The 288,358-nt window shown below is 38.6% G+C and overlaps 2 protein-coding genes across 2 annotated transcripts; both read right to left on the minus strand.

Moving 5' to 3' along the window:
* Positions 1-19,854: 19,854 nt before the first annotated feature.
* Positions 19,855-223,316, minus strand: ZDHHC15 (zinc finger DHHC-type palmitoyltransferase 15). The gene is made up of 12 exons (XM_041742288.1): positions 222,961-223,316; positions 182,677-182,703; positions 139,716-139,810; positions 114,348-114,468; positions 111,261-111,330; positions 102,318-102,350; positions 101,469-101,589; positions 97,216-97,348; positions 95,258-95,384; positions 93,754-93,857; positions 38,883-38,957; positions 19,855-25,213 (listed from the first exon to the last, which is right to left on the minus strand). The coding sequence occupies exons 1-11, from the start codon at positions 223,094-223,096 to the stop codon at positions 38,911-38,913; spliced, it is 1,014 nt and encodes a 337-aa protein (XP_041598222.1). The 5' UTR covers positions 223,097-223,316; the 3' UTR covers positions 19,855-25,213; positions 38,883-38,910.
* A 44,172-nt stretch (positions 223,317-267,488) lies between these two features.
* Positions 267,489-269,792, minus strand: MAGEE2 (MAGE family member E2). The gene has a single exon (XM_041741411.1). The coding sequence runs from the start codon at positions 269,587-269,589 to the stop codon at positions 268,018-268,020; it is 1,572 nt and encodes a 523-aa protein (XP_041597345.1). The 5' UTR covers positions 269,590-269,792; the 3' UTR covers positions 267,489-268,017.
* Between the last annotated feature and the right edge of the window lie 18,566 nt (positions 269,793-288,358).

The raw sequence follows: 288,358 nt of genomic DNA on the forward strand, positions 1-288,358 counted from the left end.
TAAAGCCATTATTTTAGCTCCTCATTTCTATCAGTTTTTTTGGTGGAGTCTTCTGGGTTGTCTATGTAGATTTCTATATTCTATATAGAATATCACCTCATCTAATAAATAATGAGATTTACTTCTTTATTGTCAATTTCCTCTTTAATTCATTTCATTGTCTGATTGCTGTGGCTAGGACTTTCTGTACTATGGTAAATAACACTGGTGAGAGTGGGCATCCCTGTTTTGTTCCTGACCATAGAGGAAAAAACTCAGTTTTTCCCCATTAACTATGATGTTAGCTGTCGGTTTTAAATTGATGGCCTTCACTATATTCAGGTATGTTCCCTCTGAACCTACTTTGATTAGGGTTTTTATAATGAATGGGTGTTGTACTTTGTCAAATGCATTTTATACATCTATTCAAATGATTATATGTTTCTTAGCCTTTCTATTATTAATGTGATCTCACATAGATTGATTTGTGAATACTGTACCACCCTTGCAACCTGGAATAAATCCCACTTGGTCATAGTGAATGATTCTTTTAATGTATTGTTGGATTCAGTTTGCTAGTATTTTATTGAGAAATTTTGCATGCATGTTCATCAAGGATATTGGCCTGTAGTTCTCTTTCTTACCTGAGTCTTTATCTGGTTTTGTTATCAGACTAATGTTGGCCTTGTAGAATGAATTTGGAAGTCACTCTTCTTTTCTATGTTTTGAAATAGTTTAAGATGAATAGATATTAACTCTTCTTTAAATGTTATTAAAGGGGTTCAGGGCAAGATGGTGGAAGAGTAGGGACCCCAAGTCACCTGTCCCACCAACTTACCTAGATAGTTTTCAAATCATCCTGAAAACCTACGAATTTGGCTGAGATTTAAAGAGAGATCAGCTAGAATTCTACAGCAAGAAGAGTTCGCAAGTTTGCGCTTCTATCAAGATAAGAAGATGGAAAAACTAAAGAAATAAAAAAACATACAAGGGAGAGGGGACCCCTGAGGAGCCAGGCTAAGGCCAGGCAGTGAGTGCCCCAGGACAGGAAAGCCCAGTCCTGGAAAAGCAGAAACTTTCCCAATCGTCCAGGATGGAAAGGTGCCCGCAGGGAACTCGGGCAGGATCCCAGGAGGGGCAGGGATGCCCTCAAGCTCCCAGGGGCACTAACAGAGGAACTGCACGCCAGGGGAGAATGCGCCACTCACTGCAGGCCAAGCTCCCTATAGGGCTGGAACGTGCCCAGCACTGCCCGGGAGCAGCTCAAGCAGTGGCTCAGGTGGCGGCTCCACATGGAAGGGGCTGCCCAGCCCAAGGAGCCGATTCCAGCAGTGAAGTCCCCGGAGCCAAGGGCTCTGGGGGAAACAAACCAACATCCTGCGCTCCCCCCAAGACAGGCAGAGACCGGGAGGACACAGGAAAGCAAGGACGCTCCTGATGCCAGGTGGCCCTAAACTGTGAAGATCAGCGCGCCCCACCCATGGAGCATCCAGGCCCCTGCAGACTGGGAGCTGTGGTAGTTCCTGTGGGACCTGACTCCAGAGCTGGAGAGCTGGCCGCCACCATTGTTATTGTTCCTCCTGGTGCCACCTTGTACCTGGGACTGAGCAGGGGCCTCACAGGATAAACAGCTCCCACTGAGCTGTGCACCTGGCTGGGGGCTAGGCAGCTCCCCCAGGTGAACACACCTGAGAATCAGAACAGGAGCCCCCCCGACCAGAAGACCACCTGGAAGGACGGGGAACAGCAAGTTATTGACCAAGCAGCAATGAAAGTTCCAGGGGAAGTCGAGGGACTTACAGTATATATAATCAGAGGATACTCCCCCTTGTTTTTTGTTTTGTGTTTCTCCCCCCCCCCTTTTTTTCCTCTCTCTTTTTCTTTTTTTCCAGTACAACTTGTTTCTGGCCACTCTGCACTGAACAAAATGACTAGAAGGAAAAACTCACCACAAAAGAAAGAATCAGAAACAGTCCTCTCTCTCACAGAGTTACAAAATATGGATTAAAATTCAATGTCAAAAAGCCAAGTCAGAAGCACAATTATAAAGCTACTGGTAGCTCTGGGAAAAAGCATACAGGATTCAAGAGACTTCATGACTTCATGACTTCAGAATTTACAAATAATCAGGCAGAAATAAAAAATCAATCAAATGAGATGCAATCCAAACTGGAGGTCCTAACGATGAGGGTTAATGCGGTAGAACGAGTGAGTGACATAGAAGACAAGTTGAAGGCAATGAAAGAAGCTGAAGAAAAAACAGAAAAACAATTAAAAGATCATGAGGGTAGGTAAAGGGAAATAAATGACAGCCTCAAAAGGAAAAATCTACTTTTAATTGGGGTTCCCGAGGGCACTGAAAGGGACAGAGGTCCAGATTATGGATTTGAAAAAATCATAGCTGAGAACTTCCCTAACTTGGGAAGGGAAACAGGCATTCAGATCCAGGAGATAGAGAGATCCCACCACCTAAAATCAATAAAAACCGCTCAACACCCCTCGAAATTTAATAGTGAAACTTGCAAATTACAAAGATAAAGAGAAGATCCTTAAAGCAGCAAGAGACAAGAAATCTCTAACTTATATGGGAGAACTATTAGATTAACAGCAGACCTCTCTACAGAGACCTGGCAGGCCAGAAAGTGCTGGCAGGATATATTCAGGGTCCTAAATGAGAAGAACACGAAGCCAAGAATACTTTATCCAGCAAGGCTCTCATTCAGAATAGAAGGAGAGATAAAGAGCTTCCAAGATAGGCAGAAAGTGAAAGAATATGTGACCACCAAACCAGCTCTGGAAGAAATATTAAGGAGGGCTCTGTAAAAGAAAGAGGAAGTCCAAGGAAACAATCCACAAAAACAGGGCTTGAATAGGTATCATGATGACATTAAATTCATATCTTTCAATAATAACTCTAAATGTTAATGGGCTTAATGACCCCATCAAAGGGCAGGGATTCAGACAGGATAAAAAAGCAAGACCCATCGATTTGCTGTCTACAAGAGACTCATTTTAGACATAAGGACACCTCCAGCCTACAAACGGAGTGGAGAACCATTTACCATTCAAATGGTCCTCAAAGAAAGCAGGGGTAGCCATCCATATATCAAATAAATTAAAGTTTTTCCCAAAGACCGTAGTAAGAGATGAAGAGGGAAACTATATCATACTTAAAGGATCTATGGAACATGAGGACCTAACAATCATCAATATTTATGCCCCGAATGTGAGAGCTGCCAAGTATATTAATCAATTAATAACCAAAGTTAAGACATACTTAGATAATAATACACTTATACTTGGTGACTTGAACACAATGCTTCCTACAATTGACAGATATTCTAAGCACAACATCTCCAAAGAAACAAGAGCTTTAAATGTTACACTGGAACAGATGGATAACACAGATATTTACAGAACTTTACATCCAAACGCAACTGAATACACACTCTTCTCAAGTGCACATGGAACTTTCTCCACAGTAGACCACACACTGGGTCACAAATCAGGTCTTAACGGAAACCAAAAGATTGGGATCATACCCTGCATATTTTCAGACCATACTGCTTTGAACCTTGAACTCAATCACAAGAAGAAATTTGAAAGAAACTCAAACACGTGGTGGTTAAAGACCATCCTGCTAAAAGATAAAAGGGTCAACCATGAAATTAGAGAAGAATTAAAAAGATTAATGGAAACTAATGAGAATGAAGATACAACCATTCAAAATCTTTGGGATACAGGAAAAGCAGTCCTGAGGGGGAAATACATCGCAATACAAGCATCCATCCAAAAACTGGAAAGACATTTAGGGAATATAAATAATAGTGAAAGGCAATAGAGGGGAAGGGAGAAGAAATGGGTAGGAAATATCAGAAAGGGAGACAGAACATGGAAGACTCCTAAGTCTTGGAAATGAACTAGAGGTGGTGGAAGGAGAGGACGGCGGGGGGGTGGGGTGACTGGGTGGTGAGCCCTGAGGGAGGGAACTTGACAGGATGAGCACTGGGTGTTATTCTGTATGTTGGCAAATTGAACAGCAATAAAAAAATAAATTTATTATTTAAAAAAACTGGAAAGAACTCAAATACAAAAGCTGACCTTGCACCTAAAGGAGCTGGAGAAAAAACAGCAAATAGATCCTGCACCCAGCAGAAGAAGAGAATTAATAAAGATTCGCTCAGAACTCAATGAAATAGAGACCAGAAGAACTGTGGAACACATCAACAAAACCAGGAGTTGGTTCTTTGAAAGAATTAAGAAGATAGATAAACCATTAGCCAGCCTTAATAAAAGAAGAGAGAAAAGACTCAAATTAATAAAATCATAAATGGGAAGAAGAGATCACCACCAATACGAAGGAAATACAAACAATTTAAAAACATATAATGAGTAGCTATACGCCAATAAATTAGGCAATCTAGAAGAAATGGATTCATTTCTGAAAAAACACAAACTACCAAAACTGGAACAGGAAGAAATAGAAAGCCTGAACAAGCCAATAACCAGGGAGGAAATTGAAGCAGTCATCAAAAACCTCCCAAGACACAAAAGTCCAGGGCCAGATGGCTTCCCAGGGGAATTCTTTCAAAGGTTTAAAGAAGAAACAATAGCTATTCTACTAAAGCTGTTTGGAAAGATAGAAAGAGATGGAGTACTTCCAAATTCGTTCTATGATGCCAACATCAGCTTAATTCCAAAACCAGACAAAGACCCCACCAAAAAGGAGAATTATAGACCAATATCCCTGATGAACACGGATGCAAAAATTCTCAACAAGATACTAGCCAATAGGATCCAACAACACATTAAGAAAATTATTCACTATGACCAAGTAGGATTTATCCCTGGGACACAAGCCTGGTTCAACACTCGTAAAACAATCAATGTGATTGATCTTATCAGCAGGACAAAAAACAAACCATATGATCCTCTCAACAGATGCAGAGAAAGTATTTGACAAAATACAGCATTGATTCCTGATAAAAACTCTTGAAAGTGTAGAAATAGAGGGAACATTTCTCAGCATCTTAAAAGCCATCTACCAAAAGCCCACAGCAAATATCATTCTCAATGGGGAAACACTGGGAGCCTTTCCCCTAAGATCAGGAACATGACAGGGATGTCCACTTTTACCACTGCTATTCAACATAGTACTATAAGTCCTAGCCTCAGCAAAGAGGCAACAAAAAGAAATAAGGGGCATTCAAATTGGCAAAGAAGTAGTCAAACTCTCCTGCTCACAGATGACATGATACTGTACATAGAAAACCCAAAAGATTCCACCCCAAGATTGCTAGATCTCACACAGCAATTCGGCAGTGTGGCAGGATACAAAATCAATGCCCAGAAGTCAGTGGCATTTCTCTACACTAACAATGAGACTGAAGAAAGAGAAATTAAGGAGTCAATCCCATTGACAATTGCACCCAAAGCTTAAGATACCTAGGAATTAACATAACCAAAGAGGTAAAGAATCTATACCCTAAGAAGTACAGAACACTTCTGAAAGCAATTGAAGAAGATACAAAGAGATGGAAAAATATTCCATGCTCATGGATTGGCAGAATTAATATTGTGAAAATGTCAGTGTTATCCCGGACAGTTTACATATTTACTGCAATCCCTGTCGAAATACCATGGACTTTCTTCAGAGAGTTGTACAAATCATCTTAAGATTTGTGTGGAATCAGAAAAGACCCCGAATAGCCAGGGGAACTTTAAAAAAGAAAACCACAGCTGGGGGCATCCCAATGCCAGATTTCAGGTTGTACTACAAAGCTGTGGTCATCAAGACAGTGTGGTACTGGCGCAAAAACAGACACATAGATCAATGGAACAGAATAGAGAATCCAGTATTGGACTCTCAACTTTATGGTCAACTAATATTCGACAAAGCAGGAAAGACTATCCACCGGAAAAAGGACAGGCTCTTCAATTAATGTTGCTGGGAAAATTGGACATCCACATGCAGCAGAATGAAACTAGACCATTCTCTTACACCATACACAGAGATCAACTCAAAATGGATGAAAGATCTAGATGTGAGACAAGATTCCATCAAAATCCTAGAGGAGAACACAGGGAACACACTGTTTGAACTTGGCCACAGCAACTTCTTGCACGATACATCTATGAAAGTGAGGGAAACAAAAGCAAAAAATGAATTATTGGGACTTCATCAAGATAAGAAACTTCTGTACAGAAAAAGAAACAGTCCACAAAACTAAAAGCAACCTACAGAATGGGAGAAGATATTTGCAAATGACATATCAGATAAAGGGCTAGTATCCAAGATGTATAACCAACTTATTAAACTCAACAACAAAGAAGCAAACAATCCAATCATGAAATGGCAAAAGATATGAACAGAAATTTCACAGAGGAAGACATACACGTGGTCAACAAGCACATGAGAAAATGCTCCGCATCACTTGCTATCAGGGAAATACAAATCAAAACCACAATGAGATACCACCTCACACCAGTGAGAATGGGGAAAATTAACAAGGCAGGAAACCACAAATGTTGGAGTGGATGTGGCAAAAGGGGAGCCCTCTTGCACTGTTGGTGGGAAGGTGAACTGGTGCAGCCACTCTGGAAAACTGTGTGGAGGTTCCTCAAAGAGTTAAAAATAGATCAGCCCTATGACCCAGCAATTGCACTGTTGGGGATTTACCCCAAAGATACAGATGCAGTGAAACGCCGGGACACCTGCACCCGAAGGTTTATAGCAGCAATGTCCACAATAGCCAACCTGTGGAAGGAGCTTCGGTGTTCATCGAAAGATGAATGGATAAAGAAGATGTGGTTTATGTATACAATGGAATATTACTGAGCCATTAGAAAGGACAAATACCCACCATTTTCTTCGTCATGGATGGACTTGGAGAATATTATGCTAAGTGAAATAAGTCAATCGGAAATGGACAAACATTGTATGGTCCTTTTCATTTGGGGACCATATAAAAATTTGTGAAAGGGAATAAAGGGAAAGGAGAGAAAATGAATGAAAATATCAGTGAGGGTAACAAAAAGACAGGTAACTCTGTGAAATGAACATGAATAGTGGAAGGGGCAGTGGGCGGAAGGGTTGGGGTAACTGGGTGATAGTCACTGAGGGGGGCACTTGGCAGTATGAGCATTGGGTGTTATGCTATATGTTGGCAAATTTAACTCCAATAAAAAAATAAATGTAATTAAAGTGTAATTCCCCTGGGAAGCCATCTGGCCTCAGACTTTTGTGTGTGGGGAGACTTTTGATTATTGATTCAGTTTCTTTGCTGGTTATTGTTGTTTTCATTTTCGTTCTTACTGTATCAGTTTTGGTAGTTTATATGTTTTCTAGGAATTATCTATTCTTCCAAGTTATCAAATCTGTTGGCATATTGTTTTTCATAATATTCTCTTATTGTTTTTATTTCTGTGGAGTTGGTTGTTATCTGTCCTCTCTCATTTGTAATTTTCTTTTTTGGGATCCTTTCTCTTTTGGATAAGTCTGACTAGAGGTTTATTAGTAATTTTTTGTAGTACCCACCTCCTGGTTCCATTGATCTGTTGTGTTGTTTTTTTCAGTGTCTATACCAATTATTTCTGCATTGATCCTTATCATTTCCCTTGTTCTGCTGGCTTCAGGCATTTTTATTGTTCTTTTTGTAGATTCTTTATGTGTAATATACATCCTTCTTGGGACTGCTTTTGTTGCATTCTGACGGTTTTGGACCATTGTGTTTTCATTTTCAAATATTTGAATTTTTTTTTGTTTTTCCTTGATTTCCATATTGACCCATTTATTGTTTAGTACCATGTTGTTTAGCCTCCATGTATTTGTGAACTTTGCAAATATTTTCTTGTGGTTGACTTCAAGTGTCATAGCATTGTGGGCATAAAAGATATAGGATATAATCTCAATCTTTTTGTACTTGTTGAGGCCTGATTGTGACCTAGTATGCAATCTATTCTGGAGGATGTCTTATGTGCATTTGAAAAGAATGTGTATCCTGCTGTTTTGGGATGGAATGTTCTGAATATGTCTAATAAGTCTATATGGTCCAGTGTGTCATTCAAAGCCATTGTTTCTTTGTTGATTTTATGTATAGGAGATTTGCCCATTGATGAAAGTTGGTATTAAAGTTTCCTACTATTAATTTATTATCCATTATTTCCTTTGTGTTTGTTACAAAATGTTTTACATATATGGGTGCTCCCCTTTTGGATGCTTAAATATTTACATTTTTAACATCTTTTTTGATAGATCCATTTATTATGATATCATGACCTTCTTCATTTTTTGTTACAGTCTGTTGTTTTGTTTTGTTTTTTGTTTGGTTTTGATTTTAATGTATTTAGATTAAATTTTTTAACATATAGTGTGTTATTAGCTTCAGGGGTAGAATTTAGTGATTCATCAGTTGCATGTAATACCCAGTACTCATGACATCAAGTGACTCCTTAATGCTTATCATGCAATTACTACACCCCTCATCACCTCCCCTCCAGCAACCTTCAGTTTATTTCCCATATATCAGATTTATGATTTGCCTCACTCTCTGTTTCTATTTCATGTTTCCCTCCTTTCTCTACATTCACCTGTTTCATTTCCTCAACTCCACAAATGAGTGAAATCATATGGTATTTGTCTTTCTATAACTGACTTATTTTGCTTAACATAATACTTTTTAGTTCCATTCATGTTGTTGCAAATGGCAAGATTTCATTTTTATTATTATTTGTTATTGGAGTTCAATTTGCCAGCAATAGCATATCACCCAGTGCTCATCCCAACAAGTGCCCTCCAAGTGCCCATCACCCAGTCATCCCGACCCCCTACCCACCTTCCTTTCAACCACCCCTTGTTCGTTTCCCAGAGTTAGGTGTCTCTCATGTTCTGTCTCCCTTTCTGGTATTTCCCACTCTCATGTTCTGTCTCCCTTTCTGATATTTCCCACTCTCATATTCTGTCTCCCTTTCTGACATTTCCCACTCATTTTTCTCCTTTCCCCTTTATTCATTTCCCTATTTTTTATATTCCTTGAATGAATGAGACCATATAATGTTTGTCCTTCTCCGATTGACTTATTTCACTCAGCATAATATCCTCCAGTTCCATCCACGTCGAAGCAAATAGTGGATATTTGTCATTTCTAGTGGCTGAGTAATATTCCATTGTATACATAGACCACATCTTCTTTATCCATTCATCTTTCGATGGACACCAAGGCTCCTTCCACAGCTTGGCTATTGTGGACATTGCTGCTATAAACATCGGGGTGCAAGTGTCCTGGCATTTCACTGCATCTGTATCTTTGGGGTGAATCCCCAGCAGTGGAATTGCTGGGTTGTAGGGCAGATCTATTTTTAACTCTTAGAGGAACTTCTACACAGTTTTCCAGAGTGGCTGCACCAGTTCACATTCCTACCAACAGTGCAAGAGTTTTCCCCTTTCTCCATATGACCCTGATATCAAAACTAGACAAAGGCAACTAAATAAAAAAGACTACAGACTAGTATCTCTGATAAACACAGATACAAAAAAATCCTTAACAAAATATCAAATTGCATTCAATGATATATTAAAGGATCAGTCACCAAAATCAAGTGGTATTAATTCCAGAGATGCAAGGATGGTTCAATATTTGCAAATCAATATGATACACCACATCAGTAAAATGGATAAAATCATATGATCATCCCAATTGATGGCCCCAAAGCATCTGACAAATTCAACATTTGTTCACAATAAAAAGTCTCAACAAAGTGGATTTAGAGGATGCCTCAACACAATAAAAGCCACATATGAAAAACCCACAGCTAACATAATAATGAAAAACTGAGATTTTTCTCTAAAATTAAGAAAACAAGGATGTCCACTCTAGTCACTTTTATTCAATATAGTCTTAGCCATAGCAATCAGAGGAGAAAAAGAAATAAGTATCCATACTGGTAAGGATGAATTTAAGTTGTAACAATTTGCAGATGACCTGATACGAAACATGGAAAACCGTAAATACTCCATCAGAAAACCGTTAGATGTAATAAATGAATTCAGTAAAACTGCAGGATACAATATCAATACTGAGAAGTCAGTAGTATTTCTATGCATTAATTATAAAGTAGCAAAAAAATTAAGAAAACAATTTCATTTACAATTGCACCCAAAATAATAAAATATCTAGGAATAAACTTAACTAACGAGGTGAATGACCTGTACTCCGAAACCTATAAAACATGGTTAAAAACATGAGGATGTCACAAATGGAAGGATATTGCATGCTCAAGTATTGGGAGAACAAATATTGTTAAAACTTACATATTACCCAGAGAAATCTATAGATTCAGTGCAATCCTTATCAAAATAACAAAAGCATTTTTCACAGAACTAGAATAAATAATCCCAAAAATTTATATCGAACCACAATAGACGCTGGATAGTCAAAGCAATCTTGGGGAAAAAAGAACAAAGTTGTAGTTATCATAATTCCAGATTTTAAGATATATTATAAAACTGTAGTAATCAAAACAATATGGCTCTGGCACAAAAATAGGCACATAGATCAGCAGAATTGCACAGAATCAGAAATAAACCCATGAGTATATGGTCAATTAATCTATGACAAAGGAGGCAAAACTATACAATGGGGGAAAACAGTCTTCAATAAATGGTGTTGGAAAACTGGAAAACTATATGCAAAATAATGAAACTGGACTAATATCTAACAGTACACACAGAAATAAAATCAATTTGGATTAAAGACCTCAGTGTGAGACCTGATACCATAAAACTCCTAGAAGAGAACACAGGCAGTAATTTCTCTGATCTTGGCTGTAGCATCATTTTTCTAGACATTTCTCCTAAAGACAAGGGATATAATCTTTTTTTTATTTAATTTTATTTATTTATGATAGACACACAGTGAGAGAGAGAGAGAGGCAGAGACATAGGCAGAGGGAGAAGCAGGCTCCATGCACCGGGAGCCTGACGTGGGATTCGATCCCAAGTCTCCAGGATCGAGCCCTGGGCCAAAGGCAGGTGCCAAACCGCTGCGCCACCCAGGGATCCCAAGACAAGGGATATAAAAGCAAAACTAAACTTTTGGAGGTACATCAAAATAAAAAGCTTTTGCAGAGTGAAGGAAACCGTCAACAAAGTACAAAGCCAACTTAATGAATGGGAGATGATATTTGTAAATCCCCATGCACCTGATAAGGGTGGGTTATGTTCAGCATATATATAGAATGTATACAACTCAACACACATATAAACAAACAATCCAATTGAAAAATGGGCTGAGGACTTGAACAGACATTCTTCCAAAACAGACATACAGACGGCCAAAAGACAGAGGAAAATATGCTCAACATTACTAATCATCAGGGAAATTCAAATCAAAACCACAATGAAATATCACCTCACACCTGTAAAAATGGCTAAAAAACACAAGTACTGAGTGTTGGCGAGGATATGGAGGAAAAGAAACCCTCATGCTATTGGTCCAAAATGTAAATTGCTACAGCCACTGTTGAAAATAGTATGGAAGTTCCTCAAAAAACTAAAAATAGAAATACTATGTTGATCTGATAATTTCACAAATTGGTTTTAACCCAAAGAAGATTAAATCACTAATTTGGAAATATATATGCATCCTTGTTTATTGTAGGAGCATTTACAATAACCAGGACATGAAAGCAACTTAAATACCCATCAAAAGATTAATGGATATAGAAGGAAAAGATATATGTTATGGAATATAACTTAGCCATAAAAGGATAAGATTTTGCCAACTGTGACAACAGGGATGGACCTAGAACTTATTATGCTAAATGAAATAACTCAGACTGAGAAAGACAAATACCATATGATTTCATTCATGTGTGGAACCTAAAAAACAAATGAGAAACAAAAAGCAGAATCAGACCTATAAATATAGAGGACAAACTGATGGTTGCCAGAGAGAAGCAGGATGCGGGTATACAAAATTGATGAAGGGGAAAGGGAAATACAAGCTACTAGTCATGGAATGAATAAGGCATGGGCGTAAAATGCACAGCATAGAAAATGTAGCCAATGATATTGTAATAGTTTTGTACAGTAACAGTCAGTAGCTACACTTATGGTGAGCATAGCCTAACATATGGAGAAGTTGAATCACTATGTTGAATGCCTAAAATCAATGTAACATTACATGTCAACTATACTCAAAATTAATAAAAAAAAAACAGATGCAATCCCATGGCTGTAAGACTTATCATGAAGTAGTTTTAAAAGCTAGACTAGGTATAATAGAAGGACTTCATAAACACTTCATGCAGTGTTTTTATTTTTCAGCTAGGATTGTTATGGTCCACATTCTTTGAAAAGAGTCATATGAGGGCAAAATTGTTTCTGATGACTTTGGCTATTAGTGTACAAAACTGTCAAGTGAATAAAAAGTAGAAGACTTAAAAAAAGTAGACTTGATGAATTCATGACAAAGGAATATATTTTAAAAATAATGTTTAGAAATAGATGTTCTACGTGGTTCTATTAAGATATTCAGACAGAAGCAGTGATACAAATGCAAATCTGAAGTTGTCTCTGGATCAGTCAGCTAATAGGATAGATATAGAAGAGGTAAATTGGGGATCCCTGGGTGGCGCAGTGGTTTGGCGCTTGCCTTTGGCCCAGGGTGTGATCCTGGAGACCCGGGATCGAATCCCACATCAGGCTCCCGGTGCATGGAGCCTGCTTCTCCCTCTGCCTATGTCTCTGCCTCTCTCTCTCTCTCTCTGTGACTATCATAAATAAATAAAAAATTAAAAAAAAATTTTTTTAAAAAAAGAAGAGGTAAATTGTTTTTACCCTCAACTAAATTACAATTTTAATAAACTGAAAATATGTAGGTAGAAAATAGAAGGCTTCAGAGTTTACAAGCAGTAGATAATCAAGTGGAAAGGGGTTAAATATGGATGTTTCCTATCTCATCTTCACTTATTTCTCCTAGCATTCCTCCTTGATTTTTTACATCTCACCAAACCCTCAATATTCAGTGTCCAGTAGTTTCGTCACACACAGACACATGTAATTCAGAAACAAGATTTGCATTTCTGTTGCATCCCTCTTCTGAACCACATGACTCTAATAAGTACTTTCTAATTGTCCAGGGTAATTTACATTATACTGTGACAGTGGATTGGTAAGATAATGACGACTTTTGACTAACTGGTAACCTAACCTACATTCTTTAATGTTCCAAAGGCAAAAATTTTGCTTCCCCTGTACAGTGAATTGCATTTTATTTTTATTGAAATTCTTCTATGCCACGGCCAGATTCATTGTAGAATTTGCCAACACTGTCAGGATCTGGGTTTGATACTATCCTCATTTGCAAAATTGATTTGAATACTTCAGTTAAGGTTAGAGGAAAATTTCTTTACAAATCATAAACATATTCAAATACTTTTTAAAAATTTGCTTAAATTGTGCCTTTTACTATCATAAATTCTCCACCCCACAAAGCTGCCAAACATTGGAACATTGAACTACTGTGTGAGAATGAATATTTTTAATATTCAAAGTGAAGTTGATTATTTTTTTCCATATATTTTTTATTGAAGTTCGATTTGCCAACATACAACATACAATATAACACCCAGGGCTTATAACACCTGTCAGGTGCCCCCCTCAGTGCTCATCACCTACTCACCCCATTCCCCTGCCCGCCTCCCCTTCCACTACACCTTGTTCATTTTTCAGAGTTAGGAGTCTCTCATGTTTTGTCACACGATTTTTTTAAAATTTCTTTTTATTGGAGTTCAATTTGCAAGCATATAGCATAACACCCAGTGCTCATCCCATCAAATGCCCCCTCAATGCCTGTCACACAGTCACCCCCACCCCCGGCCCCCTCCCTTCACCCACCCCTTGTTTAATTCCCAGAGTTAGAAGTCTCTCATGTTCTGTCACCCTCTCTGATATTTCCCACTCATTTTCTCTCCTTTCCCCTTTAATCCCTTTCACTATTTTTTATATCCCCCAAATGAAGGAGACCATATAATGTTTGTCCTCTGATTGACGTATTGCACTCAGCATAATACCCTCCAGGTCCATCCACGTCAAAGCAAATGGTGGGTATTGGTCATTTCTAATGGCTGAGTAATATTCCATTGTATACATAGACCACAGCTTCTTTATACATTCATCCTTCAATGGACACCGAGGCCCCTTCCACAGTTTGGCTACTGTGGACATTGCTGCTATAAACATAGGGGTGCAGGTGTCCTGGCGTTTCACTGCATCGGCATCTTTGGGGTAAATCCCCAGCAGTGCAATTGCTGGGTCATAGGGCAGATCTATTTTCACTCTTTGAGGAAACTCCACACAGTTTTCCAGAGTGGCTGCACCAGTTCACATTCCCACCAACAGTGCAAGAGGGTTCGCCTTTCTCCACATCCTCTCCAACATTTGTTGTTTCATGTCTTGAAGATTAAATCTTCACCATTCTCACTGGTGTGAGGTGGTATCTCATTGTGGTTTTGATTTGTATTTCCCTGATGGCAAGTGATGCAGAGCATATTCTCATGTGCGTGTTGGCCATGTCTATGTCTTCCTCTGTGAGATTTCTCTTCATGTCTTTTGCCCATTTCATGATTGGATTGTTTGTTTCTTTGGTGTTGAGTTTAATAAGTTCTTTATACATCTTGGATACTAGCCCTTTATCTGATATGTCATTTGCAAATATCTTCTCCCATTCTGTAGGTTGTCTTTGAGTTTTGTTGACTGTTTCTTTTGCTGTGCAGAAGCCTCATATCTAGATGAAGTCCCAATAATTCATTTTTGCTTTTGTTTCTCTTGCTTTCATGGATGTATCTTGCAAGAAGTTGCTGTAGCCAAGTTCAAAAAGGGTGTTGCCTGTGTTCTCCTCTAGGATTTTGATGGAATCTTGTCTCACATCTAGATCTTTCATCCATTTTGAGTTGATCTTTGTGTATGGTGAAAGAGAGTGGTCTAGTTTCATTCTTCTGCATGTGGATGTCCAATTTTCCCAGCACCATTTATTGAAGAGACTATCTTTCTTCCAATGGATAGTCTTTCCTCCTTTATCAAATATTAGTTGACCATAAAGTTCAGGGTCCACTTCTGGCTTCTCTATTCTGTTCCATTGATCTATGTGTCTGTTTTTGTGCCAGTACCACACTGCCTTGATGACCACAGCTTTGTAGTACAACCTGAAATCTGGCATTGTGATGCCCCCAGCTATGGTTTTCTTTTTTAAAATTCCCCTGGCTATTCGGGGTCTTTTCTGATTCCACACAAATCTTAAAATAATTTGTTCTAACTCTCTGAAGAAAGTCCATGGTATTTTGATAGGGATTGCATTAAACGTGTAAATTGCCCTGGGTAACATTGACATTTTTACAATATTAATTCTGCCAATCCATGAGCATGGAATATTTTTCCATCTCTTTGTGTCTTCCTCAATTTCATTCAGAAGTGTTCTATAGTTCCTAGGGTATAGATCCTTTACCTCTTTGGTTAGGTTAATTCCTAGGTATCTTATACTTTTGGGTGCAATTGTCAATGGGATTGACTCCTTAATTTCTCTTTCTTCAGTCTCATTGTTAGTGTATAGAAATGCCATTGATTTCTGGGCATTGATTTTGTATCCTGCCACGCTGCCAAATTGCTGTAGGAGTCCTTGCAATCTTGGGGTGGAGTCTTTTGGGTTTTTACGTGCAGTATCATGTCATCCGCGAAGAGGGAAAGTTTGACTTCTTCTTTGCCAATTCGAATGCCTTTTATTACTTTTTGTTGTCTGATTGCTGAGGATAGGACTTCTAGTACTATGATGAATAGCAGTGGTAAGAGTGTACATCCCTGTCATGTTCCTTATCTTAGGGGAAAGGCTCCCAGTGTTTCCCCATTGAGAATGATATTTGCTGTGGGCTTTTCATAGATGGCTCTTAAGATGCTGAAGAATGTTCCCTCTATCCCTACACTCTGAAGAGTTTTGATCAGGAATGGATACTGTATTTTGTCAAATGCTTTGTCTGCATCTATTGAGAGGATCATATGGTTCTTGTGTTGTCTCTTGTTGATATGAGCAATCACATTGCTTTATGAGTGTTGAACCAGCCTTGCATCCCAGGGTTAATCCCTCTTGGTCATAGTGAATAATCTTCTTAATGTATTTTTGGATCCTATTGGCTAGGATTGTTGAGAATGTTTGCATCTGAGTTCATCAGGGATATTGGTCTATAATTCTTTTGGTGGGGCATCTGGTTTTGGAATTAAGGTGATACTGGCCTCATAGAATGAGTTTGGAAGTATTCCAACTCTTTCTATCTTTCCAAACAGCTTTAGTAGAATAGGTATGGTTTCTTCTTTAAATGTTTGGTAGAATTACCCAGGGAAGCCATCTGGTCCTGGACTTTGGTGTCTTGGGAGGTTTTTGATGACTGCTTCAATTTCCACCCTGGTTATTTGCCTGTTCAGGTTTTCTATTACTTCCTGTTCCAGTTTTAGTAGTTTGTGGCTTTCCAGAAATGCATCCATTTCTTCTAGATTGCCTAATTAATTGGCGTATTGCTGCTCATTATATGTTTTTAAAATCTTTTTTATTTCTTTGGTGTTGGTAGTGATCTCTTCTTTCTCATTCATGATTTTATTATTTTGAGTCTTTTCTCTCTTCTTTTTAATAAGGCTGGCTAATGGTTTATCTATCTTATTTATTCTTTCAAAGAACCAACTCCTGGTTTTTTTGATCTGTTCCACAGTTCTTCTGGTCTCAATTTCGTAGAGTTCTGCTTGAATCTTTATTAACTCTCTTCTTCTGGGTGTAGGATCTATTTGCTGTTTTTTCTCTAGGTCCTTTAGGTGCAAGGTTAACTTTTGTATTTGAGTTCTTTCCTGTTTTTGGATGGATGCTTGTATTGCGATGTATTTCCCCTCAGGACTGCTTTTGCTGCATCCCAAAGATCTTGAATGGTTGTATCTTCATTCTCATTAGTTTCCATGAATTTTTAAAAATTATTATCTATTTTCCTGGTTGACCCTTTCATCTTTTAGCAGGATGGTCCTTAACCTCCACGTGTTTGAAATCTTTCCAAACTTTTTTTTTGTGTCTTATTTCTAATTTGAAAGCATTATGGTCTGAAAATACACAGGGAATGATCCCAATCTTTCAGTATCAGTTAAGACCTGATTTGTGACCCAGTGTGTGGTCTATTCTGGAGAAAGTTCCATGTGCACTTGATAGGAATGTATATTCAGTTTTGTTTGGATGTAAAGTTCTGTGTATATCTCTGAAATCCATCTGGTCCACTGTATCATTTAAAGCTCTTGTTTCTTTGGAGATGTTGTGCTTAGAGAACCTATAAATTGTAGAAAGCGCTACATTGAAGTCACCAAGTATAAGTGTATTATTATCTAAGTATGTCTTAATTTGGTTATTATTTGATTCATATACTTGGCAGCTCCCACATTCAAGGCATATATATTGATCATTGTTAAGTCCTCATGTTCCATAGATCCTTTAAGTATGATATAGTTTCCCTCTTCATCTCTCACTACAGTCTTCGGGATACACTTTAGTTTATCTGATATAAGGATGGCTACCCCTGCTTCCTTTTGAGGACCATTTGAATGGTACATGGTTCTACTACCTTTTATTTTCAGGCTGTAGGTGTCCTTCTGTCTAAAATTAGTCTCTTGTAGACAGCAGATAGATGGGACTTGCTTTTTTATCCAGTCGGAAACCCTGCACCTCTTGATGGGGTCATTAAGCCCGTTCACGTTCAGAGTTACTATTGAAAGATATGAGTTTAGTGTCATCATGATACCTATTCAGTCCCTGTTTTTGTGTTTTGTTTCCTTGGACTTCCCATTTCTTTTACAGAGTCCCCCTTAATATTTCTTGGAGAGCCCATTTGGTGGTCACATATTCTTTCAGTTTCTGCCTATCTTGGAAGCTCTTTATCTCTCCTTCTATTCTGAATGAGAGCCTTGCTGTATACAGTATTCTTGGCTGAAGGTTATTCTCATTTAGTACCCTGAATATATCCTGCCAGCCCTTTCTGGCCTGCCAGTTCTCTGTGGAGAGGTTTGCTGTTTTCCTAATGCTTCCCCCCATAAAAGTTAGAGATTTCTTGTCTCTTGCTGCTTTAAGGATCTTCTCTTTATCTTTGGAATTTGCAAGTTTCAGTATTAAATGTCGAGGTGTTGAGTGGTTTTTATTGATTTTAGGGGGTGGGATCTCTCTATCTCCTGGTTCTGAATGCTTGTTTCCCTTCCCAAGTTAGGGAAGTTCTCAGCTATGTTTTGTTCAAATACATATTCTGGCCCTCTGTCCTTTCGGCGCCCTCGGGAACCCCAATTACATGTAGATTTTTCCTTTTGAGGCTGTCATTTATTTCCCTCAACCTATTCTCATGATCTTTTAATTGTTTTTCTCTTTTTTCCTCAGTTTCCCTCCTGGCCATCAACTTGTCTTCTACGTCACTTGTTCTACCTCATTAAACCTAGTCATTAGGACCTCCAGTTTGGATTGCATCTCATTTAATTGATTTTTACTTTCTGCCTGATTAGATCTAAATTCTGCAGCCATGAAGTCTCTTGAATCCTTTGTGCTTTTTTCTAGAGCCACCAGTAACTTTATAATAGTGCTTCTGAATTGGCTTGCTGACCTTGAGTTGTAATCCAAATTTTGTAACTGTGGGAGAGAGGACTGTTTCTGATTCTTTCTTTTGTGGTGAGTTTTTTCCTTCTAGTCATTTTGTTCAGTGCAGAGTGGCCAAAAAAAGTTGTACTGGAAAAATCAGAAAAAGAGAGAGAAAAGAAAGAAGAATAAAAAGGGTGGGGGGGAACAAACAGAAAACAAAAAACAAGGGGGAGTATCCTCTGATTCTATATACTGTAAATCCCTCGACTTGCAGCACTTTGTCAAGAACTTGCTTTCCCCTGTCGTCCTAGCTGGTCTTCTGGGGGAGGGGCCCGGTGTGCTGTTTCTCAGGTGTGTGCCCGTGGGGGAGCTGCCCAGCCCACTGCTAGTTGCAGGGCTCAGTGGGAGCTGTTTATTCTGTGACTCCCCTGCTCAGTCCCAGGTACTAGGTGATACCAGGAGGAACAACAGTGACGGCGGACAGCTGTCCAGCTCTAGAGTCAGCTTCTGCAGTAACTACCGCATCTCTCAGTCCACACAGGGCCTGAATGCTCCAGGGGTAGGGGGTGCTTATCTGCACAGCTTGGGCCGCCTGGGGGCAGGAGTGTCCTTGCTGTCCTGGGCCCTCTGGGTCTCTGCCTGTCCCAGGGGGAGTGTCGATCTTGGGCTGTGTCCCCTAGGGCCGTGCGCTCTGGGGCCTATGCCACTGGAGTGATGCTCCCAGTGCCGCACAGCCTTATCTGCTCGGAAGCACCCCTGGAGCCCTGCCAGAGCTGCTCCCAGGGCCTCACCTGGTGCGCTCTCCCCCGGGGTGAAGTTCCTCTGTTAGTGCCCCTGGGAGCCTGAGGGCATTCCTGCCCCTCCTGGGATCCTGCTGGAATTCCCTGGGAACGCCTTTCTGCCTGGGAAGATTGGTAAAGCTCCTGCTTCTCCTGGTCGGGGCTTTCCTGTCCTGGGGGCACTGGCCAAGGGGCCTTAGCTGGGCTCCTTGTGGGGCCCCTCCCCCTTGGATGCTTTTTTATTTCTGTATTATTTTTCCCCCATCTTCCTACCTTGATAGAAGCGCTAACTCTTCTTACTGTAGCATTCCAGCTGTTCTGTCTTTAAATCTCAGACCAAATTCGTAGGTTTTCAGGATGATTTGAATGTTATCTAGGTAAGTTGGTGGGGAGAGGTGACTTGGGGACCCTACTCTTCTGCCATCTTGCCCTGCCCTCCCACCCTCTCTATTTTTTAACGTTCCTGCATAGTGAGAAAATTTGAAAAGTTTGTTTATAACATTAAAATGCTTGTTATTATGTTTACACATTCCTGTATAATTCATTATTGTAGATCTTTATATCAATAAAATTTCCTTTTGGTCATCTCTGCCTTTAATTTTCTTAGTAACCTCTTCAAATAAGATTCTTGTATAAGTCTCTTCCTTTATGCCTTTTTTAAAATCTAGAAATAAATTATTTGTCTTTTGTTTATAGTTTTTGAATTTTTTTCACTCTAATGCAAATTCAAGCTGTTCGTAGCTGATGCTTTAGAATAAATGAAATGGGATTTTCAGTTGAGATGTTTCAGGTCTTTACCTAAGCTAAGTAAGTACTATTTTATAATTATATTGATAACTTATTTTATAATTTATTTGGAATAAAATACTTTTTTTTCTGGTTTTGTGTTAGGTCTGACCTCTATGGGCTGGGCTTCTCCCACATAATTCATGTTCTACACTATTATTTCATTGAGGTCAGCAATGACTGTTTCAAACTTCAACTTTCAATGCTTTGCATTCTTAATGACATGCCTTCCTTTTGGCTTATTGGGAGGCTTTTCTTTATTCTGTCTAAAAAGGTCTTTTTGTGCAGATGGTGCATCTATTGAGGGAAACATCACTTGGAACTAATGAGGGTCTCTTCAAATATTTCTCTGAGGGTAATGTATAATTTAGAAGCAAGTGCACCATTGTGTTCTTTTCTCAGGATGATTGTATTCTTTTTATCAGGTGACATGCCTCTGGAGATAATAAACTTAGTGTTCAGTGTAAGAAAAAATAAACCAGAGTTCATGCCACCCTTAGTCACATACGATAAGCTCTTTCTTTTTCTTTTTACTTACCGCATCAACAGAGGGAAAGGCAAAAGACACAAGGCTGAGCAGAGACCAAACATGATCATGTGCCATTAGACTAGTCAGCTTTCTATCTAGAAGCCATTACTGCTAACTTCCCAACTCATATCCATGTAGGAATATAAGAAAGACTGAGCACAGGGAAGGGGTCTGTTCAGTAGGTATGTTACATAAGAGTCTACATATTTATACTGTATGTATGTTACAGAAAAGTCCCAGTCACCCTGGCAGTGAATAAACTGTACTGTAACCCTGTGAAATCAAGTGTATGGAAACTTACATCAAAATGGTCTGAAATTTTAAGCTTTGCCAACATCGTTTAACAAAACTATAATATACAAAAGAAACAGTTTTATGCATATAGTTTTAATAAAGGACATAGTAAGATAAAGCTTGTTAGTATTTGTGGGTGTTTCTGTAAAGACACAGGATTTTAAGAATACCATATACAATAATTTTGAGTAGATTGGTGGAAAAAAAGATTTATAGCAAATTGACAAGTTCAGCTCACCTGCTGAAGGCCACAGTGCCTTTCTTTTTCTGGCTCTCCAATACATTTCATATATTATCAAGGCTAAGTACCAGCTTTCCTCCTGTGTTTGCTGATTTAACCAGCAGGGTGACAGCAATTATTCCTTGAATGCATCTTACCATATTGCTTTTTTTTTCTTTCCATGCCATTCCCTAGTAAAATTGTTTCCTAGTATATTTCATTCATTGTCCATTTTAACTCATTCTGCTGATGGCCACATACCAGCCTACTACAAAGAACAAATTTAGTAGTTTTAAACACTGTGCAGGACACAACCCTAGCCCTTCTGGGGAAACAAACAGCTGTTGGTTGCATGCTATTAGGAGCCACCTATTCATTATTATATTACATTGCATTCAAAAGACTACAACTTAATATGGTACATTATAGCTAAAGTTAAAGAAATGCAGATGTACCATACCCCATTTTCTACTGATTAGATGGAAATCATAAATTTTATAAGAACATAGGTCTTGTGAAAGGGTTTAACAATCTTTTTTGCACCAAATGAGTGCCATAGCTACTCTGGGATTAGAGGTTTTAGAATGAATAAATGGAGTGTTCTTCACTTGCAATGAGTGTTGGACTTTTTTCTAAAAGGAGAGTACAAAAAAATCACTATTTAAAGTATTTGCTCCTGATGACTAAGCAGCCTGCTTTGGGGGCAGTGTGTAGTGTACATATGTGTAGGCACACATGTATGTAGATATATATGTGTGATGAGGGGTAAAAGGGATAGGCTTTGCATAACTGTTAAATTTCTATGAATTTCGGCCATGTTAAATTTCAGGTGAATGTCACAATAATGTACATTCAGTATTCTTAAAACACACCTGCTTGGGATTGTGCTTAATCTCCACTAACCTCAATGACTACACTTTGTGCAATTTGGCATAAATATGGGGAAGCACATTCTTTTCCCTGGCAAAGACAGCCTGAGATTGGGCTCTATGAGTACCAGAGGAGATACTGGCACTGGCTGATGTCATGTAGTGTGAAATATATGTGTTACATGGGACCAGTGTGGGAAAGAGACACATATTACATTTATATCACATAGAAAATAACAGTTGTTTAATTGCATACTTTTAGATTTTGGATGAAGTGGAGCTTTTCTGAAATGTGATCCTGCCCAAATTGTTCTCAATGTTCTAAGCTGTTCCCTGATAATTCCAGTACTGGGAAGCCAAGTCAGTCTAACAGTGCACTGGAAATGATAAGTGAGGTGTATTCTGGACAGCTATGTGCTTTTGAAGGCTACTTCATTTTTTTTTGCTCTTAATTTTTTCCAGATGTGCCATGGGGAAAATTATTTCTATGCAAGGACATTGTTGTAATGAATTGAGGAACTTAAGTAATATAAACTCAGAAATAACAGGTCAGCAATGAGAATATGAAAGAAAGAATGGAGCACACTGGTTTGCCTAGAAACACTGTTATGGTTCAAGTTTTCATTCCAGTCCTTCAATGAAAGACTTTTAAAAGCACTAGAGAGTTACATAGCACCTTTCAGTTGTAGGATCCCAACAATAAGTGTCTACGCTTTGCAAATGGGGAATATGGGTACCAAAAATTGGAGGATGAGATCCCACATTGGTAATTTGATAGGGCCTCAAGGAAAACAGGCAATAGAGCCAGATCAGGATACACTAATTATTAAATGACACTGTCAAACAATAGTCAATCAATTGGGGGTGTGTGTCTATGTACAGTAGTTAATACTGAATGATCTATGGATAGGGGTATTATCAGAATTTATAAATTAGCAGAATAAAGGTGCTGAGATAGGAATAGGGTTTATTTCTTCAAGCCCCCACTTAAAACTCATTTATTTGGCCCTTTGAAGATGGTGTTAAGTCTGTAAGACATTAAACAATCAGCTTTGCATTATAGCTCTCCTGAGCTTTACCCTTTCAGTGCTTCCCTGTAGTTTCTTGACACTGTCTCTAATGACGTGATTTATATCATTGCTCAATGCTGATACGCTCTTTGCATTCAAGGTAGTTATTGATTCCTTCCTGACTTTGAATCATAGTTAGAAACTACTATTGGCAGAAAATGATAGATGGGAAAGGAAAAGATTTCTCTGAGGCCCACTGGCTGCAGAGTTAAGTAATGGCCATATCTTTGGAGAAAGGTGCATTACTATATGAGTAAAAGGCAAGGTTTGTCCATTTTAAGACCATGTGAATAGCTAAATTAGCTTTCAAGAAAAACCTAAACAAGAGAGTGTTTTGGAGACAGAGAGAGGAAGAGGGAAAATCTTCCCACCTGAACAGACACTATTTCACTTGTGAAACTTATTGTGTATAGTCTTCTAGGTTGCTTCTTAGCATCTGAGTTTGAGAAACAGTCCCTGGCCCTAATAGATTTTGTCATGTCTAGTATTCTCTCAAATGAAACACCGACACAATCCATTTAATTTATGCTAAAAGTCTTACCCGGCCCCAAATCACCTAGGAGATACAAATGGACAGTTTTTTTTATTTCTTTAAGTAGCTGAATTTTTCACTTTCTCAGCTCTACTGAAGCCTGAATACCAAATAGTTTGTGGTAGGTAAATTTTCTTTTACTCAAAAAGGTTTTAGTGGGGGATTACTTAGTAAACCTAATATCCTTCTAGAGCTCAACTCCTTAATATCTGTAAGATGCCTCTAACTCTCACTAATCTCTGTAAGAGTTGGGACTTCTACTGCTGGCAGCTGGGCACTAGAACACTGACTGAGAAATGAAAAACATCAATGCTCTTAGGTATTGTTATTATAAAGATTCAGCATTAGTGTTCATACTCATTAATTCAGGCACTAGGACTAAAAGAAAGGCTGATTATAAATAAATGCAGAAATGAATGTAAACTACCTTAATGGCTAAACTACCACTGAATCTAGAAAAAAAGAAAAAGAAAGTATTGGCATATTACTATTAGGTTATCATTATCTGTACATTAACCCCCTGTTGTGAAACCACAGATCTTGAGTGCTAATCATTAGGCTAATTTCAACTTTGAAACTTTACCCTATGAACAGTATTGTAATTAAACTTGAAAACTACCCTTAAGCCCCTTAACAAAATCTATGGTGCATGACTTCGGAGTATAGTTTTTTTTTTATCATAAGAACAATTCATATAGACAAAAATAAATCTAGGTAGCAGAGAAAATAATAAAAGTAACTGGAGAATTTTACTATAGCCTACATTAAAAGTCTTTAAAACACCACCTTACGTTTAATAAAGTGGAAATATGATCTGATCTTCTCAGTTAGTTGTGGTGTTTTCAGGAACATCATACATTTATGACAAAGAATAGGCTTTGCATTGTTGTTCAATTCCCAATTTGAGGACATTGATTATGGTATGTTGATTCTGCCTTTTGAATTTTAGATATCTGATATAGGGATGGTATTCACAGCCCAGCAAATATATATATTGCTCTTTAGGGAAGACAGTAGGATTGAATAAAAACCTTGTTTTTTTTTAACCTTGATTTTCACAACACCACTGCAGAATTTTGTGTAAATATGCTGCACATATGCATGCTTATAAATGCACAGGCACACAAGTAGCAAACACAGTCTTCTTCCCCTCAATACCACAAGATCTTATAAATATAATTAATAGTCTTTCCAGGGGAGTTAGAGACTCCATGGAAGTCTTTTTGAATTCCTCTTTACCTGAGAAGAGGAATAAAAAGAGCCTCTGGAAAGGTATATATGTTACATTTAGGTTTTTACAGATTGGAGAGGTAAAATGAAGAAAGAGAGGAAGACTGGTTTGAATTAATTGCTACTAGATTGATGACTTCAGTTAGTAAACAAATAACTTGTAAAGTCCTGAAACATCTATCTGCGCAGCAAGTTTGTTGGAAGCTTTCAATCCACCATGGTGACTTATTTTGAAGATTAAAATGGTTCCCAACATTGAACTCTGTAAGCCTCATGGGAGATGGAAGGCCCTGGGAATGGAAAAAAAGAAATTCACAGGTGAGCTGAACAACTGTAAATATCCACGACATTTGACATCCATTGACAATAATATGCAACCATTAAAATTATATTTATGAATAGTATGAGTCAGCACTGGAAAATGCTAAGTGAAAAGAGTAGGATAAAAAATTATACATACACTGTTATTATTTTTAACCCAGAAATTGTATCTGAAACAAAAAACACGGAATATACTAAATTGTTCGAAGTGGTGGGTTCATGGGTAATTTATTTTTATCTTCTTTACATTCTACTTATGCTTTCCATATTTTCTCAAGTAAATAAATAATCATTTGATAGCACAAAATAGTTATTTTTGAAATTCACACGAAAATAACATGAGCTTTGAAAGTGGGCAATTCTGAATTTGAATTCTAGCTTTGCTATACTTGTTTATCTCTGTGACTCTGGACAAATAACATCAATGGATCTTAGTTTCTTCATCTGTAACATAAGCACAATAAAATCTACCTGAAACAACATCTGCCATATAGTAGGCACTGAAGTAGCTATTATTAATATAAACTTTCTGGAAAACAATTCAGCCATATATTTTAAGAGTCTTTAAGTTCATACCAGTAATTTTGCTTCTAGGATTCTATCCTAAAAATGATTATAAATGAGAAAACAGATTAATATTCAATGATATTATTGATAGCCTTATTCATAATAGTGAAAAATTGGATAAAATCTTAAGGTTGGAAAGTTAAAAAATTGATTAAATAAACAACAGTACCTTGATATAATGTGAAATTACTATCAGTGTTAATGAGAAATGCAGAATTCAAAACAATGCAATATGAGCTCAATGATTAAAAATATATTCATAGAAAATATTGGAATATTCATAGAAAAGATTTAACATCAGTTATCTTTAGGTGGTGGAATAGGTGATTTTAATTTTCTTCATAGTTTTTTCTTTTTGTTATGCTTGATATACCTTTAAAATTAAGTCTCATGTGTTTATTATAAAAGCAATTCATATTCATCACAGAATAACTGAAAAATATAGAAAGGAATAAAGAAAAATAATGACATATAACCTCATAGACTGTTTTTCATTCTCTCTCCTCATCATTCATTCAACAAATATTTATTGCATACTTAAAACATGCCAGGCACTGTTTAGGGACTGGCACTAAAATGTGAACAAGACATAGTCCCTGCTCTCAGGAAGCTTACAATCTAGTGAGGGAGGCAGAGAAGTAAATAATTATAACACAGAATAAAAGTGTTCTCATAATGTTATTATGGTAGCATCCAAAAGGGACATAGACCTCAACTATGTAGGTCAGCCAGTGATGTACCTGAGTAAATGATATGGAAGCTGGAAACTGGAAAATAAATATTATATAGCTAGATGAAGGAGACTGGTATGGAGGAGGTAGAACAGTGCTGAGAAAGCATGCCAATCATGGAAAACAGCAGGGTTTATGTTTGAGGGACTGAAAGCAGTAGAGTGTGGCTCAAGCATAGGGTGTGGAAATAAAACTAGTGGAGAGGAAGCTTCAAAGTTCAGAATTCTGGGAGATGAACCTGGAGAGATGAGCAGGAGCCAGATCATGAAAGGACTTGTAAACCATGTTAATGTGTTCAGACTATGCTGAGGCCAATGAAAGTCATTACACAGATTTGAGTTTTTTAACATCATTCTAGTTGCAATATGGTGAATGAATTGGATGAGGGGCAAGATTGAGGCAGGGAAGCCAGCTAAGAGGCTACTGCAGCAATAGAGGGGACACATGATCTGGGGTCATGGTAATTAGTATAGAGAAAAGTGCACAGCTTCCAGAGATATTTAGGAAACACAGTCAACACACCTTGGTGATTAACTGGATGTGGGTGGGAGATGAAGGAGTGGGAACAAAACAGGAAAAAGGTTTTGGATGAGTGAAGTTGAAAGGCATTTGGTTATTCAGGTCTAGAGTTCAGGAAAGAGTCCTGGGTTGGAGAAACATATTCAGTAGTTGTTAGTGTGTGTGTGTGTGTGTGTGTGTGTGTGTGTGTGTGTGCACAGTGTGTATATATAGCATATATATTATATACATTAATTATATATTACATACATATACACACACTCTTTAGCCAAGGAATGGATAGATTTCCTAAGGACTAAGTAGATTAATGTGATGATCAGGAAAAATACTTGGTAAAGTTTGGGAAGATATTATTTTAAGGAGGAGATCTCTGATGGTGGGGGGGGGAGGGAAAGAAATTGTAGAAAGTTTCAGAGAAACATGACAGAACTTAAAATTTTTGCTTTGTTGTTTAATTTTTAAATTTAAATAAAGTAAAATTAACTTTTGTTTGGTATTATGAGGTTTTAGACATGCGTAGAATCTCATAACCACCATCTCAGCACACAGCTGTTATTTTCATATACGATTCTTTTTATTTTAAAGATTTTATTTATTTTTTCATGAGAGAAGCACACACACAGACACACACACACACACACACAGAGAGAGAGAGAGAGAGAGAGAATGAGAGAGAGAGAGGCAGAGACACAGGCAGAGGGAGAACCAGGCTCCACATAGGAAGCCTGATGTGGAACTCAATCTCGGGACTCTAGAATCACGTCCTGAGCCAAAGGCACACGCTCAACCGCTGAGCCACCCAGGCATCCCTCATATACAAATTTTGTATAAACATACAGGTTTTTATTCTAGGGAAAATATACAAGAGTGGAATTACTGGGTCATATGGTTTAACTTTACAAGAAACTTTTTTTTTTTTTCTTTTTTTTTCCCCTCCAACACCCGCCCTCCTCCCCTTCCACCACCCCTAGTTCGTTTCCCCGAGTTAGGAGTCTTTATGTTCTGTCTCCCTTCCTGATATTTCCCAACATTTCTTTTCCCCTCCTTTATATTCCCTTTCACTATTATTCATATTCCCCAAATGAATGAGAACATACACTGTTTGTCCTTCTCCGATTGACTTATTTCACTCAGCATAATACCCTCCAGTTCCATCCACGTTGAAGCAAATGGTGGGTATTTGTCGTTTCTAATTGCTGAGTAATATTCCATTGTATACATAAACCACATCTTCTTTATCCATTCATCTTTCGATGGACACCGAGGCTCCTTCCACAGTTTGGCTATTGTGGCCATTGCTGATAGAAACATCGGGGTGCAGGTGTCCCGACGTTTCATTGCATCTGAATCTTTGGGGTAAATCCCCAACAGTGCAATTGCTGGGTCGTAGGGCAGGTCTATTTTTAACTCTTTGAGGAACCTCCACACAGTTTTCCAGAGTGGCTGCACCAGTTCACATTCCCACCAACAGTGTAAGAGGGTTCCCTTTTCTCCACATCCTCTCCAACATTTGTTGTTTCCTGCCTTGTTAATTTTCCCCATTCTCACTGGTGTGAGGTGGTATCTCATTGTGGTTTTGATTTGTATTTCCCTGATGGCAAGTGATGCAGAGCATTTTCTCATGTGCATGTTGGCCATGTCCATGTCTTCCTCTGTGAGATTTCTCTTCATGTCTTTTGCCCATTTCATGATTGGATTGTTTGTTTCTTTGGTGTTGAGTTTAATAAGTTCTTTATAGATTTTGGAAACTAGCCCTTTATCTGATATGTCATTTGCAAATATCTTCTCCCATTCTGTAGGTTGTCTTTTAGTTTTGTTGACTGTATCCTTTGCTGTGCAAAAGCTTCTTATCTTGATGAAGTCCCAATAGTTCATTTTTGCTTTTGTTTCTTTTGCCTTCGTGGATGTATCTTGCAAGAAGTTACTGTGGCCAAGTTCAAAAAGGTTGTTGCCTGTGTTCTCCTCTAGGATTTTGATGGAATCTTGTCTCACATTTAGATCTCTCATCCATTTTGAGTTTATCTTTGTGTATGGTGAAAGAGAGTGGTCCAGTTTCATTCTTCTGCATGTGGATGTCCAATTTTCCCAGCCCCATTTATTGAAGAGACTGTCTTTCTTCCAATGGATAGTCTTTCCTCCTTTATCGAATATTAGATGGCCGTACATTTCAGGGTCCACTTCTGGGTTCTCTATTCTGTTCCATTGATCTATGTGTCTGTTTTTGTGCCAGTACCACACTGTCTTGATGACCACAGCTTTGTAATACAACCTGAAATCTGGCATTGTGATGCCCCCAGCTAAGGTTTTCTTTTTTAAAATTCCCCTGGCTATTCGGGGTCTTTTCTGATTCCACACAAATCTTAAAATAATTTGTTCTAACTCTCTGAAGAAAGTCCATGGTATTTTGATAGGGATTGCATTAAACGTATAAATTGCCCTAGGTAACATTGACATTTTTACAATATTAATTCTGCCAATCCATGAGCATGGAATATTTTTCCATCTCTTTGTGTCTTCCTCAATTTCTTTCAGAAGTGTTCTATAGTTTTTAGGGTATAGATCTTTTACCTCTTTGGTTAGGTTTATTCCTAGGTATCTTATGCTTTTGGGTGCAATTGTAAATGGGATTGACTCCTTAATTTCTCTTTCTTCAGTCTCATTGTTAGTGTATAGAAATGCCATTGATTTCTGGGCATTGATTTTGTATCCTGCCACGCTACCAAATTGCTGTATGAGTTCTAGCAATCTGGGGGTGGAGGCTTTTGGGTTTTCTATGTAGAGTATCATGTCATCGGCGAAGAGGGAGAGTTTGACTTCTTCTTTGCCAATTTGAATGCCTTTAATGTCTTTTTGTTGTCTGATTGCTGAGGCGAGGACTTCCAGAACTATGTTGAACAGCAGTGGTGAGAGTGGACATCCCTGTCTTGTTCCTGATCTTAGGGGAAAGGCTCCCAGTGCTTCCCCATTGAGAATGATATTTGCTGTAGGCTTTTCGTAGATGGCTTTTAAGATGTCGAGGAAAGTTCCCTCTATCCCAACACTCTGAAGGGTTTTGATCAGGAATGGATGCTGTATTTTGTCAAATGCTTTCTCTGCATCTAATGAGAGTATCATATGGTTCTTGGTTTTTCTCTTGCTGATATGATGAATCACATTGATGGTTTTACGAGTGTTGAACCAGCCTTGTGTCCCAGGGATAAATCCTACTTGGTCATGGTGAATAATTTTCTTAATGTGTTGTTGGATCCTATTGGCTAGTATCTTGTTGAGAATTTTTGCATCCATGTTCATCAGGGATATTGGTCTGTAATTCTCCTTTTTGGTGGGGTCTTTGTCTGGTTTCGGAATTAAGGTGATGCTGGCCTCATAGAACGAATTTGGAAGTACTCCATCTCTTTCTATCTTTCCAAACAGCTTTAGTAGAATAGGTATGATTTCTTCTTTAAACGTTTGATAGAATTCCCCTGGGAAGCCATCTGGCCCTGGACTCTTGTGTCTTGGGAGGTTTTTGATGACTGCTTCAATTTCCTCCCTGGTTATTGGCCTGTTCAGGTTTTCTATTTCTTCCTGCTCCAGTTTTGGTAGTTTGTGGCTTTCCAGGAATGCGTCCATTTCTTCTAGATTTCCTAATTTATTGGCATACAGCTGTTCATAATATGTTTTTAAAATCGTTTGTATTTCCTTGGTGTTGGTAGTGATGTCCCCTTTCTCATTCATGATTTTATTAATTTGAGTCTTCTCTCTCTTCTTTTTAATAAGGTTGGCTAATGGTTTATCTATCTTATTAATTCTTTCAAAGAACCAACTCCTGGTTCTGTTGATCTGTTCCACAGTTCTTTTGGTCTCGATATCATTGAGTTCTGCTCGAATTTTAATTAACTCTCTTCTTCTGCTGGGGGTGGGGTCTATTTGTTGCTTTTTCTCTAGTTCCTTTATGTGTAAGGTGAGCTTTTGAATTTGAGATCTTTCCAGTTTTTGAATGTATGCTTGTATTGCGATGTATTTCCCCCACAGGACTGCTTTTGCTGCATCCCAAAGATTTTGAACGGTTGTATCTTCATTTTCATTAGTTTCCATGAATCTTTTTAATTCTTCCTTAATTTCCTGGTTGACCTTTTCATCTTTTAGCAGGATGGTCCTTAACCTCCACGTGTTTGTGGTCTTTCCATATTTCTTGTTGTGATTAAGTTCTAATTTCAAGGCATTATGGTCTGAGAATATACAGGGGACTATCCCGATCTTTTGGTATCGGTTCAGACCCGATTTGTGACCCAGTATGTGGTCTATTCTGGAGAAAGTTCCATGTGCACTTGAGAAGAATGTGTATTCAGTTGAGTTTGGATGTAAAGTTCTGTAGATATCTGTGAAATCCATCTGGTCCAGTGTATCATTTAAAGCTCTCGTTTCTTTGGAGATATTGTGCTTAGAAGACCTATCCAGGGTAGAAAGAGCTAGATTGAAGTCACCAAGTATAAGTGTATTATTATCAAGGTATTTCTTGAGTTTGGTTATTAATTGGTTTAAATATTTGGCAGCTCCCACATTCGGGGCATATATATTGAGGATTGTTAAGTCCTCTTGTTGGATAGATCCTTTGAGTATGAGATAGTGTCCCTCTTCATCTCTCACTATAGTCTTCGGGGTAAATTTTAATTTATCTGATATAAGGATGGCAACCCCTGCTTTCTTTTGAGGACCATTTGAATGGTAAATGGTTCTCCAACCTTTTATTTTCAGGTTGTAGGTGTCCTTCTGTCTAAAATGAGTCTCTTGTACACAGCAAATAGATGGGTCCTGCTTTTTTATCCAGTCTGAAACCCTGCGCCTTTTGATGGGGTCATTAAGCCCGTTCACATTCAGAGTTACTATTGATAGATATGAGTTTAGTGTCATCATATCTATTCAGTCCTTGTTTTTGTGGATTGTTCCACTGAACTTCTTCTTAAAGGGGAATTTTAAGAGTCCCCCTTAAAATTTCTTGCAGAGCTGGTTTGGAGGTTACATATTCTTTCAGTTCCTGCCTGTCTTGGAAGCTCTTTATCTCTCCTTCCATTTTGAATGAAAGCCTTGCGGGGTAAAGTATTCTTGGTTGCATGTTCTTTTCATTTAGGACCCTGAATATATCCTGCCAGCCCTTTCTGGCCTGCCAGGTCTCTGTGGAGAGGTCTGCTGTTACCCTAATATTCCTCCCCATAAAAGTCAGGGACTTTTTTTCTCTTGCTGCTTTAAGGATCTTCTCCTTATCTTTGGAATTTGTAAGCTTCACTATTAAATGTCGAGGTGTTGAACGGTTTTTGTTGATTTTAGGGGGGGATCTCTCTATTTCCTGGATCTGAATGCCTGTTTCCCTTCCCAGATTCGGAAAGTTTTCAGCTAGGATTTGTTCAAATACATATTCTGGCCCTCTGTCCCTTTCCGCGCCCTCGGGAACCCCAATTAAACGTAGGTTTTTCTTCCTCAGGCTATCATTTATTTCCCTTAATCTATCCTCATGGTCTTTTAATTGCCTGTCTCTTTTTTCCTCAGTTTCCCTCTTTGCCATCAACTTGTCTTCTATGTCACTCACTCGTTCTTCCACCTCGTCAAGCCTCGTCGTTAGGACTTCTAGCTTGGATTGCATCTCATTTAATTGATTTTTAATTTCTGCCTGATTAGATCTAAATTCTGCAGTCATGAAGTCTCTTGAGTCCTTTATGGTTTTTTCTAGAGCCACCAGTAGCTGTAAAATAGTGCTTCTGAATTGGCTTTCTGACATTGAATTGTAATCCATATTTTGTAACTCTGTGGGAGAGTGGGCTGTTTCTGATTCTTTTTTTTGAGGGGTTTTCCTTCTAGTCATTTTGCTCAGTGCAGAGTGGCCAAAAACAAGTTGTATTGAGAAAAGGAGAAAAAGAGAGAGAAGGAAAGAAAAGAGAAAAAGAAAAAAGAGAAAGAAGAAAAAAATAGGGGAAAAAGAGAAGAAAAAGAAAGAAAAAGAAAGGAGAAAAAAGAAAAAAGGGGGGGTGGGGGAAGCAATCAGAAATCAAGAAGAAAGAGAGAAAAAAAAGCACAAAAAAAAAAAGAAACAAAAAAACAAAAAAACAAAAAACAAAAAAAACCACGGGGGAGTATCTTCCGATTCTGTGTAGTTTAAGTCCCTTGACTTCCCTTGGAACTGGTCCGTCTCGCTGGTCTTCTGGGGGAGGGGCCTGCTGTGCTGATTCTCAGGTGTTGGCACTTGGGGGAGCTGCTCTGCCCCTGCCTGGTGCAGGGCTCGGTGGGGGTTGTTCACCCCGTGAGGCCCCGGAGGAAGCCACAGTGGCGGGGGCAGCTCTGGGACCCTGGATCCAGCCCCCGCAGTAGCTCCGGGGCTCTCCTTCTGCAGGGCCTGGGGGCTCCGGCGCGGGGCCGCTGATCTGCTCAGTTCCAGGCAGGAGCGTCCTCGCTGTCCTGGGCCCTCCCGGCCTCTGCCTGTCCCGGGGGAGGCCGGATCCTGGGCTGTGTCCCGGCGCCCTGTGCTCCGGGGCCTGCGCTGTTGGATTCGCGCTCCCTGCGGTGCAGCCCCCTCCGCGGAGCCGCCGCCCGAGCCCCTCCGAGCTGTTCCCGGAGCCGCGCAGCCCCCTCCGCGCGGAGCTTCTTCCTCTGCACGAGCCGCCGCCGCTGAGCTGTTCCCGGAGCCGCGCAGCCCCCTCCGCGGAGCCGCCGCCCGAGCCCCTCCGAGCTGTTCCCGGAGCCGCGCCGCCCCCTCCGCGTGGAGCTTCTTCCTCCGTCCGAGCCGCCGCCGCTGAGCTGTTCCCGTAGCCCCGCAGCCCCGCAGCCCCACAGCCCCCTCCGTGGAGCCGCCGCCCGAGCCCCTCCGAGCTGCTCCGGGCCCCGCCGAGCGCTGCAGCCCTTAGGGAGCTCGGCGCATCTCCCGGGGCGCAGTTCCTCTGTTACTGTCCCAGGGAGCCCGAGGGCGTCCCCGCCTTTCTGGGGATCCTGCTCCAATTCCCGGGGAGCCCCTTTCCGCGGGGAAGGTTGGTGCAGCTCCTGCTCCTCCGGGACGGGGCTCTCCTGTCCTGGGGACACTCGCCCCGGCCTCAGCCCAGCTCCTCGCGGGGCCTACAAGAAACTTTTAAACAAACTATCAAATTGTTTTCCAGAGTACCTGTGCTATTGTGCATTCCCACCAAAAATGTAGGAGAATTCAAATTACTCTGTCAACACTTGGAATTATCACTATCTTTTTAAAATTTATCCATTTCAGTATGAGTGTAAAGGATTCTCCTTGAAGTTTTAATTTGCATTTTCCTAATGGCTAGTGATGTTGAGCATTTTTTCTTGTGCTTTTTTTCCACTTTTTTGGGGAAAGTGTCCATTCAAACCTTTTGCCCATTTTTTATCATGGTGTTTGTTTTCTTATTTTTCAGCTTTTAGAACACCTGCATATTCTGAATACAAGTCCTTTATCAGATACGTGTTTTGCAAATATTTCCTCTCAGTCAGTGGCTCATCTTTTTATTTTCTTAACAGTGTTCTTTTGAGAAAACATTTTAAATTTTGTTCAAGTCTAATTTGTAAATTTTTCCTTTTATGTATTTTACTTTTGATGTCATATCTAAGAACTTTGCCTAAGTCAAAGTGACATAGGTTTTCTCCTACATTTTAAGAGTTTTATAGTCTTGAATTTTACATTTACATATATGATCCATTTTGAATTTTTTATGTTGTGAAGTGTACATGTTGCAGTGATATCTAGTTGTTCTAGCACCATTTGTTGAAGAGATTGTAATTTTTACCAGTGAATTACCATTATATTTTTGTGTAAAAACCCATAGATCATCTTTATGTGGGTCTATTTTTAAAAAATTTTTATTTATTTATGATAGTCACACACACAGAGAGAGAGAGAGAGGCAGAGACAAAGGCAGAGGGAGAAGCAGGCTCCATGCTCCGGGAGCCCGACGTGGGATTCGATCTCGGGTCTCCAGGATCGTGCCCTGGGCCAAAGGCAGGCGCTAAACTGTTGCGCCACCCAGGGATCCCTATGTGGGTCTATTTTTGTATTTGATTTTTTTCTGTTCCATTGGGTCTTTTTGCTGCTACCACATTGTATTGACTATTGTGTAATTATAGTATGTCTTAATATTGGACAGATACTGTCTTCTGACTTTGATTTTCTTTTTCAGAATTTTTCTGGCTATTGTAGTTGCCTCATTTTTCCATATAAATTTTAGAATCAGCTTGTCTATATCTACAAAAATCTTGCTACAACTTTTTAAAAGATTTTATTTATTTACTTGAGAGAGAGTAAGAGTGAGAGAGCAAGAGCAAGAGAGCACAGAGGGAGAGGGAGAAGCACACTCCCCACTGCGCAGAGAGCCCAGAAGCCTGAGATCATACCTTAGCTGAAGGCAGCCGCTTAACTGACTAAACCACCGAGGTGCCCCAAGCCTGCTACAGTTTTAATTGGGATTGCATTCAACCTGTATACCAATTTGGGGAGCATTGAAATCTTAACAATATTGAGTCTTCTGACTCATGAACGTAGTACATCTCTTCATTTATTTAGGACTTCTTTGATCTTTTTCATCAGTGTTTTGCAGATTTCAGCATACAGACCTTATATATAGTTTGTTAGATTTATATCTAGCTATTTATTTTTGGAATTATTGTTTTGGCAAATATTGTAGGTGGTACTGTTTCTTTTTATTTTGGTTTCCCAACTGCATTGCAAATGTATAGAAACACAATAGATGCTTGTGTGTTTATCTTGTGTATTGTAAACTAGCTAAACTCACTTATTAGTTCAAAGAGTTTTTGTAAATTCTTTGAATTATCTATGTAGACAATCATGTCATCTGCAAATCAAGATAGTTCTATTTTTTTCCAGAATGCCTTTATATTTTTTCTAGCACTATTGCATGTGTTAGGATTTCATTATGATATGTGATAGGAGTGATATGAGAAGTTGTGGTTAATAGAAAAATTACTGGTAAGAAGGTAAGTAATGGCGATTTTTCAAGCCAATTTAGGCTGAAGATAACAAATGTGTAATCTCAATTGTGTTATTTGTAATAAGTTGCAATCAGTATTTGTAATCTGTTGTGTTATTTTTGTAGTAGTTCTCAGCAGCCTTGGTATAGGAATGGAGAAGGCAAATGGATTGAATCTGGAATTTTTTTCTGGCTGAGGCAATGGAGTTAGGGAGATAAAAATATTGGCAAGAAATGCCATTTGCAACAACATGGATAGACCTAGAAAGTATGATGCTAAGTGAAATAAGTCAGTCAGAGAAAGACCAATATCATATGATTTCACTCATTTTTGGACATTTAGAAACAAAACAAATGAACAAAGAAAACAAACAAACAAACCCTGGACTCTTAAATACAGAGAACAAACAAGAGGTTGCCTGAGGGAAGGTTGTGAGGGAGGGGTGAAATACATAAAGGGAAACAAGAGCACAACTTACCTTGATCAGCATTGAGTAATGTATTCAATTGAACCACATTGTACATCCGAAACTAATTAACACTACTTTATTATGCTTCAAAAAATATATTGGCAAGAGAGAAACTGAAGGCTCTCTCCAGTCAAAGCTGGGAGTAACCATGTAAAAATTTAATTTTCACTTATATTTTTGTTACATTTTCTTTCAGTGTTTTTCTACATAGCTATATTTTAATACTTAACAGTTTTAAATTAAAATTTAAAATGTAATTTTAGAATCCTTTCAAGGTTTATCCATATCTTAACATATATTCTTTTGGTTGCCAAATAGTATTCACTTGTATGGATATTCCACATTTATTTATTTATTTATTTATCAGCAGATAGACATTAGAGTTGTTTCCACATTTTGGCCATTATGAATAATGCTGTTGTAAACATTTATGCACAAGTTTTTGTGTGGACATATATTTTCATTTCTCTTCATTATATACAAGGACTAGAATTTCTGGGTCATGTGGTATTTCTATGTTTAACATTTTGAAAGACTGTCAAACTGTTTTCCAAAGTGATTGAATCATTTAACACTCTAATCAGCAATGTGTGAGGTTTCTGATTTTTCCACATCATTGTCAACACTTGTTATTTTCTGTCTTTTGGATCCTAGTGGATATTAAGTGGTATTTTGTGGTTTTGATTTATATTCTTCCAATAGCTAATAATGTTAAGCATCTTTTCATGTGCTTGTTGACCATATACCCATGGAGAAATATCTAGTCAGATACTTTGTTGTTTTTTTAAATTGGATTTTCTTTTTATTATAGAATTGTAAAAGTTCTTTATATATCCTGCACACAAGTTTCTTATCAGATATTTGATTTGCAAATATTTTCTCATCAAATGCCACATATATAATTCCATGGGATCATGAATTATGTGGAATGTCCAGAATAGGCAAATCTCTACAGACAGAAAGGTAGATTAGTGGTTACCAAGAAGTGGGATGGAAGAATTGAAAGTGACTGCTAAAGAGTATGGTATTTCTAAATATTCCAAATTAATTGTGGTGATCGTTGTGTAGCTTTGTGAATATCTTAAAAATCACTGAATTGTACATTTTAAGTGGTCAAGTTATATGGTATTGTGAATTATATCACAATATAAGCTGATGCAAATATACCTTTAAAATTACACTGCATTAATATGGCTTTTTAACATAACTCTATTAATTGTTCTTCAAAATACTTTTATTGGTGTAATATATTTCATCATAATAATGAAGGAATTTATTTCACCATTCCTCTATTGTTAGATATTTAGCTTTGTTGCTACTTTTCTGGTGTTATGATAAGTTGATAATAAATAGTTGTGCAGGGACGCCTGGGTGGCTCAGCGGTTGAGTGTCTGCCATCGGCTTGCGGCTTGATCCCAAGGTCCTGGGATTGAGTCCTGCATCAGGCTCCCTGTGAGGAGCCTGATTCCCCCTCTGCCTATGTCTCTGCCTCTCTCTGTGTGTTTCTCATGAATAAATAAATAAAATCTTTAAAAAATAATAAAATAAAAAACCAGTTGTGCAGATCTCTGATTATTTCATTAAAGTACATCCCTAAAATTTGGTTATCAGAAAAAATTATATGAACATTTTATGGGTTTTTATATGTTACTAAATTTCATAAAAACGATGAATGAATTTAAATTTATAACAGCACCTGTTTCAATACATCCTTACCAATACTAAGTACTATAATTTATAAAAATTGGCTATTATGGTAAACAAAAAGTGATATTTTGGGTTATTTTAATTTGCATTTCTTTGTAGTGAATTTGAATAATTTTCATGTTTATTCTTCATTTTAAATTTTTTTGTTGATTGTTTGCATTGTTTACTCATTTTCTAATGGTTGTATTTTTTTTCCTTTCTGATTGGCAATATCTTTGTAAATTAAGGGTGTTAAATTTTGAGTGTTACATATTTTGCAAATGTTTCTAGTCTTTTCATATTGAAGGAAATATTTATAATTAGTGCTTTTTATATAAAAATTAGGGCAATAATGTCTTATTTACCTACAAACATTTTAAGCAAATTTAAAAATATGTCAGCAATTGTTAATTTCAAATTGTAAATAAATGGTCATTTAATTTAAACAATTTTGGGGAGATGGAGCATTATGCACATGAATTCTATGGAGTGTTATGGACATGAATTCTATATAAGGTCTACAGAAATGGAAACACATTATAAGGGCTATTAGTCAAGTTGTATAAATTATATATAGAACTTCTACTTATGTGAATAATATGAGGGTGAAAAATTTAATATCTTACTCACCAGAGCAAGAACTTAATTCTTTTCTAGTCTGCCCCTTAGCAGTCCAGGCAACAATCTATATGCCTCCCTCAGAATACTGACCTGAGAGATGCAGGAAATGTGTAAACTACTATGTTTCTGTTTCCATGGTGAGAGATGATGAAGCTTCTGGATAATCTGAAAGGTTGAAAAGTGAAGGTGATCAAATGACCCTTTTTATTTTATGGGCAGGTATTATTTCACTGGTATATTTCATTTTTTTTCAATCCCTGGAGACAGTAGATATCTGCAGATCTCTAAAGACTGGTGTGCTATCCCAAAGCATTTGTAACCAGTTGAGATTTTCATATTCCAAAAGTAGTCAGGTTGATGTACTGTAAAAGAAGATTATTTTATTTATAAGCATTATCTGATCTATAATAATGGCAGGTATTAGACAGCTGATAACAACTCAACATCATCTGGCTTTAATGGGATGCTTTGGGTCTTGCTACTCAAAAAATTATCCTATTTCATGTTTTTCTACTGGACATATTGAAATAGCTATTAAAGTACTTTTGCTGTTGCTGTGTTTCTAAAAAGGACTAAGGCATCCAGAAAGCAAGAGGCTTTAGAATTAACAAAGAACATCATTTATGGTACACATGTTTTTGTTTCTAATATGAGCATTTTGGAGTAAAGTACTTTTGAATCAGCTTGCTTAATGTACTGATAATCACTTTCTTTATACTCCTTGCATAATATTATACTTAGCAGTTTGAGATTTAAAAAAACAAGCTGACGGGGAAAGAAAAGTGGTGGTGGAATAGGGAGACTCTGGGCATGTCTTGTTCCATGAACACAATGAGATAACCATCAAATCATTCTAAATACCCCAGAAGTAGAACTGAAGACTGACAGAACAAACTCCACAAATAAAGGAAGAGAAGAGGTCACATCAAAAAAGGTAGGAAGTGGGGAGACATGGCTTGTGGGAGAAATGGATTACAGGTGCTGCAGAGGGGAGGGAGCCATGTTTGTAGAGAGAAGCATGCTTGCGCACACGTGCATGCACACGCAGGAGAGAGAGACACACACAGGGGAATGCACAAGAATGCTTCCCCAAAGCCATTGGCTTGGAAAAGGGGAGGAGCTGAATTTCATGAATTCTTGCAAAAAGCAGAGCTTAAAGCCTGGAGTTTTATTTATTTATTTTTAAATTTTTAAAATAAATTTATTTTTTATTGGTGTTCAATTTACCAACATACAGAATAACACCCAGTGCTCATCCCATCAACTGCCCCCCTCAGTGCCCATCACCCATTCACCCCCACCCCCCGCCCTCCTCCCCTTCCACCACCCCTAGTTTGTTTCCCAGAGTTAGGAGTCTTTATGTTCTGTCTCCCTTTCTGATATTTCCCACACATTTATTCTCCCTTCCCTTAAGTTTTAAAGGTCAGTAAACTTGACTGGGACAGAGCCTGGAGGGCACTTTGCTGCTCCTGGACAGAAGACAGGTTGGGAAAACAATGATCTGAAGAAAACCCAGAGCACATGGGGGGAGATTATTAGCTCTTCTCAGAGCATATCTCTGAGAGGCAGCATTCACAGAGATGCCTCTCCAGGAAAAAAGGAGTTGGCCTGCATCATTTCCCTCCCCCACCCATCAGCATAAATACAGAGTCACCTGTTGGAAACACAGCAGTGCCTACCCTGGCTGTCTAACTTGCTTATATGAAGCTCCACACCCCTGCACACTGGTAGGACTGCCCTTTTCAGTCACACTTGCCTCAGTCCCAGTGTGGTGAGCCCCTCCCCCAGAAGACCGGCACAAACCCCTGACCAGACCATGTTTCCCAACCAGAGAGTTCTGCAGGGCTTCAGTTGTGGTAAAGGTGGTGTCAGATCTCATTCCACAAGAAGACCAGAGCACACCTAGTTCAAACTCTCATCATTCAGGACAGGAACCAAACACTAAGGAGAGACTGCAGACAACTGGCCTGAAGGATAGAGAAGCCTAAACACAACAGCAGAGTACACAAAGCACACATCAGAGATACTCCCTGAAGGGCTAATCCCTGGGCACTACATAACCCCTTTGTCATAAAGCCATTACATTCAAGTGGCATAGGAGACATAACTGGCTTTTCTAACACAGAGATGAAGGCAGAGACTTAGACAAAACATGAAGACAGAGGAATTTATCCTAAATGAAAAACAAGATAAGGCCATGGCCAGAGATGTAAACAAAACAGATGTAAGTAACATGACTGATAGAAAATTTGAAGCAACAATCAGAATAATTACTAGGCTTGAGAAAAGAATGGAAGACATCAAGGAATCCCTTACCACAGAGATAAAAGAATTAAAAAAAATCAGCAATGAAGAATGCAATAAATAAGATTGGAAACAGGCTTAAGGCAATGAATAGCAGGCTGCAAGAAGCAGAGGAATGGATCAGTGACCTAGAAGACAAAAGAATGGAAAGTAACGAAGGTGAACAAAAGAGAGAAAGAAGAATTAAGAACACAAAAATAGACTTAGGGAACCCAGTACTTCATCAAACATAATAATATTCATATTGTTGGAGTCCCAGAAGAAAAGAGAGAAAAGGGGCAGAAAATTTATTTGAAGAAAGAATAGCTGAAAGTATTTCTAACCTGGGGAAGGAAACATATCCAGATTCAGGAAGCACAGAGGATTCCCATCAAAATCAACAAAAGCAGATAAACACCTAGACATTTCATAATTAAATTTGCAAAATATAGTGATAAGGAAGAAAATCTTAAAAGCATCAAGACAAAAGAAGTCCTTAATTTACAAGGGAAAAACCATAAGGCTAGTTGGGGATGTCTCAACAGAAACTAGGCAAGTGACAGAAAGTGGCATGTTATATTAAAAGTGCTGAACGGGAGAAACTGGCAGCCAAGAATACTCTATCCAGGAAGGCTATCATTCAGAATAGAAGGAGAGATAGTTTCCCAGACAAACACTAAAGGAGTTCATGACCATAAAACAAGTCCTGAAAGAAATATTAAGAAGGACTCTGAGTGGAAAGGAAAAAAACAAAAGTAAAAAGACAAGAAAGGAGGGGTGCCTGGGTGGCACAGTCAGTTGAGCATCTGACTCTTGGTTTTGGCTCAGGTTGTGATCTCAGGATTGTGAGATGGAGCCCTGTGTCAGGCTCCAAGCACAGAGTAGAGTCTGCTTAAGATTCTTCCTGTGTCTCTCCCTTCTGCACTCTCTCTAAAATCAATTAATCAATCAATCAATCTTAAAAAAAGACAAAGATCAGAGAAAATCTCTAGACACAATGAAAAAAACAAGTAACAAACTAGTACTAAATACATATCTATCAATAATTAATCTGAATGTAAATGCACTTAACACTCTAATCAAAATACATAGGATGTCAGATGGATAAAAAACAAGACTCATCTACATGCTGGCTATAAGAGACTCACTTTAGACCTAAAGACACCTGCAGATTGAAAGTGAGGAGATGGAGAAAAATTTACATCACAAATGGATGTCAAAAGAAAGCTGGAGAGAAATACTTTTTTAAAGGATTTATTTATTTATTTATTTGAGAGAGAGAGAGAGAGAGAGAGAGCGCAAGTGGGAGGGGAAAAAGGAAAGAATCTCAAGTAGACTCCCTCCCCATTGAGTATGGAGCCTTACGTGGAGTTTGATCTTATGACCCTGAGATTATGACCCCAGCTGAAATCAAGAGTCAGATGCTTGACCAACTGAGCCACCCAGATGCCCCAAGAGAAGTACTTATATCAGACCAACTAGACTTTATTTTTTTAAAGATTGATTTGTTTATTTTAGAGAGAGCATGGGCAGGGTGGGAGAGGCAGAGGAAGAAGGAGAGAATACCAAGCAGACTCTCCACTGAACCAGGAGCCTGGTGCAGGACTAGATCCTAGGACTCTGAAATGATGAGCTGAGCTGAAGTCACGAGTCAGATGCTTAACTGACTGAGCCATCTAGCACCACCAGACAAACTACACTTTAAAACAAAGCCTATAACAAAAGATGAAGAAGGGCCTATATAATCATAAAGGGGACAATCCAACAAGAAGATCCAAAAATTCTAAGTATTTATGCACCCAATATGGCAACACCCAAATTTGTAAAACAGTCAATAACAAACATAAAGGAACTAATAGATACAAATACAATATTAGGAGACTTTAACACCCCACTTACATCAGTGGACAGATTATCTATACAGGAAAATAAACCAGGAAACAATGGCTTTGAATGACACACCGGATCAGATGGACTTAACAGATATATTCAGAACATTCTATCCTAAAACAGTGGCATACACATTTTTTTCAAGTGCACATGGGACATTCTCCAGAATAGATAACATACTAGGTCACAAATCAGGCCTCAAAAAAATACAGAGAGACTGAAATCATACCATGCAACCTTACTGATCACAATGCTATGAAATTAGAAATCAGCCACAAGAAAAAGTTTGGAAAAATACATGCAAAGTTAAACAACATGCTACTCAACAATGAATGGGTCAACTAGGAAATTAAAGAGGAAATTAGAAAATACACGGAAACAAATGACAATGAAAACACGATGGTCCAAAACCTTTGGGAAGCAGGAAAAGCAAATGCAAGAGGGACATATATACCAATAAAGGCCTTATTCAAGAAGCAAGAAAAGTCTCAACAACCTAATCTTACACCTAAAGGAGCTAGGAAAAGAACAAATGAAGCCTAAAGCTAGCAGAAGGAAGGAAATAATAAAGATTAGAGCACAAATAAATGATATAGAAACCAAGAAAATAATAGAACAGATCAATGAAACCAGGGGGTATTTCTTTGAAAACATTAATAAAATTGTCAACCTCCTAGCCAGGCTTACCGAAATGAAAAAGAAAGGACCCAAATAAATACAAGCACAGATGAGAGGATAAAAAACAATCAACATGACAAAAATCCAAACAATTATATGAGAATATTATAAAAAATTATTCCAACAAACTGGGTAATGTGGAAGAAATAGATAAATTCCTAGAAACTTATACACTACTGAAACTGAAACAGGAAGAAATAGAAGACTTGAATATACCAATAACAAGCAGAGAAATCAAACTGAATCAGTAATAAAAAAATCTCCCAACAAATTCAAGGACCAGATGGTTTCACAGGTGAATACTATCGAACATTTAAAGAATAATTGATACTTATTCTTCTCAACCTGTTAAAAAATAGAAAAGGAAGAAAATCTTCCAAATTCATTCTATGAGACCAGCATTACCCTGATACCAAAACCAGAGGGAGACACCATTGAAAAAGAGAATCAGGGGCCAATATCCCTGATGAACAAGAAGGTTAAAATTGTCAATAAAACACTAGCAAAGCAAACCCAACAATACTTCAAAAAAACCCAAATAATTCACAATGATCAGTTTGGATTCACTTCTGGGTTGCAAGGATGGTTCAATATTTGCAAACAAATCAATGTGATACACCACAATAAATGAAAGGATAAGAATCATATGATCTTTTGAATAAATGCATAAAACGCATATGACAAAGTTCCACATCCACTCATGGTAAAAAGCCTCAACAAAGTAGGTGTAGAGGGAACATACCTCAACATAATAAAGGCCATAGATGAAAAACCCACAGCTGACATCATATTCAATGGAGAATTACTGAGAGTTTTACTTCTATGGAAGGGAACAAGACAGAGATGTCCACACTCACCACTATAATTTAACATAGTGCTGGAAATCTTAGCCACTGCAATCAGACAACAAAAAGAATTAAAAGGTATCCAAATCAGCAAGGAATAAGTAAAATGTTCAGTATTTACAGATGACATAATACTTTGAATAGAAAACCTGAAAGACTACCAAAAAATTGCTAGAACTGGTACACAAATCTAGTAAAGTCACAGGATACAAAATCAACATATAGAAATATATTGCTTTTCCACACATCAATAATGAAGTAGCAGAAAGAGAAATCAAGGAATCAATCCCATTTACAATTGTATCAAAACCCATAACATACCTAGGAGTAAACCTAACCAAAGAGGTGAAAGACCTGCATTCTGAAAACTAGAAAATACTGATTAAAGAAATTGAAGATGACACAAAGAAATAGACATTCCATGCTCATGGATATTGGAAGAACAAATATTGTTAAAATGTCTATACTACCCAAAGCAATCTATGAGTTTAATGCAATTCCTACCAAAATACCATCAGCATTTTTCACAGAGCTAGAACAAACTATCCTAATATTTGTATGGAATCACAAAAGACCCTGAATAGACAAAGAAATCTAAAAAGAAAAGTAAAGCTGGAGGCATCACAATTCTGGACTTCAGGTTATATTACAAAGCTGTAATAATCCAAACAGTATGGTATTGGCACAAACACATAGACGAATGGATGAATGGAACAGAATATAAAACCCAGAAATGAACCCATAACTATGAGGTCAATTTATCTTTGACAAAGCAAGAAAGAATATCCAATGGAAAAAAGACAGTGTCTTCAACAAATGATGTTGGGAAAACTAGACAGCAACATACAAAATAATAAAATTGGACCACTTTTTTATACCAAAGGCGAAAATAAATTCAAAGTAGATTAAAGAACTAAACCCTGAGACCTGAAACTTTAAAAATCCTAGAAGAGAATAGCAAATTCTTTCTGGATATGTCTCCTGAGGCAAGGGAAAGAAAAGCAAAAACAATAACAACAACGACAACAACAAACTATAGGGACTTCATCAAAATAAGCTTTTGCACAATGAAGGCAACAGTCAACAAAACTAAAAGGCAATCTATGGAATAGGAGAAGATATATGCAAAATGACATATCTTATAAAGGATTAATATCCAAAATATACAAATAACTTATAAAATACAACACCCAAAAAACAAAGAATCCAGTTAAAAATGGGAAGAAGGCATGAGTAGATATTTTTCCAAAGAAGATGCCCAGATGGCCAATAGACACATGAAAAATGGTCAATATCACTGATCATCAGGGAAATGCAAATCAAAACTGCAAAAAGATATCACCTCACATCTGTCAGAATGGCTAAAATCAACCACACAAGAAACAGCCAGTGTTGGTGGAGATGTGGTGGCGGAGAAAGGGGAACCGTCTTGCACTATTGGTGGGAATGCAAACTGCTGCAAGCTGCTCTGGAAAACAGTATTCAGGTTCCTCAAAAAGTTAAAAAATAGAAATAACCTACAATATAGCAATTGCAATCTTAGGTATTCACCCAAAGAATACAAAAATAGGAATTCAAAGGGATACATACATCCTGATGTTAATAGCAGCATTATCTACAATAGCTAAATTATGGAAATAGCCCATGTGTTCATCAATAGATGACTGGAGAAAGAAGATGTGGTGTGTGTGTGTGTGTGTGTGTGTGTGTGTATACAATGGAATGTTAGTCATAAAAAATAATGAAATCTTGCCATTTGCAAAGACATGGATGGGGCTAGAGAGTATTATAGTAAGCAAAATAAGTTTGTCAGAGAAAGGGAAATATCATATGATTTCACTCATGTGGAATTTAAGAAATAAAACAAATGAGCAAAGGGGAAAAAAAGAGACAGAAAGAGGCAAACCATGAAAACAGGTGCTTAAGTATAGAGAAGAAACTTATCTTACCAAAATGCAGGTGGATGGGAGAATGGATTACATAGGTGATGAGGATTAAGGTGTGCACTTGTTATGAGCACAGGGTGATATATAGAATTGTTGAATCGGGGGGGAGGGGCAAGATGGCGGGGGGGGAGGGGCAAGATGGCGGAGGAGTAGGGTCTCCAAGTCACCTGTCCTCAACAAATTACCTAGAAAACCATCCAATCATCCTGAAAATCTACGAATTCGGCCTGAGATTTAAAGAGAGACCAGCTGGAACGCTACAGAGAGAAGAGTTCGCGCTTCTATCAAGGTAGGAAGAGGGAAAAAGAAATAAAGAAACAAAAGGCCTCTAAGGGGGAGGGGCCCCGAGGAGCCCGGCTGAGGCGGGGGCGAGTGTCCCCAGGACAGGAGAGCCCCGTCCCGGAGGAGCAGGAGCTGCACCAACCTTCCCCGCGGAAAGGCCTCCGAGGAATTGGAGCAGGATCCCCAGAAAGGCGGGGATGCCCTCGGGCTCCCGGGGACAGTAACAGAGGAACTGCGCCCCGGGAAGATGCGCCGAGCTCCCTAAGGGCTGCAGCGCTCGGCGGGACACGGAGCAGCTCGGAGGGGCTCGGGCGGAGGCTCCGCGGAGGGGGCTGCGGGGCTCCGGGAACAGCTCGGCGACGGCGGCTCGGGCGGAGGAAGAAGCTCCGCGGAGGGGGCGGCGCGGCTCCGGGAACAGCTCAGAGGGGCTCGGGCGGCGGCTCCGGGGAAGGGGCTGCGGGGCGGGAGCGCGAATCCAACAGCGCAGGCCCCAGAGCACAGGGCGCCGGGACACAGCCCAGGATCCGGCCTCCCACAAGGACAGGCAGAGGCCGGGAGGGCCCAGGACAGCAAGGACGCTCCTGCCTGGAACTGAGCAGATCAGCGGCCCCGCCCGGGAGCGCCCAGGCCCTGCAGACGGAGAGCCCCAGAGCTACTGCGGGGGCTGACTCCAGGGTCCCAGAGCTGCCCCCGCCACTGTGGCTTCCTCCCGGGGCCTCACGGGGTGAACAACCCCCACTGAGCCCTGCACCAGGCAGGGGCAGAGCAGCTCCCCCAAGTGCTAACACCTGAAAATCAGCACAACAGAGCCTTCCCCAGAAGACCAGCTAGACGGACCAGTTCCAGGGGAAGTCAACGGACTTAAAGAATACAGAATCAGAGGATACTACCCCGTGTTTTTTTTTTTGTTTTGTTTTTTTGGTTTTTTGTTTTATTTTTTTGTTTTTGTTTTGTTTTGTGCTTTCTTTTCTTTCTTTCTTCTTGATTTCTGATTGCTTCCCCCACCCCACCCCACCTTTTTTTTCTCCTTTCTTTCTTTTTCTTTCTTTTTCTTCTCTTTTTCCCCCTTTTTTTCTTCTTTCTCTTTTTTCTTTCTCTCTTTTCTTTCCTTCTCTCTCTTTTTCTCCTGTTCCCAATACAACTGGTTTTTGGCCACTCTACACTGAGTAAAATGACTAGAAGGAAAACCTCACCTCAAAAAAAAAGAATCAGAAACAGCCCTCTCTCCCACAGAGTTACAAAATCTGGATTACAATTCAATGTCAGAAAGCCAATTCAGAAGCACTATTTTACAGCTACTGGTGGCTCTAGAAAAAACCATAAAGGACTCAAGAGACTTCATGACTGCAGAATTTAGATCCAATCAGGCAGAAATTAAAAATCAATTAAATGAGATGCAATCCAAGCTAGAAGTCCTAACGACGAGGGTTAACGAGGTGGAAGAACGAGTGAGTGACACAGAAGACAAGTTGATGGCAAAGAGGGAAACTGAGGAAAAAAGAGACAAGCAATTAAAAGATCATGAGGATAGATTAAGGGAAATAAATGACAGCCTGAGGAAGAAAAACCTACGTTTAATTGGGGTTCCAGAGGGCGCGGAAAGGGACAGAGGGCCAGAATATGTATTTGAACAAATCCTAGCTGAAAACTTTCCTAATCTGGGAAGGGAAACAGGCATTCAGATCCAGGAAATAGAGAGATCCCCCCCTAAAATCAACAAAAACCGTTCAACACCTCGACATTTAATAGTGAAGCTTGCAAATTCCAAAGATAAGGAGAAAATCCTTAAAGCAGCAAGAGAAAAAAAGTCCCTGACTTTTATGGGGAGGAATATTAGGGTAACAGCAGAGCTCTCCACAGAGACCTGGCAGGCCAGAAAGGGCTGGCAGGATATATTCAGGGTCCTAAATGAAAAGAACATGCAACCAAGAATACTTTATCCAGCAAGGCTTTCATTCAAAATGGAAGGAGAGATAAAGAGCTTCCAAGACAGGCAGGAACTGAAAGAATATGTAACCTCCAAACCAGCTCTGCAAGAAATTTTAAGGGGGACTCTTAAAATTCCCCTTTAAGAAGAAGTTCAGTGGAACAATCCACAAAAACAAGGACTGAATAGATATGATGACACTAAACTCATATCTATCAATAGTAACTCTGAACGTGAACGGGCTTAATGACCCCATCAAAAGGCGCAGGGTTTCAGACTGGATAAAAAAGCAGGACCCATCTATTTGCTGTCTACAAGAGACTCATTTTAGACAGAAGGACACCTACAACCTGAAAATAAAAGGTTGGAGAACCATTTACCATTCAAATGGTCCTCAAAAGAAAGCAGGGGTAGCCATCCTCATATCAGATAAATTAAAATTTACCCCGAAGACTATAGTGAGAGATAAAGAAGGACACTATCTCATGCTCAAAGGATCTATCCAACAAGAGGACCTAACAATCCTCAATATATATGCCCCGAATGCGGGAGCTGCCAAATATTTAAACCAATTAATAACCAAACTGAAGAAATACTTTGATAATAATACACTTATACTTGGTAACTTCAATCTAGCCCTCTCTATACTAGATAGGTCTTCTAAGCACAACATATCCAAAGAAACAAGAGCTTTAAATGATACACTGGACCAGATGGATTTCACAGATATCTACAGAACTTTACATCCAAACTCAACTGAATACACATTCTTCTCAAGTGCACATGGAACTTTCTCCAGAATAGACCACATACTGGGTCACAAATCGGGTCTGAACCGATACCAAAAGATCGGGATAGTCCCCTGTATATTCTCAGACCATAATGCCTTGAAATTAGAACTTAATCACAACAAGAAGTTTGGAAGGACCACAAACACGTGGACGTTAAGGACCATCCTGCTAAAAGATGAAAAGGTCAACCAGGAAATTAAGGAAGAATTAAAAAGATTCATGGAAACTAATGAGAATGAAGATACAACCGTTCAGAATCTTTGGGATGCGGCAAAAGCAGTCCTGTGGGGGAAATACATCGCAATACAAGCATCCATTCAAAAACTGGAAAGATGTCAAATTCAAAAGCTCACCTTACACATAAAGGAACTAGAGAAAAAGCAACAAATAGACCCCACCCGCAGCAGAAGAAGACAGTTAATTTAAATTTGAGCAGAACTCAATGATATCGAGACCAAAAGAACTGTGGAACAGATCAACAGAACCAGGAGTTGGTTCTTTGAAAGAATTAATAAGATAGATAAACCATTAGCCAACCTTATTAAAAAGAAGAGAGAGAAGTCTCAAATTAATAAAATCATGAATGAGAAAGGAGAGATCACTACCAACACCAAGGAAATACAAACGATTTTAAAAACATATTATGAGTCTCTCTTTAAGAAGGGAGACAGAACATAAAGACTCCTAACTCGGGGAAACGAACTAGGGGTGGTGGAAGGGGGGGGGGGGGGGTGTTGGAGGGGAATGGGTGACGGGCACTGAGGTGGACACTTGACGGGATGAGCACTGGGTGTTTTTCTGTATGTTGGTAAATTAAACACCAATAAAAGTTAATTAAAAAAAAATAAAATATTAAAAAAAAAAAAAAAAAAAAAAAAAAACATATTATGAACAGCTGTACGCCAATAAATTAGGAAATCTAGAAGAAATGGACGCATTCCTGGAAAGCCACAAACTACCAAAACTGGAGCAGGAAGAAACAGAAAACCTGAACAGGCCAATAACCAGGGAGGAAATTGAAGCAGTCATCAAAAACCTCCCGAGACACAAGAGTCCAGGGCCAGATGGCTTCCCAGGGGAATTCTATCAAACGTTTAAAGAAGAAATCATACCTATTCTACTAAAGCTGTTTGGAAAGATAGAAGGAGATGGAGTACTTCCAAAGTCGTTCTATGAGGCCAGCATCACCTTAATTCCGAAACCAGACATAGACCCCACCAAAAAGGAGAATTACAGACCAATATCCCTGATGAACATGGATGCAAAAATTCTCAACAAGATACTTGCCAATAGGATCCAACAACACATTAAGAAAATTATTCACCATGACCAAGTAGGATTTATCCCCGGGTCACAAGGCTGGTTCAACACTCGGAAAACAATCAATGTGATTCATCATATCAGCAAGAGAAAAACCAAGAACCATATGATACTCTCATTAGATGCAGAGAAAGCATTTGACAAAATACAGCATCCATTCCTGATCAAAACCCTTCAGAGTGTTGGGATAGAGGGAACTTTCCTCGACATCTTAAAAGCCATCTACGAAAAGCCCACAGCAAATATCATTCTCAATGGGGAAGCACTGGGAGCCTTTCCCCTAAGATCAGGAACAAGACAGGGATGTCCACTCTCACCACTGCTGTTCAACATAGTTCTGGAAGTCCTCGCCTTAGCAATCAGACAACAAAAAGACATTAAAGGCATTCAAATTGGCAAAGAAGAAGTCAAACTCTCCCTCTTCGCTGATGACATGATACTCTACATAGAAAACCCAAAAGCCTCCACCCCAAGATTACTAGAACTCATACAGCAATTTGGTAGCGTGGCAGGATACAAAATCAATGCCCAGAAATCAATGGCATTTCTGTACACTAACAATGAGACTGAAGAAAGAGAAATGAAGGAGTCAATCCCATTTACAATTGCACCCAAAAGCATAAGATACCTAGGAATAAACCTAACCAAAGAGGTAAAAGATCTATACCCTAAAAACTATAGAACACTTCTGAAAGAAATTGAGGAAGACACAAAGAGATGGAAATATATTCCATGCTCATGTATTGACAGAATTAATATTGTAAAAATGTCAATGTTACCCAGGGAAATTTACATGTTTAATGCAATCCCTATCAAAATACCATGGACTTTCTTCAGAGAGTTAGAACAAATTATTTTAAGATTTGTGTGGAATCAGAAAAGACCCCGAATAGCCAGGGGAATTTTAAAAAAGAAAACCATAGCTGGGGGCATCACAATGCCAGATTTCAGGTTGTACTACAAAGCTGTGGTCATCAAGACAGTGTGGAACTGGCACAAAAACAGACACATCGATCAATGGAACAGAATAGAGAACCCAGAAGTGGACCCTGAAATGTATGGTCATCTAATATTCGATAAAGGAGGAAAGACTATCCATTGGAAGAAAGACAGTCTCTTCAATAAATGGTGCTGGGAAAACTGGACATCCAGATGCAGAAGAATGAAACTGGACCACTCTCTTTCACCATACACAAAGATAAACTCAAAATGGATGAGAGATCTAAATGTGAGACAAGAGTCCATCAAAATCATAGAATAGAACACAGGCAACACCCTCTTTGAACTCGGCCACAGTAACTTCTTGCAAGATACATCCACAAAGGCAAAAGAAACAAAAGCAAAAATGAACTATTGGGACTTCATCAAGATAAGAAGCTTTTGCACAGCAAAGGATACAGTCAACAAAACTAAAAGACAACCTACAGAATGGGAGAAGATATTTGCAAATGACGTATCAGATAAAGGGCTAGTTTCCAAAATCTATAAAGAACTTTTTAAACTCAACAGCAAAGAAACAAACAATCCAATCATGAAATGGGCAAAAGACATGAAGAGAAATCTCACAGAGGAAGACATGGACATGGCCAACATGCACATGAGAAAATGCTCTGCATCACTTGCCATCAGGGAAATACAAATCAAAACCACAATGAGATACCACCTCACACCAGTGAGAATGGGGAACATTAACAAGGCAGGAAACAACAAATGTTGGAGAGGATGCGGAGAAAAGGGAACCCTCTTACACTGTTGGTGCTAATGTGAACTGGTGCAGTCACTCTGGAAAACTGTGTGGAGGTTCCTCAAAGAGTTAAAAATAGACCTGCCCTACGACCCAGCAATTGCACTGTTGGGGATTTACCCCAAAGACTCAGATGCAATGAAACGTCGGGACACCTGCACCCCGATGTTTCTATCAGCAATGACCAGAATAACCAAACTGTGGAAGGAACCTCGGTGTCCATCGAAAGATGAATGGATAAAGAAGATGTGGTTTATGTATACAATGGAATATTACTCAGCAATTAGAAACGACAAATACCCACCATTTGCTTCAACGTGGATGGAACTGGACGGTATTATGCTGAGTGAAATAAGTCAATCGGAGAAGGACAAACAGTTTATGTTCTCATTCATTTGGGGAATATGAATAATAGTGGAAGGGAATATAAAGGAAGGGAAAAGAAATGTTGGGAAATATCAGGAAGGGAGACAGAACATAAAGACTCCTAACTCGGGGAAACGAACTAGGGGTGTTGGAAGGGGAGGAGGGCGGGTGTTGGAGGGGAATGGGTGACGGGCACTGAGGTGGACACTTGACGGGATGAGCACTGGGTGTTTTTCTGTATGTTGGTAAATTGAACACCAATAAAAATTAATTAAAAAAAAAGAATTGTTGAATCACTATATTGTACACCTGAAATTAATATTATACTGTATGTTCACTAACTGAAATTTAATTAAAGACTTAGAATGAATGAATGAATGAATGAATAAAAAGGTAGCAGTGATTGTCCCTAATAGTTTTTGGTTAGTACATTCTCCTTTATGAAATCAATGTGCCATTCAGAGTACTTCCATAACTGTTCCATGGTGGGCACAACATTCTGTCTTATCTGGAATCCCAGGTTTAAGGTGTTCTTTCCCTTAGGTCTGAACAGAAAGCAACTGTATTGATCCAGCTCTTCAGTGAAGGATATATAGAAAATAACTCATGTTTGTCAAACATCTTGAAGAGAAAAATAGGCAGTAAATGCTTAAGCATACATCTCATTCTCACCTATAGATTTCTACCAAAAAGGTGATTGATAAAGTGTGAAAGGCAATTCTGGAAGTGCAATGGGCTATCTGCCTTTCTGCTCCTTGCTGATGGTTGGTATTTCAGAATTTGGTAGGTATGATTTGACAATACACTTTTTCAGAAATTGACTTAGTATTCTGCTAAATGGGTTTCGTTAGCTTTTTACCACTGCAATGCACACTCTTATTTGGCACAGAATGCGTCCTCCCAGCCATTAATTGATCAGGCTTGCAGACATTGAAGCCTGAGCTGAAAAACTGGATTATCAACTTCATGGTATCACTCCTGGCATTGATCGAGCTAAGGCAGCAAAGGTAGAGTCATCATGTGGTGAGGACTAAATTGAAAAAAAAAGCAGATACTTCAAAAAGTCATGCTATGCGTAATAGAAGACAAATGAAGAATTTGGGAAGTCAATTTGACTTCTACTATCTCTACCTATACTGCTTTCCCCACTCCTACCTGCTCTTGATGCCTGTGTTGTAGTGATTTCATCATTTATTCAATATACTTCTACTTAAACCAAGAATGATGTAATTTTAGTATTAGTGTATTCTCAGTATTCATTCTCTTTCTGTATCATTCTAGATCTCCTCCTTTACTTTTAAAATTCTATATTCCTGGATACCATGGGAAATGACCATAACAGTATGTGTATACTTCTTTCTAGTCGTTGGTTTTCAGAGATGGGGAAGTGTAGGGAAATGGACACAGTGTGGAATCTGGAAGAACCTAGTGAGTTGAAACTGCTTCATGGCCTTATATAAGTCACCTTATCTCTTCAGCCTCACCTTTTTCATCTGTAAAACAGGGAAATACTCTCTCATCTACAGTATTTTTATGATGCTCTCACCCAAATTATGAGTATCCTCTAAGGCTCTGTCATTTACACTCTATATTTCTCTTTTTCCATTCATTTCCTTATCCTTATACATGCATCTCATATTGCTTAGGTGATTCCAAATTTCACATTTATCTCCTTTTGCTAGCTTTATTTTCTCCCTTGATGATCTACATTTCTCATAGGTTTAACTGCCATCTCTATATGAATGAATCCCAGATCTCTCTAGCCAATGGGACTATTTCCAGTTAATTAAAATGTATCCTGACTGATTCTTCTTCATTTCTAATGTTACCACCAGTCATGAAGCCATTGTGACATATGCCCAACTATCTATTGCTCTTTCTGGTTTTTGTATCTCCAAATTTCAATCCATCCTGCATACTAGTAACTAAGTTATCTTTATAAAATTTATGTTTCTTTATATCAATATTACTCAAGACCAAAGTTAATAGCGATTTCTTTTTGTATCAAGTCTAAAAAGCCCTCTACCATCTGTTCATATCTTACATCTCTAAGATTACTTCCCACAACCCACAATGCCAACCTTTAAAGGAATGGATGGTTTCCTCAGTGAACTTGCCACATTCATGTCATACTTCTTACCTGCAATGTTGTTTCCTTATTTCTAGCATCTATCCAGATGTTACCATCCAAATAACATATAGTTTAAGTACTGTCTCTTCCTCATAAGTTTCACTACTATAGCCCTTTATTAATATGATCAGTGTTTAAGCATCACACATGCTTACCATGTGTGCCACAAAGTACTTAGCATGGGTCTAAGCCTACATTAGTTATGTAATTGCTATCATCACTTTTATGGCAATGTGCACATTAAGGCTTGTGTTAGACTTGTGTGCTTTTCCTATCCTTCCTTACAATTGCAAATTACTTGGGGGCAGAGGTCACCTATCATTTATCTTCGTATCCTTCCACAGTACCTTGTCTGAGGTGTACCTTCAGGAAATGTTTTCTGAATTAAACTGATTGATTGGAGACCTTCAGTATTTCAGGGAAATGTACCAATTCAGAACTGAGTGTTGGACACTTCAAGTAAATTGGTAAAATGAACATTCATGATATTATTACATGAGTTAAGTTTTTCAGAAGCTGTAGGTATGGTCACTTCCTTCTTACCTAGAAACTAGGGAAGAAGTCACTTGGAAAATGCCTAGTTACCTAAAGGGTAGTCCCTCCATACCTTAGTGTATTATGTTTGATACTTTCAGGGATGAGACCTAGAATTTCTACTCTCAAGTAAAGTTAAATGATGAATGTGAGAATAGTTTGTTTATAGCCCAGTGGTCAAAATGCTAGGTGGATGTGATAAGAGGTAACAACTGGGTGTACTTAGGAGAATATTTGATTAAAGATATTTTATTCCACAGTAAGGGAGGCATATTTATAATGTGAATTTACAGTGGCTGCTCAAGTATAATATTTCTTCAAAAAAGAAAAAGAGCCATTTTGTGAAATATATCTAGTTGTGGTTATTCAGTGTGACTTCTAATTCCTCAGTATCAGATGGGATCACAGGACATCACACCTTAGAGCTGAGGATAGCTTAGAGATCATGCAATTGAAACTGAGGTCCAGAGAAGAGAAGGGACTTTCTAAAACTCATTCATTAAACCTAGTGGCAAAGCTGGGAAATGATTCCCATGCCAGGGCTTTATCCATGTTTTTTCATCATTCTATTTCTGATGAAAAAGGCATAGGAACTGAGATAATTTTTAAAATGGACCTTAAAAAGGTCTATAAACTTATAAGTAAATAGCAAAGAAGAGACAGTGATGAAGGGTTTGGACTTTGGAGCCAGATTGTCACTTATTAGCTATGTGACTTTGGGCTTCTCTACATTTGAGTTTCCTCATTTGTAAAATGGGGTTATTTAATATTTACAATTCATAAAATGTTTATGACTCTGAAATGTGACAATGTCTATAAATTACTTTGCATAAAATAGCCATTCAACAAATGTTAGTTGTACCCTTAGAATCAAGCAGTTATCTACATGCAACCTTAGTTTGCTAGGGCTTCAGAGAATAATGAAATAAAGGTGACAATGTTTCTCGAATCAAGGAATTCCCATCCAGTCCCTTACCATCCAAATTCTTTGTTGGAACCAGGCTACTATCTTCATCACTTAGCTTGGGGTCTCATGCATTACTTGTGATTTATGTGTACCTTCTACCTCTTCCTTCCTTGCCACCAATCTAAGTTCTATCTAATCTTTTCTGACTAGTCCAGCTCATAGGAATCACTCCTCTTTGAATATATATATATATATATATATATATATATATATATATATATATATACTTCTACTCATTTGGTCAATATTATATCCTGTATTGTGTTTTGTTAAGCAAATTTTCATGTATGTGTCTTATCTCCTCAAATAAATTTAACAAATGTTAGTTTCTCCCTCTCCCCTGTCCTTTACCTAAATATCCTTGGTCAATCAACCAGACATTCTCCCCCAAAATGGAACTAATGCCTGTAAACATTCTGAATAATGGAAAATAGCCTTTAGGAAAAGAGCCACTCAATTAATCATCCCAAATGTGTATTCATAAGTATAATTCATTGGAAGATCATTGGTAACATGTTAGTATAGGCCTATGTATCTTGAATTCCTATATAGAAAGCTGGTAAAGAATTGACTTGGATTATGGATACTTCCATAGTTGGCCCTACCTATTGTTACTCTGCATGGGAATAAATAAGGACAATTTAGTACCCCGAAGGAATATATTCTGTGAGGTAGAAAACATGAATTTAACTTAGGGCCTTGCCTAAGTACTATGGTAGTATCTTCAAGTTCTTCATGGATGATCACGGAAGTCTGCTTAGGCTCAAAGAACTATGTGATAGGGTAATTTTTTTCTTTAAGCAAGATTCAATGGCTGTCTCTGACTGGTAGGTGATTGCACAGAATATCATCCATAGATGTTTCTAAGCAATATAGTTCTTGATATGAAAGGTCCCTTGTCTCAGAATCAGAGCTCTTATATACAGGATGTACATGAAGAGTTTGAGTTCTGATAAAGAGAAGGGCTCTTACCAATTCTCTCAGAAGGTCCAGAAATTAGAGCAATCTCTGAAATAGAATGGAAGTGTGCTTTGATAGGAGTATCACTTCATCATCTTCCTAAAACAGTATTTTCCTCACATGCACAAAAACCTGCACAAAAACCATCAGTAGTTCCCCATCACCCATATAATAAAGTTCTTAGTCTTATATCAAAGGTCCCAACCAATCTGACACCAATTTACTTGCTAACTTAATCTCATAATCATCTTCTATATGCAACACTATTTTGCAAAGTTTGCAGAAAATACTGAAATCAAGGTGACTAGGTCTCTGACTTCAAGGAATTCTCATCCACTCCCCCACCATTCAAACTCTTAGCTGGAAGTAGGCTACTTTCTTCAAGTCCCCCTCACTTAGCTTGGGGTTCTATGCATAGCCTGTGGCTTTCCTAGTATCGTCCGTATTTTTATTCTTTGCCACTAATTCAAATCCTATCTAATCTCAAGACCAAAATTCTACTTGTTCTGTAAAGCATTTCCTGACTGGCCACAGAACTCATTCTCTCCTTTGAATTCCTATAGCATAAACTTCATGGTTCTAATTATTTGGTCAATAACATATATTGTACTTGGTTAGGCAACTTTTCATATATGTGTGTCTTATTTCCCCCAAATAAATACAAAACCCTTGAGTGCACAGACAATAATGCATAGTGTCTCTTATGATTCTAACGTCATAACCTTAGCACGTTCTCAACAAATACTAGCTTATTTATTCTGTTATTCTTCCTAATGGATTATTTATTATGGCAGCAGGGACTACAAGACTGAAAATAAATCAGAAGCCTCTTCTGCCTTGAAAAGTCACTAATTGTTTCAAACACAAAAGTTTTATCCAAACAAAATAGTAGGAAATTGCCCTATATAAAACACATAAAGGGGAAAGGAGAAAAAATAAGTGGGAAATGTCAGAAAGGGAGACAGAACATGAAAGACTCTAACTCTGGGAAATGAACTAAGGGTGGTAGAAGGGGAGGTGGGTAGGGGGTGGGGGTGACTGGGTGATGGGCACTGAGGTGGGCACTTGACGGGATGAGCACTGGGTGTTATTCTGTATGTTGACAATTGAACACCAATAAAAAATAAATTTATTTAAAAAAAACCTCAGGAACACACAGCAAAAAAAATAAAATAAAATAAAATAAAATAACATAAAATAAAGCACATAATATACTACAGTCTAATTCAATGTTTTTCTGGATAAGTGTCCAGCATTTGATAAGACTAATTTTTCTGAGCCCTGGTTATCATGAACACTAGAAGACTGAATTAGCAAGTTAAAGCAAATATTTGTTTTTGTATTAAGGAGATTTTTTTCTTGACAAAAAAAATCCCTTCTGGGACATACTATATTAAAATTATTAAAATAGGGATTTGGGTGGAAGATGGCAGGGGAGTAGGTGGACGCTACGCTTGTATCATCCCTCAAAGATAGGTAGATAATACATATCAGATAAAGGGCTAGTTTCCAAGATCTATAAAGAACTTATTAAACTCAACACCAAAGAAACAAACAATCCAATCATGAAATGGGCAAAAGACATGAAGAGAAATCTCACAGAGGAAGACATAGACATGGCCAATATGCACATGAGAAAATGCTCTGCATCACTTGCCATCAGGGAAATACAAATCAAAACCACAATGAGTCAAACCTCACACCAGTGAGAATGGGGAAAATTAACAAGGCAGGAAACAACAAATGTTGGAGAGGATGGGGAGTAAAGGGAACCCTCTTACACTGTTGGTGGGAATGTGAACTGGTGCAGCCACTCTGGAAAACTGTGTGGAGGTTCCTCAAAGAGTTAAAAATAGACTGCCCTACGACCCAGCAATTGCACTGTTGGGGATTTACCCCAAAGATACAGATGCAATGAAATGCCAGGACACCTGCACCCCGATGTTTATAGCAGCAATGGCCACAATAGCCAAACTGTGGAAGGAGCCTCAGTGTCCATCGAAAGATGAATGGATAAAGAAGATGTGGTTTATGTATACAATGGAATATTACTCAGCCATTAGAAATGACAAATACCCACCATTTGCTTCAACGTGGATGGAACTGGAGGGTATTATGCTGAGTGAAGTAAGTCAATCAGAGAAGGACAAAGATTGTATGTTCTCATTCATTTGGGGAATATAAATAATAGTGAAAGGGAATATAAGGGAAGGTAGAAGAAATGTGTGGGAAATATCAGAAAGGGAGACAGAACATAAAGACTCCTAACTCTGGGAAACGAACTAGGGGTGGTGGAAGGGGAGGAGGGCGGGGGGGTGGGGGTGAATGGGTGATGGGCACTGGGGGGGGCACTTGATTGGATGAGCACTGGGTGTTATTCTGTATGTTGGTAAATTGAACACCAATAAAAAATAAATTTATTTAAAAAAGGGTAGATAATAATCAATATTTCTAAATACCACAGAAACCACCCTAAAGACTGACAGAACAAAGTCCACAGCTAAAGGTAGAGAAGAAGCCATAGTGAAGAAGGGAGGAATTGTGGAGACATGGTTTAGGGGAGAAATGGATCTTGAGTGCTACAGAGGGGAGGGATCTGTGGTTGTAGAGAAGGATGAGAGAGAGTAAAACACACAGGGGAACACACAAAGAGAACATTTCCCCAAAGCTATTGGCTGATAAAATGAGTGGCTGATTTTCATGAGTTCTTGCAACTAGTGGGGCTTAAAGCCTAGAGTTTTAAAGGGCAGAGGGTTTAGATGGGATAGCACCCAGAGAGCACTGCATTGCTCCTGGAGAGAAGGCGGCAAAAAACCCAAGGGGCAGACAGCATGGATATAGTGATCTGAAAAACACCTGGGACACACAACGGGGAGAATATTCACTGTTCTCAGAGTGCTTCCCTAACAGGCCATATTCACAAGGATGTCTCTCCAGGGACAAGGTTGCTACTTGGCCCCATTTCCCTCCCTTGCCTCACAGCATAAACACAGAACCACTTGCAGGAAGCAGTGTGCAGCAGTGATACTGGTTCCCTACCTTGCTTATACCAAGTCCCACACCCCTACACTCTGGTGAGATTGCCCTTCTCAGTCAAGCTTGCTTCAGTCTCAGTGGAGTGGGCCCCTCCTCCAGAAGACCTGCAGAAACCCCTGTACAAACCATGTCTCCCAACAGAGAGTTCTGCAGGGCTTCAGTTCTAGACGAAGCAGTATTAGGTCTCATTCTCTACATAAGCAGACCAGAGTTCACCTTCTTAAAACTCACTACATTCTGGTCAAGGACCAAACACTGCACACCATAGGGAAGGACAGTCTCTGTAGACGACTAACTTGAAGGATAGAGCAGCTAAAACATAATAGCAGAGCACATGCAGCACACACCAGAGATGCTCCTTGAAGTACCAGGCCCTGGACACTATATGGTGTCTTCTTCATAAAGCCATTACTTTTAGGAGCAGGAGACACAATTGTCTTTTCTAACATACAGACAAAGGCAGAGACAGACAAAATGCCAAGACAGAGGAATTCTTCCCAAATGAAAGAACAAGATAAGGCCATGGACAGAGATGGGCATGCTAGGTGGAGAATTTAAAGCAATGATCACAAGGATACTTACCAGTCTTGAGAAAAGAATGGAAGACATCAGGGAGACCCTTGCCACAGAGATAAAAGAGTTAAAAAAGAATCAATCAGAAATGGAGAATGCAATAAATAAGATTGGAAATAGCTTGATGAAATGAACATCAGGTTGCAAGAAACATAGGAATGAATTAGTGATATAGAAAAAAACAATGGAAAATTAAGGTGAACAAAAGAGAGAAAGAAGACTTATGCAACATGAGAATAGGCTTAGGGAACTCAGTGACTCCATCAAACATAACATTCATATTACAGGAGTCTCAGAAGAAGAGAAACAAAGTGGGGCAGAAAATTTATTTGAGAAAATAATAGCTGAAAACTTCCCTAATCTGGGGAAGGAAAGAGACATCCAGATCCAGGAGGAACAGAAAGCTCCCATTAAAATCAAAAGAGAAGGCCAACGCCAAGACATTTCATAATTAAAATTACAAAATATAGTGATAAAGAAAAACATCTTAAAAGAAGCAAGTTAAAAGAAATCCTTAACTTATAAGGGAAGACCCATAAAGCTAGCTGGAGATTTCTCAACAGTTACTTAGAAAGCCAGAAGGGAGTATGGCATGATATATTCAACATGCTGAATGGGACAAATCTGTAGCCAAGAATATTCTATCCAGCAAGGCTATCATTTAGAATTGAAGGAAAGGTAAAGAATGTCCCAGATAAAGAAAAACTAAAGGAGTTCATGACTACTAAACGAGCCTTGCAAGAAATATTAAAGAGGTCTCTTTGAGTGGAAAGGAAGACAAAAAGTGACAAAGACAAGAGAGGATCAAAGAAAATCTCCAGAAACAATGACAAAACAAGCAATAAAATGGCACTAAATGCATATATATCAGTACTTACTTTGAATGTAAATGGACTAAATGCTCCAGTAAAGGAAAAGACCTATCAATATGCTGCCTATAAAAGACTCATTTTAGACCTAAAGACACTTGTGGATAGAAAGTGAGGGCATGGAAAAACATTTATCACAGAAATAGATTTCAAAAGAAAGCTGGAGTAGCAATATTTATATCAGACAAACTAGATTTTTAAAAAAATTCTTATATAAATTCAATTTAATTAACATAGTGTATTATTAGTTTCAGAAGTAGAATTTAGTGATTAGATTAGTTGTATATAACACCCAGTGTTCATTCCATCTAGTGCCCTCTTTAATGACCATCACCGAGTTTTCCCATCCCCCAACACACCTCCCCTCCAGCAACCTTCGGTTTGTTTCTTATAGTTAAGAGTCTTTTATGGTTTGTCTTCTTCTCTGATTTAGTCTTATTTTATTTTTCCTTACCTTCTCCTATGTTCATCTGTTTTGTTTCTTAATTCACACATATGAGTGAAATCATGATATTTGCCTTTCTTTCTCTGACTGACTTATTTTGCTTAGCAAGGACAAACTAGATTTTATTTATTTATTTATTTATTTATTTATTTATTTATTTATTTATGATAGTCACACACACACACAGAGAGAGAGAGAGAGAGAGAGGCAGAGATATAGGCAGAGGGAGAAGCAGGCTCCATGCACCGGGAGCCCGATGTAGGATTCGATCCCGGGTCTCCAGGATCTCGCCCTGGGCCAAAGGCAGGCGCTGAACTGCTGCACCACCCAGGGATCCCAACAAACTAGATTTTAAAACAAATACTGTAACAAGAAATGAAGAGGGCACTATATTATAATTAAGGGGAAGATCCAACAAGAAGATCTAAAAATTATAAATACTTATGCACCCAACTGTATAAAACAGTTAATAAAAATATAAAGGAACTAATGGATAATATGTTAATAGTAGGGTACTTAAACACCCCACTTACATCAATGGACAGATGGTCTATACAGAAAATAAACAAGGAATTGGCTTTGAATGACACACTGGACCAGGTGGACTTAACAGATATATTCAGAACATTCCATTCTAAAGCAGCTGCATACACATTCTTTTCAAGTACACATGGAACAGTCTCCATAATAGATTACATATTAGGTAACAAAATAGGTCTCAACAAATACAAAAAGATTTAAGTCAGACCATACAGCTTTACTGAGCACAACACAATGAAAGTAGAGGTCAACCACAAAAAAAGATCTGGAAAGTACATGGAGGTTAAATAACATGTTAGTAAACAAAGAATGGGTTAACCAGGAAATCAAAGAAGAAATAAAAAAAATAGGTGTAAACAAATGAAAATGAAAACAAGACATTCCAAAACCTTTGGGATGCAACAAAAGTGTTTCTAAAAGGGAAGTATATAGCAATACAAGCCTATGTAGAGAAGCAAGAAAAATCTCAAATCAACAACCTAAACTTATAACTAAAGAAACTAGAAAAAGAACAACAAATAAAAAAGCCAACAGAAGGAAGGGAATAATAAAGATTAGAGCAGAAATAAATAATATAGAAACTAAAAAGCAATAGAACAGATCAATGAAACCAGGAACTGGTTGTTTGAAAAAAATAATAAAACTGATATACCTCTCACCAGACTTATCAAAAAGAAAAGCATTTCTAAGAGGGAAGCTTTTGCAATACAGGCTTACATCAAGAAACAATAAAAATCTCAAAAAAATCTAACTTTACACCTAAAGAAACTAGAAAAAGAACGAATGAAGCCTTAAGTTAGTAGAAGGAAGGAAGTAACCAAGATCAAAGCACAAACAGACAAAAAAGCTAAACAAAATACCAACGAATCTAGGAGGTGCTTCTTTGAAAAGATAAGCAAACATGACAAATTTTTAGCTAGATTCTCTAAGAAAAAAAAGAGAGGGCTCAAGTAAATAAAAGCAGAAATAAAAGAGGAAAAATTACAACTGATACCATAAGATGTAGAATGAGTCATAAGAAACTAGTATGAACAACTGTACACAAATTGAACAAGAGGAAATCGATAAATTTCTTACAACCACTCTTCTAAAAGTAAATCACGAAGAAATAGAAAATCTGAATAGAACAATTACTAGGAAGTCAATTGAATAAGTAATCAAAAACCTTCCAGCAAACAACTGTCCAGGACCAGACAGTTTCACTGGTGAGTTCTATGAAATGCTCAAAGAAGATGTAATACCTATCCTCAAACTTCAAAAAGTAGAAGAGGAGGGAATGCTTCTAAATTCACTCAAACCTCAAAAAGTAGAAGAGGAGGGAATGCTTCTAAATTCACTTTACAAGACCAGGATTACCCTGATATCAAAACCAGATAAGAACACAACAATAATATATAATTGTGGGCTAATATCCTTAATAAACATAGTTGCAAAAATCCTCAAGAAAATATTAACAAACCGAATTCAACAATACATTAAAAAGATCATACAGCATAAATAAGGGGGATTTATTTCAGGGATGTAAGGATTTTTTTTTTTCATACGGATGTTTCAACATTCACAAATCAATCAACATGATATACCACATTATCAAAATGAAAGATGAAAATCCTATGATCATCTCAGTAGATGCAGAAAAGCATGTGACAATATTCAACATACATTTATAACAACTCTTAACTAAGCGGGTATGGAGGGAAAATACCCCACCACAATAAAAGCCATATATTAAAAACCCACAGCTATATCATGCTTAATGGTGAAAAACTGATAGCTTTTACTCTAAGATTAGGAACAAAGGCTTTATTTATTTATCACCACTTTTATTAAATATGGGATTGGAAATCCTTAAGGCAAGAAAAAAAAGGCATCCAAATTGGAAAGGAAGATGTACCAAGGTCTTTATTTCAGATGACATGAAATCATATGTAGAAAAGTCTAAGGTCTTCACCAAAGACTGTTAGAACTAATAAATTCAGTAAATTTGTAAGATACAAAATCAATATACAGAAATGTGTATATATCTATATAATAATAAAATATCAGAAAGAGAAACAAAGAAAATATTCCCATTTATAATTACATCATAAAGAATAAAATACCTAGAAATAAATTTAACGAAAGGGACAAAACACGTGTACACTAAAAACTATAAGACACTGATGAAATAAATTGAAGACACACAAAAAATGGAAAGATACTCCATGCTCATGGATTGTAAACATCAATATTGTTAAAATGTCCATATTACCCAAAGCAATATATAGATTCAATGCAATCCCTATCAAAATTCCAAGTGCGTTTTTCAAAGAAATAGAAAAATAATTTTAAATTCTTTTTTTAAAATTTTTATTTATTTATGATAGTCACAGAGAGAGAGAGAGAGGAAGAGACACAGGCAGAAGGAGAAGCAGGCTCCGTGCACTGGGAGCCCGATGTGGGACTCGATCCCGGGTCTCCAGGATCGCGCCCTGGGCCAAAGGCAGGCGCCAAACTGCTGCGCCACCCAGGGATCCCTAGAAAAATAATTTTAAAATTTTCATGAAATTACAAAAGATCCCGAATAACAAGGTAATCGTGAGAAAGAACAAAGGTGGAGGTATCATGCTCCCTGGTTATTTTGGTTTTGTTTTTATTGAAGTTCAATTTGCTCCCTGGTTAAAAACTATACCACAAAGCTACCGTAAGCAAAGCATTCTGGTATTCGCATAAAAACACACACACAGGGCAGCCCGGGTGGCTCAGCGGTTTAGTGCTGCCTTGAGCCCAGGGCATGATCCTGGGGACCCAAGATAGGGTCCCATGTCAGGCTCCCTGCATGAAGCCTGCTTCTCCCTCTGCCTGTGTCTCTGCCTCTCTCTCTCTCTCTCTCATAAATAAATAAATAATTAAATAAATTCTTTTTAAAAATACACACAGATCAATGGAAGAAAATTGAGAGCCCAGACCTACACACATATAGGCAATTAATATATGACAAAGGAGATAAGTATGCACAATGGAGAGAGAAGAGTCTCCTCAATAAGTGGTGCTGGGAAAACCACACAGGCACATGCAAAGAAATGAAATTAGACCACTACCTTACACCATACACAAAAAACAACACAAAATAGATTTAAGACTTGAACATAAGACCTGAAAACTTTAAATTTGTAGAAAAAAACATAGGTAGTAAGGTCTTTGACATCAGTGTCATTGATGTGTTTGTATATTGATGCCAAATGCAAGGGAAACAAAAAGCAAAATAATCAAATGGGACTACATCAAACTAAAAGGTTCTGCACAGCTAAAGAATCATCATCAAAACAAAAAGGCAACCAACTGAGTGGGAAAAGATATTTGCAAGTCATATATCCAATTAGGGGTACATAAAGAACTCAACAATAAAAAAAACCGATAAAAAATGGAGAGAGGACCTGAATAGACATTTTTCCAAAGAAGACGTACAGGTGGCTAACAGGAGCATGGAAAGATATTCAACATCACAATCATCAGGGAAATATAAATCAAAACTACACTGACATATCTCCCTTACACTAGTTAGAATGACTAAAATCAAAATGACAATAAATAACAAGTATTGGTGTGGATGTGGATAATAAGGAACCCGCACGCACCATTGGTGGGAATGTAAATTGGGTTAGCCACTGTGGAAAACAGTATGGAGTTTCCTCAAAAAATTAAAAGTAGAACTACCATATGATCCAATAATTAGAACTACTGGGTATTGACCCCCCCTCAAATGAAAATACTAATTCAAAAAGATATATGAACTTCTATGTTTATTGTAACATTCTTTACAATAGTCAAGATATGGAAGCAACCTAAATATACAAAGTGGAATATTACACAGCCACAAAAGGATGAGAGTGTATCATTTGAAAAAACACGGGGGGGACCTAGAGGGTATTATGCTAAGTGAGATAAGTCAGACTGAGAAAGACAAATACCATATGATTCTATTCGTAAGTGGGATCTGTAAAAAAAGGGATAAACAAACAAAGTAGAATCCAACTCTAAATACAAAGAAGAACTGATGATTGCCAGAAGGGAAGGAAGTGAGGGGATGGGCAAAATGGGTGAAAGGGAGAGAGAGATAAAAGCTCCAAGTTATGGAATGAATAAGTCATGGGAATAAAATGTGCAGCATAAAGAATACAGTAATTATATTGTAATAGTGATGTAACAGGATAAATGATAGCTATACTTGTGATGAAACAGTATAAAATATAAACTTAAAAATCACTAAGTTGTACATATGAAACTAATGTAACTTTGTGTGTCAATTAAGTAAAAAAAAGAAAAAGAAGTACACTATATAATGATAAAAGGATCAATCCAACAAGAGATATAATAATTATATTTATAGACCCAACTAGAAGTACTGCATAAAGAAAATATTAATAGACATAAGGTAGAAATTGACAGTAATACAATAAATGTAGGGGACTCTAGCTCCCCACTTACATGACTGGATAGATCATCCAGACAAAAAATCAACAAGGAAATAGTAGCTTTGAATGACACATTAGACCAAATGGACCTAACTGATATATACAGAGCACTCCATCTAAAAACAGCAGAATACACATTCTTCTAAAGTACACATGAAACATTCTCCAAGGTAGATTGCTTGTTAGGCCACAAAACATTCCTCAATATATTTAAGAAGCTTGAAATCATGTAAATCATCTTTTTCAAACAAAACAATGAAACTAGAAATCAATTACAAGAAAAAACTAGAACGAACAAAACCACATGGGGGCTAAGAAACATGTTACTACATAACCAATGAATCAACAACAACCACAAAAATAAAGAATACATGGAGACAAATGAAAATGAAAATGCAATAGTTCAAAATCCTTGGGACACTAAGCAGTTCTTTGAGGGAAGATTATAGCAATACATCTCTACCTCAAAAAAAAAAAAAGTAAGAAAAAGAAAAAAAAGAAAAGAAAAATAAAGACTTCAAATAAACAACCTAATTATATAGCTAAAGGTATCAGAAAAAAAGAACAGAGACTATAAAACAATAGAAAAGATCAATGAAATCAAGAACTAGTTCTTGATAGATAAATAAAATTGATAAACCCTTAGCCAGAACCATTAAGAAAAAAGGAGGACTCAAATAAATAAAATCTGAAATGAAGAAGGAGAGATAACAACCAACACCACAGAAATATAAACAAACAATTATATGAGAATATTATGAAAAATTATATGCCAACAAATTGGACAACTAGAAGAAATTAGATAAATTACTGGCAACATACAATCCTCTAAAACTGAATAAGAAATAGAAAATCTGAAAAGACCAATTACTAGTAATGAAATTGAATCAGTAGTCAAAAAATTTCCAGTAAATGAAAGTCTAGGACTGGATGGCTTCACAGGTGAATTCCACCAAACATTTAAGGAAGAGTTAATACCTCTTCTCAAACTATTCCAAAAAAATGGAAAAGGAAGGAAAGCTTCCATATATATATTCTATGAGGCCAATGTAACCCTGATACCAAAACTGAAGACACTATGAGAGAGAGAGAGAGAGAGAGAGAGAGAGAGAGAGAGAGAGAGAGAGAATAGGAAGAAAACTACATACCAATATTTCTGATGAACACTGATGCAAAATCTTCACAAAATATTAGCAAACTGAATTCATCAATACTTTAAAGGATCATTCACTATGATCAAGTGGGATTCATTACAGGGGTGCAAGGGTGGTTTGATATTTGCAAATCAATTAATGTGATATATCACATTAGCAAGAGTAAGATTAAAAAGTATATGATCATCTCAATAGAGAGAAAGAAAAGACAACATACTTTCATGATTAAAATCTCTCAACACAGTGAGTTCAGAGGAAACATACCTCAACATATGGGTGACATATGAGAAACCCACAACTAACATCATACTCAATGGTGAAAGACTAAAAATGTTTCCTCTAAGATCAGGAACAAGACAAAGATATCCAATCTTAACCACTTATAATCAATATAGTATGGGGAGCCCTAGCTGAAACAATCAGACAAAAAATTGAATAAAAGGCATCCAAATTGGTAAGGGAGAAGTTAAATGGTCACTATTTACAGTTGACATGATACTTCATACAGAAATCCTTAAAGATTCCACCAAAAAATTAGAACTGATAAATGAATTCAGTAAGGTCACAGGATACAAAATTAACAAACAGACATCTGTTGCATTTCTATACACTAATAACAAAGTAGCAGAAAGAGAAATTAAGAAAACAATCCCATTTAAAATTGCATCAAAAAGAATACAATGGATAGGAATGAATTTAACCAAGAAAGTTGGTTGTATACCTGAAAACTCTAAGACATCAGTGAAAGAAAATGAAGATAACATAAGCAAATGGAAATATATACAATGCTTATGGATTGGAGGGATTAACATTGTTAAAATGTCCATACTATTCAAAGCAATCTATAGATTCAATGCAGTGCCTATCAACATGTATAGAACTAGAACTAGAAGAAATAATCCGAAAATTTGTATGGAGCTTAAAAGGACCCTGAATGGCAAAAATAATCTAGAGACAGAACAAAGCTTGTGGTATTACCACCTCAGATTTCAAGATATACTACAAAGTTGTAATAAAACAGTATGGTACTGGATAAAAACAGACACAGATGAGTTGAATGGGATAGAGACCCCAGAAATAAGTCCACACACATATGATCGATTAATCTATGACAAAGGAGGCAAGAATATGCAATGGGGAAAAGACTATCTTTTCAACTAATGGTGTTGTGCAAACTAGACAATTATATGCAAAAGAATGAAACTGGACCACTTTCTTACACGATACACAAAAGTAAACTCAAAATGGATTAAAATCCGAACTGTGTGAATGCAATACAAAAATCCTAAAAGAAAATGTAGGGGGAGGGGCAAGATGGCGGAGGAGTAGGGTCTCCAGGTCACCTGTCCTCAGCAAATTACCTAGAAAACCATCCAATCATCCTGAAAACCTACGAATTCGGCCTGAGATTTAAAGAGAGACCAGCTGGAACGCTACAGTGAGAAGAGTTCGCGCTTCTATCAAGGTAGGAAGACGGGGAAAAAGAAATAAAGACACAAAAGGCCTCCAAGGGGGAGGGGCCCCGCGAGGAGCCGGGCTGAGGCCGGGGCGAGTGTCCCCAGGACAGGAGAGCCCCGTCCCGGAGGAGCAGGAGCTGCACCAACCTTCCCCGCGGAAAGGGGCTCCCCGGGAACTGGAGCAGGATCCCCAGAAAGGCGGGGATGCCCTCGGGCTCCCTGGGACAGTAACAGAGGAACTGCGCCCCGGAGAGTGCGCCGAGCTCCCTAAGGGCTGCAGCGCTCGGCGGGACCCGGAGCAGCTCGGAGGGGCTCGGGCGGCGGCTCCGCGGAGGGGGCTGCGGGGCTCCGGGAACAGCTCAGCGGCGGCGGCTCGGGCGGAGGAAGAAGCTCCGCGCGGAGGGGGCTGCGCGGCTCCGGGAACAGCTCGGAGGGGCTCGGGCGGCGGCTCCGCGGAGGGGGCTGCGCGGCTCCGGGAACAGCTCAGCGGCGGCGGCTCGCGCAGAGGAAGAAGCTCCGCGCGGAGGGGGCTGCGCGGCTCCGGGAACAGCTCGGAGAGGCTCGGGCGGCGGCTCCGCGGAGGGGGCTGCACCGCCGGGAGCGCGAATCCAACAGCGCAGGCCCCGGAGCACAGGGCGCCGGGACACAGCCCAGGATCCGGCCTCCCCCGGGACAGGCAGAGGCCGGGAGGGCCCAGGACAGCAAGGACGCTCCTGCCTGGAACTGAGCAGATCAGCGGCCCCGCCCCGGAGCCCCCAGGCCCTGCAGAAGGAGAGCCCCGGAGCTACTGCGGGGGCTGGATCCAGGGTCCCAGAGCTGCCCCCGCCACTGTGGCTTCCTCCCGGGGCCTCACGGGGTCAACAACCCCCACCGAGCCCTGCACCAGGCAGGGGCAGAGCAGCTCCCCCAAGTGCCAACACCTGAGAATCAGCACAGCAGGCCCCTCCCCCAGAAGACCAGCGAGACGGACCAGTTCCAAGGGAAGTCAAGGGACTTAAACTACACAGAATCGGAAGATACTCCCCCGTGGTTTTTTTTGTTTTTTGTTTTTTTGTTTTTGTTTTTGTTTTTTTTTTGTTTGTTTTTGTTTTGTTTTGTTTTGTTTTGTGCTTTTTTTTTCTCTCTTTCTTCTTGATTTCTGATTGCTTCCCCCACCCCCCCTTTTTTCTTTTTTCTCCTTTCTTTCTTTTTCTTTCTTTTTCTTCTCTTTTTCCCCTATTTTTTTCTTCTTTCTCTTTTTTCTTTTTCTCTTTTCTTTCCTTCTCTCTCTTTTTCTCCTTTTCCCAATACAACTTGTTTTTGGCCACTCTGCACTGAGCAAAATGACTAGAAGGAAAACCCCTCAAAAAAAAGAATCAGAAACAGCCCACTCTCCCACAGAGTTACAAAATATGGATTACAATTCAATGTCAGAAAGCCAATTCAGAAGCACTATTTTACAGCTACTGGTGGCTCTAGAAAAAACCATAAAGGACTCAAGAGACTTCATGACTGCAGAATTTAGATCTAATCAGGCAGAAATTAAAAATCAATTAAATGAGATGCAATCCAAGCTAGAAGTCCTAACGACTAGGCTTGACGAGGTGGAAGAACGAGTGAGTGACATAGAAGACAAGTTGATGGCAAAGAGGGAAACTGAGGAAAAAAGAGACAGGCAATTAAAAGACCATGAGGATAGATTAAGGGAAATAAATGATAGCCTGAGGAAGAAAAACCTACGTTTAATTGGGGTTCCCGAGGGCGCGGAAAGGGACAGAGGGCCAGAATATGTATTTGAACAAATCCTAGCTGAAAACTTTCCGAATCTGGGAAGGGAAACAGGCATTCAGATCCAGGAAATAGAGAGATCCCCCCCTAAAATCAACAAAAACCGTTCAACACCTCGACATTTAATAGTGAAGCTTGCAAATTCCAAAGATAAGGAGAAGATCCTTAAAGCAGCAAGAGAAAAAAAGTCCCTGACTTTTATGGGGAGGAATATTAGGGTAACAGCAGACCTCTCCACAGAGACCTGGCAGGCCAGAAAGGGCTGGCAGGATATATTCAGGGTCCTAAATGAAAAGAACATGCAACCAAGAATACTTTACCCCGCAAGGCTTTCATTCAAAATGGAAGGAGAGATAAAGAGCTTCCAAGACAGGCAGGAACTGAAAGAATATGTAACCTCCAAACCAGCTCTGCAAGAAATTTTAAGGGGGACTCTTAAAATTCCCCTTTAAGAAGAAGTTCAGTGGAACAATTCACAAAAACAAGGACTGAATAGATATGATGACACTAAACTCATATCTATCAATAGTAACTCTGAATGTGAACGGGCTTAATGACCCCATCAAAAGGCGCAGGGTTTCAGACTGGATAAAAAAGCAGGACCCATCTATTTGCTGTCTACAAGAGACTCATTTTAGACAGAAGGACACCTACAACCTGAAAATAAAAGGTTGGAGAACCATTTACCATTCAAATGGTCCTCAAAAGAAAGCAGGGGTTGCCATCCTTATATCAGATAAATTAAAATTTACCCCGAAGACTATAGTGAGAGATGAAGAGGGACACTATCTCATACTCAAAGGATCTATCCAACAAGAGGACTTAACACTCCTCAATATATATGCCCCGAATGTGGGAGCTGCCAAATATTTAAACCAATTAATAACCAAACTCAAGAAATACCTTGATAATAATACACTTATACTTGGTGACTTCAATCTAGCTCTTTCTACCCTGGATAGGTCTTCTAAGCACAATATCTCCAAAGAAACGAGAGCTTTAAATGATACACTGGACCAGATGGATTTCACAGATATCTACAGAACTTTACATCCAAACTCAACTGAATACACATTCTTCTCAAGTGCACATGGAACTTTCTCCAGAATAGACCACATACTGGGTCACAAATCGGGTCTGAACCGATACCAAAAGATCGGGATAGTCCCCTGTATATTCTCAGACCATAATGCCTTGAAATTAGAACTTAATCACAACAAGAAATATGGAAGGACCACAAACACGTGGAGGTTAAGGACCATCCTGCTAAAAGATGAAAAGGTCAACCAGGAAATTAAGGAAGAATTAAAAAGATTCATGGAAACTAATGAAAATGAAGATACAACCGTTCAAAATCTTTGGGATGCAGCAAAAGCAGTCCTGAGGGGGAAATACATCGCAATACAAGCATACATTCAAAAACTGGAAAGATCTCAAATTCAAAAGCTCACCTTACACATAAAGGAACTAGAGAAAAAGCAACAAATAGACCCCACCCCCAGCAGAAGAAGAGAGTTAATTAAAATTCGAGCAGAACTCAATGATATCGAGACCAAAAGAACTGTGGAACAGATCAACAGAACCAGGAGTTGGTTCTTTGAAAGAATTAATAAGATAGATAAACCATTAGCCAACCTTATTAAAAAGAAGAGAGAGAAGACTCAAATTAATAAAATCATGAATGAGAAAGGGGACATCACTACCAACACCAAGGAAATACAAACGATTTTAAAAACATATTATGAACAGCTGTATGCCAATAAATTAGGAAATCTAGAAGAAATGGACGCATTCCTGGAAAGCCACAAACTACCAAAACTGGAGCAGGAAGAAATAGAAAACCTGAACAGGCCAATAACCAGGGAGGAAATTGAAGCAGTCATCAAAAACCTCCCAAGACACAAGAGTCCAGGGCCAGATGGCTTCCCAGGGGAATTCTATCAAACGTTTAAAGAAGAAATCATACCTATTCTACTAAAGCTGTTTGGAAAGATAGAAAGAGATGGAGTACTTCCAAATTCGTTCTATGAGGCCAGCATCACCTTAATTCCGAAACCAGACAAAGACCCCACCAAAAAGGAGAATTACAGACCAATATCCCTGATGAACATGGATGCAAAAATTCTCAACAAGATACTAGCCAATAGGATCCAACAACACATTAAGAAAATTATTCACCATGACCAAGTAGGATTTATCCCTGGGACACAAGGCTGGTTCAACACTCGTAAAACCATCAATGTGATTCATCATATCAGCAAGAGAAAAACCAAGAACCATATGATCCTCTCATTAGATGCAGAGAAAGCATTTGACAAAATACAGCATCCATTCCTGATCAAAACCCTTCAGAGTGTTGGGATAGAGGGAACTTTCCTCGACATCTTAAAAGCCATCTACGAAAAGCCCACAGCAAATATCATTCTCAATGGGGAAGCACTGGGAGCCTTTCCCCTAAGATCAGGAACAAGACAGGGATGTCCACTCTCACCACTGCTGTTCAACATAGTTCTGGAAGTCCTCGCCTCAGCAATCAGACAACAAAAAGACATTAAAGGCATTCAAATTGGCAAAGAAGAAGTCAAACTCTCCCTCTTCGCCGATGACATGATACTCTACATAGAAAACCCAAAAACCTCCACCCCCAGATTGCTAGAACTCATACAGCAATTTGGTAGCGTGGCAGGATACAAAATCAATGCCCAGAAATCAATGGCATTTCTATACACTAACAATGAGACTGAAGAAAGAGAAATTAAGGAGTCAATCCCATTTACAATTGCACCCAAAAGCATAAGATACCTAGGAATAAACCTAACCAAAGAGGTAAAAGATCTATACCCTAAAAACTATAGAACACTTCTGAAAGAAATTGAGGAAGACACAAAGAGATGGAAAAATATTCCATGCTCATGGATTGGCAGAATTAATATTGTAAAAATGTCAATGTTACCCAGGGCAATTTATACGTTTAATGCAATCCCTATCAAAATACCATGGACTTTCTTCAGAGAGTTAGAACAAATTATTTTAAGATTTGTGTGGAATCAGAAAAGACCCCGAATAGCCAGGGGAATTTTAAAAAAGAAAACCTTAGCTGGGGGCATCACAATGCCAGATTTCAGGTTGTATTACAAAGCTGTGGTCATCAAGACAGTGTGGTACTGGCACAAAAACAGACACATAGATCAATGGAACAGAATAGAGAACCCAGAAGTGGACCCTGAAGTGTACGGCCATCTAATATTCGATAAAGGAGGAAAGACTATCCATTGGAAGAAAGACAGTCTCTTCAATAAATGGTGCTGGGAAAATTGGACATCCACATGCAGAAGAATGAAACTGGACCACTCTCTTTCACCATACACAAAGATAAACTCAAAATGGATGAGAGATCTAAATGTGAGACAAGATTCCATCAAAATCCTAGAGGAGAACACAGGCAACACCCTTTTTGAACTTGGCCACAGTAACTTCTTGCAAGATACATCCACGAAGGCAAAAGAAACAAAAGCAAAAATGAACTATTGGGACTTCATCAAGATAAGAAGCTTTTGCACAGCAAAGGATACAGTCAACAAAACTAAAAGACAACCTACAGAATGGGAGAAGATATTTGCAAATGACATATCAGATAAAGGGCTAGTTTCCAAAATCTATAAAGAACTTATTAAACTCAACACCAAAGAAACAAACAATCCAATCATGAAATGGGCAAAAGACATGAAGAGAAATCTCACAGAGGAAGACATGGACATGGCCAACATGCACATGAGAAAATGCTCTGCATCACTTGCCATCAGGGAAATACAAATCAAAACCACAATGAGATACCACCTCACACCAGTGAGAATGGGGAAAATTAACAAGGCAGGAAACAACAAATGTTGGAGAGGATGCGGAGAAAAGGGAACCCTCTTACACTGTTGGTGGGAATGTGAACTGGTGCAGCCACTCTGGAAAACTGTGTGGAGGTTCCTCAAAGAGTTAAAAATAGACCTGCCCTACGACCCAGCAATTGCACTGCTGGGGATTTACCCCAAAGATTCAGATGCAATGAAACGTCGGGACACCTGCACCCCGATGTTTCTATCAGCAATGGCCACAATAGCCAAACTGTGGAAGGAGCCTCGGTGTCCATCGAAAGATGAATGGATAAAGAAGATGTGGTTTATGTATACAATGGAATATTACTCAGCAATTAGAAACGAGAAATACCCACCATTTGCTTCAACGTGGATGGAACTGGAGGGTATTATGCTGAGTGAAATAAGTCAATCGGAGAAGGACAAACAGTGTATGTTCTCATTCATTTGGGGAATATGAATAATAGTGAAAGGGAATATAAAGGAAGGGAAAAGAAATGTTGGGAAATATCAGGAAGGGAGACAGAACATAAAGACTCCTAACTCGGGGAAACGAACTAGGGGTGGTGGAAGGGGAGGAGGGCGGGTGTTGGAGGGGAATGGGTGACGGGCACTGAGGTGGACACTTGACGGGATGAGCACTGGGTGTTTTTCTGTATGTTGGTAAATTAAACACCAAAAAAAAAAAAAATTTCTTTGAAAAAAAAAAAAAAACAAAAAAAAAAAAAAACAAAGTGAGTAATCCATAAGAGAGCAAACAGGAGCCTGCAGTGTTTCTTTTGGCTGATTTTTAGTAGTCACACACCATCATTTTTGTATGGTCTTATTGGTTACCCAGATTAACTCTGTTTAATGTTCTAAGGAACCACACCAGCACGTGAAAACTGGGAGGAAGTGGATCGTGGGGACTGACTTGGAGACTGGCTAACACAACTGCCAATACTCTAAGCTGTGCTACAATCATTTCTCACCAATAATATTAAAATACCCTGACTGATCACTTCTAAAAAAAAAAAAAAAAAAAAAAAAGAAAATGTAGACAGGCAATGCGAACAAAAGTAAAAGTAAAGTATTTGTACTACATCAAAATGAAATATTTTTGCATAGCAAAGGAAACTATCAACAAAACAAAAAGGCAGCCTACTAAATGATAGTAAATATTTGCAAATGATATCTTATAAGGGGTTAATATTAAAAATATGTTAAAAACATATAGCTGAACACCAAAAAAATCCCACAAACAATCTGATTGAAAAATGGGCATAGGACCCGAATAGGTATTTTTCCGAAGAAGACAAACAAATGACCAACGAATATATGAAAAGATACTCAATAAAAGCCACAATGAGATATCACCTTAAATCTTTTAGGATGGCTAGTATTAAAGGACAAAAAATAACAAGTCTGGCAAGGATGTGGAGAAAAGGGAACCCTCATGCACTGTTGTTGGGAATATAAATTGGCACAACCACTTGGAAAATATTATGGGGGTTCCTCAAACATTTTTATTTTTTATTATTTTTTTAAATTTTTTAAAAAATATTTTATTTATTTATTCATGAGAGACACACACAGAGAGAAAGAGAGGTAGAGACACAGGCAGAGGGAGCCCGACCTGGGACTTGATCCCGAGTCTCCGGGATCATGCCCTGGACTGAAGGTGGTGCTAAACCGATGAGCCACCCAGGCTGCCCCCTCAAACATTTTTATTTTATTTTATTTACTTAAAAATATATTTTTTATTGGCGTTCAATTTACCAACATACAGAATAACACACAGTGCTCATCCCGTCAAGTGCCCCCCTCAGTGCCCGTCACCAATTCACCCCCACCCCCCGCCCTCCTCCCCTTCCACCACCCCTAGTTCATTTCCCAGAGTTAGGAGTCTTTATGTTCTGTCTCTCTTTCTGATATTTCTCACACATTTCTTCTCCCTTCCCTTATATTCCCTTTCACTATTATTTATATTCGCCAAATGAATGAGGACATACAATGTTTGTCCTTCTCCGATTGACTTACCTCACTCAGCATAATACCCTCCAGTTCCATCCACATTGAAGCAAATGGTGGGTATTTGTCGTTTCTAATGGCTGAGTAATATTCCATTGTATACATAAACCACATCTTCTTTATCCATTAATCTTTCGATGGACACCGAGGCTCCTTCCACAGTTTGGCTACTGTGGACATTGCTGCTATAAACATTGGAGTGCAGGTGTCCCAGCGTTTCATTGCATCTGCATCTGTGGGGTAAATCCACAACAGTGCAATTGCTGGGTCGTAGGGCAGGTCTATTTTTTAACTCTTTGAGGAAACTCCACACAGTTTTCCAGAGTGGCTGCACCAGTTTACATTCCCACCAAAAGTGTAAGAGGGTTCCCTTTTCTCCGCATCCTCTCCAACATTTGTGGTTTCCTGCCTTGTTAATTTTCCCCATTCTCACTGGTGTGAGGTGGTATCTCATTGTGGTTTTTTTTTTAACTTTTTTTAAAATTTTTATTTATTTATGATAGTCATCACAGAGAGTCATCACAGAGAGAGAGAGAGGCAGAGGCATAGGCAGAGGGATAAGCAGGCTCCATACCCTGGGAGCCCGACGTGGGATTCGATTCTGGGTCTCCAGGATCGCGCCCTGGGCCAAAGGCAGGCGCTAAACCGCTGCGCCACCCAGGGATCCCCATTGTGGTTTTGATTTATATTTCCCTGATGGCAAGTGATGAGAAGCATTTTCTCATGTGCATGTTGGCCATATCTATGTCTTCCTCTGTGAGATTTCTCTTCATGTCTTTTGCCCATTTCATGATTGGATTGTTTGTTTCTTTGCTGTTGAGTTTAATAAGTTCTTTATACATCTTGGAAACTAGCCCTTTATCTGATACGTCATTTGCAAATATCTTCTCCCATTCTGTAGGTTGTCTTTTTGTTTTGTTGACTGTATCCTTTGCTGTGCAAAAGCTTCTTATCTTGATGAAGTCCCAATAGTTCATTTTTGCTTTTGTTTCTTTTGCCTTCGTGGATGTATCTTGCAAGAAGTTACTGTGGCCGAGTTCAAAAAGGGTGTTGTCTGTGTTCTCCTCTAGGATTTTGATGGAATCTTGTCTCACATTTAGATCTTTCATCCATTTTGAGCTTATCTTTGTGTATGGTGCAAGAGAGTGGTCTAGTTTCATTCTTCTGCATGTGGATGTCCAATTTTCCCAGCACCATTGATTAAAGAGACTGTCTTTCCTCCAGTGGATAGTCTTTCCTCCTTTATCGAATATTAGTTGACCATAAAGTTCAGGGTCCACTTCTGGGTTCTCTATTCTGTTCCATTGATCTATGTGTCTGTTTTTGTGCCAGTTCCACACTGTCTTGATGACCACAGCTTTGTAGTACAACCTGAAATCTGGCATTGTGATTCCCCCAGACATGGTTTTCTTTTTTAAAATTCCCCTGGCTATTCAGGGTCTTTTCTGATTCCACACAAATCTTAAAATAATTTGTTCTAACGCTCTGAAGAAAGTCCATGGTATTTTGATAGGGATTGCATTAAAAATGTAAATTTCCCTGGGTAACATTGACATTTTCACAATATTAATTCTGCCAATCCATGAGCATGGAATATTTTTCCATCTCTTTGTGTCTTCCTCAATTTCTTTCAGAAGTGTTCTATAGTTTTTAGGGTATAGATCCTTTACCTCTTTGGTTAGGTTTATTCCTAGGTATCTTATGCTTTTGGGTGCAATTGTAAATGGGATTGACTCCTTAATTTCTCTTTCTTCAGTCTCATTGTTAGTGTATAGAAATGCCATTGATTTCTGGGCACTGATTTTGTATCCTGCCACACTACCAAATTTCTGTATGAGTTCTAGCAATCTTGGGGTGGAGTCTTTTGGGTTTTTACGTGCAGTATCATGTCATTGGCGAAGAGGGAGAGTTTGACTTCTTCTTTGCCAATTTGAATGCCTTTAATGTCTTTTTGTTGTCTGATTGCTGAGGCGAGGACTTCCAGTACTATGTTGAATAGCAGTGGTGAGAGTGGACAACCTTGTCTTGTTCCTGATTTTAGGGGAAAGGCTCCCAGTGCTTCCCCATTGAGAATTCTATTTGCTGTGGGCTTTTCGTAGATGGCTTTTAAGATGTTGAGGAATGTTCCCTCTATCCCAACACTCTGAAGAGTTTTGATCAGGAATGGATGCTGTCTTTCGTCAAATGCTTTCTCTGCATCTAATGAGAGGATCATATGGTTCATGGTTTTTCTCTTGCTGATATGATGAATCACATTGATTGTTTTCCGAGTGTTGAACCAGCCTTGTGTCCCAAGGATAAATTCTACTTGGTCATGGTGAATAATTTTCTTGATGTACTATTGGATTTTATTGGCTAGTATCTTGTTGAGAATTTTTGCATCCATGTTCATCAGGGATATTGGTCTGTAATTCTCCTTTTTGGTCGGGTCTTTGTCTGGTTTTGGAATTAAGGTGATGCTGGCCTCATAGAACGAATTTGGAAGTACTCCATCTCCTTCTATCTTTCCAAACAGCTTTAGTAGAATAGGTATGGTTTCTTCTTTAAACGTTTGATAGAATTACCCTTGGAAGCCATCTGGCCCTGGACTTTTGTGTCTTGGGAGGTTTTTGATGACTGCTTCAATTTCCTCCCTGGTTATTGGCTTGTTCAGGTTTTCTATTTCTTCCTGTTCCAGTTTTGGTAGTTTGTGGCTTTCCAGGAATGCGTCCAATTCTTCTAGATTGCCTTATTTATTGGCGTATAGCTGTTCATAATATGTTATTAAAATCGTTTGTATTTCCTTGGTGTTGGTAGTGATCTCTCCTTTCTCATTCATGATTTTATTAATTTGAGTCTTCTCTCTCTTCTTTTTAATAAAGTTGGCTAATGGTTTATCTATCTTATTAATTCTTTCAAAGAACCAACTCCTGGTTCTGTTGATCTGTTCCACAGTTCTTTTGGTCTCGATTTCATTTAGTTCTGCTCGATCTTTATTAACTCTCTTCTTCTGCTGGGTGTGGGATATATTTGCTGCTTTTTCTCTCGCTCCTTTATGTGTAAGGTTAGCTTTTGTATTTGAGTTCTTTCCAGTTTTTGAATGGATTCTTGTATTGCGATGTATTTCCCCCTTAGGACTGCTTTTGCTGCATCCCAAAGATTTTGAATGGTTGTATTCATTCTCATTAGTTTCCATGAAACTTTTTAATTCTTCCTTAATTTCCTGGTTGACCCTTTCATCTTTTAGCAGGATGGTCCTTAACCTCCACGTGTTTGAGGTCCTTCCAAACTTCTTGTTGTGATTAATTCTAATTTCAAGGCATTATGGTCTGAGAATATGCAGGCGACGATCCCAATCTTTTGGTATCGGTTCAGACCCGATTTGTGACACAGTATGTGGTCTATTCTGGAGAAAGTTCCATGTGCACTTGAGAAGAATGTGTATTCAGTTGAGTTTGGATGTAAAGTTCTGTAGGTATCTGTGAAATCCATCTGGTCCAGTGTATCATTTAAAGTTCTCGTTTCTTTGGAGATGTTGTACTTAGAAGACCTATCGAGGGTAGAAAGAGCTAGATTAAAGTCACCAAGTATAAGTGTATTATTATCTAAGTATTTCTTCACTTTGGTTATTAATTGATTGATACATTTGGTAGATCCCACATTCAGGGCATATATATTGAGGATTGTTAAGTCCTTTGTAGGATAGATCCTTTAAGTATGAGATAGTGTCCCTCTTCATCTCTCACTACAGTCTTCGGGGTAAACTTCAGTTTATCTGATATAAGGATGGCTACCCCTGCTTTCTTTTGAGGACCATTTGAATGGTAAATGGTTCTCCAACCTTTTATTTTCAGGCTGTAGGGGACTTCTGTCTAAAATGAGTCTCTTGTAGACATCAAATAGATGGGTCTTGCTTTTTTATCCAGGCTGAAACCCTGCGCCTTTTGATGGGGTCATTAAGCCCATTCACGTTCAGAGTTACTATCAAAAGATATGAGTTTAGGGTCATCATGATACCTATTCAGTCCTTGTTTTTGTGGATTGTTCCACTGAACTTCTTAAAGGGGAATTTTAAGAGTTCCCCTTAAAATTTCTTGCAGAGCTGGTTTGGAGGTCACATATTCTTTCAGTTCCTGCCTGTCTTGGAAGCTCTTTATCTCTCCTTCCATTCTGAATGAAAGCCTTGCTGGATAAAGTATTCTTGGTTGCATGTTTTTCTCATTTAGGACCCTGAATATATCCTGCCAGCCTTTCTGGCCTACCAGGTCTCTGTGGAGGTCTGCTGTTACCCTAATACTCCTCCCCAAAAGAGTCAGGAATTTCTTGTCTCTTGCTGCTTTGAGGATCTTCTCTTTATCTTTGGAATTTGCAAGCTTAACTATTAAATGTGAGGTGTTGAATGGTTTTTATTGATTTTCAGGAGGGATCTCTCTATTTCCTGGATCTGAATGCCTGTTTCCCTTCCCAGATTAGGAAAGTTTTCAGCTAGGATTTGTTCAAATACATATTCTGGCCCTCTGTCCCTTTCGGCGCCCTCGGGAACCCCAATTAAATGTAGGTTTTTCTTCCTCAGGCTGTCGTTTTTTTCCCTTAATCTTCATGATATTTTAATTGTTTTCTCTTCTTTCCTCAGTTTCCCTCTTTGCCATCAACTTGTCTTCTATGTCACTCACTCGTTCTTCCACCTCGTTAACCCTCGTCGTTAGGACTTCTAGTTTGGATTGCATCTCATTCAATTGATTTTTAATTTCTGTCTGATTAGATCTAAATTCTGCAGTCATGAAGTCTCTTGAGCCCTTTATGCTTTTTTCTAGAGTCACCAGTAGCTGTATAATAGTGCTTCTGAATTGGCTTTCTGACATTGAATTGTACTTCAGATTTTGTAACTCTGTGGGAGAGAGGACTGTTTCTGATTCTTTCTTTTGAGGTGAGGTTTCCGTTCTAGTCATTTTTCTCAGTGCATAGTGGCCAAAAACAAGTTGTATTGGGAAAAGGAGAAAATGAGAGGAAAGAAAGAAGGAAAGAAAAGAGAAAAAGAAAAAAGGAAGAAAAAAGAAAAAAAGAGAAGAAAAAGAAAAAGTAAAAGAAAGAAAGGAAAAAAAGGGGTGGGGGAAACAAAGAAATCAAAAGGCAAAACAAAACAAAACAAAACAAAACAAAAACAAAATCCAAAACAAAAAAAACACGGGGGAGTATCTTCCGATTCTGTATACTTTAAGTCCTTTGACTTCCCCTGGAACTTGTCCGTCTAGCCGGTCTTCTGGGGAAGGCTCTGTTGTGCTGATTTTCAGGTGTTAGCACTTGGGGGAGCTGCTCTGCCCCCTGCCTGGTGCAGGGCTCAGTGGGGGTTGTTTACCCCGTGAGGCCGCAGGAGGAACAACCACAGTGGCGGCCGCCAGCTCTGGAGCCCTGGAGTCAGCTCCCGCAGTAGCTCCGGAGCTCTCAGCCTGCAGGGGCCTGGATGCTCCGGGGGCGGGGCCGCTGATCTGCTCAGCTCCGGGCAGTAGCGTCCTTGCTGTCCTGGGCCCTCCCGGCCTCTGCCTGTCCCGGGGGAGGCCGGATCCTGGGCTGTGTCCCGGCGCCCTGTGCTCCGGGGCCTGCGCTGTTGGATTCGCGCTCCCGGCTGCGCGGCCCCCTCCACGGAGCCGTCCCACGAACCCCTCCGAGCTGCTCCCAGGTCCAGCCGCGCGCACTGCAGCCCTTCAGGGAGCTCAGCGCACTCTCCCCGGGGCGCGGTTGCTCTGTTAGCCTGAGGGCATCCCCGCCCTCCTGGGTCCTGCTCCAAATCCCTGCGAGCCCCTTTCCACCCGAGAAGATTGGTGAAGCTCCTGCTTCTCCGGGACGGAGCTCTCTTGTCCTGGGGACACTCGCCCTGGCCTTAGCCCGGCTCCTCGCGGGGCCCCTCCCCCTTGGATGCCTTTTGTTTCTTTATTTCTTTTTTCCCTGTCTTCCTACCTTGATAGAAGCGCGAACTGTTCTCACTGTAGCATTCCAGCTGGTCTCTCTTTAAATCTCAGGCCGAATTCGTAGATTTTCAGGATGATTTGAAGGTTATCTAGGTAATTTGGTGGGGGCAGGTGATTTGGAGACCCTACTCTTTCGCCATCTTGCCCCTCCTCCCCTCAAACATTTTTAAATAGAAATATCATATGATCTAGTAATTCTACTACTGGGTATTTATCTAAAGAAAACAAAAACAATTATTTGAAAAGATATATACAACCCTATGTTTATTGCAGCATTATTTACAATAGCCAAAATATGGACAACCTAACTATCCATTGATAAATGAATACAGAACATGTGACTATATATATATATATATATATATTATTCAGCCACATAAAAAAATAAATGACAATATGGATAGACCTACAGAGTATTATGCTAAATGAAATAAATCATACAGAGAAAGACAAACATCATACAATTTTCCTTACAGGATGGAATCTAAAAACAAGACAAAAAATTCAGACTCCTAAATACAAAGAGTAAACTGGTGGTTGCCAGAAGGTAGTGGCTGGGAGAATGAACAAAATAGGTAAAGGAGATTAAGAGTTTCAGACTTTCAATTATAAAATAAATAATTACAAAGATAAAAAGTACATCATAAGGAATATAGTCAATAGTACTGTAATAATGTGCTATGATGACTTTACGTATTATGGTGAGCATTGAGTAATATATAGACTTGTCAAATTAATATTTTGTACACTTGAAACAAATACAATATTGTATGTCAATTATACTTTAATCATCATCATCATCATCATCAACTCTTGAGAGGTCCTGGCCAGCTACTGGAAAGTAGTTATTCCTTTACTCCTCTATCCTGTCCCTAGGCAGACCAAGAGAACCATATCACTAGGTTGTAGAGATTTTGGAGGCAAGCAAAATGAAAACAGAGACCAGGCATATCATTTAAGAAAAACTGCATATTGAAGAGAAAGGAACAACTAGTGAAGACATATGATTATGAATTGGTATTATCTAATGGTATTTATAAATGAAGAGAGGCCATGAAAAATTTACAGATACCTGAAAATTTTATATAAAAGATAGTTGATATCACTTAATTTTTATGAGCATTTATTCACAGGAGCTAATAATTACCTTATGAATTATAATTCTTGCTTTTTCAGGTATCAACGGATAGAAGAATTTTTTTAACATTTTATTTATTTATTCATGAGAGACTCACACACAGAGAGAGGCAGAGACATTGGCAGAGGGAGAAGCAGGCTCCATGCAGGGAGCCCGATGTGGGACTCGATCCTGGGACTCCAGGATCATGTCCTGGGCCAAAGGCAGGCGCTAAACCACTGAGCCACCCAGGGATCCCCAGATAGCAGAATTCTTAATTGCATGTGCTCCAATCCAAGAAATTGGTGGTATTCTGAATGTCATACTGTTGGACTTTTTAGAATGTCTCAAACTTTGGGTCTGAGAATTTAGTTTATCCAGAAAAACAACAAGACATGGTACCTGCAAGTTCCGAAGATGCTAAGAAACTAAGTAATGTATCTATAACGTTTACCAGCTTACCTGGGGCTAAAATATAGTTATTTGTCAGTGAAAGCTCATCTCTATTTATTAGATCTGTTAATGCAAATAATGCAAAAACCTCAATTTCAGAAACTTAACTATTTTCTTTTTATTTTTTTAAAGATTTTATTTATTTATTTATTTATTTATTTATTTATATATATATTTATTTATTTATTTTTTAATTTATTTATGAGAGAGAGACATAACACAAGCGGGGATAGGGGCAGAGGGAGAGGTAGACTCCCCACTGAGCAGGGAGCCCAAGTCAGGGCTCAATCCAGAACCCTGGGATCATGACCCGAGCCAAAGCAGATGCTTAACTGACTAAGCCATCCAGGTGCCCCAAAACTTGACTATTTTCATTCCATCTTACATTTTCCTTAGGTTTCAGTTATTTTTTTCTAAAGATTTTATTTATTTATTCTTGAGAAACAGAGAGAAAGAGAAGGAGGCAGAGACAGAGGAAAAGCAGGCTCCCCGTGGAGCAGGGAGCCTGATGCAGGACTCAATCCCAGGACCCTGGGATCAAGACCTGAGCCGAAGGCAGATGCTTAACCAATTGAGACACCCAGGTGCCCTAGTAATTATCTTTTTGAATAGAATCTGCTGCTTCCATACCTTTGATGGAGGAAGACTATTCTTAGTGGCCCATTGTGATAGAACTGAGGTAGAAAAATCCCAAGAGGAAGTGGAGGTGCTGAAAAGGGCAGCTTGAGGCCCATAAAGATGGGAGATAATGTCAAGGAGGAAAATCTGGCTAAGATAATTTGCCCCAATGATCTTAGATTTTATTTAGTAGGCAGTGAGGTGTCAGTAAATGTGTTTGACTTAAAATAAAACCCTTTTTATAATGTAGTGCTACATTTATAGTTAAAGTATTTTGCTTACCAATACAAGACTCAGATGTGAATAGCTTTTTCCATTGTGGAAATATTTCAAAGCAGGTTATTAACACCCTATATTTCTCTGATTTTTATTAGAGCTTGCTTTAAAAAACTAAACTAAACTAAAATTCTTATCACTTGTAACTGCTATAACTAAAAGTTGGCTCAGAAAGAGTGATAGCTGGAGCTAAAACAGTGGCATAGTAGGAGGACCCTAAGCTGGTCTTGTTCTTGGAACATAACTAGATAGCTATGAAATCATTTTAAATACCCCACAAATGAACCCAAAAACTGAAAAAACAAACTGCACAAATAAAGGGAGAGAAAAAGCCACAGAAGGAAGGTAGGAAGTACAGAAAATGTAGTTTGGGGGAAAAATGGATCATGGCTGCTGTGGAGGGGAGGGAGCAGTGGTCATGGAAAAAGGTGAGAGAGACAAGCACACAGGAATGCACAAAGAGAACACTTCCCTAAAGCCATTGGCTAGGAAAATGAGAGGGACTAGTATTTGTGAGTTCTTGCAACAAACAAGGTTTAGAGACTGGAGTTCTAAAGGTTGGCAGGCTTGGATGGATAGAGGCTTCAGGGCACTGCCCTACTCCTGGAGAGAAGGCAGATGGTATGGAAATAGTGATCTGAAGAATGCCTCAGGTACACAGGGGGACATTGTTCACTCTTCTTGGAGCATCCCTGAGAGGTAGATTCACACATATGTCTCTCTAGGACAAAGGAGCCTGTGGACACCATTTCCCTTCCCTGCCCCTTAGCATGAACACAGAGCCACGTATGGTAAACAGCACAGCATCAACACTAGCTGCCTAACCGGCTTATTCCGAGTTCCATTACCTGTGCTCAAGCAGTACTGACCTACTTGGTCACATTGGCCTTAGTCCCAATATGGTGGGCCTTTTCTCCAGAACACCAGTGGAAGTCCTTACCGACAGCATGTCTTCCAACAAGAGAGTTCTGTAGGGTTTCAGTTCTAGTGCAAGTAGGATCAGGCCTCATTTTACAAGCAGAGCAGAGCATACCTACTTCAAATTCACCACATTCTAGCCAAGAACCAAACACTGCCCACCATGGGCAAGAAGAAACTCTGCAGATGACTGGCTTGAAGGATAGAGCAGCCAAAACACAACAGAGTGCACCCAGCATACACCAGACACTCTCTGAAGTGCCAGGCCCTGAGCACTAACTACAAGGCCTCTTCTTCATAAAGCCATTACTCTCAGGATAAAGAATGATAGCTTTTCTAACACAGAGAAGAAGACAGAGATTTAGCAAAATGCAAAGATGGAAAAATTCATCCTAAAATAAAGAATATAAGAAATAAGGTCATTAACAGAGATCTAAGCAACACAGATAGCGTAAGATGCCTGGTGGAAAATTTAAAGCAACAATAATAAAGATAGACACCAAGCTTGAGAAAAGAATGGAGGACTTCGAGAGGCCCTTAATGCAGAGATAAAAGAGTTAAAAAACAATCAGTATGAAATGAAGAACGAAATCATTAAAATTCGAAACATACTTGATGCAATGGACACATGGAATGAAGAAGCAGAGGAATGATTAAGTGATAAGGAAGATACAACAATGGAAAATAATGAAGCTGGACAAAAGAGAGAAATAAGTCTTATGCAACATGAGAATAGACTTAGGGAACTAAGGGACTCCACCAAATATAGTAACGGTCATATTATAGGAATCCCAGAAGAACAAGCGAGAAAAGTGAGCAGAAAATTTTTTTAAGCAAATATTAGCTGAAAACTTCCCTGATTTGGGGAAGGAAAATGATACCAAGATCCAGGAGGCACAGAGAACTTCCATCAAAATCAACAAAAGCAGGCCATCACCAACAAATCCTGTCATTAAAATTGCAAAATATAGTGATGAAGAAAAAAAATTATTAAAAGCAACAAGACAAAAAAGTGCCTAACTTACAAAAGAAAATTAGATAGCTGGAAATTTCTCAACAGAAATTTGGCAAGCCAGAAGAGAGTGGCATGATATATATACACAACATGCTGAAGAGGAAAAACCTGCCACCAAGAATACTCTATCCAGTGAGCCTATCATTCAAAATAGAAGGGAAACTAAAGAGCTTACCAGACAAAGAAAACCAAAGGAATCTGTGATCACTAAAACAGCCCTGTAAGAAATACAAAAGGGGACTCCTTGTGTGGAAAGAAAAGAACAAAAGTGACAAAGACAAGAAAGGAACAGAGAAAATCTCCAGAAACAATGACAAAGTAAGTAATAAAATGACACTAAATACATAACTGTCAATACTTACCCTGAATGTAAATGGATTAAGTGTTTCAATCAAAAGTTATGGTGTCAGAATAAATAAAAAAACCTAGATCCATCTATATTCTTCCCACCAGAGACTCATTTTAGACCCAAAGACACTTGCAGATTGAAAGTGAGGGGATGGAAAAACAAGTATCTTGCAAATGGATGTCAAAGGAAGCCAGAGTAGCAATACTTATATCAAACAAAGTAGACTTTAAAACAAAGACTGTAACAAGAGATGAAGAAGGGCAAATGGGACAGTTTAATAAGAACATACAACAACTGTAAATATTTATACACCCAACACGGGAGCACTCAAATGTCTAAAAATTTTGATAACAAACATAAAGGAACTAACTGATGTTGCAGCAACTTACAGCAATGGACAGGTTATAGCAATGGACCTACAGCAATGGACAGATCATCTAAGTAGAAAATCAACCAGGAAGCAATGGTTTTGAATGACACTGGACCAGGTATATTCATAACATTCCATCTTAAAGCAGTGGAATGCACATTCTTTTAAAGTGCACATGGGAGAGGGGCACATGGGTAGCTCATTCAGTCAAGTGTCCAACTCTTGATTTTAGCTCAGGTCATTATCTCAGAGTCATGAGATCAAGCCCCGCATTAGGCTTTGTGCTCAGTGAGGAGTCTGCTTGAGATTCTCTCTCTACACTCCCTCTGGCCTTCCCTCACCCCTGTACTCACTTTCTCTCATAATCAATCAATCAATCAATCAATCAATCAATCAATCTTTAAAGTGCACATGGGAATTCTCCAGAATAGATCACATATTATATCACAAATGAGGCCTCAACAAATACAAAAAGATTGAGATAACACCATGCATCTTTCTTTTCTGACCACAACAGTATGAAACTTGAAGTCAATCACAAGAAAAAATTTGGAAAGACCACAAATACATGGAGTTGTATTACCCCGATACCCACAACAGAGAAAGACTTCACTAAAAAAAAGAACTAAAGGCTGATATCCCTGATGAACATGGATGCAAAAATTCTCAATAAAATACTAGGAAATCAGATCCAACAGTATATTAAAAGAATCATTTAAGTGGAATTTACTACTGAGCTGCAAGGTTGGTTCATTATTGGAAAACCAATCAACATGACACATCACATTAATAAAAGAAAGGATAAGAACCATATGATCATTTCAAAAGATGCAGAAAAAGCACTTTAAAAAGCACAACATCGGGAATCCCTGGGTGGCTCGGCGGTTTAGCGCCTGCCTTCAGCCCAGGGCGTGATCCTGGAGTCCCGGGATCGAGTCTCACATCAGGCTCCCTGCATGGAGCCTGCTTCTCCCTCTGCCTGTGTCTCTGCCTCTCTCTTTCTCTCTCATGAATAAATAAATAAAATCTTTTTTTAAAAAAGCACAACATCCATTCATGATAAAAAAAAAAACCCTCAAAAATGTAGATTTAGAGGGACTATATCTCAACATAATAAATGAAACAAGACAGTCCAAAACCTTTGGGATGCAACAAAAGTGGTCCTAAAAGGGAAGTATATAGCAATACAGGCCTGCCTTAAGAAGCAAGAAAAATCTCAAAGCAATAAATTAACCTTACACCTAAAGGACCTAGAAAAATAACAACAAATGAAACCTAAAGCCAGCAGAAGGGAAATGATAAAGATTAGAGCGGTGGCTCAGCAGTTAGTATCTGCCTTTGGCTCAGGGCATGATCCTACAGCCTTGGGATTGAGGGAGCCTACAGGCTTCCCACAGTTAGCTTGCTTCTCCCTCTGCCTATGTCTCTGCCTCACTCTCTCTGTGTGTCTCACATGAGTAAATAAATAAAATCTTTAAAAAAAAGAATAAATGATATAGAAACTAAAAAAAACAATAGAACATATCAATGAAACTAGGATTTGGTTCTTTGAAATAATTAATAAAATTGATTAACGCTTACCTAGACTTATCAAAAAGAAGAGGAAGGACTCAAGTAGATAAAACCACAAGTGAGAGAGGAGAAATAACAAACAAATACCACACAAATGAAAAGAAATGCTACTCTACAGAAAATCTGAGAAACTCCACCAAAAAATTTCTAGGACTGATACACAAATTCCATAAAGTCACAGGATACAAAATCAATGTAGAGAAATCTGTTGCATTTCCATACATTAATAATGAAGCTGCAGAAAGAGAAATCAAGGAATTGATCTCATTTATAATTATACCAAAATCCGTAAGATACCTAGGAATAAATCTATCCAAAGAGATGAAAGACCTGTACTCTGAAAACTAGGAAACACTGATGAAAGAAATTGAAGATGACACAAAGAAATGGAAAAACATTCCATGATTATGGATTGGATTGTGGATTGTTAAATTGTCTATATTATGCAAAGCAATCTACACATTTAATGCAAAATTACACCAGCAGCAGTTTTCACAGAGCTAGAACAAGCAATCCTACAATTTGTATGGAATCACAAAAGACACTGAATAGCCAACACAAAACTGAAAAAGCAAAGAAAAGCAGGAAACATCATAATTCTGGACTTCAAGTTACATTACAAAGGTGTAGGGATCAAAATAGTATATTACTGGCACAAAAAATAGACACATAGGGATGCCTGGTTGTCTCAGCGGTTGAGTGTCTGTCCTCAGCCCAGGGTGTGATCCCAGGGTCCAGGATCAAGTCCCACATTGGGTCCCTGTGAGGAGCCTACTTCTCTCTCTCTCTGCCTGTGTCTCTGCTCTCTCTCTGTCTCTTGTGAATGAATAAATAAAATCTTTTAAAAATAGACACATAGATCAATGGAACAGAATAGAAAATCCAGAAATGAACCTATAACTATATAGTCAATTAATCTTTGACAAAGCAGGAAAGAATATCCAATGGGAAAGATAGTCTCTTCAACAAAGAGTGTTGGAAAAATGGGACAGCAACATGCAAAAGAATGAAAGTGGATCACTTTCTTACACCATACACAAAAATACATTCAAAATGGATTAATGACCTAAATGTGAGACAGGAAACCATTAAAATCCTAGAGGAGAACATAGGCAGTAACCTCTTTGACATCAGCTGAAGCAACTTCTTTCTAGATATGTCTCCTGAGGGAAGGGAAACAAAAGCAAAAATCAGCTATTAGGACTTTATCAAAATAAAATACTTCTGCACATTGAAGGGAACAATCCTCAAAACTAAAAGGCAATCTATGAGATGGAAAATATATTTGCAAACAATATACTTGATAAAGGGTTAGTATCTAAAATATATGAAGAACTTACCAAACTCAACACTCAAAGAACAAATAATCCAGTTAAGAAATGGTCACGGGCACTGAGGGGGGGCACTTGATGGGATGAGCACTGGGTGTTATTCTGTATGTTGGCAAATTGAACACCAATAAAAAATAAAAATAAAAAAATAAAATAAATGGACAGAAGACATGCATAGACATTTTTTCAAAAAGACAGATGGCTAACAGACATAGGAAAAGATTCTCAACATCACTGACCATTAGGGAAATAAAAATCAAGACTACAATGAGATTATCACCTCATACCTGTCAGAATGGCCAAAATGAACAACACAGGAAACAACAGGTGTTCGTGAGAATGTAGAGAATGGAACTCTTTTATACTGTTGGTGGGAATGCAAACTGTGCACCCACTCTGGAAAACAGTATGGAGGTTCCTCAAAAAATTAAGAATAGAACTACCCTATAGTCCAGCAATTGCACTACTAGGTAATAACCCAAAGGATTTAAAAATACTAATTTGAAGGGATAAACACACTCTGATGTTTATAGCAGCATTATCTACAGGAGTCAAATTATGGAAAGAGCCCCAATGCCCATTGACTGATGATTGGATAAAGAAGATGTGGTATGTATATACAATGGAATAATAGCCATATGAAGGAATGAAATCTTGCCATTTGCAAGGACATGGATGGAGCTAGACAGTACTATACTAAATAAGTCAGAGAAAGAGAGATACCATATGATTTTACTTATATGTAGAATTTAAGAAACAAAACAAACATGGGGAAAAAGAGAAGAAAACCAAGAAATCAACTTTTCACTATCTGGGAACAAACTGATGGTTATCAGAGGGGAGGTGTTTGGGGATGGGTTAATTAGGTGATGGAGATTAAGGTGCACACATGTTGTGGTAGCGCCCTGAGTTTTATTAAGTGTTAAATCACTAAATTTTATACCTGAAATTAATATTACACTGTATATTAACTAATCAGAATTTAAAAACTTGAAAAAGAAAAAAATTGAAAGAGTGATAGCTGACGGAAAGTAGGTCAAAATACAGTTTTTCAATAAAGGGTCAGCAGGAGTCAATAGGGAGGTGCTCAGTCAGCTGGGCAAGAACTCTTTCCCTTTGTAACTGAATTTTGGAAGGTTTTATCTTGCTTAGTCCTAACAACCCATCTTACTCTAAAACTGGACTTCCAAATAGAAATGCTAGGCCTAGATAATCTAACTGGGTAAACATTTATAAAGCTATGTTTCCCATCTGTGTTCCTCATCTCAATGCTTTTTTTAATGTCCTCATCAGCCTTATTCACTCTAGGTAATTTTTGACAAGCACTACAATTTCTCACTCAAAATTTTTATCAGCTATTGTATTATTGGGATCTGCTGGTAAAATTACACTCTGATGCCTGGTATTAGAAACATAAACAAATGGTGGAGGCACACTTGTAAGCATAACATCACGTGGAGACAAAGAACAGGTGATGGTAGGGGTATGTGACATGAGAACTTAACTTTCACCTTTTCACACACACACACACACACACACACACACACACACACACACACCACAAATCTCATTATGATCCAAAATCTAGTGGGAGAACGGTGGAAGGACAAAGTTCTGCTTCCTCATTTTTCCTTTGCTGCTCTGCCTTTTAGAAAAGTAGACTACATGCAGGTGTAGGCTTGCCTACACATACTATATTTCTTTGTGTATTTAAACCATTTTAAAAGAGAATGGGAATGGGATTTTAAAGAAAATTTAACCAACATTAATAAATTAGGGTAGAGAAAGGTGAGCTGCTGCCCACTGATTAAATTAACTCAAACAAAGCACCATGAATGGCCAACTGGCTGGATTATTTACAAATATAAACAGTAGTTTATTATGTGTCCTGACTTATCTGACTGATTATAAATCATGGTATCACAAATTTCGTAAGCAACCTTCCAAGTTGCCATCTAATCCAAACGAAGCCACCCATATTTGCTACACAAATCTGGCCATACTTGCCCTTCTCTATTCAAAGGGCACTTAGGAGGTTGACATGATTATATAATCTTTCTGGACACTATTTTCTCACTACACTACATCGGTTGTATTAACATGGTCTTTATTAGTGCTTGCTCTGCTGGGTGGAGAGCAGACTTCCTTTTGAGCCTCCTTACCTCGGTTTTCATCTTCATTGTCTTCCCAAGGCTCTTCATTTGCTAGCAGTGGGTTCTGTGACTCATTCATAGACCTCATAGGGAAGGAGTGTCCATCACCAGGGCTGTTGGGTAAAGGAAGGCAGTGAGCTCTTGCAGCTGACATAGACTTTTTATGAAGGTAATAGCCCTCTTAGAAATAGGAGGGGGTTCTTAGAAAGATTTAAACCATTTAGCTTATTTGCTAAAGCCATGGTGGAATAAGATTTTACAATAGCATCATTTAGTTGCTATATTGCTCTCAGTGTCTATATCTGCATCAGTGTCAACTGTTCTGGTTTGTAAGCAACTGTTTAACTTGTTTCCCATAGTGCCCATTATGGTAATATGCACACATGGTAGGCTTCATAAATATTATTTACTGATGATCATCTCAATTTATATACAATTATTTTATTGCTTTGGTTCTAAATTTTCAACAAAAATTAGCAGATTCAGATTGCTTTCAACAAAAATAATCACTGATATATTGGAGATAAGTTGCTATGAATTGGTGATAGATATTAATGTCTGGATGCTCTGTTATTTGGCTTGAATGGCAGAAAGGTTATTGGGAACTGTGCGAAACAGCCAGAGTGAGGTATCTCTAGGAGTGCAGATTCTGGGGGCAATTATCCTCATGTGGGATCCACTATAGTAATCTAGGGCTACCTTCTTAGTTAATCTCTGTCCACTAACAGATGGGATGCGTTGGAGGGAACTAAGTTAGTTCTGGCTAGAGTGGGCTACAGTTTGGACACCTGAGTATATATATCTGAATGCACTGCAAATTTATATCTGAGTGACTTTTGGATTATTAGTTTTATATTACCTATGCCTTTTCTCCTGTTCACAATTGTCGTTAACTGAAAGTTGACAGATTTTATTGATAGTTCCCTACAGAAGATATAAGTATACTGATTATAAGGGAATGGGCTTTGCTTTTTGCTTTTGTTTTTTTTTTTATTTCAGAGAAGACTCATTTTAGGCCTCTCTTTGATGTAGTGATAGTGCGTGTATATTTGTGTGTGTATGTGTAGTAGTGGGGTGCAAATAATTGCTGGTAAGAGTTATTAATCAACATTACCCACCAACACAGTTTTGTCTTTTGCTTTATAGCCAGGATAGTAAGATATGCCATAGACCTTAAATAAATGAGCCTGTAAAACACTAACTGGTACCACTTTCCACTTACAGCATTTTAGGGGTACATGTCCCCTCTGTTGGTTTTCTTCGGTATATGTTTATACATATTTTTGTGTATATTTTTAATCACAGAGTACATACCATTTGAATTCTACATTTTCCACTTAAAGTAGAGTATTTACCTTTATTGTGACAGTCTTAATAATTATTATTTATGACTACATAATATTCCAGTCAGTGGGGATATATATAGCATATCGTTGAGTATTTAGGTTGGATGTTTTCTAATCATCCAGACCATCCATCTAATCAACGTCTTTCAGTGGTAATAATTACCTACCTGGACCCAATAGGTATTAACCAGAACTTCTTGTTATCTCCAAACACCTGCTGGATATTTTTGATGAAGCCAAGGTTGAACCCATTTTTCTCTGGGCCACTTGTAAACACTGGAGTACAGAAGGCCTCTAGGGCAGAATAGGGGAGTTGAAGAAAAGAGGGAAAAGGAACAAATTTCAGGACTATCATGATTTTATAGTTCTCCATGAATGTGACTTGATGTTATAGTGTCTTTTTGTTGTGGTAGCATAGGCTTCTCATCTTTAGATATTGTTAAATTACTTAGTAAAAAACAGTCTAATCACTTAATATAAAGTAATTTTGTTATTAAATGCAAAGAATTGGTACTCTTTTTTAAAGGCAGAAGAAGCACATAGTGGCAGAAATAATTAAGCAGCCATGAGGGAATTATATTTTGTGCTGCTGCATGTAAGGAGTAAAAGAACAAATTTTTTTTAATTAATTTTTATTGGTGTTCAATTTACCAACATACAGAAAAACACCCAGTGCTCATCCCATCAAGTGTCCACCTCAGTGCCCGTCACCCATTCCCCTCCAACACCCGCCCTCCTCCCCTTCCACCACCCCTAGTTCGTTTCCCCGAGTTAGGAGTCTTTATGTTCTGTCTCCCTTCCTGATATTTCCCAACATTTCTTTTCCCTTCCTTTATATTCCCTTTCACTATTATTCATATTCCCCAAATGAATGAGAACATTTAACAGTGCTTTATTTGAATGTAAGTGGCAATAGCAGCCAAATGGTCTCGATCTTTAGAGTTGAGACTAAAGTAATGATGAAGAGATGGTTATGACATTGATGTGGTTTTGAAACATTTCAGAAATGAAGATGTTTGCACTGAAACCTGCAATGTAAGAAATAGAGTTTTACTCCAGAAAAAAATGTCAACAGATGAACTATAATCACCCCAAAGGCTGGGGAATTGGACCATCTTAGTACACCTTATTTTTAGGCACATATTTATCCCATTAAGCAAACACTTTCACTGTTGGGCCAGCTGCATCTGGCCATTTCCCATTTTTTTCTTTGTTTTCAGACTCCATTATTGTGAAGTTTTTCGTGCTTCTCTACTTTGCAGTTATGTCTAAGCCAAATGTGGTGATCTACCACCCTAACAACTAAGTACTACAGATATTTGGTTTAGAAAAGGAGTGTAAATACTTTCTTAGATATTAGCATTATAAGTAAATGTGTTCCAAATATATAGTGGCTTTTGTACTAAACTTTCCTCAATCTATCTTAGCTAAACATTCAACACTTGGACACTTTCTCCTCATTCCTTATGCATTTATTTGTATACTATAGTGAAATATACATCTATAGTGAAATATGAAATAAAATTGTTGCACTTGAATTAATCAGAAATATAATTCTCCAAATAATAGCCTGGAGTATAGAGTAACAGAAAAAATGTTCACTTGTACTCATTTTCTAGAAACTTGCTTATTCAGTGTATTTATCATGCTCCCAGGCCCTCCAAAGATATTTGATGATTGTAGATATCCAATGATTTGTTGGTTTAGATTCTCAGCACTCTGTCTTTGGATGCCCTCAATAATTTCAATTCTTCTATCTTTATTAACCTTTACCTCCACCTTCTGATATTCCCTTCTGTAGTGATTTTTACCTTCACTTCCTCATGTGAACACATTAAGAAATTTTTCAAGCCATAAGTTTGGGGACCTATTACCCAATGTGAGCTATAAAGAGCAATGGTCCATTTTGGTTTTGTGTGAGGTTTCATTCAATAATGCTTTCTTCATTCACTATGGCTCTCCCAGTTTGGTTAAATGCGTTTATACCTGTCTCAGTTTGGAGGCAAAGGAATGTCACTACAAATAAAATGCTTCACTGGAACTTTTTCTCTTCCTTGGGAATAATCCATAGGTCACTATGATATACATTAATGTGTTTTTCCCTAGTCTTAACAGCCATTCTTACCTAAGGTGGTTTTGTTTCTGCTGACAAGCCAACAATGGTAACCAAAGAGAATCACAAGGCTGACAAAAAACATGCAGGCCACAAAGAGGAGGAAAAGAACATGGAACTTTGAGCGAACACTGGGCAATTCCCCCTAGAAAAGAAATAATAAACAAATAGAAACAAAGGATTAAAGTGATAAGGATTGGCTAGTTTTTCTATATGTTATCATTTTTCTCACATGTATAAAATGTATAGCTATAATTAAAATATAAATTTTATAGAAGTTTTAAAAAACAGTTCTGTTGATGACCATACCTCATTATGGATATATTTTCAGTGTACAAAGCCTAAAATGGATCCCTGATTAAGTTCAGTGTAAAATCGAGTATATACTGCAGCAATTAGAAAAGGGTAGTGTAAAAAGGGAATATTCAGGCCATAATTGGTATGCGACCTCTTAAAGCTACTCCATTTAGTTTGCAAATTATGAATCACTGGCCAAAGGTGATCTTGAGGTCATATGGTTCATCCTCCTGTCTCAAGTTGGTTTTTCTGAAATACTTTATATATCATTATTCCTTGGACATATATGTGTTGAAAACATCACAATGATACATGTAGGAAGTTAAAACACACAGGTAGATTTTTAAAATGCTCTACCTATAAGTTATAACCTGACGTTAAAGCTACTGAAAATTTTGTGTGGTTGTTTTTTATAGTTGAAGTAGAATGTCCTGGTATATCACATCCTGTGAAAAATAGCTCATTGGACAGTAAATTCAAGCAGGATTTGACAGGCAATTGTAAAAGTAGGTAGCTAAAGACTTTTATAATTATCTGGGACATCTTATTTTCCATGTGGAATCAGCTTTCCTTTTTGCATGCAGCCTTAAACCAGCATGCACAATGTGTAACATGTTATCTTCTGAAGAGAACATTAGAAAACAATTTCAATTCTGGAGTGAGCAGTTGAGAGAAGTTTTTTTATTTCCCCCTTTCCTGTGCTGATAATTGTTTTGGCATAATGAATTGTATTAAAGTATTTCCAAATACTCTTGAGTAATAAAATTAAAAGTGATTCTTGATTGAAGTGGACCTTAACATTAGTATCTTGTTCTACTTCAATTTGGAAGGAAAAAATTAAGACTTGAAAACACTTGGAAAATTCAAATAGCACAGATTTCTTTCTTAAAGAAGATTTTTATTTATTTTGATGTAAGGAAATATTGGGGATCTTTCAGAGTATATATGTTTCAAGGATGAAGATAAAGGGAAATCAGTCAGTCAGATGTTTTCAGCTGAGGGGTGGTCTGGGTAAAGTTTGCATGGGGCAGAGCACCCCAGGAAATAGTTACCTCAGGGACTTCAACCTTCAGAAACCTTTATCTGAAGCTGCTTTCTGAAATGATCCCTCCACAAAATCTTGGCCTAAGCACCCAAACTGAATTTGATTAGTTTATGTTTGTTTTGTTCTGAGTTTATAGGAAAAATTTTATACATTGTTTTGTAGTGGTTTTAGCCCAACTAGGTTTTTGCTTTCATAATCTCTACTCTTTGAGTATGTTTGTTAAAGCTTTTAAAGCTTACATTTATTTTACTTCTTACTTTTCATGTTTAAGTGGGCAATAGGAAATGTCTGGGCAAGAGGGACTGATAGAAAGTTCACACTCTGGGTAGTTAAGCTGGAAGTCTTTTCCTCCCTTAATTACTCTTGCAGAACTATCTTTTATATGCCAAAGGATATCCCTTGATAAAGTCCTTTCTTGTTAGAAGAGGTTGACAGCCCTATGTTCAAAATTACCTTCCCAAGAGATAACTAAGCTAAATTGCTCAAAGCAATAATCACCAGAAACAGTTCAGGGGAATTTGGTAGAATAATACTACTATTTTGGCTCTAAAATAATTCACAGTCTCTGTGAGGAGATTCATGTCCCAGTGCGGAAGGGGTATATTACTACTTTTTTAATAAGGCAAAGATCAATTTCCTATCGAAGATGCTACTCTTTAAGCTAATATATAGAGAAAAAACATTCTTTGATGATAGTTTTCTGAATTCTTTATTCCAAAGAAGCTATAGCTTTTCCATAGCAGAACAATAATAGCAATAGGGTATGGCATAGTGTTTAAGATCTCTGGGTTTAGGGTCAGACAGCTTCCAGTGAGCCTCAACTTTATAATTTTTAAATGAGACTAACAATTCCTGTTCTGTGTACTTTATAAGGCTATGGTGAGAAGATGAGATAATAGGTATGAAAGTACTTTGAATATGGTAAATGGGGGTTGCTGTTCTTAGGAGAACCACTAGTCTCCTTGACACATGGTTTTTAAAATACATGGCAGTATTTACTTTTTATTTTAAGGTGAGACTCAATTTAAACTGAGAAAGCCTTCTCTAAACCACCCCAAAGTGCTTTCAGGTTAGAGAGACTGCAAAGAAGCATTTCTCTGAATAGTCAATGTCCTTTTCATTATGAAGGCAAGCCAAGACAGGTTTTCTTATGTCCCATCTGTCAGGCATGAGCTAGTCTATTGTAGAGAAAAAATGAGGGTATAGAAAAAGTACGAGGCTATATTCTTGTGTTTGTGAATACTGGCATATTTATAGTAATTAATTCATATCCAAATATAATCTTTCAATAATAAAAAGTGCATACAGAACCTAGATAGCATTGTGGTAGTTGATGATTTGACTGACTTAGAGGGCCAAGGCAAAATGTGTAAAATGCAACATTGTTTACTCCATAAAGAGTTCTTAAATAGCAGCAGCCTATGTATTGAAGACCAAGTAAGGTCTGTAGTGAAGACCAAGTAAGATCTGTCGTGAAGACCAAGGCTGACACTTTCCCTGTTGAATTGGATGTAATAGATTTTCTTTACATTCAGGTAGTAGCTCAGTATGTGAATGGGATGCCAAACAGGTCATAAAAACCTGAGCAATAGATAAGAGATCCTGTGATGTGGAAAGGAGCCATAGAAGAGATGGAAGATAATGAAACATTTTGTATTTGGGGAAAATTTAAGAGAAAATTTTATTTCTGCTTATACTTTTGTATCTCTGAGTTGATATTTTGGTATACATTATATAATTCCTGATTCTTAAAGTTATTAAATATCTGAACCAATTAAGCAAGTTGGGGGAATGGAAAGCACATTACTATAATTTTCTATACTGTATTTTCTACACTAGTAGGGATAAAAACACTAAATAATTTAACTACTCTCAGGTATTTAGGTTCTCACTGCCTGTCTTTCTTCTTTGTTCTCCAGTTTATTATAATCTTTATTCTGGTCACAGGATTCACATTCTTTCCCTGCTGCTTTAACTTTTCACCTGAGGTGAGATATTCCTGTTATATGGGCTCTTATATAATTCCTACAGTAATAACTAATAGCTCTGCCCATATCTGTCTTTTGCCACTTATTTACAGTTTGGAACCCTCATCATGGAAGATTATTATATTTTAACTACTGTACTGGAATTGTGGGGAAGGGATATCTTCTGAAGTCCATTTGTATGAAATAAAAAAAATTACTATACTGCTGCCAGACTCCATACACATATGTAAAGTAAAAATATGCCTTCAACTCTTTTGGAAATAGGGTATAGTTGAAATCTTCAAGTAGAAGAAATATGAAATTATTTTTTAGATTTCACTATAATCATCAAAATCGTATGTCGAAACGTAAAATACTTTTAACATATGTTTTATCTGATCTTGGCAGTGAGTCAGTGAAGCAGGTAACAGAGCCAGCATTAGAACTTAGGTTTCCTAATTCTCAACCCAGTGCTTGTCATACAAAGTTCAATAAGACTCATTTCATTTTGGTCATATGCGAAGATGAGTCAATTAATCTTTGTGTTCAGTAGAAAATTTGCATTTCTCTTTTGAACAGGAAATGAGAAAGTCTTTTGCTAGCATTTTTCTTAGGAAACTAGAGATTCAAAATTACTTTCAACATTTTAGAAATCTATAATTGGAAAGAAGTGGATTTTTAAACTTGACTAGATAAGTACATTATAAAGAATCACTAAGAGTCAAGAGATTAGGTTCTTAAGGGTCTTAACAAGATTCTCATGTATGACATAAATTTGTTTAAGTGGAATCCTTAAATAACAAATTCCTAAATCTCAGAATAGTCAACATGGGAAATTTGTTTTTGGTGCCTTCCTTTCTGGTTACTTTAGTATTAGCTATTTCAAAATGTAAAAAAAAAAGTTGAAAAATATCACAGATTGGAGTAGGTATGTATTTGTTCTGGCGATGACTTACTCTCCAGTATTTGATGAAATAGTTGAAGACTGTTGTAGCAATATACAGGCAGTAGAGAACAGAATAAGCTAAGAACTGAAGAAAGAATTTGTAGTTGGAAAATCCAATGCAATTATTAACCCTAAAAAAAGAAAAAAAAAGGAAAACTAATTTGAAATCAAGATCCATTGATTGAAAACACACTGATACATAAGTGAACAAAGCAATGAAGTATGTTCATCCTGCTACTTCATTATGTGTTGTGTAGAAACTCAAAAGAAATAGAAGTCCCTTAATAGGAACAGATTGGAAGAACAAGTTCATGTCTCACTTGTTTTTCCTTTCATTTACAGGCATAGAGACACCTGGCCTACTTAATAGTTCTGGACTGGTTTCTGACCCACCCAAGGAAACCTGAATCTTGGATGCTGAAAACCTATTACAATTTTAACAGCTATACTTAGTATAGTGTGGCATGTTCTCTTTGTAGTTACATGGTTTCAGATGGATTCCCTAAGTCAGACCTATGGAATTTGGAGAAGAATTCCTGAAATTAACAATCTAGAATATTTCAAGCATCAAGACAACTAAAAATAGAACTGAATTGTATAATGTCAAAGAAGAAAACTATTTGTGCTTGATTTCATTACTACACCCAGCTAACTTTGAGAGCCCAAGAATTCACTACCATACCTTTGGTAGTATATTTATTTTTGCTGTAAAATGTTATGCCTCCCCTGTCCCCCATGTACATACAAAACCCAGTGATTTATGGTTGTATAAACACACATTACAACTATGCTTAGGAAGGTAGGTATTTTGAGCAATTTTGACCCTTTCAGAGTAAAGAAATGAATCAGAAGGATATACCAAGGGCAGTGATGGTCCATTTTTAATACACACCTACAAAATAAACAAAATACAATGTGGTAAGTGGAGCTACGGAAATGAAGTAACACTTCATAATTGAACTCAAATCTCAGTATTTTTACATGGTACCAGCACACGCATTCCTAGATTTCCACTATGAGCTACTGCAAAACTATTTTGTCTTCAGTTATTTCTAGGATAAGCCAATCACAACACTTTACAGGATTATGCTGGCAGCAAGTTACATGCCTAGAAGTTCAAGATATCTTCCCCATTTTGCTCAATATACAGATTAATAAAAGTACAGAAAACAACACATGGCTACAATCTTTTAAAATAAAAAAAACAAATGGAGAACACCTTTGAAAATTTCCCAAGTGTACAAAACCAGTTTAGTCATACAAACAAAGCTAATTTAGCTTACTTTGTAAGACTGACTTGACCTGGGTCATTTCTTGCTTATGACTCTGGAAATCATTAGTAAAATTTAAATTGTTTTCCAAGGTTTATCTAATCACTGACCAAGTTTCTATCATTTAAGAAAATTCTAAATATTCTAACTAATCACTGTGAAGAATAAAAAGCCCTTGTTTTCTCACTATATAAACTATTTTATATCAATATACCTCAAGCCTCATTTTATGCTTTGGTTTGAGTGCTCCTGGTTTGCAAACTGTCTTTTTTGTGTGTACAAAATAAAATTTTGCTAATTATGGGCACCTGGGTGGCTCAGTCAGTTAAGTGTCTGCCTTCGGCTCAGGTCATGATCTTGGAGTCCTGGGATCGAGCCCTGCATTGGGCTCCCTGCTCAGTCAGGAGTCTTCTTCTGCCTTGCCCTCTGCTCCTCCTCTGCTTGTGCTCTTTCTCTCTGGCTCTCTTTCTCTCAAATAAATAAATAAAACCTTTAAAAAAAAAACCCAAGAAAATCTACTAATCACTATTCTGGTGATTTATTTGTTTCACATTGGGTATTTATGAACTTTTGACAGATCCGTTTGAATCAAGAGTAAGAGAAATATGCATGGAACACACAGCCAAGAAGAACATGAAGATTATATTTATTAACATAAAGATGTGACTTTACAAAGCTAGAGTAATTCGAGTAAGAAAATAAAGTGATATTGAGGTATAACCCACAGTATAAAGGACTATCCATGCCTATATACGTATATGAATAATCAACAAATAAACAAGCAAACAAAGGAGAAGAGATAAACTCCCATGCAGAAGAATTCCAAACAATTTATGTAGATACTCTGCCTTCAAGGAGGGGGAGCATAGCTTCCTCCATTCCTTTAGTTTGGGCTATACATAGTGACTTCCTCCCAAAGAATAAAGGAAGCAGAGGAGGAACAGTAAATTTACATTACAGAAATCTGACAAACACTACCTCAGCTAGAAGATCAACGTTAATATTGGAGTGATAAGTCATGTTCATAGTATGTGCCATTGATAAAATAATGGCACTTTACCTCTAAGCTCTTCCTAACCAAAACATAGTACCCAAGTCTAATCATGAGAAAAATGTCAGACAAATCCCAACTGAGGGATATTCTACAAAATAGCTGATCAGGGAGGGGCAAGATGGCAGAAGAGTAGGGTCCCCAAATCACCTGTCCCCACCAAATTACCTAGATAACCTTCAAATCATCCTGAAAATCTACGAATTCGGCCTGAGATTTAAAGAGAGACCAGCTGGAATGCTACAGTGAGAAGAGTTCACGCTTCTATCAAGGTAGGAAGACGGGGAAAAAGAAATAAAGAAACAAAAGACCTCCAAGGGGGAGGGGCCCCGCAAGGAGCCAGGCTATGGCCGGGGCGAGTGTCCCCAGGACGGGAGAGCCCCGTCCCGGAGGAGCAGGAGCTGCACCAACCTTCCCGGGCGGAAAGGGGCTCGCAGGGAGTTAGAGCAGGACCCAGGAGGGCGGGGATGCCCTGGGGCTCCCTGGGACACTTACAGGCACCTGCGCGCCCAGGAGAGTGCGACAAGCTCCTGAAGGGCTGCAGTGCGCACGGCGGGACCCGGAGCAGCTGGGAGGGGCTCGGGCGGCGGCTCGGCGCGGGGGGGGGGGGGGGGGGGGGGGGCTGCGCGGCTCTGGGAGCGGCTCGGCGGCTGCGGCTGCTGCGGCGGCGGTGGCTCCGGCAGAGGAAGAAGCTCCGTGCGGAGGGGGCTGCGCGGCTCCGGGAGCAGCTCAGAGGGGCTCGGGTGGCGGCTCCGCGGAGAGGAGGCTGCGCGGCCGGGTTCGCGAATCCAACAGCCCAGGCCCCGGAGCACAGGGCGCCGGGACACAGCCCAGGATCCGGCCTCCTCCCGGGACAGGCAGAGACCGCGAGGGCCCAGGACAGCAAGGACGCTCCTGCCCCGAGCTGAGCAGATCAGCGGCCCCGCCCTGGAGCCTCCAGGCCCTGCAGATGGAGAGCCCCGGAGTTACTGTGGGGGCTGAATCAAGGTTTCCAGAGCTGCCTAGCCATTGTGGCTGTTCCTCCTGGGGCCTCACGGGGTAAACAACCCCCACTGAGCCCTGCACCAGGCAGGGGGCAGAGGAGCTCCCCCAAGTGCTAACACCTGAAAATCAGCACAGCAGGCCCTTCCCCCAGAAGACCAGCAAGAAGGACCAGTTCCAGGGGAAGTCAAGGGACTTAAAGTATACAGAATCAGAAGATACTCCCCCATGTTTTTAGTTTTTAGTTTTTTTGTTTTTTTTTGTTTTGTTTTTCTTCATTCTTTTTGATTTCTGATTGCTTCCCCCACCCCTTTTTGTTTCAGCTTTCTTTCTTTTTCTTTCTCTTTTTCTTCTCTTTTTTTCCATTTTTTTCTTCTTTCTCTTTTTTCTTTTGCTCTTTTCTTTCCTTCTCTCTCTCTCTTTTTGTCCTTTTCCCAGTACAACTTGTTTTTGGCCACTCTGCAGTGAGCAAAATGACTAGAAGGAAAACCTCACCTCGAAAGAAAGAATCAGAAACAGTCCTCTCTCCCACAGAGTTACAAAATCTGGATTACAATTCAGTGTCAGAAAGCCAATTCAGAAGCACTATAATACAGCTACTGGTGGCTCTAGAAAAAAGCATAAAGGACTCAAGAGACTTCATGACTGCAGAAATTAGATCCAATCAGGCAGAAATTAAAAATCAACTGAATGAGATGCAATCCAAACTAGAAGTCCTAACGACGAGGGTTAACGAGGTGGAAGAACGAGTGAGTGACATAGAAGACACGTTGATGGCAAAGAGGGAAACTGAGGAATAAAGAGACAGACAATTAAGAGACGATGAAGACAGATTAAGGGAAATAAACGACAGCCTGAGGAAGAAAAACCTACGTTTAATTGGGGTTCCCGAGGGCGTCGAAAGGCACAGAGGGCCAGAATATGTATTTGAACAAATCCTAGCTGAAAACTTTCCAAATCTGGGAAGGGAAACAGGCATTCAGATCCAGGAAATAGAGAGATCCCCCCTAAAATCAATAAAAACTGTTCAACACCTCGACATTTAATAGTGAAGCTTGCAAATTACAAAGATAAGGAGAAGATCCTTAAAGCAGCAAGAGAAAAAAAGTCCCTGACTTTTATGGGGAGGAGTATTAGGGTAACAGTAGAACTCTCCACAGACACCGGGCAGGCCAGAAAGGGCTGGCAGGATATATTCAGGGTCCTAAATGAGAAGAACATGCAACCAAGAATACTTTATCCAGCAAGGCTCTCATTCAAAATGGAAGGAGAGATAAAGAGCTTCCAAGAGAGGCAGGAACTGAAAGAATATGTGATGTCCAAACCAGCTCTGCAAGAAATTTTAAGGGAGACTCTTAAAATTCCCCTTTAAGAAGAAGTTCAGTGGAACAATCCACAAAAACAAGGACTGAATAGATATCATGATGACACTAAACTCATATCTATCAATAGTAACTCTGAAAGTGAACGGGCTTAATGACCCCACCAAAAGGCGCAGGGTAATTTCTTGTTTATGACTCTGGAAATCATTTCAGACAGGTTTCAGGTTTCAGACTGGATAAAAAAGAAGGACCCATCTATTTGATGTCTACAAGAGACTCATTTTAGACAGAAGGACACCTACAGCCTGAAAATAAAAGGTTGGAGAACCATTTACCATTCAAATTATCCTCAAAAGAAAGCAGGGGTAGCCATCCTTATATCAGATAAACTACAATTTACCCCAAAGACGGTAGTGAGAGATGAAGAGGGACACAATATCATACTCAAAGGATCTATCCAACAAGAGGACTTAACAATCCTCAATATATATGCCCCGAATGTGGGAGCTGCCAAATATTTAAACCAATTAATAACCAAACTGAAGAAATATTTAGATAATAATACACTTATACTTGGTGACTTCAATCTAGCACTTTCTACCCTCGATAGGTCTTCTAAGCACAACATCTCCAAAGAAACGAGAGTTTTAAATGATACACTGGACCAGATGGATTTCACAGATATCTACAGAACTTTACATCCAAACTCAACTGAATACACATTCTTCTCAACTGCACATGGAACTTTCTCCAGAATAGACCACATACTGGGTCACAAATCAGGTCTGAAGATAGCAAAAGATTGGGACCATAATGCCATGAAATTAGAACTAAACCACAACAAGAAGTTTGGAAGGACCTCAAACACGTGGAGAAATCCACGTAATGTAAAAGTGGAGGTTAAGGACCATCGTGCTAAAAGATGAAAGGGTCAACCAGGAAATTAAGGAAGAATTAAAAAGATTCATGGAAACTAATGAGAATGAAGATACAACTGTTCAAAATCTTTGGGATGCAGCAAAAGCAGTCCTGAGGGGGAAATACATCGCAATACAAGCATCCATTCAAAAACTGGAAAGAACTCAAATACAAAAGCTAACCTTACACATAAAGGAGCTAGAGAAAAAACAGCAAATGGACCCCACGCCCAGCAGAAGAAGAGAGGGAATTAAAATTCGAGCAGAACTCAATGAAATCGAGACCAGAAGAACTGTGGAACAGATCAACAGATCCAGGAGTTGGTTCTTTGAAAGAATTAATAAGATAGATAAACCATTAGCCAACCTTATTAAAAAGAAGAGAGAGAAGACTCAAATTAATAAAATCATGAATGAGAAAGGAGAGATCACTACCAACACCAAGGAAATACAAACGATTTTAAAATCATTATGAACACCTCTACACCAATAAATTAGGCAATCTAGAAGAAATGGACGCATTCCTGGAAAGCCACAAACTACCAAAACTGGAACCGGAAGAAATAGAAAACCTGAACAGGCCAATAACCAGGGAGGAAATTGAAGCAGTCATCCAAAACCTCCCAAGACACAAGAGTCCAGGGCCAGATGGGTTCCCAGGGGAATTCTATCAAACGTTTATTTTTTTAAATTTTTTTTAAATTTATTTATGATAGTCACAGAGAGAGAGAGAGAGAGAGAGGCAGAGACACAGGCAGAGGGAGAAGCAGGCTCCATGCACCGGGAGCCCGATGTGGGATTCGATCCTGGGTCTCCAGATCGCACCCTGGGCCAAAGGCAAGCGCCAAACCACTGCGCCACCCAGGGATCCCCTCTATCAAACGTTTAAAGAAGAAATCATACCTATTCTACGAAAGCTGTTTGGAAAGATAGAAAGAGATGGAGTACTTCCAAATTCGTTCTATGAGGCTAGCATCACCTTAATTCTGAAACCAGACTAAGACCCCAACAAAAAGGAGAATTACAGACCAATATCCTTGATGAACATGGATGCAAAAATTCTCAACAAGATACTAGCCAATAGGATCCAACAATACATTAAGAAAATTATTCACCATGACCAAGTAGGATTCATCCCTGGGACACAAGGCTGGTTCAACACTCGTAAAACAATCAATGTGATTCATCATGTCAGCAAGAGAAAAACCAAGAACCATATGATCCTCTCATTAGATGCAGAGAAAGCATTTGACAAAATACAGCATCCATTCCTGATCAAAACACTTCAGAGTCTTGGGATAGAGGGAACTTTCCTCGACATCTTAAAAGCCATCTACGAAAAGCCCACAGCAAATATCATTCTCAATGGGGAAACACTGGGAGCCTTTCCCCTAAGATCAGGAACAAGACAGGGATGTCCACTCTCACCACTGCTGTTCAACATAGTTCTGGAAGTCCTCGCCTCAGCAATCAGACAACAAAAAGACATTAAAGGCATTCAAATTGGCAAAGAAGAAGTCAAACTCTCCCTCTTCGCCAATGACATGATACTCTACGTAGAAAACCCAAAAGCCTCCACCCCACAATTGCTAGAATTCATATAGCAATTTGGTAACGTGGCAGGATACAAAATCAATGGCCAGAAATCAATGGCATTTCTATACACTAACAATGAGACTGAAGAAAGAGAAATTAAGGAGTCAATCCCATTTGCAATTGCACCCAAAAGCATAAGTTACCTAGGAATAAACCTAACCAAAGAGGTAAAGGATCTATACCCTAAAAACTATAGAATACTTCTGAAAGAAATTGAGAAAGACACAAAGAGATGGAAAAATATTCCATGCTCATGGAGAGGAAGAATTAATATTGTGAAAATCAATGTTACCCAGGGAAGTTTACACGTTTAATGCGAACCCTATCAAAATACCATGGAGTTTCTTCAGAGAGTTAGAACAAATTATTTTAAGATTTGTGTGGAATCAGAAAAGACCCCGAATAGCCAGGGGAATTTTAAAAAAGAAATCCATAGCTGGGGGCATCACAATGCCAGATTTCAGCTTGTACTACAAAGCTGTGGTCATCAAGACAGTGTGGTACTGGCACAAAAACAGACACATAGATCAATGGAACAGAATAGAGAACCCAGAAGTGTACCCTGACCTTTATAGTCAACTAATATTCGATAAAGGAGGAAAGACTATCCACTGGAAGAAAGACAGTCTCTTCAATAAATGGTGTTGGGAAAATTGGACATCCACATGCAGAAGAATGAAACTAGACCACTCTCTTTCACCATACACAAAGATAAACTCAAGGTGGTGAGAGATTCTAAATGTGAGACAAGATTCCATCAAAATCCTAGAGGAGAACACAGGCAACACCCTTTTTGAACTCAGCCACAGTAACTTCTTGCAGGATACTTCCACAAAGGCAAGAGACATAAAGGCAAAAATGAACTATTGGGACTTCATCAAGATAAGAAGCTTTTGCACAGCAAAGGATACAGTCAACAAAACTAAAAGACAACCTACGGAATGGGAGAAGATATTTGCAAATGACATATCAGATAAAGGGCTAGTTTCCAAGATCTATAAAGAACTTATTAAACTCAACAGCAAAGAAACAAACACTCCAATCATGAAATGGGCAAAAGACATGAAGAGAAATCTCACAGAGGAAGACATGGACCTGGCCAACAAGCACATGAGTAAATGCTCTGCATCACTTGCCATCAGGGAAATACAAATCAAAATCACAATGAGATACCACCTCACACCAGTGAGAATGGGGAAAATTAACAAGGCAGGAAACAACAAATGTTGGAGAGGATGGGGAGTAAAGGGAACCCTCTTACACTGTTGGTGAGAAAGTGAACTGGTGCAGCCCCTCTGGAAAACTGTGTGGAGGTTCGTCAAAGAGTTAAAAATAGATCTGCCCTATGACCCAGCAATTGCACTGTTGGGGATTTACCCCAAAGATGCAGATGCAATGAAACGCCGGGACACCTGCACCCCGATGTTTCTAGCAGCAATGTCCACAATGGCCAAACTGTGGAAGGAGCCTCGGTGTCCATTGAAAGATGAATGGATAAAGATGATGTGGTTTATGTATGCAATGGAATATTACTCAGCCATTAGAAACGACAAATACCCACCATTTGCTTCAACGTGGATGGAACTGGAGGGTATTATGCTGAGTGAAGTAAGTCAATCGGAGAAGGACAAACAGTGTATGTTCTCATTCATTTGGGGAATACAAATAATAGTGAAAGGGAATATAAGGGAAGGGAGAAGAAATGTGTGAGAAATATCAGAAAGGGAGACAGAACATGTAGACTCCTAACTCTGGGAAATGAACTAGGGGTGGTGGAAGGGGAGGAGGGCGGGGGGTGGGGGTGAATGGCTCGACGGGCACTTGTTGGGATGAGCACTGGGTGTTATTCTGTATGTTGGTAAACTGAACACCAATAAAAATTATTTTTAAAAAATAGCTGATCATTTGTCCTAAAATCCTAAAAACTGTCATGGTTACCAAAAACAAGTAAAGTCTGAGAAACTTTCAGATCTAAAAGAGCCTATGAAGACATGCCAACTAAATGTAATGTGATATCCTGAATGGGATCTTGGAAAAGATAAAGAATACTAAATAAAACTAAGGAAATCTAAATAGAGTATCGGCTTCAATTAAAAATAATGAATTGATGTTGGTTCATGAACTGTAACAAATGTATCATATTAATGCAACATGTTGACAATAGGGGAAACTGGATGTAGAACATATGAGAGCTATCATCACAATAATTCTATAAATCTAAAACTTCTAAAATAAAGTTTTATTTTAATTAATTTATTATTTTTAAAGATTTTCTTTATTTATTTGAGAAAGAGACAATATGAAAGAGAGAACACAAGCAGAGGGAATGTAGAAGGAAGCGGGGAGAAGTATACTCCCCTCTGAGCATGGAATCTGATGTTTGGCTCCATCCCAGGACCCTGAGATCATGACCTGAGCTGAAATCAAGATTTAAATCCTCAACTGACTGAACCACTCAGGTACCTTGAATATTTATTTTTAAAATGGGGTTTTATATCCCTTTTCTATCTTTAGAATACTTTGAATCACCCTCATTCCAAGAAGGTGAATGGCATGTGCTCATTATGATTGAAAAGAAATGCTCTTATCTAGGCATGGTCACATGCTAGGATCAATCACTTTGTTGTCCAAGTTCAGCCCAGGGGAAATATAGATGTCACTTACATGGCACAGACAGAGCAGTGGTGGCAGCGATCCGGCTTGATCAAATGGCACCTGTCACAGAATCTAACAGCTATAGGAGAAATAAAATGGTTAGCATTGGTTAGGGCTCAGTATGACACTATGTATCTTGTTAGCCTATCTGGATGACTTGTTATACACTGATTACAAGTAGTCAAAGTCATCTCAAATTACCAAGAAAAAGGCATTTCACAGAAGAGAATTGTGGTATGTATTTTTTTCTCTTGTTAGATTAGTCTTGATGGCATCTTTTAGGGGATGAAGGTAAAGGGGAAAGTTTTCATATCCGGATATCTGATAATAAGATTTGGCATTATAAAACAAACTATACCGTCAACTGCTTGACAATTGGGAAAATTATGGGAAAATAATTTAAATTCTGTTTACTCCAACTTTCCTATATGAAAATAATCAATTCAATTGACCATTTCACAAATAAAGGAAGTAAAGACTTGAGCCATATCAAGTGACTTCCACAAGATCACATAGCAAGTAAACGGCAGGACAGTGACCACTATGGTTTTCCTGATTCCTTAGTTGATTCAGGGTTCTCTTCACTCTGTAAGTCTCCAATTCATACCATATACCTTTGGTTTATAACCAATCTCTGTTCTATCATATCATTCTGTTTACTACTGTGAGAAATTATACAAATAATTTCCTGTCTACTTTTCACTATATTTCAGTATGCACATATATATATTTCATACATATAATATATATATAATATTTCTCCCTCTTCCTTCTCTCCTTCCTTTTTTATTTCCCTTAGATGAAAGGCATTTTCTTTTTCTTCTCATTTTTTCTCTGTTCATTGATGAGTATGACTGTTTAATGTAATTATTATTAAGTGAAACAACTAAAATCACATATAATTTGAGCTAACATAATAATTCATCTGAAGTGTACATTAAGCACACATAACTGATTCAGCATAATGGACCACTAATTCAGCAGTTTGTGTTTATGTCTAGCAATGGGGAGGATGACAGAAGTATGGTTATAGATGAGTCAAGGAAAAAGGGAGAAGGACATTCATGCTTAATTCATTCAGATGTTTTTAAAGATATAGTAATGCCATTGCCCAGTTTAAGCCACCATTATCTCTCATTTGGATGTCTGCAATAGATGCCTTATTATTTACTCTGCTTTCATTCATGTTCCACATAATATGTTCTCTACAGAATAGCCAGATGATCTGTTAAAATGTAAAACAGATTATATCATTTTTACTTAAAACCTTCAATGGACTTCTAATGCCATTAGAATAAAATCCAAATTCCTTACCAAGGTCTGCATCATCTGGCCTCTGCTTGCCTCTTCAGTTTTTATTGGTATCACTCTCCAGTTTTTATCCTCCAGTTCCATGGCTATCTGTCTATTCTAATACTGCAAGCTTGTTCTGGTATAAGGGACTTTTGTACTTGCAGTTCCTTCTGCCTAGGATGTTAGTCCCTCTGCTTTTTACTTCCTGCTAGTTACTTTTTATTATTCAGGTCTCAAATCAAATGATATTTCCTCATAGGATCCTTCTCTATGTCATATGGCTGCAAACAAATGATTCAAAGGTCCAGAGAATAGTGAGAAATGAGTGAAGCAGCCAGTTGGAGACTGTGAGAGAACTTGAGAATGTAGGCCTTATTTAAAGAGAGTGGATCCTACTCAACTTTAGCTAATTAACTTTTGCCATGTGAAAATGCAGATTGAATGCTACCATAGTCCGAATTTTCAAGAGAAGCCAGAAATATAGAATTTCATGTGGAAATATTCTAATTGTTAAAAATCAGTAACAAATGCAAAGTTTTAAAAGATACTTTAGAGATCAAACAAAATTTATCTCGGGTCCAATTCATCCCGTATATCTTTAGTTTGTAACCAATCTGTTCTATCCTATCATTCTGTTTACTACTGTAAGAAATTACTACTGTGAGAAATTACATGAAAAAATTTCATGTCTACTTTTCACCATATTTCAGTATGTATGAAGACTATTAAAAAATCATGACCACCATGACATCAATGCTTTAACAAAATTAATAAAAAGTCCCTAATAACTAATACCCAGACCATATTAAAATTCCCTCAATTGCCACATTGGATCTTAACAAATGACTACTGAATAAATAAATGACAAACAGATGAACATAAATGTCAGTATAATTCTCAAAGCCTTGAGACACAATCTTCCTTATTAGAAGCATTATAATGACTCGTCAAAAGAGGTTTGATTTTCAAATTTCGAAAGGTGGAGAATTGGTTCAGCTAGTAATATCGATTTAAACTAATAGTCAAACTCCATAGTGGATATTTACCCAAGAAAGATGACATATCTCTGCACAAATACTTGCACAAGAATATTAATAGCAAACTTGCTCATGATAGCTAAGCACTGGAAACACCAAATGTGCATCAGCTGGTGAATGGATAAACAAACTATGCTATATTCACACAATGAAATATTACTTAGCAATAAAACGAGTAAAATACACAGCAATGTGAATGAATTCCAAAATATATTATGCTAAGTAAAAGAAGCCATATACAATAGTACATACTGTATGATTACAATTATATAAAATTCTAGAGCACGTAAAATTAATCTATGATGGAAAACTATCAGAATAGTGGTTGTCTTGGTGGTGGTTGATGGGATTGACTGGGAAGGAGCATGAGAGACCTTTCTGGGAGTGTGGTAATATTTATAGAAGTTTTGGTAACACAGATGTGTACATTTGTCAAAATACTGAATGGCATGCTTAAGATTTGTATATGTCTTTGTATGCAAATTTCACCCTGAAAAGAATGATAAAATATTAAGGTAGATGTGTACTGATATCTGCTGCTTAATTTGAAATGTATGAATAAATAAGATGGCTTTATGGATGATGGCTAGAGAGATGGGTTTGTAGACAGATATGTGATAAAGTAACATAGTAAAATGTTAGTGGTAGACTCCAGTGCTAAGTATACAGATGAGCCTGTGGATATATATGACTTAGACTTTTTCAGATCCTTGCTAGTCTCAAAAGGTGACTTGCCGCTTCTCTAGGTGACTTTGGATGAACTGACCTCCACTCCCAGTTCTTGTGTAAACCGGTAGCTTTTTGGCCATATCGACGAGCATCTGCTTCTGGACCTCAGGTCTCTCTTCATTTTCATAGCGTTCCTTGTCTGAATAGGACAAGTGGAACTAGAACCAGAAGTGAGAGGCCAGAATTTATTTTCCAAGGTTTGCAGAATATGTTAAAAACATTTTAACATTTAAACAATAACTATTTAGATGAAAATATTTGTTATTTACCCTTGGAGTCCAGGTACCAATTTGGCTCATAACTTTCTTAGCATAATTATCTTAATTATTATAATCTGGCTTTTGTATTAATTTTCATAAGTCCATGTGATAGGTAGTATTGTTTTATAAATAAAGAAAAGAAAATTTAGCAAGATTAAGTACTTTGTCCATGGTTATACTCACTTAACTAGTATGTAGCAAAACTAAGCTCCAAACCCAGTTCACTGGGCTCCAAGACTTGTGCCTTTTCTACTCCATTATACCATAATATGATGTTATATACAGATATGTGATGTTTTGCTGTCAGGCCCTGTTGATGATTAATGATGATTGTTATTAAGTTGTAGTTATTTTTCAGAGGTTGCACTCTTAGGGAAGATGGATGAGACTGCTTGTGACACTATATTCTAATTTTGCAAATGAGTAGAAATTTGGGTAGTCTCACTATTTCAGAAATTTTTAGTCTGATACGAAGCTTATTGCCAACATTGGCACCACACTTTGCTAATCTTGCAAAAGATATGTCAACAATTTTCTAGAGTAACATAGACTTGAAAGCTTTCTTCTCTCTGGGCCAAAAGGTAGGCAGAGGTGAAAAAGAGAAAGGTCTGTGATCAGATCTTTGGGGTTTAAACCTCATCTCTTCCACTTAATAGTTAAAAAAAATCACTTTGAAAAACCAGACACTCTTAACCCAAGTTTCTTCCTCTGTGAAATAGAGGAAATAATACCTACTTTATAAGATTGATATAAAAGTACTGGACAATGAGTAAATAAAAGTTTCTTTTACAAGTCCAATTTCTTAAATCATTTAAAAGATTTGATACTAGAATTTTAGATTTAACTATTCTAGTTAGTAGTATAAAGTTCAAACAATTATTATTTTGAAGATTTTATTTATTTATTCATGAGAGACAGAGAGAGAGAGAGGCAGAGACATAGGCAGAGGGAGAAGCAGGCTTCCTGCAGGGAGCCCAATATGGGATTCAATCCCAGGACCCTGGGATCACGACCTGAGCCAAAGGCAAGGTTGAGCCAAGGCTCAACCACTGAACCACCTAGGTGCCCCTAAACAATTATTTTTTATTTTGATAAAAGTAGCACTTGGGGAAGCACTTTAATTTGGGGGCTGACCTTGGGAATATAACTTTTGTGTTGCATACTGCACCTGATTGAAAAGCAGAGGCAGAGTTGTTACTGCTAGTATATGATGAAAACCTTGTGGTTATTCAACACGTAAGCTTTGGATTGGAATAAGATGTCATCTCTGGATGCCCTATCTGGTACTAAACACGTCATTTTGAGGATTAGAATGCAATTAACCAGTAAACACATTTTGGGTGGGCAATTGGTGATAGATTGTGATGTATTTGGTATTAGGGAAATAAATATCATGGCTATGAAATAGGCCCCAAAGACTCACCTTTTTTTTTTTTACCAATTAAAAATGATGAAGATGTAGTTTTAGGTGTTAGAAATTTGCAATTCTTATTTAAATCTTACTATCATTCCACCCAGTTTAGTCCTACAAAACTCCCAACCATTCAGCCTTTCTGTTGGCCTACAAGCTTTCTAAATAGTGTGAAGGGGACAGTTATTTACACTGAGCTAAAATCCACATAACATAAAATTCCATTTTATTTTTTTTTAAGATTTTTATTTATTTATTTATTTATTTGAGATAAAGCATGAAAGAAAGAGAGATCACAAGCAGGCAGGAAGGGTAGAGGGAGAAGCATACTTCCTGCTGAGCAGGGACTGCCCCCCCCAACGTAGGGCTCGATTCCAGGACCCTGGAATCATGACCTGAGCTGAAGGCAGATGCTCAAATGACTGAGCCACCTAGGTGCCCTAAAATTTCATTTTAAAGCATACATTTCATAGCGTACAATTCAGTGGTATTTAGTACATTCACAGTGTTGGGCAGCCATCACTACTATCTAGTTCCAGAATATTTTCATCACTCGAAAAGGACACCCCATATGTATTAAGCAGTAATTTCTTACTTCCCTCATCCCCAGATTCTGGCAACCATTAATCTACTTTCCACCTCATTAGATTTCTTTCCTTTCTGGATATTGCATACAAATGGTATCAAACAATATGTGGTCTTTAGTGTCTGGTGTTTTTCATTTAGCATAATGTTTTCAAGGTTCATCCATGCTGTGTGTGGCATGTATCAGTAATGCACTTTTTGTAATTGGCTGGATAATACTCCATTTATGGACATACCATCCTTGGTTTATCCATTCATCTGTTGATGGATATTACATCTTTTGACTATAGGTAATAGTGCCCTATGGACAATAGGCAAAATTGCAGGATACAAAATCAACACACAACAATTAGTTACATTTCTATATACTAACAATGAATAATAAGAAAACAGTTACATTTACAATATTATGAAAAAAAAATACTTAGTAAAAAACTTCATCAAGGAGGTGAAAATCTACACTGAAAACTAAAAACTGTTGCTAAAAACAACTAGATACAAATAAATGGAAATACAGCTCATGTTCATGGATTAGAAAAGTTAATATTAAGAATGTCATTACTATCCAAAGTAGTCTACAGATTTGATGCAAGCTCTATCAAAAGCACAATGATTTTTTTGCATAAATAGAAAATTCCATCTTAAAATTCATATGAAATCTTTAGGGACCCCCAAATAGCCAAAATAATCTTGAAAAAGAACAAAGTTGTAGGTGTCACTTACTTGTTTCTAACCTTACTACAAAGCTACAGTAATCAAAACAGGATGTTACAGACACAAAGGCTAATGGAATAGAAGTAAGAGCCTACTAATAAATTCTTACATATATGGCAGATGATTTTTGAAAAGGATGTCAAGACCATTCAATGGGGAAAAGATGGTCTTTTCAACAAATGGTACTGGCAAAATTGGACATGCACATGCAAAATAATGAAGTTGGACTCATAAATTCTTACATATATGGCAGATGATTTTTGAAAAGGATGTCAAGACCATTCAATGGGGAAAAGATGGTCTTTTCGACAAATGGTAGTGGCAAAATTGGACATGCACATGCAAAATAATGAAGTTGGACTCAAACCTTACAACATATAAAAAAATTAGCTCAAATGGATTAAGTACCTACACCTAAAAGGCTACAAAACCTTTACAAAAAAACATGGGTGGGTTGCCTGGGTGGCTCAGTTGGTTTAGCATCTGCCTTCAACCCAGGTCATGGTCCCAAGGACCCTGGGATGGAACCCTGAGTTGGGCTCCCTGCTCAAGGGGCATCTGCTTCTCCCTCTCCCTCTGCTCCCACCCCATTCATGCCCTCTCTCATGTGTGCTCTCTCATAAATAAATAAATAAATAAATAAATAATCTTTAGAAAAAAACATAGGGAATAAGTTTCATGACATTGGAGCTCGCAATGATTTCTTGGATATGACATAAAAAGCAGAGGAAACAAAAGTAAAAGTAAATTGGGCTACATTAAAGTTTAAACTTCTGGACATTAAAAAACACAACCAACAGGGTGAAAAGACAACCTGTGGAATGGGAGAAAATGTTCACAAATTATATACTCAATAAATGTCGTTTATCCAGAATATTTAAAGATTCTTACCACTCAACAGCAAAAAGACAACCCAACTAATAAATGGTGATAGATTGGGATGTATTTGGTATTAGGGAAATAAATATCATGGCTATGAAATAGGCCCCAAAGACTCACCTTTTTTTTTTTTTTTTTACCAATTAAAAATGATGAAGATGTAGTCTTAGGTGTTAGAAATTTGCAATTCTTATTTAAATCTTACTATCATTCCACCCAGTTTAGTCCTACAAAACTCCCAACCATTCAGCCTTTCTGTTGGCCTACAAGCTTTCTAAATAGTGTGAAGGGGACAGTTATTTACACTGAGCTAAAATCCACATAACATAAAATTCCATTTTATTTTTTTTTAATTTTTTATTTATTTATTTATTTGAGATAAAGCATGAAAGAAAGAGAGATCACAAGCAGGCAGGAAGGGTAGAGGGAGAAGCATACTTCCTGCTGAGCAGGGACTGCCCCCCCCCCACTTCCAATAGGTTTTTTTGGGGGAATCTTTAGAGTTTTCTACATGTAAGACCATACTATCTGTGAACAGAGGTAATGTTACTTTTTTTCTATCCAATTTGGATGCCTTTATTTTTTTTTCTTGCCTACTTGGACTGGTTAGAGAAAGTGTTCCTCACTTCTCTTTCTGTCTGTCTGCCTGTCTGTCTGTCTGTCTCTCTTTTAGGAAGATTCTAAGAAGGACTCATGTTAATTCTTCTGATTGAATTTACCTGTGAAACCATCTGGTCCTGAGCTTTTCTTTGTTGATTATTTTTTGAATAATCTCTTTACTTATTTTATGTATATACAAGTTTAAAAAATATTTTCTTCTTGAGTCAGTTTTGGTAGTTTGTGTATTTCTAGGAATTTTTCCATTTCATCTAGGTTTCTAATTTGTTGGTGCACAATCCCTCATACTATTATTATTCTTTGTTTCTGTTAGGTCTGTAGTAATGTCCCACTTTCATTTCTGATATTAGTAGTTTGTGTCCTATCTCTCTTTTTTCAGTCTAGCTAAAAGTTTCTTAATTTTGTCAATCATCCCAAATTCCTAATTTTGTTTTTGCTATTTCTATTGTTTTCTATTCTATATTTGGTTTTATCTCTGCTCCATTCCTCACTATTTACTGCTGCTAACTTTGGGGTTAGATTGCTCTTCATTTTCTGATTCTTTAAGGTGTAAAGAATATTGAATTGACATATTACTCCTTTTATAATATAAGTATTTATAGATATAAATTTTCCTCTGAACCCCGCTTTATTGGATCCTAAAATTTTTGGTATGTTGTTTCTCATTTAACCTCAAAGTATTTTTTAAATTTCCCTTATGATTTTTTAGTTAATTTCACAAATTTGTAAATTTATACTTTTCCTTAAGTTACTGATTTCTAGTTTCACTCCACTAAAGTCAGAGACAATCCTTTATATGATCACTTTCTTTAAATTTATTGAGACTTGTTTTGCATCCTAATGTAGGGTCTATACTGGAGGATGTCCCGTTTGCTCATGAGAAGAGTGTATGTTATTCTATTTTGGGGTGGAGTATTCTATACATGTGTGTTACATCTAGTTGGTTTACAGTGTTATGAAATCCTCCATTTCCTTATTGGTCTTATATCTAGGTGTTTTATCCATTATTGGAAGTGGGTTATTGAAATCTCCAATTATTGTAGAACTGTATTTTTTTTCTTCAATTCTGGGTGTTTTTACTTCCTGTATTTTGGGCCACACTCTATGTTTATAACTGCTGCATGTTCTTGCTGAATTGACTATCTTATCAGTATGTAATGTCCACCTCTCTTTTTCTTTGAGTTAAATATTTTATTCATTTTATTTTTTCCAGCTTTATTGAGATATGGCTGGTGGATAAAAATTGGATATATTTAAGGCATGTCATGTGATGTTTTAATATACATATAAATTATGAAATGCGTACCACATCAAGCTGATGAACATCTGTCACCTCACAGAGTTAAGATTTTTGTTGTGGTACAACACTTGAAATTATTCTCTTAGTACTTTAATCATACAATATTACTAATTATTAATTATAGTCGCCATTCTATACATTAGGTCTCCATAACATTCATTTTATAGCTATAATTTTGTATATTTTTGCCAATATTTCCCCTAAGCCCCACCTCCCAGTTCCTGATAACCACCATTCTGCTTTATTACGATGAGTTTGACCTTTTTTTTTTTTTTTTTTTTAAAGATTCACATATAAGTGAGATAATGCACTAGTTGTCTGTGTCTGGCTTATTTCACTTAGCATAATGTCCTCCAGGTACATCCATGTTGTTGCAAATGGAAGGATTTCTTTATTTTTAAAGACTGAATAATATTCAATTAAACATATATCCCACATTTTCTTTATCCACTCATCTGTTGATGAACAAATAGGTTGTTTCTATATATTTATGACTGTAAATAATGCTGCATTAAACATAGTGCATATGTCTCTTCAGCAACCTGTTTTCATATCTTTTGGATATATAACTAGAAGTGGGATTGTTTGATCATATGTTATACCGTTCTATTGCTAATTTCTGAGGAACTTTGATATTGTTTCCCATAACGGCGGTAGCAATTTACATTCTGTCAAACAGTGAAAAAGGATTCCCTTTCTTCCACATCCTCACCAACACTTGTTTATGCCTAGACTTTTTGATAATAGCAATCCTGATAGTTGTGAGGATTTGGTTTTGGTTTACATTTTTCTGATGATTAGTGAGGTTGGGTACCTTTTCATGTACCTGTGTGCCATTTGTACATTCTTCTTAAAAACATCTATATAGGTCTTTGACCATTCTTAATAAGGCTATTACTATTATTATTACTATTAACAGTAACTAATACTGTTATTAAGTTGTATGAGTTACATATATTTTATATAATAACTGTTTATCAAATAGTTACAAATATTTCCTCCCATTCCATAGATTGCCTTACTACTGTATTTGTTGTTACTTTTGCTATGCAGAAACTTTTTAGTTTGATGTAGTCCGACTTGTTTATTTTTGCCTTTGTAATCTGTGACTTTGGTGTCAAATCCAAAATATTACACTAAGACCATTGTCAAAGAATTTTCCTCTTTCTTTTTTTAGGATTATTATGGTTTAAGGTGTTTTGTTTAAGTCATTAATTCATTTTATTTTATTTTTTAAAGATTTTATTTATTTATTCATGGAACACACACACACACACACACACACACACACACACACACAGAGGTACAGACACAGGCAGAGGGAGACACAGGCTCCATGCAGGGAGCCAACGTGGGACTCAATCCCGGGTCTCCAGGATCACACCCTGGGCTGAAGGCAGGGCTAAACCACTAAGCCATCTGGGCTGCCCAAGTCATTAATTCATTTTAAATGAAATTTTCTGAGATAAAGATCCAATTTTTCTTTTGCATGTGAATATCCAAGTTTCCCAGCACATTTATTAAAAAGATTATCATTTTCTGATTGGGTATTCTAGGCAACTTTGTTAACGATTAATTGCATATGCATAGGTTTATTTTGAGCTCTCTCCTAGTGGTCTATGTGTCTCTTTTTATGACCGTATAATACTGTTTTGATTGCTATAAATTTATAATGTAATTTGAAATCAGGAAGTGTAGCACCTCCAGCTTTATTTTTCTTGCTCAAAATTGCCTTAATTATTTAGTATCTCTAATGATTCCAAATGAATTTTAGGATTGTTTTTCATATTTCTGTAAAAAATGGCATTGGAATCTTGAGAGGTATTGCTCTGAATCTGTAGATAGCTGTGGGTGTGTGGACATTTTTACAATATTAATTCTTCCAATTCATGAACATAAGAAATCTTTCCATTTAATTGCCTTATTCAATTTCTTTCATCATTGTTTGTAGTTTATCTTGTATAGTCCCGTCAGAACTTTGGTTAAATTTATTCCTAAGTATTTTATCCTTTCTGATGCTATTGTAATGCAATTGTTTTAACTTTTTGGGGTGATAGTTTGTATTTATGGTATAGAAATACAACTGATCTATGTCTTTTTCTCTTTTCCTTGCAACATTATTGAATTTATTTATTAATTCTAAAAGGTTTTTCTTGTGTATTTTTTAGCATTTTCCATAAGTAAGATCATGTCATCTAAAAACAAAAAACTGTTTCCTTTTTGATTTGTGTGCCTTTATTTCTTTCTCTTTCCTAATTGCTCTACCTAGCACTTTCAGTACTATGTTGAATAGAAGTGGTGAGAGTGGGCAAGCTTGTCTTGTTCCTGATCTTAGAGAAAAAGCTTTCAGATTTTCATGGTTGAATATGATATTAGCTGTGGTTTTATCATATATGGCCTTATGCTGTTGAGGTATGTTCCCTTTAATTTGATGAGAGTTTATTTTTGTATATTTTTTAATTGGAGTTCGATCTGCCAACATATGATGTTCTGATTCCCTGTGATTCTATCACATTTCTTTCTGGAGGTGAAGTTCTAAATGCTCACGAAAAGGGCTAGTCTGGGGGATCACTGAAGGATCCATATCCACAGCAAATGAGAAGCGCACACTTATCCTAGCTACCAGCTGCTGAGCACTTACTATGTACTGCCGGGTGCTGTTAATCCTTATGCCTGAGGGTCAGAAGTCAGAGGTCCAGAGGGTCACAGTTCTCGGACATCTATGGATGCATCCTTAGGGAACCACTAGGAATTGTGTAACACTTAAATACTTGTATGTTTAGAAAAGAAAGGAGAAAAATATCAAATTTTCAAAGAAAAAAAAAAGCACTGGTATAACACCCAGTGCTTATCTGGTGAAGTGCCCCACTCAGTGCCCATCACCCAGTCACCCCATCCGCCTGCCCACCTCCCTCTCCACTACCCCTTGTTTGTTTCCCAGAGTTAGGAGTCTCTCATGTTCTGTCACACTCTCTGATATTTCCCACTCATTTTCTCTCCTTTCCCCTTTAATCCCTCTCACTATTTTTTATATTCTCCAAATGAATGAAACCATATAATGTTTCTCCTTCTCCAATTGACTTATTTCACTCAGCAAATACCCTCCAGTTCTATCCACGTTGAAGCAAATGATGGGTATTTATTGCTTCTAATGGCTGAGTAATATTCCATTGTATATATAGGCCACATCTTCTTTATCCATTCATCTTTCAATGGACACCGAGGCTCCTTCCACAGTTTGGATATTGTGCACATTGCTGCTATAAACATGGGGGTGCAGGTGTCTCAGCTTTTCACTGCATTTGTATCTTTGGGGTAAATCTCCAGTAGTGCAATTTCTGGGTCATAGGGTATCTCTATTTTTAACTCTTTGAGGAACCTCCACATAGCTTTCTAGAGTGGCTGCACCAGTTCACATTCCCACCAACAATGCAAGAGGGTTCCCATTTCTCCACATACTCTCCAACATTTGTGGTTTCCTGTCTTATTCATTTTCGCCATTCTTACTGGTGTGAGGTGGTATCTCAATGAGGTTTTGATTTGTATTTTCCTGATGGCCAGTGATGTGGAGCATTTTCTCATGTGCTTGTTGGCCATGTATATGTCTTCTTTGGTGAAATTCCTGTTCATGTCTTCTGCCCATTTCGTGATTGGATTGTTTGTTTCTTTGCTGTTGAGTTTAATCAGTTAATTATAGATCTTGGATACTAGCCCTTTATCTGATATATCATTTGCAATTATCTTCTCCCATTCTTTTTTTTTTTTTCTTTTTTTTTTCTTCTCCCATTCTGTAGGTAGTCTTTTAGTTTTCTTGACAGTTTCTTTTGCTGTGCAAAAGATTTTTTATCTTGGTTTAAGTCCAATTGTTCAGTTTTGCTTTGTGTCCCTTATCTTCATAGATGTATCTTGCAAGAAGTTGCTGTGGCCAAGTTCAAAAAGGGTGTTGCCTCTGTTCTCTTGTGTTGCCTAGGAATTTGATGGATTCGTGTCCCACATTTCTATCTTTCATCATTCTGAGTTTATCTTTGTGTATGCTGTAAGGAAATGGTCTAGTTTCATTCTTCTGCATGTAGCTGTCCAATTTTCCCGCACCATTTATTGAAGAGACTGTCCTTTTCCCAGTGGATAGTCTTTCCTGCTTTGTCAAATATTAGTTGACCAGATTTGAGAGCCCACTTCTGGGTTATTTGTTCTGTTCCATTGATCTATGTGTCTCTTTTTTTTTTTTGTTTTTGTTTTTTGTTTTTTGTTTTGTTTTGTTTTGTTTTGTTTGTTTTGTTTGGCAGTACACACTGTCTTGATGATCAGGGCTTTGTAGTACAACTTGAAATCCGGCCTGGTGATGCCCCCAGCTCTGGTTTTCTTTTTCAATATTCCCCAGATTATTCGGGGTCTTTTCTGATTCCACACAAATCTTAAGATGATTTGTTCCAACTCTCTGAAGAAAGTCCATGGTACTTTGAAAGGGATTGCATTGATCGTGTATATTGCCCTGGGGAGCATAGACATTTTCAGAATATTAATTCTTCCAATCCAGGAGCATGGAATATTTCCCTATCTCTTTGTGTCTTCTTCAATTTGTTTCAGAAGTGTTCTGTAGTTTTTAGGGTATAGACCCTTTACCTCTTTGGTTAGGATTATTCCTCGGCATCTTATGCTTTTGGGTGTAATTATAAATAGGATTAACTCTTTAATTTCTCTTTCTTCAATCTCATTGTTAGTGTATAGAAATGCCACTGATTTCTGGGCATTAGTTTTGTATCCTGCCATAGTGCTCCATGGCTTTATGAGTTCTATCAATCATGGGGTGGAGGCTTTTGGGTTTTCTTTTTTTTTTTTTTTTTTTTTTTAATTTTTTAAATTTATTTATGATAGTCACAGAGAGAGAGAGAGAGAGAGGCAGAGACACAGGCAGAGGGAGAAGCAGGCTCCATGCACCGGGAGCCTGACGTGGGATTCGATCCTGGGTCTCCAGGATCGCGCCCTGGGCCAAAGGCAGGCGCCAAACCGCTGCGCCACCCAGGGATCCCTCTTTTGGGTTTTCTATGTACAGTATCATGTCATCTGGGAGGAGGGAGAGTTTGACTTCTTTGCCAATTGGAATGCCTTTTATTTCTTTTTGTTTTCTGATTGGTGAGGCTAGGACTTCTAGTACTATGTTGAATAGGAGTCGTGAGAGTGGACTTCCCTGTCATGTTCCTGTTCTTAGGGGAAAGGCTCTTCGTTTTTCCCCATTGAGGATGATATTTGCTGTGGGGTTTTCATAGATGGATTTTAAGATTCTGAGGAATGTTCCCTCTATCCCTACACTCTGAAGAGTTTTGATCAGGAATGGATGCTGATTTTGTCGAATGCTTTATCTGCATCTATTGAGAGGATCATATGGTTCTTGTATTTTCTCTTGCTGATATGATCTATCATGTTGATTGTTTCATGAGTGTTGAACCAACCTTGCATCCCTGGGATAAATCCCTCTTGGTCATCATGAATAATATACTCAATGTACTTTTGGATCCTATTGGCTAGTGTCTTGTTGAGAATTTTTGTATCTGTGTTCATCAGGATATTGGTCTATAATTCTCCTTTTTCTTGTGGTCTTTGTTTGGTTTTGGAATTAAGGTGATGCTGGCCTCATAGAACGAGTTTGGAAGTATTCTGTCTCTTTCTATCTTTCCAAACTGCTTTAGTAGAATAGGTATGGTTTCTTCTTTAAAGGTTTGATAGAATTTCCCTGGGAAGCCATCTGGCCCTGGACTTTTGTGTCTTGGGAGGTTTTTGATGGCTGCTTCACTTTCCTCCCTCGTTATTGGCCTCTTCAGGTTTTCTATTTCTTCCTGTTCTAGTTTTGGTAGTTTGTGGTTTTCCAGAAATGCATCCATTTTTTCTAGATTGCCTACTTTATTGGTATATAACTGCTTATAATACATTTCTATTATCATTTGTATTTCCTTGGTATTGGTGGTGATCACTCCTTCTCATTCGTGATTTTATTGAGTCTTTTCTCTTTTGTTTTTATAAGGTTGGCTAATGGTTTATCTATCTTATTAATTCTTTCAAAGAACCAACTCCTGGTTTTGTTGATCTGTTCTACAGTTCCTCTGGAATCTATTTCATTGATTTCTGTTCAAATCTTTATTAACTCTCTTCTGCTTGGTCTAGGTTTTATTTGCTGTTCTTTCTCCAGTTCCTTTAGGTGCAAGATTAGCTTGTGTATTTGAGTTTTTTCCAATTTTTTGAGGGATGCTTGTATTGCGATATATTTCCCTCTTAGGACTGCTTTTGCTGTATCCCAACGATTTTGAACAGTTGTATTTTCATTGTCATTAGTTTCCATGAATCGTTTTAATTCTTCTCTAATTTCCTGGTTGAACCTTTCATCTTTTAGCAGGATGCTCTTTAACCACGTTTTTGAGTTTCTTTCAAATTTCTTCTTGTGATTGAGTTCAAGGCTCAAAGCATTTTGGTCTGAAAATACTCAGGGGACAATCCCAATATTTTGGTATCAGTGAGACCTGATTTGTGACCCAGTATGTGATCTATTCTGGAGAAAGTTCTATGTGCACTTGAGAAGAATGTGTATTCAGTTGCGTTCAGATGCAAAGTTCTGTATATATCTCTGAAATCCATCTGGTCCAATATATCCTTGAAAGCTCTTGTTTCCTTATAGATGTTGTGCTTGGAATATCTGTCATTTGTAGAAAATGCTGTGTTGAAGTCTCCTACTATACATGTATTATTATCTAAGTGTCTTTACTTTGGTTATTAATTGATTGATATACTTGGCAGCTCCCGCATTTGGGGCATAAATATTCATGATTGTTAGGTCCACTTGTTGGACAGATCCTTTAAGTATGATACAGTGTCCCTCTTCATGTCTTACTACAGTCTTTGGGATATACTTTAATTTATCTGATATGAGGATTGCTACCCAAGCTTTCTCTTGAGGGCCATTTGTTTTTGTTTTGTTTTGTTTTGTTTTTAATAAATTAATTTTTATTGGTGTTCAATTTACCAACATACAAAAAAACACCCAGTGCTCATCCCGTCAAGTGTCCCCCTCAGTGGAGGGCCATTTGAATTGTAAATGGTTCTCCAACCTTTCATTTTCAGGCTGGCGGTGTCCTTAGGTCTAAAATGCGTCTCTTGTAGACAGCAAATAGATGGGTCTTGCTTTTTTATGCAGTCTGAAACCCTGCATCTTTTGATGGGATCATTTAGCGCATTCACATTCAGAGTTACTATTGAAATATATGAATTTTAGTGTCATCATGATACCTATGCAGTCCCTGTTTTTGTGGATTACTTCTTTGGGCTTCCTATTTCTTTTACAGAGTCCCCCTTAATATTTCTTGCAGAGCTCGTTTGGTGGTCACATATTCTTTCAGTTTCTGCCTATCTTGGAAGCTCTTTATGTCTCCTTCACTTCTGAATGAGAGCCTTTCTGGATAAAGTATTCTTGAGTTCAGGTTCTTCTGACTTAGGACCCTGAATATATCCTGCCAGCTCTTTCTGGCCTGCTAGGTCGCTGTGGAGAGGTCTGCTGTTACCCTAATACTCCTCCCCATAAAAGTCAGGGATTTCTTTTCTCTTGCTGCTTTAAAGATTTTATCTTTGGAATTTGCAAGTTTCACTATTAAATGTCGACCTGTTGAACGGTTTTTATTGATTTGGGGGGGGGGATCTCTCTATCTTCTGGATCTGAATGCCTGTTTTCCTCCACCAGTTAGGGAAGTTATCACCTATGATTTGTTCATATATGCTTTCTGGCCCTCTGGCCCTCTTGGCGCTCTCTGGAACCCCAATTATACCTAGATTTTTCCTTCTGAGGCTATCATTTATTTCCCTTAATCTTCCCTCAGGGTGTTTTAATTGTTTTTCTCTTTTTTCCTCAGCTTCCTTCCTTGCCATCAACTTGTATTCTGTGTCACTCACTGGTTCTTCTACCTCATTAACCCTCATTGTTAGGATCTCCAGTTTGGATTGCATCTCATTTAATTGATTTTTAAGTTTGGCCTAATTAGATCTAAATTCTGCAGTCATGAAGTCTTTTGAATCCTTTATGATTTTTTCCAGAGCTACAAGTAGCTTTATAATTGTGCTTCTGATTTGGGTTTCTGACATCGAGTTGTAATCCAAATTCTGTAACTCTGTGGGAGAGAGTATGGTTTCTGATTCTTTCTTTTGTGGAGAGTTCTTCTTTCTAGTCATTTTGCTCAGTGCAGATTGGTTGTATAAGCAGACTGAGTCAAGAACATCAATCATGGCCTAAGTAAATTTCACCCTAGATGATTCTGATGAGGTCAGAGACCAGAAATTGAAAACAAAGAATGTTATAAAACAAAAGGATCTCTAAAGTGAAAAACATATTTTAAAACAAGGTGTTATAAAATAAAAGGCCAAGAATCCCAAGGAAGAAGAGAAAGAAAAAGGGAAAAGAAAAGAAAAAGGGGGGGGGGCTGAGAGACGGTGGTCATGAGGAAGTTGTAGTAGAGGGAGAATGTAGTCTACCTGAGGAGTTTTAGAGGGTGATCCCCTTGTTTCTGAGTATATTAAGTTCTGTACGTTAGAAGATGTTAGAAGATGCTCTGTCCTGAGTTTATATAAACCAGAAATACTTATAGAAGGCCCCAACATTGACCACGAAAACATAAATGAGATAAAAGAGTGGGGCAAAATGGGAATGATGAGTTTCACAGCATGAACGAGCACCATATACCAGTTGGTTCTGGGTGCATGCGGTTATGTTTTAGAAGGTATTAACTTCCACCATTGTATAAAAAAATGAGGCAGAGAAAACAAAAAAAAAACCCATATCTTGTATATCTCCCAAAATTACGTTGAGCATGGTGAAGGGAATCTAGAAGTGGAAAATATATCTAGGACCTGTAATTGTAGAAATATGAAAGTCACAAAGGAAGAATCTTAAAAATGAAGAGGTGGTAAAATATCGTAGTTAAGGTGGGAAAAGGGAAAAAAAAAGTTGAAAATTTACAGTGTGATATAAAAACGAGTTTTACTGGAAAAAGGAAGAAAAGGAAAAAAATAGGAGGGGTACCCTCTGGTTCTATATATTGTAAATCTCTCGACTTCCTCTAGAGCTTTCTAGTACTGCTTGGTCAAGAACTTGCTCTTCCCCTGTTCTTCCAGCTGGTCTTCTGGGGGAGGGGCCTGCTGTGCTGATTCTCAGGCATGTGCAGTTGGGGGAGATGCTCCACCCCCTGCCTGGTGCTGGGCTCAGTGGGAGCTGTTTACCCCGTGAGGTGTCTGTCCCCTGGTGTCTCCGCTCCTCCCAGGCACACAGTGAAACAAGGGGGAACAACAACAGTGGCAGTGGCCAGGTCTCCAGCTTTGGAGTCAGCTCCCGGCAGTAACTACCACAGTCCCTCAGTCTGCACCTGCTTAGATGCTCCCAGGCCGTTGCAGGTGTGGTGATCTGCACAGCTTGGGGGCGCCCAGCGCAGGAGAGTCCTTGCTGTCCTGTGCCCTCCCGCCTCCACCTTTCCCGGGGGAGTGCAGGATCGTGGGCTGTGTCCACAGGGCACGCTGGAATCCCGGGCCTGTGCTGCTGGAATCGTGCTTCGGAGGCACAGCTCCTGAAGGCAGCAGGGCACAGTCCCCTCCACCCGGAGTCCCAGCCTGACTGACCGGCTCCTCCCGAGGTCCCGCCGGGTGCGCGCTCCAGCCCTTTACCGAGTTTGGCCCAGAGTCTGTGGGCTCTCTCCCCTGGGGTGCACTTCCTGTATTAGTGACTCTGGGAAACCGAAGGCTCCACTGCCCCTCCTACTATTCAGCTTAGTTTCCCTGCTAAGCACCTTTCCGTCCTGGAAGAATTCGGTGGGGATTTTTTAAAGTTCCTGCTTCTCTGGAACTAGGCTTTCCTGTCTGGAGGCTTTGGCCGCTGGGCTTTAGCCTGGCTCCTCACGAGGCCCCTGCCCCACATGACTTTTTAAAAAAAGTTTTTTTCCACCCTCCTACCTTGTTAGAAGCGAAAACCCTTCTCTCTGTAGTGTTCCAGCTGTTCTCTCTTTAAATCTCAGGTCGAATTTGTAGGTTTTCAGGATGGTTTGAAAGTAATCTAGGTAAATTGGTGGGGCCAGGTGAGTTGAGGACCTCTATTCCTCTGCCAGAGTTTTTTTTTTTTAATCATGAAATGATGTTAAAATTTGTCAAATGCTTTTTCTGTATCTATTGAGACCATCATATGATTTTTATCCTTCATTTTGTAAATATGGTGTATCACATTTATTGATTTATATATGTCAAACCATCCTTGTATCCTGAGTATGAATCCCACTTGGCCATGATGAATGATCTTTTTAATATGCTGTTGAACTTGGTTTCCTCGTATTTTGTTAAGGATTTTACATCTATGTTCACCAAGGATATTGGCCTGTAGTTTTCTTTTCTTGTAATGGCTTTGTCTGGCTTTGTTATCATGATAATGCCATCCTTGTAAAATGAGTTGTGAAATGTACTGTCTTCTCCCGATACATATAAATTTTCCAGTTTTCATCCTGGATGAAAAGGGGCTTTTCAACAGGATGAAAAGGGGCTTTATTGATTTCTAGTTTCATGAAGTTATGATCAGAAATTATCCTTAATATGATTTCAATTTTCTTAAATATAGTATTTGTTGGGATCCCTGGGTGGCGCAGCGGTTTGGCGCCTGCCTTTGGCCCAGGGCGCGATCCTGGAGACCCGGGATCGAATCCCACGTCGGGCTCCCGGTGCATGGAGCCTGCTTCTCCCTCTGCCTGTGCCTCTGCCTCTCTCTCTATCTCTCTGTGACTATCATAAATAAATAAAAATTAAAAATAAAATTAAAAAAAAATAAATATAGTATTTGTTTTTTTGTCAAGTAGATAATCTAGTCTAGATAATGTTCTGTGTGTGAAGAGGAAAAAAATGTATTATTCTGTTGCTAGTAGAATGTTTTGTATATATTTTTTGGTCCATTTGGTTTATAGTGTTATTCAAATTTGCTTTTCCCTTATTAATTTTCTGTCTGGATGATCTATGCATTGATAAAAATGGGGTGCTGAGGCCCCCTATTACTGTATTGCTGTCCATTTCTCACCTTGGTTCTGCCAATCTTTGTATGTTTAGATGCTCCAGTGTTGGGTACATATATATTTACAATTTTATACCCTTCTGATGAATTTAACCCTGTATCATTATATAATTATCCTCTTTGTCTCCTGTTACAGTTTTTGACTTAAAGTCTCTTTTGTCTGCTATAGTATAGCACCCTTAATTGCTTTTGATTTTCATTTGCATGGAATATCTTTTAGTATTCCTTTGCTTTCAGCCTATGTGTATCCATAAATCTGAAGTGATTGTCTTACATGCAGCATGTAGTTGTGTTTTGTTTTAAAATCCATTCATCCACTCGATGCCTATTGGTTGGAGAATTTAATCTATTCACATTTAAATGACTGATAGGTAAGGATGTACTATACCATTTTGTTAATTGTTTCCTGGCTGTTTTGTAGTTTCTTTGTTTCTTTTTCTCCTTGCTATTTTCTTTTGTGATTTGATGTTTTGTATAGTGGTGTGCTTTTATTTCTTTATCTTTTGTGTATCTGCTTGAATTTATTTTTATATTTTTGAAGATTTTATTTATTTGTTTGACACAGAAAGAGAGTGCATGCATAAGCAGGGGCAACAGCAGAGGGAGAGGGAGAACAGGCTCCTTGCTGAGCAGGAAGCCCAGTGAAGGCTCAATCCCAAAACCCTGGGATAATGGCCTGAGCTGAAGGCAGACACTTAACCAACTGAGCCACCCAGGTGTCCCTTGAGTTCATTTTTTAATTCGTGGTTACCATTGACCTTTCATTAAACACATTTGTATTATTCTATCTGAAGCTAGTTAGAAGGCAACTTTGGATACATACAAAAATGTCACCCTATCTCTTCCCCTCAGTATTTTATGGTTTTGATTTCACAATTTACACCTTTTCATAGTATATTCATTAATAATTATTTTAGCTATGGTTATTTTATATTTTTATGACTATTTTAATGATTTGTCTTTTAACCTTTATATTAGAGTTAAAAGTGATTTACCCACTACCATTACAATATTGTAGTATTTTTAAATGGTTATATAGTAACCATTACCCGTGATTTTTATTTACTTTCATATGTGTCCATATTACTAATCAGAATATTTCCATTTTAGCTTGAAGAACTCCCTTCAACACTTTTTTTGTAAGACAGTTCTGGTGATGGACTCTGTCAGGTTTTGCTCGATGGGAAAGTATCTCTCCTTCATTTCTAAAGGATGGCTTTGCTAAGTAAAGCAATCTTGGTCCATTATTTTTTCTTTTCCTACCAGGAGTTTAAATATATCATCCTACAAAGTCTTGATATACAAGGTTTCTGCTGAGACATCCACTGATAGCTTTATAGGGGTTCCCATGAAAATAACTAACCTATTTTCTCTTGCTGCTTTCAGAATTCTTTGTCTTTGATTTTTAAAGATATGTATGTATTTGATAGGCAGAGAGCACAAGCAGGGGGAGCAGGAGGCAGAGGGAGAGCAAGATGTGGGGCTCAATCTCAGGACCCTGGGATCATGACCCAAGGTGAAGGCAGATGCTTAACAAACTGAGCCACCTAGGCACCCTGTCTTTGATTTTTTAAAGTTTGATTATAACGTGTCTTGGTGGGAGCATCTGGGTGGCTTAGTCAGTTAAGCATCCAAGTCTTGATTTCAGCTTAGGTCATGAGCTCAGGGTTGTGAGATGAACCCCATGTTGGGCTCTGTGCTGGGCATGGATCCTGCTTATGATTCTCTCTCTCCCTCTACCCCTCTCTCCCTAACTTGTGCATGCTCTGTCTCCTCTCTAAAAAAATAATGTGTCTTGGTGAATTCTTCTTTTGGTTTAACCTATTTGGGGACTTTTGGCCTTCATATATCTGAATGTCCATATGTCTCATCAAATTTGGGAAGTTTTCAACCATTATTTCTTTAAATAAGCTTTCTTCCCCTTTCTTCTCCTTCTTTTATTACCATAATGCATATATTCTTATGCCTGATAGTCTCTTACAGGTTCCATGAGCTGTCTTTACTATTTCATTTGTTTTTCTTTCTGTTCCCTTAACTGGGTAATTTCAAAGGACCTGTCTTTGTGTTTGTAGATTCTTTCTTCTGCTTGATTAAGAATGCTGTCAATATTGTCTCTACTGTTTTTCATTTCCTTGTGTTCTTTAGCTCCAGAATTTCTATTTGGTTCTTTTTTATGGTTTATTTTTGTTTAACTTCTTGTTTTGTTTATATATTGTACTCTTGATTTTGTTAAGCTATTTATCTGTGTTCTCTGTTTGCTGAGATTCCTTAAAACAATTATTTTGAAGTAGTTTTTTTTTTTTTAAAATAGGTATCTATTTCTTTGCAGGTAGTTGTTTTCTTTGCAGGTGTTGTTGCTTGAATGGTGTCATTTTTCCTTGAGCTTTTATGTGCATATTTGATGGAGCTGTCATCTTTTCCAGACTATATGGACTGGTTTCAGTGAAGAAAGACCATCACCTGTAGATTGGTGCAAGGGTGCTTTATGGGTGGGATGAGGCAATTCTAGCTCCAGAGTAGATGCAGTAGCATGGTCCCTGTGCACCTCTGTTACCTGTCATCAGAATCAACATACACTAAAGGGGTCTTTGGTGGTCAAGCCCACAGGTGTCTGCAGTGGCAGTGAGGGCTGTTGGGGTCTTCAGTGGTGAAGGCGCTTGGGGCCTCCTGGTCTCTTTTCCTCCCATGGTGGAAGTCATGGCTGAGAGGATCTTTCCAGGCCCTGGATTCAGCTTGTGAGCACACTTACAATGGCTATGTCAATGATGTTTTATGCATGGGTGCCCATGGAGTAGCAATGGAGCCAGAATCTGGGGTGGAGGCATGCATGAAGCCCCTAGGGTTGCTCTGGGGTCTGGGGTAGTGGTGGTATTAATGCTTGGGATACAAGCACCCCTACTGTATAGTGTTGGTAATGGTGTGTGAGGTAAGGTCCTTGCAGAACAGCCATGGAGCTGGGGACCAGAACACAGGCTTGCACAAAGCTACAGAGGCTCTGAGATCTGAGGCACAGGTACTCCTGCTGTTGAAATGACCCCATCACCCTTTGTGAAAGAACTCACAGAGCAGTTACAAAGCAGGGGTCCAGGGAGTGGCTTGTGAGATGCATGGATGAGCCTGCTATGGCAGTAGCTTGGGTGTCCTAAGTTTCAGCACTTGTGGAGCAGCTGTGGACCTGAGTTCTAGAGGGCTGGTGTACCCGCTGCAGCAGTGCTGCAATTCCTATGAGTACTTGAGGAGTGGCCATGGAACCAGGGTCCAGAGTACAGGTGTGTATGAAATGATAGTGTCTCAGAGTCTAGGATATGGGATACCCTGCAGTGTTGGTGGCTCTGGTTTTGGAGGTGCTGGTGCATGAAGAATGGCCATTGAGTCAGGGTCTGGAGCATGAGTGTGCATTCAATGGTTGTGAAGCTGGGGTCTGTTGTGCAGGTGCACATGAAGTGGCCATGGCTCTAGGATCTAGGGCAAGCACAGGTTTGGCAGGAAGGGAGATGGCAGACCTGGTACTGGTGTGGCACAACAGTGGCTGTTTCATATGAAGTTCTCAGCAGTGTCTCACTCTATAGGGAGTCTGTGGTGGTGATAGCTGTTGGTTACTTCAGTTGCAAAAGCTGCCAGTATCATTTGCGGAGCAGGCTGCTGGGGTCGGTCCCACACAACAAACATTATGGAGTGCTCTGCTATAAAAGAAGTGGGAATTTGTGGCTGCCTTGGGAGTTGCTGAGGTCCTCAGAGGTGAAAACTGCAAGGTTCCTTCATTGAGCAGGACACTGGGAACTTTATTGTTACCTGCCACATGGCTGATACTGATAACCTTTGCCCATTTTCTTTGTTGTTAGTCTTTTCCAGATGTCTCAGCCATGCTGCTTTCTCCAGTAATCCTTCTGTGAGATTATTCTTTTTTTATTTTATTGTGTTGTTGTATGTTCTTAATTAGACTCTTGAGCTCTACCAGTGCTATTTTCATTGAAACATACTGTCTGTCTGTTTGTTTGTTTTTGTGGTAAGAAAAAGGCTGTCTTTTCTACTTTGCCATATTTCTGACATCACTAATATGGTCTTTTTTTCTTTGTATCTTGTAATATTTATTGGCTTAAAGCCCTTTTTCATGTGATATTGTATACCTACCCTTGGTCTTTTAAAATTACTATTTGCTTGGAATAACTTTTTCCATGCTTTCACTTTCAGTCTATTTACCTTTGGTTATAAAGTGAGTTGCTTATAGATAGCATAAAAAATAGATGATAAAGGGGCTTTCAGGGAAGATGGCAGAGTGGGAGGACCCTAGGCTCACTTCTTCCCGCAGATAAACTAGATAACACTCACATCAGTGTAATAACCTGGAAAATGACCTGAAGACTGGCAGAATAAACTCCACAACTAAATGCAGAGAAGAGGCCATGTCAAAGAGGGTAGGAAGGGTGGAGACACAGTCAGGAACTAAAGGGGCTCCTGAGACTGTCTGCGGGAGAGAAGGAAGGCTTAAGCATGAAAAGGGGAGTGAAACAAACCCCAAACTAGGAAGTTTGCACAGAGAATACAAAACCCCATATCATTTGCCTTTAAAAACCAGAGGGGCCAAATTTATGAACTCTTATAACTTCAGGACTTAAAACCTGAAATTTTTAAAAATCAGCAGGTTCAGCTCTGGAAGAGCTGGTGGACAAGAAGAAACTGAGTACCTACCCTTAAAGAAACAGCGCAATAAACAGCCTGAAAAGATACAGTATAGAAGCAGCAGTTTGAAAGATGCCTGGGACATATAGGAGGGAGTTATTTATTAATCTCAGAGCATGTCCTGGAGGGACAGAACTAACAAACAACTCCAGAAACAAAGGAGCTAGATGCCATTTCTCTCCCCAGCCCTAAAGTTGGACTTGCTATGTAAATTGCTAGCAGTGCCACTTAAATCCTCCATGCATTGCTTCTGCCAGTTCACTGCTCCAGATACCCCATCTCAGTCTGTCACTGCAGGGCCCCTCCCACAGGGGACCACAGGCACACAAAGTTTGCTGTCAACACAGTGACACCAACCAATACCTCCTTCCCCCATGGTGCTCCAGTAGATGTGCACTCTTCAATATGCTTTTGGTCAAAGCCCATACAGGATGATGCCACAAGTCTGGTAGTGTGCAAGCAGCTCCTATAATGGCTAGCAGCACACCAAAGTGTGTGCCTTAGGAGAGAGGGAAAGATAACCACAAACACCACTTGGACTAAGGTCCCAGAAGACGGCTAGAAGCAGATTATTGGTCTGACTTCAGGCTTTGCCCACCAGTGAAGGCTTCTCAGGGACAACATGGGGAAAGCACCCAGAAGTTACATGCTATTGCATCTCTGGCAAATGCCAGTTCTGACTTAACTTAAGGCATCCTCATATTGCCCTACACCACAGGGAGAAAGAGCTACTGACAAAAGGCAAAGAACCAATAGGGATGACAGGACTGAGGGGAAAAGGTAGCTTAGTCACAGTGGCAGAGTGTGTGAATTACACATAGGAGACATCCCTGAAGTGCCAGGTTCTGAACAGGGGATAGTGCACAGTAGGGCACTACAGGACTCTTCTCCATAAGGCTATTACTTTCAAGTGCAGGGGACAGATCTGTCTTTCCTAACACAGAGAAACAGATACAGAGAGTAAGGCAAATGAGGATACAGAGGAGTATGTCCCAAATAAAATAACAGAATTACAGTTAAGAGACCAAAGTGAAACACAGATAAGTAATTTGCCTGATAGAGAGTTTAAAGAAATGATTATACTCATTGGGCTTGAGAAGAGTGGAAGACATCAGTGAGACCCTTATGAAAGATACAGAACACACATAAAAGAACCAGAGATGAAGAATACAATACATGAAATTTAAAATATATTAGATGTAATATATAGTAGACTGGATGAGGCAGAAGAATGATTCAGTGATCTGGAGGAGAGAGTAATATAAAGTAATCAAGCTGAAGTAGGTGAGAGGAAAAAATGTGCAAAAAAAGAATAGACTTAAGGAGATCAGTGGTGCTATAAAGTATAGTAACATTTGATCCCATATGGATCCCAGAAGAAGAGAGAAAAGGGTCAGAAAATTTATTTGAGGCAGTAATAGACTAAAATTTCCTGAATTTGAGGAAGAAAACAGAAATCCAGATTCAGGAGGTAGAGAGATCCCACAATAAAATCAACCCAAGGAGGTTCACATCAAGATACATAGTAATAACTAAGATGGCAAAAAAGTAGTGAGAAAGAGAATTTTAAAAGCTACAAGAGAACAGAAGACAGTTACATAAAAGGGAACCTTCATAAGGCTATCAGCTGATTTTTCAACAGAAACCTGCAGGCAAGAAGAGAGTGGCATGATACATTCAAAGTGCTGAATGGGAAAATTTTGCAGCCAAGAATACTCTATTCAGCAAGGCTATCATTCAGAATATAAAGAGATAGCATTTGCTCAAACAAAAGTTCAAAGAATTCATAAAGACTAAATCAGTCCTGCAAGAAATTTTAAAGGTGAGTCTTTGAGTGGAAAGGAAAGACCACAAGCAAGAGTAAGGAAAGTAGGAAGCACAAAAGTAGTAAAAGTAAGTATATGTGTAAAAATCAGTAAAGGGACTCCCAAAATAAAAGAATGCAAAGTGTGACACCATATACTTAAAAAGTGAGGAGGAGAGAAGTCAAGAATGGGTTCAAATTTAACCAACCATCAAATTAGTATAGACCACCATATACAGAAGATCTTATATATAATCCAAATAGTAACCAAAAATTAAAAAAACAGTAATAGATATGCAAAAGATAAAGAGAAAGGAATCAAGGTTTATCACTAAAGAAAGCCAACTAATCATGAGAGAAGAGAGCAAGGTAAGAAAGGGATACAGAAAAAACTACAAAAATGATAAAACAAGTAACAGAATGGCTATAATAAATACATATCTATCAATAATTACTTTGAATGTAAGTGGACTAAATGATCCAATCAAAAGACATAGGGTGACAAAATGGATTTAAAAAGACCTATCTAAAAAAAAGACCTATCTATATGCTGCCTACAAGAGACTCATCTCAGACTTAAAGACACATGCAGATACAAATTGAGGGGATGGATAAGCATTTATCAGGCAAATGGATGTGAAAAGAAAGCCAGGATAGCAATACTTATATCAGAAAAAAAGACTTTAAAATAAGGACTGTAACAAGAGACAAAGAAGAATACTATATAATAACCAAGGGGAGAATCCAATAAGATATAACAATTGTAAATATTTATACACCCAACAAGGGAGCATTCAATACTTAAAGTAGCCGATAATAAACATAAAGGAAGTAATAGATATAATTGTAGGGGATTTTCACACCCCACTGATATTGATCACAGATCATCCAAACAGAAAATCAACAAGAAAACAGTGTCTTTGAATGACACACTAGACCAGAGAGATTCAACAGATATGTTCAGAGCAATCCATCCTAAAACAGCAAAATACACATTCTTTCCAAGTGCATATTGAACATTCTCCAGAACAGATTACATATTAGGCCACAAAACAAGTATCAACAAATTCAAAAAGATCAAAGTTACACTGCTCATCTTTTCTGACAATAATGCTATGAAACCAAAAGTCAACAAGAAAAAAAATCTGGAAAGACCAAGAAGCAAGAAAAATCTCAAGGAACCAAACTTTCCATCTAAAGGAACTAGAAAAAGAGGAACAAACAAAACAAAACAAAACAAAAAAGAAAGTTAAAAATAGACCTATCCTACAATCCAGCAATTATACTGCTAGATATTTATCCACAGCATACAAAAGTACTGATTTGAAGAGGTACATGCACCCCAGTGTTTATAGCAGTAGTGTCTTCAGTAGTCAAAATATGGAAAAAGCCCAGATATCCACTGACAGATGAATGGATAAAGACGATGTGGTATATATATGACTATTTCTCAGCCTACAAAAAGAATGAAATCTTACCATTTGCAATGATGTGGATGGAACTAGAGGGTACTATGCTAAACAAAATCAGTCAGAGAAAGACACATACAATATGATTTCACTCATATGTGGAATTCAAGAAACAAAACTGCTGAACAGAGGGGAAGGGAGAAGAAATTAAAAGAAGATAAAAATAGAGAAGGAGAGAAACCATAAGAGACTCTTAACTATAGGAAACAAACTGAGGGTTGCTGGGGAGGAGGTGGGTGGGGAGATGGTGTAAACTGGGTACTTGGTATTAAGAAGGGAGCTTGATGGGATGAGCACCGGGTGATAGGTGCTACTGGGTGATGAATCACTAAATTGTACTCCTGAAAATAATAATACAGTATCTGTTAACTAAATTGAATTGAAGTAAAATTTTTAAAAAATAATTATATCACTAATTGAAATAGTGGTTTCTTAGTCTTCAAGTATGTATGGCCAGTGAATTTGCAATAGAGCATCCTACCCTTAATTTACCTTTATCATTAAGAGTCCTTTTTAAAGATTACCCTAATCTCTCCTGTAAATGAAAGTTATTTGCTTTTTTGCATTTCTGCTTTCCTGTTTTTTAACCTTTAGGAAGCAACCAGTATTCTTACCTTCTGATTTGGCTGTTGTGGGAGTGTAAATATGGACTTCCAGTAGGTCCAGGTAAAGAACACAAAGATGGCATGGTAGAATATGAGGTAGATAACTGAAATTTAAGAGAAAAAATTCATTGTTTATACTATCATTTTTGTTTATATCTAGGGGTTCAGAAAGACATAACACTAAACAACAAATTTTGGGTTTGTTTTCCTATTACCAAGTATTTTATAGTATTATAAAATGTTAATTCTTACCTTTTTTCCCATGCAGTGATAGAAAAAGTTACAGTGCCAAATTTTCAGTGAGACCTTCTGGAAGTTGCATGTTTTTAAAGTTGCCATGTGATTATAAAAATAAAGGGGAAATGTTTTTTTAAAACAATGTGAGGGAAGCTCCCATAGCCACTTATTATCTCTGCCATTTTAGTTGCTAAAAGTTGATAATGATAATATTTGCACAACACTATAGAGTTTACAACGTGATTTCATGATGTTATATCTTTTTATTGTTTCAATAACTTTGTGAGATAGGTAATAGGATAGGGAAAGTTGGTTAACCATCAGGAGAAGTTGACTATCCAAAGTGATACACCTACTATCTAATGTAATCTGGTCTTAAACACAGTATTACTGTCTATAAACTGCAAGATCTTTTCAGTAGCCTCAAAGACTACATATTTATTTTTTGTGAGCAGTCTGGACTCATATTTATTGAAGCCAGTAATGAGAGACATCTTTTCCAGCACTAGAAAGCAAGGTTCCACATGACTGCATAACTGCATCTGGTTAGAGCCTCATTCCTGGACTAAGACTGGTGGAGGAATAATCTGCAGTCCTAATTTTACATTAAAAATACCAATAAACTTAGTATAAAGATGACAATGAACTTTCACTTGCAGCATCAACATGGTTAAGGTCATTATGTACAGACCAGATACTTTCAACTTTGTTAAACTAATAAAACATGACAGTATCTTCAGATTATATACTTTCGAATTCTGAGTTGTATCATTCCAATAGTTGTAGAAGTTGGTCCATAGCTTATCTTTTTATACTCTTTTTATAGCACTTTTGATATCAAAAACTTCACTACTCTACAGAGGCCATTATAAGACTGATGGTCATTTCACTATTTCATTGTAAGTCCTTGCATGGCAAGGTGTTATTACCTCAATCCATCAGAAAGACCCAAGGGAATGATAACTCAAGGACAAGTTAATAGGGCTGGGCACCATATACATATATGGTTGAATTGAAAAACCTGTACTCTCTTGGTCCAATGTTCCTAATCTTATGGTGCAAGTCCTTTTTTATGTGCCTAATTTGTGTAATTATGAAATCTCATTTTTAAATTCAAGAAATTTAAAGTAAAAAGTAAAACCTACCACACATATACATCGAGCCTCCCACCTCCTCCTCCTAATGCTGTTTGGTATATATCATCCCAGACCTTCTGATTTTTATCTTTTTATATAAATATATGAACACAATACAAATATGGAATTTTTGTCATATTTAAAATTTTTTCAATATATTTCTTTTGAAAGATAATACATTCACAACATTCAAAATTTGAAGGCATAAAATAGCATACAGTAAAAGTTTCCGTTCCATCCCTGTCCCTCAGCCACCAAGTTTCCTTCCTGGAAGCAACAAATCTCAGTTTCATGACCTTATTCTGTACACTTGTAGATTTTATACATATAAAAGCACTGAAACTGTTTATTCACACAAACAGTAGTATTATATACACAGTTTTGTACAAATTTCTTTTCATTTTCTGTAAGTTGGAGATCGTTCTATTTAGTATAACTTGCAAAGAGTAAGTTTCCTCATTCTCCTTTAAAAATAATGCATGGGGGGCAGCCCGGGTGGCTTAAAGGTTTAGTGCTGCCTTCAGCCCAGGGTGTGATCCTGGAGACCTGGAATCGAGTCCCAAGTCAGGCTCCCAGCATGGAGCCTGCTTCTCCCTCTGCCTGTGTCTCTGCCTCTCTCTCTCTCTCTCTCTGTCTCTCATGAATGAATAAATAAAATCTTTAAAAAAAAAAGCTGCATGTGTTTTCACTGCATCAATGTGGCCTAATTTAACCAAAGTGTTTCTTTTTTTTTTAACCAAAGTGTTTCTGATGAAAATTTTGTTTCTCCCTCTTTTCTTGCTAATACAAAGAATCCTGTAAAAAAAACTTTGTAAATATGTCATTAGCACATGTACTAAATCTATAGGGTCAATTCCTTAAAGTGGGATTGCTAGGCCCAAACATAAGCCTTTTGGTAGATAATGTCAAATTGCCATTAAAAAAAGTTTTGTTTGTTTGTTTGTTTATTTTTTGGTGTAGAGTAACCATAAGGTTCCATAAGGCCACTCAGGTGATATTTGGGACAGGGCCACTCAGGTAGTATTCAGGACAGGCATGCCCAAGCATTGCAAGGCAGAACCATGAGGGGAACACTCACATGAGGGGAGCATGGGGATCTTGCTCACACTGAACCTACTGACCTCCCACATGCCAGTCCGCTGCCTCCTTCCTGCTGCTGCTCTACCATGCATCCTCCCATGCATCCTCCATGCTCCATGGATGGGCACCAGAGGTTCCATATGGCCATTCACTGAATTGTGGTTCGCCAAGTCCTGTGATCAGTGCTGGAGTGGTACAGATATTAAGACTGTTGTTGGAAGGGACCCTGGACATCACCTGCTCCAACACTCCTTTCACAGGATCAAGTAAGGTACCTACAAGGGTATGTTACACTGTCATCTCCCTGGTGGTTTCAGGTCATGGCAGAATAAAGATATTGAAGTTCCCTGTATATCATCCCACATATTGGAAGTCTGTTTATCTTTATAGTAAAAATTCATTTGGGGGAGAGAGAAGATCGCAGTTGAGTGGAGGACCCTAAGCTCATTTCAATTCATGAACACAACTATTAAATCATCATAAATGGCCCAGAAATAGGCAAGAAGACTGACAGAACACACTACACAACTAAAGGGAGAGAAGAAGCCATGTCAAAGAAGGTAGGAAGTACAGATACAAGGTTTAGGGGAAAAGGGATTGTGGGTACTGTGGAGGGGAGAGAAATGTGGTCATGGAGAAGGGAGAGAGGGAGGGATGGATGGATGGAGAGAGAGAGAGAGAGTGAGAAGAGAGAGAAAATCACATGGGGATGCACATGGAGAAGGTTTCCCCAAAGCCATTAGCTTGGAAAATGAGAGGGGCTGAATTTTGTGAGTTCATGCAACCAGCAAGGCTTAGAGCCTGGAGCTTTAAAGGTCAGTGGGCTTGGCTAGGATAGAGCCTGAAGGACAACTGCTGCTTTTGGAGAGAAGGCAGGCAAACAAACCAGGATTAGACAGCATGGAAACAATGATCTGAATAACACCTGGGATACCCAAGGGGGAGATTATTTGCTCGTCAGGGTTCATGGAGACTCCTCCCCAGGAACAAAGGAGCTGGATGGTGCCATTTCCCTCCTCTTCCCCTTAGCATAAACACAAAGCCACATACAGGAAGCAGTGCAAAATTGACACTGGCTGCCTAACATTCTTACACCAAGCTCCTCACCCTTGCACTCTGGTGGGACTGCCTTTATCAGTCATGTTTGCCTTAGTCCCAACAGAGTGGGCCCCTCCCCAGAAGACCAGAACACATTCCTGACCATGCCACATGTCCTGACCAGAGAGTTCTGCAGGACTTCAGTCCTGGCAGAAGATGTGTCAGGTTTCATTTCATAAGCAGACAAGAACACATCTAGTTAAAACTCGCCACATTCAGACCAGGAGCCAAACACTGCACACAGCAGGCAGAGAGTATCTACAGACTGGCTTGAAGGAAGTGCAGGCAAACTACAACAGCAGAAAACAAGCAGCACACACCAGAGGCATTCCCTGAAGTGTCAGGCCCTTTGTAATACATGAACTATTATTTATAAGGCCATTACTTTTAGGACCAGGAGACATAATTTCTTTTTCTAACACAGAGAAGAAGGCAGAGACTCTAAGACAGAGGACTGTATCCTAAATGAAAGAACAATAAAAGGCCATGGCCAGAGATGTAGGTAAAACATAAGTAACATGCCTGATGGAGAACTTAAAGTAACCATAATAAGGATACTCACTGGGCTTGAGAAAGGAATAGAAGACGTCAGTGCGATCCTTACTACAGAGATCTCAGAGTTAAAAAAGAATCAATAAAAATGAAGAGTGCAATAAATAAGGTTGGAAACAGGCTTGATGCAATGAGCAGCAGGCTAGAAGAAATAGAGGAATGAATTAGCAGCATAGAACAAAATAATGGAAATAATGAAGCTGAACAAAGGACAGAGAAGCTTATGCAAAATGAGAATAGACAGGGAATTCAGTGACTCCATCAAACATGATAACATTCACATAATAGGAGTCAAAGAAGAAGAGAGAGAAAAGGGGGCAGAAAGTGTATTTGAGAAAATAATGGCTGAAATCTTCCCAAATCTGGAGAAGAAATAGATATTCAGATTCAGGTGGCACTGAGAACTCCCATCAAAATCAATAAAAGCAGATCAGTGTATATTTGCAAAATATAGCACTAAAGAAAAAAGTCTTAAAAGCAACAAGACAAAAAAAGTCCTTAACTGACATGGGAAGACCCATAAGGGGGGGAGGGGCAAGATGGCGGAAGAGCAGGGTCTCCAAGTCACCTGTCCTCAAAAAATTACCGAGAAAACCATCCAATCATCCTGAAAATCTACGAATTCGGCCTGAGATTTAAAGAGAGACCAGCTGGAATGCTACAGTGAGAAGAGTTCGCGCTTCTATCAAGGTAGGAAGACGGGGAAAAAGAAATAAACAAAAGGCCTCCAAGGGGGAGGGGCCCCGCGAGGAGCCGGGCTGAGGCCGGGGCGAGTGTCCCCAGGACAGGAGAGCCCCGTCCCGGAGGAGCAGGAGCTGCACCAACCTTCCCCGCGGAAAGGGGCCCGCAGGGAGGTGGAGCAGGACCCAGGAGGGCGGGGATGCCCTCGGGCTCCCTGGGACAGTAACAGAGGAACTGCGCCCCGGGAGAGTGCGCCGAGCTCCCTAAGGGCTGGAGCGCTCGGCGGGACCCGGAGCAGCTCAGAGGAGCTCTGGCGGAGGCTCCGCGGAGGGGGCTGCGGGGCTCTGGGAGCAGCTCAGCGGCGGCGGCAGCTCAGGCGGAGGAAGAAGCTCCGCGCGGAGGCGGCGGCGCGGCTCTGGGAACAGCTCAGAGGGGCTCGGGCGGCGGCTCCGCGGAGGGGGCTGCGGGGCGGGAGCGCGAATCCAACATTGCAGGCACCGGAGCACAGGGCGCCGGGACACAGCCCAGGATCTGGCCTCCCCCCGGGACAGGCAGAGGCCGGGAGGGCCCAGGACAGCAAGGACGCTCCTGCCTGGAACTGAGCAGATCAGCGGCCCCGCCCGGGAGCCCCCAGGCCCTGCAGACTGAGAGCCCCGGAGCTACTGCGGGAGCTGACTCCAGGGTCCCAGAGCTGCCCCCGCCACTGTGGCTTCCTCCTGGGGCCTCACGGGGTGAACAACCCCCACCGAGCCCTGCACCAGGCAGGGGCAGAGCAGCTCCCCCAAGTGCTAACACCTGAGAATCGGCACAGCAGGCCCCTCCCCCAGAAGACCAAGGAGACGGACCAGTTCCAAGGGAAGTCAAGGGACTTAAAGTATACAGAATCGGAAGATACTCCCCCGTGTTGTGGGGTTTTTTTGTTTTTGTTTTGTTTTGTGCTTTTTTTTCTTTCTTTCTTGATTTCTGATTGCTTCCCCCACCCCACCCCACCCTTTTTTTTCTCTCCTTTCTTTCTTTTTCTTTCTTTTTCTTCTCTTTTTCCCCCTTTTTTTTCTTCTTTCTCTTTTTTCTTTTGCTCTTTCCTTCCCTTCTCTCTCTTTTTCTCCTTTTCTCAACACAACTTGTTTTTGGCCACTCTGCACTGAGCAAAATGACTAGAATGAAAACCTCACCTCAAAAAAAAGAATCAGAAACAGCCCTCTCTCCCACAGAGTTAGAAAATATGGATTACAATTCAATGTCAGAAAGCCAATTCAGAAGCACTATTTTACAGCTACTGGTGGCTCTAGAAAAAACCATAAAGGACTCAAGAGACTTCATGACTGCAGAATTTAGATCCAATCAGGCAGAAATTAAAAATCAATTAAATGAGATGCAATCCAAGCCAGAAGTCCTAACGACGAGGCTTAACGAGGTGGAAGAACGAGTGAGTGACATAGAAGACAAGTTGATGGCAAAGAAGGAAACTGAGGAAAAAAGAGACAAGCAATTAAAAGATCATGAGGATAGATTAAGGGAAATAAATGACAGCCTGAGGAAGAAAAACCTACGTTTAATTGCGGTTCCTGAGGGCGCGGAAAGGGACAGAGGGCGAGAATATGTATTTGAACAAATCCTAGCTGAAAACTTTCCTAATCTGGGAAGGGAAACAGGCATTCAGATCCAAGAAATAGAGAGATCCCCCCCTAAAATCAACAAAAACCGTTCAACACCTCGACATTTAATAGTGAAGCTTGCAAATTCCAAAGATAAGGAGAAGATCCTTAAAGCAGCAAGAGAAAAAAAGTCCCTGACTTTTATGGGGAGGAATATTAGGGTAACAGCAGACCTCTCCACAGAGACCTGGCAGGCCAGAAAGGGCTGGCAGGATATATTCAGGGTCCTAAATGAGAAGAACATGCAACCAAGAATACTTTATCCAGCAAGGCTTTCATTCAAAATGGAAGGAGAGATAAAGAGCTTCCAAGACAGGCAGGAACTGAAAGAATATGTAACCTCCAAGCCAGCTCTGCAAGAAATTTTAAGGGGGACTCTTAAAATTCCCCTTTAAGAAGAAGTTCAGTGGAACAATCCACAAAAACAAGGACTGAATAGATATGATGACACTAAACTCATATCTATCAATAGTAACTCTGAACGTGAACGGGCTTAATGACCCCATCAAAAGGCGCAGGGTTTCAGACTGGATAAAAAAGCAGGACCCATCTATTTGCTGTGTACAAGAGACTCATTTTAGACAGAAGGACACCTACAACCTGAAAATAAAAGGTTGGAGAACCATTTACCATTCAAATGGTCCTCAAAAGAAAGCAGGGGTTGCCATCCTTATATCAGATAAATTAAAATTTACCCCGAAGACTATAGTGAGGGATGAAGAGGGACACTATCTCATACTCAAAGGATCTATCCAACAAGAGGACTTAACAATCCTCAATATATATGCCCCGAATGTGGGAGCTGCCAAATATTTAAACCAATTAATAACCAAACTGAAGAAATAATTTGATAATAATACACTTATACTTGGTGACTTCAATCTAGCTCTCTCTATACTAGATAGGTCTTCTAAGCACAACATATCCAAAGAAACGAGAGCTTTAAATGATACACTGGACCAGATGGATTTCACAGATATCTACAGAACTTTACATCCAAACTCAACTGAATACACATTCTTCTCAAGTGCACATGGAACTTTCTCCAGAATAGACCACATGCTGGGTCACAAATCGGGTCTGAACCAATACCAAAAGATCGGGATAGTCCCCTGTATATTCTCAGACCATAATGCCTTGAAATTAGAACTTAATCACAACAAGAAGTTTGGAAGGACCACAAACACGTGGAGGTTTAGGACCATCCTGCTAAAAGATGAAAAGGTCAACCAGGAAGTTAAGGAAGAATTAAAAAGATTCATGGAAACTAATGAGAATGAAGATACAACCGTTCAAAATCTTTGGGATGCGGCAAAAGCAGTCCTAAGGGGGAAATACATCACAATACAAGCATCCATTCAAAAACTGGAAAGATCTCAAATTCAAAAGCTCACCTTACACATAAAGGAACTAGAGAAAAAGCAACAAATAGACCCCACCCCCAGCAGAAGGAGACAGTTAATTAAAATTCGAGCAGAACTCAATGATATCGAGACCAAAAGAACTGTGGAATAGATCAACAGAACCAGGAGTTGGTTCTTTGAAAGAATTAATAAGATAGATAAACCATTCGCCAACCTTATTAAAAAAAAGAGAGAGAAGACTCAAATTAATAAAATCATGAATGAGAAAGGAGAGATCACTACCAACACCAAGGAAATACAAACGATTTTAAAAACATTATGAACAGCTGTACGCCAATAAATTAGGAAATCTAGAAGAAATGGACGCATTCCTGGAAAGCCACAAACTACCAAAACTGGAGCAGGAAGAAATAGAAAACCTGAACAGGCCAATAACCAGGGAGGAAATTGAAGCAGTCATCAAAAACCTCCCGAGACACAAGAGTCCAGGGCCAGATGGGTTCCCAGGAGAATTCTATCAAACGTTTAAAGAAGAAATCATACCTATTCTACTAAAGCTGTTTGGAAAGATAGAAAGAGATGGAGTACTTCCAAATTCGTTCTATGAGGCCAGCATCACCTTAGTTCCAAAACCAGACAAAGACCTCAACAAAAAGAATTACAGACCAATATCCTTGATGAACATGGATGCAAAAATTCTCAACAAGATACTAGCCAATCGGATCCAACAACACATTAAGAAAATTATTCACCATGACCAAGTAGGATTTATCCCTGTGACACAAGGCTGGTTCAACACTCGTAAAACCATCAATGTGATTCATCATATCAGCAAGAGAAAAACCAAGAACCATATGATCCTCTCATTAGATGCAGAGAAAGCATTTGACAAAATACAGCATCCATTCCTGATCAAAACCCTTCAGAGTGTTGGGATAGAGGGAACTTTCCTCGACATCTTAAAAGCCATTTACGAAAAGCCCACAGCAAATATCATTCTCAATGGGGAAGCACTGGGAGCCTTTCCCCTAAGATCAGGAACAAGACAGGGATGTCCACTCTCACCACTGCTGTTCAACATAGTTCTGGAAGTCCTCGCCTCAGCAATCAGACAACAAAAAGACATTAAAGGCATTCAAATTGGCAAAGAAGAAGTCAAACTCTCCCTCTTCGCCGATGACATGATACTCTACATAGAAAACCCAAAAGCCTCCACCCCAAGATTGCTAGAACTCATACAGCAATTTGGTAGCGTGGCAGGATACAAAATCAATGCCCAGAAATCAATGGCATTTCTATACACTAACAATGAGACTGAAGAAAGAGAAATTAAGGAGTCAATCCCATTTACAATTGCACCCAAAAGCATAAGATACCTAGGAATAAACCTAACCAAAGAGGTAAAAGATCTATACCCTAAAAACTATAGAACACTTCTGAAAGAAATTAAGGAAGACACAAAGAGGTGGAAAAATATTCCATGCTCATGGATTGGCAGAATTAATATTGTAAAAATGTCAATGTTACCCAGGGCAATTTACACGTTTAATGCAATCCCTATCAAAATACCATGGACTTTCTTCAGAGAGTTAGAACAAATTATTTTAAGATTTATGTGGAATCAGAAAAGACCCCGAATTGCCAGGGGAATTTTAAAAAAGAAAACCATAGCTGGGGGCATCACAATGCCAGATTTCAGGTTGTACTACAAAGCTGTGGTCATCAAGACAGTGTGGTACTGGCACAAAAACAGACACATAGATCAATGGAACAGAATAGAGAACCCAGAAGTGGACCCTGAAATGTATGGTCATCTAATATTCGATAAAGGAGGAAAGACTATCCATTGGAAGAAAGACAGTCTCTTCAATAAATGGGGCTGGGAAAATTGGACATCCACATGCAGAAGAATGAAACTGGACCACTCTCTTTCACCATACACAAAGATAAACTCAAAATGGATGAGAGATCTAAATGTGAGACAAGAGTCCATCAAAATTATAGAAGAGAACACAGGCAACACCCTCTTTGAACTCGGCCACAGTAACTTCTTGCAAGATACATCCACAAAGGCAAAAGAAACAAAAGCAAAAATGAACTATTGGGACTTCATCAAGATAAGAAGCTTTTGCACAGCAAAGGATACAGTCAACAAAACTAAAAGACAACCTACAGAATGGGAGAAGATATTTGCAAATGACATATCAGATAAAGGGCTAGTTTCCAAAATCTATAAAGAACTTATTAAACTCAACACCAAAGAAACAAACAATCCAATCATGAAATGGGCAAAAGACATGAAGAGAATTCTCACAGAGGAAGACATGGACATGGCCAACATGCACATGAGAAAATGCTCTGCATCACTTGCCATTAGGGAAATACAAATCAAAACCGCAATGAGATACCACCTCACACCAGTGAGAATGGGGAAAATTAACCAGGCAGGAAACAACAAATGTTGGAGAGGATGGGGAGTAAAGGGAACCCTCTTACACTGTTGGTGGGAATGTGAACTGGTGCAGCCACTCTGGAAAACTGTGTGGAGGTTCCTCAAAGAGTTAAAAATAGACCTGCCCTACGACCCAGCAATTGCACTGTTGGGGATTTACCCCAAAGATTCAGATGCAATGAAACGTCGGCACACCTGCACCCCGATGTTTCTATCAGCAGTGGCCACAATAGCCAAACTATGGAAGGAGCCTCGGTGTCCATTGAAAGATGAATGGATAAAGAAGATGTGGTTTATGTATACAATGGAATATTACTCAGCAATTATAAACGACAAATACCCACCATTTGCTTCAACGTGGATGGAACTGGAGGGTATTATGCTGAGTGAAATAAGTCAATCGGAGAAGGACAAACAGTGTATGTTCTCATTCATTTGGGGTTTGTGAATAATAGTGAAAGGGAATATAAAGGAAGGGAAAAGAAATGTTGGGAAATATCAGGAAGGGAGACAGAACATAAAGACTCCGAACTCGGGGAAACGAACTAGGGGTGGTGGAAGGGGAGGAGGGCGGGTGTTGGAGGGGAATGGGTGACGGGCACTGAGGTGGACACTTGACGGGATGAGCACTGGGTGTTTTACTGTATGTTGGTAAATTGAACACCAATAAAAATTATTTAAATAAAATAAAAAAATAAAATAAAATAAAATAAAAAGAAAATATGTAAGGGAAAGACAGTGAAAGAAAAAAAATTAAAAAAACAGGATTTTATCTCCTTTTCTGATGTTTCCCACTCATTTTTTCTCCTTTCCCCTTTATTCCCTTTCACTGTTTTTTATATTCCCCAAATGAATGAGACCATATAATGTTTGTCCTTCTCCGGAGACAGAACATGAGAGACTCCTAACCCTGGGAAACGAACTAGGGGTGGTGGAAGGGGAGGAGGGCAGGGGGTGGGGATGAATGGGTGATGGGCATTGAAGGGGGCACTTGATGGGATGAACACTGGGTGTTATTCTGTATGTTGGCAAATTGAACACCAATAAAAAATAAATTAAAAAAAAAAGGAAGACCCATAAGGCCAGCTGGAGACTTCTCAACAGAAACTTGGTAAGCCAGAAAAGAGTGGGATGATATGTTCAAAGTGCCAAATGGGAAAAGTCTCCAAGCAACAATATTCTATACAGCACAGTTATCATTCAGAATAGAAGGAGAGATAAAGAGTTTCACAGACAAAGAAAAACTAAAGGAATTTTTCACATCAAATCTGCCCTGCAAGAAATATTAAAGAGGATTCTTTGAGGTCAAAGAAGAAAACAAAAGGGACAAAGACAAGAAAGGATCGAGAAATTACCAGGATCAATGACAAAACAGCTAATAAAATGGGACTAAATACATATCTACCAATAATTACTTTATAAATGAACTAAATGCTGAATAAAAAAGACATAGGGTGTCAGAGTGGATGAAAAACAAGACCCATCTATCTATATGTTGCAAAGAGACTCATTGTGGACCTGAAGACACCTGCAGATTGAAAGTGAGGGATGGAGAAACATTTATCATGCAACTGTATGTCAAAAGAAAGCCAGTAGAAATAGTATATCAGACAAACCAGACTTTAAAACAGACTGGAAGGGGATGCCTGGGTAGCTCAGTGGTTTAATGCCTGCCTTCGCCCCAGGGTGTGATCCTGGAGTCCCAGGATCAAGTCCCACATTGAGCTTCCTGCATAGAGCCTGCTCCTGCCTCTGCCTGTGTCTCTGCCTCTCTCTCTCTTAGTCTCTCATGAATAAAAAAAATTAAATCTTAAAAAAATAAAACAGACTGGAGGGATGCCTGGGTGGCTCAGCAGTTGAGCATCTGCCTTTGGCTCAGGGCGTGATCCTGGAGTCCTGGGATCAAGTCCCACATTGGGCCTGTTTCTCTCTCTGCCTATGTGTTTGCCTCTCTCTCTGAGTCTCTCATGAATAAATAAATAAATAAAATTTTTACAAAAAAGTAAAACAGACTGGAAAAAGAGACAAAAAAGGGCACTATATCCCAATAAAGGGGACAATCCAACAAGATCTAACAATTATAAATATTTATGTCCCCATATGGGAGCACCCAAATGCATAAAACAATAACAAACATAAAGGAGCTAATTGATAATAATACAAAAATAGTAGTGATTTAACCTCCCAGTTACACCAATGGACAGATCATCTAAACAGAAAATAAAGAAGGAAACAATGGCTTAGGATGGCATACTGGACCAAATGGAATTAACAGATATATTCAGAACATTTCATCCTAAAACAGCAGAATACACATTCTTTTCAAATGCACATGGGACATTCTACAGAATAGATCACATACTAGGTCACAAATCAGGTCTCAATAAACACAAAAATACTGAAGTCACATTATGCACATTTTCTGACTACAACAGAAAGAAACTAGAAGTCAACCACAAGAAAAAGTGTGGAAAGACCACAAGTACATGGAGGTTAAACAACATGTTGCTAAAGAATGAATAGGTCAAACAGGTTATACTATATGTTGGCAAATAGAACTCCAACAAAAAAAATATACAAAAAAAGAAAAACCTCAAAGACTCCACAAATAAAGTATACTAATACATAATTTTAGTAAAGTAACAGGATACAAAATTATCCTACACAAATCTGTTGCATTTCCACACACCAATAATGAAGCAGCAGAGAGAGAAATTAAGGAATCATTCTCATTTACAATTGCACCAAAAACCATAAGATACCTAAGAATAAACCAAACCAAAGAGGTGGAAGACCTGTTCTTGGAAAACTATAAATGCTGATGAAAGAAACTGAAGAGGACACAAAGAAATGGAAAGATATTCCATGCTCATGGATTGGAAGAAAATATATTGTTCAAATCTGTATACTATCCAAAACAATCTATATATTTAATGCAATCTATACCAAAATACCACAGCATTTTTCACAGAGCTGGACCAAACCATCCTAAAATTTGTATAGAACCACAAAAGACCCAGAATAGCCAAAGCAACCTTGACAAAGAAAAGCAAAGCTGGAGGCATCACAATTTGACTTCAAGTTATATTGGAAAGCTATAGTGATCAAAACAATATGATACTGACACAAAAATAGACACATAGATCCGTGAAGCAGAATAGAAAACTCATAAATGAACCCATAAATATATAGTCAATTAATCTTCAACAAAGCAGAATAGAATGTCTAATGAGGACAAGATAGTCTCTTCAACCAATGGTGCTGGGAATACTGGAGACCATCATGCAAAAGAATGAAAATGGACCATGTTCTTATACTACACACAAAAATAGAATAAAAATGGATTAAAGACCTCAATGCACATCTGAAACTATAAAAATCCTAGAAGAGAACATAGGCAATAACCTCTTTGACACTGGCCACAGTAACTTCTTTCTAGATATGTCTCCTGAGGCAAGGGAAACAAAAGCAAAAATAAACTATTGGGACTTCATCAAAATCAAAAGCTCTGCACAGTGAAGGAAGCACCAAAACTAAAAGGCAACCTATAGAAGGGGAGAAGATATTTGTCAATGATGTATTATTGTACAGGGGTTAGTATCCAAAATACATAAAGATACTAGGTGTTATATGTTGGCAAATTGAATTTAAATAAAAAAAAAACACAAAAAAACACAAAATATATAAAGAACTTATAAAACTCAACACACACACACACACACACACACACACACACAAAAAGATTAGTCCAATTAGAAAATGAGTAGAGGATAAGAATAGACATTTTTTCCAAGGAAGACATTCAGATGGCCAACAGACACATGAAAAGATGGTCAATATCACTTATCATCAAGGAAATGCAAATCAAAGACATAATGAGATATCACCTCACATATGTCAGAATGGCTAAAATTAACAACACAAGAAATAACAGGTGTTGGTGAAGATGTGGAGAAAGGGAAATCCTCTTGCACTGTTAGTGTGAATGCAAACTGTTGCAGCCTCTGTGGAAAATAGTTTGGAGGATCCTCAAATTTAAAACAGAACTATTCTATGACCCAGGATTTATATTACTGGTCATTTACTCACAGAATACAAAAACACTAATTTAAAGGAACATATACATCCCTATGTTTATGGAATCATTATTCATAATAGCCAAATTATGTAAGCCGTTCTAGTGTCCATCAATTGATGAATGGATAAAGAAGTGGTATGTATATTTAATGGAATATTATTCAGCCATCAAAAAGAATGAAATCTTACCATTTGCAACAACATGGAAAGAACTGGAGGGTATTATGCTAAATGAAATGTCAGAGACAAATACTATATGATTTCACTGATGTGGAATTTAAGAAACAAACAGATGAACATAGGGGAAGGGAAGAAAAAATAAAAGAAGAAAATCAGAGAGGGAGGCAAATCATAAGAGACTCTTAACTATAGGAAACAAACTGAGGGTTGCTGGAGGGGAGATGGGTGGGAGGATGGGCTAATTGGGGGATGGGCATTAAGAAGGGCACTTAATGTAATGAGCACTGGGTGCTATAATGCAACGGATGAATCACTAATTTCTACCCCTGATACTAATAATATAGTATATGTTAACTAACTTGAATTTAAATTAAAAATTAAATTAAAATTGAAAAGAAATAAATAAGCAAAGGGAGAAAAAAGAGAGAGGCAAATCAAGAAACAGACTTTTAACTATAAAAAACAACCTGATGGCTACTAGAGGGGAGGTGGGTGGGTGGGTGGGTTCAATAGATGATGGGGATTAAGGTGTACCTATGTTTTGGTGAGCACCGGGTGTAGTGTGGAAGTGTTGAATCACTATATTGTACACCCAAAAATAATATCACACTGTATGTTAACTAATTGGAATTGAAATAAAAACTTAAAATATTGAGGTGCCTGGGTGGCTCAGTCAGTTAAGTGTCTGCCTTTGGCTCAAGTTATCATCCCAGGGTCCTGGGATAAATCCCTGCATTGGGCTCCCTGCTCAGTGGAGAACCTGCTTCCCCCTCTCCCTCTACTGCTCTACCTGTTCTCCCTGCTTGTGTTCTCTCTCTCTCTGTCAAATAAACAAATAAAATCTTTTTTAAAAACTTAAAATATTTTTCCTTAGTTTATTTTTTTTCCCTTTTTCCCCCTTAGTTTATATTCTCATCACCAGTGAATAATAGTGACTCTTTCTCCACAGCCTAGCCCTTGTTAAGTGTTATTCAAATTTTTGATCTTAGAATACTTTAAAACTGTTTCTTTAAGAGACTCTTAATTGTAGGAAACAAATGGAGGGTTGTTGGAGGGAGGTGTTTGGGGGAATGGGGTAACTGGGTGATGGGCATTAACAAGGGCACTTGTAATGAGCATTGGGTGTTATATGTAACTGATAAATCACTAAACTCTACCTCTGAAATTAGTAATATACTATATGTTATTTAATTGATTTTAAAATAAAATATTTATGTGTTATGTTTTGATATGGTTTTCTTTGATTTTATGAAGTTTATATATGGAAGATGTCTATTACATGTCTAAGTTAAAAGGGACATATGCTAAATCCTGTCCTTCAGTATGGAATGGAATTGTGGAATTTTTGGTTACAAAGAAATTAGGAGAAAATAACTTTATTGGGTACTTCAAAGGTAATAAATTTCTGCAGTCTGGCTCCCCTGCATGTTGAAAACTACACTCGTACTTGGTAGTGTTCTAAGGTTATTTATTTTTTATTGCAATGATTGAGATGGGAAGTGTTGGATTTAAAATTTTTCCACTATTTTTTATATTCCCTGTATGAAAGGGATTAAAGGGGAAAGGAGAGAAAATGAGTGGGAAATATCAGTGAGGGTGACAGAACATGAGAGACTCCTAACTCTGGGAAATGAACAAGGGATAGTGGAAGGGGAGGTGGGCAGGGGGATGGGGTGACTGGGTGACGGGCACTGAGGGGGCACTTGGTGGGATGAGCACTGGGTGTTATGTTTATGTTGGCAAATCGAACTCCAATAAAAAATATACAAAATAAAATAAAATCAGAACAGTAATAAAAAATAAAGTTTTTCCAGATGATTTTACAAATTAACAACTGGTTTAATCATAAAATTTAAAAGAGCTGACTCTCGTTCCTGTATCTCAATGTTTCACAGAAGTTATGAGCACATTTTTTTAATAGAAAATGAAGGACAATGAGGTTAAATAACTCACTGGATTGGCTGGCAGAATATGAACTATACTATAGATTTTATAAGAATTTTAAAGGATATAGACCTGCAACTAATATAAAATTATATGTTAATTGTATTTCAGTTTTATTTATTTTTTGTATTTCAGTTTTTAAAATTTTTTATTTATTTATGATAGTCACACAGGGAGAGAGAGAGAGAGAGGCAGAGACACAGGCAGAGGGAGAAGCAGGCTCCATGCACCGGGAGCCCGATGTGGGATTTGATCCCAGGTCTCCAGGATTGCGCCCTGGGCCAAAGGCAGGCGCCAAACCGCTGTGCCACCCAGGGATCCCCATTTTCTGTATTTCAGTTTTAAAAGAAAAAAATCTTAGAGAACATAGAAATCATCTAGTTCCACCTCCTCATTTTATAGAGAACTAGCTAATTGAGACACAGGTAGGGTATGTGATTTGATTAAGGTTACCTAGCAAAGTTATGGAAGCAATGGAACCAGAATCCAGGCTTCCTCATTCTCAGTCCAAAGCTCTTTTCCTTGGAGCAGTGGTTCCCAAATTTCAGTGTGCATCAAAATCACCGTGGGAGGTTATTACAATGCAGATTCCCAAACTCTATACTAAGGATTGTGAATCAGTAGTCAGAGATGGAGTCCAAGACTCTAGCAACTCCCCCAAGTGATTCTGAGACAGATAAACCATGGAAAGTGGGGCTTTAGGGGTTATTTGGTTGTTCAGTCTACCATCCCAAGGGGAAACTTGTCTTCAACATTCCCGGCAGGAAATTTCCACATGTCTGCCTCATTTCATCCTGAGTGAGTATTATTATATTATGGATGGGACCTAGGATTCTCCATTTTATGTTTCTCCCTATATATTCAATGTTCCTAAGGTATGGCTCCAAATGTGTGAAAGTTCATTCTTTTTCTGCCTTAAAAAATCAAAAACATTTTTCTTTATATTAACTATTTAGTACCTAGAATAATTATCCTTATAAACTGCACGGACAATGAGTTTTTTAAGTGTGATGCTCTAGTGAGATTCCATATCACTAGAAAAATAAGAGCTTGTGAACAGTATTCCTAAACGCCATTATTCATTGACATTGAAATGAAACAGGGAAACACCTTTTTAAAGCAAACAGGCACAGCAGTCTTTTGTTTATCTGGTAGTGATCACAGTGATGGGGTGTCAGAAGCTGCTGGAGCTATGATTACCACATAAAAGCCAAAAACCTTTCAAGTGTTTTTTTTTTTTCCTTCCACTTGTCCAAAGGTTTTCAAGAGAAAAGCTCAGCCATAAGGAACATGACCAACTGCCAAAGAAAAATCCACCTAAACATGCAGTTTTTCTGAATTTAGTCACTGTGTTGCAATGTCAATATCCCATTATGGAAATAGCTTGTGAAATGAGAAAGCTACTTGAACTTTTTTCTTGACATAATAATTCATAAACACCTTGATAAAAATTATAGAATCTGAAAGTACATGGTGGAAGTAGCATAAAGTTATTATTAGCAACATCTTTCAATAGCAGGATGCCTTTCTAACTGTTGTTCCCAGGGACTAATGGGAAATGAGTGATTTTGTGTGTGTGCATGCCCATGCACACACTTTCTTGTGTGAATAAGAATGAATGCAGCAGATAAGCTGCTCTGAATGCAGCAAGATGAGCACCAAAATGGGGAAAATAGGAATATAATGAAGTTTTACTATATATATTTAGACAAGTAAATGCTAAGGCTGTTATTGTGGCAATTATCCAACATACCTCTTTTCTTTAAAAGCTATTAGATATCAGAAAGGGAGACAGAACATGAAAGACTCCTAACTCTGGGAATCGAGCTAGGGGTGGTAGAAGGCGAGGTGGGCAGGGGGTGGGGTGACTGGGTGGAGGGCACTGAGGTGGGGACTTGACGAGATGAACATTGGGTGTTATTCTGTATGTTGACAAATTGAACACCAATAAAAAATAAATTTATTAAAAAAATTAAAAAAAGCTATTAGACAAACCATGAGAGACTCAACCCTTGGAAACAAACTGGGGGTAACTGAAGGGGAGGTGGTTGGAGAGATGGGGTAATTGAGTGATGAATATTAAGGAGGGCATGTGATGTGATAAGCACTGTGTGTTATACTATATTTGGCAAATTGTATTTAAATTTAAAAAAGAAAATTATGTTTCAATAAAAAAGATACTATTTTCTTTTTTAAAAAATATTTTATTTATTTATTCATGAGAGACAGGGAGAGAGAGAGAGAGAGAGAGAGGCAGAGACACAGGCAGAGGGAGAAGCAGGCTCCATGCAGGGAGCCCAACGTGGGACTCAGTCCCGGGTCTCCGGGATCACGTCCTGGACTAAAGGCAGTGCTAAACCGCTGAGCCACCTGGGGTGCGGGATACTATTTTCTGTAATACCTTCTGCATCAATTGGTAACTAAAAGCTTTTGAGTTTGGTAATGGGGAGAAGGGTGTACCTTTCAACTACATACCATGATTCAAATTGGAACAGCAGTTGTAGCTTTAGCAATTGAAATAATACTCACTCAAACCCCCATTTTGGCTCAAAATAGAAATCTCCAGATTATTATCAGGGGGAAATCTGTCCGCCAGTCACCTCTCTCTTTGAGTAGGAGACATCTATCAATGAGCTTTTGACTCTAATATTTGAGTTCACTGCCTTAATTTACTTACATTGCCTTAAAAACTTGAACAAAGAGCTAAACCTTCTCTCTGAGCTATTTGGAGTATTTTGAGAGAATGGAGTTAGAGGCCCATAGATTATAGCCAAAGACCTAAGGATAATTCATGAGAACACAAGAACTGTCCAAAAGTTGATTCCATTATTTAGGTACCCCCCTGCCCTTGGAGAATATAAGGTTTTATTAAGAGTTGTTTTTCTTTTTTTAAACATGGTATTTATTTATTTGAGGGAGAGGGAGGAAAAGTGAGCACGAGCAGGGGGAGAGGCAGAGGGAGTGGAGAGAGAAAATCTCAAGAGACTCTGTGCTGAGTGCAGTTGTAGAGCTCCATCCCATTATCATAGATCATGACCCAAGCCAAAACCAAGAGCCAGATGCTCAACTGAATGAGCCACCCAGGCACCCCAAGAGTTGTTTCCTTTTTCATTTTTTAAAAGATTTTATTTATTTATTTATTCATGAGAGACACACAGAGAGAGGCAGAGACATAGGCAGAGGGAGAAGCAGGCTCCTCAAGGGGAGCCTGATGTGGGACTCGATCCCAGGACTCTGGGACCATGCCCTGAGCTGAAGGCATATGCTTAACCACTGAGCCACCAGGCATCCCCAAGAGTTGTTTTCAAGGTTTAGCCGGCTACTCCTTAGGAGTCTCTCTGATGGTGGTATCAGATTCTAGTACCAATATATGACATCATATTTTAAAAGAGCACGGTTTTCCTTATTGATAACAACTTTAAAAGTTAGGGTTCTCTCTCAAATATCCTATATTCCCTTAATTATCTATTAGGAATCTGCCATCTATCAGTTAAATATAAATCTTTTATGAAGCCAATTATCTTCAGTCTATACCCATTCTGGGGGTAATGAGTCCCATAGGTTTGCCAGCCTCTGTGCAAAGCAGGGCTTCATTTGAATTGTCTTAAATTCAGTTATTTTTTTTCATTTTCAAAGAGCTTTCTAGTCCCAGTATATGTAATTTGGAAAACAACACAAAGCTAACAAAATATATAGCCTACATGTCTTTATAAACTTGGATTATAGCCCCTCTCAGCTTATTTTTGCCATGCTGAAGAGGTCTTTCTTTTTGGTCTATTTTGAGCATTGAAATGCCAAGCAAAATACAATGGATTTGGAATCTGATGATTTGGGTTTGAATTCTAGGTCTGCAAAGTAATAACCATGTATTCTTGAGAAGCTGGGTTAACTTTGGTGATCTCATGATATATGCACACACACACACACACAAAAACCACCTTACCAGTTTGCGTGACAAGGTTGTGAGAACAAATTGACTTAAATGTGAAAGTATCTCACATTCTCTTAGAACTTAATTGACATCAGTTCTCTTTCTCTCCTTTCCGTCCTCTTAAGTCTTAGTGATTTCTGAGATATGGTGGTAAAAACTACAGACTTCAGGGATAGACACATTATGGCTTTGTTCAAAAGGAGAAAAGTGGCTTGTTTTCAGTGTTCTTTTTGATAATGTTTACTTAATATTTCACTGATTCATTGTTTGTGGAAATAAATAAGTACACAGGGCAGCATCACTTGGGGAATAAACTTTGGTTACTTTCCTGATTTAAAATGGATAGTTGAGGGAGGGGCAAGATGGCAGAAGAGAAGGGTCCCCAAATCACCTGTCCCCACCAAATTACCTAGATAAGCTTCAAATCATCCTGAAAATCTACGAATTGGGCCTGAGATTTAAAGAGAGACCAGCTGGAATGCTACAGGAGAAGAGTTCGCACTTCTATCAAGGTAGGAAGACGGGGAAAAAGAAATAAAGAAACAAAAGGCATCCAAGGGGGAGGGGCCCCGCGAGGAGCCGGGCTGAGGCTGGGGCGAGTGTCCCCAGGAGAGGAGAGCTCCGTCCCGGAGAAGCAGGAGCTGCACCAACCTTCCCGGGCGGAAAGGGGCTCGCAGGGAGTTAGAGCAGGACCCAGGAGGGCGGGGATGCCCTCGGGCTCCCTGGGACAGTAACAGACCCCTGCGCGCCCAGGAGAGTGCGCCATACCCCCCGGCCGAGCTCCCTAAAAGACTGCAGCACGCACGGCAGGACCCGGAGCAGCTCGGAGGGGCTGGGCCGGCGGCTCCGCAGAGGGGGCTGCCCGGCCGGGAGCAGCTCGGAGGCGGCTCCGGCAGAGGAAGAGGCTCTGTGCGGAGGGGGCTGCGCGGCTCCGGGAGCAGCTCAGAGGGGCTCGGGTGGCGGCTCCGCGGAGGTGGCTGCCCGGCCGGGAGCGCGAATCCAACAGCGCAGGCCCCGGAGCACAGGGCGCCGGGACACAGCCCAGGATCCGGCCTCCCCCTGGGACAGGCAGAAGCCAGGATGGCCCAGGACAGCAAGAATGCTCCTGCCCCGAGCTGAGCAGATCAGCGGCCCCGCCCTGGAGCCTCCAGGCCCTGCAGACGGAGAGCTCTGTAGTTACTGTGGGAGCTGAATCCAGGGCTCCAGAGCTGCCGCCACCACTGGGGTTGTTCCTCCTGGGGCCTCACAGAATAAACAACCCCCACTGAGCCCTGCACCAGGCAGGGGCAGAGCAGCTCCCCCAAGTGCTAACACCTGAACATCAGCACAACAGGCCCCTCCTCCAGAAGACCAGCAAGAAGGACAAGATCCAGGGGAAGTCAAGGGACTTAAAGTATACAGAATCAGAAGATACTCCCCCGTGGTTTTTTATTTTCTTTTTTTGTTTTCTTTTTGATTTCTGTTTGCTTCCCCCACCCTTTTTTCCCTTTCTTTCTTTTTCTTTCTCTTTTTCTTTTTTTCTTCCTTTTTTCTTTTTCTCTTTTCTTTCCTTCTTTCTCTCTCTTTTTCTCCTTTTCCCAATACAACTTGTTTTTGGCCACTCTGCACTGAGCAAAATGACTGGAAGGAAACCCCCAACTCAAAAGAAAGAAACAGTCCTCTCTCCCACAGAGTTACAAAATCTGGATTACAATTCAATGTCAGAAAGCCAATTCAGAAGCACTATTATACAGCTACTGGTGGCTCTAGAAAAAAGCATAAAGGGCTCAAGAAACTTCATGACTGCAGAAATTAGATCTAATCAGGCAGAAATTAAAAATCAATTGAATGAGATACAATCCAAACTAGAGGTCCTAACGACGAGGGTTAACGAGGTGGAAGAACGAGTGAGTGACATAGAAGACAAGTTGATGGCAAAGAGGGAAACTGAGGAAAGAAGAGAAAAAAATTAAAACACTATGAGGATAGATTAAGGGAAATAAACGACAGCCTAAAGAAGAAAAACCTAAGTTTAATTGGGGTTCCCGAGGGTGCCGAAAGGGCCAGAAGGCCAGAATATGTATTTGAACAAATCATAGCTGAAAACTTTACTAATCTGGGAAAGGAAACAGGCATTCAGATCCAGGAAATAGAGAGATCCCCCCCCCTAAAATCAATCAAAACCGTTCAACACCTCGACATCTAATAGTGAAGCTTGCAAATTCCAAAGATAAAGAGAAGATCCTTATAGCAGCAAGAGACAAGAAATCCCTGACCTTTATGGGGAGGAGTATTAGGGTAACAGCAGACCTCTCCACAGAGACCTGGCAGGCCAGAAAGGCTGGCAGGATATATTCAGGGTCCTAAATGAGAAGAACATGCAACCAAGAATACTTTATCCAGCAAGGCTCTCATTCAAAATGGAAGGAGAGATAAAGAGCTTCCAAGACAGGCAGGAACTGAAAGAATATGTGACCTCCAAACCAGCTCTGCAAGAAATTTTAAGGAGGACTCTTAAAATTCCCCTTTAAGAAGAAGTTCAGTGGAACAATCCACAAAAGCAAAGGACGGAATAGATATCATGATGATCCTAAACTCATATCTTTTGATAGTAACTCTGAACGTGAATGGGCTTAATGACCCCATCAAAAGGCTCTGGGTTTCAGACTGGATAAAAAAGCAGGACCATCTATTTGCTGTCTACAAGAGACTCATTTTAGACAGAAGGACACCTACAACCTGAAAATAAAAGGTTGGAGAACCATTTACCATTCAAATGGTCCTCAAAAGAAAGCAGGGGTAGCCATCCTTATATCAGATAAACTAAAATTTACCCCGAAGACTGTAGTGAGAGATGAAGAGGGATACTATCTCATACTTAAAGGATATATCCAACAAGAGGACTTAACAATCCTCAATATATATGCCCCAATGTTGGAGCTGCGAAATATATCAAGCAATTAATAACCAAAGTGAAGAAATACTTAGATAATAATATACTTATACTTGGTGACTTCAATCTAGCTCTTTCTACCCTCGATAGGTCTTCTAAGCACAACATCTCCAAGGAAATGAGAGCTTTAAATGATACACTGGACCAGATGGATTTCACAGATATCTATAGAACTTTACATCCAAACTCAACTGAATACACATTCTTCTCAAGTGCACATGGAACTTTCTCCAGAATAGACCACATACTGGGTCACAAATCGGGTCTGAACTGATACCAAAAGATTGGAATCATCCCTTGCATATTCTCAGATCATAATGCCTTGAAATTAGAACTAAATCACAACAAGAAGTCTGGAAGGACCTCAGACACGTGGAGGTTTAGGACCATCCTGCTAAAGGATGAAAGGGTCAACCAGGAAATTATGGAAGAATTAAAAAGATTCATGGAAACTAATGAGAATGAAGATAAAACCGTTCAAAATCTTTGGGATGCAACAAAAGCAGTCCTGAGGGGGAAATACATCGCAATACAAGCATCCATTCAAAAACTGGAAAGAACTCAAATACAAAAGCTAACCTGACACATAAAGGAGCTAGAGAAAAAACAGCAGATAGATCCTACACCTAGCAGAAGAAGAGAGTTAATTAAAATTCGAGCAGAACTCAACGAAATCGAGACCAGAAGAACTGTGGAACAGATCAACAGAACCAGGAGTTGGTTCATTGAAAGAATTAATAAGATAGATAAACCATTAGCTAACCTTATTAAAAAGAAGAGAGAGAAGACTCAAATTAATAAAATTATGATGAGAAAGGAGAGATCACTGCCAACCAAGGTAATACAAACGATTTTAAAAACATATTATGGGGGATCCCTGGGTGGCGCAGCAGTTTGGCGCCTGCCTTTGGCCCAGGGCGCGATCCTGGAGACCCGGGATCGAATCCCACGTCAGGCTCCCGGTGCGTGGAGCCTGCTTCTCCCTCTGCCTGTGTCTCTGCCCCTCTCTCTCTCTCTCTGTGTCTATCCTAAATAAATAAAAATTTAAAAAAATATATTATGAACAGCTATACGCCAATAAATTAGGCAATCTAGAAAAATGGACACATTCCTGGAAAGCCACAAACTACCAAAACTGGGACAGGAAGAAATAGAAAACCTAAACAGGCCAATAACCCGGGAGAAAATTGAAGCAGTCATCAAAAACCTCCCAAGACACAAGAGTAAGAGTCCAGGGCCAGATGGCTTCCAGGGGAATTCTATCAAATGTTTAAAGAAGAAATCATACCTATTCTACTGAAGCTTTTTGGAAAGATAGAAAGAGATGGAGTACTTCCAAATTCGTTCTATGAGGCCAGCATCACCTTAATTCCAAAACCAGACAAAGACCCCACCAAAAAGGAGAATTACAGACTAATATCTCTGATGAACATGGATGCAAAAATTCTCAACAAGATACTAGCCAATCGGATCCAACAGTATATTAAGAAAATTATTCACCATGACCAAGTAGAATTTATCCCCGGGACACAAGGCTGGTTCAACACTCATAAAGCAATCAATGTGATTCATCATATCAGCAAGAGAGAAACCAAGAACCATATGATCCTCTCATTAGATGCAGAGAAAGCATTTGACAAAAGACAGCATCCATTCCTGATCAAAACTCTTCAGAGTGTTGGGATAGAGGGAACATTCCTCAACATCTTAAAAGCCATCTACGAAAAGCCCACAGCAAATATCATTCTCAATGGGGAAGCACTGGGAGCCTTTCCCCTAAGATCAGGAACAAGACAGGGATGTCCACTCTCACCACTGCTATTCAACATAGTATTGGAAGTCCTAGCCTCAGCAATCAGACAACAAAAAGACATTAAAGGCATTCAAATTGGCAAAGAAGAAGTCAAACTCTCCCTTTTCACTGATGACATGATACTCTACATAGAAAATCCAAAAGCTTCCACCCCAAGATTGCTAGAACTCATACAGCAATTTGGCAGCGTGGCAGGATACAAAACCAATGCCCATAAATGAATGGCATTTCTATACATTAACAATGAGACTGAAGAAAGAGAAATGAAGGAGTCAATCCCATTTACAATTGCACCCAAAAGCATAAGATACCTAGGAATAAACCTTACCAAAGAGGTAAAGAATCTATACCCTACAAACTATAGAACACTTCTGATAGAAATTGAGGAAGACACAAAGAGTAGGAAAAGGGCCCACAAAAAAAAGAGATTATAGATGCGGGGAAAAGGGAACCTTCTTACACTGTTGGTGAGAATGTGAACTGGTGCAGCCGCTCTGGAAAACTGTGTGGAGGTTCCTCAAAGAGTTAAAAATAGATCTGCCCTATGACCCAGCGATTGCACTGTTGGGGATTTACCCCAAAGATGCAGATGCAATGAAACGCCAGGACACCTGCACCCCGATGTTTATAGCAGCAATGTCCACAATAGCCAAACTGAAGAAGGAGCCTGGGTGTCCATCGAAAGATGAATGGATAAAGAAGATGTGGTTTATGTATGCAATGGAATATTACTCAGCCATTAGAAACGACAAATACCCACCATTTGCTTCAACGTGGATGGAACTGGAGGGTATTATGCTGAGTGAAGTAAGTCAATCGGAGAAGGACAAACATTATATATTCTCATTCATTTGGGGAATATAAATAATAGTGAAAGGGAATATAAGGGAAGGGAGAAGAAATGTGTGGGAAATATCAGAAAGGGAGACAGAACATGTAGACTCCTAACTCTGGGAAATGACCTAGGGGTGGTGGAAGGGGAAGAGGGCGGGGGTGGGGGTGAATGTGTGACGGGCACTGAGGGGGGCACTTGACGGGATGAGAACTGGGTGTTATTCTGTATGTTGGTAAATTGAACACCAATAAAAAATTAATTTATTAAAAAAAATAAAATGGATAGTTAAGATGCCACTATACTATATGTATCATTTGGATTAAGTATAGCCCAATGCCTCCATGTTGTCAGGGATACTGAACATTGGACACCAAAGCAGAACAGAGTATCTCTACTTTCTACATAGTAGCTAAGTATTTGTAAGCCAATTTTTCACTGGCTGGGAAAGTGGCAGGAGTCATCTCAAACCCAGCTTGGTTCCCTCGGAATATATTTCCCTTTTTGATGCAATTAATAAATTCTCTACCTCATTAATATAATGTTGACTTATTTTAATATAAAATTTTAGATTTGGAAAAGTCTTTAGATGCCATTTGGACCAACAGTCTCCATGATGTAGAAATGTCTAAATCTGCTTTGCACTATTGCTAATAATTGGCCAGCTTTTGTTTGAATACCTGAAGTTATGGGAAACTTTGAACTCTTGGAACAGCCCATTCTATTGTTACACAACTCTGCTTGTTAGACAAGTCTTCTTTGTATTAGGCAGAAACATGCCTCCTTGTAATTCTCTCCCATTGATTATAATTTTTTTCCCTGGAAAGGAATCATATTTGCTTAAAAACAGAAAGGATTGCATCTAGATATTTAAAGATTTCTTACAACTCAATAAGAAGACAAAGACTCAATAAAAATAGGCAGAAGACTGAGACACTTCAAAAAAGAAGATACAGAGATGGCAAACAAGCACATGAAAAGGCGCTTATTATTAATCATTACCTAAGTTCAAAGTAAAACTACAAGGAGATACCACATCAGCCACAATAAAATGGTTTAAAATCCCTGACATCAAGTGACAGTGAGGATATAGAATGACTGGAACTCTCATATATAACTGATAGGGATGCAAAATGGTAGAACTGCTTTGCAAAAACAGTTTAGCAGTTCCTTATAAAGTTAAACATACAATTACCATATAGCCCAGCCATCCACTCCCAGGTATTTACCCAGGAGAATTAAAAACATACATTTCCACGAAGGCCTGTACATGGATATTCTTATCAGCTTGATTCACAATAGCCCCAAACTGGAAACAGCCTAAATGCTCATTTACTTGTGAATAAATAAGCAAGTTGGGGTACATCAATAATACAGCAAACTACTCAGCAGTAAAAAGAATCAAACTACTCATATATGCACTGACATGGATGAATCTTAAATGCATATAACTAAGTGAAAGAAGCCAGATACAAAAGGCCAGATACAAAATTCAATTTACAGGACATTCTGAGAAAGATAAAACCATATGGAGAAGAAAGCAGATAATTGGTTGCCAAGGTGGGAAGTGAGAAGACTGCTTGTAAATGAGGAGGAGGGAATGTTTTTAGGATAATGTAAATATTCTGTATCTTAATAGTGGTGGGGTTTACATCACTGTATACATTTGTCAAAATTTATCAATCTGTATATTTATAAAGAGTGATTGTTATTGTATGTAAATACTATCTTGATAAACATGATAAAAAACCCAAAGAGATCTAAAAATGGGTCTTTTCTGGGGTGATGTGATGCAGCCACAAGCCAAGGAACAAAGGCAGTCACTGGAAGCTGGAAGAGATAAGATTTGGTATCTTCCCTTAAGCCTCTGGAGGGAGCATGGCCTGTAGATATCATAATTTTACACTTCTGCCCTCTAGAACCATTTGCAAATGAATTTTGGTTGTTTTACGCCACTATGGTTGTCATAATTTGTTATGACAGTCCTAGAAAACTAATACAGTTCTATACTCAGCTTTTTTTCATGCATAAATGAGTATATGGTAATACTTCCTAGGGCTGTAATGAGAATTAAATGAATCAATACATCCAAGGTATATTAGAGCAGTAGTTGTCACAGAGTAAGTGGATTTGTAATAGTATTTTTAAAAATATTTTATTTATTTTAGAGAGAGAGCCTGTGTGAGAAGTGCATGGGGGAGGGCAGAGGGAAAAGGAAAATCTCAAGCAGACTCCACATTGGGCATGGAGCCCAAAACTGGGCTCAGTCCCACAAACCTGAGATGATGACCTGAGCCAAAGTCAAGAATTAGATGCTTAACTGACTGAGCCACTCAGGCACCCCTGAAATAGTATTTATTATTCTCTAACCTTAGTTATCATTTAGTCTCCAGTCCCTTCATCTATTAATTGGTAATAATAAAAAAATTGAGTCTAACAACTTCGAAACAAATAAACAAAAATGGGCCTTTTTCTTTGATGTCTTTTCATTTTAGATTTTCTAACATTTAGCATAATAGATGGCTATTAATTCTGACTTCCCAACCTAACATTTTTATTTTTCTCATAGCCATATTTAGATGTGTTGGGAATTCCAGTCTGTATGATAGAAAGCAATGCCAAATGGTATGCAGCTAGGGTAGGAAGCAGAATCATGATGCTGAAACCTAGCATTGGCCGAACTTTGGCTGATCTTTCGTCAGTCATATAGATTTCATTATTTTGGCTCCATAAATGCCCCCGCCAAGCAGTAAACTGATACAAGTGGGTGTTGGCAGGAGTCATATTGGGAAGTACACAGGAGCATGTAAGTTCTAGCTCAGGCCATTGGGAGGGATAAAAGCAAGTACATTTCTATATCAAAAGAGACTTGTCACAATGTATAGGAGCAAAATTCCTTTTTAAAATTTTTACCAAAAAAAATAAATAAAATAAAATAAAATAAAATTTTTACCAAGTACACAATAAACACCACTGGATTTTTATTTTTTTTCATTTTAGCATAGATACACATTAGTTTCATGTATACAACAGAGTGATTCAACTTCTCTATACATCATGATATGCTCACCAAATGTGTAGCTACCCTCTGTCCCTATACAGTGCTATTTATCATTTACTATATTCCTATGCTTTACTTTTTATCCCTGTGATTTATTCATTCCATCTGAAAGTCTTCTCACTCCCCTTCACCCATTTTGCCTATCCCTGAACCCCCTTCCCTCCAGCAACCATCAGTTTGTTCTCTGTATTTATGTCTTCTTCTTATTTTTTGTTTATTAATTTGTATTTAGATTCCACATATGAATGAAATCATATGGTATTTGTCTTTCACAGTCTGATTTATTTCACTTAGCATAATACTCTGTGGGTGCTCCATGTGGCAGCAAATAGCAAGATCTCATTCTTTCCTTATGGCTGCATAATTTTCCATTGTGTATACACATAGTATTTTTATTATCCATTTGTAAATTGATGGACACTTAGTTTGCTTCCATACCAATTAGTAAAATTATCTATTTTTTTTAAAAGAAAAACCTCCATACTGTTTTCCACAGTGGCTATAACAATTTACATTCCCACAAACAGTTCATGAGTGTTCTTTTTTCTCCATATCCTTGCCAACACTTGTTATGTCTTGTGGTTTTGATTTTAGCCATTCTGACAGACTTAAGGTGATACCTTGCATTTTTGATTTACATTTCTCTGATGATGAGTGATGTTGAGCATCTTTTCATGTCTGTGAGCCATCTGTATGTTTTCTTTGAAAAAATGTCTATTCAGGTCCTCTGTTCATTTTTAAATTGGATTGACATTCCAAAACATTTTCTGATGTTGATATATTTAAGCTCTTTTGGATATTAACCCCTTATTAGATATATCATTTGAAAATATCCTCTCTCATTCAGTAGGTTGCCTTTTTGTTTTGTTGATGGTTTCCTTCACTGTGCAAAAGCTTTTTTGTATTGATATAGTCCCAATAGTATATTTTTGCTTTCATTTCCCTTGCCTTGGGATGCATACCTAGAAACATGTTGCTAAGAATGATGCCAGAGAAATTGCTGCCTGTGTTCTTTTTTAGGAATTCTACGGTTTCAAGTATCATATTTAGTTCTTAAATCCAATTTGAGTTTATTTTTATTTATGGTGTAAAAAAAGTAGTCCAGTTTTATTCTTTTGCATGTAGCTGTCCAGTTTTTCCAGCACCATTTAATGAAGACTGTCTTTTCCTTACTGTATATTCTCGCTTTTTTTCTCATAAATTAACTGACCATATGTTTTTGGGTTTGTTTCTGGGGTCTCTTCAATTCGGCTGATCTATTTTTGTGTCAGTACCATTGTCTATTCATTCCTGTTGTCTATTTTTGTGCCAGTACCATACTGTTTTGATTACTATAGCTGTGTAGCATATCTTAAACATTGGAGTACTTGAAATCTGGAATTCTGATACTTCCAGCTTTGTTCTTCTTTGTCAAGATTGTTCTCGGTGTTTGAGGGTCTTTTGTGGTTCCATGCAAATTTCAGGATTATTTGTTCTCGTTCTGTGAAAAATGCTGTTGGTATTTTTTGATAAAGAAGGCATTGAATCTGTAAATTTCTTTGGGTAGTATAGAAATTTTAACAATATTAATTTTTCCAATCCATGAGCATGAAATATTTTTCCAGTTGTTTGTATCATTTTCAATTTCTTTCATCAATGTTTTATAGTTTTCAGAGTATAGGACTCTCACCTTCTTGGTTACGTTTTTTATTGGTATTTTTTAGGTGCAATTGTAAATGGAATTATTATATTTCTCTGCCACTTTGTTAGTGCACAGAAATGATATCACTTTCTTGGTATTAATTTTGTATCCTGTGACTTTATTGAATTCACTTATTATTTCTGGTAGTTCTTGGTGGAGTCTTTAGGGTTTTCTATATATTGTATCATGTCATCTGCAAATAGTGCCAATTTAACTTCTTCCTTGCCAATATGGATCCTTCTTATATCTTTTTTTTTTTTTGCCAGATTGCTGTGGCTAGGACTTCCAGTACTATGTTGAATACAAGTGGCAAGAGTGGACATCTTTATTTAGTTCCTGATTTTAGATGAAAAGCTCTGAATTTTTCACCATTGAGTATGATGTTAGCTGTGGGTATTTCATATATAGCCTTCACTATGTTGAGGTATGTTCCCTCTTAGTCCACTTTGTTGAGACTTTCCATTATGAATGGATGTTGATATTGTCAAATGCATTTTCTGCATCTGTTGGGATTATCATATGATTGTACCCTTTTGTTGATGTAATGCATCACAATGACTGATTTGCAAATAATGAACCATCCTTATGTCCCCAGAATAGATTCAACTTGACAATGGTGAATGATCTGTTAATGTATTTTCTGGTCAATGTATTGTTGAATGCAGTTTGATAATATTTTGTTGAGGAATTTTGCATCTATGTTTATCAGGTATATTGGCCTATAGTTTTGTTTTTGTGGTATCTTTGGTTTTAATATCAGGGTAATGCTGATCTCATAGAATGTATTTGAAAGTTTTCCTTCCTCTTCTATTTTTTGGAAAAGTTTGAGGAGAATAAATATTAATTCTTCTTTAAATGTTTGGTAGAATTCACCTGTGAATTGACCTGATCCTGTACTTTTAATTTTTGGTAGTTTTTTGATTACCAATTCAATTTTGTTACTAGTAATTGATCTTTTGAGATTTTCTGTTTCTTTCTAATTCAGTTTTGGAAGACTGTATGTTTTGGGAATTTATTCATTTCTTCCAGATTGTCCACTTTGTTGACACATAATTTTTCATAATATTCTCTTATAATACTTTATACTTATGTGGTGTCAGTTGTCTTTTCCTCTTTCATTTCTGATTTTATTTATTTTGGTCCTTTCTCCTTTTCTTGGGGTGTCTGGCTAATAGTTTATTAATTGGTTTATCTTTTCAAAGAACCAGTCTTGATTTCATTGATCTTTTCTATTGGTTTTTCTCTGTTTTATTTATTTCTGCTCTAATCTTTATTATTTCATTCATTCTACTAGCTTTGCACTTTGTTCTTCTTTTTTCTAATTCCTTTAGGTATATGGTTAGATTTTATTTGAGCTTTTCCTTGTTTCATGAGGTAGGCCTCTGTCGCTATATATTTCCTTCTTTATAATTGTTTACACAGTGTCTCAAAGATTTTGGACCATTGTTGTTATCAGTTTTATGTGTCTCCATATTTTTGTGTTTTTTATTTTGATTTCTTCATTGATCCATTGGTTGCTTAGTACAATGTCATTTAGCTTTCATGTGTTTGTGTTTTTTCCAGTTTTTTTCTTGTGACTAATTTCTAATTTTTTATACTGTAGTGGTTGGAAAAGATGCATTGTATGATTTCAATTTTCTTAAATTTACCAAGACTTGGGTTTTGGCCTAACATGTGATCTATTCTGGAAAATGTTCCATGTGCACTTGAAACAGGGATCCCTGGGTGGCACAGCGGTTTGGCGCCTGCCTTTGGCCCAGGGCGCGATCCTGGAGACCCGGGATCGAATCCCGCGTCGGGCTCCCGGTGCATGGAGCCTGCTTCTCCTCCCTCTGCCTGTGTCTCTGCCTCTCTCTCTCTCTCTGTGACTATCATAAATAAAATAAAATAAAATTCTTAAAAAAAAAAAAGAAAGAAACAATGTGCATTCTGTTGCTTCTGGATGGAATGTTCTTCATATATCTGTTATGTCCATCTGGCCTAATGTGTCATTCAATAACACTGTTTCCTTATTGAATTTCTGTCTGGATGATCTATCCATTGATGTAAGTGGGGTGTTAAAGTCTCCTATTATATATTTCTCTCTTTATGTATGAAAATATTTGCTTTATGTAATTAGGTGCTCCAATGTTGGATGCATAAATATTTATAATTGTTATATACTCTTGTTGGATTGTCCCCTTTATCATTAGGTAATGCCCTTCTTTGTCTCTTGTTATATAGTCTTTGTTTTACAGTCTATTTTGCATGATAAAAGTATTGCTATCCAGGCTTTGTTCTTCACTTCCAATTGCATGGTAAATATTTTTCTATCTCTCCACTTTAGTTTGTATGTGTCTTTATGTCTCAAGTGAAACATCAATGAATCTTGCTCTATCCTTAACCTCTGCAGTAATTACAAAGGACTAATACTTTCTACTTTATACATTTCTATACTACTTACATTTTGTGTGGTTTTATTTCTCATAATTAAGAAAAATAATAAAATTTATTTTTTAATTTTATTATTAGGTAAGGTTAAATAAATCATGGTATATGCATACTATTTAATACCCTGAGATCATTAAAAAATGAAATACATTTTTATATGCTAACATGGAAAAATATATATATTATTGAGATAAGTAAGCAATAGAATAATATGCACAGTATCATCCAGTTTTTAAAAAACCCAAATCTATATAAATATACACATCTGTGCTCATATGTTTGTATGTAAAGACAGAGCAAAATATCTAGGCTACAAATCAAACTAAATATAGTAGTTATCTGTAAATAGTGATGGGGAAGAGGCAGCATGAGGAAGGCTTTAATTTTTTATCTCATATCTTTGTATTATTTAAATTTTCAATGAGCATTACTTTTGTTAATATAATATTATTATTATATTATTAACAGTTATTGTTATGATTATATTGAAATTGATATAATATTCTTTTATTTATTATTATTATTTAAAAATATATTTGATACATCCAATGGAATGTATCTTTTAAAAAATATTTTATTTATTTATTAGAGAGAGAGAGAGCAAGCGAGCATGAGTTGGGGAGAGGCAGAGGGAGAAGGAGAGGGAGGAGCAGACTCCTCACTGAGCAGGGAGTCTAAAGACAGGCATGATCTGAGGACTGAACTTGATCTCAAAACCTGAGCCAAAGTCAGATGCTTAACTGACTGAGCCACCCAGATGCCACAATATAATATTCTTTTAGAAATGGGTTGGCCTCTAAAGAGAGCTTCATTTGGTCCCCCAAATCCACATTATATAGTAATTTTACAATAATAAGTATAAATTAGTCTATTATTAAGAACACTGAGCTAACTGCTCAAAGCCTAGCTGAGGATTTTCTATGCAGTATGAATGTGAATATAAAAGATCATACTGTGGCCCAAACTTTTCCCTCCCAGTACATTTTCAATTTCCTGGTGTCTAATATATGACCAATAAATCAAGATTAATTTAATCAAGTAGACAAAAAGTGAATACTTCCATGCTCTGGGTTTTCATTTTTTAAAAATTTTTATTTATTTATTCATGAGAGACACAGAGAGAGAGGCAGAGACACAGGCAGAGGGAGAAGCAGGCTCCATACAGGGAGCCCGATGTGGAGCTCAATCCTGGGACTCCAGGATCATGCCCTAAGCAGAAGACAGGCGTTTAACCACTGAGCCACCCAGGCGTCCCTGGGTTTTCAAATGGAAACCTAAATAAGTTCTTATATTAATTGCTAAGACTGCAATAACAAAGTACCACAGACTGAATGACTTAAACAGCATAAATTTACTTTCTCACAGTTCTTGAGGCTAGAAGTCAATATTAAAGTATTAGCAGGGTTGGTTTCTTCTGAGGCTTTTCTTCTTGGTTTGTAGATGGCCATCTTCCTGTGTCCTCATATGTCTTCATTCCGTATGTGTTTGTGTCCTAATATCCTCTCTTTATAAGGACACCAGTCATAATGATTAGGGCTCACACTAGTGACCTCATTTTAAATTAATTACCTCTTTAAAACACCCTATCTCCAAATACAGTCACAGGCTGACATACTGGGGGTTAGGAGTTCAACATATGAATGTTGGGGGAACATAGTTCAGCCCACAGAAGTTCAAGTATTTAGGAATCACATCTATTTCTAAAAAGGTAAATAGCTACAACTATATCTAACTTTAAAAGGGAAACCAGAGAATTTAGTATGAAACTAGTATGCAAATGAATTCTCAAAAGATGCGTGAAACTTTTACTTAAAATGATTAACGGCCCTTTTTGAAGATAACCAACTGGTCAATACATTATTCTGATTATATGTGGATTTTCTGACAGATTATGCCTATCTCTTTCCTAAATTCATCCCCTATTTCACTTATCCTTGGACCCTACTAAATTTCTAACATCAAGTGCATCCCAGATCTTCCTATCAAGATCTTCAAAATACAGACAGATACTATGATGCTGAATAAGATAATCTATGGAAAAAAGTCTTATGAAAACAAAATTATTATTATGGGATTTGTTTCTAGTATGATCTATGGAAAAAGATTTGGACTCATGTGTTAAAAAAAGAATTTGTGAATCTTGTAGAATCAAGGATGATATACTATATAATATTCTGGACTATGGTTCAGATAATCTGGGCTTCAGTTCTTTCTGTGCACTAGAATCAACATGACTAGATCAACATATGTTACTTCTTTTGAACTCATTTGTTCTACTTACAAGATAGGAGTACATGGCTTTTGATAATATATTATATTTATATATATATATAAGTATATATATATATTTACAAAGGCATAGCCCTAAAATATATATCCTTATATATTTTACAAATATACATTATAAATATAATAAATATAAAATATTTTTATAAATAAATAAAATATATATGTATATAAATAATTATAGTCCTAAAATATATTATGCTTCTTAGAAAAAAGATCTTTTAGGTCCTTTCCAATTAATGTTAATAACAATAACAATAATAGTATCTACTACTATTTATTTTGTGCTTATCATATGCTAGGCACTATGCCATGAGACTTACATATATCATCTTATTTAGTGCTCTACACATGATTTAAGATAGCTACTTTTATAACAATCTTACAGATGAAGAAAGTGAAATTTAGTCCAAAGGTAATATATATATTAAGTGGAAAGGCAAGATTTGATCCTGGGTATATCTGACACCAAAGTCTGTGCTTATTTGCTACTGTTACAATGCTCTTAGTGCATTAGAGATTGGGATTAATTAGTAATTGTGTTAATTCCTCAGGTTTGTCATAAGAAGTTCCACAAACTGGGTGGCTTAAAGAACAGAATTTATTCTCTCATAGTTCTGGAGACTAGAAGTCTGAAATTAAGGTTTAGGCAAGGTCATACATATTCTCTTAAGTTTCTAGGAGAAAATCCTTCCTTGCCTCATCCTAGCTTCTGGTGTTCCTTGGCAATACTTGGTGTTTTTTGGTTTGTGGCAACATAATTCATTCTTATTTTGTTTTTGCATGACCATCTCTCTCTGTGTATCTAAATTTCCCTTCCTTTATAAGTACATCTGTCATAGGGCCTACCCTAGGGCAGTATGATCTCAACTTGATTACATCTGTAAGGACCATATTTTTAAAATTTTATTAGTTTCAAAGGTAGAATTTGGTGATTCATCAGTTGCATATAACACCCACTGCTCATTACATCAAGTGCCCTCTTTAATGCCCATCACCCAATTACCCTTCCCCACACACGCCTCCCATCCTGCAACCCTCAGTTTGTTTCCTAGAGTTCAGTGTCCTTTATGGTTTGTCTCCCTCTCAGTTTTCATCTTATTTTATTTTTCTTTCACTTACCCTATGTTCATCTGTTTTGTTTCTAGATTACACATATGAGTGAAATCATATGGCATTTGTCTTTCTGTAACTGACTTATTTCACAAAGCATAATACCTTCTAGTTCTATCTACAATCTTGCAAATGGCAAGATTTTATTCTTTTTGATGGCCGAGTAATATTCCACTATGTGTATATACACACACACAAACACACACACACACAATGTATTCCACTGTGAGTGTGTATACATCTTTATTGCAAGGACCATTTTTAAGAAAATATTTTATTTATTTATTTGAGAGAGAGAGTGAGCAAGTAAAAGAGAGAGAGCACAAGTAGGGGGAGAGGGAGAAGCAGACTCTCCACTGTGCATGGAGCCCCATATGAGGCTTGATCCCAGAACACTAGGATCATGACCTGAGCCAAAGGCAGACACATAACCAACTGAACCATCCAGGTGCCCAAGGACTGACTTATTTATCTATATCTATATCTATATCTATATCTATATCTATATCTGTATCTATATCTATATCTATATCTATATCTATATCTATATCTATCTATAGCTATATGTATCTATCTATCTATCTATCTATCATCTTTAAAGATTTTATTTATTTATTCATGAGAAAGGCAGAGACATAGGCAGAGGGAGAAGTAGGCTTCATGTGGGAAGCCCAATGTGCAACTCGATCCCAGGACCCTGGAATCATGCCCTGAGCTGAAGGCAGACACTCAACCACTAAGTCACCCAGGTGTCCCTAAGGACCAAATTTTTAAATAAAGTAACATTTATTGGTTTTGGGTGGTTATAAATTTTGGAGGGAGCTTTTCAACCCAATAAAAGAACCATTAAGCAGAAAAGAAATGGAAAAACTTTTATGGTATGTTTGATTATGGTTTTCTTAAGCTATAGAAACTGAATAAAAGGTTATGTGATTTGAGGTCTTCATTTATTTGGCAGTAATATATTCTTTGCCATTGCCAAATAATGTACCTACTAGCAGTAATATGTCATATTGTATTTACTTCAATGTGTGCAAAATTCACCCATTTTGAATTTATTTGAAACAACCCACAAATTCATTGGGTAATAAGGGGCTACTGATATTCATTAGGCATATTGGTCAGCTTCTAGGCAAGGCTTACCAATTCATCCAAGATACTTGGGTGTCTAATACTTTCTGAAAAATAAATTTCAAGGCATTGCCTAGAAACCAATGATAGTCTTTAGAAGTTCTTTGTAAGTCTAAATTTTAATCTTCTGGTTACAATAAAATCTACTTTCAGCTTATTAATCCCACTGTCTTTGAGAACCCTGACATAAAAAATGTTATAACTGAGATTGTTCATACTTAACATTTACAAAGCAGTTTACTCTTATATACTTTTACTCCCATATAATTTCATGCTTGCTAGCTTACAACAAATCTGTAACACATCACTAAACTCATCTCCTTTTATAGAAATTGAGGTTCAGAGAAGTTGAGTTATTTACCAAAGACCACAGAGCTAGTAAATGATAGAGCTGTAACTCCAGCTCAGACCTTCTGTCCCTAAATCCCGTGCTCTGTCTCATTGTGCCCCAGTGCAGAACCAAGAAACAAAATCTAATCTTATTCTTTATTATATTGATAAATCTGAGAGCCATCAGGAAAAAAGTGCTTGGAATTATAATTCTAGTGTCAAAGGAGCTTAAAAATCATGCACTGTATTTTCCTTATGATGAGTGATGTTGAGCTTCTTTTCATGTGTCTGTCAGCCATCTGTATGTCTTCTTTGGAGAAATGTCTATTTATGTCTTCTGCTCATTTCTTAACTGGATTATTTATTCTTTGTGTATTGAGTTTGATAAGTTCTTTATAGATTTTGGATACTAACCCTTTATCATGTATGTCATTTGCAAATATCTTCTCCTATTCCAAGGGTTGTCTTTTGGTTCTGTTGATTGTTTCCTTCACTGTGCAGAAGCTTTTCATCTTGATGAAGTTCTAATAGTTCATTTTTGCTTTTGTTTCCCTTGCTTCTGGAGTTGTATCTAGATGCAATGACCAATGTCAAAAAAGTTGCTGCCTACGTTCTGTAGGATTTTGATATTTTTCTGTCTCACATTTAGGTTTTCACCCATTTTGAATTTTGTGTCTGTGTCTGTGTGTGTGTGTGTGTGTGTGTGTGTGTGTGTGGTGTAAGAAAGTGGTCCAAATGGATAAAGAAGTTGTGGTATATATCTACAATGGACAATCACTCAGCCATCAAAAAGAATGAAATGTTGCCATTTGCAATGATATAGTGGAGTTAGAATGTATTATGCTAAGCAAATAAGTCAGCCAGAGAAAGATAAACACCACATGATTTCATTCATATGTGGAATTTAAAAAACAAAACAGATGAGCATGGGGTAAAAGAGAAAGACAAAGCATGAGACAGGCTCTTAACTATAGAAAACGAACTGAGGGTTGCTGGAGGGGAGGTGGGCAGGGGGATGGGTTAAACAGGTGTTTAACCCTAAATAACCTAAATAACCTAAATACATGAGTATTAAGGAGGGCACTTGTTGAGATGAGCACTGGTTCTTGTATATAAGTGAAGAATCACTAAATTCTACATCTGAAACTAATATTACACTGTATGTTAACTTGCTGGAATTTAAATAAAAACTTAAACAAACAATCAAACATTATGACCACAAAAGTCCCTGAACAGACAAAATAATCTTGAAAAACAAAACTGGAGGTATCACAATTCCAGACTTCGAGTTATATTACAAAGCTGTAGTAATCATCATGGTACTGGCACAAAAATAGACACATAGATCAACAGAACAGAATAGAAAGCCCAGAATTAAATCCACAATTATACAGTCAATTAATCTTCAAAAAAGCAGGAAAGAGTGGTCAAAAAGAAGAGAGTGATAAACCAAGAAACAGTCTCTTAATAACTATAGAGAACAAATTGATGGTTACTAGAGAGGAGGTATGAGGGGAGAATTGGTCAAATAGGTGATAAAAGAAAAAGAAATCATACATGTGCAACATAATCTAAAGAGCTCAAATTCCAGCAACTAGATTGATGCTACTAGGAAGGCTCTGAACTGAGTTGAGCTTACAAATGACACCACACTGGTGTGACTGAGTTCACTGACAATATATAAAAATGAAGATAGAGAATTTTGGCCACTAGATAAAACAGCAATTGAATATCAAATTTCTCATTAAGGAGCTCAACTGAGCGAATAAGGGAGTTATAGATTGAAAAGTAAAAGACAACTGCAGGTGTTTTACTGCACTATAGATACCTTATCTAGTTTTGGTATTAGGGTAATGCATTTGACAAGGTACAACATCCATTCATGATAAAAAAAAATCTCAACAAATTAGGTTAAGAGAAAACATCCCTCAACATCATAAAACCAAAAACTAATATCATCCTCAATGGGGAAAACCTGAGAACTTTTTCTCTATGATCAGGAACAGGAATGTCCACTCTCACCACTGTTATTTAACATAGTAATGTAAGGTGTAGCTATAGCAGACAATGAAAAGAATTGAAACATATCCAAATTGGCAAGGGAGAAGAAAATCTTTCACTATTTGCAGATGACTATTTGCAGATTCACTATTTGCATGCTATTTAGGAAACCCAGGGGACACCTGGGTGGCTAAGCAGTTAAGTGCCTGCCTTTGGCCCAGGGCATGATCCTGGGTCCTGGGATCGAGTCCCACATCAGGCTCCCTGCATGGAGCCTGCTTCTCTCTCTGCCTGTGTCTCTGCCTCTCTTTCTCTCTCTGTGTCTCTCATGAATAAATAAAATCTTTTTTTAAAAAAAAGGAAACCGAGAAGACTCCACCAAAAAACTGCTAGAGCTGATATGTGAATTCAGTAAAGTTGCAGGATAGCAAAATCAACATAGAGAAATCTATTGTATTTCTATACAGCAATAATGAAGGAGCAGAAAGACAAATTCAGAAAACAATTCCACTTACAATTGCAACCAAAATAAGAAGATAACTAAGAATAAACCTAATCAAAGAGGTACAATACCTGTACTCTGAAAACTAGAAAACACTGATGATACAGAGAAATGGAAAGATACTCCATGCTCATGGATTAGAAGAACAAATATTAAAATGTCTATACTAACCAAAGCTATCTACACCTTCAGTGTTATCCTTACCAAAATACCACCATTATTTTTCACAGAGCTAGAACAAACCATCCTAAAATTTGTATGGAACCACAAAAGACCTCAAATAGCCAAAGCAATCTTAAAAAAGAAAAGCAAAGCTGGAGGCATCACAATTCTGGGCTTAAAGTTATATTACAAAGTGATTATGATCAAAGCAGTATGGTACTGACACAAAGATAGACACATATATCAAAAGAATAGAATAGAAAACCCAGATATGAACCCACAAATATATGCTCAATTGATATTCAACAAAGCAGGAAAAAATATCCAATGGGAAAAAGACAGACTCTTTAACAAATGGTGTTGGGAAACCTGGATGGCGACATGCAAAAGAATAAAACTACACTACTTTCTTACACCAAACACAAAAAAAAATAAATTCAAAATGGATGGAAGATTGAAATGTGAGACCTGAAACCATAAAGCCTAGAGGAGAACACAGGCAGTAATCTCTCTGATGTCAGCCGTAGCATCTACTATTTTTAGGTACAGCTCCCGAAGCAATGGAAATAAAAGGAGAAATAAACTATGGGGACTATAGCAAAAGTAAAAAGCTACTGTACTTCAAAGGAAGCAATCAATAAAACTAAAATGCAGCCTAAGGAATGGGAAAAGGTATTTGCAAATGACATATCCAATAAAGGATTAGTATCAAAAATATGTGAAGAACTTATACTCCTAAATGCTCAAAACTCCTAAAACAAATAATCCAATTGAAAATGGGCAGAAGGCATTTCTCCAAAGACATCCTCATGGTCAAAAGACACATGAAAAGATAGTCATCATCTCTTATCATCAGGGAAATGTAAATGAAAATCACAATGAGATATCACCTCACATCTATAAAATGGCTAAAACAAAAAATACAAGAAACAACAGTGTTGGTATGGGTGTGGAGAAAGGGCGACTCTCTTGCAGTGATGGTGGGAATGCAAACTTGCGCAGCTACTGTGAAAATATTATGGAGGTTCTTCAAAAACTTAAAAATAGAACTACTCTATGATGCATTGATTGTACTTCTGAGTGATCACCCCCAAAATACAAAAACAGTAATTGAAGAGATACATGTCCCCATATATTTACTGCAGCATTATTTATAATAGCCAAAATTGGAAGCAGACTATGTGTGCATTGATGGATGAAGATGTGGTAAATATATACAATCAAATATTATTCAGCCCCAGAAAAGAATGAAATCTTGCCATTTGCAAACAAAATGGATAGAGGTAGAGAGTATAATGCTAAGTGAAATAAGTTGGTCAGAGAAGGATAAATACCCTATGATTTCATTCATAAGTAGAATTTAAGAAACAAAACAAGGAAAGAAAGAAACAAGAAACAAAACAAGCACAGGAAAAAAAAGATGAAGATAGGCAAACCAAAAAATAGATTCTTAACTATAGAGAACTAATTGGTGATTACCAGAGGGTAGTTAGTTTGACAGATGGATGAAATAGGTGAGGGGAGTAGCGAGTACACTTATCATGATGAGCATTGAGTAATTGTGAATCACTATATTGTATACCTGAAACCAATATACTACTCTGTCAAGTATATTGGCATTAAAATAAAAAAATTAATAAAATGTGTAATATAAATATTATATAATTAATGAATTACAATTGTTAATCCCATGAAGTGAGAATAAAAAGTTGCTATATAAAGTGGCTACATAAATACTTACGGTTATGTCTGAAAAAATAATGTGAAGTTAAATGTTTGTTAAGACTCATCTTTAGCTTACACATTTTTAGTGGAAAATTACTTAATGTCTTTACAGTGGTAGTATAAATTGAAGATTAAGCCAAATGGGGGTGAAGAGTGAAGAAGAATATGTAAATATATTGCAACTGTGATGGTGAAGGACTTATCCCTTTAAATTTCCTCATGGTACCCTTACTCCATACCTTGAAGAGGGAATGAATTGTGCAGGAAGACAAGGTACCTAGGACAACAGTAATGAAGCAAGAGCCTGGGATCACTATGGCCAATAGCATGGTTACTTCTGCCTTTCTCTATCATAAATTCTGGTAACTTACAATTCCTGTGCTACAGCCAAAGGGGCCACTGATATGTTTTGCTGTATCTCTGGATAAGCTCTGGGTATGCTACCTGAAAAATACCATCCTAAACTTTCCATTTAATTCAGTATTCCTGGGAAAGTTGCTCAATTTATAGGCTTTTATGTAATTGACTTTTAGATAGAAAGAAGGATACAATTCTGACCAATACAATTTACAATACTATCTTACCTTTTTCTGCTGGGCTCAAAACAGTTACTGTAAAAAGAAAGAGAAAGTTAAAAATTAGTGATATTTTAAAACATTTTCATTTCCCTTTGTAAAGATTTATTCATTTATTTACTTATTAGAGAGAGAGAGAGAACAGATGGAGAGTGAGTCTTAAGCAGACTTTGTGCTGAGTGCAGAGCCTGATGTGGGGCTCGATCTCTTAACCTTGAGATTAGGACCTGAGCCAAAACCAAGAGTCAGACACTTAATCACTACACCACCCAGATACTCCAAATTAATCCAAAATTTTTGAGCAACTTATTCAATGGAATAATACTTTAGGAAACAACCAGCCTGCTAAGATGAGGGAAGGCATGGATGATTAAATACATCCTTTGCTCCTTCTTCATCTTAAACCTAAGAATTTCTACTCATTTATCAAATACATATATAACTAGATTTTTTAAAGATCCCACCAAATCAAAACTGTTGAGCTATCTAGGAGCTTAAAAGCCAATCAATTAGGAGATGACTATTCATTTTCTCAAAGTATTCACTGGAAAGATCTTTATTTTTTTTTAATTAATTTTTATCGGTGTTCAATTTACCAACATACAGAAAAACACCCAGTGCTCATCCCGTCAAGTGTCCACCTCAGTGCCCGTCACCCATTCCCCTCCAACACCCGCCCTCCTCCCCCCTTCCACCACCCCTAGTTCGTTTCCCCAAGTTAGGAGTCTTTAAGATCTTTAAATATCAAGTTTCTCTTATATATTTAGAGTTAATTTAGAGTGGAGGTTGCATGATAGCTCTGAAGTCAAACTGCCTGGTTTTTAAAAACCCAGTTGCACTATTTTGTGACCTTAGGCAGGTTCCTTACTTCCCTAACTTACCTCCCAAGGTTACTTGAGATTCAAACAAGTTAATGCATGTAACTGCTGTTTAACATCGTGTCTAGCACAAGGCAAGTATATAATAAATATTAATACTTCTTATTATATTTGAACTATGATTTTGTAAAATATCACAACTGTAAGAAACTTTAGCAATTATCTGGTTTATATGTCTCATTTTACAACTGGGAAAAAAGAACTAGAGTAGTACCAAATGATTTGCTCAAGGTCATAGAGTAAGTCACTTGTAGAGCTGGGACTAGATTCTAGCCTCCAAGGCTTTTTTCATGTACTGTGTCTACCTTTCCCAATCATTCTTTGCTGCCTTATGTGATATATACATAATTTTTGCCAGAATGATATTTGAACAGTGAGGCCTACCTATCTTTAGTCACCACCATCTGTGTACATTTATATTAGGTGTTAATGCAAAGTGAAACTATAAGGCATGCCTTTCAATCTTGAGAAACTATTGAATTAAGATGGTTTTCGGGTTTGCTTGGGTGGCTCAGTCGGTTAAGCATCCGATTCTTGATTTCAGCTCAGGTCATGATCTCAGTGTTGTGGAATCCAGTTCTGCGTCGAGCTCCATGCTGGGTGTAGAGCCTACTTGGGAGTGTCTCTCTCTTTCTCTGCCCGTCCCTCCCACTTGCATGTGTTCTCTCTCTTTAGAAAAGAAAAAAAATTAATTTAAAAGATACATGGTTTTCAGACACAATGATAAATACTTAATGTCAGAAAAACATAGAAAAATCCTAACAGAGAATGATACTATATTCTAGGGGCTATTTCCTCAGGTCATTCATCAGTTATACTTTGTATTTCTCTTCATTTCCAGGTCTGTTTTTGTAGAGTCTTAAAAGTTTATCCTTTTAATCACCATTTGAATGAACTTTATTAAAGCTATTCTATGTTATTTGTGCAAAAATCTGACCAGGTAATGTCCTCTTATTTATAATACACCTGCTTGGAGATGGATATTCTTTTTTTTCATTTCCAGTTAAAAAATTCTGGTTAAGAATGATTGAAAGAAGCATATACTCTCCTTTGACAATACAAATGGAAATGGAAACAAGAAGCCTTGGTGGATCAACCTAGGATTGATTCATGATTTTGCACATACATCTTGCATGACCGAATCAGTTGAACTAGGCTCTGAATTGGGTCAATAACTTCTCATTAAAATGGAGTGAGAGAGAGTAGAGTTGCTTAGAGACCAATCTTAATAAAGACTGGCTGATAAATTGATGTTTGGTGTATCTCTTTCTGCCTCTGTGGCTGAACAATCACTGGTAAGCAAAAAGTGGAGGTCTGCACTACCATTTGCTTGACCACTTGCTGTAATACTTGTGGTTGAGGGAAGGCAATCATTCAGTGCTTTGAAGATATCAGACTGAGACAATGTGTGCACAGAAAAATGAGTGGAAACGAGTGAAGTCTCTGGGGGAAAACAGCTGTCTTTAAGTAATCTTATGTCTGTCATGGTGTAAATGGGATTGGTTTATATGACTCAAGAACTGTGGATAGAAACAGAATTAATGGGTAAAAGCTGCAGGTCAACATATTTTAGCTCACTATAAGAAAAAATGATGATTTTGATGATGATGATGATGATGATATGATGATGACGATGATGATGATGATGATGATGATGATGACTATGATGATGGATTGGCAGCATTGGAAAGGACTGAGTTTCCCATTACACACATTTGGAAATGTTGCAGAGGACATTTCCACATTAGTTAGGCATTTGACTGTTAAAGTTCCTTATATTCCTAAAATCCATAAGGATGAAATAAGCCTGAGGGGAAAAATATATTCTTGCAAAATTCCCTGTTGGAAGTTACACATTTCTGAAGAAAAAAAGAAGTGCCTTTATTATAAAACATTGGGGGCACTTCTCTTAGTAGTTCTGCCTGCCCTTTAGTGATCTTTGTAATATTGCCCTTCTCACTATTAAAGGAAGAGACTAAGAATATGTCGGTATTTATTTATTTATTTATTTATTTATTTATTTATTTACTTTGTCAGTCATATTTAAAATGAAAATGTTATTACTTGTGCTGTTTAATTTTATGTGTCAACTTGACTAGGCTAAGGGACGCCCAGATAGCCAGTAAAATATTATTTCTGGGTGTGTCAGTGAGGATATTTCTGGAAGAGATTAGCATTTAAAGCAGTAAACAGTAAGGATCACCCTCACCAATTTGACATGAGCATCATTCAATTCTTTGAGGGTCTGAATAGAACAAAAATGTGGAGAAAAGGCAAATTTGTTGTCTGATTGACTTAAAACATCTATCTTCTCTTGTATTCAGACGTTGGCATTCTTGGTTCTCAGGCCTTTGGACTTGGATTAAAACTTATACCATTGGTTCCCCCAGTTCTCACGCCTTCAGATTTGTGCTGGAACTACACCATTGGCTTTTCTGGGCCTCCAGCTTGAAGAAGGCAGATCATGGGTCTTAACTTCAGTAATCACCTAAACTAAGCCCTCACAAGCTAAATCCCTTTCTATAAATCTCTATATATCCTATTAGTTCTGTTTCTTTGAAGAATTCTAATAGAATGCTAGAACACAGATGAAACTCAAAAATTTCATGCACAGTGAAGAAGTCAGATAGAAAACACTGTATATATTGTACAATTTTGTTTGTATGAATGTCTAGAAAAGGTAAGTTTTCGAAAAAGAAAGCAGATCAGTGGTTGCCGAGGGCTGGAGGTAAAAGTGAGGTGCTGCAAATGGGCATGAAGAAACTTTTTGGGGTGACAGAAAATTTTTATAACTATACCAGGTGATGGTTGCAGAGTTCCATATATTTATGAAAATCACTGAACTTAATACCTGCAATGGGTGGATTTTATAGTAATTTATACTTTAATAAAGCTGTTTTAAAATAATAAATAAAATGAAAATGCTACAGGTGTCATTGTAAACTTTTACAAAATTGATCTTTTATCAAGAAATCTCTTGGATATGTAAATGTACACTTAGTCATTCTATGAGTAACTTACCAGGTATGATTGTATAGTGATGTGCTGATATGTGTAATACATCTGCTTTGTTCCTTCAAATTTTAGCTCATTACTGGGATGTTAAGTACTTGGAGTTATCATCAAATAGATTTTTGCACTGTTTCTCCCTTTTTCTTTATTCTAATTACTGATTCTTAAAACTAGGTGTGGAGAAAAGGTATGGAAATGTGGAGTGCATGCAAGGGCTTTTCATCACACACAATTAGTGTTAAAATCAAAGCATATCTCATAAAATTTCTCTAAGTAGATGCATACTGTAGGGTTGTCAGAACGGGAATGTTAGAATAACCCTAATTTGAGGCAAGTTGGAGATGGTCAACAAATGTACTAGAAAGGACATGGAAGAAATTCTACAACAGTGATGTCCAATAAAAATATAATGCAAGCCATGTAATTTATTTTTCTAGTAAGAACATTTCAAGAATTTAAAAAATACAAAGGGAAGTGAACTTTAATATTTTACTTAGTCCAATATAATAAAAACATCATCATTTCATCATGTTATGCACATAAAATTATTAATACTTACATTCTTCTTTTTGTATGAAATTTTTGAAAGCTGGTCTGTACAATATGCTTCAGCACATCTCAATTCAGATGCCATATATCAAGTGTTTAATAGCCACATGTGGCTAGTGGCTGCCATTCATTGGAATACAAGTCCATTTGAGCTTTACTATCTAATTTGGTATTATTTTAAACAACATTATTTATTGTTTAAAAATAAATAAAGTAAAATATTGTTTATTATAGTGATCCTAAAGTTTCACATGGTTTTAAAGTAATGTATTCAATGTCAAGATGAGTATATTTGATACCTACTTTTTCCATTAGATGTGTCTTAGACTTTAGGTTAGGAGAGGGAATAGAATTCAAAATGGAGAACCTAGATACATTTCTCATTATGTTCTGCTTCCTGAGAGCAAACTAACCACACGAGATTTCATTCACTCCTTTGAAAAAGTTACTCATACTAGGCATTCTTTTACTTTTTCGGCAGCCATTTTCAAACCTGATGATTTCAATACCCACCGAGGGAACTGATAAAAACATAGATTATAGGACCTCCCTCATATAAAAAATCTCTAGGTGAAGGTACAGGAATTCATACTTAAAAAAACCCAGTAGATGATTCTGATTATCAGCCAGGTATAAGAACTACTGGAGTTATTTTTGATGTTTGGTTTGATATCTTAGTAATCAGGTGTGATACATTTAACTGTTTTGCATATGGATGACTTACACAACTATTTTAGATATGAGAATACCATGATTCACATAGGCATTCACACAGACTTAAATGGGTAACTTTTGCTTATTCAGAAACTTGGTTTCCAGAAAATATTCCTTCTGTGTGTGAGTTATTTTTTTCTTATTAGTGTTAATTTCTTCTGAATATTTTTTAAGGATTTCTTGTTTCTGAGTAGAATTATTTCCTGGACCTTTTTAAATCTCAAAATGGACACTGTTAATCACCAAAATAGCAGAGTAGGGAATTCCTGGGTTTTGTTTCTTCCCAAAAAGTTATAAATGATGTGATAATTGTTAGAATCAACTTTTGCAGAATTCTATTATTTAATAAAAAATGTACAATAATCAAGAGGGAAAGTTAGTGAATAAAGAAGCTTTTACTTTTTGGTAAGAGAATGCTGTGGCATTTTAAATTTCCTGCTTACCATTCCTCATATCCAAGAACAGGAGGGGCTGTGAGAATAGACTGGTGCAGGTTTATAAATGCCAGAAGTAGCAGCAATACAGACCTTACAAAGAATTGTAGTTGTGAGTGTTGATGGTCTGACAGCTACTTCAAAAAGTAACACAAATCCTTCCCTGGCTTTTATTTGACTCAGAGCATTCCCAGGTCTGAGGCACCTTCCTGAGTCACCTTTGCTGAAAATATTTATAGGTACAGGTATTGAATGCAGCAGCCTGGGGCAAAGGACAACACTTGAGACTGGCAATTAACAGAATAAAAAGCATAGGAAGGAAGAGATCAACAAAAGAGATCAGAAGAATAAAAATAAAATATATAAGTGAAGAGATACAATATAGAGAAAGCAACCAAATAGAGATCCTGGAGATGAACAGGACAATCATGAAATAAAAAATTTACTAGAGGGATCCAACAGCAGATTTGAGCAGGCAGAAGAAAGAATCAGTAAATACGAAGACAGGTTGACTTAAATTACCCAGTCTGAAGAGCAAAATGATAAAAAAAAAGTGAAAGAAAAATGAACAAAGCATATGAGACTTGTGGCACACTGTCAAATATACTATCATATGCATAAAGGGAGTTTAGAAAGAGAGCAAAAAAGGGGGGAGCACAATATATTTGAAGAAATGATGACACAAAACTCCACGAATTTGGTAAAAGACATGAATCTAAACATCCAGGAAGTTCAATAAACTCCACATATGATAAACTAAAGGATATACACAATCAGACACATTATAATCAAACTGACAAAACCAATACCAAAGAAAATATCTTGAAAGCAGGAAAGGATAAGCAACTTCACATACAAAAGTAATGAGATTAACATATGACTTCCCCATGGAAACCATGGAGGGCACAAAGCAGTGAGATGTGATATTTAAACTGTTGAAAGAAAAAAGAAAAATATCTGTCAGTCAAGAATTTGATAACTAACAAGAATAACCTTCTTTTTTAGATTATTTATTTATTCATGAGAGACAAAGAGAGAGAGAGAAAGGCAGAGACACAGGTAGAGGGAGAAACAGGCTCCATGCAGGGATCCCGACACGGGTCTCCATCCCGGGTCTCCAGGATCACGCCCTGGACTGAAGGCAGTGCTAAACTGCTGAGCCACCTGGGCTGCCCCAAGAATAACCTTCAAAAAATGAAGGATAAAATAAGACAGTCACAGTTAAACAAAATATGATGGAGTTCATCATTGGTAGAAGTGTCCTTTAAGAAATAATGGAGTTGTCCAGGAAAAAACCAAAGTGTGCTAACTATAACCCAATTCATTAAAAGAAATCAAGACTACTGGTAAATATAAATGTAAAGCCATAAATATTGCTTTTTTGCTTTATAGTTTTATGTGGTATATGATTTAAAAGATAAATCCATAAGATAATAAGGATAAATGTATATTAACAGGCACACAATGTATGAAGATGCAATATGGGAAAGTTACCAACATAAAGTGGAGACTGGAGCTAAAAAGGAGACGAGTTTTGTATACTGTTATACTAAATTGATATTGATTCAAAATAATTATTTGAACCTAAGTATAATAAACTTAAAATATTAATTATATTACCAGGGTTGAGCACTATGAAAAAAACTAAAAAAATATAGAAAATGAAATTACATAAATTAAAATGAGTGCAGTAGAAAGAATCAATTAAAAAACAAGGATGAAAAAATAATAACAATGAAGTAAAACAATAAGCCATTACTACATATATATTAGAAAGGCAAAACTCTAAAATACTAACACCAAATGCAGACAAGGATGTGGAGAAACAAGAAATCTCTTTCATTGCTGGTAGGAATGCAAAATGATGAAGATAATTTGGAAGACAGTTTTTCAAAGACATCCATGTAAATAACAACCAAAAAAGACCTAGGGTCACTATACTAATAACAGAGAAATAGATTTTAAATTAAAGATTGATATAGGATCCCTGGGTGGCGCAGCAGTTTAGCGCCTGCCTTTGGCCCAGGGCGTGATCCTGGAGACCCAGGATCAAATCCCACGTCGGGCTCCCGGTGCATGGAGCCTGCTTCTCCATCTGTCTGTGTCTCTGCCTCTCTCTCTCTCTCTCTGTGACTATCATAAATAAATAAAAAATTTTTTAAAAAAGATTGATATAAAAGATGGAGGAGAAAGGGAAGATGGCAATGGAATAAGATGGCTCTAGGCTGTCTCATCACAGGAAGAAAACTAGGTAAGTATCAAATCATCCTAAACATACCAGAAACCAAACTGAAGACTGAAAGAACAAACTATACAACTAAAGGGAGAGAAGAGACCAAATTGAAGGTGGGACATATGGACACGTGATGTAGAAGAGAAAGGAACTGCAGATATTTCAGAGGGAATGGAGATGTGGTTGTGGAAAAGGATGAGAGAGAAAGAAGAACACACGGGGCAATGTACAAGAACATTTCCATAAAAGCCAATGTCTTGGAAAAGGAGAGCATTTGAATTTGATGAGTTCTTACAAGCAGCAGGGCTTCAAGTTTGGAATTTTAAAGGTCAGTAGATTTGGCCAGGGCAGAGCCCTGAGGGAACTGTCCTGCTCCAGGAGAAAAGGTAGGCAAACACCTGGGGGCAGACAGCACAGAAACAGTGATTTGAAGAGCACCTAGTACAATCCTGGGTGGGTGGGGAGAGATTATTCACTCTTCTTGGAGTGCTTCATTGGGAGGCAGCATCCATAGAGATCTCTGGGAAGAAACAAACTGGCTGGTGCCATTTCCCTCCCCCATCCCTCAGCATAACACAGATCCACATGCAGGAAGCAAACCAGTGCCAACACTGACTGCCTAACTAGCTTACACCAAGACCCACCTTGCTGTGCTCCGGCTAGAATGCCCTTCCCAGTCCCATTGGGACTGAGGCTAGAATGCTGGCCTCAGTCCCAATGCAATAGGCATCTCCCCCAGAGGACAGCACAAACTCCTGACCCCACCACACATCCTAACCAGAGAGTTCTGCAGGGCCTCAGTCCTCATGGAAGTGGTGTCAGGTCTCATTTCATAAGTAGGCCAGAGTACCCCTAGTTAAAACCCACAACAATCAGGCTGGGGACCAAACACTACGCACAGCAAGCAAGGAGAGCCTCCACAGATGACTGGCCTGAAGGATAGTGTAGACAAAAGACACTAGCACAGTGCAAACAGTACACATCAGAGACACTCCCTGAAACATCAGGCCCCAGACACTACATGACCTCTTCATAAGGCCATTACTTTCAGGAGCAGGAGACATAATTGGCTTTTCTAACACAAAGAAGGCAGAGACTTAGACAAAATGCCAAGACAGAGGAATTTATCTCAAAATAAAGAACAAGATAAAGCTATGGCCAGAGATGTAAGCAAAACAGATATAAGTAACATGCCTGATGGAGAATTTAAAGGAACAATCATAAACAATCATAAGGATACTCACTGGTCTTCAGAAGAAAAAAAGAAGAAGAAGAAGACATCAGTGAGACCCTTACCACAGAAATAAAAGAGTTAAAAAAAGAATCAGAGATGAAAAGTGCAATAAATGAGATTGGAAACAGGCCTCATGCAATGAACAGCAGGCTGGGACAAGCTAAGGAATGAATTAGTGACCTAGAAGACAAAATAATGGAAAATAATAATGCTTAACAAAACAGAAAAAAGAATTATGCAACATGAGAATAGACCTAGCGAACTAAGTGACTCCATCAAATGTAATAACAGTTGTATTATAGGAGTCCCAGAAGAAGAAAAGAGGAAAAGGGGGCAGAAAATTCATTTGAAGAACTAATAGTTGAAAACTTCCCTAATCTGGGGAAGAAAACAGACATGCACATTCAGGAGACACAGAGAACTCCCATCAAAATCAACAAATGCAGGCCAACACTAAGGCATATTATAATTACATTTGCAAAATATAGTGATAAAGAAAACATCTTAAAAGCAGCAAGACACAAGAAGTCCTTAATTTACAAGGGAAGACCCATAAGGCTAGCTGGAGATTTCTCAACAGAAACTTGGCAAGTCAGAAGGGAGTGGGACAATATATTCAAAGCGCCAAATGGAAAAAATCTGCGGCCAAGAATACTCTATCCATCAAGAGGAGAGATAAAGAGTTTCCCAGACAAACAAAAACTAAAGGAGTCTGTGACCACTAAACCAGCCCTGCAAGAAATATATTTTTTTTAAAGATTTACTTATTTATTCATGAGAGACACACACACACAGAGGCAGAGACAGGCAGAGGGAGAAGCACTCTTGCAAGGAGCCCGATGTGGGACTAGATCCCAGATCCTGGGATCACGCCCTGAGCTGAAGGCAGATGCTCAATTGCTGAGCCACGCAGGCATCCCCCTGCAAGAAATATTAACAGCGTCTCTTTGAGGGCCAAGGAGAGACCAAAAATGACAAAGACAAGAAAGGATCAGAGAAAAGTCTCCAGAAATTATGGCAAAACAAGTAATGACATGGAAACAAATACATATTTATGAATAATTATTTGCAAGGAAGTACACCAAACACTCCAATCAAGACAAGGGGTAGTATCTGGGTGGTAAAGTCAGTTGAGTGTCTGAGTCTTGGTTTTCAGTTTGTGTCATGATCTGGGTCATGAGATCAAGCTCTATGTCGGGCTCTATGCTTAGTGCAGAGTCTGCTTGGGATTCTCTCTTCTCTCTCTCTCTCTACCCCTGAACACTACTCCCTCTCTCTATCTGTAAAATAAATATATTTTAAAAAGACATCAGATGTCAGAATGGATAAAATACAAGACCCATCTATACAGTGCCTACAAGAGACTCATTTACTCACTTGCAGATAGAAAATGAGGGGATGGAGAAATATTTATTATGCAAATGGATGTCAAAAGAAAGTGAGTAGCAATACTCATATTGGAAAAAACTACACTTTAAACAAAAACTATAACAGGAGATACAGAAGGCAGAGGAAGAAGCAACAGTCAGCACTGATTTGGGGGCACAGCCTCTACACCATGAACTTCCTTAAAAACCCCAAGACTTGAGATGACCATGGAGGTACAAGAAGTGCAAGGAAGAAGAATTTAACACAGGTTCACTCTCTGTGTTCATGCAATAGTGAAGAATATTGTCCAGGTGCTCATGAATTGGCACAAGAAGAAGGTCCTGGTCAATGTGAAAGCGGGGGACAAGCACTGCAACATGGTTGTGGAAAATGTCAAGGAGATGTTGACCAAAGTTCTCAAGAGCAGCAAGGGCAAAAATTCCAAGTAAGTCAGCAAGGACTGCTGCATCTCCAAAATGTTTCTACTTGGGTACTCAGGTATTATGGTCCTGCAGAACCATCATTGCAGGTAAGTAGGGGCTCCTCCCCACCATCAGAATATCCTTACTCATCCTACAAAGACTGTAATGCCTTCGTAATGGGAATAAGAAAGCCCTGTGTTTCATCTAGTGGCAAAAAGGGAAAGGGTGGGCGGCCCAGGTGGCTCAGCGGTTTAGCGCCACCTTGAGCCAAGGGCCTGATCTCCCTCTGCCTGTGTCTCTGCGTCTCTCTCTCTCTGTGTGTCTCTCGTGAATAAATAAATAAAATCTTAAAAAAAGGAAAGAGTACTATATCAAAGTAAAGGGGACAATCTAACAAGAATATCTAACCATGGGGCATCTGGGTGTCTCAGTGGTTGGGCATCTGCCTTTGGATCAGGTCTTAATCCTGGGGTCCTAGGATCATATCCTATGTCAAAATCCCCACAGGGAGACTGCTTCTCCCTCTGCCTATGTCTCTGCCTCTCTCTCTGTATCTCTCATGAATAAGTAAATAAAATCTTTAAAAAAAAATCTAACCAGGAGGAATATTTATGTACCCAACATGGAAGCACCTAAATATATAAAACAATTAGTAACAAACATAAAGACACTCATTGATGATAATACAATAATAGTAGGGGAGTTGAACAAATCATATACATCAACGGAGAGATAATTTAAACAGAAAATCAACAAGGAAACAATGACTGAATGACACAGATGGGCTTAACTGATATATTCACAACATTTTATCTAGTGAAATACACATTATTTTAAAATTTACACGGGATATTCTCCAGTATAGATCACATCCTGGATCACAAATAAGGTGTCAAGTAAAACAAAGATTTAAATTATGGTATGATTCTTACAACACTATGAAACTAGAAGTCAATCACAAGAAAAACTGGAAGACCACCAGTACATGGAGGTTAAAGAACAAGCTACTAAATAATGAATGCATAAACCAGGAAATCAAAGAAGGAACTAAAAAGTTCATGCAAACAAATGAAAATGAAAACACAACAGTCAAAAAATTTGGGATGCAAAAAAGTGGTTTTAAGACAGAAGTATATGGCAATACATGCCTACCTCAAAAAGCACAAAAAACCTCAAATCAACAACTTAACTTTTTGCCTAAAAGAGATAAAAGTCAAAATCCAGCAGAAGGAAGGACATAGTAAAGATTAGAGAGGAAATAAATGATACATAAACTAAAAAAAAAAAAAAAGTAGAATAGATGAATGAAACTAGGAGCTGGTTCTTTGAAAAAATTAATAAAATTGATAAACCTCTAGCGAGACTTATGAAAAACAAAAGAGAAAGGACCCAAATGAATAAAATCACAAGTGAAAGAAGAGAAAGAACAACCAACACTACATAAATACAAACTGTTATAAGAGAATATTATGAAAAACCAAACCCCAACAAAATTGGGCAACCTGGAAGAAATGGATAAATTTCTAGAAATATATAAACTATCAAAACTGAAACAGGAGGAAACAGAAAACTTGAACAGACTGACAACTAGCAAAAAAATAGAAATCATAAAATTCCCAACAAACAAAACTCCAGTGCCAGATGGCTTCCAGGGGAATTCTACCAAATATTTATTTATTTATTTATTTATTTATTTATTTATTTATTTATTTATTTTTTAGAAAGAGAGAGAGAGACAGAGACAGAGACACAGGCAGAGGGAGAAGCAGGCTCCATGCGGGAAGCCCGATGTGGGACTCGATCCCAGGTCTCCAGGATCACACCCCGGGCTGAAGGCATATGCTCAACTGGTGAGCCACCCAGGCGTCCCTCTACCAAATATTTAAAGAAGAGGTAATATCTATTTTTCTCACAGTATTTCAAAAAAATAGAAAAGGAAGGAATACTTTTAAACTCATCCCATAAGGCCAGCTAAATTACCCTTATACCCAAACCAGATAAGGACTCCATTGAAAAAGTGAGCTACAGGACAAAATCACTGATGAACACGTATGCAAAAATTCTATCAAAAATCAAATCCAAGAGTACATTAAAACAGTCATTAACCATGATCAAGTGGCATTTATTCCTGGGCTGCAAGAGTGGTCCAATATTCACAAATCAGTGTGATACACCATGTTAATAAAAGAAAGGATGAGAACCATAAGATCATTTCAATAGACACAGAAAGAGCATATGACAAAGTACAACATCCACTTATGATAAAAAAAATACCAACAAAAGTAGGTTTACTGGGAACATACCTCAACATAATAAAGGCCAGATATGAAAAACACACAGCTAATTCCTAAATGGGGAATACCTGGGCTCATTTCTTTCACAGTCAAGCAGAAGACAGGGATTTGGATTCTCACCACTACTATTTAACAGAGTACTGGAAGTCCTACCCACAGAAATTAAACAACAACAAGAAAAGGCATACAAAGCAGCAAGGAAACAGTCAAACTTTCACTATTTTAAGATGATATACCCTATATAGAAAACCCAAAAGACTCCATGAGAAAATTGCTAGAACTGATACATGAAAACAGTAAAGTTACAGGATACAAAATCAACATACAGAAATGTATTTCATTTCTATGCAATAATAATGAAGCAGCAGAAAGAGAAACGAAGGAATCAATCCCATTTATAAGTGCATCAAAAATCATGAGACATAGGGAATAAATCTATCCAAAGAGGTAAAAGACCTGTACTCTGAAAGCTAGAAAACACTGATTAAAAAAAATTGAAGATGACACAAAGAAATGGAAGGATATTCCATTTTCATAGAATGGAAGAACAAATATTGTTAAAATGTCTATACTACCCAAAACAATCAACACATTCAATGAAATCCCAATTAAAATAACAAGGACATTTTTCACAGACATAGAAAAAATAATTTCAAAATTTGTAGAGAACCACAAAAGAGCCTGAATAGACATAGCAACCTTGAGAAAGGAAACGAGAACTGGAAGCATAACAATTCTGTATTTCAAGTTATATAACAAGGCTGCAGTGATCAGAAAAGTATGGTACTAACAAAAACAGACACATAGATCAATGGAACAGAATAAAATACCTGGAATGAATCCACATATCCATGGTCAGTTAATCTTTGACCAAGTAGGAAGAGATATCCAATGGGAAAAAGAAAGTATTTTCAACAAATGGTGTTGGGAAAAACTGGACAGAAACATAAAAAAGAATGAAACTGGACCACTTTCTCACACCATATACAAAAAAAATTCAAAATGCATTAAAGATTGGAACACATGGGTGGCAGTCAGTTAAGCATCTGAATCCTGGTTTGGCCCAAGGTCATGATCTCAGGGCCATGAGATCAAGCCCTGTGTCAGATTACTTGCTCAGTATAGAGTCTGCTTAAGACTCTCTCTTTCTCTACTCTTCCATGCTGCTCTCTCTTCTCTAAAATAAATAAGTAAATCTTTTAAAAATGAATTACAGATCTAATGTAAGAGTTGAAATAATCAAAATCCTAGAGGGGAACACAGGCAGTAACCTCTTCAACATTGGCCATAGAAGTTTCTTTCTAGATATGTCTCCTGAGGCAAGGGAAACAAAGGCAAAAATAAACTATTGGGACTTCATCAAAATAAAACACTTCTGCATAGCAAAGTAACAATCCACAAACTAAAAGGCAATCTAAGGTATAGGAGAAGATATTTGCAAATAACATATCTTACAAAGGGTTATTATCCAAAATATATTTTAAAAATGTATTAAACTCAACACTGAAAACTGAATTATCCAATTTAAAAATGGGTGGAGGACACGAATAGACATTTTTCCAAAGAAGACATCCAGATGGCCAACAGACACATGAAAAGAGCTCTACAGGAGAGGGGCAAGATGGCGGCAGAGCAGGGTCTCCAGGTCACCTGTCCTCAGCAAACTACCTAGAAAACCATCCAATCATCCTGAAAACCTACGAATTCGGCCTGAGATTTAAAGAGAGACCAGCTGGAACGCTACAGTGAGAAGAGTTCGCGCTTCTATCAAGGTAGGAAGACGGGAAAAAAGAAATAAAGGAACAAAAGGCCTCCAAGGGGGAGGGGCCCCCCGAGGAGCCGGGCTGAGGCCGGGGCCAGTGTCCCCAGGACAGGAGAGCCCCGTCCCGGAGGAGCAGGAGCTGCACCGACCTTCCCCGCGGAAAGGGGCTCCCCGGGAATTGGAGCAGGATCCCCAGAAAGGCGGGGATGCCCTCGGGCTCCCTGGGACAGTAACAGAGGAACTGCGCCCCGGAGAGTGCGCCGAGCTCCCTAAGGGCTGCAGCGCTCGGCGGGACCCGGAGCAGCTCGGAGGGGCTCGGGCGGCGGCTCCGCGGAGGGGGCTGCGGGGCTCCGGGAACAGCTCGGCGGCGGCGGCTCGGGCGGAGGAAGAAGCTCCGCGCGGAGGGGGCTGCGCGGCTCCGGGAACAGCTCGGAGGGGCTCGGGCGGCGGCTCCGCGGAGGGGGCTGCGGGGCTCCGGGAACAGCTCGGCGGCGGCGGCTCGGGCGGAGGAAGAAGCTCCGCGGAGGGGGCTGCGCGGCTCCGGGAACAGCTCGGAGGGGCTCGGGCGGCGGCTCCGCGGAGGGGGCTGCGCGGCTCCGGGAACAGCTCGGAGGGGCTCGGGCGGCGGCTCCGCGGAGGGGGCTGCGCGACTCCGGGAACAGCTCAGCGGCGGCGGCTCGCGCAGAGGAAGAAGCTCCGCGCGGAGGGGGCTGCGCGGCTCCGGGAACAGCTCGGAGAGGCTCGGGCGGCGGCTCCGCGGAGGGGGCTGCACCGCCGGGAGCGCGAATCCAACAGCGCAGGCCCCGGAGCACAGGGCGCCGGGACACAGCCCAGGATCCGGCCTCCCCCGGGACAGGCAGAGGCCGGGAGGGCCCAGGACAGCAAGGACGCTCCTGCCTGGAACTGAGCAGATCAGCAGCCCCGCCCCGGAGCCCCCAGGCCCTGCAGAAGGAGAGCCCCGGAGCTACTGCGGGGGCTGGATCCAGGGTCCCAGAGCTGCCCCCGCCACTGTGGCTTCCTCCCGGGGCCTCACGGGGTCAACAACCCCCACCGAGCCCTGCACCAGGCAGGGGCAGAGCAGCTCCCCCAAGTGCCAACACCTGAGAATCAGCACAACAGGCCCCTCCCCCAGAAGACCAGCGAGACGGACCAGTTCCAAGGGAAGTCAAGGGACTTAAACTACACAGAATCGGAAGATACTCCCCCGTGGTTTTTTTTGTTTTTTGTTTTTGTTTTTTTTTTTTGTTTTTTTTTGTTTTGTTTTGTTTTGTGCTTTTTTTTTCTCTCTTTCTTCTTGATTTCTGATTGCTTCCCCCACCCCCCCCTTTTTTCTTTTTTCTCCTTTCTTTCTTTTTCTTTCTTTTTCTTCTCTTTTCCCCTATTTTTTTCTTCTTTCTCTTTTTTCTTTTTCTCTTTTCTTTCCTTCTCTCTCTTTTTCTCCTTTTCCCAATACAACTTGTTTTTGGCCACTCTGCACTGAGCAAAATGACTAGAAGGAAAACCCCTCAAAAAAAGGAATCAGAAACAGCCCACTCTCCCACAGAGTTACAAAATATGGATTACAATTCAATGTCAGAAAGCCAATTCAGAAGCACTATTTTACAGCTACTGGTGGCTCTAGAAAAAACCATAAAGGACTCAAGAGACTTCATGACTGCAGAATTTAGATCTAATCAGGCAGAAATTAAAAATCAATTAAATGAGATGCAATCCAAGCTAGAAGTCCTAACGACGAGGCTTGACGAGGTGGAAGAACGAGTGAGTGACATAGAAGACAAGTTGATGGCAAAGAGGGAAACTGAGGAAAAAAGAGACAGGCAATTAAAAGACCATGAGGATAGATTAAGGGAAATAAATGATAGCCTGAGGAAGAAAAACCTACGTTTAATTGGGGTTCCCGAGGGCGCGGAAAGGGACAGAGGGCCAGAATATGTATTTGAACAAATCCTAGCTGAAAACTTTCCGAATCTGGGAAGGGAAACAGGCATTCAGATCCAGGAAATAGAGAGATCCCCCCCTAAAATCAACAAAAACCGTTCAACACCTCGACATTTAATAGTGAAGCTTGCAAATTCCAAAGATAAGGAGAAGATCCTTAAAGCAGCAAGAGAAAAAAAGTCCCTGACTTTTATGGGGAGGAATATTAGGGTAACAGCAGACCTCTCCACAGAGACCTGGCAGGCCAGAAAGGGCTGGCAGGATATATTCAGGGTCCTAAATGAAAAGAACATGCAACCAAGAATACTTTACCCCGCAAGGCTTTCATTCAAAATGGAAGGAGAGATAAAGAGCTTCCAAGACAGGCAGGAACTGAAAGAATATGTAACCTCCAAACCAGCTCTGCAAGAAATTTTAAGGGGGACTCTTAAAATTCCCCTTTAAGAAGAAGTTCAGTGGAACAATCCACAAAAACAAGGACTGAATAGATATGATGACACTAAACTCATATCTATCAATAGTAACTCTGAATGTGAACGGGCTTAATGACCCCATCAAAAGGCGCAGGGTTTCAGACTGGATAAAAAAGCAGGACCCATCTATTTGCTGTCTACAAGAGACTCATTTTAGACAGAAGGACACCTACAACCTGAAAATAAAAGGTTGGAGAACCATTTACCATTCAAATGGTCCTCAAAAGAAAGCAGGGGTTGCCATCCTTATATCAGATAAATTAAAATTTACCCCGAAGACTATAGTGAGAGATGAAGAGGGACACTATCTCATACTCAAAGGATCTATCCAACAAGAGGACTTAACAATCCTCAATATATATGCCCCGAATGTGGCAGCTGCCAAATATTTAAACCAATTAATAACCAAACTCAAGAAATACCTTGATAATAATACACTTATACTTGGTGACTTCAATCTAGCTCTTTCTACCCTGGATAGGTCTTCTAAGCACAATATCTCCAAAGAAACGAGAGCTTTAAATGATACACTGGACCAGATGGATTTCACAGATATCTACAGAACTTTACATCCAAACTCAACTGAATACACATTCTTCTCAAGTGCACATGGAACTTTCTCCAGAATAGACCACATACTGGGTCACAAATCGGGTCTGAACCGATACCAAAAGATCGGGATAGTCCCCTGTATATTCTCAGACCATAATGCCTTGAAATTAGAACTTAATCACAACAAGAAATATGGAAGGACCACAAACACGTGGAGGTTAAGGACCATCCTGCTAAAAGATGAAAAGGTCAACCAGGAAATTAAGGAAGAATTAAAAAGATTCATGGAAACTAATGAAAATGAAGATACAACCGTTCAAAATCTTTGGGATGCAGCAAAAGCAGTCCTGAGGGGGAAATACATCGCAATACAAGCATACATTCAAAAACTGGAAAGATCTCAAATTCAAAAGCTCACCTTACACATAAAGGAACTAGAGAAAAAGCAACAAATAGACCCCACCCCCAGCAGAAGAAGAGAGTTAATTAAAATTCGAGCAGAACTCAATGATATCGAGACCAAAAGAACTGTGGAACAGATCAACAGAACCAGGAGTTGGTTCTTTGAAAGAATTAATAAGATAGATAAACCATTAGCCAACCTTATTAAAAAGAAGAGAGAGAAGACTCAAATTAATAAAATCATGAATGAGAAAGGGGACATCACTACCAACACCAAGGAAATACAAACGATTTTAAAAACATATTATGAACAGCTGTATGCCAATAAATTAGGAAATCTAGAAGAAATGGACGCATTCCTGGAAAGCCACAAACTACCAAAACTGGAGCAGGAAGAAATAGAAAACCTGAACAGGCCAATAACCAGGGAGGAAATTGAAGCAGTCATCAAAAACCTCCCAAGACACAAGAGTCCAGGGCCAGATGGCTTCCCAGGGGAATTCTATCAAACGTTTAAAGAAGAAATCATACCTATTCTACTAAAGCTGTTTGGAAAGATAGAAAGAGATGGAGTACTTCCAAATTCGTTCTATGAGGCCAGCATCACCTTAATTCCGAAACCAGACAAAGACCCCACCAAAAAGGAGAATTACAGACCAATATCCCTGATGAACATGGATGCAAAAATTCTCAACAAGATACTAGCCAATAGGATCCAACAACACATTAAGAAAATTATTCACCATGACCAAGTAGGATTTATCCCTGGGACACAAGGCTGGTTCAACACTCGTAAAACCATCAATGTGATTCATCATATCAGCAAGAGAAAAACCAAGAACCATATGATACTCTCATTAGATGCAGAGAAAGCATTTGACAAAATACAGCATCCATTCCTGATCAAAACCCTTCAGAGTGTTGGGATAGAGGGAACTTTCCTCGACATCTTAAAAGCCATCTACGAAAAGCCCACAGCAAATATCATTCTCAATGGGGAAGCACTGGGAGCCTTTCCCCTAAGATCAGGAACAAGACAGGGATGTCCACTCTCACCACTGCTGTTCAACATAGTTCTGGAAGTCCTCGCCTCAGCAATCAGACAACAAAAAGACATTAAAGGCATTCAAATTGGCAAAGAAGAAGTCAAACTCTCCCTCTTTGCCGATGACATGATACTCTACATAGAAAACCCAAAAGCCTCCACCCCCAGATTGCTAGAACTCATACAGCAATTTGGTAGCGTGGCAGGATACAAAATCAATGCCCAGAAATCAATGGCATTTCTATACACTAACAATGAGACTGAAGAAAGAGAAATTAAGGAGTCAATCCCATTTACAATTGCACCCAAAAGCATAAGATACCTAGGAATAAACCTAACCAAAGAGGTAAAAGATCTATACCCTAAAAACTATAGAACACTTCTGAAAGAAATTGAGGAAGACACAAAGAGATGGAAAAATATTCCATGCTCATGGATTGGCAGAATTAATATTGTAAAAATGTCAATGTTACCCAGGGCAATTTATACGTTTAATGCAATCCCTATCAAAATACCATGGACTTTCTTCAGAGAGTTAGAACAAATTATTTTTAGATTTGTGTGGAATCAGAAAAGACCCCGAATAGCCAGGGGAATTTTAAAAAAGAAAACCTTAGCTGGGGGCATCACAATGCCAGATTTCAGGTTGTATTACAAAGCTGTGGTCATCAAGACAGTGTGGTACTGGCACAAAAACAGACACATAGATCAATGGAACAGAATAGAGAACCCAGAAGTGGACCCTGAAATGTACGGCCATCTAATATTCGATAAAGGAGGAAAGACTATCCATTGGAAGAAAGACAGTCTCTTCAATAAATGGTGCTGGGAAAATTGGACATCCACATGCAGAAGAATGAAACTGGACCACTCTCTTTCACCATACACAAAGATAAACTCAAAATGGATGAGAGATCTAAATGTGAGACAAGATTCCATCAAAATCCTAGAGGAGAACACAGGCAACACCCTTTTTGAACTTGGCCACAGTAACTTCTTGCAAGATACATCCACGAAGGCAAAAGAAACAAAAGCAAAAATGAACTATTGGGACTTCATCAAGATAAGAAGCTTTTGCACAGCAAAGGATACAGTCAACAAAACTAAAAGACAACCTACAGAATGGGAGAAGATATTTGCAAATGACATATCAGATAAAGGGCTAGTTTCCAAAATCTATAAAGAACTTATTAAACTCAACACCAAAGAAACAAACAATCCAATCATGAAATGGGCAAAAGACATGAAGAGAAATCTCACAGAGGAAGACATGGACATGGCCAACATGCACATGAGAAAATGCTCTGCATCACTTGCCATCAGGGAAATACAAATCAAAACCACAATGAGATACCACCTCACACCAGTGAGAATGGGGAAAATTAACAAGACAGGAAACAACAAATGTTGGAGAGGATGCGGAGAAAAGGGAACCCTCTTACACTGTTGGTGGGAATGTGAACTGGTGCAGCCACTCTGGAAAACTGTGTGGAGGTTCCTCAAAGAGTTAAAAATAGACCTGCCCTACGACCCAGCAATTGCACTGTTGGGGATTTACCCCAAAGATTCAGATGCAATGAAACGTCGGGACACCTGCACCCCGATGTTTCTATCAGCAATGGCCACAATAGCCAAACTGTGGAAGGAGCCTCGGTGTCCATCGAAAGATGAATGGATAAAGAAGATGTGGTTTATGTATACAATGGAATATTACTCAGCAATTAGAAACGACAAATACCCACCATTTGCTTCAACGTGGATGGAACTGGAGGGTATTATGCTGAGTGAAATAAGTCAATCGGAGAAGGACAAACAGTGTATGTTCTCATTCATTTGGGGAATATGAATAATAGTGAAAGGGAATATAAAGGAAGGGAAAAGAAATGTTGGGAAATATCAGGAAGGGAGACAGAACATAAAGACTCCTAACTCTGGGAAACGAACTAGGGGTGGTGGAAGGGGAGGAGGGTGGGTGTTGGAGGGGAATGGGTGACGGGCACTGAGGTGGACACTTGACGGGATGAGCACTGGGTGTTTTTCTGTATGTTGGTAAATTAAACACCAATAAAAGTTAAAAAAAAAAAAAAAAAAAAAAAAAAAAAAAAATAAAAAAAAAAAAAAAAAAAAAAAAAAAAAAAAAAAAAAAAAAAAAAAAAAAAAGAAAAGAGCTCTACATCACTGAACATCAGGAAAATGCAAATCAAAACACAATGAGACATCATCTTACACAACAGGTTATGGCAAGGATGTGGAGAAAGGCAAACCCTCTTGTACTGCTGGTGGGAATGCAAACTGTTACAGCCACTCTGGAGAGCAGTAGGGGGTTTAATAAAAAAGTTAAAATAATACTACCCAAAGATCCAACAATTGCACTACTAAGTACACAAAAAATACAAAAAAAAAAACCTAATTCAAAGGGAGATATATACATTGATGCTTACAGCAGCATTATCTACAATAGAAAAATAATAGAAACATCCTGATGGTCCAGCAACTTATGAATGAATAAAGGAGATGTGAGATATATATATATATATATATATATATATATATATATATATATGAGTATATATAAAGAAATATTAATCAACCATAAAAAAGAATGAAATCTTGCCATTATAAATAACATAGATTGAGCTAGAGAGTATTAACACAATACAAAATAAGTCAGAGAAAGAGAAATACCATAAGATTTCATTCATATGTGGAACTAAAGAAAAACACCCAAAGAGCAAAGAAGAATAAAAGCGAGAGACAAAACAAGAAACAGTCTCTTAACTATAGTGAAGAAACTAACAGTTACTGGAGGTGAAGGGTGTCTGTGGAAGGATGGGTTAAATAGGTGATTGGGATGAGGAGTGCATGAGTAATGAGCATTGGGTGTTGTATGCAAGTGCTGAATCACTGTATTGTACAACTAAAACTAATACCACATTATATGTTAAATAACAGGAATTTAAATAAAAATGTAAAAATTAATATAAGAGGCAGCAAATGATATTAATTGCTAAAGGGAATAACTCATAAAGAATATGTAAAATTATAAAAATGCACAAAATGAACCACAGACAACCCCAAATATAAGAACCTAACATTAATAGAATAGAAGGGAACTATAGATGGTATTTAAATGTTAGCTTAACATCCTGGAAAAAATTGAAAAAACTCAATTACACAAACTACCTTCACATCTAAAGGAACTCACAAAGAACAGCAAATAAAAACTACAACAAGCAAAAGAAGAGAGTTAGCAAAGATTCGAGCAGAACAACCAAAACTGGAGCAGGAAGAAATAGAAAATCTGAACAGGCCGATAACCAGGGAGGAAATTGAAGCAGCCATCAAAAAACTCCCAAGACACCAAAGTCCAGGGTCAGATGGCTTCCCAGGGGAATTCTATCAAACGTTTAAAGAAGAAACCATACCTATTCTACTAAAGCTGTTTAAAAAGATAGAAAGAGACAGAATACTTCCAAACTCGTTCTATGAGGCCAGCATCACATTAATTCCAAAACCAGAGAAAGACCCCAAGAAAAAGGAGAATTATAGACCAATATCCTGATGAAAACAGATGCAACAATTCTCAACAAGACACTAGCCAATAGGATCCAATAGTACATTAAGTAGATTATGCATCATGACCAAGAAGGATTTATCCCCGGGATGCAATGTTGCTTCAACACTCATGAAACAATCAACGTTATAGATCATATCAACAAGAGAAAAACCGGAAACCATATGATCCTCTCAATAGATGCAGAGAAAGCATTTGACAAATATGGCATCCATTCCTAATGAAAACTCTTGATAGTGAAGGGATAGAGGGAACATTCTTCAGCATCTTAAAAGCCATCTACGAAAAGCTCACAGCAAATATGATCCTCAATGAGGAAAAACTAAGGGCCTTTCCCCTAAGAACAAGAACATGACAGGGAAGCCCACTCTCACGACTCCTATTCAACATAGTACTAGAAGTCCTAGCCTCACCAACGAGAAAACAAAAAGAAATAAAAGTCATTCAAATGGGCAAAGAACAAGTCAAACTCTCCCTCCTGGCAGATGACATGACACTGTACATAGAAAACCCAAAAGACACCACCCCAAGATTGCTAGAACTCATAAAGCCATGCGGCATTGTGGCAGGATACAAAACCAATGCCCAGAAATCAGTGGCATTTCTATACACTAACAATGAGTCTGAAGAAAGAGAAATTAAGAAGTCAATCCCACTTACAATTACACTCAGAAGCATAAGATGCCGAGGAATAAACCTAACCAAAGAGGTAAAGTATCTATACCCTAAAAAGTACAGAACACTTCTGAAAGAAATTGAAGAAGACACAAAGAGATGGGAAAAGTATTCCATGGTCATGGATCGGAAGAATTAATATTCTGAAAATGTCTATGCTCCCCAGGGCAATATACACGATCAATGTAATCCCTTTCAAAGTACCATGGACTTTCTTCAGAGAGTTGGAACAAATCATCTTAAGATTTGTGTGGAATCAGAAAAGACCCCGAATAGCCAGAGGAACGCTGAAAAAGAAAACCAGAGCTGGGGGCATCACCAGGCTGGATTTCAAGTTGTACTACAAAGCTGTGATCATCAATACAGTGCGGTACGAGCACGAAAACAGACACATGGATCAATGGAACAGAATAGAGAATCCAGAAACAGACCCTCAACTCTATGGTCAACTATTATTCCACAAACCAGGAAAGACTATCCACTGGAAAAAGGACAGTCTCTTCAAAAAAATGGTGCTGGGAAAATTGAACAGCCCCATGCAGAACAATGAAACTAGACCATTCTCTTACACCATACATAAAAATAAACTCAAATTGGATGAAAGATCTAAATGTGAGACAAGAATCCTTCAAAATCATAGAGGAGAACCCAGGCAACACCCTTTTGAACTTGGCCACAGTAACTTCTTGCAAGATACAACTATAAAGGCAAGGAAACCAAAAGAAAAAATGAACTACTGGGACTTAATCAAGATAAAAAGCTTCTGCACAGCAAAAGAAACAGTCAACAAAACTAAAGGACAACCTACAGAATAGGAGAAGATATTTGCAAATGACATATCAGATAAAGGGCTACTATCCAAGATCTATAAAGAAGTTATTAAACTCAAAGGCAATGAAACAAACAATCCAATCATGAAATGGGCAGACGATATGAACAGAAATTTCACAGAGGAAGACATAGTCATGGCCAAAAAGCACATGAGAAAATGCTCCACATCACTTGCATACCAGGAAATACAAATCAAAACCACAGTGAGATATCACCTCACACCAGCGGGAATGGGAAAAATTAACAAGACAGAAAACAATATTGGAGAGGATGTGGGGAAAGAGGAACCCTCTTGCAATGTTGGTGGGAATGTGAACTGGTACAGCCACTCTGGAAAACTGTGTGGAGGTTCCTCAAAGAGTTAAAAAAAAGAACTGCACTACGACCCAGCAATTGCATTACTGGGGTTTTACTCCAAAGATACAGATACAGTGAAAAGCTGAGACACCTGCGCTGCAATGTTTATAGCAGCAATGTCCACAATACCCAAACTGTGGAAAGAGCCTCAGTGTCCATCAAAAGATGCATGGATAAAGAATATGTGGTCTACATATACAATGGAATGTTAATCAGCCATTAGAAATAATGAATACCCACTGTTTGCTTCAATGTGGATAGAATTGGAGGGTATTATGCTGAGTAAAGTAAGTCAATCGGAGAAGGACAAACATTATATGATTTCATTCACATAGGGAATATAAAAAAATTGAAAGGGATTAGAGGGGAAAGGAGAGAAAATGAGTGGGAATTATCAGAGAGGGTGACAGAACATGAGAGACTCCTAACTCTGGGAAACGACAAGGGGTTGTGGAAGGGGATGTGGGCAGTGGGAAGTGGTGACTGGGTGACAGGCACTGAGGAGAGCACTTGACAGGATGAGCATGGCTTTTATACAATATGTTGGCAAATTGAACTCCAATAAAAATATACAAAAAAAGAAAAAGAAATACATTAGTCGGAGAAAGATGAATTATCAGATTATTTCATTTATATGTGGAATTTAAGAAACAAAATAATGAACATGGGGAAATAAAAGAGACTAACCAAGAAACAGACTCTTAACTATAGAGAACAAATTATAGACGAGGGAAGGTGGAGGGGGCGGTGACTGCAACAGATGATGGAGATTAAGGAGCGCATTTGTTATGATGAGCACTTGGTGTCATTCAGAAGTGTTGCATCACTATACTGTGCACTTGAAACTAATGTTGCACTGCATGTTAACTAACTGGAATTTAAGTAAAAACTTGAAAAAAGTGTTAGGTTGAGACTACAGAAAAACTAGGCAGATGATCAATAGGAAAACAGAGGACAGGAGGCGGGGCAAGATGGCGGAAGAGTAGGGTCCCCAAGTCACCTATCCCCACCAACTTACCTAGATAACTTTCAAATCATCCTGAAAACGTATGAATTTGTCCTGAGATTTAAAGAGAAAACAGCTGGAATGCTACAGTGCGAAGAGTTCCCACTTCTATCTAGGTAGGAAGACAGAAAAAAATACAAATAAAGAAACAAAATAAAATAAATAAAGAAATAAAGAAATAAGAAAGCATCCAAGGGGGTAGGGCTAAGTCAAGGTGAGTGCCCCCAGGACAGGAAAGCACAGGCCCGGAGAAGCAGAAACTTTACCAATCTTCTTGGACGGAAAGCTGCTGGCAGGATTCCAGGAGGGGCAGGGATGCCCTCAGGCTCCCAGGGGCACTAACAGAGGAACTGCACCCCAGGGTAGAGCGTGCCACTCACTACGGCGAGCTCCCAAAAGGGCTGGAACGCACACTGGGCAGGGCCCCAGGAGCAGCTCAGGTGGCAGATCACTGTGGAGGGCCTGCATGGCCCTGGCAGCATGATTCCAGCAGTGCAGGCATCGGAGCAAAGGGCGCTGGGGGACACAAACCAAGATCTGGCACTCCCCCCAGGGACATGTGGGGGACAGGAGGACACAGGGCAGAAAGGACTCTCCTGCCCTGGGGCAGGCCCGAGGTGTGCAGATCGGTGCCCCGCCCACCCCCGGAGCATGCAGAACTCTGCAGACTGGGAGCTGCAGTAGTTACTGTGGGGCTGACTCTGGAGCTGGCCAGCTGGCTGCCGCCACTGTTGTTCCTCCTGGTGTCACCTGGTAACTGGGATTGAGCAGGGGCGTCACAGGATAAACAGTTCCCACTGAGCCATGCACCTTGCAGGGGGCTGGGCAGTTCCCCCAGGTGCACACACCTGAGAATCAGCACAGCTGGCCCCTCCGCCAGAAGACCAGCTGGAAGGACAGGAGAAAAGCAAGTTATTGACCAAGCACTGCTAGAAAGTTCCAGGAGAAGTCAAGGGATTTACAGTATATAGAATCAGAGGACACTCCCCCTTGTTTTTTGTTTTCTGTTTGTTCCCCCCCTTTCTTTCTCTCTTTTTTTTCCTTTTACCAGTACAACTCGTTTTTGGCCACTCTGAACTGAGCAAAATGACTAAAAGGAAAAACTCACCACAAAAGAAAGAATCAGAAACAGTCCTCTCTCCCACAGAGTTACAAAATTTGGATTACAATTCAATGTCAGAAAGCCAATTCAGGAGCACAATTATAAAGCTACTGGTGGCTCTAGAAAAAAGCATAAAGGATTCAACAGACTTCATGACTGCAGAATTTAGATCTAATCAGACCGAAATTAAAAATCAAAAAAAAAATTAAGAAATTAAAAATCAATTAAATGAGATGCAATCCAAATGGGAAGTCCTAACGACAAGGGTTAACGAGGTAGAAGAATGAGTGAGTGACATAAAGACAAGTCGATGGCAAGGAAAAAACTGAGGAAAAAAGATAAAAACAATGAAAAGAGCATGATATAGGTTAAGGGAAATATATGACAGCCTCAGAAGGAAAAATCTACGTTTAATTGGGGTTCCAGAGGGCGACGAAAGAGACAGAGGACAATAAAGTGTATTTGAATAAATCATAGCTGAAACCTTCCCTAACTCAGGAACAGAAACAAGCATTTACATCCAGGAGATAGAGAGATTCCCCCGTAAAATCAATGAAAACCGCTCAACACCTCGACATTTAATAGTGAAACTTGCAAATTTCAAAGATAAACAGAAGTTCCATAAAGCAGCAAGAGACAAGAGATCCCTAACTTTTATGGGGAGAAGTATTAGGGTAACAGCAGACCTCTCCACAGACACCTGGCAGGCCAAAAAGGAATGGCAAGATATATTCAGGGTCCCAAATGAGAAGAACATGCAGCCAAGAATACTTTATTTAGCAAAATTCTCATTCAGAATAGAAGGAGAGATAAAGAGCTTCCAAGATAGGCAGAAACTGAAAGAATATGTGACCACCAAACCAGTTCTCCAAGAAATATTAAGGGGGACTCTGTAAAAGAAAGAAGAAGTCCAAGGAAACAATCCACAAAAACAGGGACTGAATAGGTATCATCATGCCCCTAAATTCATGTCTTTCAATAGTAACTATGAACATGAATGGGCTTAATGACCCCATCAAAAGGCGCAGGGTTTCAGACAGGATAAAAAAGCATGACCCATCTATTTGCTGTCTACAAGAGACTCATTTTTTTTTGAGACTCATTTTAGATGTAAGGACACCTACAGCCTGAAAATAAAAGGTTGGAGAACCATTTACCATTCAAATGGTCCTCAAAAGAAAGCAGGGGTAGACATCCTCATATGAGATAAATTAAAGTTTCTCCCAAAGACTGTATAGTAAGAGATGAAGAGGGAAACTCTATCATACTTAAGGGATCTATCCAATGGGAGGACCTAAGAATCATGAATATTTATGCCCCAAATATGGGAGCTGCCAAGTATATCAATCAATTAATAACCAAAGTTAAGATATACTTAGATAATAATACACTTGGTGACTTGAACACAGCACTTTCTACAATCGACATATCTCTAATCACAACATCTCCAAAGAAACAAGAGCTTTAAATGACACACTGGAACAGATGGATTTCACAGATATTTACAGAACTATATATCCAAACGCAACTGAATACACATTCTTCTCAAGTGCATATGGAACTTTCTCCAGAATACACCACATACTGAGTCACAAATCAGGTCTGAACCGATACCAAAAGATTGGGATCGTCCCCTGCATATTTTCAGACGATAATGCTTTGAAACTCGAATGCAATCACAAGAAGAAATTTCCAAGAAACTGAAACACCTGGAGGTTAAGGAGTATCTTGCTAAAAGATGAATGGGTCAACCACAAAATTACAGAAGAATTAAAAACAGTCATGGAAACTAATAAAAATGAAGATACAACCGTTCAAAATCTTTCAGATACAGCAAAGCCTGTCCTAAGAGGTAAATGATCACAATACAAGCATCCATTAAAAAACTGGAAAAAACTCAAATACACAAGCTAAACTCGCACCTAAGGGAACTGTAGAAAAAATAGCATATAAAATCTACACCAAGCAGAAGAAGAGAGTTAATAAAGATTCCATCAGAACTCAAATAAACAGAGACCAGAGGAACTCTGGAACAGATCAATGAAACTAGGAATTGGTTCTTTGAAACAATAAGATAGATAAACCATTAGCCAGCCTTATTAAAAACAAAAGAAACTCAAATTAATAAAATCATGAATGAAAAAGGAAAGATCACAACCAATATCAAGGATATACAAACGATTTTAAAAATATATTTTGAGCAGCATATGCCAATAAATTAGACAATTTAGAAGAAATGGATGTGTTTCTGGAAAACCACAAAGTATCAAAACTAGAACAGGAAGAAATAGAAAACCTGAACAGACCAATAACCAGGGAGGAAACTGAAGCAGTCACAGACCTCCCAAGACACAAAAGTCCAGGACCAGATGGCTTCCCAGGGGAATTTTATCAAACATTTAAAGAAGAAACCATACCTATTCTACTAAACCTGTTTCAAAGGATAGAAAGGATGGGAATACTTACAAACTCATTCTATGAGGCCAGCATCACGTTAATTCAAAAACCAGACAAAGACCCCACCAAAAAGGAGAATTATAGACCAATATCCCTGATGAACATGGACTTTCTTCAGAGGCCTGGAACAAATTATCTTAAGATTTATGTGGAATCAGAAAAGACCCCGAATAGCCAGGGGAAGTTTAAAAAGGAAAGCCATAGCTGGGGGGCATCACAATGCCAGATTTCGGGTTGTACTACAAGGCTGTGAGCATCAAGACATTGTGGTACTGGCACAATAACTGACACATAGATCAATGGAACAGAATAGAGAATCCAGAAGTGGACCCTCAACTTTATCATCAACTAATATTCCACAAATTAGCATAGACTATCCACTGGAAAAAAAGAGAATCTCTTCAATAGATGGTGCTGGTAAAACTGGACATCCACATATAGAAGAATGAAACTAGACCATTCTCTTATACCATACACAAGGATAAACTAAAAATGGATGAAAGATCTAAATGTGAGACAAGAATCCTCAAAATCATAGAGGAGAACCCAGGCAACACCCTTTTTGAACTTGGCCACAGTAACTTTTGCAAGATACATCCATGAAGGCAAGAGAAACAAAAGCAAAAATGAATTATTGGGACTTCATCAATATAAAAAGCTTCTGCACAGCAAAAGAAACAGTCAACAAAACTAAAAGACAACCTACAGAATGGGAGAAGATATTTGCAAATGACATATCAGATAAAGGGCTAGTTTCCAAAATCTATAAAGAACTTATTAAACTCAACACCAAAGAAACAAACAATCCAATCATGAAATGGGCAAAAGACATGAACAGAAATTCCACAGAGGAATACATAGACATGGCCAAAAAGCACATGAGAAAATGCTCTGCATCACTGGCCATCAGGGAAATACAAATCAAAACCACAATGAGATACCACCTCACACCAGTGAGAATGGGGAACATTAACAAGGCAGGAAACAACAAATGTTGGAGAGGATGCGGAGAAAGGGGAAGCCTCTTGCACTGTTGGTGGGAATGTGAACTGGTGCAGCCACTCTGGAAAACTGTGTGGAGGTTCCTCAGAGAGTTAAAAATAGATCTGCCCTATGACCCAGCAATTGCACTGCTGGGGATTTACCCCAAAGATACAGATGCAGTGAAACGCCGGGACACCTGCACACCAATGTTTATAGCAGCAATGTGCACAATAGCCAAACTGTGGAAGGAGCCTCTGTGTCCATCGAAAGATAAAGAAGATGTGGTCTATGTATGCAATGGAATATTACTCAGCCATTAGAAACAACAAATACCCACCATTTGCTTTGACGTGGATGGAGGTGGGGGGTATTATGCTGAGTGAAATAAGTCAATCGGAAAAGGACAAATATTATATGGTCTCATTCATTTGGGGAATATAAAAAATAAAAAATTCGTGAAAGGGGATAAAGGGAAAGGAGTGAAAATATCATTGAGGGTGACAAAACATGGGACACCTGACTCTGGGAAATGAACAAGGGATAGTGGAAGGGGAAGTGGGTTGGGGGTTGGGGCGACTGGGTGATGGGCACTGAGGGGGGCAGTTTGCGGGATGAGCACTGGGTGTTATGGTATATGTTGGCAAATTGAACTCCAATAATTAGAAAAAAACAGAGGACATGAACGACACCATAAAACAATTCTACAGACATGTAGAACACTAAACTCAATAACAAACTTAACTCAAGGGATCCCTGGGTGGCGCAGTGGTTTGGCGCTTGCCTTTGGCCCAGGGCGCGATCTTGGAGACCCGGGATCGAATCCCACATCAGGCTCCCGGTGCATGGAGCCTGCTTCTCCCTCTGCCTATGTCTCTGCCTCTCTCTCTCTCTCTCTCTGTGTGACTATCATAAATAAATAAAAATTAAAAACAAACAAACAAACAAACTTAACTCAATACGTTCTTCTCAAATATACATCGAACATTATACATTATACACCATATTAGACTAAAAAACAAAGCTAAATAAATTTAAAAGTTTGAAATCATTCAAAGCTTCTTTTCTGATACAAAGGAATTAAACTAGTAATGAATAACAATGAAAACAATAACATTTAAAAGATAAGGAAATTAGAGGAGGCAGCAAGATTGCAGAAGAGTAGGGCTCCTTGTTTCATCTGGTCCTGAAAATTTACCTAGATAACTTTCAAACCATCCTGAACACCTAAGAATTCAACCTGAGAAGTTAAGAGAGAACAGCTGGAATGCTACAGAGAGAAAAGTGTTCGCTTGTTACAAGGTAGGAGTGCAGGGAAGAGAAACGGGGGGGGGGGTGTTATATCGGAAGATATAGAAGGAAGAAATCACCACATAAGAAAGAACCAGAGGTAATATTCTCTGCCACAGATCTAATGGATGTGGATTTAAGTAACATGTCAGAGGTACAATTCAGGAGTACAATTATAGAATTACTGGTGGCTCTTAAAAAAAGCATAAAACATTCTAGAGATGCTCTAACTGCAGAATTGAGAGCTAAATTAAAAATACATTAACTGAGATTCAGTCTAAACCGGATGCTCTAACAGATAGGTGAAATGAGGCATGAGAGAGTCACATAAAAGAAAAGTTGGAAAGGGAGGAAGCTGAGGGAAAAAAGAGAAAAACAATTAAGAGCCCATGAGGAGAGGCTCCGGGAAAAAAGTGAAGGTTTGAGAAAGAATAATGTTGATCTTTTTGGGATTCCAGAGGGTGGAGAGAGGGAGAGAGAGAGAGAAAGACTGAGAGAGAGAGAGAGAGAGAGAGAGAGAGAGAGAGAGAAAGAGAGAGAGAGAGAGAGAGAGAGAGAGAGAGAGAGAGAACCAAAAAGTATATTTAAACAAATCATAGCCAAGAAGTTCCTTACTCTGGGGAAGGAAACAGGCACTCAGATCCAGGAGGAACCCCCCCGGCCCCGCAAAATCAACAAAAATCAATCAACACCCCAACATATAATAATGGAGCTTGCGAATATCAAAGATAAAGAACAAAACCTAAAAGCAGCTCAAGGCAAGAGATTCTTAATTTATATGGGGAGAAATATCAGATTAACTGCAGACCTCTCCACGGAGACCTGCCAGGCCAGAAAGGGCTGGCATGATATATTTAGGGTACTAAATGAGAAAAACATGCAGCCAAGGATACATTATTATGCAAGGCTGTCATTCAGAATAGGAGAGATAAAGAGCTTCCAGGATAGGCAGAAACTGAAAGAATATGTAACCACCAAACCAGCTCTGCAAGAAATAATAAGGGGGACCCTGTAAGCAAAAAAGGGAGCCCAAAGAAATAATCTGCAGAAACAGGGACTCTGTAGGTTATACTATGACACTAAATTCACCCCTTTTAATATTTATCCTGAACATGAATGGGATAAATGATCCCATCAAAAGACACAGGGCTTCAGACTGGATAAAAAAAGCAAGACCCATCTATATGCTGTCTACAAGAGACTTATTTTTTTATTTTACTTTATTTTATTTTATTTTATTTTTTATTTTATTATTTTATTTTAATTATTTTATTTTATTTTATTTTAGATTTTATTTATTTATTCATGAGAGAGAGAGAGAGAGAGAGAGGCAGAGACACAGGCGGAGGGAGAAGCAGGCTCCATGCAGGGAGCCTGACATGGGACTTGATCCCGGGTCTACAGGATCAGGCCCTGGGCGAAGGCAGTGCTAAACTGCTGAGACACCTGGGCTGCCCAAGGGACTCATGTTAGACCTAAGGACACCTTTAGCCTGAAAATGAGGGGGTGGAAAACCATTTAACATGCAACTTGTCCTTCAAAGAAAGCTGGAGTAGCAATCCTCATATCAGAAAAATTAGAATTTAAAACAGTGACTGTACTAAGGGATTAAGAGGGACACTTCATCATACTTAGTCTATCCAAGAAGAAAACCTAACAATTATGAATATTTATGCCCCAAATGTCAGAACAGCCAATTATATCAATCAATTAATAACCAAAGTAGGGATCCTTGGGTGGCTCAGTGGTTTAGTGCCTGCCCTCGGCCCAGGCCATGATCCAGGAGTCCCGGGATCGAGTCCCACGTCGGGCTCCCTGCATGGAGCCTGCTTCTCCCTCTGTCTATGTCTTTGCTTCTCTCTCTCTATGTCGCTCATGAATAAACAAACTCTTTAAAAAAAATAACCAAAGTAAAGAGACACATAGATATTAATACATTAATAATAGGAGATTTCAAAACTCCACTCTCAGCAAAGGACAGACCTTCTAAGCAGAAGATCACCAAATAAACAAGGGTCTTGAATGACACTGTGGATGAAATGAATTTCACAGATATATACAGAACATTCCATTCTAATGCAACTGAATACATGTTCTTCTCAAGTGCACATGGAACTCTCTCCAGAATAGACCACATACTGGATCACAATCAGGTCTCAATCAATACCAAAAGATTGAGATTATTTCTTGCATATTTAGACCACAATGCTTTGAAACTCAAACTCAATCACAAAAAAATTGCAAGGAACTCAAACACATGGAGGTTAAAGAGCATCTTACTAAAAGATGAATGGGTCAACCGGGATATTAGAGAAGAATTAAAAAGGTTCATCAAAACTAATGAAAATTAAAGTACAACTGCTCAAAATCCTTGGGATACAGTAAAATGGTCCTAAGAGGGAAATATATCTCAATATAAGCCTCCCTCAAAAAATTGGAAAAAATCTGAAATACACAGGCTAACCTTATACCTAAAGGAACTGGAGAAAGACAAACAAAGAAGCCTAAACCAAGCAGAAGAAGAGAGATAATAATGATTAGAGCAGAACTCAATGAAACAGAGACCAGAAGAACTGTAGAACAAATCAAAGAAACCAGGAGATGACTCTTTGAAAGGATTACTAAAATAGGTAAACTGTTAGCCAGACTTATTAAAAAGAAACAAGAAAATACTCAAATTAATAAAATCATGAATGAAAGAGGAGAGATCAGAACCAATACGAAGGAAATACAAATGATTTAAAAAACATTATGAGCAATGATATGCCAAGAAATTAGGCAATCGAGAAGAAATGGATGCATTTCCAGAAACCTACAAATTACCTAAAACTGAAACAAGAAGAAATAGAAAACCTGAAGAGGCTGATAACCAGTGAGGAAATTGAAGCAGTCATAAAAAACCTCCCAAGAAACAAAAGCCCAGGGCCAGATGGCTTTCCAGGGGAATTCTAAGAAACACTTAAAGAAGTAATAATACCTATTCTACTAAAACTGTTTCAAAGAATAGAAATGGAAGGAGTACTTCCAATCTTGTTCTATGAGGTCAGAATCACCCTGATCCCAAAACCATAGAGAGAAACCACCAAAAAGGAGAATTATAGACCAATATCCCTGATGAACACACATGCAAAAATTCTCAACAAGATACTAGCCAATAGGATCCAGCAGTACATTAAGATTATTCAGCATGACCAAGAAGGATTTATCCCCGGGATGCAAGGCTGGTTCAACACTCGTAAAGCAATCAACGTGATAGATCATATCAACAAGAGAAAAAACAAGAACCATTTAATCCTCTCAATAGATGAAGAGTAAGCATTTGACAAAATACAGCATCCATTCCTGATCAAAACACTTCAGAGTGTAGGGATAGAGGGAACATTCCTCAGCATCTTAAAAGCCATCTATGAAAAGCCCACAGCAAATACCATCCTCAATGAGGAAAAACTAAGAGCCTTTCCCCTAAAATCAGGAACACAATAGGGATGTCCACTCTCACCACTGCTATTCAACATAGTTTTAGATGTCCTAGCTTCAGCAATCAGGCAACAAAAAGAAATAAAAGGCATTCAAATTGGCAAAGAAGACGTCAAACTCTGCCTCTTCAAGGATGGCATGATACTGTATTCGGAAAACATAAAAAAACTCCACCCCAAGATTGCTGGAACTCATACAGCAATTTGGCAGTGTGGCAGGATACAAAATCAATGCCCAGAAATCAGTGGCATTTCTATATACTAACAATGAGACCAAAGAAAGAGAAATTAAGGAATCAATCCATTTTACAATTGCACCCAATTCCATAAGATACCTAGAAATAAACCTAACCCAAGAGGTAAAGAATCTGTGCTCTAAATCCTACAGATTACTTATGAAAGAAATTGAGGAAGACACTAAGGAATGGAAAAACATTCCATCCTCTAGAATTGGAAGAATAAATATTGTGAAAATGTCTTGCTACCCAGAGTAATTTACACATTCAATGCAATCTCTATCAAAATACCATGGACTTTCTTCACAGAGTTGGAACAAATAATCCTAAGAATTGTTTGGAACAAGATAAGACCCGGAATAGCCAGAGGAATGTTGACAATGAAAACTAAAGCTGGATGCATCACGATGCCTGACCTCAAGTTCTAAAACAAAGCTGTGATCTTCAAGACAGTATGGTACTAGCACAAAAACACATAGATCAATGGAACAGAATAGAGAACCCAGAAATGGACCCTCAACTCTATAGTCAACTCATCTTCAACAAAGCAGGAAAGAATATCCACTGGGGAAAAAAGACAGTTTCTTCAACAAATTGTGTTGGGAAAATTGGACAGCCACATACAGAAGAATGAAACTGGACCATTCTGTTACACCATACACAAAGATAAACTCAAAATGGTTGAAAGCTCTAAGCGTGAGAAAAGACTCTATCAAAATCCTAGAAGAGATGACAGGCCATCACCTCTTTGACCTAGGCCATAGCAACTTCTTGCAAGACACAGCTATGAAGGCAAGGGAAACAAAAGTAAAAACAAACTATTGGGACTTTATCAAGATAAAAAGCTTCTGCACTGCAAAGTAAAGTCAACAAATGTAAAAGACAACCTACAGAAAGGGTAAAGACAGTTGCAAATGACCTATCTGATAATGGATTAGTACCCAAAATGTATAGAACTTATAAAACTTAACACCCAGAAAACAAATAATTCAGTTAAAAATAGGCAAAAGATATAAATAGACATTTTTCAAAAAAAGACATACATATGCTTTATATTATCTCACAACAACAATGTTCTAACTGGCAATATAGTAGGTGCTAAGCAAGTATTTGTGGTATGAGTGAACAACCATATAAGCGAGGCACCATGTTAGGCAACCCTGGTTGATAAAGATTAGGTAACTTGCCCCAGATCTCCTAGTCAGTAAGTGGCAGAATTCAAGCTTTATCAGACAGAATTATAAGAGAACAATATCATTTTTAGCTTCAGTTCTAACATGAAATTACATATAAAGATACCAGGTTTATTTCTAGAAAGAAGTTAGGTCCTTAATATTACCTTTTGAGTCATATTAAAATTTGAATCTGTTCATTTGGTTGTGTTGTTTTCATTTCAGGCAGCCTCGATGCTCAATTCTCTAATATTTACTAAACAAGTGACTTGGGAAAATGTGATTTAACCTCTGACAGCAACATTTCAGAAGATTGTAAAACGAAGATGACAGAATGAAGGCAGAGCCAGAATTGGAAGTCAAGGCTACCTTACTCTCTCGGCTTTTAAGTAATGGCAACTGATACAAAATGAAAACACTGCGCAGGCCAAATAAAATACATCTGCAGGCTGCATTTGGCCTGTTATTCACAAGATTTTACTTCTTTATTGGCTGATAGAAGGCAGAGACTTTCAACATTGTGGTGGCTAAAGCATGGACTATGGAACCATACTGCCTAGGTTGGCATCCAAGGTAGGCCATTTACTAGCTCTATGACCCTAGGCAACCTTCATCTGTCTTTGCCTGTTTCTTGTCTTTAAAATGGACATGCACCTTATAAGGTTGTTATGAGGATTATGTTTGTGTGGGTGTATATGTGTGTGTGCCACTTAAAACAGTGCCTGGCATATAGCAAGTGCTCTGAAAATTAAAAAAAAAACTCTAAGCTTACTTTGATTATTTTCACTAATTCTAACTTGATCCATCCCTCAGTTTGCACATCCGTAAAATGGGTACCTATTTTATATGGTTATTGTGAGGATTAAGTGATTTAATATAGGGAGAACTAATATATCTGCAGTACTTAGAACATGGCCTAGAACAAATTAAGCACTATGTAAGTGTTAGGCATTATCATTATTAAGTTTTCAATTGAATGCTTGACAAAGCTCACATAAGTCAGTACTGCAAAATTGTAAAATATGCTTAGTAGTGTTTACAAGATGGCATTGATCCTAAGAAGCAAAATCCATAGTATAATAATGGAGGTGAACTTTTAATCCTTTAATCAGTCATTCAAAAGGGCAAAGTGGTGAAGTCTGAGAATAATAAAACTTTCTAATCATTGCATAGTCCACGTAATACTCATCGATAAAGCTGAGGTATATTGTTGAGGTAAAGGTTGAAATAAAGGTTGAGATAAAAAGAAATACAGCCTAAATTTGCATCTATAAAGGCAACTAATGAATTTATTTATAACATCTCTCTACATTTTCCATAATAAGTCTAAGGAGACGTGGATAATTCAAACTCTCACGCATAGTTAATTAGAAGAAATTTCTATATTGGAAAACAAAGCCATCCCCTGGCTCCCTACTTAATGTCCACCTAATTGGAGTAAACTATTGCTGTGTCAAATATATAAGGAAGGAAGTTGTAAGAACGTCCTTAGTAGTAACTTCCTAAGTAGTAAGAAGGGTCAGGTCCTGGGGTTGGAGAAAACGGCACCTGAACTGTAATTTTTAAGATGATAAGAACCCAGTATAAAGAAATAAAGTTATCGTGGAAGGACTTGGCAGTGTGTGGATTACCAATGGGACAAATAAGAGTCCTAATGTAAAGGGACTGGAAATATGCTGGAACTTCATACTGAATTAATGGGGATCATTGCAGGACAAAAGTTTAAAAGGTGCTAGAAGTAGAATTTCTCAGGACGCCTGGGTGGCTCAGCAGTTAAGCATCTGCCTTCGGCTCAGGGTGTGATCCTGGAGTCCCAGGATCGAGTCCCACAACAGGCTCCCTGCATGGAGCTTGCTTCTCTCTCTGCCTATGTCTCTGCCTCTCTCTCTCTCTCTCTCTCTCTCTCTCTCTGTGTGTGTGTGTCATGAATAAATAAAAGAAGTGTAATTTCTAATACTGAAGTGACAATAACTATTAGTGAATCTCCTTTGAGAAGAGTTTGAAATTCTTCAATGTGAGAGGAGGACAAAGGCAAGAGGAGTTCTCACTGTGATAAAAACAGAAGATCTGTTGCGAGGAGACAGGATATAATATGAAAACTCCATTGTGAATTTACAAGAACACTATAAAACCATTAGTGATAAGGATAGGTGACTGGGGTAATACAATTGAGGAACATAAAAGATAGGATGTTGAAGTTTGTGTCAGGAAATACTGTGGAATTCTGAGTTTGGAAGCATAAAATATATTGTGGGAACCATTTTACAGATAAGGGGGGGATGGAATGCTCCATAATGTGACAGGACAGGGTATAAGAGGAGACTCTAGATTTATAGAAGGGGTGGTCTGATGAAATGGGACAAGAAATGAGGTTCCTGGGACGCCTGGGTGGCTCAGCAGTTGAGCGTCTGCCTTTGGCTCAGGGTGTGATCCTAGGGTCCTGGGATCGAGTCCTGCATTGGGATCCCCTCAGGGAGCCTGCTTCTCCCTCTGCCCATGTCTCTGCCTCTCTCTCTCTCTGTCTCTGTGTCTCTCGTGAATAAATAAATAAAACCTTTTTAAAAAAAATGAGGATCCTATGGGACTGGGAAGGAAATATTAGAAATCCCAGTAGAAAAGGATGGTGTTTTCCTAGTTTGAGAAGACAGAGGACAAGGACAACCCTAGAGGGAAGTAAGATAAAATAATACTAATAATAGAAACCTAGAGAAACAGGATGGTAAAATGTGTGGTTAACAATAATAGAGATATGGAAAGGAGGTGAGAGTAGTTTTCAAAAAAGATAACAAGAGGGGAGTATCATTAGAAAAGTAGTGGTACTGGAGGGATATGAGAGATTCTGCAAACTCTTATGGGAGGGTAAAGAGGACACTAATGTGAGAAGACAGTGGACAAAGTATGACCATGTTGTGATAAAAGCAGGGTGCCTAGTATGAGGTGTGAGAAAATAATGTAGGGACCCTAATGGAAAGGAGTGAATGATCCTCAAAGGAGGAAACTAGAAGACTAAAGGGAACCCCAGTATGATAAAATCAGGGTCTCTAATGTGAGGGGACAGGACAAGATGTATTGTAGGACTCTCATTCCACTGGAGAAGATGACAAAATAGTAAAGCCCACAGGGAAAGAGAATAAAGGGCCCATTTTCACTTTGTGAAAAGGGGTGACTCAGTGAGGTAAAGCAAGACATACTGTGGGATCCTAAGTTGGAGAAGATATGAAGCACTTCAGCCAGTTGAGAGGATCATGGAAAAAGGACGAATTCCAGTATCGGAAAAACGAGAACCAGTAAGACAGTACAGGACATATTTTGGGATTCTTTAGTAGGAGGGAATGCGAAAATGTGGGGCTCCTAGTTGGATGCATCGATGGGATTCACAGTGTAAGCAGTTTAGCGATACAGGGTATGTTGTTTCCTCAATTCTGTAGGGTGGGAGCCCCCAGAACGAGAACACCAGGCACAAGTGCTTGTCCTGTATGAGAAAAGGGGGTTCTGGTGGAAAGAGCCAGGAGATTCTTGTGGATAAGGCCAGGGAATAATGTAAAAAAATCTCAGTGGGAAGTGATGGCGACATTGTGGGACCCTCACTGGAAGATTGTGAAGAAATATGTGAGAAGACAGAGGTTGGAGATGCGGAGGTCTCCTGAGAGGTAAGAACAAACGAACAACCCCCTCCCCACAAGCAAACCAACAAAGAAAGAAAACAAAACAAATCCTGCAGTGTGAGGGCTAAAAACGCGGGGGAGAGGGACACCAATGTGAAGGGTAGGACAGACAATTACGCTGGAGCATAATATCCCCATCTTAGGTGACCATCTCCACTTACCCAGGCAGAGTTCAAAAACGTAGGCATAGTAGGACCAAAGCACAACGAGGACAATAACGAGCACTGGCACCCAGGAAAGTAGTCGGCGGCAGCACCGCAGCCCCCCGGACAGAGACATCTTCCAGCCCCGCCGCATCTTTGGATCGAAGATCGACCGAGCAGGCCTGCTGGCGCTGGGTCGGAACTGCCTGGCAGGCAGCTGGGAGGCAAGAAGGCGCGCTGTGCGGCGCTCCACTGCCTAGCCTGGCGGGAACTGTCTCACCAAGCGAAAACCACCTGTAAGGCTGCAGGGCAGAGTGAGCTCGGCGCGGCACAATAAGCATGAGTCATGGCGGGGAGGAACTGGCCCAGTTGGAGCGGAAGGTGATCCGCCCGGCAGCCGAGGCTGGGCACACTCAGAGGGAGTGCAGTTCCTCCCCTTTCCTCTCCTTCCACCTCCATGCTACAGCCCTAGATGCAGAGCTGAACCCGTACAAACGGTGAAGCAGAAGAAATTTGGGTCCGCCTATTGTGCTTTAACAGCACTGCGTCCCCTCCATCTCTTTTCTGATCTCTCTTTCTGTTTTTTGTCTCTCTGTTTCCCCACTCAACATAAACACGAGAGCATAGGAACACGCTGTGCGAAAGATGACAGCCCGAGCCTCTTAAGACTAAAAGGTTACCCAACCCCATCCTCCCACTGCTGCTTGAAAAATATGCTTTAACGCATAGTGCTGCAATCACTGCTTAGGTAAGTCCATTCACAGGCGTTCCTCCTTCCTTCTCTCTTCCCTTACCCCAAGTTTAGCTTCGTTCACTTTCAGAATAAACCTATTGGCTGAGAAAGACAAATGAAGGGGACGTGAATTCTGTGAGAAGTCATGGACAGATAACAAAGGTAGTAAAATTTAAACTGAGATTTATTTAATAGTAAATGTTTGGTAGGCAGACTAGAGGGAAAGGATCATTCAGAGGAAACAGCGTTTGGAAAGGCATAGAGTCACAAAAATCCAAAAGCGTTCAAGGAACAACTAATATGGCTTGAGAAGGTGTGTGAAAAGGAGAGGCTGGGACTGAGACTGGGAATATATAGACTGAGAGAACGGTGTGAAGGTCCTTAAATGCCCTGCCAGGGTATGTGGACATAATCCTTTAAAACAGATTACTATGAACAGCCATTAAAGGTTTGGGACAATGGAATGACATTAGCAGAGATGTATTTTTGTAAAAGAACTGGCAGGATTTGGGAGAGGAGGATGGCCTGGAAGCAGACCAATTAGGAAGCAATTTAATTCAACAAATGTTTTTGGGATGGTTGCTTTGTGTAGGTCAACTTTGGTATAAAAAAGATGAAGAAACAAAAGGCTTATCACCATGAAGCTCATGTCCTCATCAGGGGTTAGATGTTCAATGACACAAGTATAATAATGGAAGTATAGTAAGATTTTGACATTTATGGATTTAAAACTCACTGTTTAATGATTTATAAAGGTCTATGACATGCAGAAATTTGTGATTTTGCTGAGACCCATATTTTATTTATATTTATTTATTTATTTACATTCTGTATTGGGAACAAGGATTTCAACAGGGTTGTGCTCTATTCTTTATTTATGGTTATATATGCAGTAATTTCCTGAAGTGATAAGAGCTTTCTTGTTTTTTTCAGATTAACTCCATGGTTATTACTAAATTAATGATGCAGTGAAACACAGACTCCTTTCAGTTGCAATATTTATTTTAATAGCCCAATTAATTATTTGAGTCCTATGGTTCAGACATCTGTATTTAAATATTATTTTTCCCGATGTTTATTGTGGTATAATTAACAGATAAAAATTGTATATATTTAAGGTGTATAATTTGGTAGGTGTATATACATTGGGAAACAATTATGACAATCAAGCTAATTGATACACTATTATCACATAGTTACCATTTTTTGATATTTTTACAAGAGATATATTTTACATACAACATTGTGTAAATTTAAGGTGTACATTTTTTAAAGTTTTTATTTACATTTCAGTTAGTTAACATATAGTGTAATATTAGTTTCAGGTGAACAATATAGTGATTCAGCACCTCCATACAACACCAGATGTTCATCACAACCAGTACACTCCTTAATCTCCATCACCTATTTAACCGGTCCACCCTCCCAACTCCATTCTGGTAACCATAAGTTTGTTCTCTCTAGTTAAGAGTCTGTTTTATAGTTTGCCTCTCTGTCTCTCTCTCTTTATTTCCTTTGCTCTTCTGTTTTGTTTCTTAAATTCCACATACGAGCGAAACCATACAGTAGGTATCAATTTCTGATGGGCTCATTTCCCCTTGCATGATACTCTCTAGCTCCATCCATGTCATTGCAAATGGCAAGATTTCATTTTTTATGGCTGAATAATATTCCATTGTGTATATACGTATATGCATATATGTATATGCATATATACACATATACACAGATTCAGTCTACTAGTATTTTATTGTGTGTGTATATATATATATATATATATACATATACACATACACACACACACACACACACACACACACCACATCTTTATTCATTCGTCAGTCGATGGACACATGGGCTGTATCCATAATTTAGCTATTATGGATGATGCTGCTAAAAGCATTGGGGTGTATGTCTCTCACTTAGTATTTTTGTATTATTTTAGTAAACAACTACTAGTGTAATTGCTAGATCTTAGGGTATTTCTATTTTTAACTTTTTGAGGATGTGCTAATATTTTCCAGAGTGCCTATACCAGTTTGCATTCCCATCAATAGCACAAGAGGATTAGCCTTTCTCTACATCCTCACAAACACCTGTTATTTCTTGTGTTGTTGATTTTAGCCATTCTGACAGGCTTGAGGTGATAGCTCACTGTAGTTTTGACTTGCATTTTCCTTATAATAAGTGGTGTTGAACATCTTTTCATGTGTCTGCTGGCCATCTGGATGTCTTTTTTTTTTTTTTGGAAAAAAAGTCTATGTCTTCTGCCCATTTTTAATTGGATTATTCATTTTTTGGGTGCTGCATAAGTTCTTTATATATTTGGGATGCCAACCCTTTATTCACATATGCCATCACAAATGTCTTCTACCATTCTGTAGGTTGCCTTTTAGTTTTGTTGATTGTTTTCTTTGCTGTGTGGAAACTTTTTATTTTTATAAAGTCCCAATAGTTTATTTTTGCTTTGGCTTCCCTTCCCTCAGGAGATATATCTAGAAAGAAGTTGGTACAGACAATGTTAAAAAAGTTACTGCCTATGTTCTCTTGTAGGTTTTTGTGGTTTCAGGTCCTACATTTAGGTCTTTTCTTAAATATTTTATTTATTTATTTATGAAAGACAGAGAGGGAGAGAGAGAGAGGCAGAGACACAGGCAGAGGGAGAAGCAGGCTCCATGCAGGGAGCCCGATGTGGGACTTGATCCCGGGTCTCCAGGATCACGCCCTGGGCTGAAGGCAGCGCTAAGCCGCTGAGCCACCCAGACTGCCCCTTACATTGAGATCTTTAATGCATTTTGAATTTATCTTTTTGTATAATGTAAGCAAGTATGGTCCAATTTCATTCTTTTGCGTGTTGTTGTTCTGTTTTCCAAACACCCTTTGTTAGACTGTTTTTTATCTAACGGATATTCTTCCCTGCTTTGTTGAAAATTAGCTGACCATATAGTTGTGGGTATATTTCTGGGTTTTCTGTTTTATAGTTCTATGTGTCTAATTTTGTGCCAGTACAATACTATTTTGATTAGTACAGCTTTGTAATATAACTTCAAGTTTGGAATAGTGATACCTCCAGTTTTTTCATCTTCAAAATTGCTCTCACTGTTTCAGGTCTTTTGTGATTCCATACAAATTTTAGGATTGTTTTTTTCTAGCTCAGTGAAAAATGCTAGTGGTATTTTGATAGGGATTTCATTAAATGTATAGATGTGTTTGGGTAATATAGACATTTTAACATATTTGTTCTTCTGATCCATGAACATAGAATGTCTTTCCATTTCTTTGTGTCATCTTCAGTTTCTTTCATCAGTGTTTTCTAGTTTTCAGAGTACAGGTGTTTCACCTCTTGGTTAGGTTTAATTCTGGGTATCTTACTATTTTGGGTGTAATTGTAAATGGGATTGATTCCTTATTTTCTCTCTCTGCTGCTTCATTATTGCTGTAGAGAAATGAAACAGATTTCTGTACGTTGATTTGGTACCATGTGACTTTACGGAATTCTTGTATCAATTCTACCAGTTTATTGTTGGACTCTTGGGTTTTCAGGATGGAGTATCATATCTAATACAAATAGTGAATGTTTGACTTCTTCTTTGCTGATTTGGACCTTTTTAAAAATTTCTTTCTGATGTCTCATTGCTGTGCTGGGACTTCCAGTACTGTTAAGGAACAGTCGTGAGAGTACACATCCCTGTATTCTTCCTGATTGTAGAGGAAAAGCTCTCAGTTGTTCTCCATTGAGTATGATGTTAGCTGTGAGTTTTTCATAGATGGTTGTTAGTATGTTGAGATATATTCTCTCTAAACCTACATTGTTGAGTGCTTTTATCATGAATGGATGTTGTATTTTCGAAAATGCTTTTGATGCATCCATAAAATAATCATGTGGTTATTGTCCTTTCTTTTATTGATGTGGTATATTACGATTTGCAAATATTGAGCCACCCTTGTACCCCAGGAACAAATCCCACTTGATCATGGTGAATGATTTTTTAAATGCTTTGTTGGATTCAGTCTGCTAATATTTTATTGAGAATGTTTGCATTCATGTTCATCAGGGATATTGGCCTGTAGTTTTTTTGTTTAGTGATGTCTCCATTGGTTTTGGTATTAGAGCAACGCTGGCCTCATAGAAAGAAATCTTTTCCTTACTTTTCTATTTTTTTTTTGAAATAGTTTGAGAAGAAGAATGCGTATTAACTCTTCTTTAAATGTTTGGTAGAATTTGCCAGTGAAGCCATCTTGTGTTGGCCTTTTGTTTCTAGGGAGTTTTGTGATTACTGAATTGTTTGCTAATTATCAGTCTGTTCAAGTTTTCTATTTCTTCCTGTTTACTATTTCTTTAGTTTTGGTAGTTTATATGTTTCTAGGAATTTATCTATTTCTTTCATCTTTTCCAGTTAGTTGGCATATGGATTTTGATAATATTCTTTTATAATAGTTTGTATTTCTGTGGTGTTAGGTGTTCTTGTCACCTAGGTGTCCTTTCTTGTCTTTGTCACTTTTGGTCTCTCCTTGGCCCTCAAAGATACGCTGTTAATATTTCTTGCAGGGGGATGCCTGCGTGGCTCAGCGATTGAGCATCTGCCTTCAGCTCAGGGCGTGATCCCAGGATCTGGGATCTAGTCCCACATCGGGCTCCTTGCAAGAGTGCTTCTCCCTCTGCCTGTCTCTGCCTCTGTGTGTGTGTGTCTCTCATGAATAAATAAGTAAATCTTTAAAAAATATATTTCTTGCAGGGCTGGTTTAGTGGTCACAGACTCCTTTAGTTTTTGTTTGTCTGGGAAACTCTTTATCTCTCCTCTTGATGGATAGAGTATTCTTGGCCACAGATTTTTTCCATTTGGCACTTTGAATATATCGTCCCACTCCCTTCTGACTTGCCAAGTTTCTGTTGAGAAATCTCCAGCTAGCCTTATGGGTCTTCCCTTGTAAATTAAGGACTTCTTGTGTCTTGCTGCTTTTAAGATGTTTTCTTTATCACTATATTTTGCAAATGTAATTATAATATGCCTTAGTGTTGGCCTGCATTTGTTGATTTTGATGGGAGTTCTCCGTGTCTCCTGAATGTGCATGTCTGTTTTCTTCCCCAGATTAGGGAAGTTTTCAACTATTAGTTCTTCAAATGAATTTTATGCCCCCTTTTCTCTCTTTTCTTCTTCTGGGACTCCTATAATACAACTGTTATTACATTTGATGGAGTCACTTAGTTCGCTAGGTCTATTCTCATATTGCATAATTCTTTTTCTGTTTTGTTAAGCATTATTATTTTCCATTATTTTGTCTTCTAGGTCACTAATTCATTCCTCAGCTTGTCCCAGCCTGCTGTTCATTGCATGAGACCTGTTTCCAATCTCATTTATTGCACTTTTCATCTCTGACTGATTCTTTTTTTAACTCTTTTATTTCTGTGGTAAGGGTCTCACTGATGTCTTCTTCTTCTTCTTTTTTTTCTTCTGAAGACCAGTGAGTATCCTTATGATTGTTTATGATTGTTCCTTTAAATTCTCCATCAGGCATGTTACTTATATCTGTTTTGCTTACATCTCTGGCCATAGCTTTATCTTGTTCTTTATTTTGAGATAAATTCCTCTGTCTTGGCATTTTGTCTAAGTCTCTGCCTTCTTTGTGTTAGAAAAGCCAATTATGTCTCCTGCTCCTGAAAGTAATGGCCTTATGAAGAGGTCATGTAGTGTCTGGGGCCTGATGTTTCAGGGAGTGTCTCTGATGTGTACTGTTTGCACTGTGCTAGTGTCTTTTGTCTACACTATCCTTCAGGCCAGTCATCTGTGGAGGCTCTCCTTGCTTGCTGTGCGTAGTGTTTGGTCCCCAGCCTGATTGTTGTGGGTTTTAACTAGGGGTACTCTGGCCTACTTATGAAATGAGACCTGACACCACTTCCATGAGGACTGAGGCCCTGCAGAACTCTCTGGTTAGGATGTGTGGTGGGGTCAGGAGTTTGTGCTGTCCTCTGGGGGAGATGCCTATTGCATTGGGACTGAGGCCAGCATTCTAGCCTCAGTCCCAATGGGACTGGGAAGGGCATTCTAGCCGGAGCACAGCAAGGTGGGTCTTGGTGTAAGCTAGTTAGGCAGTCAGTGTTGGCACTGGTTTGCTTCCTGCATGTGGATCTGTGTTATGCTGAGGGATGGGGGAGGGAAATGGCACCAGCCAGTTTGTTTCTTCCCAGAGATCTCTATGGATGCTGCCTCCCAATGAAGCACTCCAAGAAGAGTGAATAATCTCTCCCCACCCACCCAGGATTGTACTAGGTGCTCTTCAAATCACTGTTTCTGTGCTGTCTGCCCCCAGGTGTTTGCCTACCTTTTCTCCTGGAGCAGGACAGTTCCCTCAGGGCTCTGCCCTGGCCAAATCTACTGACCTTTAAAATTCCAAACTTGAAACCCTGCTGCTTGTAAGAACTCATCAAATTCAAATGCTCTCCTTTTCCAAGACATTGGCTTTTATGGAAATGTTCTCCTTGTGCACTGCCCTGTGTACTCCTCTCTCTTGCCTTACTCTGTGATCACAGCTCCCTCCCCTCAAGAGCACCTATTACCCATTTCTCCCCCAAAGCATGTCTCTATTTCCTGAACCACCTTCTTTGATATGACCTCTTCTCTCCCTTTAGTTGTATAGTTTGTTCTTTCAGTCTTCAGGTTGACTTCTTGGGAATTTAGAATGATTTGACAGTTATCCAGTTCTTTTTGTAGGATGAGGCAAGACTAGGATTCTCCTTCTCCACCACCATCTTCCTCTACTCCTAAGGTGTATAACATATTGATTTGATACATTGCTATTGCAACTTGTTTGCCATTGCCAATACCTCTATCCTATCATATAGTTATCATTCTTCTAGTGGTGGGAACATTTACAATCTAGCCTCTTTGCAAGTTTAATATTTATAATATATCTTTGTCCTCTCTAATGACTGTATTGTATATTAGGTTTCTAAGACTTGTTATCAATTGCAAGTATGTATGCTTAAACATCTCTCTCATCCCCTACTCCCAATCTCTGGTAGCTACCATTTTATTCTCTGCTTTTATGATTTCTGTTCTTTTAGATTCCACATATAAGAGATAGTACACAGTATTTGCCTTTCTGTGTGATTTATCTCATTTAGCATGATGTCCTCAAGGTCCATCCATTTTGTTACAAATGGCAGGACTTTTGTCTCATTATTCAACAATGTTTCATATAAGCGTACATGTATATATCTATCTGTATCTATCTCTCTATATATATACATACATATGTAAAATATATATACATATAAAATCCAGTCTTATTTACTTCTTTATCCATTTATCCATGCATCTGTTAACACTTAAGTTGTTTTCATACCTTGGCTATTTTGAGTAATGCTGCAATAAATTTGGGTGTGCACATGTGTTTTGGTAACCTCTTTTGATTTCCTTTATATAAGTAAGGGGGATTTCTTTTTTTAAAAGATTTATTTATTTATTTATTTATTTATTTATTTATTTATTAATGAGAGACAGAGAGAGAGAGAGAGAGAGCGGCAGAGACACAAGCAGAGGGAGAAGCAGGCTCCATGTAGGGAGCCTGACGTGGGACTCGATTCCTGGTTTCCAGAATCACACCCTAGGCTGAAGGCGGCGCTAAACCCCTGAGCCACCGGGCTGCCCGAGGGGATATTTCCTGAGTGTATGGTAATTTTTAATTTTTTGAAGAACCTCTATACTGTTCTTCCTAATGGCTGAACCAATTTACAATACTACCAACAGTGCATAAATATTCCCTTTTCTTAACATCCTTTCTAACACTTATCTCTTGTCTTCTTGATGGTTGCCATTCTTAGAGATGTAGGATGATATGTCATTGTATTTATCATTGTGTGTGTGTGTGTGTGTGTGTGTGTGTGTGTGTACTAGAAACACTTAAAATCTATACCCTTAGTAAATTTCAAGTATACAATACAGTATTATTAATTATAGTCATGAACATTAATCCCCATGTCTTATTCATCTTCTGATACTAAGTCTGTACCCTTTCACCAGCATTTCATTATTCTTTCTCTCTGATCCCAGCAGGAACCACCTTTCTACTCTCTGCTTCTATAAATTCACCTTTTTTATTCCACATATAAGTGAAATTGTGTAGTATATTTTCTGTGCCTGGCTTATTTCACTTAGCATAATGTACTACAGGTACATCTATGTTTTTGCAATTGGCAGTATTTTTTATTTACATGGTTGAAAAATATCCCATTATATTTTTGTATCCATTCATCCATCAATGAACACTAGGTAGCCTCCATATATTGAAGACTGTCAGTAAGATGAAGATGAACGTACGAACTTAGATATCTCTTTGAAATACAAACTTCCTTTCCTTTGGATATATACTCAATCAAAAGTGTGATTGATGGATCACATGCTAGTTCTATTGTTAATTTTTTGAGCAACCTCCATACTGTTCTCCATAATGGCTCTACTAATTTGCATTCCCACAACAGTGCACAAGTATTCCCTTTTCTCCACACCCTTGCCAACATTTATCTGTTTTTAAATTAAAAAAAAAAACATTATTTGTAATTGAAGTATGGTTGGCATATAATATTATTAATTTTGCATGTACAACATAGTGATTTGATAATTATTTAAATTATGAAGTACTCATCATGATAATTTCAGTTACCATCTGTTACCATATAAAATTATTACAATATTGGAAGGTCAGATAGAAAGACAAATACCATATGATTTCACTTACATGCGGAATCTAGAAAACAAAACAAAAGAACAAAATAACAAAAAGAGAAATAGTCTCATAAATATAGAGAACAAACTGGTGGTTGCTGGGAGGGTATAGATAACTGAAACACTTGTTAGGTTTTTTTAATATTAGCTATTGAAACATACATGAGATGATATCTCACTGTAGTTTTAATTTACATTTCCTTGATGATTGATTTCCTTGATGTCGAGCACCATTTAGTATATCCATTGGCCATTTGCATGTCTTCCTTGGAAAAAATGACTATTTAGATCACTTGTCCATTTTTTAACTATTTTTTGCTATTGAATTAATTGTGTAAGTTCCTTACATATTTTGGAGCCTAACCCCTTTTGAGGTAGATGATTTGTAAGTATTTTTTCTTCCATTCTGTGGGTTGATGCTTCATTTTCTTGATTGTTTCCTTTGTTATGCAGAGATTTTTAGTTGAATAAAATTCCACATGTTTATTTTTGCTTTTGTTACATTTGCTTTTGGTATCATATCCAGAAAATCATCACCAAGACCAATGTCTGGGAACATTTTCCCTATGCTTTCTTCTCTAAGTTTTACAGTTTAAGATTATACATTTAAATCTTTAATCCATTTTGATTTGATTTTTGTGAGTGCTGTAGGATAGGTTCCAAATTTATTCTTTTGTATGTGGATATCTAGATTTCCCAGTGCGATTTATTAAAGAGACTGTCCTTTATCCATTGTGTATTCTTAGATCCCTTGTCAAATATTAGTAGACTGCATATGCGTGGGTTTATTTCTGGACTCTCTATTCTGTTCCATTGGACTATGTATCTGTTTTTATGGTAGTACCATACTGTTTTGATAACAAGAGCTCTGTAATAGGATTTAAAACCAGGATGTATGATGCTTCCAATTTGTTCTCCTTGCCCAAGATTCCTTTGGCTATTCAGTCTTTTGTGGTTTCATGTGAATTTTATAATTTTTTTCTATTTTTATGAAAAATACCACTTGAATTTTGATAGCGATTGCATCTAATCTATAGATCACTTTGAGTAGTATGGGCATTTTAACAATAGTAAGTCTCACAATTCATGACCACTGGATATCTTATCATTTATTTGTGTCTTGTCCAATTTATTTCACCAATGTTCTATAGCTTTCAGTTTTTCATTTCTCCTGTTCAATTTATTTCTAAGTATTTTTCTTTTTGAAGCAATTATAAATGAGATTGTTTTCTTAACTTCCCTTTCAAATAGTTTTTTATTGGCATATAGAGATGCAACCGATTTTTGGATGCTTCTTTTGTATCCTGCAAATTCATTAAATTCATTAATTTGTTCCAATAGGTTTTTGGTGGTGTATCTAGTTTTCCCTAGAAAGACTGTGTAATCTGCAAACAACAATTTTACTTTATGATTTGGATGACTTTTATTTCCTTTTCTTGCTTAGTTGCTCTGGCTAGGACTTTAAGTACTATTTTACATAGAAGTGGTGAAAGTACGCATCTTTGTTTTGTTTCTTAAAGGAGAAGCTTTCAGATTTTCATCATTGAGTATGATGTTAGTTGTGGCCTTATCATATATGGCCTTTATTATGTTGAAGGACTTGTTGCTATACCTTATTTGTTGAAAGTTTTTGTCATGAAAGATGTTGCATTTTGTCAAATGTATATTCCACGTCTATTGAGATGGTCATAGGATTTTTATTCTTTATTCTGTTAATGCCTAGTATCACATTTATTAGTTGCATACATTGAACCATCCTTGCATCCCAAGAATAAAATCTTACTTGATTGTAGTATATGATCCTTTTTATATGCTGTTGAATTTGGTTTGCTAGTATTTTGCTAAGGACTTTTGCATCCAAATTCATCAGGGATATTGGCCTGAAGATTTCTTTTCTTTCAGTGTCCTCCTTTGGCCTTGGTTTAGGGTGATGTAATGTTGGCCTTGTAAAATGAGTGGGAGGTGTTCACTCTTGTTCAGTTTTTGGAGAAGAGTTTGAAAAACAGTTGAAATTAGTTCTTTTTAAATGCTTGTTAGAATATACCAGTGAGGCACCTGGCCCTGACTTTTCTTTGTTGGCATATTTTGGATTACTAAGTCAGAATCCTTACTCATTAATGGTTTGTTCAGATTCTATTTCTTCATGATTCAGTCTTGGTCAGTTATATATTTCTAGGAATGTATCCATTTCTTTTCGTTCATCCAATGTGTTGTCATATAATTGTTCATAGTAATCTCTTATGATCATTTTTATTTCTTGGTATCAGTTGCAATATCTCCTCTTTCATTTACAATTTTATTTATTAAGTAGCTAAAAATTTGTCAATTTTGCTTTATCTTTTCAAAAACTCAATTCTTAGTTTCGCTGATCTTTTCTATTGTTTATTCAGTTTCTAGTAATTTATATCTGTTCTAATCTTCATTATTTCCTTCCTTCTTCTAACTTTGGTCTAAGTTTGTTTAGTTCCCTGAGATGAAGTATTAAAGTGCCCTACTGTCATTGAATTACTGTCTATTTCTCCCTTCATTTCAGTTAATATGACTTTTATATATTTAAGTGCTTCAGTATGTACTGCATTTATATTTACAATTGTTATATCCTTTGATGAATTGACTCCTTTATCACTGTATAGTGACCTTCTTTGTTTATTGTGGCACATTTTGAGTGAAAACTCATTTTGCCTAATACAAGTACAGTCACTTCTGCTATCTTTAGGTTACTATTTGTATGGAATAACTTTTTTCATCCCTTCACTTTCAGCAAATGTCTGCCTGTTACTGAACTGGGCCCTTGGGCTCTCTAAGCAATAGAAATTGACAAGGCCTAACAGGAATTCCAGACAAGGCTACTGAGGCTTATGCTCCAGCACAAGGGAGATAGCACAAAGGAAAGTGTTCTCAGGCTGAATCTCTGAGGAGAGGTAGGGAGAGTTTTAAAGAGGCTTAGGTGGGAAAAAAGGATGACATTTAAATATGTAGAGGCAGGGACTTATCATACCTTACACACTTAAAGATCATATTTTCTTATACATTGCATATCTAATGAGCATGTTAAATCTCTACCCGTAGGCATGATTTTTAGCATTATAATCAGAGAAAAGTAGATGAAAGGTCAGTGCTGGAGTCTGCTATTGCTCAGGCTGGTCTGATCTACTTTTTGTAGGAGCAAAACTAGTTGTAAGCTGGGCCATTGTGCTTGTTTGGAGCTTTTGGTTTCTGCCTTCTTGATATCAAGCATCACCTACAAGTTGGGCTAGTTCTCTAGAACTGGGTTGTAATTTTTTTCTGTGAACTTCTGCAGTAGGGGTCTTGAGCCCCATCCCTGCTTTGTCTCATGCCCTTACAGCTAATGTAAATCTCTTGGAGGCAGCATATTATTTGAACTTTTTACAATCCATTTACCCACTCTCTGTCTTTGGATTTGTATTTAATCCATTTGTATTTAAAATAATTATTGATAGATAAAGATTTACTATTGTCAATTTGTTTGTTGTTTTCTGACTGTATTTTTAAGTTTCTTTGCTCCTTTTTCCTTCTCTTGCTGTATTCTTTTTTGATTTCTTATTTTTCTAACAGTATGCTTTGATTTTTTAATCTTTATCATTTGTGTATGTACTAGAGGTTATTTTGTGGTTACAATGAAGCTTACATAAAACATAATTATAACATTTCTGTTTTAAGCTAATAAGAACTTCAACCACTTGAAGAAACTTAATAGTTTTATTCCTCTCCCACATTTTAAACTATTGATATCACACTTCACAACATTTTATATTGTTTATAAATTAACAAATTATAGTAGCAATAGTTATTTTTTTAAGATTTATTTATTTATTTATTTATTATTTATTTATTTTAGAGAGAGAGAAGAAACATGAGTTGGGGGAGGGACAGAGGGAGAGAGAGAATCTCCAGCAGACTTCCCACTGAGCGTGGAGTTTGATGAGATCCTCAATCCCATGACCCTGAGATCATGATCTGAGCTGAAATCAAAAGTCAGGCACTTAACCAACTGAGCTACCCAGGCACCCCTATAGCAAATTTGTAATACTTTTGTTTTTTAACATTTTCCTAGAGTTTAATGATTTACATACCACTACTACAGTATTAGAGTATTCTGAATTTTACTATATATTTACCTTTACTTTATGCTTTCATATGTTTCCTATTATTTCTTAGCTTTCTCTCATTTCATCTTGAAGAATTCCCTTTAGCATTTCTCATAAGGCTAGTCTAGTAGTAATGACCTTCCTCAGCTCTAATTTGTCTGGGAATATATTTATCTCTCTATTTCTAAGCATTAGCTTTTCTGGATATAGTATTTCTGGTTGACACTTTTTTCCTTAAGCACTCTGAACATAGCATCCCACTTCTTCCTGTCCTATAAGGTTTCTGCTGGTAGCCTTATGGGAGATTCCTTTTATGTGACAAGTTGCTTTTCTCTTGCTGCTTCAAAATTCTGTGTTGATCTTAGACTTTTTACAATTTGACTATAATATATCTTGAGATAATCTCCTTTGGTTTGATCTCATTATGGGATATTTGAGCTTCATGAATGTGGATATCTATCCATCCCAAAACGTGGGAACCATTCAGCCATTATTTCTTTAAATAAGCTTTTTTGCCCTTTTCTTTTTCTTTTCTCCTTCTTTGATTCTTATAATGCATATAATATTTGTATGCTTGTATTGTCATATAGGCCCTATGGGCTTTCTTCACTCTTTTCCATTCTTTTGTTGTCATTATTTTTCTCTTAACACACTAATTTCAAATGACTTGTCTCCAAGTTGCTGGTTCTTATTTCTGCATGATTGAGTCTCCCCCAAGCAGTTTCTTCCCTTCCTACTTCTTTGAGGTGGCTCCTTCTCTCCCTTTAGTTGTGGTGTTTGTTCTGTCAGTTTTCAGGTTGATTTCTGGAGTATTCAGAATGATTTAATAGTTATTTGGTTGTGTTTGAGGGACAAGACGAGCTTAGGGTTCTCCTACTATACTGCCATCTTTGTTCCTCTAGCTTTAAGTATTTATGAAGGAATTAAAGGACTTTAAAGGAGTTTCACTGCTCTCTGCTTTTTCTGATTACTTCTCTCATCTTTTTCCCTGAAAGCTTCTTTCAGATTTCCCCCTTTATCTGTAAACTTCCTAGTCTGTGTCCACAGCACAATTCCTTTTGTATGGGCTAGAACTTCTGTGGTAAGGCCCCTAAGGAGTATAAATTAGGTATTTTTTTTCTTCTTGAGGCTTGCTCCTTCATTCTAGACTCAGTGGTCTACAGTTATTTATTGGACCACCACCTGCATCCATCACACATTTCTCTGTCAGGCTTTCAGGCCCCTAGACTGCATGTGCTCTGGGTCCTGTCTATTATGAACTAGGACATGTTATGTCTTCAGGGAGAGTGAGAAGTAGTCCAGACAATAAACTCTGGGGAAATCTGGGGAAGATCATCCCATATGTTGGAGACACCATGAGGAGGAAAGCTGGAGTAGAGAGCATGGGCACGGATTGTCATTGCATATTCAGTGGTTTGGGAAGACTGATACATGGAGTATGAGAATGTAGGGTGGTCTACAAGAGAGGGGTGTATTAATTTCTTATTTATATATTTGTTTCATTCATTAATCCCACAAAGCTTTGTGTTAGATGCTGTCATTGAATATAAGACAGACAGTTTCTCATTTCAAAGACGTTAACTTGTGGAGAGAGACAGTCAAAAGCATTTTTAACACATAGTAACTTACACATTCTAATAACATTAAATAATATTTACTAAGTGTTAGATAGGGTGCCAGGAACTGTTCTAAGTGCTTTACATGGATTTTCTCATACTCTTCACAAACATATGATATAGTATTGTTGTCATCCCCATTTCACAGATTAAAAACCTGAGACATTGAGAGAAACCCTTTAATGGTAAACACAGATTATTGTAATTGCCACTAAAATTGATAAGCATCTAAACAGACTGACAAAAAAAAAAGATGAAGACACAAGTTACCAATAATGGGAATGAAGAATGAGACATCGCTATATAGAATGGTGATATTAGAAAGATAATAAGGGATTATTAACAAATTTATATCAATATATTATATAACTTAGATGAAATAGAAAAATTATCTGAAAGACTTATACTATCAAGGCTTACTCAGTAAATAATCTGAAAAGCCCTACATCTAAAGAAAATAAAATTAATGAACAGTAAGTTTCCCAGAAAAAAAAAAAACAGAGATGCCCTTGCTGCTGATTTCTATAAAACATTTAAGGAAGAAATAAAATTCTACTTGAATTTTTCCAAGAATAATCCTCCCTAATTTGTTCTATAAAATCAGCACCAACCTAATACCAAAAATGTTACCAATAAAAAGTACTCATCATTATACCCCAATAATATAGGTACTAAAATCATTAATAAATACTAATAAGTCCTATCCAGAAATATATAAAAAGGAAATTACTTCTTGACTAGGCGGAGTTTATCCCTGAATTTCAAGATTGGTTTAACACTAGATAAATAATATAATTCATCATATTAAGAAACTAAAAGTGAAAACCTTTTGATTATCTCAACTAATGCATATTAAATATCTAACAACATTTGGTATCCATTAATAACAAAAACTCTCAGCAAATTGGAAGTAAAAGGAAATGTTCTCAACCCAATAAGGGTTATTTATGATATTAGCTAATGTCAAACCTAACATGGTGAAAACTTGAACATCTTTCCCCTAAAACTAGGATAATGCAGAAGTATCTTCTCTATTCTTTTTTGTATCCTAGGTCCTACCAATATAAAGAGCAATAAAATGGAGTAAAATATAAAAATATTAGAAAGGCAAATATAAATCATATAACAGATGACATTATTTATATAGAAATTCCCACGGAATCTACAAAAAAAATGAGACACTGAGAAGGTAGGTAGCCTACCTAACTAAATTCATATATTGTTTTAATGGAACAAGGTATAGTGGGAGCACATAAAAAGGGCAACTTATCTGATGGATTTATGTATTCAAAGAAGGCTTTTTGGAGAATATTAAATCTAAAGTGAAATCTAAAGGGTGAAGAAGAGGAGGGGCAAGATGGCGGAGGAGTAGGGTCTCCAGGTCACCTGTCCTCAGCAAATTACCTAGAAAACCATCCAATCATCCTGAAAACCTACGAATTCGGCCTGAGATTTAAAGAGAGACCAGCTGGAACGCTACAATGAGAAGAGTTCGCGCTTCTATCAAGGTAGGAAGACGGGGAAAAAGAAATAAAGACACAAAAGGCCTCCGAGGGGGAGGGGCCCGCGAGGAGCCGGGCTGAGGCCGGGGCGAGTGTCCCCAGGACAGGAGAGCCCCGTCCCGGAGGAGCAGGAGCTGCACCGACCTTCCCGGGGGAAAGGCCTCCCGGGGAATTGGAGCAGGATCCCCAGAAAGGCGGGGATGCCCTCGGGCTCCCTGGGACAGTAACAGAGGAACTGCGCCCCAGGAGATGCGCCGAGCTCCCTAAGGGCTGCAGCGCTCGGCGGGACCCGGAGCAGCTCGGAGGGGCTCGGGCGGCGGCTCCGCAGAGGGGGCTGCGCGGCTCCGGGAACAGCTCAGCGGCGGCGGCTCGGGCGGAGGAAGAAGCTCCGCGCGGAGGGGGCTGCTCGGCTCCGGGAACAGCTCGGAGGGGCTCGGGCGGCGGCTCCGCGGAGGGGGCTGCGCGGCTCCGGGAACAGCTCAGCGGCGGCGGCTCGCGCAGAGGAAGAAGCTCCGCGCGGAGGGGGCTGCGCGGCTCCGGGAACAGCTCGGAGGGGCTCGGGCGGCGGCTCCGCGGAGGGGGCTGCACCGCCGGGAGCGCGAATCCAACAGCGCAGGCCCCGGAGCACAGGGCGCCGGGACACAGCCCAGGATCCGGCCTCCCCCGGGACAGGCAGAGGCCGGGAGGGCCCAGGACAGCGAGGACGCTCCTGCCTGGAACTGAGCAGATCAGCGGCCCCGCCCCGGAGCCCCCAGGCCCTGCAGAAGGAGAGCCCCGGAGCTACTGCGGGGGCTGGATCCAGGGTCCCAGAGCTGCCCCCGCCACTGTGGCTTCCTCCCGGGGCCTCACGGGGTCAACAACCCCCACCGAGCCCTGCACCAGGCAGGGGCAGAGCAGCTCCCCCAAGTGCTAACACCTGAGAATCAGCACAGCAGGCCCCTCCCCCAGAAGACCAGCGAGACGGACCAGTTCCAAGGGAAGTCAAGGGACTTAAACTACACAGAATCGGAAGATACTCCCCCCGTGGTTTTTTTTGTTTTTGTTTTTGTTTTTTTTTTTTTGTTTTGTTTTGTGCTTTTTTTTCTTTTTTTTTTCTCTCTTTCTTCTTGATTTCTGATTGCTTCCCCCACCCCCCCTTTTTTTCTTTTTTCTCCTTTCTTTCTTTTTCTTTCTTTTTCTTCTCTTTTTCCCCTATTTTTTTCTTCTTTCTCTTTTTTCTTTTTCTCTTTTTTTCCTTCTCTCTCTTTTTCTCCTTTTCCCAATACAACTTGTTTTTGGCCACTCTGCACTGAGCAAAATGACTAGAAGGAAAACCTTACCTCAAAAAAAAGAATCAGAAACAGCCCACTCTCCCACAGAGTTACAAAATATGGATTACAATTCAATGTCAGAAAGCCAATTCAGAAGCACTATTTTACAGCTACTGGTGGCTCTAGAAAAAACCATAAAGGACTCAAGAGACTTCATGACTGCAGAATTTAGATCCAATCAGGCAGAAATTAAAAATCAATTAAATGAGATGCAATCCAAGCTAGAAGTCCTAACGACGAGGCTTGACGAGGTGGAAGAACGAGTGAGTGACATAGAAGACAAGTTGATGGCAAAGAGGGAAACTGAGGAAAAAAGAGACAGGCAATTAAAAGACCATGAGGATAGATTAAGGGAAATAAATGACAGCCTGAGGAAGAAAAACCTACGTTTAATTGGGGTTCCTGAGGGCGCGGAAAGGGACAGAGGGCCAGAATATGTATTTGAACAAATCCTAGCTGAAAACTTTCCGAATCTGGGAAGGGAAACAGGCATTCAGATCCATCCAGGAAATAGAGAGATCCCCCCCTAAAATCAACAAAAACCGTTCAACACCTCGACATTTAATAGTGAAGCTTGCAAATTCCAAAGATAAGGAGAAGATCCTTAAAGCAGCAAGAGAAAAAAAGTCCCTGACTTTTATGGGGAGGAATATTAGGGTAACAGCAGACCTCTCCACAGAGACCTGGCAGGCCAGAAAGGGCTGGCAGGATATATTCAGGGTCCTAAATGAAAAGAACATGCAACCAAGAATACTTTACCCCGCAAGGCTTTCATTCAAAATGGAAGGAGAGATAAAGAGCTTCCAAGACAGGCAGGAACTGAAAGAATATGTAACCTCCAAACCAGCTCTGCAAGAAATTTTAAGGGGGACTCTTAAAATTCCCCTTTAAGAAGAAGTTCAGTGGAAAAATCCACAAAAACAAGGACTGAATAGATATGATGACACTAAACTCATATCTATCAGTAGTAACTCTGAATGTGAACGGGCTTAATGACCCCATCAAAAGGCGCAGGGTTTCAGACTGGATAAAAAAGCAGGACCCATCTATTTGCTGTCTACAAGAGACTCATTTTAGACAGAAGGACACCTACAACCTGAAAATAAAAGGTTGGAGAACCATTTACCATTCAAATGGTCCTCAAAAGAAAGCAGGGGTTGCCATCCTTATATCAGATAAATTAAAATTTACCCCGAAGACTATAGTGAGAGATGAAGAGGGACACTATCTCATACTCAAAGGATCTATCCAACAAGAGGACTTAACACTCCTCAATATATATGCCCCGAATGTGGGAGCTGCCAAATATTTAAACCAATTAATAACCAAACTCAAGAAATACCTTGATAATAATACACTTATACTTGGTGACTTCAATCTAGCTCTTTCTACCCTGGATAGGTCTTCTAAGCACAACATCTCCAAAGAAACGAGAGCTTTAAATGATACACTGGACCAGATGGATTTCACAGATATCTACAGAACTTTACATCCAAACTCAACTGAATACACATTCTTCTCAAGTGCACATGGAACTTTCTCCAGAATAGACCACATACTGGGTCACAAATCGGGTCTGAACCGATACCAAAAGATCGGGATAGTCCCCTGTATATTCTCAGACCATAATGCCTTGAAATTAGAACTTAATCACAACAAGAAATATGGAAGGACCACAAACACGTGGAGGTTAAGGACCATCCTGCTAAAAGATGAAAAGGTCAACCAGGAAATTAAGGAAGAATTAAAAAGATTCATGGAAACTAATGAAAATGAAGATACAACCGTTCAAAATCTTTGGGATGCAGCAAAAGCAGTCCTGAGGGGGAAATACATCACAATACAAGCATACATTCAAAAACTGGAAAGATCTCAAATTCAAAAGCTGACCTTACACATAAAGGAACTAGAGAAAAAGCAACAAATAGACCCCACCCCCAGCAGAAGAAGAGAGTTAATTAAAATTCGAGCAGAACTCAATGATATCGAGACCAAAAGAACTGTGGAACAGATCAACAGAACCAGGAGTTGGTTCTTTGAAAGAATTAATAAGATAGATAAACCATTAGCCAACCTTATTAAAAAGAAGAGAGAGAAGACTCAAATTAATAAAATCATGAATGAGAAAGGGGACATCACTACCAACACCAAGGAAATACAAACGATTTTAAAAACATATTATGAACAGCTGTACGCCAATAAATTAGGAAATCTAGAAGAAATGGACGCATTCCTGGAAAGCCACAAACTACCAAAACTGGAGCAGGAAGAAATAGAAAACCTGAACAGGCCAATAACCAGGGAGGAAATTGAAGCAGTCATCAAAAACCTCCCAAGACACAAGAGTCCAGGGCCAGATGGCTTCCCAGGGGAATTCTATCAAACGTTTAAAGAAGAAATCATACCTATTCTACTAAAGCTGTTTGGAAAGATAGAAAGAGATGGAGTACTTCCAAATTCATTCTATGAGGCCAGCATCACCTTAATTCCGAAACCAGACAAAGACCCCACCAAAAAGGAGAATTACAGACCAATATCCCTGATGAACATGGATGCAAAAATTCTCAACAAGATACTAGCCAATAGGATCCAACAACACATTAAGAAAATTATTCACCATGACCAAGTAGGATTTATCCCTGGGACACAAGGCTGGTTCAACACTCGTAAAACCATCAATGTGATTCATCATATCAGCAAGAGAAAAACCAAGAACCATATGATACTCTCATTAGATGCAGAGAAAGCATTTGACAAAATACAGCATCCATTCCTGATCAAAACCCTTCAGAGTGTTGGGATAGAGGGAACTTTCCTCGACATCTTAAACGCCATCTAGGAAAAGCCCACAGCAAATATCATTCTCAATGGGGAAGCACTGGGAGCCTTTCCCCTAAGATCAGGAACAAGACAGGGATGTCCACTCTCACCACTGCTGTTCAACATAGTTCTGGAAGTCCTCGCCTCAGCAATCAGACAACAAAAAGACATTAAAGGCATTCAAATTGGCAAAGAAGAAGTCAAACTCTCCCTCTTCGCCGATGACATGATACTCTACATAGAAAACCCAAAAGCCTCCACCCCAAGATTGCTAGAACTCATACAGCAATTTGGTAGCATGGCAGGATACAAAATCAATGCCCAGAAATCAATGGCATTTCTATACACTAACAATGAGACTGAAGAAAGAGAAATTAAGGAGTCAATCCCATTTACAATTGCACCCAAAAGCATAAGATACCTAGGAATAAACCTAACCAAAGAGGTAAAAGATCTATACCCTAAAAACTATAGAACACTTCTGAAAGAAATTGAGGAAGACACAAAGAGATGGAAAAATATTCCATGCTCATGGATTGGCAGAATTAATATTGTAAAAATGTCAATGTTACCCAGGGCAATTTATACGTTTAATGCAATCCCTATCAAAATACCATGGGCTTTCTTCAGAGAGTTAGAACAAATTATTTTAAGATTTGTGTGGAATCAGAAAAGACCCCGAATAGCCAGGGGAATTTTAAAAAAGAAAACCTTAGCTGGGGGCATCACAATGCCAGATTTCAGGTTGTATTACAAAGCTGTGGTCATCAAGACAGTGTGGTACTGGCACAAAAACAGACACATAGATCAATGGAACAGAATAGAGAACCCAGAAGTGGACCCTGAAATGTACGGTCATCTAATATTCGATAAAGGAGGAAAGACTATCCATTGGAAGAAAGACAGTCTCTTCAATAAATGGTGCTGGGAAAATTGGACATCCACATGCAGAAGAATGAAACTGGACCACTCTCTTTCACCATACACAAAGATAAACTCAAAATGGATGAGAGATCTAAATGTGAGACAAGATTCCATCAAAATCCTAGAGGAGAACACAGGCAACACCCTTTTTGAACTTGGCCACAGTAACTTCTTGCAAGATACATCCACGAAGGCAAAAGAAACAAAAGCAAAAATGAACTATTGGGACTTCATCAAGATAAGAAGCTTTTGCACAGCAAAGGATACAGTCAACAAAACTAAAAGACAACCTACAGAATGGGAGAAGATATTTGCAAATGACATATCAGATAAAGGGCTAGTTTCCAAAATCTATAAAGAACTTATTAAACTCAACTCCAAAGAAACAAACAATCCAATCATGAAATGGGCAAAAGACATGAAGAGAAATCTCACAGAGGAAGACATGGACATGGCCAACAAGCACATGAGAAAATGCTCTGCATCACTTGCCATCAGGGAAATACAAATCAAAACCACAATGAGATACCACCTCACACCAGTGAGAATGGGGAAAATTAACAAGGCAGGAAACAACAAATGTTGGAGAGGATGCGGAGAAAAGGGAACCCTCTTACACTGTTGGTGGGAATGTGAACTGGTGCAGCCACTCTGGAAAACTGTGTGGAGGTTCCTCAAAGAGTTAAAAATAGACCTGCCCTACGACCCAGCAATTGCACTGTTGGGGATTTACCCCAAAGATTCAGATGCAATGAAACGTCGGGACACCTGCACCCCGATGTTTCTATCAGCAATGGCCACAATAGCCAAACTGTGGAAGGAGCCTCGGTGTCCATCGAAAGATGAATGGATAAAGAAGATGTGGTTTATGTATACAATGGAATATTACTCAGCAATTAGAAACGACAAATACCCACCATTTGCTTCAACGTGGATGGAACTGGAGGGTATTATGCTGAGTGAAATAAGTCAATCGGAGAAGGACAAACAGTGTATGTTCTCATTCATTTGGGGAATATGAATAATAGTGAAAGGGAATATAAAGGAAGGGAAAAGAAATGTTGGGAAATATCAGGAAGGGAGACAGAACATAAAGACTCCTAACTCTGGGAAACGAACTAGGGGTGGTGGAAGGGGAGGAGGGTGGGTGTTGGAGGGGAATGGGTGACGGGCACTGAGGTGGACACTTGACGGGATGAGCACTGGGTGTTTTTCTGTATGTTGGTAAATTAAACACCAATAAAAGTTAATTTAAAAAAAATAAAATAAAGGGTGAAGAAAAAATACTAAGCAAATGGAGGTGAGAGTGTTTAAGTTGGAGTGATGATCAGGTGTTCTTCAGAGAGAACTGAAAAATAAGCAGCCTCAATATTGGTAATTTGGATAGATCAGTGTTTGTCAGGAAGCCATTAGTGGCCTAAAAGCTTGGAATTATTTTTTGAGGGTTTGGGATTTTATGCAGAAAGCATAGGGACATTTTACATCAGGAAATGACAAGGGCATGGTCTAATTAAAGCAGTAAAATCAGACAGTGGTCAGCCAAGTAGAGGGTTACTTATTTGATAGGAGTTTTATAGAACTTGACTGATGTTTTAGTTTTGAGGAGGTGGAGTTTAATCCTGTGCAAAAGAAGGTACCTGGGTGGATGCTGGAGCCATCAATAAAAAGAATTCAGAAAAAGAAAACATGAAGAAAAATTCAATGCCTGTTACTCTTTATGTTTCTTTGTAGGAACTACGCCTTCCTCTACTGCAGCTAGAGCCCAGTTCCAGAAAATTTTTTGAACCTTGCTTACTAGACAATTCTGTGTGGCTAGGCTATCCTCTGAAATATATATTAAAGTTTCAGAAGCTGGCTGATAGGCTCACAGCCTAATACAGAATCTTGCTGAATAAAATAAAGAAAAAAGATAAAATTTCAGGCCCTAATGGTTGCTGTGATAGGTAAAAAACAGCCTGATCAGGACAACTTTCTCTACTTCAATGAGTTTGTTGATTTTTTTGTAATGTTTATTTTCAATTTAAGTGATTTCCACTCTTAAGTTTTCATTCTACAAATTTGTTCTTTTTTCCACCTTCTTACAGTGGAAGCCTAGTTCATTGATTTTATTTTATTTTTTTAATTTCTTTTTATTGGAGTTCAATTTGCCAACATATAGCATAACACCCAGTGCTCATCTCATCAAGTGCCCCCCTCAGTGCCTGTCACCCCCACCCCACGCTCACCTCCCTTTCCACCACCCCTTGATCATTTCCCAGAGTTAGGAGTCTCTCATGTTCTGTCTCCCTCTCTGATATTTCCCACTCATTTTCTCTCCTTTCCCCTTTATTCCCTTTCACTATTTTTTATATTCCTCAAATGAATGAAACCATATAGTGTTTGTCCTTCTCTGATTGACTTATTTCACTCAGCATAATACCCTCCAGTTCCATCCATGTCGAAGCAAATGGTGGGTATTTGTCATTTCTAATGGCTGAGTAATATTCCATTGTATACATAGACCACATCTTCTTTATCCATTCATCTTTCGATGGACACCGAGGCTCCTTCCACAGTTTGGCTATTGTGGACATTGCTGCTATAAACATCAGGGTGCAGGAGTCCCGGCGTTTCACTGCATCTGTATCTTTGGGGTAAATCCCCAGCAGTGCAATTGCTGGGTCATAGGGCAGATCTATTTTTAACTTTTTGAGGAACCTCCACACAGTTTTCCAGAATGGCTGTACCAGTTCACATTGCCACCAACACTGCAAGAGGGTTCCCCTTTCTCCACATCCTCTCCAATATTTGTTGTTTCCTGCCTTGTTAATGTTCACCATTCTCATTGGTGTGAGGTGGTATCTCATTGTGGTTTGGATTTGTATTTCCCTGATGGCAAGTGATGCGGAACATTTTCTCCTGTGCATGTTGGCCATGTCTATGTCTTGCTCTGTGAGATTTCTCTTCATGTCTTTTGCCCATTTCATGATTGGATTGTTTGTTTCTTTGCTGTTGAGTTTAATAAGTTCTTTATAGATCTTGGATAGTAGCCCTTTATCTGATAGGTCATTTACAAATATCTTCTCCCATTCTGTAGGTTGTCTTTAGTTTTGTTGACTGTTTCTTTTGCTGTGCAAAAGCTTCTTATCTTGATGAAGTCCCAATAGTTCATTCTTTCCTTTGTTTCTCTTGCCTTCATGGATGTATCTTGCAAGAAGTTACTGTGGTTTAGTTCATTGATTTTAAACATTTCTCCTTTCCCAATATAGGCATGATAGCTATAATTTTTCCCCTAAGAGCTATTATAGTGGCATCAAATTTTGATAAGTTGTCTTTTCATTATCATTCAGTGTGAAATATTTTATTTCCCTTGACATTTCTTCCTTGACTCTTTCTGATTTCAGTGTATATTACTAAATTCCTAAATATTTATGAATTGTATAGGTATCTCGTTACTATTGATTTCTAATTTAATTCCATTATTATCTGAAAACAAACACTGTAAGTCTTAAATCCTTTTAAATATATATTAGATATATTCTATGCCTAGCATATGGTCAGTATTGGTGAATGGTCCACACGTACTTGAAAATAAGTATAATCTGCATTGTATAGTGGAGTGCTCTATAAATGTTAGTTAGATCAACTTACTTGAGATTGTTTCTTAAATATTCTTTATCCATATGTTGCTCCCAAAAGTACAGGTTCAGCTAAAATACAAATTAAGTTGATCCAGCCTCTCATATTGTGTCTTGACAGAAGGGCCATGCCTTTTTTGTGAAAGTATATTTTTATTTCTTTACTTACATTTTACATAAATACCTAACATGCATTTTTAAAATACTGAATATATGAAGAATCAAACAAATGTAACTTACAACCAAACAAGTAAACAATCAATATACCCAGACAAGAGATGGGCCAAATTATGGAATTATAAGACCAATTTGAAAATACCATTTTAATAAATATGTTAAAAGATCCAACATAGAGAGACACATTATAGTCAAATTCCTGAAAAATTAAGTCTAAATAGCAGCCATAGGAAAAAAATACCTTAAATATAGGGGAACAATGATAAGTTTACACTGATTTTACAGCAGAATCCATGGAGCATGGAACACAGTGGACTTACATATTTAAATTGTTGATAGCAAAATTTTGTTAACTTAGAATTCCAAGTGAAACAAAAAATACTTCAAAAATAGGGAAAGTAAAAGTATTTTCAGATATGAAAATTGAGAGATATTTTTGTCTCCAGCAAGTCTGATTAAAACAAATGCTCAAAGAAATTCTTTAAGATAAAGGGAAATAGGGATCCCTGGGTGGCACAGCGGTTTAGTGCCTGCCTTTGGCCCAGGGTGTGATCCTGGAGACCCAGGATCGAATCCCATATCGGGCTCCCAGTGCATGGAGCCTGCTTCTCCCTCTGCCTGTGTCTCTGCCTCTGTCTCTCTCTCTCTCTATCATAAATAAATAAAAATTAAAAAAAAGATAAAGGGAAATATTATCAGATAGAAGTCTATATCTGCAGAAACTTAAAAGAGCACCACAAATAGTAAATATATATGAAAATGTTAAGTATCTTTATTTCAGATATAAATCTATTTTAAAATATTTTAAATACTAAAGACATTTTAAAGCAAAGATGAAATCACTACATTATAGAGATTAGTAACATGTGTGGAAGGGAAATATCTGACAAGTGTGCAAAAGATGTAAGGCATTGATTTCCTTTGCTAAGTATTGTGTTTTAGTCTATGAATATCTTCAGATTGCCCTTCCCAAAACAGGCTTGGATTTAATCTCTCCCAAGGCAACAGAAGCAAAGCCTATGAAATGGGATTACAAATTTAAGCCTCCTGAAGTTTCCATGGGACTGTCTAGTCCTTGTCTTTCCTCAAGATCACATCTCAGCAGTGGTGTGTTAGTAAACTGGAACTTCAGGGGGAAAAAAAGGTTCTTACATGTAGTATTTGCTGATTTTTTGTGGTGTGAATATGCTCACTATGACCAATTTCAAGCTACTAATAGTTTAATAATTTGCTCATAAAATCCCTCATTATCAGTTGGCTGTCATGCACAGAATTAGATATTTCCAATCCCTTTGAGTCTATATAAAAACACAGTATTTCTCCATTTCACTTGTATAATGCAGTTGTTTTTGGAGCTGAACAGCCTGGATTAGAATTTTGTCTCCAATGTAGGTGACTTGGTATGATACATGCCCACTTTGTGCCATAAAATCCTTGTCTATAAATTGGAGATAATGTTATTACACACCTCATAGTTTTGTTTTGAGCCTTAAATGTCATAATTTTCATAATGTTCAGAAACATGTCTTTTGCTGGAACCCCTGCACAGCAGTATAGGAAGAAGGGGAAAAGGAATCCAAGGGGAATGAACTAGAAGTTACATCTGAAGAATTCCATATGTTTGTTCCCAAAGGAGGCATGCAAGAAATTGTCCTGCAGACTCACCTAATGGAGAATCTGCTTCATCTACAGAAAAAAAAAAAAAAAGAAAAGGCCCAGGGAGGGTAGTCAAACCTGAGCCTATAGGAAGAGGGGTTCACATGGGGGAAGGAGTTAAGGGAGCATCTTTAAAATTTTTTTAAATTTAAATTCAATTTAATTAACATATACTATATTATTAGTTTCAGTGGTAGAATTAAGTCATTCATCAGTTGCACGTAACACCCAGTGCACATTCATCAAGTGCCGTCCTTAATGCCCATCACCCAGTTACTCCATGCCCTCACCCACCTCCCCTCCAGCAACCTTCAGTTTGTTTCCTATAGTTAAGAATCTCATGGTTTGTCTCCCTCTCTGATTTAATCTTATTTTTTCTTCCCTTCCCATATGTTCATCTGTTTTGTTTCTTAAATTCTGCATATGAGTGAAATCATATTTGTCTTTCTTTGACTAACTTATTTTGCTTAGCATGATTCACTCTAGTTTCATCCATGTCATTGCAGATGGTAAGATTCCATGACTTTTGGTGGCCGAACAATATTCCATCCATATATATGTGTATATATAAATCTCCCTCGTCTTTATCCACTCACCTGTTGATGGACATCTGAGCTTTTTCCATATTTTGGCTATGGTGGACATTGCTGCTATAAACACGAGGGTGCATGTGCCCCTTTGAATCACTATGTTTGTATCCTTTGGGTAAAAGCCTGGTAGTGCAATTGCTGGGTCATAGGGTAGCTCTATTTTTAACTTTTTGAGGAATCTCTATACTATTTTCCAGAGTGGCTGCACCAGTGTGCATTCCCACCAATAGTGTAAGATGTTTCCCCTTTTCCATATCCTCGCCAATGTCTGTTGTTTCCTGAGTTGTTAATTTTAGCCATTCTAACTGGTGTGAGGTGGTATCTCATTGTGGTTTTGATTTGTATTTCCCTGATGCTGAAAAAATGTTGAGCATTTTTTCATGTCTCTGTTGGCCATTTGTGTGTCTTCCTTGGAGAAATCTCCATTCATATCTTCTGCACATTATATATGTATGAATTGTTCATTTTTAGGTGTTGAATTTGATAAGTTATTTATAGATTTTTGATACTAGCCCTTTATCTGTCAAGACATTTGCAAATATCTTTGCCCATTCTATAGGTTGTCTTTTAGTTCTGCCGACTGGAGAAAATGTGTCTTTTTAAAGGAGGAACCACACATGACAAAAATCGCCTGCTTTGTTGATTTTGATGGAAGTTCTTTGTGTCTTCTTGTTTTGGATGTCTGTTTCCTTCCTCAGATTAGGGAAATTTTCAGCAATTATTTCCTCAAATAACTTTTTTGCCTCTTTTTATCCTCTCTTCTTCTGAAATTCCTATAATATGAATGTTATTACATTTGATGAAGTCACTGAGTTCCCCAACTCTATTCTTCTGTTCCATAATTATTCTTTCTCTCTTTTGTTCAGCTTTATTCTTTTCCAGTATTTTATCTTCTATATCACATATTTGCTCCTTTGCTTCTTCCATCCTTATATTCATTGCATCGAGTCTATTGCAATTCTCAGTTATTGCATTTTTCATTTCTGACTAATTTTTTAAACTCTTATCTCTGCAGTAAGGGCCTTCTGAAGTCTTCCATTCTTTTCTCAAGTTTAACGAGTATACTTATGATTGTTGTTTTAACTTCTCCATCAGACATGTTACTTATATTTGTTTCACTTAGATCTCTGGCCATGGCCTTATCTTATTGTTTTATTTAGGATGGATTCCTTTGTCTTGGCATTTTATCTAAGTCTCTGTCTTCTCTGTGTTAGAAAAGCCTGTTATATTTCCTGCTTCTGATAATAATGGCTTTATAAAGTAGTGGCTTTATAAACCACAGGACCTAGTATTTCAGGGACTGTCTCTGGTGTGTGCTGTGCGCACTCTGCTGCTATTTTTGGCTGCTCTGTTCCTCAGGCCAGTCATCTGCAGAGGTTCTTCTAGCCTACAATGGGCAGTGTTTGGTCCTTGGCCATAGTGTGTCAAGCTTTAACTAGATGTGCTCCGGTCTGCTTGTTAAATGAGACCTGATGCTACTTCCATTAGAACTGAGGCCATGCAGAAGTCTGTGACTATGAGATGTGTTTAGGCAGAGGTTTCTGCTGGTCTTCTGGGAAAGGGGCCCACCACACTGGGACTAAGGCATACCTGAACAGGAAGGGTAGTACTGGCAGAGCACAAGTGTGTGGGACTTGTTGTGAGCAAGTTATGCAGCCAGTGTCAGTGCTGTGGTGCAGAAGGTAGTTCTGTGTTTATATAGAGGGTTGGGGGAAAGAAATGGCACCAGCCAGCATCTTTGGCCCTGGAAAGGGGTCTCTGTGCTTGCTGCTTTCAGGGAAGCACCCTAATAAGAGTCAACAGCTCCCCTCCCCACTGTGTGCCCTGGGAACCCCCTAGATGGCTGCCTTCATGCTGTCTGCTTCCAGGCTGCTTGCCTACCTTCTTTCCAGAAGCAGGACAGCACTCTCAGAGGTCTATCTCAGCCAAATCTGCTGAGTTTCAGAACTCCAGGTTTAAGGGACATTGAATAGGGGCCTGCACTGTTCCTCTAGGAGAGGTTGTTTCTTTGCTGGGACTCAGGGAGACATGACCAAGGGCACTCATGCCAGAGCAGGGGCAATGGATCCAGATCAAGCAAGCTAGGTAACCATTACTGGGGCTGAGCTTCTGTTGGGAGGTGTCTCTGCATCATTTATGCTAAGGGATAGAAGAGAGAGATGGTACCTACCAGCTCCTTTGTCCTGGGTAGAATCTCCATGAAGTCTATCTTTCAAGGACATTCTCTAAGAAGAGTGAATAATCTCCCCCTATGTTTCCCAGATATTTCTCAGATTCTGCTGTCTGTCCCGGGGTTGTTTGCCAGCCTTCTTTCTAGAAGTAGAGCAGCAACCTCAGAGCTCTATACCAGCTAAGTCCTCATAACTTTAAAATCCCAGTCCATAAGACTGCTGGTTGCAAAAAAACTCTTGAAAATAAGCCCCTTATTTTCCCAGCCAATGGCTCTGGGAAGATGTTCACCTTGAGCATTATCCTGTGTGCTCCTTTCTGTAGCCTTTCTCCATGACAAGGGCTCTCTCCCATCCACAGCAATCATGATCCATTTCTTCCCGAAACAACATCTCTGCACTTCCAACCTTCTTGAATATAGCCTCTTCTCACTCTCTAGTTGTGGAGTTTGTTCTGTCAGTTCTCAGGTTGATTTCTTACATATTCAGAATGATTTGAAAGTTATCTAGTTGTGTTTGAGAGATGTTATGAGACTACAGTTCTCCTACTATGCGACCATATTAGGTTCCCCACTGTTTGCCAATTTTCATTTATTTATACATTTTCAAAAATAAATTTATTTTTTATTGGTGTTCAATTTACCACATAAGAATAACACCCAGGGCACATCCCGTCAAGTGCCCCCCTCAGTGCTCGTCACCCATTCCCCCCAACCCCCGCCCTCCTCCCCTTCCACCACCCCTAGTTCATTTCCCAGAGTTAGGAGTCTTTATGTTCTGTCTCCCTTTCTGATATTTCCCACACATTTCTTCTCCCTTCCCCTATATTCCCTTTCACTATTATTTATATTCCCCAAATGACTGAGAACATACGCTGTTTGTCCTTCTGCGATTGACTTACTTCACTCAGCATAATACCCTCCAGTTCCATCCATGTTGAAGCAAATGGTGGGTATTTGTCGTTTCTAATGGCTGAGTAATATTCCATTGCATACATAAACCACATCTTCTTTATCCATTCATTTTTCGATGGACAACGAGGCTCCTTCCACAGTTTGGCTATTGTGGACATTGCTGCTATAAACATCAGGGTGCAGGTGTCCCGGCGTTTCACTGCATCTGTATCTTTGGGGTAAATACCCAGCAGTGCAATTGCTGGGTCGTAGGGCAGATCTATTTTTAACTTTTTGAGGAACCTCCACACAGTTTTCCAGAATGGCTGTACCAGTTCACATTGCCACCAACACTGCAAGAGAGTTCCCCTTTCTCCACATCCTCTCCAATATTTGTTGTTTCCTGCCTGGTTAATTTTCCCCATTCTCACTGGTGTGAGGTGGTATCTCATTGTGGTTTTGATTTGTATTTCCCTGATGGCAACTGATGCAGAGCATTTTCTCATGTGCTTGTTGGCCATGTCCATGTCTTCCTCTGTGAGATTTCTCTTCATGTCTTTTGCCCATTTCATGATTGGATTGTTTCTTTCTTTGGTGTTGAGTTTAATAAGTTCTTTACAGATTTTGGAAACTAGCCCTTTATCTGATATGTCATTTGCAAATATCTTCTCCCATTCTGTAGGTTGTCTTTGAGTTATGTTGACTGTCTCTTTTGCTGTGCAAAAGCTTCTTATCTTGATGAAGTCCCAATAGTTCATTTTTACTTTTGTTTCTTTTGTCTTTGTGGATGTATCCTGCAAGAAGTTACTGTGGCCAAGTTCGAAAAGGGTGTTGCCTGTGTTCTCCTCTAGGATTTTGATGGAATCTTGTCTCACATTTAGATCTCTCACCACCTTGAGTTTATCTTTGTGTATGGTGAAAGAGAGTGGTCCAGTTTCATTCTTCTGCACCTGGATGTCCAATTTTCCCAAGACCATTTATTGAAGAGACTGTCTTTCTTCCAATTGATAGTCTTTCCTCCTTTATCGAATAATAGTTGACCATACAGTTCAGATTCCACTTCTGGATTCTCTATTCTGTTCCATTGATGTATGTGTCTGTTTTTGTGCCAGTACCACACTGTCTTGATGACCACAGCTTTGTAGTACAACCTGAAATCTGGCATTGTGATGCCCCCAGCTATGGTTGTCTTTTTTAAAATTCCCCTGGCTATTCGGGGTCTTTTCCGATTCCACACAAATCTTAAAATAATTTGTTCTAACTCTCTGAAGAAAGTCCATGGTATTTTGATAGGGATTGCATTGAACGTGTAAATTACCCCGGGTAACATTGACATTTTCACAATATTAATTCTGCCAATCCATGAGCATGGAATATTCTTCCATATCTTTGTGTCTTCCTCAATTTCTTTCAGAAGTATTCTATAGTTTTTAGGGTATAGATCCTTTACCTCTTTGGTTAGGTTTATTCCTAGGTATCTTATGCTTTTGGGTGCAATTGTAAATGGGATTGACTCCTTAATTTCTCTTTCTTCAGTCTCAGTGTTAGTGTATAGAAATGCCATTGATTTCTGGGCATTGATTTTGTATCCTGCCACGCTACCAAATTGCTGTATGAGTTCTAGCAATCTTGGGGTGGAGGCTTTTGGGTTTTCTATGTAGAGTATCATGTCATCGGCGAAGAGGGAGAGTTTGACTTCTTCTTTGCCAATTTGTTTTTTTTTTTTTCTTTGCCAATTTGAATGCCTTTAATGTCTTTTTGTTGTCTGATTGCTGAGGCGAGGACTTCCAGTACTATGTTGAATACCAGTGGTGAGAGTGGACATCCCTGTCTTGTTCCTGATCTTAGGGGAAAGGCTCCCAGTGCTTCCCATTGAGAATGATATTTGTTCTGGGCTTTTCGTAGATGGCTTTTATGATGTTGAGGAAAGTTCCCTCTATCCAAACACTCTGAAGTGTTTTGATCAGGAATGGATGCTGTATTTTGTCAAATGCTTTCTCTGCATCTAATGAGAGGATCATATGGTTCTTGGTTTTTCTCTTGCTGATATGATGAATCACATTGATTGTTTTACAAGTGTTGAACCAGCCTTGTGTCCCGGGGGTAAATCCTACTTGGTCATGGTGAATAATTTTCTTAATGTGTTGTTGGATCCTATCGGCTAGTATCTTATTTAGAATTTTTGCATCCATGTTCATCAGGGATATTGGTCTGTAATTCTCCTTTTTGTTGGAGTCTTTGTCTGGTTTTGGAACTAAGGTGATGCTGGCCTCATAGAACAAATTTGGAAGTACTCCATCTCTTTCTATCTTTCCAAACAGCTTTAGTAGAATAGGTATGATTTCTTCTTTAAACGTTTGATAGAATTCCCCTGGGAAGCCATCTGGCCCTGGACTCTTGTGTCTTGGGAGGTTTTGGATGACTGCTTCAATTTCCTCCCTGGTTATTGGCCTGTTTAGGTTTTCTATTTCTTCCTGCTCCAGTTTTGCTAGTTTGTGGCTTTCCAGGAATGCGTCTATTTCTTCTAGATTTCCTAATTTATTGGCGTATAGCTGTTCATAATATGTTTTCAAGATCGTTTGTATTTCCTTGGTGTTGGTAGTGATCTCTCCTTTCTCATTCATGATTTTATTAATTTGAGTCTTCTCTCTCTTCTTTTTAATAAGGTTGGCTAATGGTTTATCTATCTTATTAATTCTTTCAAAGAGCCAACTCCTGGTTCTGTTGATCTGTTCCACAGTTCTTCTGGTCTCGATTTCCTTGAGTTCTGCTCGAATATTTATTAACTCTCTTCTTCTGCTGGGTGTGTGATATATTTGCTGCTTTTTCTCTAGCTCCTTTATGTGTAAGGTGAGCTTTTGAATTTGAGATCTTTCCAGTTTTTGAATGGATGCTTGTATTGCGATGTATTTCCCCCTCAGGACTGCTTTTGTTGCATCCCAAAGATTTTGAACGGTTGTATCTTCATTCTCATTAGTTTCCCTGAAACTTTTTAGTTCTTCCTTAATTTCCTGGTTGACCCTTTCATCTTTTAGCAGGATGGTCCTTAACCTCCACGTGATTGAGGTCCTTCCAAACTTCTTGTTGTGATTTAGTTCTAATTTCAAGGCATTATGGTCTGAGAATATGCAGGGGACAATCCCAATCTTTTGGTATCGGTTCAGACCCAATTTGTGACCCAGTATGTGGTCTATTCTGGAGAAAGTTCCATGTGCACTTGAGAAGAATGTGTATTCAGTTGAGTTAGCATGTAAAGGTCTGTAGATATCTGTGAAACCATCTGGTCCAGTGTATCATTTAAAGCTCTCATTTCTTTGGATATGTGCTTAGAAGACCTATCAAGGGTAGAAAGAGCTAGATTGAAGTCACCAATTATAAGTGTATTATTATCAAAGTATTTCTTCAGTTTGGTTATTAATTGGTTTAAATATTTGGCAGCTCCCACATTCGGGGCATATATATTGAGGATTGTTAAGTCCTCTTGTTGGATAGATCCTTTAAGTATGATATAGTGTCCCTCTTCATCTCTCACTATAGTCTTTGGGGTAAATTGTAGTTTATCTGATATAAGGATGGCAACCCCTGCTTTCTTTTGAGCATAATTTGAATGGTAAATGTTTCTCCAACCTTTCATTTTCAGGCTGTAGGTGTCCTTCTGTCTAAAATGAGTCTCTTGTAGACATCAAATAGATGGGTCTTGCTTTTTTATCCAGGCTGAAACCCTGCGCCTTTTGATGGGGTCACTAAGCCCATTCATGTTCAGAGTTACTATTGAAAGATATGAATTTAGTGTCATCATGATATCTATTAAGTCCCTGTTTTTGTGGATTGTTCTCTTGGACTTCCTCTATTACAGAATCGCCCTTAGTATTTCTTGCAGAGCTGGCTTCATGGTCACATATTCTTTCAGTGGAAGGAGCCTCATTGTCCATCAAAAGATGAATGGGTAAAGAAGATGTGGTTTATGTATACAATGGAATATTACTCAGCCATTAGAAACGACAAATGCCCTCCATGTGGATAGAACTGGAGGGTATTATGCTGAGTGAAATAAGTCAATCGAAGAAGGACAATCATTATATATGGTCTCATTCATATGGGGAATATAAAAATAGTGAAAGGGAATAAAGCGGAAGAGAGAAAAATGAGTGGGAAATATCAGAAAGGGAGACAGAACATGAGAGACTCCTAACTCTGGGAAACAAACAAGGGGTGTTGGAAAGGGAGGTGGGTGGGGGGTGGGAGTGACTGGGTGACGGGCACTGAGGGGGGCACTTGATGGAATGAGCACTGGGTGTTATGCTATATGTTGGCAAATTGAACTCCAATAAAAAAAATACCTTTATGGACTCCATATAGCCAAATCTATATTTATCTGCTGGATTATTTCCTGAGAAAACCTTCAAAAGTGTTAGTTTGCTGCCAAAAGACTCTCCATAAAGGAGCTGTTTCTATCTATGCTCCTACCCACAGCATAAGACCTTTTCTCAACTCAATTTGCATTGAAGAATTAAAATTATTTTTTTCACTTTTCAAAAGAAAGGGGTCATCACAGTATGCCTTTGGTGTTTTCTTCAATTTATTAAAACAAATATAATTTCACCATGGAAAAGTATGGAAGTGGTATTATAATATATGCAAAAATAGCACCTGCAAAACTACTAACAAAAGATGAATAAAATTATAATATGGACAGAGAAATAGTCCTTTTTAATTTCATAGAAATTAAGTTATACTGCTATTATTGTCTCCTAAAGTAACTGACTTGTTACTAACCATTACTGTTCATTATCATATCTACTGTCTGTATGCCATTCTATTACATAGGCAGACTTTTACCTCCCTTACCAATCAAATGTTATTGAAGATTTAGTTGGTGTTTTTAGTTGTTTTTGTTGGCATTTCTCCTCATTTAAGTAAGTCTGGAATAATCCTCCAAGCCAAATGCAAGTTCACACCCAAAAACAATTTCTCAAAATTCATTATTATAAATGGAATGTAATCATTTCTTTAAAATGTGTAGTATTTAATGTAGCCCCGTATAACCCACTACTAATTTATATTTCTAGGAGACATGTAAAAAAATGCATTCTTTTTCCTTTTGCATTCTCCTACCATGGATATTACAGTACTTTTATTTTCTCTGGTCATAAGCTGACAACCAGAGTCTTACTGTTATTGACAGATTCAGCTGCTTTAAACATTTTATCTTATTTATTTGAATGTTATTTTTTTTCAACCAAAGTAGAAACTTAAATTACTCTAAATTTGTTTACCCTATGGTAAGCACTTGTATTAATCTCCTATTGCTTCTGTAACACATTACTACAAACTTGGTATTATTATTATTATTTTATAATTCTGAATGTCAGAAGTCCAACATTAGTCTTACTGGACTAAAGTCAAGGTCTCAACAAGGCTAATTTTTCCCAAGTCTCCGAGGGGAGAATCTATTTCCCTTACATTTTTCAGTTTGCAGAGGCTGTCTACATTTCTTGGTTCATGACCCCTTCCTCACATCACTTTAATCTCTTGCTTCTTTTGTCACATCCCCTACCACTAATCCTGATTCTCCTGCTACCTTTTTATTAAAACTATTTTGATTACATTATCCAGGATAATCTCTAATTTCCCCTATCTCAACATCCTTAGTTGAATCATATCTGAAAAGTCCCTTTTGCCATGTAAAGTAACTAAGTCACTAGTTTCAGGGATCATTACCCATGTAATGATATCTTTGAGGGACTATTATTTTGTCTACTACATCACTATTCATAATTTAAAAAAATATGTTTCCAATATTTGCACATACACTTAACAAGACAATATTGACTCTATATTTAATATTTCATCACTTGCTTTTTGTAGTTAATAATACATATTGAATATAATTTCTTACTCTTTAATAGTCCATCATTCCCAAATATTTTACGCTTTTCAACTGGAAGGAAGGACACTAATTCTATTAATAAGTGAAACTAAAGTATATACTATGAGATTTTAAGTTGACTTCAACTTTTACCTACTGAAGTAAATGATGTGTTCTGGTCAAGATGTGATATTACAGGGATATTATTTCCCTTTCTTTCCAAAATCCTATTGAAATGACACTAAAAATTTATAAGAGGAATAAACTATAAGAGCAATGAATCATAAAAGGCAGCAAAGATTTGGGTAAATATCTTAAAGATATGTGTACAGGAGAGGGCTTCCATGGAGCATGAGGTATTCTCGTCAGAGGAGATTCAGAGAACCTCCAACCTCAGAAAGACACTGTGTCTGTGCTTGAAAAACTGCAGTGGAACAACTGCGCCAGACTGCATGTAACTTCATTCTTTCTCCCCAAGAGGGAGAGATTGGAGGCAGAGACAACATGAGAGTCTCTCAGGAGGTAATGCCTACTAAAGATTAGCACACAGACATAAGTTATAAAGCACATATGAAAACCCACCATCATTAATTAGATACTGAGCAGACCTAAAAAATGGCAGAATTAACAAAAAAATAGGCAAATACTTAAAAATTTTAAAATAAGACTGATTAAAATGTTTAAAGAGATGAAAAAGACTGGAATCCATAAGAAAAGAACAATGTCCTTATTTAGAAAAAATAAGGTATATTTGAAAAAGAAACAATTATAAATTCAAGAAATTAAAAAGTTATGCATTGGAATAAAACCTTGATATATTAGTTATACAGTTGTACAGACTCAAAGCTGAATAGAGAATTAGAACACAGATATGGTAGGGAGCACATTTAATTCATCTCTGTGCCCTAGTGTCTACTATGATGAGGCCAGCATATAGCAGGTGTTCAACAACTGCTTATTAAACTGAACTAGGCAAGGGTGCCTGGGTGGCTCAGCTGGTTAAGCCTTTCCCTTTCACTCAGGTCAAGATCTCAGGGTCCTGGGATTGGGGCCCATGTCAGTCTACCTGCTCAGTAGGAAGTCTGCTTCTTCTTTTCCCTTTGCCATCCCCCACCCCCCACTTGTGCGCTCTTTCTCCATCTCTTTCTCAAATAAATACATAAATAAAATCTTTTAAAAATGAAAAAAAAACCTTAACTGGGCAAGTGGCCCTTTAACAAGCCTGATTTCCAAAGGCTCCTTCAGCATAGATGAATCTCAGAGGCCAGGACAGCCTTTGGTTTGGGCTGAACTAGGTCCTTGTGGGTAAGTTTGGCAGTGAAGGCCATGCAAACAAGAGGCTTGGGTGCTGCCACTGATCCTAAGGGTCAGTTTGTTCCCTGTCATAGCTGGCCTTTGACTTCTGTTCACTCAGCATGTCTGACTACTGTTCTTCTTCCCTGTTAGGAACTATGAGCATGCCCATGCCCATTATTGTATGAGGAGACATGATATAAAAGGTTAGTAGTTATGCCAAAGCTCCGTCTCCTCACTTCTTCCATCCTAGGCCTTGCACTCCTCCTAGCCCCCAATCCAAAAAAAGGAGAGTAGTCCTGTGTACAAGTATTTCTCTACAGCTAGATCTCAGTGGTCTCCCTCACTGTCAGGAATAATGAATATCTTCCAGAATAGCAGTCCTCTTTGTCTTGCAGAACAAGACCAAACAACACTGAGGCCATCCCAAGGCACCCTGTTGTCACTTGCCAGGGAAGTTTCTCTCAGCTGTGGCCCAAGCAGGTTAAGGCTTGAGAACAGAGGACAGCTTCAGAAGTAATGACCATTCTTGTGTTTTCCCTTTCTCCATCCTATATTTTGAGAAAAGTGGATGTTTAGAGGACAGAGACCCTACCCTGGCCAGCCCATGCCAAACCAAATGCTCTAAGGAGAAAGGTAGTATGAAATAAGGTCACTCAGAAAGAGTTTTTTTTTTTTTAAACAACACCATTTAAAATTTCACCACAAAAGAATGAAATACCTAAGAATAAACTTAACCAAAGAGGTGAAAGACCTGTACTCTGAACACTATAAAAGACCTATGAAATAAATTAAAGATGACTCAAACAAATGGAAAGATATTCCGTGCTCATGGGTTGAAAGAATTAATATCATTAAAATGTCCACATTACCCAAAGCAATCTATGATTCAATGCAATTCCTATCAAAATACCAACAGCATTTTCACAAAAATTGTAACAAATAATCCTAAAATTTGTATGGAATCAGAGAAGACCCTAAATAGTAATCCTGCGAAAGAACAAAGTAGAGGTATCACAATTCCAGATTTCAAGATATACTACAAATCTGTAGTAATCAAAACAGTATGGTACTGGCACAAAACCAAACATATAAGTCAATAGAACAGAATAGAGTCTCCAGAAATAAACCCATGATTATATAGTCAATTAATCTATGACAAAGGAGGCAAGAAAATAAAATGGGGGAAAAGATAGTCTCTTCAATGAATGGTGCTGGGAAAACTGGACAGCTACCTGTTAAAGAATGAAACTGGACTGCTTTCTAACACCATACACAAAAATTAACTCAAAATGAATTAAAGACCTAAGCATGAGACTCTTAAACCATAAAAATCCTAGAAGACAGCATAGGCAATAATTTCTCTGACATTGGCCATAGAAACATTTTTCTAGATATGTCTCCTAAGGCAAGGGAAACAAAAGCAGAAATAAACTATTTGGATTATTTTTTAAAATGTTCACAGTGACAGGAACCATCAACAAAACAAAAAAGACAAATTACTGAATGGGAGAAGATACTTACAAATGATTTATCCAATAAGGGTTTAATATCCAAAATATATAAAGAACTTATCAACTCGACACCTAAAAAAACAAATGATCCGATTAAAGAGTGGGCAGAGAAACTGAATAGACATTTTTCCAAAGAAGACAGATGGCCAACAGACACTTGAAAAGTTGCTCAACATATGTGTAATTATATATCACCTTACAAAAATAAGAATGGCTAAAATCAAAGTAAGATCAAAATGATAAGAAATAGGTGTTGGTGAGGATATGGAGGAAAAGGAACCTTTGTGCACTGTTGATAGAAATGTAAATTAGTATAGCCACTGAGAAAAACAATATGGAGGCTTGTCAAAAAATTAAAAATAGAAATACTGTATGATCTAATAATTTCACTACTGGGTATTTACCCAAAGAAAACAAAAATACTAATTCAAAAAGACATATTGCTCCTATATTTATTGCAGCATTGTTTACAAGAGCCAAGATATGGAAGCAACCTAAGCGTCCATCAATAAATGAAGGTATAAAGAAATGTTATATATATATAATATTATTAATATTATATATTTACAATTTTATATATTATATATTTTATATTATATATAATATTATATATAAATATGTTTTTATATAAATATAAACTTATGTATTATATATTTTATATATAACAATATATAATTAACAATTATATATTCACCAGTGGAATCTCAAAAAATGAATAAACAAAAGAATCATACCTATAAATACAGAGAACAAACTGATGGTTGCTAGAGGGAAAAGGAGTGAGGGATTGGACAAAATGGGTGAAGGGAGAGAGATACGGGCCTCCAGTTTTGGAATGAGTATGTCATGGGAGTAAAAGTCACAATCTAAGGAATACGGTCAATGATATTGTAATAGGGATTTAACATAACAGATGGTAGCTACACTTGTGAACATAGCATAATGTATACGCTTGTCAAGTCACTAAGTTGCATATCTGAAACTAATGTAACATTGTGTATCAAATACTCAAATAAGAAATAAGGTTGCTCAGACATTAGGCTTGAGCTCCCAACTCCCTTCCTAACCCTGACCTTTATCAGAGAAGTCCTCATTGTTTAGGACTCCCTGAATGATATGTATTCATGAGAGACAGAGAGAGAGGCAGAGACACAGGTAGAGGGAGAAGCAGGCTCCCTGTAGGGAGCCCGATGTAGTACTCGATCCCAGAACCGGGATCATGCCCTGAGCCAAAGGCAGACACTCAACAACCGAGCCACCTAAGCATCCTCCTGAATGATATGTAAAGCCTAATAGTCTATTCCTAATAGTCTTTGAGACCTGCTTAAAGAGACCATGCAGAAGCCCCTAGAAAAGTGTCTTGTGGATGGGTGTTTGCAAAAAATATGTTATTAATGCAGCCAAACTTTATGATTCATAACAACCTGAAGTTAATATTCACCTGAAATAATTGTTAGGAAAACCCCAAATACTAGTAATTCTAAGAAATCTGTATTCATTTGAACTCAGCTACCAAGGTGTTGACAAGTAATCTTAAAAGCAGTTTAAATAATTGAAATATTACTAGACTAACATACAATTGGCCTAGGTTATATAGTTCTCTGACATCATCGAATAGTGTATGACTCTGGGCTTTTCTATCAATTTCTTGAAAATAGTTTTAGGTAGTTTAGATAGGGATGTTGAGTACCTTGCCCAAGATCACCAGGAAGTGAGAGCCAGCATTGTCCAGATCCAGAGTTCATAATCATTCTGACCTACTGCCCCCTACTTATCATATGCTTATTGTATTCCTATGAGGCCTACAACAGGAATGTCTGAGTGAGCCAGAGCCCACTCTGATAATTCTTTTCCAGCTTTCTTTACAACTAGCCTCAAACCCTGTCTGCAGAGAATTCCTTAGGGCATTGCCAAGTACTCATGGAGGGGAAAAAGAAAGTATGTAAAATGAGAAATCTCACTGTCTGGAAATCCCCACTAGAAAGGTAGAAGACAACTGTGAGGTCCTTGTCTGAACCCAAAGGGTACTTACAGGCTGGTCTAGATTGTTGGTATTGGAGGGCCTAGGAGCAGCAATCCTAGGGCTGGGAGAACTGCCTTGAAGACCACATGTGCCAGTCCAACTCAGCTTTTCCTTCAATTATAATGCTCATTGAGTGTGCTCAGTGAGAAACTGATGGAAAGAAGGCAGGAAAAGTCTTCCCTAACCACCCATCTTCTCCAAAAGAGGACACTCCTGGGTCTCAGCAACTGAAAGTGAATGTATTCTCAACATTTTCTTTCCAGGAAGGATCAAAGGGGAATCCAAATGGCATTGTATATATAGGGTTATGAGCTCATATCTAACTAACACCCATTTTGCAAGCCCTAACTTGGCCAAAATTCAATACTTGTGGTATTGATAGCCCAAAGAGTCTACAAGTTAACTGAGACTTTATCATTTTTCTAAATTCACACAGATAAGAAAAATATTTGGTTCAGTGTTTAAAGGCCTATTGGTGATTGTACATTTAATTAATTCATGCAGCATCTTTTGTAAGTCTTATTTACTAGACACCCACTTCCATCACTGTTTCTCCTAGGGGGTGCTAATTTTAATTTGGTGTGTGTAGAAAGCAGAGTACCCAGATCTCCCCTAGCCTTCCAAGGAATGGCTGTAGCCACAGAGAGACTACAACCTTTCCCTTACCACAGGCATGTGCCCCATGCAAGTCTCATCTTTGTCACTTCTAGGAAACTACATGTGGCATCTGTGACAGAGAGGCTATCTCCCACTTCTGTTTTTGCATCCTGAGCTCCCTTTGGCAAAGCATGATCTCTATCAGGCCAGTGTTCTTTCAGGATCACAAAATACATTGCCAAACATTTCTGGAGGTCCAGAAATGGTGATGTTTTACTTTCTCTGGGTGAACACCAGCATATAAGGCTGGAAGCTTGCAGGAAGAGGGCAAATTGGGGAAGACTCATAGGACAGAGTAAGGAGATTGGACAAAAACGCACTTTCTACACCTAGACAGCTCTAGTGGAGCCTGAGTGATGGAACGAGGAAGAGCCTGGAAAATTTCAGCAGTACTTTCATTGGCCTCCAGAGGGCTATCATCTTGCCTCTCCCATCATGTCATGCAGCCTTTCCTTATATTTCTCGAGATTCAATAAGTTAGAGTGAAAACAGAGCACAAGCTGGAAGGGGCCTGCGATGTAGTATACTGGAAAGAGTGTGAACCATAGTCACAGGCAGCCTTAGACTCCAACACCAGCCTTCGGTGACTGGCTGTGTGGGCCTCAGTTTCCTACAGTGCCAAATAAGGCTATTAAAATGCTTCTTAGAGAACTGCTGGAAAGATTAGAGCTAAAGGAGGTGAAGAACCCAGCACAGTACCTAGAACAAATTTAGTATTAAAGAAGTTGGCAGTTTTACACTATTGTTGGTCTAGATGCTACACCCACCCCTTGGCAGGTTTCTCTCTACTGGTACCCGCAGAACAACTGATGTTCTCGAGGATCCAGACACTGCACCAACCCCTCCCCCCCCCCAAAAAAAATCAGAGCAAGGAAAATTTGGCATCTTAATCTGTTTGCCCCCCTCCCCTGCCTCACAAGCATGCACAGATTAAGGATCCAAGGAGGCTAAAGAATGAGATCTCAGCATGTAGGCAGGACCCTACGTCAAGGTCCCGCCTTTGAGTTAGAAGCTCTCCTGCCTCATAACTCCAACCCCCATCCCATTTTCCAGAACCCCTTTAGCTCTAGCTCTCTAGTTACTCATTTTCTCATGACTGCAAATCCTGCCCTTAGTGTTCAGTTTTCCCCGGATTGCTGTGATAGGGAGATCACTGAGACAAGGTGGGGGTTGTATCTCCCAGGCAACCGCGCAGTGCGCGTGCGCGGTGGCTTCCCCAAGCAGGCAGCTCTAATTTGACTTCTGCAGGCTGCGGTATTTGGGACCAAAACGGTGTATTTCCTTTCTTGTCCCCTCCCCCGGCAAAATGGTCGTGTCATTCTCTTCCTGAGACTGATGAAAATGTGAGGAGCATCTTTTCTCATTTGTTAGGAGGTGGCAGTTGAGGGTAGCCCTTATTGATTAAACGGATGAAAGGACAGAAAGCTTATGGGTGCGAGGGTGGGGGGTGGGGGGTGAGGAAACATAAAATCTACACCATGCATAGGCACCTCCCCCACCCCTGCCGTCATAGATGACTTTCCATATAACATCCACTACTGAGCCAGGACTCCCTTATAGAAATTGTTATTTGCAGGCTTTCTAGGAAAAACTTAGGGAGAGCTGTGAGGAGGGTTAGAAGCTGCAAAAAAGCATTAGGATGAAGAGAGCCAAAATACTCACTCACCTTAACAACTTAGGTGTAGAAATAAATTCCACTGGCCAAGGTTGCTGGACAGAGCTCCAGGTAGATTGTTCTGTCTGACCCAAGAGCCAAGACCAGCTGCCTTCGGGAGAACCATTGTTGATTCCCAAGACCCACTCTGGAGAATATGGGTCTTCCTTATCTCTGCCCCAGGCTTCCCTCTCCCACTTCCCCTTGAACTGAACATTGTCTTTGTGAATCCTCTAAAAGGTGTTTTACATACTGCCCCTGACTTCATAAACAATCCCTCCCTCCCCCACCCCAACCTCAGGTGGTAGAATAGAAGTCACTATAGGACAACTTGTCCTGAGCCCTCCATACCACCACATTATCCCCTACCACCTCCTCTGCCACTCCCCTACTAATCTTTTGCTTGACACCACCCTGCCCCTCCCCTAGCCTTTCTTGTGCCCCATTGTCTTCTCCACCATCCCCTCCCAGCACCTACAGTTTAGTTGGAAATTACTCCTGTGGCCTCTCCTAGAACTCTTGAGTTTATCCTCATTATACCATCTTGCCACAGCAATGAAACAATTTTTGGTTTACTTCCATGGACCCCTTAAGCCCTGGGTTCAGCTGGGTCTTCTTCACCTTTATATTCCCAGCACGGAGCATAGCAGATGCTTAATAATTGTTTGTTGAATAAAAAAGAGTGCTTAAGCATGGGATCTAATTCATTATACTTTTATTTTTCACAACATTTTGGAACAGCAAAGCAAACAGGTGAATACTAGCCTTTTTTTCCTTACACAAGAGTAGACACAAAGAAGGCATCCACAGATAAGTGCTTTTGTGTTTGTTTTTGTTGTGTGTGTTGTTACTATTGTTACTTAATATTTGCACCATACCATTTTACTAATTATTTCAAACAGTTAAAAAACAACTTTATATTCTCTTCCATATCATAGAAAGATGTAAATATCACCAATGCATTTTATACAGTTATCTGAGCTTTTATAGTAAAATAAGACGGGGATCACAAATGAGCAATTTCATTTATAAACATTGATCATGAACCTAATTCAAAGATATATTATAAGAAAGGAAATACTATTAATAATAGAACACAAATAGCAAGCACAATGTGTACTTTCCACCCCAAGCCTGACTGACTTCTTATTTGGAGCCCCAGTGCCCATTTCCCCAGGGCCCCTTTAACTGATGCCATACAACTAAAGTGATACATTTCCCCAGACTTCACATGGGGCTGAAGAAGAACATGGCAGTTGCCTCAGATCTGGCTCTGGACTCCTCATCTTCAACAGCCTCCCTATATTGCTCAGGCCAGTCCTGTGGTCGCTTTCTGTAGAGCCTGGCCATATACTCCAAGGCTTTCATTTTGGTAGTTTCAAGGTGAGCTCTTGGACCCCAAAGAAGTTCATATTCAACCGGATTAGAGTAGGAGAGTGGCCTGCATTCCAAGTATCGCTGTCTCATAAGCTTGCAGGTGATGGCATGCTTTCTCCCTACATCCACACCAAATCTTCGAAGCATGTTCCAGATGTTGGCCTCTTTGACACGGTTTCCCATCAGGAAGATCAAACCCAAAATTGGCATCACATATTCTTGAGTGGGTCTCCCCAGGCTGTCTAGCATCATTTGCTCTTCTTCTGATTCTGGTTGCTGGACAAGGAGGTAGATGTGCTCACTGGTATCAACTTCAATCAGAGAGAATCCATAGAACAGATCAAGGATTAGAGTAGCTCGACTGAGGATATTTGGGAACACTTCTTCAAATTCTTTGCCAGTGTGAGCCAGTAGCTCATCCTGATGTATAGGTAGCAACTCCTCAGTGACATTAATGGCCAATTGGACCAAATCATTGGCCTTATCATTCATAGTGTCCTCTGACCAGAATTCCAAGCCAGCAGCCTGTCTTCTTTCTTTGGCTTTGTCAGCTTCCAGGGCCTTGTTATATTCTTCTGGCCAGCTCCAGGGTTCTTCATCATGGGCCTCTGCCACAAATTTCAGGGCTTCCATCTTTGTGATTTCCCTATGGGCTCTAGAGCCCCACAAGAACTCAAATTCAAGGGGATTGGTGCCATACACTGGCCAGTACTCCAAGAACCGCATGCGCACAAAGTCAGTAATGAGCAGGTTTCTTGTGTTCGCAAAAAGGTTGTTGATCCTCTGAGGATCACCCAACAAATCAACCTTTAACAGCAGGTCCCAAATGGATGCTTCTCTTGCCCGGTTACCATTCAGGAGGATGTGGCCTAAGACCAAGGCCAGGAGACCTGCCTTTGGCACATCCAGGGATTCTGCTAACTGATCAGAGGTCTGGAAACCCCGTTTGCTGATTAGGTTGTAAATGTCAGCCTGGGGATCAAGAACCCTCAGGTTCAACCCAAACACCTGATCCAGGTGGGCTGAGGCTCGTCTGAGGATCTCAGGGAACTGATCTGAGTATTCTCTGAGGAACTCCAGCATCTCAGCCTGCTGGATGGAACCTTCTGTTTGGCTTTTCATTCGCATGAAATTCACCAAAGCAATCGACCTGTCTTCTAGAGGGTCCTGGACCCTGAGCGCCCCCAAACGTTGGGACTGCTCTTCGATTAGGACCTCGAGGTCATTCGGGTCCTGCGCAGCCTGGAAAGCGCTGGCACCCTGAGGGTTGATTGGCGCATGAGTGCTCTGGAGGGCCTGGGGAACTAGCATGGAGGTCGGGGACCCGGAGGCGTTACTAGCCTGCATCTCACCCTGGCCGTCGCTGTAATCTGCAGTGGTCTCTGCGCTGCCGCGGCGCGCATTCTGGCTTACCAGAGACATGGTTCCAGGAGTCAGGAGCAGGAACCAGGAGTTCAGCAACCTGTCAGAGAGAGGATGGTAGGAATGTCGGCGCCTCCGGCAAATCCTAAACCAGAGACCCGGGATCCGGAGTGAGAGCTGGTGAGAGAAATGATATTTCCACACACACACCCAGTGAGCAACGACCACTGGCCCCTCAGTGCTCCGCGTTGTCGCAGCCTACGCAAGCGCAGTCTGGTTCTGCGACACTGTGGCCACGCCCCGCTACCCGCCCCCCCACTCCTGCATACTACCTCTGTCAGGAAGGCTAGGCTGTAGTGGTCACTGCTGAATTCAAACTTGTTAGAGCAGACAATTCAAGAAAGGGGGCAACAAGTGGAGGTAAAGCAAAATGAACAAGGGATGGGGAATGTTCAGTGACCCTCTACTTACTAGTTTTTCTGTGAGGTATGAAGCACCACGTTAATAGATAGTAGAAGAGTCAAAAAAGAAAAGGAGGATGCTAAGAATGAGAATTGTCTTATGGATTCATGAATTTATCCACAAACTCAACAGACATTTCTTGAGTGCGTACTTCATGCCAGGCACAGTGCTGGGTACTAGGGTCACATCAGAGGACAAACATATAATTATCTTTTTCTGTAGAGTTTACATTCTGAGGCAAGTTCAAACTGCTGATAATAATGAAAACCTACCGTTATGAAGCATTTACTATGTACCAGGCAGTTTCTGGTACTTCCATTTGTCCCATATTAAAACATTTAATGCTAGATATGAGGTGGCTACTCTTAATGGTCTTCATTTTGCAGATGAGGGAACTGGGTCAGAGGAGTGGATTTACTTGTTCAAAATCAGGGAGCAATAAATGGGAGAGAACAGGATTTGAACCCAGTTCTGTCAGAGTCTCAACCATAAGTACTCTCTATGACACCATCTGCCATTCAAAGAGTTTGTTTAACCCTGTTCATTAAAAATGACCTATAAAGTAGAGGGAAATAGTTGCTGTAATGTAGGGTCAATTAACATATAGTATACATACAGAAGGAGCAAGCGATGAATTACAGCTTAATTTGAGAAATCTTGAAATGGGGGCACATGCCTCAAGGAGGAATTGAATGGAAAGGATCTATAAGGGAATTCCAGGCTGAAGGATCAGCACCAGAAAAGTCCCAGAGATGTGAAAGTACAACATAAGTTGCATTACACCTGGTTACCCAAAGTGGCTAAAACCAAAGTGTACCAGGGTGGGTGGGAAATGAGGATGCAGATGGTAAGCCAGAAATGATTGGATTTCCTGCTTTCTAATTTAGCATTATAACAGAATTGGTTGGGACCCCACAAAATGGGAATGGCAAAACCAGAATAGGGCCTGGTTATTTAGAGGTTGGTTATGTGTTTGCGGAAGCATAATCCAAGCACTCTGACCAGGAAGAAAGATCAGCTGCTTTATTTTTAGGGAGTGCTACCAAAATAATTGGGCTAAATCCTAGCTCTCACATCAAGATACGTGGTTAAATATTGGGGAAGGAGAAAAAAAATTACATAAGATTGCCATCTGCATGCAATGAAATGCTGGGACACCTGCACCCCGATGTTTCTAGCAGCAATGTCCACAACAGCCAAACTGTGGAAGGAGCCTCGGTGTCCATCGAAAGATGAATGGATAAAGAAGATGTGGTTTATGTATACAATGGAATATTACTCAGCCATTAGAAACGACAAATACCCACCATTTGCTTCAACGTGGATGGACCTGGAGGGTATTATGCTGAGTGAAATAAGTCAGTCAGAAAAGGACAAACATTATATGTTCTCATTCGTTTGGGGAATATAAATAATAGTGAAAGGGAATAGAAGGGAAGGGAGAAGAAATGAGTAGGAAATATCAGAAAGGGAGACAGAACATGAAGACTCCTAACTCTGGGAAACGAAGTAGGGGTGGTGGAAGGGGAGGAGGGTAGGTGGTGTGGGTGAATTGGTGACGGGCACTGAGGGGGGCACTTGACGAGATGAGCTCTGGGTGTTATTCTGTATGTTGGCAAATTGAACACCAATAAAAAATAAATTTATTATTAAAAAAAAGATTGCCATCTGCAGCCACAATAGAAAATCTTCCCTAAATTCTTGATGGTAATAAACACTATTACATTTAGTTATCCAGTGCCCAAGAATTTCTTCAGAGAGCACTACCGTCAAATGTAGAGGCCGCTTACCTCTAATATTTTCTACATTTCAGATGCTCTCTTACAGTAGCAAAGCAGGCAGTTCAGGATCCTGGATGTTGCCAAACTGGAATACAGAGAACAATGTTTATACAAATGAATATGCATGCCTTACAAGAGAGAAGTGTATGGTTTGTATACTGGTTATATCTCAGAGGAATCATATGGAAAGCAGCACCAACTTTGAGCTGCAAAAAAGGTGTAACTGAGATCAGATCTGGTGGCATCCCTCATTGTGGTCTTTCCATTTCCCCACAAGAACTCCATGTTCTTAAAGACTCCTAACTCTGGGAAACGAACTAGGGGTGGTGGAAGGGGAGGAGGGTAGGGGGTAGGGGTGAAAGGATGACGGGCACTGAGGGGGGCACTTGATGGGATGAGCACTGGGTGTTATTCTGTATGTTGGTAAATTGAACACCAATAAAAAATAAATTTATTTTTTAAAAAAAGAACTCCATGTTCTTTGTCTAGACAGGTGCTACCAAGGTGTAGATTCAAAGAGGATTTTTATTCCCAGTCACAAAAAAAGATATATATTTTCCTGAAACCCAGCTCACATTTTTGTCATGAGTTGAAACTTCTATTAACCCTCCATCTAGTAACAAAAAAACCAACATCAAATGGTAGCATTTTACTTCTGAAATAACATCCTAATCTAATTCCACAGATTTCAAGTCCTTCACAAATTGTTCCCTACCTGGGTTTCCATCTTCGTTTTTATCCACCAGAATCCATTCATGAAGTCTACTCCCAGGTTACACAGTGCTACATTCCTGGTCTCAGTTATTTATTATTTTTTAAATTATTTTATTGGAGTTCAATTTGCCAACATTTAGCATAACACCCAGTGCTCATCCCATCAAGTGCCCCACTCCGTGCCCATTACCCAGGCACCCCAACCCCGCACCCACCTCCCTTTCCACTACCCCTTGTTCATTTCTCAGAGTTAGGTGTCTCTCACTGATATTTTCACTCATTTTCTCTCCTTTCCCTTTATTCCCTTTCACTAATTTTTATATTCTGCAAATGAATGAGACCATATAATGTTTGTTCTTTTCTGATTGACTTATTTCACTCAGCACAATACCCTCCAGTTCCATCCACGTCGAAGCAAATGGTGGGTATTTGTCGTTTCTAATGGCTGAGTAATATTCCATTGTATACATATACCACATCTTCTTTATCCATTCATCTTTTGATGGACACCAAGGCTTCTTCCACAGTTTGGCTATCGTGGACATTGCTGCTATAAACATCGGGGTGCAGGTGTCTCAGCATTTCATCTCAGTCATTTATAGTCTACTGGTCTCTGAAATAGTTCTAGTTCTTGCTAAATGGAAAATTAAGGAGTTGTGACTGTGAATTTGATATATGGTATATTTTGCACTCTAAGTGTGAATGAAAAAGATGAGACCATACTCACCATTTTGGACTTCTAGCGATACTTTCTGACATCCTTTTTGCAATTTAAAACCATGAATATCTTAAATTCCACATATGAGTGAAATCATAGGGTATTTGCCTTTTTCTGACTGACTTTTTTCATTTAGCATTATACTCTCTAGCTCCAACATATCGTTGCAAATGGCAAGATTTCATTCTTTTTATGGCTGAGTAACAATCCATTGTGTGTGTGTGTGTGTGTGTGTGTACCACATCTTCTTTATCCATTCATCTATTGATAGACAATTGGAATGCTTCAATAATTTGGCTATTATAAATAATGCTGCAAAAATAAAGGAATATATATATCCTTTTGAATTAGTGTCTTGTATTCATTGGGTACTCAGTAGTGCAATTACTGGATCATAGGAACCTATTTTAAAATTTTTTTAACTTTTATTTTTAACTTTTTGAGAAACCTCCAAACTGTTTTATACAGTGTATACAGTAGTTTGCATTCCCACCATTAGTGCACAAATTCCTTTTTCTCCACATCCTCAGCATTTGTTGTTTCTTGTTTTATTTTTATTTTAATTCGTTAGTTATCATACAGTGTTATATTAGTATCAGGTATACAGTATAGTGATTCCACAATTCTATACATCACCTGGTGTTAATAATAACAAGTGCACTCCTTAAACCCCATTCCCCTATTCCCCCACCCCCTGGTAAGCATCTATTTGTTCTCTGTAGTTAAGAGTCTGTTTCTTCATTTGTCTCTATCTTTTGTTTTTTCCCTTTCCTCATTTGTTTTGTTTCTCAAGTTCCACATATGAGTAAAATTATATGGTATTTGTCTTTCTCTGACTGACTTATTTTGCTTAGCATAATACCCTCTAGTTCCATCCATATGTTTGCAAATAGCAATTTCATTCCTTTTTATACCTGAATAATATTCAGCTATTGTAATCTGGCTATTGTAAATTTGGCTATTGTAAATAATGCTGCTATAAACATAGCTTTTTGGCTATGGTAAATAATACAATTTGGCTATTGTAAATAATGCTGCTATAAACATAGGGGTACATGTAGCCCTTTAAATTAGTGTTCTTGTATTCTTTAGATAAATAGCTAGTAGTGCTATTGCTACATCATGAGGTAATTCTACTTTTAACTTTTTGAGGAAATTCCATACTGTTTTCCATAGTGGCCACACCAGTTTGCAGTCCCACCAACAGTGTATGAGTGTTCTTTCTTCTCCACAACTTTGCCAACACCTGCTCCTTGAGTTTTTTATTTTAGCCATTCTGACAGATGTAATATATCTCATTGTAGTTTTGATTTGCATTTCCGGATACTAACTGATGAGGAGAATCTATTCGTGTGTGTGTTAGCCATCTGGATGTCTAGAGAAATGTATGTATATCCTCTGCCCACTTTTATTTTATTTTTTTGTTTTTATTTTTTCATTTATTTTTTAAATTTTTGTTTATTTTTATTTTTTTAAAATTTTTTTTGGAGTTTGATTTGCAAACATATACCCTAACACCCAGTGCTTATCCCATCAAGTGCCCCCGTCAGAGCCTGGCACCCAGTCACCCCATCTCCCCACGTACCGCCCCTTCCACCACCCCTTGTTCGCTTCCCAGAGTTAGGGGTCTTTCATGTTTTGTTATTCTCTCTAATTTTTCCCACTCATTCTCTCTCCTTTTCCCTATAATCCCTTTCACTGTTCTTTATATTCCCCATAAGAGTGAAACCATATAATGTTTGTCCTTCTCCGATTGACTTACTTCACTCAGCATAATACCCTCCAGTTCCATCCACATCGAAGCAAATGGTGGGTATTCATTGTTTCTAATGGCTGAGTAATATTCCATTGTCTATAGAGACCACATCTTTATCCATTCATCTTTTGATGGACACCGAGGCTCCTTCCACAGTTTGGCTATTGAGGACATTGCTGCTATAAACATTTGGGTGCAGGTGTCTCGGCTTTTCACTGCATCTGTATCTTTGGGGTAAATCCCCAGCAGTGCAGTTGCTGGGTAGTAGGGCAGTTCTATTTTTAACTCTCTTAGGAACCTCCACACAGTTTTCCAGAGTGGCTGTACCAGTTCACATTTCCACCAACAGTTCCTATTTCTCCACATCCTCTCCAACACTTGTTGTTTCCTGCCTGGTTAATTTTCCCCATTCTCACTGGTGTGAGGTGGTATCTCATTGTGCTTTTGTTTGTTTTTTCTTTTAATTAATTTTTATTGGTGTTCAATTTACCAACATACAGAAAAACACCCAGTGCTCATCCCGTCAAGTGTCCACCTCAGTGCCCGTCACCCATTCCCCTCCAACACCCGCCCTCCTCCCCTTCCACCACCCCTAGTTCGTTTCCCCGAGTTAGGAGTCTTTATGATCTGTCTCCCTTCCTGATCTTTCCCAACATTTCTTTTCCCTTCCTTTATACTCCCTTTCACTATTATTCATATTCCCCAAATGAATGAGAACATACACTGTTTGTCCTTCTCCGATTGACTTACTTCACTCAGCATAATACCCTCCAGTTCCATCCACGTTGAAGCAAATGGTGGGTATTTGTCGTTTCTAATGGCTGAGTAATATTCCATTGTATACATAAACCACATCTTCTTTATCCATTAATCTTTCGATGGACACCGAGGCTCCTTCCACAGTTTGGCTATTGTGGCCATTGCTGCTGGAAACATCGGGGTGCAGGTGTCCCGACGTTTCATTGCATCTGAATCTTTGGGGTAAATCCCCAACAGTGCAATTGCTGGGTCGTAGGGCAGGTCTATTTTTAACTCTTTGAGGAACCTCCACACAGTTTTCCAGAGTGGCTGCATCAGTTCACATTCCCACCAACAGTGCAAGAGGGTTCCCTTTTCTCCGCATCCTCTCCAACATTTGTTGTTTCCTGTCTTGTTAATTTTCCCCATTCTCACTGGTGTGAGGTGGTATCTCATTGTGGTTTTGATTTGTATTTCCCTGATGGCAAGTGATGCAGAGCATTTTCTCATGTGCATGTTGGCCATGTCCATGTCTTCCTCTGTGAGATTTCTCTTCATGTCTTTTGCCCATCTCATAATTGGATTGTTTGTTTCTTTGGTGTTGAGTTTAATAAGTTCTTTACGGATTTTGGAAACTAGCCCTTTATCTGATATGTCATTTGCAAATATCTTCTCCCATTCTGTAGGTTGTCTTTTAGTTTTGTTGACTGTATCCTTTGATGTGCAAAAGCTTCTTATCTTGATGAAGTCCCAATAGTTCATTTTTGCTTTGGTTTCTTTTGCCTTTGTGGATGTATCTTGCAAGAAGTTAGTGTGGCCGAGTTCAAAGAGGGTGTTGCCTGTGTTCTCTTCTATGATTTTGATGGACTCTTGTCTCACATTTAGATCTCTCATCCATTTTGAGTTTATCTTTGTGTATGGTGAAAGAGAGTGGTCCAGTTTCATTCTTCTGCATGTGGATGTCCAATTTTCCCAGCACCATTTATTGAAGAGACTGTCTTTCTTCCAATGGATAGTCTTTCCTCCTTTATCGAATATTAGATGACCATACATTTCAGGGTCCACTTCTGGGTTCTCGATTCTGTTCCATTGATCTATGTGTCTGTTTTTGTGCCAGTACCACACTGTCTTGATGACCACAGCTTTGTAGTACAACCTGAAATCTGGCATTGTGATGCCCCCAGCTATGGTTTTCTTTTTTAAAATTCTCCTGGCTATTCGGGGTCTTTTCTTTTTTTTTTTTTTAATTTTTTATTTATTTATGATAGTCACACAGAGAGAGAGAGAGAGGCAGAGACACAGGCAGAGGGAGAAGCAGGCTCCATGCGCCGGGAGCCCGACGTGGGACTCGATCCCGGGTCTCCAGGATCGCGCCCTGGGCCAAAGGCAGGCGCCAAACCGCTGCGCCACCCAGGGATCCCCTTCGGGGTCTTTTCTGATGCCACACAAATCTTAAAATAATTTGTTCTAACTCTCTGAAGAAAGTCCATGGTATTTTGATAGGGATTGCATTAAACGTATAAATTGCCCTGGGTAACATTGACATTTTTACAATATTAATTCTCCCAATCCATGAGCATGGAATATTTTTCCATCTCTTTGTGTCTTCCTCAATTTCTTTCAGAAGTGTTCTATAGTTTTTAGGATATAGATCTTTTACCTCTTTGGTTAGGTTTATTCCTAGGTATCTTATGCTTTTGGGTGCAATTGTAAATGGGATTGACTCCTTAATTTCTCTTTCTTCAGTCTCATTGTTAGTGTAGAGAAATGCCATTGATTTCTGGGCATTGATTTTGTATCCTGCCACACTACCAAATTGCTGTATCAGTTCTAGCAATCTTGGGGTGGAGGCTTTTGGGTTTTCTATGTAGAGTATCATGTCATCGGCGAAGAGGGAGAGTTTGACTTCTTCTTTGCCAATTAGAATGCCTTTAATGTCTTTTTGTTGTCTGAGTGCTGAGGCGAGGACTTCCAGAACTATGTTGAACAGCAGTGGTGAGAGTGGACATCCCTGTCTTGTTCCTGATCTTAGGGGAAAGACTCCCAGTGCTTCCCCATTGAGAATGATATTTGCTGTGGGCTTTTCGTAAATGGCCTTTAAGATGTCGAGGAAAGTTCCCTCTATCGCAACACTCTGAAGGGTTTTGATCAGGAATGGATGCTGTATTTTGTCAAATGCTTTCTCTGCATCTAATGAGAGGATCATATGGTTCTTGGTTTTTCTCTTCCTGATATGATGGATCACATTGATGGCTTTACGAGTGTTGAACCAGCCTTGTGTCCCAGGGATAAATCCTACTTGGTCATGGTGAATAATTTTCTTAATGTGTTGTTGGATCCTATTGGCTAGTATCTTGTTGAGAATTTTTGCATCCATGTTCATCAGGGATATTGGTCTGTAATTCTCCTTTTTGGTCGGGTCTTTGTCTGGTTTTGGAATTAAGGTGATGCTGGCCTCATAGAACGAATTTGGAAGTACTCCATCTCTTTCTATCTTTCCAAACAGCTTTAGTAGAATAGGTATGATTTCTTCTTTAAACGTTTGATAGAATTCCCCTGGGAAGCCATCTGGCCCTGGACTCTTATGTCTTCGGAGGTTTTTGATGACTGCTTCAATTTCCTACCTGGTTATTGGCCTGTTCAGGTTTTCTATTTCTTCCTGCTTCTGTTTTGGTAGTTTGTGGCTTTCCAGGAATGCGTCCATTTCTTCTAGATTTCCTAATTTATTGGCGTACAGCTGTTCATAATATGTTTTTAAAATCGTTTGTATTTCCTTGGTGTTGGTAGTGATCTCTCCTTTCTCATTCATGATTTTATTAATTTGAGTCTTCTCTCTCTTCTTTTTAATAAGGTTGGCTAATGGTTTATCTATCTTATTAATTCTTTCAAAGAACCAACTCCTGGTTCTGTTGATCTGTTCCACAGTTCTTTTGGTCTCGATATCATTTAGTTCTGCTCGAATTTTAATTAACTGTCTTCTTCTGCTGGGGGTGGGGTCCATTTGTTGCTTTTTCTCTAGTTCCTTTATGTGTAAGGTGAGCTTTTGAATTTGAGATCTTTCCAGTTTTTGAATGGATGCTTGTATTGCGATGTATTTCCCCCTCAGGACTGCTTTTGCTGCATCCCAAAGATTTTGAACGGTTGTATCTTCATTCTCATTAGTTTCCATGAATCTTTTTAATTCTTCCTTAATTTCCTGGTTGACCTTTTTATCTTTTAGCAGGATGGTCCTTAACCTCCACGTGTTTGTGGTCCTTCCAAACTTCTTGTTGTGATTAAGTTCTAATTTCAAGGCATTATGGTCTGAGAATATACAGGGGACTATCCCGATCTTTTGGTATTGGTTCAGACCCGATTTGTGACCCAGTATGTGGTCTATTCTGGAGAAAGTTCCATGTGCACTTGAGAAGAATGTGTATTAAGTTGAGTTTGGATGTAAAGTTCTGTAGATATCTGTGAAATCCATCTGGTCCAGTGTATGATTTAAAGCTCTCGTTTCTTTGGATATGTTGTGCTTAGAAGACCTATCTAGTATAGAAAGAGCTAGATTGAAGTCACCAAGTATAAGTGTATTATTATCAAAGTATTTCTTCAGTTTGGTTATTAATTGGTTTAAATATTTGGCAGCTCCCACATTCGGGGCATATATATTGAGGATTGTTAAGTCCTCTTGTTGGATAGATCCTTTGAGTATGAGATAGTGTCCCTCTTCATCCCTCACTATAGTCTTCGGGGTAAATTTTAATTTATCTGATATAAGGATGGCAACCCCTGCTTTCTTTTGAGGACCATTTGAATGGTAAATGGTTCTCCAACCTTTTGTTTTCAGGTTGTAGGTGTCCTTCTGTCTAAAATGAGTCTCTTGTAGACAGCAAATAGATGGGTCCTGCGTTTTTATCCAGTCTGAAACCCTGCGCCTTTTGATGGGGTCATTAAGCCCGTTCACGTTCAGAGTTACTACTGATAGATATGAGTTTAGTGTCATCATATCTATTCAGTCCATGTTTTTGTGGATTATTCCACTGAACTTCTTCTTAAAGAGGAATTTTAAGAGTCCCCCTTAAAATTTCTTGCCGAGCTGGTTTGGAGGTCACATATTCTTTCAGTTCCTGCCTGTCTTGGAAGCTCTTTATCTCTCCTTCCATTTTGAATGAAAGCCTTGCTGGATAAGTATTCTTGGTTGCATGTTCTTCTCATTTAGGACCCTGAATATATCCTGCCAGCCCTTTCTGACCTGCCAGGTCTCTGTGGAGGGGTCTGCTGTTACCCTAATATTCCTCCCCATAAAAGTCAGGGACTTTTTTTTTTTTCTTTCTGCTTTAAGGATCTTCTCCTTATCTTTGGAATTTGCAAGCTTCACTATTAAATGTCGAGGTGTTGAACGGTTTTTGTTGATTTTAGGGGGGGATCTCTCTATTTCCTGGATCTGAATGCCTGTTTCCCTTCCCATGTTAGGAAAGTTTTCAGCTTCATTTGTTCAAGTACATATTCTGGCCCTCTGGCCCTTTCGGCGCCCTCGGGAACCCCAATTAAAAGTAGGTTCTTCCTCAGGCTGTCATTTATTTCCCTTAATCTATCCTCATGATCTTTTAATTGCTTGTCTCTTTTTTCCTCAGTTTCCCTCTTTGCCATCAACTTGTCTTCTATGTCATTCACTGGTTCTTCCACCTCGTTAACCCTTGTCGTTAGAACCTCTAGTTTGGATTGCATCTCATTCAATTGATTTTTTTTAATAAATTAATTTTAAATTAATTTTTATTGGTGTTCAATTTACCAACATACAGAAAAACACCCAGTTCTCATCCCATCAAATGTCCCCCTCAGTGCCCGTCACCCATTCCCCCCTCCCCGCCCTCCTCCCCTTCCACCACCCCTAGTTCGTTTCCCAGAGTTAGGAGTCTTTATGTTCTGTCTCCCTTTCTGATATTTCCCACACTTTTCTTCTCCCTTCCCTTATATTCCATTTCACTATTATTTATTATTTATATTTATATTCCCCAAATGAATGAGAACATACACTGTTTGTCCTTCTCCGATTGACTTACTTCACTCAGCATAAGAGTGTTCCCTTTTCTCCGCATCCTCTCCGTTTGTGGTTTCCTGCCTTGTTAATTTTCCCCATTCTCACTGGTGTGAGGTGGTATCCCATTTGTATTTCCCTGATGGCAAGTGATGTAGAGCATTTTCTCATGTGCATGTTGGCCATGTCCATGTCTTCCTCTGTGAGATTTCTCTTCATGTCTTTTGCCCATTTCATGATTGGATTATTTGTTTCTTTGGTGTTGAGTTTAATAAGTTCTTTATAGATTTTGGAAACTAGACCTTTATCTGCTATGTCATTTGGAAATATCTTATCTTATCCCATTCTGTAGGTTGCCTTTTAGTTTTGTTGACTGTATCCTTTGCTGTGAAAAAGCTTCTTATCTTGATGAAGTCCCAATAGTTCATTCAATTGATTTTTAATTTCTGCCTGATTAGATCTAAATTCTGAATTCATGAAGTCTCTTGAGTCCTTTATGATTTTTTCTAGAGCCACCAGTAGCTGTATAATAGTGCTTCTGAATTGGCTTTCTGACATTGAATTGTAATCCATATTTTGTAACTCTGTGGGAGAGAGGGCTGTTTCTGATTCTTTTTTTTGAGGTGAGGTTTTCCTTCTTGTCATTTTGCTCAGTGCAGAGTGGCCAAAAACAAGTTGTATTGGGAAAAGGAGAAAAAGAGAGAGCAGGAAAGAAAAGAGAAAAAGAAAAATGAGAAAGTAGGAAAAAAAGGAAAAGAGAGAAGAAAAAGAAAGGAGAAAAAAGGGGGGGTGGGGTGGGGGAAGCAATCAGAAATCAAAAAGAAAGAAAGAAAAAAAAACACAAAACAAAACAACACGGGGGAGTATCTTCTGATTCTGTATACTTTGAGTCCCTTGACTTCCTCTGGAACTGGTCCGTCTCGCTGGTCTTCTGGGGGAGGGGCCTGCTGTGCTGATTCTCAGGTGTTAGCACTTGGGGGAGCTGCTCTGCCTCTGCCTGGTGCAGGGCTCAGTGGGGGGTGTTTACCCCGTGAGGCCCCAGGAGGAAGCCACAGTGGCGGGGCGGCAGCTCTGGAAACCTGGTTTCAGCCCCCAGAGTAACTCCTGGGCTCTCCGTCTGCAGGGCCTGGAGGCTCCGGGGCGGGGCCGCTGATCTGCTCAGCTCGGGGCAGGAACCTCCTTGCCCTCCTGGTCTCTGCCTGTCCCGTGGGGAGGCCGGATCCTGGGCTTTTTTCCCCATCTTCCTACCTTGATAGAAGCCGAACTCTTCTCACTGTAGCGTTCCAGCTGGTCTCTCTTTAAATCGCAGGCCGAATTCGTAGATTTTCAGGATGATTGGATGGTTTTCTAGGTAATTTGTTGAGGACAGGTGACTTGGAGACCCTACTCTTCCGCCATCTTGCCCTCGTGCTTTTGATTTGTATTTCCCTGATAGTCAGTGATGCAGAGCATTTTCTCATGTGCGTGTTGGCCATGTCTATGTCTTTCTCTGTGAGATTTCTCTTCATGTCTTTTGCCCATTTCATGATTGGATTGTTTGTTTCTTTGCTGTTGAGTTTAATAAGTTCTTTATAGATCTTGGATACTAGCCCTTTATCTGATAGGTCATTTGCAGATATCTTCTCCCATTTTGTAGGTTGACTTTGAGTTTTGTTGACTGTTTCTTATGCTGTGCAGAAGCTTTTTATATTGATGAAATCCCAATAGTTCATTTTTGCTTTTGTTTCCCTTGCCTTCATAGATGTATCTTGCAAGAAGTTAGTGTGGCCGAGTTCAAAGAGGGTGTTGCCTGTGTTCTCTTCTATGATTTTGATGGACTCTTGTCTCACATTTAGATCTCTCATCCATTTTGAGTTTATCTTTGTGTATGGTGAAAGAGAGTGGTCCAGTTTCATTCTTCTGCATGTGGATGTCCAATTTTCCCAGCACCATTTATTGAAGAGACTGTCTTTCTTCCAATGGATAGTCTTTCCTCCTTTATCGAATATTAGATGACCATACATTTCAGGGTCCACTTCTGGGTTCTCGATTCTGTTCCATTGATCTATGTGTCTGTTTTTGTGCCAGTACCACACTGTCTTGATGACCACAGCTTTGTAGTACAACCTGAAATCTGGCATTGTGATGCCCCCAGCTATGGTTTTCTTTTTTAAAATTCTCCTGGCTATTCGGGGTCTTTTCTTTTTTTTTTTTTTTAATTTTTTATTTATTTATGATAGTCACACAGAGAGAGAGAGAGAGGCAGAGACACAGGCAGAGGGAGAAGCAGGCTCCATGCGCCGGGAGCCCGACGTGGGACTCGATCCCGGGTCTCCAGGATCGCGCCCTGGGCCAAAGGCAGGCGCCAAACCGCTGCGCCACCCAGGGATCCCCTTCGGGGTCTTTTCTGATGCCACACAAATCTTAAAATAATTTGTTCTAACTCTCTGAAGAAAGTCCATGGTATTTTGATAGGGATTGCATTAAACGTATAAATTGCCCTGGGTAACATTGACATTTTTACAATATTAATTCTCCCAATCCATGAGCATGGAATATTTTTCCATCTCTTTGTGTCTTCCTCAATTTCTTTCAGAAGTGTTCTATAGTTTTTAGGATATAGATCTTTTACCTCTTTGGTTAGGTTTATTCCTAGGTATCTTATGCTTTTGGGTGCAATTGTAAATGGGATTGACTCCTTAATTTCTCTTTCTTCAGTCTCATTGTTAGTGTAGAGAAATGCCATTGATTTCTGGGCATTGATTTTGTATCCTGCCACACTACCAAATTGCTGTATCAGTTCTAGCAATCTTGGGGTGGAGGCTTTTGGGTTTTCTATGTAGAGTATCATGTCATCGGCGAAGAGGGAGAGTTTGACTTCTTCTTTGCCAATTAGAATGCCTTTAATGTCTTTTTGTTGTCTGAGTGCTGAGGCGAGGACTTCCAGAACTATGTTGAACAGCAGTGGTGAGAGTGGACATCCCTGTCTTGTTCCTGATCTTAGGGGAAAGACTCCCAGTGCTTCCCCATTGAGAATGATATTTGCTGTGGGCTTTTCGTAAATGGCCTTTAAGATGTCGAGGAAAGTTCCCTCTATCGCAACACTCTGAAGGGTTTTGATCAGGAATGGATGCTGTATTTTGTCAAATGCTTTCTCTGCATCTAATGAGAGGATCATATGGTTCTTGGTTTTTCTCTTCCTGATATGATGGATCACATTGATGGCTTTACGAGTGTTGAACCAGCCTTGTGTCCCAGGGATAAATCCTACTTGGTCATGGTGAATAATTTTCTTAATGTGTTGTTGGATCCTATTGGCTAGTATCTTGTTGAGAATTTTTGCATCCATGTTCATCAGGGATATTGGTCTGTAATTCTCCTTTTTGGTCGGGTCTTTGTCTGGTTTTGGAATTAAGGTGATGCTGGCCTCATAGAACGAATTTGGAAGTACTCCATCTCTTTCTATCTTTCCAAACAGCTTTAGTAGAATAGGTATGATTTCTTCTTTAAACGTTTGATAGAATTCCCCTGGGAAGCCATCTGGCCCTGGACTCTTATGTCTTCGGAGGTTTTTGATGACTGCTTCAATTTCCTACCTGGTTATTGGCCTGTTCAGGTTTTCTATTTCTTCCTGCTTCTGTTTTGGTAGTTTGTGGCTTTCCAGGAATGCGTCCATTTCTTCTAGATTTCCTAATTTATTGGCGTACAGCTGTTCATAATATGTTTTTAAAATCGTTTGTATTTCCTTGGTGTTGGTAGTGATCTCTCCTTTCTCATTCATGATTTTATTAATTTGAGTCTTCTCTCTCTTCTTTTTAATAAGGTTGGCTAATGGTTTATCTATCTTATTAATTCTTTCAAAGAACCAACTCCTGGTTCTGTTGATCTGTTCCACAGTTCTTTTGGTCTCGATATCATTTAGTTCTGCTCGAATTTTAATTAACTGTCTTCTTCTGCTGGGGGTGGGGTCCATTTGTTGCTTTTTCTCTAGTTCCTTTATGTGTAAGGTGAGCTTTTGAATTTGAGATCTTTCCAGTTTTTGAATGGATGCTTGTATTGCGATGTATTTCCCCCTCAGGACTGCTTTTGCTGCATCCCAAAGATTTTGAACGGTTGTATCTTCATTCTCATTAGTTTCCATGAATCTTTTTAATTCTTCCTTAATTTCCTGGTTGACCTTTTTATCTTTTAGCAGGATGGTCCTTAACCTCCACGTGTTTGTGGTCCTTCCAAACTTCTTGTTGTGATTAAGTTCTAATTTCAAGGCATTATGGTCTGAGAATATACAGGGGACTATCCCGATCTTTTGGTATTGGTTCAGACCCGATTTGTGACCCAGTATGTGGTCTATTCTGGAGAAAGTTCCATGTGCACTTGAGAAGAATGTGTATTAAGTTGAGTTTGGATGTAAAGTTCTGTAGATATCTGTGAAATCCATCTGGTCCAGTGTATGATTTAAAGCTCTCGTTTCTTTGGATATGTTGTGCTTAGAAGACCTATCTAGTATAGAAAGAGCTAGATTGAAGTCACCAAGTATAAGTGTATTATTATCAAAGTATTTCTTCAGTTTGGTTATTAATTGGTTTAAATATTTGGCAGCTCCCACATTCGGGGCATATATATTGAGGATTGTTAAGTCCTCTTGTTGGATAGATCCTTTGAGTATGAGATAGTGTCCCTCTTCATCCCTCACTATAGTCTTCGGGGTAAATTTTAATTTATCTGATATAAGGATGGCAACCCCTGCTTTCTTTTGAGGACCATTTGAATGGTAAATGGTTCTCCAACCTTTTGTTTTCAGGTTGTAGGTGTCCTTCTGTCTAAAATGAGTCTCTTGTAGACAGCAAATAGATGGGTCCTGCGTTTTTATCCAGTCTGAAACCCTGCGCCTTTTGATGGGGTCATTAAGCCCGTTCACGTTCAGAGTTACTACTGATAGATATGAGTTTAGTGTCATCATATCTATTCAGTCCATGTTTTTGTGGATTATTCCACTGAACTTCTTCTTAAAGAGGAATTTTAAGAGTCCCCCTTAAAATTTCTTGCCGAGCTGGTTTGGAGGTCACATATTCTTTCAGTTCCTGCCTGTCTTGGAAGCTCTTTATCTCTCCTTCCATTTTGAATGAAAGCCTTGCTGGATAAGTATTCTTGGTTGCATGTTCTTCTCATTTAGGACCCTGAATATATCCTGCCAGCCCTTTCTGACCTGCCAGGTCTCTGTGGAGAGGTCTGCTGTTACCCTAATATTCCTCCCCATAAAAGTCAGGGACTTTTTTTTTTTTTCTTTCTGCTTTAAGGATCTTCTCCTTATCTTTGGAATTTGCAAGCTTCACTATTAAATGTCGAGGTGTTGAACGGTTTTTGTTGATTTTAGGGGGGGATCTCTCTATTTCCTGGATCTGAATGCCTGTTTCCCTTCCCATGTTAGGAAAGTTTTCAGCTTCATTTGTTCAAGTACATATTCTGGCCCTCTGGCCCTTTCGGCGCCCTCGGGAACCCCAATTAAAAGTAGGTTCTTCCTCAGGCTGTCATTTATTTCCCTTAATCTATCCTCATGATCTTTTAATTGCTTGTCTCTTTTTTCCTCAGTTTCCCTCTTTGCCATCAACTTGTCTTCTATGTCATTCACTGGTTCTTCCACCTCGTTAACCCTTGTCGTTAGAACCTCTAGTTTGGATTGCATCTCATTCAATTGATTTTTTTTAATAAATTAATTTTAAATTAATTTTTATTGGTGTTCAATTTACCAACATACAGAAAAACACCCAGTTCTCATCCCATCAAATGTCCCCCTCAGTGCCCGTCACCCATTCCCCCCTCCCCGCCCTCCTCCCCTTCCACCACCCCTAGTTCGTTTCCCAGAGTTAGGAGTCTTTATGTTCTGTCTCCCTTTCTGATATTTCCCACACTTTTCTTCTCCCTTCCCTTATATTCCATTTCACTATTATTTATTATTTATATTTATATTCCCCAAATGAATGAGAACATACACTGTTTGTCCTTCTCCGATTGACTTACTTCACTCAGCATAAGAGTGTTCCCTTTTCTCCGCATCCTCTCCGTTTGTGGTTTCCTGCCTTGTTAATTTTCCCCATTCTCACTGGTGTGAGGTGGTATCCCATTTGTATTTCCCTGATGGCAAGTGATGTAGAGCATTTTCTCATGTGCATGTTGGCCATGTCCATGTCTTCCTCTGTGAGATTTCTCTTCATGTCTTTTGCCCATTTCATGATTGGATTATTTGTTTCTTTGGTGTTGAGTTTAATAAGTTCTTTATAGATTTTGGAAACTAGACCTTTATCTGCTATGTCATTTGGAAATATCTTATCTTATCCCATTCTGTAGGTTGCCTTTTAGTTTTGTTGACTGTATCCTTTGCTGTGAAAAAGCTTCTTATCTTGATGAAGTCCCAATAGTTCATTCAATTGATTTTTAATTTCTGCCTGATTAGATCTAAATTCTGAATTCATGAAGTCTCTTGAGTCCTTTATGATTTTTTCTAGAGCCACCAGTAGCTGTATAATAGTGCTTCTGAATTGGCTTTCTGACATTGAATTGTAATCCATATTTTGTAACTCTGTGGGAGAGAGGGCTGTTTCTGATTCTTTTTTTTGAGGTGAGGTTTTCCTTCTTGTCATTTTGCTCAGTGCAGAGTGGCCAAAAACAAGTTGTATTGGGAAAAGGAGAAAAAGAGAGAGCAGGAAAGAAAAGAGAAAAAGAAAAATGAGAAAGTAGGAAAAAAAGGAAAAGAGAGAAGAAAAAGAAAGGAGAAAAAAGGGGGGGTGGGGTGGGGGAAGCAATCAGAAATCAAAAAGAAAGAAAGAAAAAAAAACACAAAACAAAACAACACGGGGGAGTATCTTCTGATTCTGTATACTTTGAGTCCCTTGACTTCCTCTGGAACTGGTCCGTCTCGCTGGTCTTCTGGGGGAGGGGCCTGCTGTGCTGATTCTCAGGTGTTAGCACTTGGGGGAGCTGCTCTGCCTCTGCCTGGTGCAGGGCTCAGTGGGGGGTGTTTACCCCGTGAGGCCCCAGGAGGAAGCCACAGTGGCGGGGCGGCAGCTCTGGAAACCTGGTTTCAGCCCCCAGAGTAACTCCTGGGCTCTCCGTCTGCAGGGCCTGGAGGCTCCGGGGCGGGGCCGCTGATCTGCTCAGCTCGGGGCAGGAACCTCCTTGCCCTCCTGGTCTCTGCCTGTCCCGTGGGGAGGCCGGATCCTGGGCTTTTTCCCCATCTTCCTACCTTGATAGAAGCCGAACTCTTCTCACTGTAGCGTTCCAGCTGGTCTCTCTTTAAATCGCAGGCCGAATTCGTAGATTTTCAGGATGATTGGATGGTTTTCTAGGTAATTTGTTGAGGACAGGTGACTTGGAGACCCTACTCTTCCGCCATCTTGCCCTCGTGCTTTTGATTTGTATTTCCCTGATAGTCAGTGATGCAGAGCATTTTCTCATGTGCGTGTTGGCCATGTCTATGTCTTTCTCTGTGAGATTTCTCTTCATGTCTTTTGCCCATTTCATGATTGGATTGTTTGTTTCTTTGCTGTTGAGTTTAATAAGTTCTTTATAGATCTTGGATACTAGCCCTTTATCTGATAGGTCATTTGCAGATATCTTCTCCCATTTTGTAGGTTGACTTTGAGTTTTGTTGACTGTTTCTTATG

Source organism: Vulpes lagopus, chromosome X (assembly GCF_018345385.1).
Source record: "Vulpes lagopus strain Blue_001 chromosome X, ASM1834538v1, whole genome shotgun sequence".
NCBI lineage: Eukaryota > Metazoa > Chordata > Mammalia > Carnivora > Canidae > Vulpes > Vulpes lagopus.

Excerpts from the sequence above, each read along its gene's own strand:
- ZDHHC15 (XM_041742288.1), bottom strand. The coding sequence starts at position 223,096 with ATGCGGCGGGGCTGGAAGATGTCTCTGTCCGGGGGGCTGCGGTGCTGC. Across the intron at positions 102,351-111,260 it reads CACTGCTCTGTCTGTGCCAT|GTGTGTATTAAAAATGGACC; the intron begins GTAAGTGACATC and ends TTTATTTTGTAG. Across the intron at positions 93,858-95,257 it reads TTAATACCTATTGGGTCCAG|CCCTGGTGATGGACACTCCT; the intron begins GTAGGTAATTAT and ends TTTACCCAACAG.
- MAGEE2 (XM_041741411.1), bottom strand. The coding sequence starts at position 269,589 with ATGTCTCTGGTAAGCCAGAATGCGCGCCGCGGCAGCGCAGAGACCACT.